The 272,450-nt window shown below is 44.5% G+C and overlaps 32 protein-coding genes across 34 annotated transcripts; 18 read left to right on the top strand and 14 right to left on the bottom strand.

Moving 5' to 3' along the window:
• Nucleotides 1–10,487: 10,487 nt before the first annotated feature.
• LOC131288656 (uncharacterized) lies at nucleotides 10,488–11,711 on the bottom strand. The gene is made up of 4 exons (XM_058317814.1): nucleotides 11,637–11,711; nucleotides 11,017–11,560; nucleotides 10,784–10,932; nucleotides 10,488–10,658 (listed from the first exon to the last, which is right to left on the bottom strand). The coding sequence occupies exons 1-4, from the start codon at nucleotides 11,709–11,711 to the stop codon at nucleotides 10,488–10,490; spliced, it is 939 nt and encodes a 312-aa protein (XP_058173797.1).
• Nucleotides 11,712–36,464: 24,753 nt separating this feature from the next.
• On the top strand, nucleotides 36,465–40,276 carry LOC131287896 (COMM domain-containing protein 4). Its single transcript, XM_058316988.1, has 3 exons — nucleotides 36,465–36,558; nucleotides 39,603–39,743; nucleotides 39,809–40,276. Exons 1-3 carry the CDS (start codon nucleotides 36,556–36,558, stop codon nucleotides 40,274–40,276), a joined length of 612 nt encoding a protein of 203 aa, XP_058172971.1. The 5' UTR covers nucleotides 36,465–36,555.
• A 361-nt stretch (nucleotides 40,277–40,637) lies between these two features.
• On the top strand, nucleotides 40,638–44,782 carry LOC131289002 (arginine/serine-rich coiled-coil protein 2-like). The gene is made up of 6 exons (XM_058318190.1): nucleotides 40,638–40,706; nucleotides 41,336–41,509; nucleotides 42,641–42,904; nucleotides 42,970–43,064; nucleotides 43,113–43,370; nucleotides 43,440–44,782. The coding sequence occupies exons 1-6, from the start codon at nucleotides 40,638–40,640 to the stop codon at nucleotides 44,608–44,610; spliced, it is 2,031 nt and encodes a 676-aa protein (XP_058174173.1). The 3' UTR covers nucleotides 44,611–44,782.
• A 1,067-nt stretch (nucleotides 44,783–45,849) lies between these two features.
• LOC131288485 (ubiquitin carboxyl-terminal hydrolase 32) lies at nucleotides 45,850–57,383 on the bottom strand. The gene is made up of 11 exons (XM_058317623.1): nucleotides 57,073–57,383; nucleotides 54,358–54,592; nucleotides 50,900–53,604; nucleotides 50,517–50,828; nucleotides 49,600–49,982; nucleotides 48,076–48,722; nucleotides 47,752–47,918; nucleotides 47,376–47,656; nucleotides 47,111–47,296; nucleotides 46,437–47,051; nucleotides 45,850–46,371 (listed from the first exon to the last, which is right to left on the bottom strand). The coding sequence occupies exons 1-11, from the start codon at nucleotides 57,128–57,130 to the stop codon at nucleotides 46,099–46,101; spliced, it is 5,862 nt and encodes a 1,953-aa protein (XP_058173606.1). The 5' UTR covers nucleotides 57,131–57,383; the 3' UTR covers nucleotides 45,850–46,098.
• Nucleotides 57,384–58,802: 1,419 nt separating this feature from the next.
• LOC131288123 (ras-related protein Rab-8A) lies at nucleotides 58,803–61,873 on the top strand. 2 transcript variants are annotated; one of them, XM_058317234.1, is made up of 6 exons: nucleotides 58,803–58,882; nucleotides 59,144–59,600; nucleotides 60,910–60,970; nucleotides 61,039–61,243; nucleotides 61,310–61,450; nucleotides 61,529–61,873. In XM_058317234.1, exons 2-6 carry the CDS (start codon nucleotides 59,477–59,479, stop codon nucleotides 61,622–61,624), a joined length of 627 nt encoding a protein of 208 aa, XP_058173217.1. In that variant the 5' UTR covers nucleotides 58,803–58,882; nucleotides 59,144–59,476; the 3' UTR covers nucleotides 61,625–61,873. The 2 variants fall into 2 exon arrangements, with proteins under 2 accessions (XP_058173217.1, XP_058173216.1); XM_058317233.1 differs by having other exon boundaries at nucleotides 58,825–58,882; nucleotides 59,141–59,600.
• A 1,108-nt stretch (nucleotides 61,874–62,981) lies between these two features.
• On the bottom strand, nucleotides 62,982–64,786 carry LOC131286812 (trichoplein keratin filament-binding protein). Its single transcript, XM_058315813.1, has 2 exons — nucleotides 64,422–64,786; nucleotides 62,982–64,346 (listed from the first exon to the last, which is right to left on the bottom strand). The coding sequence occupies exons 1-2, from the start codon at nucleotides 64,699–64,701 to the stop codon at nucleotides 63,124–63,126; spliced, it is 1,503 nt and encodes a 500-aa protein (XP_058171796.1). The 5' UTR covers nucleotides 64,702–64,786; the 3' UTR covers nucleotides 62,982–63,123.
• Nucleotides 64,787–69,404: 4,618 nt separating this feature from the next.
• On the top strand, nucleotides 69,405–70,571 carry LOC131289766 (peptidoglycan-recognition protein LB). Its single transcript, XM_058319076.1, has 3 exons — nucleotides 69,405–69,536; nucleotides 69,927–70,250; nucleotides 70,325–70,571. Exons 1-3 carry the CDS (start codon nucleotides 69,452–69,454, stop codon nucleotides 70,531–70,533), a joined length of 618 nt encoding a protein of 205 aa, XP_058175059.1. The 5' UTR covers nucleotides 69,405–69,451; the 3' UTR covers nucleotides 70,534–70,571.
• Nucleotides 70,572–74,595: 4,024 nt separating this feature from the next.
• On the top strand, nucleotides 74,596–78,620 carry LOC131287518 (trichohyalin). Its single transcript, XM_058316578.1, has 8 exons — nucleotides 74,596–75,613; nucleotides 75,816–75,948; nucleotides 76,236–76,325; nucleotides 76,602–77,229; nucleotides 77,569–77,607; nucleotides 77,798–78,054; nucleotides 78,136–78,352; nucleotides 78,423–78,620. Exons 1-8 carry the CDS (start codon nucleotides 74,596–74,598, stop codon nucleotides 78,618–78,620), a joined length of 2,580 nt encoding a protein of 859 aa, XP_058172561.1.
• Nucleotides 78,621–80,525: 1,905 nt separating this feature from the next.
• On the top strand, nucleotides 80,526–83,048 carry LOC131286156 (solute carrier family 35 member G1). The gene is made up of 3 exons (XM_058315048.1): nucleotides 80,526–80,762; nucleotides 80,838–81,112; nucleotides 81,178–83,048. The coding sequence occupies exons 2-3, from the start codon at nucleotides 80,910–80,912 to the stop codon at nucleotides 82,013–82,015; spliced, it is 1,041 nt and encodes a 346-aa protein (XP_058171031.1). The 5' UTR covers nucleotides 80,526–80,762; nucleotides 80,838–80,909; the 3' UTR covers nucleotides 82,016–83,048.
• A 597-nt stretch (nucleotides 83,049–83,645) lies between these two features.
• Nucleotides 83,646–92,141, bottom strand: LOC131288998 (tetratricopeptide repeat protein 39C-like). The gene is made up of 7 exons (XM_058318187.1): nucleotides 91,897–92,141; nucleotides 85,544–86,019; nucleotides 85,154–85,477; nucleotides 84,711–85,080; nucleotides 84,496–84,647; nucleotides 84,286–84,418; nucleotides 83,646–84,216 (listed from the first exon to the last, which is right to left on the bottom strand). The coding sequence occupies exons 1-7, from the start codon at nucleotides 92,041–92,043 to the stop codon at nucleotides 83,692–83,694; spliced, it is 2,127 nt and encodes a 708-aa protein (XP_058174170.1). The 5' UTR covers nucleotides 92,044–92,141; the 3' UTR covers nucleotides 83,646–83,691.
• A 1,426-nt stretch (nucleotides 92,142–93,567) lies between these two features.
• On the bottom strand, nucleotides 93,568–95,046 carry LOC131286155 (apyrase). Its single transcript, XM_058315046.1, has 2 exons — nucleotides 94,096–95,046; nucleotides 93,568–94,034 (listed from the first exon to the last, which is right to left on the bottom strand). The coding sequence occupies exons 1-2, from the start codon at nucleotides 94,939–94,941 to the stop codon at nucleotides 93,588–93,590; spliced, it is 1,293 nt and encodes a 430-aa protein (XP_058171029.1). The 5' UTR covers nucleotides 94,942–95,046; the 3' UTR covers nucleotides 93,568–93,587.
• Nucleotides 95,047–95,776: 730 nt separating this feature from the next.
• Nucleotides 95,777–98,052, top strand: LOC131286154 (tubulin alpha-1 chain). The gene is made up of 2 exons (XM_058315045.1): nucleotides 95,777–95,893; nucleotides 96,561–98,052. Exons 1-2 carry the CDS (start codon nucleotides 95,891–95,893, stop codon nucleotides 97,908–97,910), a joined length of 1,353 nt encoding a protein of 450 aa, XP_058171028.1. The 5' UTR covers nucleotides 95,777–95,890; the 3' UTR covers nucleotides 97,911–98,052.
• Nucleotides 98,053–99,754: 1,702 nt separating this feature from the next.
• On the bottom strand, nucleotides 99,755–106,590 carry LOC131288994 (uncharacterized). The gene is made up of 5 exons (XM_058318183.1): nucleotides 106,384–106,590; nucleotides 104,803–106,300; nucleotides 102,154–104,733; nucleotides 100,875–102,086; nucleotides 99,755–100,462 (listed from the first exon to the last, which is right to left on the bottom strand). The coding sequence occupies exons 1-5, from the start codon at nucleotides 106,498–106,500 to the stop codon at nucleotides 99,765–99,767; spliced, it is 6,105 nt and encodes a 2,034-aa protein (XP_058174166.1). The 5' UTR covers nucleotides 106,501–106,590; the 3' UTR covers nucleotides 99,755–99,764.
• A 481-nt stretch (nucleotides 106,591–107,071) lies between these two features.
• On the top strand, nucleotides 107,072–107,943 carry LOC131289648 (histone-arginine methyltransferase METTL23). The gene is made up of 2 exons (XM_058318945.1): nucleotides 107,072–107,228; nucleotides 107,341–107,943. Exons 1-2 carry the CDS (start codon nucleotides 107,109–107,111, stop codon nucleotides 107,941–107,943), a joined length of 723 nt encoding a protein of 240 aa, XP_058174928.1. The 5' UTR covers nucleotides 107,072–107,108.
• Nucleotides 107,944–107,979: 36 nt separating this feature from the next.
• LOC131289649 (SRA stem-loop-interacting RNA-binding protein, mitochondrial-like) lies at nucleotides 107,980–108,342 on the top strand. The gene has a single exon (XM_058318946.1). The coding sequence runs from the start codon at nucleotides 107,980–107,982 to the stop codon at nucleotides 108,262–108,264; it is 285 nt and encodes a 94-aa protein (XP_058174929.1). The 3' UTR covers nucleotides 108,265–108,342.
• Nucleotides 108,311–110,345, bottom strand: LOC131289647 (probable ATP-dependent RNA helicase DDX55 homolog). Its single transcript, XM_058318944.1, has 2 exons — nucleotides 110,183–110,345; nucleotides 108,311–110,091 (listed from the first exon to the last, which is right to left on the bottom strand). The coding sequence occupies exons 1-2, from the start codon at nucleotides 110,285–110,287 to the stop codon at nucleotides 108,358–108,360; spliced, it is 1,839 nt and encodes a 612-aa protein (XP_058174927.1). The 5' UTR covers nucleotides 110,288–110,345; the 3' UTR covers nucleotides 108,311–108,357.
• A 230-nt stretch (nucleotides 110,346–110,575) lies between these two features.
• Nucleotides 110,576–112,698, top strand: LOC131286572 (cleavage and polyadenylation specificity factor 73). The gene has a single exon (XM_058315541.1). It carries the CDS (start codon nucleotides 110,588–110,590, stop codon nucleotides 112,658–112,660), a length of 2,073 nt encoding a protein of 690 aa, XP_058171524.1. The 5' UTR covers nucleotides 110,576–110,587; the 3' UTR covers nucleotides 112,661–112,698.
• A 435-nt stretch (nucleotides 112,699–113,133) lies between these two features.
• On the bottom strand, nucleotides 113,134–117,261 carry LOC131289819 (uncharacterized). The gene is made up of 3 exons (XM_058319152.1): nucleotides 116,761–117,261; nucleotides 114,564–116,697; nucleotides 113,134–114,521 (listed from the first exon to the last, which is right to left on the bottom strand). Exons 1-3 carry the CDS (start codon nucleotides 117,045–117,047, stop codon nucleotides 113,643–113,645), a joined length of 3,300 nt encoding a protein of 1,099 aa, XP_058175135.1. The 5' UTR covers nucleotides 117,048–117,261; the 3' UTR covers nucleotides 113,134–113,642.
• A 670-nt stretch (nucleotides 117,262–117,931) lies between these two features.
• On the top strand, nucleotides 117,932–118,664 carry LOC131289460 (uncharacterized). Its single transcript, XM_058318727.1, has 2 exons — nucleotides 117,932–118,260; nucleotides 118,326–118,664. Exons 1-2 carry the CDS (start codon nucleotides 118,088–118,090, stop codon nucleotides 118,654–118,656), a joined length of 504 nt encoding a protein of 167 aa, XP_058174710.1. The 5' UTR covers nucleotides 117,932–118,087; the 3' UTR covers nucleotides 118,657–118,664.
• Nucleotides 118,665–118,673: 9 nt separating this feature from the next.
• On the bottom strand, nucleotides 118,674–119,722 carry LOC131289459 (uncharacterized). Its single transcript, XM_058318726.1, has 2 exons — nucleotides 119,553–119,722; nucleotides 118,674–119,490 (listed from the first exon to the last, which is right to left on the bottom strand). The coding sequence occupies exons 1-2, from the start codon at nucleotides 119,712–119,714 to the stop codon at nucleotides 118,681–118,683; spliced, it is 972 nt and encodes a 323-aa protein (XP_058174709.1). The 5' UTR covers nucleotides 119,715–119,722; the 3' UTR covers nucleotides 118,674–118,680.
• Nucleotides 119,723–119,935: 213 nt separating this feature from the next.
• Nucleotides 119,936–123,484, top strand: LOC131289458 (gamma-tubulin complex component 5). Its single transcript, XM_058318725.1, has 4 exons — nucleotides 119,936–120,016; nucleotides 120,079–121,869; nucleotides 121,931–123,155; nucleotides 123,222–123,484. Exons 1-4 carry the CDS (start codon nucleotides 119,936–119,938, stop codon nucleotides 123,263–123,265), a joined length of 3,141 nt encoding a protein of 1,046 aa, XP_058174708.1. The 3' UTR covers nucleotides 123,266–123,484.
• Nucleotides 123,166–123,915, bottom strand: LOC131289461 (DNA-directed RNA polymerase II subunit Rpb4). The gene is made up of 3 exons (XM_058318728.1): nucleotides 123,774–123,915; nucleotides 123,527–123,707; nucleotides 123,166–123,454 (listed from the first exon to the last, which is right to left on the bottom strand). The coding sequence occupies exons 1-3, from the start codon at nucleotides 123,835–123,837 to the stop codon at nucleotides 123,280–123,282; spliced, it is 420 nt and encodes a 139-aa protein (XP_058174711.1). The 5' UTR covers nucleotides 123,838–123,915; the 3' UTR covers nucleotides 123,166–123,279.
• A 282-nt stretch (nucleotides 123,916–124,197) lies between these two features.
• LOC131289462 (dynein light chain Tctex-type) lies at nucleotides 124,198–128,141 on the top strand. Its single transcript, XM_058318729.1, has 3 exons — nucleotides 124,198–124,346; nucleotides 125,375–125,540; nucleotides 127,644–128,141. The coding sequence occupies exons 1-3, from the start codon at nucleotides 124,326–124,328 to the stop codon at nucleotides 127,790–127,792; spliced, it is 336 nt and encodes a 111-aa protein (XP_058174712.1). The 5' UTR covers nucleotides 124,198–124,325; the 3' UTR covers nucleotides 127,793–128,141.
• A 2,854-nt stretch (nucleotides 128,142–130,995) lies between these two features.
• On the top strand, nucleotides 130,996–191,888 carry LOC131289717 (uncharacterized). Its single transcript, XM_058319019.1, has 3 exons — nucleotides 130,996–131,164; nucleotides 185,390–185,602; nucleotides 190,640–191,888. Exons 1-3 carry the CDS (start codon nucleotides 131,131–131,133, stop codon nucleotides 191,224–191,226), a joined length of 834 nt encoding a protein of 277 aa, XP_058175002.1. The 5' UTR covers nucleotides 130,996–131,130; the 3' UTR covers nucleotides 191,227–191,888.
• Nucleotides 186,615–194,382, bottom strand: LOC131289716 (coiled-coil domain-containing protein 174). The gene is made up of 4 exons (XM_058319018.1): nucleotides 194,284–194,382; nucleotides 193,779–194,212; nucleotides 193,358–193,710; nucleotides 186,615–187,724 (listed from the first exon to the last, which is right to left on the bottom strand). The coding sequence occupies exons 1-4, from the start codon at nucleotides 194,323–194,325 to the stop codon at nucleotides 186,622–186,624; spliced, it is 1,932 nt and encodes a 643-aa protein (XP_058175001.1). The 5' UTR covers nucleotides 194,326–194,382; the 3' UTR covers nucleotides 186,615–186,621.
• A 230-nt stretch (nucleotides 194,383–194,612) lies between these two features.
• Nucleotides 194,613–196,200, top strand: LOC131286826 (alpha-1,3/1,6-mannosyltransferase ALG2). The gene has a single exon (XM_058315828.1). The coding sequence runs from the start codon at nucleotides 194,613–194,615 to the stop codon at nucleotides 195,852–195,854; it is 1,242 nt and encodes a 413-aa protein (XP_058171811.1). The 3' UTR covers nucleotides 195,855–196,200.
• Nucleotides 196,201–196,242: 42 nt separating this feature from the next.
• LOC131287732 (vacuolar protein sorting-associated protein 16B) lies at nucleotides 196,243–197,920 on the bottom strand. Its single transcript, XM_058316815.1, has 6 exons — nucleotides 197,852–197,920; nucleotides 197,275–197,786; nucleotides 197,178–197,205; nucleotides 196,965–197,112; nucleotides 196,351–196,895; nucleotides 196,243–196,284 (listed from the first exon to the last, which is right to left on the bottom strand). Exons 1-6 carry the CDS (start codon nucleotides 197,918–197,920, stop codon nucleotides 196,243–196,245), a joined length of 1,344 nt encoding a protein of 447 aa, XP_058172798.1.
• A 6,100-nt stretch (nucleotides 197,921–204,020) lies between these two features.
• On the top strand, nucleotides 204,021–211,106 carry LOC131288399 (activating signal cointegrator 1 complex subunit 3). The gene is made up of 7 exons (XM_058317529.1): nucleotides 204,021–204,148; nucleotides 204,210–204,477; nucleotides 204,539–209,748; nucleotides 209,829–209,997; nucleotides 210,173–210,339; nucleotides 210,420–210,874; nucleotides 210,933–211,106. Exons 1-7 carry the CDS (start codon nucleotides 204,021–204,023, stop codon nucleotides 211,076–211,078), a joined length of 6,543 nt encoding a protein of 2,180 aa, XP_058173512.1. The 3' UTR covers nucleotides 211,079–211,106.
• A 717-nt stretch (nucleotides 211,107–211,823) lies between these two features.
• On the bottom strand, nucleotides 211,824–217,366 carry LOC131288400 (phosphatidylserine decarboxylase proenzyme, mitochondrial). Of its 2 annotated transcripts, XM_058317532.1 has the most exons (8): nucleotides 217,052–217,366; nucleotides 214,376–214,554; nucleotides 214,143–214,282; nucleotides 213,886–214,043; nucleotides 213,253–213,394; nucleotides 212,851–213,178; nucleotides 212,232–212,421; nucleotides 211,824–212,153 (listed from the first exon to the last, which is right to left on the bottom strand). In XM_058317532.1, exons 1-8 carry the CDS (start codon nucleotides 217,078–217,080, stop codon nucleotides 212,012–212,014), a joined length of 1,308 nt encoding a protein of 435 aa, XP_058173515.1. In that variant the 5' UTR covers nucleotides 217,081–217,366; the 3' UTR covers nucleotides 211,824–212,011. The 2 variants fall into 2 exon arrangements, with proteins under 2 accessions (XP_058173515.1, XP_058173514.1); XM_058317531.1 differs by having other exon boundaries at nucleotides 214,143–214,554.
• Nucleotides 217,367–223,132: 5,766 nt separating this feature from the next.
• LOC131288987 (facilitated trehalose transporter Tret1-like) lies at nucleotides 223,133–225,263 on the top strand. Its single transcript, XM_058318173.1, has 5 exons — nucleotides 223,133–223,137; nucleotides 223,242–223,537; nucleotides 223,629–223,857; nucleotides 223,924–224,754; nucleotides 224,824–225,263. Exons 1-5 carry the CDS (start codon nucleotides 223,133–223,135, stop codon nucleotides 225,179–225,181), a joined length of 1,719 nt encoding a protein of 572 aa, XP_058174156.1. The 3' UTR covers nucleotides 225,182–225,263.
• On the bottom strand, nucleotides 225,179–226,217 carry LOC131289757 (mediator of RNA polymerase II transcription subunit 29). Its single transcript, XM_058319065.1, has 3 exons — nucleotides 225,808–226,217; nucleotides 225,650–225,740; nucleotides 225,179–225,584 (listed from the first exon to the last, which is right to left on the bottom strand). Exons 1-3 carry the CDS (start codon nucleotides 226,161–226,163, stop codon nucleotides 225,378–225,380), a joined length of 654 nt encoding a protein of 217 aa, XP_058175048.1. The 5' UTR covers nucleotides 226,164–226,217; the 3' UTR covers nucleotides 225,179–225,377.
• Nucleotides 226,218–237,521: 11,304 nt separating this feature from the next.
• Nucleotides 237,522–261,594, top strand: LOC131288037 (ras-specific guanine nucleotide-releasing factor 2-like). The gene is made up of 21 exons (XM_058317134.1): nucleotides 237,522–237,611; nucleotides 238,304–238,372; nucleotides 238,447–238,614; nucleotides 242,308–242,414; nucleotides 242,914–243,061; nucleotides 243,440–243,932; nucleotides 244,104–244,526; nucleotides 244,612–244,735; nucleotides 245,356–245,699; nucleotides 245,927–246,295; nucleotides 246,378–246,707; nucleotides 246,788–247,536; nucleotides 248,126–248,244; nucleotides 249,577–249,762; nucleotides 256,370–256,390; nucleotides 257,770–258,124; nucleotides 258,182–258,279; nucleotides 258,376–258,495; nucleotides 258,595–258,757; nucleotides 261,086–261,283; nucleotides 261,406–261,594. The coding sequence occupies exons 1-21, from the start codon at nucleotides 237,522–237,524 to the stop codon at nucleotides 261,592–261,594; spliced, it is 4,863 nt and encodes a 1,620-aa protein (XP_058173117.1).
• Nucleotides 261,595–272,450: the final 10,856 nt, after the last annotated feature.

Raw genomic sequence — 272,450 nt, 5'->3', positions numbered from 1 at the left:
AATTGCATCGATCAAGTAAAAAAAACAGCCTAGTACATTCGAAATAAATGAAATACCACCTGTATTCAAATTACGCTTGCCTTCTTTTTTCTTTTACAATTTCCAAATGCTCGTCGCATTTTCGTGCATTGACTTCCCTTTCCTGAAAAATTACACAAGAACAATCAACATTTTTGCATTCTGTACTGCGGTAAAAATTCAATTATTTTGCTTTAAAAATAACTTTCACGGTACACGGCGGCTGCAAACGATGAAATGTACAAATTTACGAGCGAAGCTTAAGTGAATCGATAAAAAATACTCATTCAGATGCCCTCTTTATTAGCGAAATGCAACAGCTGAATGCCGTCCCGACAAAATGGCCACTCGTAGTAATGGAGGCTCTCTTTGTAAAAAGCCTACTTTATTTTATTCATCGAATTGGCTAATTTCCGATTGCAGTAAACTAACACAAATTAATTTTTACCCTCCGGCAGGAAAACAAAACAAAAAAACAAATTATATCCCTACCCTTCGATAAAGTAGTGATTATCGAGCAGCGGGTATGGAAAAGAAAATGTGTGGCAAAAAAGTGGGATTCTTTCTTTTGACATTGTGTAATAACCAGAACAAAATGTAGATTCGAGGGAAGGATTTGAAAGTTGTTGAATATATCAACAAAGCATAGTATAATGTGCTCATTCAATAATTTTATTGATAAAATGTTACTCAGTCGTGACGGCATAGTTAACATCCATTACCTGAAATAAGTTCATATCTTTAGGAACACGAAGGATTCAAAGGAGGAAGAATATGTCAGAGCCCACTAGTCTTTCTCATTTCAAAGAAAAAGAAATTACAGACAGTTTAAAATCAATGAACCTATCAAAAGAGGTTTATGCATTGTGATTTCACATGGCATCATGGTTATTTCCATTGAAGTGCTAAACAAAAATTACTATAACCTACACAAACAACTTTGTTCGGCAACTACCCAGCGTTTCACAAACCCCTTTACCCTGCGTTCATTTGAAATGTCCCGTTATTTTACAAAAAAAACCATCCTTGATCGGACAACCATTTGTATTCGGGCCCGTTGGTGGGAAATCTGATTCGTGGACCACAGAATTTGAGCTCGCTCAAACACCCTCACTGCCAAAGTCTCGAAAACGCCGAATCCTTAGCAAACAGTAATGAAAATCGATAGTAATGAAAAAACTTTTCCCATGATTTTCCACCCAATCTCGCCCACTGGTTCTGGTTCTCGCTCTTTTTATCTCCTTTACGCTTTCCCGCTCTAATACCGAGAAAAACGTATCGAACCGTTGTCAACGGAGTCGTTAAATTTTCTGTGCCTTACGTGCTACCCTTGCCGTTTCTGCATTTCCTTCCCAAAGGTTACATGAACAGAAAAAATGGAGACGTACCGCTCATAACCGGCCAGCAACGTATTCAAACTTTTACAACTCTTTCCCACCCGGTCTACAATTCTGTTTCTTTTATGGATTTTCTATAGCGCGGCAGATGCAATGAAATGAGCTGCTCCGCCACGCTTCCACCGAACGTATCCTAGTGGAAAACACCCGTCGGGGGGAATAGTGGAGGAAGTCACCAGATGAAAAAGATAAAAAATAATACACAAAAACTCAGTCACTACCGGATTGAATATCGTAAAAATACTAACAATCCCGCCTTCAGCTGTCTCCACTTTTTTAGCACACCCAACGTTTAAGCACTTCCTCAATCGGAACCGATCGGAACAAAGTCTATTTTTCCAGCTGTGGAAATTGTGGGAAGGAGGAGATCGTTTGAAGGAGTGCTCCATCGTATAGAAAACTTTTACAATCACCCGATGGGAATCTTGTTGGTAGAGACAATCTCTGGAACACCAGGATGAGAACATTGCAAACGTTTTGTGAACCTTACGGATCATTAATTTCTGATTAGTTCTACCAATGCGTTCATTAGAAATGGTTTAGATAGAAACCTTCGTTATCTTTCCCGAAAATGAATATTTTTTTCGTATATTTCAGTCCGAACTAATAGATGTTAGATATTTTTCCATGATGGTGATAAAAAGTGTATAATAATCAATAAAAACATGCTGGATGTCTCATAGTGAGGCTAGTAACGAGTTGAAATAAATAATCGACTTCATAACGATCATAATTTGGATTGAATTTTTATCGTCGTCCAACTGGGAAGTGCATTTCAACGCTAGCTGACGTTCTTTAGATTAGTTCACGCCATCCTGGAAGCTTCGCGAGCTGGCAACTACGCACGAGTAACCAGCTGGCAATGAAGACACCGTCTCTAGTTTTCTAGGTTACGTTTCATCATCCGACTTCGAATGATGATCAGATGAAGGTTAGCATGACCATTGCCCAAAATATTGCTAACAATGTTGGAGTCAAATGATGACACTGCATTATATTGCATCACTAACATCACACCATCGTGCACCAGTTTGCATCCTGGTCATGGCGATTGACCAACTGAAATCTTTTGTTTAGTCCGAAACTCCTGATGGCGAAGTCAGTAGATCCTTCCTTCTCCCTGCAGCCTGAATGTTTCACGGATAATACAAGTTGCTCTTGCGTTTTCTCTTTTATTATCCGCTTTTTCGTAAAGCTCTATGGGATTGCAACTCAAACACCACCCAACGGCGTCCTCTAGAGGAATGCTGAAAATAATGCACCGATGCAAAACACAGTTGCGTCCCAAGCGTAACCATTGGTAGAAAGCATATCATTGGGAAAAGGAAAACACTCTCGCTTCCTTTAATTCAGTCATAATGTTTCGAGTTTAATCTTACACACTCAGGAGAGTTAAGTACTAAATTCCAATCCTGATGACTGTAATCATTTCTAATTGCCAACGAAAACACATGAGCAAGCAATTTAAATGACAATGATTTTATTTTCGTTTGCTACAATGGGAATTGTGGAATATAATTATCTTTAAAGACCATTCTCGCGTAAAAGTTTTTCTCTCAATGTGGATACATCATCTGTGACGGACATAAATAATCAGTTCTAGTGATTAATGCATAACCCCCATCATATCTCACAGTAATCGTTTCGAACTTCCAACTGACGGTTCTGTTTGCTGTGGTAATACGAACGAAAATGAAGGTGAGAAAATAAGTCTTTTCCCTCAGGGAGATACAAACCTCGTATGGTCAAGCAGAGTGAAATAAAGTGACAAAAAGGCAAACAGCAAGAAGCAACTCGTCATAACTCACACCGATGTGTGAAGAAACCGTTTTTCACTCCGACACACGAACACATCGCCAGGGGAGCGTGCATTTATAATAACTTTTCTCATTTGGAATGCAAACAATAAATATTTTTACGAGTAAATTATCAGCTTCTCCTCACTGCGAGGCAAAGTTTTCCTCACTTTTCCATGCATACTACCTGCATGCAGGAGCGTGGCTCCCTTTTGGAAAGTGCATATGTGCAAATGAAAGTTTTCCATCAGTGGAACATTGAGCGTGGCAAGAACTGCTGACGAAAATCATAAAACTACCTCGATCATGGCGACACGGCCAGTAACGCTGGAGAGATGCTGACAGCGATGCACCATCTCGCGTTGTACCTTCGTTCGATTCGATTCCAGTGGAAAAACCGTTTGAAATAAGTGCATTCCCTTTTTGCCAAATTGAGGTATCCGCCGTCGTCGTCGTCCGTAAAACTTTTGGTGCAAAAGAGGAGGAGCGGCGGTTGAAACGGGGTGTGGTGGAGAGTAATATCCCATCGAGGTTTTCCACTTCGTTGATCGTACGGGAAAATGGCAAGAGCAATAAAACAAGCCCTCAGCAGTGGCATCAGCAGAAGCAGGCCTTCCGAACGCTTAGTTTCGGCGCGGAACGCGCTAAAAATGGATGAAATGGAATTGTAGAGGACGGATTTCCCGACGGGAATGTTTCGGCCACCCACCCGGCGCTCGGAACGGCGTAGTGTGGGGGGAGGGAAAACTTAATGCCGTAGCACGCCGAACCTGAAGTGGAATGGAGTGGCGCAATTTAAAGTTGCAACTATTTCACAAAACTCCTTCAACTCGCCGCTGTCAGGCAAGATGCTTCTTGGGCGAGGATCGAGGATCGTTCTGCACACTCCGGTGGGTAAAGCTGGGGGCGGGGAAGTGACGACGTTTTCCACTCGAGATTCTCAAGATAATCAACAAAACTTACAATGGCGCCCGCTGCTGCAAGCGTGAGCAATACCTAGGCAGAAAAAAAATACACACCGCTAAAGAAGGCGAACGGGCGAAAGAGGGATTTCAGTTTTCCCGAGAGATGCAGCCTCAACGTCGGATGGCGGAAGGTTGGTTGTCTTCACCAGTGCCTCACTGGAGTGCTGTGGGCTTGATAACTTCTCATTGTAGCCGCGCCTCAAGGGAGTCTTCGGACAACAGTGCTGGGTGAGTGAATTTGGGTCGAAGTTAAGACGAGAGGAAAGAACCCCGACGGTGCTTTCCTTCTCCCCAACGGCCATCGAGTGGTTTGTTTTAACGCGTTTTCTTCTTTCTTTTTTTTGCTCTCCCCACATCCACATTTTCCTCCTATGAACCCGGGACCCATCCCGGGAGTGGTGGTGGAAAATTGCAAAAACCAGAATTAATTGTTGCCTACCCGCTGGAGATTACAGAATGGAGCATAAATAAAAGTTATTACTCACTCGCCCGGCAATCTCAACCTCCGACGTGGTGATAAGCTGGCCACGGCCAGAATGCACAGGAGTAGCAGGGAAAGCTTACAATGAAGTGGCGCCTTCCCGCGAACGTGATTACAATTGGTGGCCATGGCAAAGCCATGAGTCCCGGGAGATCCGTTAGCTCGTAATTTTAACTCAAATTTTCCGGTGATTTTCAATGAGCTATGAATTGGACGCTACTTTATGTTGGTTCCCGAGAATGGTAAAGATAACTACTGAACATATTTGAAACCTGCTACCCAAACCTTCCCAGAATATCAGGATCAGGACCTTTTTTGATACGACGAGCTAACAGTTCCAGGGAAATCAGGTCAATACGTCGCGTTTTCGGCTCGTTAAATTCACACGATGGTGACCGAGTCAGGGGCCATTTTTGTGGAAAACCCACACACAAGGGTGCTAATTTTATTTATATAGCTTTCAATCTGCTCCATCCAGCGGCCAATGAAGCGGCGAGAACAGAGTAGTCGATGAGATTTATTTGAAAATATTCCATAAATCGAAATTTCACATAAACTGCCGGCGTCTAGCACGTATTTGTGAAACGGATAAAAATAAAAACCTTTTCCTTGTGTATCCAAAACTCATTGAAGTTGATAGGAAAAATTTAAAAAGGAAACGTCTATAAATAGTAAAACACCCATTGCTTTCGCCAACCTTGGCCAATAAACGAAACAGCTGCTAGCAGCTCTTTAAATATGGACGATGGAAAGCAAAAATATGGCCTTTCTTACTCTGAGTTTATGAGATGAAAAGCGGGGGGAAGAAAACCGTAAGCCCAGAACCACCTTTCGCAGCACCTAAACCACAGAACTCTAGCTACTCACACCGCCTCGTGACTGTGTGTGTGTGTAATTTTATTACCGTTTTTTATCGTGTGACTCATAAACAACGCAGTCGCCGCGAATGACACCAGAGGGCATCGTTAGCCAAAGAAGTACGCACCAAGACCGGCACGCACCCGAGACCTTGCAAGGCTCAAGGATGGAAGATGTGGCAGAGCTTCGTTTTCTTCAAACCCTCGACGAGCTGAGCAGCCTCTGCTTGCGTTTCGCGAGCGTTACGAAGATGGGCGGATAAAGTTAGAGCCGAAGGAGAAGGGCAATATTTTGAGATCATTGAACACGTGCTCCAGTGTTGAGGGATATCCTTGGAAAAAGGGCCGCAAGCGGCCGTTGGAATGAGGTGGCGGCGTGAGAAAATATTGTCACCAGTCTGGTGCTGAAGCATACTCCGCTTTCCGGTGTGAAGAATGCTCCATATTCTGCATTCCGGCAGATGCAAGATGATTGAATTTTCCAGCGATACAGCGACACCGGACGGAAAACCTGTCGTCCGCAGCACACGGCCCACGCATCGTACATCGGATCGGGGATGCATGGAAAATGAGCGAAAAATGGTCGGACGATGGACCTAATGTCGCTGTCTTCGTCCTCGTCAAGCACATCCTCGACAAAGTGTCGATGATAATCTGTCAAATTACAGGCAAGCGTAACGGGTAACATGTGCGCTTCCATCAATTCATTCTTTTGCTTCTGCTTATGCAAACGCCCGGTTTGAAGGTTCACTGATGGACTGAAAACCCGCCCTCTCTTGACAACGACGATGGTGGACACTTTTTTGGGCCAACATTTATTTGGCGAAGCCCAACAACGAGGCAGAGTCTAGCTATAATTTATCATTTTTTCCCTTCCCTTCTTAGTATCCCAAGCCTGTTAGATGGCATTGTTTTGAATTACCCATCCTTGCTGTTGTATGGCAATGTACCAGGAAAATGATGCTCAAGCTTACCGTTTTCCCGATAGGCGTAAATAACAACCTTTGTTTGTGTGCCCTTTTTTCCATCATGAAACGACCCGGCGAGCACTTGGGGTCGTTTATTTTTTAATCAGTCTTTTCTCAGTGTAATTTTCTCAGCCCTTTGCCTATGTTTGTACCTTGATGTAAAGAATCTGCTTTTTCCCTTCTTTATTACCTGATAAAACAGTGAGCTTTACAACTCTGTCCAACCGTGCATACCATTTGAAATCATTTTGGTTGAAAAAAGCGGAGAGAAGAAACCTCACTTCACCTTTTAGTTCTATTGAAAACAACCACATTTACATTTCACCAAACAACTGCTACAAACTCGACCTGCTCTGACGCGGGACCTTCAGTAAAATCAAACGTTTTACATCCCTTCTTTTACCCGATCGCCAAATGATAGCGACATTTGGTAGCGAACAACCTTGGCGCATTGGGTAGCCGAAGAAGCAAGAAAAAATCCCAACAAATTGGGACAAGTCGTTGGACGCGACATAAAATTTATTTCAATATCACCCATGTCGCACGCTCGACGTAAGGTTTTATGAACGGCGAAAACCGCAAATCCGAAGCTAGTCGTACAAAAACGCAAACAAAGTGAGATCAAATCTTGGTTTAAAAATCAGTAAGCAAACATCGATAATTTTAATAAGATCTACTTGAATTATAAGAAGCTGGAAAAGAAAATGATAAGAGATCCAATTTCACCATAGCAGTATAGAATCCAAAGAAGTGTTATGAAATCCATGCTTTCAATATTACTTACTAACGATTTTTAATTGCGTCAACTTTAGAAAGATAAAAATGAACTCTAGTCGCGAGAAAGCGTCCCCTCACTGGCCTCGAGAGGTCAACTTCCGTTGAGAAACTTTTAAATTAATTTTAATTCAGTACATTAATACTTAATCGAGTAAAGTGAAAGCAATTTCATTGGAAACTATCAGAAACTCCGATTTCTCGAATCTGCGGTGTGAGTTTCTGCGCTGGAAAAGTTCCACAAAGTGGACAGGAAGTTTCCTGCTACTGCTGCTGTACCCGCTCATTAACGCGTCAGTTTGTGGCATTTGGGATCAAATGGGTTGTTCTTAACGGAAAAACACAAACCGAAACGAACGAAAAGTCCACCAAACTGAAAACCGGACGTTGTTCACGGTGATGCCGTTAATGCAGAGCGAGACAAAAGCAAAATGAACAGAAAAAGATCAAAAGCATTGAAATTTTTAAAATTTGTATTTCCATTAACAACGGCATAATTGCGCCATAACCGAATATGGCACGGTTTGAGCTTTCCGGCCAAAGCGGTTTTGGGGGTGGGGTGGCTACTTCAATTGCGAAAGTGATTCCACCCGGATTTACGCAACGGCTTCAAACAACACACAAAAAAAGGCCTCATGAGCTAACAGTACGCACTTCGTACGCAGGCAGCTAATGAGCGAATCAAGGGTAATTATAAATTATTCCCTTAACAATTAAATAAACATGATTAAATCTGTTTTTAATGATGATAAACCTGCGCATAAATATGTCGAACAGCACATTGGAAGCCCAAAAACCTTGAGCGAGCAGCACTCCTCTCTTCCAACACCCAGACCCGGGAGGGGGTAAATTATATGCTAATGCACCAAGCGAAGGTACATTAGGGATGGGGCCAAACACCGGATTACAATCATTTACCGCCCTCGGCTCCAACCAGCCAAACTAAACCCGACGGCCCTCCTCTGCGAAAGCCGGTTGCTTAAGTCCTGCTGCATTTATCTCACCTGAGAGTTTGTCGGAAGTTTAGCATGCAGCCTACAACTGCAACGGCTTCTTTATCATCGTTACCATCAACAGCATCATTATCTGGGATTCAGTAGCCGGTCTTCACCTCCGCCACCCACTCCGACGAGGCCGTCCATCTTTCTTGCACTCGCAGATCCAAACAGATTGCACTTTCGCAGTGCAAAACAAACATTCATCCCGAGCAAATGAAGAGAAAAGAGCAAAATTAACTGGTGATAAATTGTTTCTGTGAATAGTTTTCCACGGCAAAGGCGTCCTGGTCCCACCGACGTTTCCGTCCCGGAAGTTCATCCTGACAGGAAGCGGAAGCGAAAAACAATCGTCCATCTTCACAAGGAAAGTCTATGGGACGGTCGTGCTGCAGAGAAAATGACCTGTTTGCTTCTTTCTCCTTTTTGCCTTTTTCTTTCCTCTCTAGTGCAAAATTCACTCTTAACAAGCAAAAACTTTCATTTCGTTTGCTCTGTGGTTTCATCCCAGCTAAGGACACTTGACCATTGTTTCGTCCGCTTGATTGTGACTGATCATTTGTTTCACTCTGAAACATTTCGAAAACTCCGTCCTTTGATTGAAGCCCACTCCTCGAAGCAATCCTCACTAAAACAATCTGAAATTTCTTCTAATCAACATCACGTCCCAAGTTTCCGTTGCCTAACATCACCTTCGGTTCGCTCCAGAAACAAATGGTTTGGTGCGAACCGAAACCCTTGAAAAGCAACCAATTGTGACCCTTTTTCGGAGCTTTAACTCATTTCCTTCAGGAACTCTCGTGCCTCGTGCCAATCTTGGGATAGTTTTCCAGTAAAACCGTTTGTTTTTCAACATCGGCTGCGCAGCACAAATACACAAAGTGTATTTGTGTTTCTGTGTTTTTGTCCTGGGAAACACGTGCCAAAGTGTACTCTTTTACACGGTCGACATCGGCAGGCAAACAATGCCGATAGCAGCCCATAGTCGTTAATTTCAATTTGACATCCATGAATATTTAACGCAAAACTAAATTGATTTCATTACCTAACACCAGCGCCCGGACGAATCGATGATAAATGCAAAGCTTAAGGACAACTTAACAAGCCCTCAAACTAAGGCCGAGTGAGATGGAGAGGTGGGCCCTTATCAGCTCCCTGCGAGAGACGTGCATCCGTCCAGGTGAAGGGTTTATTGGCTCTTCATTATTCATTCGTTTGGCACCCCGATACGACTGTCGAAACCTCTTAATGCTCGTACTGGGTCGTGCCGCAAGAAAATCTACTGTTTCGTTGTTAGAATCGCGCTATCTTGCTGCCGTTTATCTTTCCCGTGTAATCGCAACCGACCCGACCGAGTGGCGTGACTTATGCGTACGTTGGGATGGTGAATAAGATTTACTTTCACCGACTACAGCAGTCCAATTGGACACAACTCTTTAGCTAGTTTTAATGCTCAGTTTTTTAGCCATCCTGTGCAGAATGAAGTGAAATGCCTCGTACCAATGAAACAACATCTTGTGCTTGTTTAGATTCTTGCAATATTTTGCATACCATTATGCCATTACGAATTCATTTCGACTTCCTCATATATTCACTTTATCTAGCAAACACGCACGAGAATTGTGGTTCGAAAAAGCCTCATAAATTTCTATCACATTTAAAAAAAAACTCAGAAACGGTTTCTATGGAGTTACGGGAGGAAAATAATGCCATCAGAAAAATGAAAAGTCGGACACAAAATGAACGATCAAAACGAGGAAGGAAATTTCTTCCGAGAATGAAATCCATGCCGAATGGCACCTTCTCAACTTTCATCCCTGGCCCTTCGCCAATTTGTAGGCGTTTCGGAGAAGTTGATACTTATCTCCATTCAGTGCTTTATTATATTACCTATTTCTCACTTCCGTCTTGTACAGTTTTCCTTTGTATCATGCGCTCGTGTTTTTATGCCTAGCTCTGGGGTCCCTTTATCTACTCATCATCATCATCAAGGGCTCATTGTCCAACAGCTCTCCGACTCGTCCAGCCTGCCCAACGCTGCTATGGCGCTTGATTCCGTCAATCACTCTATTAATCTCCGCATCGGTTGTTCCAGGTAGCCCCTGAAAGACCAAAAGTTGTTTGCCTCGCGCCCGCATCGTCCTTATGTCTAATGTACGTTGAAATGGGTGAGCGAGCATCGAAACATCCTACGCGAGGATACTACGAGCGGAACGGTAGGTCCTGAAAGTCAATTTTAAGCGTGATGGCGTTGCGGATGACCACGTTCACGGCCTCGCTGCAAAATAGCGCCCCGTTTGGGGCCTTTGGCTCCGTTGGGCGTTGCCGCTACCTCGCCAGCGTTCCGGTAGAAACGGTGCTTCTCGTCCAGCTGACTGTAGTAGTCCTCGAAGCTGCCAACCGGTTGCTACGGAAACGGACGTTGACAGAATAATTGAATGATACGATTCGCGAGTACGACGCGAAAACGATTCGGCTCAACGAGGCGACACTGATTTTAACGCCGACCGTTTTATACGCCAACATGCTTACCGCTGCAAACGACTCTCCCGATGCACCACCGGTTGTGGGGATCCATCCGCTGGTCCAGCCGCTCGGCCCTCCTTTTGCTGCATGGTCACCAACCGTAGCTCCACCCGGTGTGTGAGCTGCTGGCGGGTAATTCAGCCCATTACCTACAGCTGCGGAATGGAACGGCGAGCGAAAGTCGGGTGAGAAAAACGCCTAAAAGTATGCAACCCATTACAATACACAACACGACACACCTGCATGGAAGCTGACAAAATCTTGAGGTAATCTCTGGTGCGGCCACGGACCATCCAGCTTCAGCGGGTGATGGTTGAACGTGGCCAATGGCGGCAAGGGGTGCCTCGGTAGACCGGCCGGGCCCCCCGCGTAAGGTTTCTTCTTTTTGTAATCGAAATTGAACACCGCGTAGTTCGGTATGCGCAACTCCTTCAGATTCGGCGCTTTGGGCACGACGTAACTGGGCACGTGGTGCAGCAATTTGTCACCCGAGTACGGAATCGAGTACGTCGTATCGACTGTCGCCAGCGTGTTGTGGCTATACTCGCCCTCCGGCGATATGTATCGATTATCGGGCGTTTGCACCACGCGGAACGTGGGCCGTGCCGTGCGATGCTGATGCGGAAACACCTGATACTGACGCTGTTCCAGCAGCACTCCATCCGGAACGGCGATTCCGTCCTTTTGCAGCCGATTGAGGGCCAGTCGGTCGGTTAGGAACGCCGAGTCCGGTATTTTACCGCCCGCATGCGGCAATACCTGCTCCCTGAAGAGCTGACGTTTCTGTGGATTATAGTTGGGAACGGAATTACTAAGAAATCGAAGGGGATCCAAAACCAAGGAGAAAATCCTCACTTACTCTGATGATATGAGATAGCACATAATGCTTGCTGAGCAATATGGAGATTAGAATCATGTACAGCGATACCTTCATCCTGTCGTGTTTGTGTGTCTGTAGGCGTCCTGTAAAATCAAAAGTCACCAAAGAACGCATTACTGCGATACCTTACCCGTTCGCACAAAAACAGTCACAATGTTATACATGTCGAAGTAAGATTAACCTCCCCCAATTTGCATGCAGCTCATCTGCAACAACCAGATACGGTTTCAATCTTCAAAAGCCAAATACCACCTTCCTCAAATGTCAAGATAAGCAAATAAACACATTCTAACACGAAGGATAAGCCTGCCTGCCACTGCGAATCAGACCCAGGGTGCGATAGTCCACGTCGGATGCGTACTGCCCTACACAACAGTCTCACCAAAGCGAACGTAATTAAACCGAGCAAAGGACTGGATTTCCTTACTCGCCATTCCCAATCCTCCTTAAGCTGGCCATAAACCTTGCAGCCTAGGCTCGCCGACCCCTGCAACAAGCTCTCCTAAAACGTGACGCCGTAGAGAAATTATTTATCCAGTTCTTTCGCCACAGCAAGCCTTCCGGCCAACGGACACAACGGTAACAACAGACAACACCCAGGCACGCCTTCAACGTGTTTCGGGGACTTTTGGTTTTGGAGAAAATTGAAATTCAATGCATGACGCACATGTTCCGGGTGGCAAAAATGTTGTTCCACCGAAACTTGCTCAACCACAAAGGCCACTGTGCGCCACAGTCGGATTTCATACTCGGCCAGGGAACTGAACAACTTGCACATCATCCCCAATGAAGCCGAAACTTATTCGTGGTGCTAGGATTTTGGTTTTCGATCAACTTTCCCGACCAAACTTCGACTCTCCCCGAATACGACCCCAAAGTGAGCCATCGAGGCCGGCACGACCGTCGACGAAGGAACATATCATCTACCTTGATTTATCATTCTCAATTTATCATATGTTATCCGATTATAGATAGCTGGTTCGGTTTGGAAACTCTTCTTCCACAAGCAGCCCTTCGTTTTCGTTGTGCCGTGTCATTGAAGGGACTTTATCCTTACCCCAATGTCGATCTGTTCGGCATCATACTATCGAACGGCACGATACATCCTTCTTTCTGGTTTCCCAAGAGATAATCATCACTCGCCGGATAAAGGATGAATGTGTAACCACATTTATACCTCTCGTCGCTGTTTGTTACCACCAGCTACGCACAAACAATAAACCGAAGAGAGTTAATCGATTGCAATCCAATCAGCCGGTCGGAAAATTGTACGAGAAAACCTCTAAAGTGTTTGGGGCATGGTCAATGCATGGTGCAGTTGATACCCACCAGGAGTGGGTCGTTGAACATTAGGATTTTGTGGTTCGAGCTGAGGGTGGGATATTGGATATCAGCAGCTTTACACGATACTCCAATTATATCGATATGTACGAGAATATAATTTCGCATGTTTAATGAATGATAATTTTATTCTAAAGATATTCCACAACACCTTGAGAGCGCGCATAGTTTGTCGAGTAAATGCTTCCCAGTGCATACTGACACAAGCACTAAAGTGGAATTTGATGCTCTAAATGCCATTAAATCGACCTGTTGCCAATCACGATACCGTTTATCGGAGACAAGCAGAGCATTTAATTACGGAATAGAGCTACGACTGTAAAGGCATTGTTATGCTACCATCGCCCCAACGGAGGAACTCCTCCTGGCACAAGAAAGATCGCAAAACAGAAGTCCATGCTTGAGAAACCCCGTTGCACGTTTGTGGTTTTACTTCTTTGACCACAGTTCACTCAAGGGTAAATCGGTCCCGACAGCCGGCAAGCCGGAAGAAAGGCAAAGCGAAAGTTCTCGAGATTGCTCCTTAGAAATCCGGCCAATTTATTGCGCCCAGCCGCTGGACAGACCGTTGTTTCAGTCGTTCGTCCCAGATTGAGAAAGGCGCCCTTGCAGCCAGCTGGTCGGTCGGTTGATGTAACGGGTCACGGTGTCGGTTGTTGCATCACTTCAATTTCCTCTCGGATAAATTTTAATTTAAACAAAATGTAAAAGCAAACGAAGGCGAACACACGCAAATGTTAAACACCCTTTTCCGTTCCATTCCTCATCCATCGGAGGTCTACAATATGATGGCCTCAGCCATTCGAAGTGCTAGAAAAGAATCCCTTTTTCCCTGACGCACACAAACGTGCCAAGGGAAACCCGGGCTGATGTCGTTCCCTTTCGTAACTGTTGCTGGATGATTCCGGGCGAAATCGGGTGGCCTGTCCAGACCCCAACACACCCTACGAGGTACTCCTGTTTCCCCGAGAAAGTCAAATAAATAAAGATGTCTTTGTTTTCGTTACACCATCTTACTTTTACTACCTTCCACTCAGTGGACGGTTACTTTTGTTGCATTTGTTATTGTTATGCTGTCGTGATGATTCTTTCCAGCCAAACGGCACACTTCCGTTTCCGCTCGGGCACCTCCGGGCGAAAGGGGATTGGAGAGAGATACGGTCGGTGTGTTTGTCCGAGGGAAAAGATGGGAATAAAAGAGCTTTGTTTTCCGTGCACAAGCAAGGACAAAATAAACCACCCACATAAACAGCACCAGGACAGTTCAAAGGTCCGCCCGTCCGTGGGGCGACGAGAAGTGGCCACGAGTCCGAGAACCGATCTCGGAATACGCAAAAGAGGGTCGCACCCCTGGATGGAATGAAAAGTGGAACAAAAACCTTTTTTCCCAACGATAGCAGATTGTTGACGGAAAGGTGGAGTTTGGGCGCTCGAGATGCGGTGCAGGAATGTCCGCGGGGGCGGGGAATTGTGCCGGGTAGCGTTAAGGGAAAAGCTAAATAATAATGAAACAACAACATGGAAGAAAATTAAAGGGATAAAAAGGAAACCCAAGTGTCATTGTGTCGGCATCGTGTCACCCGAAGCGGGGTTTTCCTTTCAAAGGGCACCCAAGTCTGCCACCCTTGAAGATCCCCAGGGCTCCATTGCGAAGGTGAAAGAAGAAGGTTGACCACCACCCTGGTTGGGATGGTACGGGTAGGTACTTCATGGGTTCTTGCATCTCTCCTCACACCACCACCACCACCACCGCTGACCTGGAAGGACGGCCAATTTGACAATCAAAAGATGGAAAACCCGAGCCCCAAAAGAGACCGGTGTTAAATCCACAATGACGCCAACAACCGGGAACGGAAAAGTAACGAAATTCAACGCCAGAAGACGGGGACTACCGCGACAACGAGAGTGATGACAAATGACAATGGAATAGAAAGTAATAATTGAAGTCATACCAAATAGAAACAAATGCTTCTCTGTATGAATACGTCTCAAGTTGAATGGAGAGAATCTTGCCTGCAGCATTCTAAAACCCCAACGATTCCAGTGCCATCGGGTCAGGTGAATGAAACGACAAGTGGACGCTCAGGAAGACTTGCAGCTTTTCGTCATCGAAGGAGAAGCAGTGCACAATGCACGTATGATTTCCTGATGCAGGGTAGAGAGAGTCCTCGTTGACGCCAATATTCTTCGTTCCACCGGTGGAAACACCTGTAAGATCTCAAGGGATTGCTACTTCCTTTCTTCCCTCCGGTCACATTCTCAACCGGATTGGTACGTTTGGTGGATTTGTTTTGCAGTTCCATGCTAGGCTGAAACCAAAACAAAAAAACAACACAATACGAAAAAGGTGATGAAAACTAGCTGTGAAGAACGATACAATTCTGCATCGTCGTGCACATCGGTCGTTCATTACCCCCTGGAGAGAGCTACGATCGTTGAGTGTTTGTCGCGGATTTGAAGCCTCGTTCCATCTGGAGCTTCTGAGTATGCGATGCAGACATGCACTTCACAACACGTCTTAAAGATTCCCACGGGTTCACTAGGCAATAACTAGCGAAAGATGTCAAAAACAACACAACTCGAACAAATCAGTCTGATCCATCAGTAAGTGTACGATGGCGAATCAAAAATGAATGTTCAACATACAAAAAAGTATGTTACTGTTGAGCCCTTGCACATATTATACAGAATTTATACGATTTTTAGGTGTTATATGAGGCTTACTCTTATCTAACAATCTTAACTAACAATCAATTCTATCTTCTGTGATGCAACGTAGTTGATGTTGCGTAACCATAAAGGTATTCAATTAATTTTGTTTTGGCTGAGATAATAACCCACACCGCCAAAAGTGCTTTTGAACAGTGGTCTATCCTCCCTCACTCCAAGCCACCGTAATCATATTTCACACAAAACGAGAAAATAACTGGTTTCACAAACAAATTCAGCACATTGATGTTTGCAAAACCACCACAAACCACAGCATTCTAATGACCAGGGCTCAAGATGGCCAGCAGTAATCACGCAAAGATTGCTGCCGTTGCACAATTTTGAAGAATTTCACCAGAACCGACGGTCGAACGAAAAGGGTTCAAAAAAAAAAAAGGCGATGACACATTCTAGTCCGTTTATGTCAGCAACCGCAAAATATCTTTTTCGACAACTCCCACCGCTTTGACCTACATGAGATCGACATCATCCTCATCGTCGTCGTCATCGTGGACCTCGCCATAGTCGTCACCGTCATCATCATCGTCGTCGTCGTCGTCGTCGTTGTCTGAAAACCACGGTCAATTATTCATTAGCCACATTGTGTCCATTCGGTGTAGTGGCCCCTCTCCAGGCAAGGCGACACTCCCAATGCACAGTACCAAGTGGTTCTCGTCTCGTGGGCCCTCCCACCGTCCATCCCCGCAGCGATGTGAAACAATTTGCACCAGACCGGCCAATTTGAAGTGAAACGCTTCCATCCACAGGACAAAATTCAAGAACGCTGCCCCGAAAAGGATGCTCACGTGTGTGAAGACAAGAAGAAGGCTACACCGACCGACTGTGAGTGGTCCACAGTGCTCAATCCCGGCAGCGGATACTCCGGAAATACCGACCATCATTAGTCTTCATTAGTACTCGCTCGTGTAGTCACCCGGTACGGTGGATCTAAAGCGACCCGCTTTACGGGTGCATTACAGTCGAGTCCGGTTCCGAGAAAACATTCACTGCTGCACAAAAATTCCTTACAACATTGGGTTTATTTGCAGTTCGCCTAGGTTTCGTTCATTGTCAAGGGACGGATATGCGTTGGGTGCGGGACTTAACTCCTTCTGGAAAAATTGGAAACAACCAGTTTAGGTGCAAGGAGCTATTTTTCCGAAAGTGAGTTTTATTAGCAGGTAGAAGAGCTCTCCATAAACCTTGACCATTTCCGGAAAGGGGCCGAAAATACCAGGCGTCACATCCTGGTGTTCACAGAATTCCACCCTGACTCGAAATCATCCGTTATGTTGCATCGAAAGCACCACCCAACACTTGAGCCCGCCTAATTTACAGCGAAAGCCGGAGATCTATTTGGGCAAATTAATTCAACACCATCTTCCCCAAGACTCCAATTCACTTTTGACAACGGCATTCTCATTGATGAATATTCTCCTCCTACACGCTACTTTTTAATTGGACCGTTAAAGGATCAACACCGTGCGCGGGTAGGAAGTTCAACAATTTACGATAATAGTTAATTTTAAAACAATAAAAATTAACTCCATCCAGCGAGGAAGCGGCCCTCAAAAGCCCATTCCAATATAGCTCCCGGTGCGTCTGGAAATAAACCCCCGCATCTCGGGGCCCGATCTGTTGGCAACAATATCAGAATTAATATTCATGAGCGGCACATTACTTTCGACCGTGCTATATTTTTCCACGATGTTTTGCCAACGGTGGTAGTGGTAGCGCGCGCGCCTGAGATGAAGAAAGCAAAACGGCCCCGACACGGGAACGTTCGGGCAAGTTCTAGTTTTCCCAAAGTTACCTTTAAGAAAGACGATATCCTGAAAGCGGAAAACTTCTATGCTCATCACGGCATCCGACAAACTTGGTGTTACATTGCCGCCCACTGCCAGTGAAAAAAATCATACACCACCACGTGTGTGTGACCACGGTGCAAAGACCAACCACACCATGCACCGGGATCGGTGATTGTATAAAGTGCTACCATGGCAAGGATATTCCGACCATATCACCGGCACCGACATCGGCACCACGGTTCTGGTTTAGTCGTTAAGTGTTATTGGAGTTTAAAACAGTTTTGCTTTTATTTATTTAAAAAATCTTTCCATACACTCGCTCATCGTGCGCCCGAAGCCCGAATCGACTTCCGACGTGCCTGCATGCCACTTGTCCGTGTGGCCAGCTGCAAGCGGGGGAGAGAGGGGCGGGGGGGAGGGAGGCGGAAGAACGTTGGTTCAGAAGTGCCAGTACCTGATTTCAGCATGATAGCGCCAATAAATTTCCACCTGAACGAGCCACACCACTCACGAGCAGCCAGATAGTGAACGATTACGAGATTTTCCGTGGGAGGGAGAAGCAGGGGAGGGGCAGAAGAAAACAGAATATCGCACCACGGGATGCGGCCTGCCCGACCACCACCAAGGCAGCACCGTTTTACTGCCGCCGACGGGAAAATATTTATAGAGATATAATTTCCCCCCCGATGATTATCTGCCTCAGACCAAGCGCCCGACAGATCGGTGCCAGATCCAGAGCCAGCGCAGGACTTCCAGCAAACGGGGAACATGAATCTCTATCACTTCTTTCCAACGCCTTTCTTCGCACTCGGCGGAAGAATTCTTTTGACGACTGTCTCATGGTCGCCACTCCGGACTCCGGCGAAACGTGACTATATAAATAAGTGCAAATCAGCTGATTAGGATTGGGCGCGATCGTAGCATAAACATAAATAAGCATCATAACGTAGAATTGTACTTGAGTGCCTTTGGAAATATAAAACTTATTTTATGGAAATATTTATCACTACGTTTGTCTCGGCAATTATGCTTGAAACGCTTTCTGACATCCTTTCCATTTTACGAGAAGCCATTCATGTGAAAGTTCCCAGAATTAATTAGTTATCATCGGCAAACGCTAGTAACAGATGTGGCCAACCAAATTCCCTCCACGGGTAACATAAACCTCCGTGGCCGCAATTATACGAGGTCAAGAGCTGTGATTTTCTCAGAAGGGGATGCCGGTTTCACTCATGCCGGCCAAATAGCGCGCAGTCCCTCGCAGCCTTGTGGTTATAGGTTCGCTAATCAAACACGCGTTCGTGTTCACGTACAGTCTCATAAAACGCTCATTTACTCTCGCATCGTCAAGTTGCATCGCTATTTGGCGGCCAATCTCTTATCGATACGTTCACCACGGTGAAGGATCACTTCTAGAAAACCGACCGAACGGAAATGCGGAATGCCTTCGCAAATGCGCTAATGCAGAAGCAAAATATAATCAATTTCATGTTTGCATGATATCGCTCTTCTGCGCTATGGTTTTGAACCACTACGGCTGGCGCTAGAGGACCCTGCTATGCGTGACCATCAATCGATGAGATTTCTCTAATTTCAAAGACTCTCCTATGCCCAGCAGATACCGTGACCACAACCAACCTGGTGACTAATACAGATGAACCACATTTCGGTCTTGACCAGTACCATCTTATGCTGATGAACACATGCCTTGTATTATCTAAACCTCTTCATTCGAAAAATCAATATGTATACAGATAGATTGCAAAATACTTCTCAGATAATATGGCTTTGTCTGAATTTTCTCATCCCATCAATCAACCTAACGTATTGCTGGATTATTTGAATCCTTTGAGATAGCAACAACTTTCACCACTGAATAGGTCTCTCACTTGATCGAAACGATGAGAGACCACCAGTTGGACATAAGTGATTGGAAAGAAATCGAGTACACCCATGTTAGGGAGTTGAAAGGAATATTCCGGAGGGTCGCAAAATTTCCAATGACGGGATTAGCCTTAAAATTCCCCCAACACTCCCTGTCCGGATTCTTGTCACCAGCAAAAAGCACTTTGCTTCGGATAACCACCTTTCCAGGGGCCGCCCGAAAGCTCATCTGTTTGCTCGTCAAGTTTATCATCGATACGCACCATTAATTGCGTGCGTCCTCGTTTGAGCCTAATTTACCTCCTGTTGGAAACACTCAAATTGCGAATCCTGTCTGTGTTCTCAAAATAGTACGATCGAAAATCTCCATGGCAACGGGAAGTCACTAAACACGGAGAGCAAAATATTGACATCGATGGCTCGTTCGTTACGAATTTTCGGGCGCTCGATAAACTTTCTTGTCCACTGGACGACTCTTTTCATTTGCCAGCAAAGGAAGATAAAAACCCCATCTTTACTCTTAGTTCCCGGTCAGTGGACACGGAAACACCACCACCGGAGAGGGATATAAATTGAACTCGATTGATATCAGTCGGTAAATCTCTGTCCCCGGGACAGAGACGACGAAGAGACATCGAAACAGGACACTCCGGTTAATCGATGGTATCACCTTTTGCTCGACTATCGACCACCTTTTTCTCCCGATCAAGCTGTAACTTTTTCGATTTCCTAACCAATTAAATCTAATCATTCCATTACTTTGAAGCTGGCTGGAAAATTGAACCAGACGACGATGCCTTCCGTCCCTTGCAGCACATACAACCGGTTCCACATTGACGTAACGTAGCAAAACGTTCGGGTGAATAAAGTGCGCTTCTTCTGCGAAAGAAATTACCCACTTAGATGCGCATCGAGCATTAGCGCAAGCTTTGCACCAAATCGCATTAGAAGCTTCAATGCCGTCGCCGCCGTTTAATGCTCGCCTACACGTGGGCTCCCCAAACGGTTTGGGAAAACGGCTTGAAAGCGGAAAGGTGTTTCCAGTTGAATTAAATGCATCGTTCACGGCATCAACCACGGGGAAGCAGTTCGGAGAAGTTTAGCCAGTTTGATGGACGTTTTACAAAAGGTATGAAGCTGTGCTCCCAGCTTTCACCAACGTGTGCAATTAACTGTGCGTGCAGTTGGGTTGCATCTAAGTGAAAAACCCCCACCCAACGGGAGTTCTATTCCAGCTAGAATTGTTCATCGTTTAATGATTTTTATTACTCCATTTTCATTTACCATTTCATCGGTGTTGGACAGTCATTTGACAGCATGTAAGGAGAGCAACTGGAGCTCAACAGCCAGAGCTCCCTAAAGTGCCGCTGGCCCCGCCGCCTCAGCTGACAAATGGAGTACGGATCCGGCAGATGAAGGCGGCAGTGCAGCCAACGCACCCGAACGCCAGGACCCATCAAAAGCTTCGACAGCCTTGCCTTTGGGCCCACACAGTAGTGCGTACGTGGATTCCACGCTTTTCGCGCCCCTTTTTCCAATTTGACAGAATGATGAATGGTACCGGAGCGCACGGGAGCTCCGGCTATTGCAACATCATCTTACGCGGCGTCATGAGGCTCATCATCGCCACCGCCACCATCGACACCATTTTCCAATCATTCCAACCCTCCACAGCCTCCGCGCACCAGGAGCACCGTTTTTGTTTTCGACGCGGGACTGGTGGAGGGGTGGGTGAGCCATTTATCAACGCGCACACGTCACGAAACGGTAGTTAGCTGCTAATAAATTTCCATCTCCCATTTCGAAATGAGATTATAATGCCCCCACGTGGCGACCACCGGCAACCTTCTTAGGCCTCACGCTTCCACGTCGTCTCTATAATTCACATGGCTCAAAGCGGGCTGAAAAGTGTACGGGATCGGCATTTTCTCCCCCCAAATGAACCGTTTATTCAATTATCCCCATCGTTAAGTGTTTGTTGATCTTTTGATACACATAATAATTTGGTTAAATTCCCGTTAACATTACTAAACTGTCGTTAAATGTTGTTTGGTTTGAAAACTGATTGCTTTACTCTTCATCTTGCTGCTCGTTTGTTCTACTCTCTTATCAATCCAGCCCAGCAGAATGACAACGCTGAGACCCTCACTTGCCACGGAAAACCAAACGGCCATCGAGGTTTGCAGGAGAGCCTTTGCGGTTTTTGCGGTCTCCGGCGAAAGCCATCCGGGGGATAGCTCCCGATTCTAGGTGTGCTATCCCAGCCAAAGCCCCGCCCGTTCGATTGGCCGCCATTTTCCCACCACGGAATGCTAAAACAAACGAACGGCCAAATACCGCACGCGCTCACTTGCGGTCCAGGTAAAATCACACCCATAAATTTCCACCAGCTTAGCCGAAGCGGATTAAAATTGAATTTATGAAATTCGTGTTACGCGCGCGTTACAATCGGTCGGTTGTTTGAATCGTGCCAAGGTGTGAGTTTGTGTCGGTTTGTGGCTCGAGGTTTTAGAAAAACCCTCTCCTCTGCCACCCCGTTTCCCTGCCTTTTGGTCCTTGTGGCCAACAACGCCCCCGAGTCGTAAGTATTCACACGAAGAAAATGATGAACGATAGATGTGAGCAGCGGGGTTTGAGCTAAGCCAGAGCCCAGCGGCTTCGTAGAGGTCAAACTTTATGAACTGTAAATTACTCGTACCTCACGATAACGTACCGGTGAAGTGGGAAAACTCTCCCACAAATCAGCCACAAAGAGTAAGCGAGAAAAGGGGGCCGGAAGCAAGTTTCTAATCTTTATGTGCGGTGGCATCTGTATCTGAAACTCCGGCGCAGCAGGATACTCAGATGAAAACCTTACCGAATTGTGGTGCGGTTTCTCGTCAGTTCGTATAAGGAACTTGCATCAATTAATTCACCTTAAATTCAGGTTAATGTTTCTTCGTATGAAATATTTCCATCATTTGGTTTCATTCACAACAAATGACGTTAACAACAAAGAACACATCCTTGATCTACTACGGTTTGGTAAAGATATTGTCCTGACCTTGAAAATTGATTCATCATAAACGAGGTGTAAGTTTTGGTTTAAAAAACTGCTTTATTTACGGAAACATAAATCTATCAAATCGTCACGTCTGCTATTGATCGAATGAAACAAGCAATGAACGATACAAAATGAATTGTCTCCACCAGAGACCACAACTGTGGAAAGGATGAATCAATCTATTCGTTTTTTTTCTACAAAACTTTCCTGGCATTGTCATCAAACATTGAGTTTTTGCGAAAACCTGGCGCCATTTCTGCAGTGCAACTCTTTCTGGACGGATGTTGAATCGATGTCCATCGTACATGCTACCATCTGGGTATCAATGATTCGAGTAAAAATCCAATAAACCGGCCCTTGTGAAGGGAAAGTCCTAGCGGGCCCGGAACCAGCTTCCGTCATACACAAGTAGAGCTCGCGGGTGCAAAATAGCTCCGTTAAAATCATACAAATCAGATCAACTGAACCGCAGCCAAGCCAACGTGCAACTGAGCATGGTGAAAAGATTGAAACGGACCTAAAGTCCCTTTGCAACCACAAAATTGACGCGTAGGGAATTGGATGCTGATGGTTCGGAACCCGACCAACCACAATGCCACGTAACGGATATGTCCATTCTTTCCCATGTCGGGCAAAGCCATATGTTACAGAGAGTCCATTTCGCTATCCAACGAATACCGACATGAGTGTCGTCCTTTATTATGGTACTCGACAACTTTTTATTATGTAAAAATAAATGATTATTCAAGCGACAGTCAAAAATCCTTTCTGCTAGTGTTCAACACACAAAATCAAACAAGAATCTGCTTCATCGAGATCCTGGTTACGACTTTAATCAAACCATTCCGTTGTACCTTTCACATCGAGACTCTGTTTCGACTTTAATCAAACCATTCCCATCTACCTCCTGAACCATAGCGCCTTTCATGAAATTCACTTTGAGCAACAGTTTTCAAAAAGATAAAAATGTACGAATATGGAATAAATAGTTTTTCTTTTTCAATTTTATTCACTTCCATGTTACTTCTCCGCTTGAAGTTAATTTTTATGGACACCTTTTACTAAGGTCCGGGCTACATTCTATTTTACTTTAGCCCAACAAAATGGCCTTAAGATTTTAAAAACTCTATTCATTCTTTTCCCGTCCAGCAAAACAGCAAAATAGAAAACATTCCCTTTTTGTAGTCAGATCACCGTAAAACGTGAACGTCTGGACGAGTCGAATGCAGTCGAGGGAAAACGAACTACCGCACAAAAAGAAACCCGTTGCAACGAATTGGAACATCTTCACGAGCTGCACTTATTATGTTAAGACTATCAGACGCAAGCTTAACCAAAGGCAGAAATCATAAAAATTTAAATTGAATGAATCCTGTTCAAGACGTCTTTGAAACTTTTTATCCCAGTCCCTTCGTAGCGAACATTTTGATTTCTTTTCTTTAGAAGATTTTTTTTTGTTATTTTACCAAGAGCTTATGTTTCCTAAGGGTGTGCGAGAGTTTAAGAAAAATAATTGTGATGTTTTCTCCCTCAACACTGTAACAAACCGGCAAGCTATAAAATATAAGCTACCTTCAGCGTGACCTGGCGGAAACATGCTGGTTGAGACTCATCACCGTGTATGAATGTTCCTTCATGCCCCTTTTTTCTCAGTGCTATGATAACATCGAGACGAACGCCATTAACGAGTTGCCTGCCTTCTAAAATGACCGACATGCACGCTGGATGATGACGACAGAACTCACATAATATTGGTTTTACTCGTCTTTACACCCAACATTACTTTTGTCTGCATATAGTCCACATTCAAGCGTGAGCACATATTAACATAATTTCGTAAACATTATAATGGATGCGCGTTCACTAACGAAGCGTCTGGCGGCAAGTAGCCAGTAGCTCTCGACTTGATGTGCCCCGAAAAGATTAGTGCCGCCAAGGAAAACCGCCAAATTTATGACCACCATGCAACCGGAGGCACGTGATTCTCATCTTTTTAAAACCACAAACACATCGAAAATAAAACAATAGATCAACAGGGCATACGGGTGAGAAAAGTTTTTAGTATCCAAGAGTTTGCCACATCGCTCAAACATATGTTACAAAGGTAGGGGAAGCTCTGGATGCAGTGGAATTGTACCTTCAGAGCATTGATTTTGCCAAACAAGTTTAATCAGCCGAAAATAGGTTCATTACAATTCCTGCCATCTGCTTTTCGCAACACGAATCAAACATAAACCCATGGAGATTCACAATGCGCAGAAAAATGATAGTCAACTGCATCTAACGATACGCTTTGCACTCCAGCTGACTTTCTGCGATGTACAAAAAAAGCACCACGTTTGAAAGCTGACGTCAAATCATGCATGCAGCAGATACACACTTGCAGATAACTGATGCACCACGCTGGCACACAATAACCCATTAATACACAAAACTTCGCGAACTTGTTTACTTTTCCGCGTCGTCTTCGCCTACTCCGCAGGTAGCGTTGGCAACAAGGGCGAGATTCTCGGCGCTTGCTTTTGTAGAAAGGAAAATCATGATCTTTTCGACTGGATTCCTTTCACCGATAAGCACCGCACAGGCTCCACTTGATTCGCCACCTTTATTTGTTAGATTGCGATCTACCGACCACGGCTCTGATGGGAGCGTTGATGTTGTAATCATTTTTTAAATCGCACCACGCCACACCCTCTAGACCCCACCGCACTGGATCGACTGGAAAGAGGATTTGTTTTAACCACTCACTACTTAACTGCTGCTGGGAATGCTTCCGGACTGTGACGGCGGGTTAACTAAACTCTGCGAATTGTGAATGCTTAGAATGTTTAAACATTAACACCTGTTTGTTCCGAAACTGGCCGTTTTATAACACCGTGTCACCGTGGGCGAGAATTCTTCGTCACCGTTCGCAAAACATTAATCACTGGCAGGGTATACTACTGTGAGTTTACTTTATGATCCTTTCCACTGGTTTCATCAATCACTACAGCTTGAAGCCACTGAACAGCAAAGAGAAGCAGTCGGAATCACATCACAATCGAGAGTCGAAATAGAAAGACTCAAATGCACGATCAAGCGACGAACCCGATCGTAGGACCGAGCATTCGACGTGTGTCGTTTCGTAGGTTCAAACACCAAATAACGCCATCATCGGTAGCGTGGTTGAATTTTATGAAAAACAACCTCAAAACCATCGCGGGCTCGTGGATCCCGCCGATCTCCGTGTCAGAGTGTCGCGCAGATCGTTTGGATCTTCAGCAATTGTGGGGGTTCGTGCACCGTGGGGTCCGTTGTACTCTTCTGTTTTCTGTCGAGCCCGCGTGCGCGCTCGGTCACTTGGTCGCTCACTTGGAAGCCTCATCGGCTTGTCCCTTCCACTGTGCCCGTTCACTTCCGCTCCTAGACCCCCCCCCCTCCGCTCCTAACAAAGCGGTGGCTATGATGAGCGGCACTTTTCGATTCAACTTTCATCCCCACGACCGTCGCTTCTTCTCTTTACGCCCGATGCTCTCTTTGCCTAATCTGTGGGGTGCACGTGCGCACCCCAGCAGTTCACCGAAGCGCGGATCGCGCAGGTAGATTGGCCATGTTGACTGCACCGCGATGAGAGAATGTACCAAGCATACCCGCCACCCATTGCCACCATGCGCCTGGTGACTGTGTCTACAGACTGTGGTGCTTCATCTCGCGCGGTTCTATGGCGGTTGTGGAACTACTGAACGAAACTGTAACGATCGATCGATTGAATTAGACATCGTTAAGGAGAAAATGTGGAATAGAAACAGAGCACGATACAGATAGACAAGTGAGAGGAAGTTATTATTAATAGAGCAGTCCGGCTAACAAATGAAAGGTCTATTGTAGCAGTTTTTATTACATCATTTTATACCATAACATTACTAAACTACGTGAAACTGTAGTAGTATTGAGCAATTTATTGTTTTTAACGAGATATTTCAGATCTATTACTGTTGAAGTTAACCATTTACTAAATATTAGTAGCTATCTGATATTGGAATAAAAAACAATTATTGAATGGTTTCAATAAAAGCAAAATAATCTGTATACACAGTTTTCAAAAGAATGTAAAAAAATCTTATTTCAGATTTATTTCAGTGTTCACTGAATGGTTCACGTTTCATAGGAATGGTTTTCAAACAAACAACACCTACATTGCATCATCGTTCTTTGTTGTAGTACTTTTCATTGTAACCATTCGCCGTACTCTACTCTTCTACACTTTAATGCCAAACTAGAACCGCAATCAATCAATTGACACGTCAAACAATTGATTGTCGAAGAAGCGGCACAAAAACCGATGCCAGAATAACACATTGTAGCCCACACTTTTCAGCCGTTCACCTATTGCCTAGCTCACGACTGCTGCTCCTACGAATCACGCGCCATGCAGCTTCTTAGAAATATGTATCACGAGAAAACCGGCGAAAAAACCTTTGCCCCCCATCTATGGCGTTCTCAAGGGTATAGCCGCTGCTGCCCAAATGTAGTTCTCGACGATTTTCGTGAGATTTTCCACACGCCAACCCGAAACGTGACGCGATGGTCAGCGCGAATTCGTGGCTGCAATGGTTCAGCCGAAATAATACGCTTCGGGGATGCGCTCACTTGCGACAAATCCCCTAGAAGGTGTCGCTTTCGGTTGAAGGAGATCTACGGGTTTTGACACCTTTAATTGCGGTACCCCAGAAGCGCACATTGAAGAAACAAAGATCTACCACCCGATGGCACTTCGGGCGGAATGGTGAAACCACCTGCCATTTACTTGCCCGTTGACATCGTCAGGTCGCGAATGTCCAACAGTGCAGCGCTCTCAGACCATCCAAATGCATCCACTTACGCCACGCGAAACGGTGGAATTTTGCACCCAAAATTAGCCGAAAACGCTTCTCAATAATACGCCGTAATTCCTCAATTAATTCCGCCGTCCCTAACCACCCGCTTCAACGAATGACCAAACGATCGTTATGAAAATTAAATGCGGGTCACGCCAACTGCGGAATAAATTATTCTCATATAGTGCCATAGAAAAAAAAAATCACCCCAACGTGTTACTTCTCACCACAAAGAAATAACTACATTTACGGATGGTTCCTAAACGTCGTCGTCGTTTCCCTTCCAAAACCGCATCCTCCGAAGCGCTCCGAAGATCGACCACGGATGGATGGCGATTATTTCCACACATATTACTTTACCTTTTTACTGAATTTTTTGTGAAAGGAAGAACCTTGGTGATGGTCTGGGCCCATCCATATGCACTTGCCCTGTGTGCGCTCCTCTACAAACATGCTCCACCGCATGGTCATTTCTCGATCTTCTCCAGTTTACCGACTAACACCTCAGTGCAACCGCAAAACCCGCTCGCTTCAATAATTCACCCTCCCCCAGGGCGGCAAGGGAGGAAGGCAAGAAGAAAAAAGGGACCTCCAGATGCTGCCATCGTTTCCGCATTCCCCGTGCCGGTGCCTCGGACGGTGGCCAGTTTTTCTTCTGCACGACGTCTGTCTGCGCAATAATACGGCTGATGCCTTCGACACTAATCATATTTACCATATCGAGCTGTTTTCTCGACCGCTCACCTGTACCCGAAAGTGAACGGGTTCCTTCGGGAGGACGGTGCCGTAACCGCGTGTTACGGTGCTTTTGTAATTCGAGCTTACAGCAGCTCGAGCTTCCCAATCTCGTGTGCCCCGGTGAAGAAACATATCGATCCCACATGGTGTTGTCCCTTGGATCTCTTCGATCGCCTTCGCTCCCGCTCGCGATGGCCAATTGTAAGCATGAGGAAGGTAAAACGATTCGCTTACCTCGGTGTAAGATGTCAATGCAAAGACATGCCGACCACCTCACCATATTCCCTTCGTCCGGTCGTTTTTCTTTGACTTTTGTTAGGGTAATTCAAAAGGAGATCGACGAGAAAACCGGGTGCCCCTGTTAAGGGACGTTCGACAACAATCGGTGGGCAAGTGTCATTGATAATGCATCGATGATTGGAATGAATTGAAATTCACGCTTTGTCCAATCATGAAATGCAACTAACTGTGTCGAGAGGCGGTCTCGGTTCGTTCACAAACGATCTTTCTCCGATGATAGTACGGTTTTGCTTTCAACCGTCTTAAGCTGGTCGCGTGCCGATTTCATTGTTACATTGTGCCGGGCATGGTGCATCGGCTGTTTACTTTTTCTATCGTTACATAATTTTAATCGATTAGTTAAGTAGGATTGTTATGTCAGTGTAAAGAAATTTTTAACGCACGTTTTCAATATTCTGTGCAGTTGAAATAGAATTTATATACCGCAAACTCTTTCACGCCAAAAATTTGCAACGTATTAAAACAAAACCATAACAACAGTTCAAACTATTTCCACGTATGATTTACTGACCACTTTACCCTGAATTGCCATCTGATACTCGATCGCGATTGAAAATTTGCAGTCAAAGCACCATCTCCTCCGAGCGATTGTAAATATGGCCGGCATTTGGCATGATTACGAAAGCTTTCTCCGCCAGGCACGTACTTTATGTTAGCGAAGATTGCTCTGTAAATAAGCACCACCAGTCCGTACCATTCCCTCCAGTGGTCACCGACTGGCGGAAGTAATATGTTTACGAATTCGGTTTCGATTTCGGAAGCTCCCGGGCGAAACACTCCACTTAATATAAACCTTGTGCCCCTGAAGATGATGAGCGCACCGGGAAAGGAGGGGTATTAATTTCACCGATATTGTTTGAAAAGAAATGCAACAATATGGCATCGGTTAGTTCCGCTTGAAGGTACTGCCAGTTTTCGAATGCCTTCCGACCCTCGTTGGGTCTTCGTCGCACGCGGTTTTATTGTTCGTCATAATCGCCGTATTTTTTCTTGCCAAGTGCGATAACGCAATACAAAAGTGTGTAACCTACAATTACATTACGAAAGTTTGGATGGTTTTCCACATTTCGTTAAAGTAATTTATTTGCGATGAATTTCATTATTTTTCGCGATCGCACAACTTTATCAGAAAATAAAATTCATCCTCGCAAAACAAAACATCGAAATTACACCACTCCAAAATAAGATGCGCCCGCAAAATGTAGCACCGCTTGGTAGATCGCAAGGTCTTTCGTTTCTGTGGTGAGCCATATCGGCCCCCGATGAAGGTGGCCTGCAGCACGTGAGAACTGCACCGTGTCTTCGCGAGGTGGGAAAAATTAACTGCACCGACGCCCCCCATGCAGTCGAAGGTAGGAAACCCCGGATGTTGAAAGAGCCGCCACCCAAAGTCTCCCAAAAGAAACGGAACTAATTTATGCGGGAACAATCGTGCCTGCCTGCCCCTTAGGGGTCACACAAAACGATCGCGTTTTAAAGAGGGCGCACAATTAGTTGCACCTTGCTCAACCGCATACCTGACCCGATGTTAGGAACGGTGTTTTCTAACAAAACGATGCTGCTGGAGATAATGAAATGATTACGTTAAACATAGATTATCTGCAGCTCGCCGGTCTTAAACATGTTACGTTAAACAAAGACGACAACTAGTCCCTTGTCGACACCACGTGGAGAATGCACTTTTAATGAAACTTATTCAAAATAGTATGCCATATCTTAAAACACTATCTGACAGAACAGAACATCATTTTCAGACAAATTGTACACAACAAATAATAAAATTATTGCAATATACTCGTACAAAAACATCTCTAACTTCTTCATGGTATTATTTTGGAGCTATGAAGTAGTAAAATTATCCAATCATTACTTCTTAGTCGTAAAAGGTGAATTGTGCAACAATCTTATAAAATGTCAATTACTATCATCGTCATTACTTTTACTCTTGACGACGATTGATTTTTTTTTTTTTTTGTTTCCTTTCTCTGCTGAAGTTTTCTTTCCCACGACTAACTGGTTATCTTTGTTGTCAATCAAGTGCATAATAATTTCAACGAAAGCAAACGATTGTCCGTTTGTTTGACCGAAACAAACAACACTTTCGGAATTTCTATCAACGATGGTACTTCACAAGGGTTCAATGTTTCTATTGTGTTTTTCCTTTCACTGATAGTAATAAAATAATTCATGAAATTGCACTTCTTTTTAAAGAAGGAAATCATCAATCTCTTATAACTCTGATTGATTTAGAACGCAAGAATTCAATCTGGCGTTATAACAGATCCTTTTAGTTTGTGTTTGTCGTTCGATGACCCGTAGTCACACATACAAAAACCACTTATCCTTCACTCCAGGCTCCTGTTGTGTAATTATGCTCGAGTGCCTCCGCTTTCAACCGGCGCAGTAGCAATTGGGTAAGTGCCGAAAATGCATAAGTAGTACCTTTTGCCCCCAGAAAGCGGCTCCTTTATCGATACTCTTCAATTTGGCTCGCAGCTCATCAGCTTCCAAGCAGCCAGTTTGAACTGACTTCGAGAAAACTGGTCGGCCAACCGAACTCAAGATGCTCGTGGCTGCACTGGCACAAAACAACACAAACACACGCCGTGCAGACATTGAGCAGGAAGGTCAGCTAATTTTCAATTTCAGCTCGTCGCTCTTGGCGTGCGTACGATTAGTATGACGAAACTCCTGCCGATTCAAAACACCAAGCGGGCTGCAGGACGAAGATGGAGGCGCACGAAGGGAAGTGCCGGTTGAAGTCTAACGAGTTTCATGAAACCGAAGAAACCTGTCATTCGAAGATGAGAGCAGCCTATGGCTCAGAGAGAATGACCAGGTGCTTGTGAAGCCCATCGCTCGCCACATTATGGAACTTTGAACGGGTACTATTCCAGATGTACACAGTCAAAGTTTATCTTGTATCTTAATTGACTAAACCCGAATGAAGCGTAGGACAGCTACCGAAAATGGGGAACACTCTGTGTGCTTTAGTTACATGACACAGGTTTGGACAATTTTCTATAAATCCGTCAAGATACACCTCAAGTCTACAGGATGCATACGGATAATGCAATTACCATATCAACCACCAGAGATTTACTTATGTATCTCTGTACATGCAACATTGCAAATATCCCCCTCCGAAACTCCAAGTCCACAAACACCATTGATTCCTATTGTCAAACACACAAAAATGGGCTCTATTTATCAATCACCAGTCGTGGTTGGCTCAACAATATTTACAGAAGCCAAACAACGAACCATTCCGTAGCAATCAACCGACAGACCGGGACTGGGAAAGCTTTCATTTCAATCAAAGCAATCCGCCTCAAATAGTACCTTGTGTTGCTTTGATGAGCTGAAAGTACGGCCCCACTCGTCTTTGAGCTTCCTGCGTTACCGCATGGTTTGTACATATGCAGATTTGTTTTATTTTTATAAATTTAAATGTGCCATTTCACCAACTTGAGATGTGAGCATCCTACCGTGAGTGTGATTTTTATCGAGAATGTCACGTTCCCCATCAACATGAAACAAAAGGCTACGAGTGTGATGATCGCTCCAAGATTGTACAGCTGTCCAAACAGTCACATTGTCAGTTACAAAGAAAATAGAAGATAAGAGCTAATTGATGGGCGACCTTGCAGGATGCTTTGCTGGTCGAGCAGATTCCTTTTTTTATATGCCCGGAGAATGCCCGATCCCCGAACGAAGTTCAGTGCCAAGTGTCGAATCCTCACACATGGCAACAACATGAACATGATCGTACGACCTTCAAAAAATGGCCGTTCGGTGAAGAGTCACCACGCACTCGGCGATACTTGAAAGCATTTAGGAACAACCGTCTCTGCAGAGACATCATCTTCATAATCAAAATTATAGAGAGGTACCGAAAGGGTGGCTGGGGGGACTCGAGATACACTTACTCTGAATACCATGAGGAGGCAGGGGGCCCATTCACCCGCATGCACACAAACACACAGCCCGAAATCGAAGGCACATTTTCTCGCTGATTTTGCGCCATTTATCTTCCGCCATCATCATCATCATCGTCATGAGCAGCATCTTTGTCGACGGATCCTCAGTGAAGGTTTTGATGGCGCTACCGAGAGAAGGCGATGGCGCAATGTTTTCCGCGACCTCCGACATTGCACACACAAACACGCACGTGAGATCGCGATCGCGAAACGTGTTGTGCATTGGTGAAGCGCGTGGGTTGCGCGCGAGCTTTTGCCTTCACTTGTCACATTCCATTCCGATTCCGATCTTGCGTACATGCGCGCATCAGCACTGTTTTAGTTGTGGGCCAAGTAGTGAAAGATAAATGTTCCTTGATCCCATTTTTTCCCCAAACGTAAGAAGCACAGGAACTGATAAATGATCAACCACGTGGTTACACCTTTTTTGGCGCCAAAACCAACGCTGCTGAAGTTTCGTTTATAACTTCGGATTAGAAAGGGCCAATCGTTAAACCATCATGGAATCCAACAGAATGTGTAAGAGTTGATTTAGATTTTGATTCGATCAAACTAAACAGTGACATGTGGTATCGCAACCGATTTCCTATCGATTTGCCGCAGGGTGTCCGGTGGATCAGATGCACATTAATTAGCCTGTCACCTTCTCTTGTCGAGTCCGTTTGCCCCATTCATGTTACCCTCCTACCCCCTCTGCGCAGCCCAGGAAACTGTGAATGCACCGGAGTAGCCGTGTTTTGCCGCCATCAACCGAAATCCCCGACCCGAAGTAGCACCGGGAGTGGATGTGACAATCTGTCATTTCCTGTGCAACGGGGGCTAATTGTTACCAGAAAATGTCTCCAACCACGGGATGGGAATAAAAAAACAGAGCCGTTGGGACAATCACTCCCTCTCGTATTCAGATTGGAACCATGTCGGTTCAAATTTACGAGAAAAGCAGCACAAAAGGTTCAACAAATAATTTTGTGCTTATGTGTTATGTTGTTGGTGTTCGATGATTTTTTTAATTAACTCACTGTAGATGGTGTTTTGAAACGGAACACGTTAAAAACGAATCGTATGGGAAAATGGACTTTCGGTAATTAAAATCAACATACCACACATTCAAGGTATTGCATTCCAGAGATTGACAAACAAAGCGCCCATAGCTCATAATAATTCGTCACGAAGGTTAATGACAAACCATTGCAGGTGCTTAAAATTAAATTTTCATGTGGTTGAAAAAACTGAACCTAACGAAACCGTAATTTAGAATTCATTTTTAGGTGATTGTATATCAAGTTCTTTACAAATAAAATTTTTACCATTTTTCTTGCGTCAAATAATCATAACACAATCATTGCACAACTAACCCCAAAGTTTCCCTCTATCTCCTTGCGGCTTCTCGTCGTTGCAAAACTTTACAATCACTCTATGGGCTATTACACCCATTAGAGTGTAAATCTCGTCAAGGAACACAAGGAGCTCCTGCTCCTGCCGCCTCGTGCCACTGCTCGAGAGTGCATAATAAAATCATTGCCACTCAAATATTTACGCCCTTCGGCAGCTCTGTTCTTCTGTGGTATGGAACTGCATACCACGAACATCCACCGACGTTTATTCCGGAAAGGGTCAATTCTCGCGTGCATATTGCAATGTGTTAATGGGACAATGGAATGGTCGTCGATAGCGGGGATACGTTAGCGAAGGATCTTTCCCTCGCGAACAAGTGGTAAAACGATTCCCGACTATGAAGATTTTACATACTCGTAGGATAAGTGTTCCACTCCACGATGAGGAACGTGCGAGAGAATGGGAATGCACAATTCTCACGAGGAAGATAAAACCTCCACTGCATGTACATGCATTTCGCTGTCAGAAGTATAGGAGTGCCGATCCAAAAACCGATGAGAATAGTACTTTAATGGAACTACATGCCGTAGCACAGCTTCCCCGCTTTTGTGGCATATTTCCGAGGATTATTTGGGAATGCAAACAGATCCCAATAGGAAACTGGTACAATGTCTTCGGGAGTATTACCTACCACACCTGCCTTTCTCTTTCCTTTCCATCCCAAGTCGATAATCCCATGCCATGATGTTTATGCAACGCCGGGCATTGCACCAAGCTTTGATTTATTATACCCTACCCAGCGCCACTATCCCGCAACGCCACTTGAATTACCCTGTTCCCTCTCCTTTTGCCAGTGAGAAGTTTTCGACACAAGATATTATGTAAATTACTAACTAAACATCGCGGCGTGGCCTGGACTCCGGGAGATGCAATCGTTACTCGCCCGACAAGGTAAATATTAGTTATTAATTAAGCGCAGTTAACCGAATTATTTCAATCTGCCTGCGATCTGGGCATGACATACCTTTTGATTCCGCCGCGAGGTTTCAATACCAACAGAAAGAGAGTGCAATGGATGCGCCACCAAGTTGTTTGAGATTTGATGAATGATATTTTACCGAATTCCGCGGCACGGTCCCTAATAACAGTTCTATTAATTAAACGATTCGAATGATCTAGATGATATAGCCATTTGATTAAATACTATTTTTGAAATTTCGACATTGATTTAAGATAAATGAAAAAATCGAAGACGAATCTCATTCCATAGAATGGAGAACCCCCGTCGACAAGAACAGACGATGAGGAGATGAGACAGGACAATCATGTTCAAGTTGCCTTTGACTGACCATTTGTTTGCATTCTACGTCGATCTTAAAGAGAACGCAAGCGATGTCCTCCTATAATTCCATGAGATTCCGTTGCCTTACGTTCCCATCGTACCTTTTTCCGTATCTAGGACAGAGGAAACCTTGAACGACAAAACGATGCCGTCTGGCACGTTGCTCTATATATCTTGGACACTCTAAAGTCCGTCGTGCAACCGTCATGCATCACAACATTGTGCGCTCTGATTGTGTGTGAGTTCAAGAAGCACCCGCGACACCCGCGTTTTCTCAATCGAACTAGAAGCTAACAAGCGATCCCTTTCATACAAGGTAAGACGGACGTGAAGGTCACCGATCACTGGTCTCGATGGAGGCTGGTCAATATGATGTAATACGGCGAACGTTCTCGGAGTCATGGATGCTGTCCGGATGATGATGATGATGATGAGGGAGATAACTTGGAAATCTTGAAGATGGCAACCTAGTTTTACGTCAAGAAAAAGGGAAAGGCTTCCTTCCGCTTACGATAATCTACCAATGCTGCCCACACGAATCGCAGAAAAGAAATATTCAAAATCTCTTATGAATCATACCCACGTGGTGACCCTGCAAACGTATACTAAAACGTCACAAAAGAAGTACAGTACAGAGCTCTTATGCCACATGAATCTCAATATAAAAACCTCTACAAAACCCACCATCTCTCCACCACGGCAACCACAATAACGGTACATGCAGTTGCAGATGCAACGGAAAGTGAATTGACGCAATTGGTGCACTAATGGGCTCTTTACTCTTGCAACGCGCAATCTCGAAGGGTATTGCAAACGGGTGCCCCAACTTTATTTGGGAAATAAATGCATAAGATTTAAAACCTGACAGACAACAAAGTTATAGAAATTATCGAAATAATCATTAAGAATTATATTTGATGTTTAATCATTTTTGTGACTTGAACACTGACTGCACTTAAATCTTGGAAACAATTGTAGTTGAACTTGATGTCCTCGAAGGTTCATATATTTGCCCACATCGACTAGCATAGATCTCATGTTACGGCATATGCACTTGAATACATTATTGTACATTTCACTATTTCAAAACACTGAGCAACACAAATCACAAAAATCAACAGAAATTTCAAATCATTAGATGTACCCATTGAATGAAGATGTCGCTAGTCGTCTGTTATACTTCAGCAGATCTAATATTCAAGTTTAGATTATTTTCGGACGCCTGAATTAAATCTAACGCCTCATTTAATTATTTATTTCATAAACTAAGAATTTCAGAAGAACCTTTGTAGCTCAGAGTTATCTGTCTTCAAAAGACTTTTCATTTGAGTTAGTTATTAACAAATTAGCTATTTTAACCATTATTTCAAATAGTGACCAAGGTTTTTGAAGCTTATTGATGCCAAATTCGAATCCGTCTAGGGATTAAATCTTCGAATCTTCCGAATCCTGATTTGTCAACACTAAATCGTAGATAACAACAAAGTAAATTCCACCCAAAACACGGTTCTACAGTGATATTTTACATTGTTCAAGATTTCAGCTGTGACTCCTGCCTAGAAATGGTAAGTTTATTGTTAAGAAGAACACATTTGCACAGCCGAGCACATGTTTTTTTTCGAAATGCTAAGTTTATTGAAATATCCTTGCTGCTCTGTGTGATTTGCGAGTGTGTTTTTATTAGCTGCACCTCGGACGATAATATCTCTTTACAATTACTACCATAAAACATGCAATGACCGGAGGGGAAAGCTTCTCATGGCTGTTTAATGGCTGCTGGTGGTTCATCCATCCTTTTGCTTGGCTGTGCGGCGCTTATTCTGGTGTTCCCTGCTTATGCCGAGACATCCGAGGCGGCCCCGACATCACTGCGTTTGCCACCCCACGAATGAAATGGATTGCGTATGACCACCTTCGGTTGCTTGTGCGGACGAACTGCGGTTCGCTTGCCGCCCCACGGATAGAATGCCGGGTCGTTGCTTCGCTTTCCACCCCAGGAATGGAATTTTTGCTTCGACACGTATCGAGGAGTGTCCCTTTTCTGCAGCACATTGCTGCTGGCCCTCGGATCTCGGGTGCAGATCGTTTGCAAATATTCATGTATGATACCTAAAAGCTGCTGATCGCTAACATCCTCTATTAGGCAGTGATAAAACTGCCGCGCACTTCTGGAGCAATAGTCTTTCAATGGATGGGAAAGCTTCATTGAGTCATCTTTCCTTAATGTATTAGAAGCTGAAAAACAAAAGATGTAAATACGGGAATCAATAAGGGAAACTATCTCATTTTTTAATGCATTTCAGTTCGACCCTTCCACAACCCAAACGGAACATTAAAACAGCCCTATTCCCTGTCTACACATGCCATAATTGCGTGATTGCGTTACATTAATTGAACTAACTTTCCTCTACCACACCCTAGCGGCAGGAAATGGTGTAAAAAGCAATCACGCTAAAATGGATTATAGACCGTCAACAACGAAAGTAAACATACACATGTTCCCCAACTGTCCACCATGCAGAGACAGAGAAAGGAAAAACTAACAACCCTCTTCCGCCACACGTGTCTTCCGTGTGGAGAAGTGGGAGGAAAAAAAATCAAAAAACTCCTTAAATTCAATCAACGGTACGTTGATTTCCGGTTGTGGCTGCTCACTTTTTTCTCCTCCGGAACCGCTAGTGTCGTCCAGACGTCCTGCGACCGCTTGCCCCAAGGATATTTCCACGCTATCGTTGTACGAATCAACCGCGACCGCCTCGTCATCGTCGTACAGCACCGAACACGCGTCATCGTAGCGCGAAAATTCGTCCACCATGTACTTCCGGTAGCGATTGAGTAGCGACTCCAGAACTATAAGCTCCCTCGCGCTCATGACGGCGCGCTGCCAGGGTACGGTGGAGGGGAGCGTTAACTTTGTAACCGGAATTACCTTCGCTCCTTCGCCATGAGCAACAACCGATTCGGCTTCATGGCCGATACTGTTCCAAACACTTTCCTCGAAACCGTTGCCTGCGAGCGGATCGGAACGATAGAAAGCACGGCCGGGGGACAGGTGCGGTCGGTCACAGCGGCATAGTGAAGGACCACCGGTTAGCACGAATGCGGCCACTGCCAGCAGTAGACAAAACATTGCCATCGGGTGACACCGTCGTAGATTACCGTAGAAAAACAACGCCACCACCGGAAATCAGTGGCCGATTCCGTTTCCTGCCAATCACGTTTTCCTTATTTTTTCTATTTTTTTTTTTTTTTTTTTTTTAACAACCACTTTCCAATCCTTTTGGGATGGTAGTGAAAAACAAGTTCACACCGAGATTCGTTCACCCAACGACGGAACGGTACATGTCGACGCGGTCACGCTCAATTGCTAACTGGTTCACCTGTTGAGTGACGAGTGTCCTTTTTATACTGCTCCCTGTGCGATGTTGCGATCAACTTTTGCACCTCTCGGTTCCCTTATTCCAACCCTCTCCAAACCCAACCAAAGGATGAACCTCAACAAATCAACGATTCGTAAAATACTTCCCCTTGGGAGAACTGCAATGAAATGGTGCGCGGTGTTGAAGGGTCCTTGATTGCGGACAATTACAAACGATTGAAGTATTTCTTCCTTACAATTTGTCAACAGCATTACGAAAGTCGGCGCCCTGGTGGTGGTGTAGGTGGATTGGTGCTTGATCTTAGATTCATCCCATTATCAACACCTCAACCAGCTCATTTTCCCATTCCGTAAAGGGCGGGAGAGGGGGAATGAAAAGGGGTTAGGGGGAGTCCTTTTCGCTAGGATGCGTACTGCATTGCGCCCACCCCTTTGCCTACGTCGTTCGGCAGCGGAAGGTGTGCGTGCGTAATGAAAAGTTTTTGGCTTATTTTAAACCGAAAACGGTAAAACGGGGGGATGAGACACGGTGGCTGCGCACAAATGACCACTGTAAAGTTAAGAGTCCACCTTGCCGGAAGGAGCAATCAAATCTGTTCAACCGACCGGAACAGATGAAGTACGATGTCGAAGCGTTTGAACTCTTGTGAAGCTCACAATAGTTTGTACTGAACCATTTAAAGCGTATGCAAAATGGTCCACCTTTTCTGTGTCTCGCGGGGTAAGGATCGCCCACAGTGGTGGAAAACATTTCAACTTTGCTTATGCTTTGAGCTGGTTTTCATTAGTCCGTCTCATTCGAAAGATTGTAATCGTTTCATACTTTTGAAGCTCTCCGCCAAGCGTGTTTCGTGACGTGATTTGCTAGTCCTACTTGGATCGTGACAATCTCCACTTACTTTGAGTTAAAGCCCACGTTTCCAGAAACGCACGGTTAAGTTTTGTCATTTGTAGAACTCGTTAAAGCCAGCGTACAACGGCATCTTCGTTCTACATGGAGAATGCAAAAAAAAACCAACAAAATCCAAAAACCGCAAGGTTAATCCTACCCCATCCGCAACAAACGAACGAATGCGGTAAAGGCTTCAAGAGCTCACCACCCCCGTCATAAAACAGGTCCATTTCGCTTGATTAAGTTTGGTGATGGTTTAAATATGGAGCATTTGCTACTTTTGGAAAGTTTGGTCTCTAATTTGGACCGTTTCATGTCTTCATTCTTCTTGGCTACAGAAATTTAGATTCTGCGGGGACGGCGATTGTCCCGATTGGGTGTTGGCCGAAATACATTCCAACCTTGCCCAGCTTACACCGGACCAACTGAACCAACTGGGAGAGCATACAGCGAAATCCATCTTAGGAGCGGTCATCCCGGTACGTTCGATCAATAGCATCATATTAGTAGAAGTAATTTTATTAATTTTCGTTTGTTTGAGTAGGAAGATGAAATTAGCAAAATCTACGCCATCACCAAGGGCTCCATGGACGCACCAAAGGGAGGCATGGCTTGTCTGCGGTTTCTCTTGACCATTGCGTCACGGTACAACACGGAGATTGCCGTATTCGGAACGGAATTACAACAGCTCGGTTTGCCAAAGGAACACACCGCGATCATGTGCCGGCTGCTCGGCGACCACGTGCAAAAAATAAGAACTGTCCTGCGGGACAATAGCTTGAGTATAAATCAGCTGGAAACATTTCAATGCAGCATTCCAAAGAACACGATCGACTGCATTCAGCTTAAAATTGGAATACACAACGAGATTGTCGACGGAGTACCACAAAAAACTAATCACACTGTGAATCTCAACCGGAATGATGCGCTGCTGTTGCTGAACGAGCTTAAATCCGTTCGTGATACGATGGAGAATTACAACTTTGATAAAAAGTATACAGAAGAAAAATAAAGAACCATAAATGAAATAATTTTAAAATACAACAAATATCTTTTTTTGAGGGGCCTCATATCCAAATAGGGGAAGGGACTATAAGTTAGTAACAAATTTTAAGTTTTTTTGTGTTATAGACATACAAAATAACGACTAAAACTTTCTATGTATAAAGGCGGTTGTCTTCTCCTTTGAGGGGTCTATGGTTTAAATCGGTTAAATCCCTAACAAAGATAGCATCATGATAAATTGTCTGTTTAAACCATTATTTTAAATTTTGACCCCATAGTGTTCAAGCTACCTTGGGCCACATAGTCTACATACCTTGCTGTCAACAGTGTCATCGGGATTTCTTTTTCATTTCATCATAGATTTCAAAATGGACTCTCTTCTAAGCAACTACGCCGATTCTGACCAGGAAGAAACGCAGGATTTAGAGTCGAAACGGGTAAATAATTCAATCAATTCGACGATATTTCATTAGTGTGATGTGTGGCAATGATGTGGAAAATGTTTTTCTGTGTAGAAGCTATCGCATTGACGATTGAAGCTAGTGCAAGTTTTTGTTTGAAAGCGTTTCCCACCTTTCCGTGGGAAGATTAACTTGTTCCCTATAAGGAACAAAAAAAGCCATGCCTTACGAGGGGGCTAATAAAAAAATAGGCCTGTTAAATATAGCAACCCTCTGGTACCTGGATTACCTCAATCGAGAAGATGTTCCTCTGGTGTGGAGTGGTGATTTCTCGTGTGTTGAAATGGCTACTGCATCACCAATGATATATCGATTTTTTCCTGGTCCCGGGGACTATCGTATGCTCGAAGACGACTAGCCTTGCTGTATGTTGGCTTTATCCCCGCGACATAGCTATCGGTTGTTTGTTACTCTACTGAATGCAATGTGCGAAACTCAGCGCATAACAAAAACTATAAACATAGTCGATCACTAGATTCGCTATTGATTTAAAAAGATAAAACAATTGCGGAAAAATTCTCGTATGAACTCGCAAAGACCATGTTTAATAATATAATTCGCCTATCTTGCCTACATATATCCTGAATAGTTGCCCATTCCCTTAGGAACAAACCTCGTCACCGACCGGCTCATCATCCACGGCAGCGTCTTCGCCGAAGAGACAACCCAAGTCCCGCCGTAATGAGAATGACGATGGTGGCCGTAAAGCGGTTCCAGCCAAGGGTTCCTGCGAAAAGAAAGCTCACGACAAGTACAGGTCCCGAAAGGAGCCGAAAGAGGTAAATATTAATGTCACATATATGGCTCTTCTCCTCGACTTCCTATCTCTTTATTGTTCCGTTACCTACACCCGTTCGTTCACCCATTTCAAGAGATGAGAAACTATTGGTTCCACAAGCACGCTACCCTTTTTTCGTTGGGAGTGTTTAATTCTAGTATGTTACCATCAACAAAAAGAATGGCTTGTCGGAAGAGCCCTTTTTAAGCTTCAATGTTGCAATCAAATGATCCTTCAAATACCCTCGCCTCTCTTTGATATATCGTGTTGTCACGTTTCGCTCTTGCATCATTTCGTTTTATGTACGTTCATATATCTCTCTTTCACTATCACCAATGTTACCGCCAATAATTCTGACGCCTATTATGTTGTCGTCCAAAGAACACCTCAATCATATAGCCTTTAAAATGCATATGCCACAAAATACCCCCAAAAACACACTCAAAGAATGTTCCAAGAACAACCGATCGCCCTCAACCGAACCAACCAGCCATGAGCGCGAAAGGCGCCGACGACCTCAAACCGACACACGGAACACCAGAATTTTCCTCCAGAATTTCCATCAAAGCGAGTAGAGCTTGAGTCGCTCCCTCCCCTCCTCCAGCCAGAAATGCGTTCCGTTGTTTTGGAAAATGATGCGCGGACTCTACGCGGATGGAGAAAGGGCCCCGCTGTGCTGAAAGTTGGTGGCTGGAAGCTATCACTAAGTAAGAAAACAAAACACCATACGCTCGTTCGCTATGGGTAAGACGCTCTGGTGTAAGTATATTTAAAAATAACGACACTAAAACCCAGGGAATATACTCAATTTTTCTTCTTTTTCCTCATTACCTTCAAACTAACGCTCCTCGAGAGGCGTTTTTTTATGTTGAACGTAAATCATTGCAATGCGACTTTTTTGTCCACGATTAAAGCGAATGAATCAACTTATTCGTCACGAAAAGTTTGATTAATTTGTCACCTGTTCTACAACAAACCGCCAACTCTGAACCCTTGCCACTTACGTACGAGTTTGCTTCTACTTTGCGGGTAGTAAAGTTGAGCAATGACCCCGTGCGGCAAATGAGGGTTTGGATTGGACGCAGTTTCACGTACAACCAAGGACGGTCGTGTGGTATCTTTCCAATTCTAGAAATCATCGTCCTCCTCGTCGGCGGATGAGGACCGTCGTTCACGCGCTTCATCGCACTCCAGCTCCTCGTCCTCTAGCTCAGACTCTCGCAAGTCACAATCGCGCAGCGCATCGCCGGTGGGTAGGGGCAGGAATGGTGAAGACGAGAAGAAATCTGCCAGCAAACCACTCGCTGTCAGAGGTGGCAGTAGCAATGGACGAAAATCTCACTCTCCTCCAGGCCAGTATCGTCGTGCGGCGGCTTCCGGTAGGAGCGACAGCAAGGTAAGCACATATGCCAGGCGGTAAACTCTCTTAACTTCGCTATAGCCACTAATCGTTCTTTGTAGAGTCCGGTAAAAGCTCAATATGACAGGAAGAAATCTCCACCAAAACGCGTGAGACGAAGCAATTCCCGAGAGCGTGACCGGAAGGATCGGGAAAAGCAACGTAATCATGAACGGGAAAGGAATCGAGAAAGTAAACGGGAAAGGGAACGCGAGCGCGAGCGTGAACGGGACCGTGACCGGAACCGTGACCGTGATCGTAACCGAGACCGTAATCGTGAACGTGAACGAGAGCGCGATCGGGAACGCGAACGTGATCGTGACCGTGACCGTGACCGAGAACGAGAACGTGAGAGAGATCGCGAAAGGGATCGAGATCGAGTCCGTAATCGTAACGAGCCCCGTGGTCGTGGCGGTCGCAATGATTCCAGAGACGCGCGACGTGGTGGTGGTAACTACAGGAGGTAAGCGTGTTTGAAGGGATGGTTCGTTATCCATTGAGAATACTTTTAAAAAATGTATTTACCTTACAGCAAAGGAAACAATCGTGATGAGGGTCGAAGAGATGCTCGCGGTGGGAAAGATGCGGATCGTAAGGAAAGACGAAGCACCGAAGATCGTCGTAGAAATCGTCGCTCCAACTCACGTGATGCACGCACCCGCAAACGTTACTCTCCCGAGGAGAGAAAGTCATCGAGGGGACGCGATTCACGGTCTCGGTCAAGGTCACGATCGGCTAGCAAATCTCCCCCTCCACCGCAATTGCATGCCGCCCAACCGGCGGTACCACCAGTAGCTCCAATGGCGGGCATGGGTTTGCTGCCGCTCCCAACTAGATTCGCCAACAAACCGTCACACGATCAACAACCAAAACCCATGTCGTTGCTTCCAACGCCACCTCTATCTCAGTCCCTCCTCGGGGCGGCTCCATTGATCAACCCGACGGCCGGAATTCCCTCCTTAATGAGCATCCCAACGAAGCCCCCCGTTGGCCCACTGATTCCACCAGCGGTTGCGGCCAAACTGAACCTCGTCTCCAACGAATCGAAACTACAGCTCGGACTTCCGCTCGTGTCGTCTCCGCCAGACGCGGCCGCCGCTGCCGCCGCCGCTGGTGCCCTGCTCTCCCGCAGCGCGTTGCTTCGTACTACCGCCAAGGCGGCCCAGCTAGAAAAGATGGGCATCGATGTGCTGCAGCAAAGTCAGAAGGCGGTCGACAGCGTACCGCTACCCTCGTACTACAACCCGGGTGCCGTCAATCCCGTGCGATACGCCGATCAGGTGCAAAAACGCAAACTGCTCTGGAGCCACAAGTCGACCGAGAGCAAAGAGGTCTCGTCCAACATCAGCAAGTGGGAGCAGGCCAAGTTTGCCCAGGACACGGACGGTCGCGTTGCGTCCAAGTTTCTACGCCTCATGGGCGTAAAGGATGCGCAATCGAAGCCAGGCGAAGAAGGTGCGTTACCATCGTCGGCGGTTCCTATGCCCGTGTCAACCTCTTCAACAGCAGCTACGGATGGCAGTGGTAGTGGAAGTGGTGGCGGTGGCAAAGGCACCAGCAGTAGTAAACTCCCAGGCGACAGTATTAAAAAGCAGGAAGAACTCTTCTCCACCATGGAACAGCAGTACGAGGTCGCACGTCAAGTGACGCACACGATGCGTGGCGTTGGACTAGGATTTAGCTCGCAGGCCCGTCAATTCTAAAAACAACACCCTCCGCTCGGTGTTGGGCCGCGCAGAATGTAAGTAAATGCCATTAAAGAAAAAAAAACAGTCGAATGTTCTTGTTTAATGACCCATGCGGCAACATATAGAACTACTATTTTAGGAATAATGTACCACAACAGGCAAACGTTGAACGGAAATAAATCCGAAACCTTCACCACAGCACCAAAGGTTTCGTATGTTTCTTTCCAATCCGATCCGATGTCCGAAATCGCGGCTATGAACGCTTTCGGTTTTCTATAGTTTCACATCTTTATTTCGGGCAAATTGAAGTCCACCGGTAGGGCACATACAAATAAACAGATGATAAACTCAACCAACCTGCCGTATAACTACTGCCTTCCGAAGTGCCGTTCCGCGCCATGGGAAGTCTATTCGCTTTCACACTTATTTTCATAACAACGACTCTCTGCTGCTCAACAAACATATACAGTGTACAAACATAACGGAAACAGTGTTGACAAAAAAAAAGTATGGGGAGTAGCTAAACGCACTTTTCGGCGTGAAAATAAACTTACTTTAAGTTAAAAAGGAACGTTTCCGCTTATCCGCGGGTACACGCGGTGATAGTTGGTTGGTTGATAACAAATGAGAACTATAACAGAAAGGGACGATGATGTGATCTTCTTATCTTCACAAATATTCGTAAACATATCAATTTAAACAAAATATAGAGGTGTTCATCACGAACCCCTCGTGCAACTTATCATCGTTTTCGACGCAGAGCGAGCGCCCTGAACTGTGTAGCACATTTCAATTCCAGACAGAAGCTTATCTTTATAAAAACGAACGTAGAACTTCCGGGAGAGATCCCTAGCGAAACGGTCTCTGCCGGTTCCTCTCGTTACGCTTTTAGTGTGTTAATAATATCGATTACTTATAATAGCCATAAATTACTTGTAGAAGATCCCCAAACACGTTTACTTTAGTGTCTGTTTATACAACATATTACTCAACAGTGTAGTCTTAGGCGTAATGTAAAGCACCAAGCGAAATTGCTTCCTTCTTTGCCTACCGTCCATGTTTACGGAATGATACGGACTACACAACTTTAGCTTTTTCCTAAATAATACAACCGCCGCCTGCTTGTAAGCATCGCTGGCCCGGCGAAGCAAAATCCAAGCAATCCAAGTTTTCCTCTGCAAAGCCTCAACAAAGCATTGTGATTCGCTGCGTTACTTGCGGTTCCAGTAAAATAGTCCCTTGTGTGTATTGTTAACTGATTCTATGACGCTCTTTTCATACGAAAAATTTAAAAAAACATCACCGACGAGGTTCTAAGATCCAGAAGAACCTACAGAACGCACCCCGGAGAAGAAGCTGTGGCCAGCTTGCTTTCGGTTGGTTTGTAGAACTCTGAGATCGACATTCGCTAAACTATTCGCGCGGTACGACGGTACGAAAACAGCATGTGAGTTATGTTCGTTGTTGCTTTTGCTAGAAGCCTAAACGCCATCTTTGCGCCGTTTACATAAGCGTGCACATCTTCTTTAGGTCACTATCACTGTCGTCCGCGTCGAGGAGACTCTCGCTGGGCAGTTGCCGATCGTCCACCTTGGGAAGGTACGGACCATAGTCTAGGTCCCGGCGCTCGTAGAACAACAGATAGGCCGTGCTGGGATCGATTTTGGGTCGCGTCGGTATCTCCCGGCATGAGCTGTCGTTGTAGCAATACCAAGATCCGTTCGGATTGGCCGCGTACGAGATGTAATGGCCACCGTTCAGCATACCAGAGTGGCACTAAAATCACAGCAAAACAGAGTTTAGCCATGTAACATTGGAGGTTGGAATGTTTGCATACTTACCACAGCGGCGTACAACTGATACTTCAGTTCAAATGGATCGCAATCTGGCTTCAAATGGTGTTTGTGGTAATCCGTCAAGTCTCCATCGATGATTGGAGTCTTGGTAAGGCTCGTAGAAACTAACCGTTGCCTACGAGTCGAATCACTGCTATGCACTAAGGAAGGCTGAGGCTTCGGTCGAGGCGTTGTCTGTCCACTGTCACCAACATCAACACCACCGTCTTTCAACTGTCCACTTGCACTTGGTGCCACTACATGGGTCATCCCAGCGATGGCAGGGAGACTAATACTGTTCCGTGACTCATCGCTTTCCGTTTCGCCGTTGACCATTCCATCATTTAGGCCGTTCACGTGTAACGACGAGAGTGACACCTCGTCGCTAGCCTCATCGATCATTGACATTTCCCGATCGAACTCGACAAACTCTTCCTGGCAATCGCGATTACGTCCGTCCCCGCGCGTGCCATCGAGTAAATCACGATGCCGCAATATCGTTTCCTGTGGCACTGAAGCCAGGTACGGCGTTGGATCGAAATCTTCGTATGGGAAGTTTACCACCTTCTGAGACTTTACCCATTTGCCATTGACGTAGTTGAAGCGCTTCAAGTGAACGATCTGAAAGCAAAACACAGTTTGAAACGATCTCCGGATCGACGCAAACGCAAACGACATACCAAAATGGGAGGCAGTTTCCATATCTGAAGCTTTTTAGTTGCCGGTTTCTTTTGCTTGCAGTGCGAGCAGTGGTACCATTGCTCAAGCTTCTCTTCCGACGTGAACGCCCTCAGGCAATGATCCAGATCGACCGGTTCCGTCTGCTGCTTGCGGCAGATGGCTACAGATTCATGTTCCGTCCACAGCTGCAACAAACACGAGACACCGACCGGGGGATTAATGAAACGAAACAAAACTAAACGACATAAACAATTGCGCGCATACCCTTTCGCGTGTGCTCTGATAGCGTAGATGAAGTGCCGTTGGGTCCCAATCGATGGCAATCTGAATAGAGCGTGTATTAATGGAACCCTGCAAGGATGACATCGGTGACGAAGATGAGCCACCCGCCGTACCATTCGACGTCGGTGGCGGCGGAGGTTGTTGATTAGTAGTGGCTGCACCTTCCAGTGACGACGAGCCAGACGATGAGTTCGTCGCGTACACCTTTCGACGGAAGGTAGGTGTCTGTTCGCGGGATGACAAGTTTGGTGTGGAAACGTTGCCTGTCGCGCAGTGGGAAGAACAAGTTGATCATAGGTTAATGATGAAAGTTGATCATCGTTATCTATGAATGGTATGAAGGGGAGTCACTACTTACTCGATGAAGCGGGAACTGAACAAATCAACCCTTGCAAGAGGGGGCCATCGTTGCACGGGATCTCACAACCGCGACAGAAACGTGACCACGGACATAGGGCACAAACACGTCCACCGCTTGCCACCGCTCGTAAAGTGAACGGAAAGTCATACCCTAGGCTGTCATCACTGTAAAGGGAGGGGGGCGCAAAAAGCAATACAGACGGATCATTATTATTTATCGCCATCCATTCGCCAGATACGCCGTTTAATCACCGAACCCCCGTGCGAGCAAATGAAGCTACTAGAAGCTAATTCCGGTGGTCCATGATAAACAATGACTCACCAGTCGGTTGCGTGGTTCGATTGATCGGGTGGTGTCGGCGGAAGGGGGCTGAGTAAGCGGGCCACCTGTAACCACACGGAACAGTAGAGCTCCTTGTTGGTCACACCGTCGTAGCACGGAATCAGCAGAGGCACCCCGAAAAGGCCCGGTTTCGATTTGTGGTGTGAGAGGAAGTACGTATCCTGTCGGCTTAGCTTCCGGTGGACCGCTATAAGGTAGTTTGCCTTCTGCGCAGCACCACCTCCTACCCCATACGGCACGGGCGGTAGCCGTTTGCTCATTGCGCCCAAACTTATGGTGTCCGAATGTTGGAAATCAGTGTCTTCACTCATGTAGATGTTATCGCAATCGCTGCACTCATACCCGGGATGGTGGTAGTGGTGTTGGTGGTTAGCGCCACCATCGTATGAGCCACCAGGGCCGACCAGAACACGGTTATTGCTGTCCCACCCATTGTTGTCACCGTTGTTCAACAAATTGGTGGTCGATATCGTCTTCGATCTGTTCGCCTCTTTCGTTGGCTGCTGGATGGCCGACGGTTTTTGCTGATAATTATTTGCCCCACCATATGCCATCGTAATTTCGCTATACTGGCCTCCGCCATAGATGAACGTGCTGTCCGGACTCGCACTAATTTCGGGAATGTGCTGCAATAATCGTTCCAAAACAAATTCCAGTTAAGCTTGCCACAATCACCCCTCAACACAGCAGTTGAACCTTCTTTGCTAACTAAAATACATTTGCACTAGAACTTACAAGTTTGGCTTTATAAAAATTTGTTTGTTTTGCAGTGTGACTACTAAAAAAAAATGCCCCCTGAAATGTCATTTAGCGCGAGGTTGGTCCCAATACCAAGTAAACTACGGGGAAAATAGTCTGTTAAGCTACTTCTAAATCAAACTTAAATTTAATTCAAAGTTATAATTGCCTATTAAATCATTAGTCTAATCATTTACAACCTAGTCATGGAGGAACATTGTTAATACAATAGTAAGGACAATTATTTTGTGTTAATTCTGAAAAAGTGATTTACAAATCCATCTGTACTTATAAATAGCTGCATTTAAAAAAATAACAAAAATTCAATATTTCGTTACCAGCGCTATTTACAAATGATAAAAGCAATATACAAATAAAGGGTTTTCAATTTTAAACTAAAGTATTTTTATGTGATTCATTCTGATATCTATGTCTTATCAATTTATATCTACAAATCTAGAAGATTTCCCTTAAAATTTGTATCTTTTTGTGTTAATATTTCCACGTTGCAACACAGTTTATATCATCAAATATTTACTATCTTCGAGTTCTGCTTCATTTCACACACTAAACTTGATTTTTACAAACCCTAACTTTGTTTAATTTTACCACTACTGAACAATCTAAATGATAATGATCATGTTTCTAGTTTAACTTAAGGTTATCGAAAGTAGCTCTAGATACTGCTTCTTGCTGCCTCAAACAATCTACCATTCTCGTAATATCATATTTAAAAAAAAAAACAACTTATATACACAACCATACCTTGAAGCACAACATATTCGGGGGCATGCAGAGTGTGTTGCCAAAGCACCGGCTTACCTTCGACGTGGCAGAAGTCCTGCGGTTAGCCAGCGTCGTACCGTTACTTTCGCCGCTGCCGCCCCCCACACCTCCGCCGCCAGTGCCACCGGTGCCGGAAAGGATGCCGTTGGTAATGGCCGTGCTGGCTGCTCCGGCACTACCATCAACAACCACCAGGCGGCTTTCCGCGATCGGTGGCTTCGTGCGCCCTGTAATGGCCACCGTATCATCCGCCATGGCTGCCGTGGAGGAGGAGGAGGAAGCGGACGACGATGCGGACGATATGGTGGTGGCGATCGAGCTGGTCGTTAGCTGGTGCGGGTCTAATGACGGTAGTAGAAGAGCTGCATTGCAGTAGTGGTCGAATTTTCGAATTTGATCGATACGGTGTAGAGTGGGAAGATGGGTGTTGTTGGTTGAATCGCGAAGTGATTCAGATGTAGAGAGGCAACAGAATGGCACAAATGATGGCGCGATGGATGTATCGTTTGAATTCACGAATATGAATGCGGAGGACGTGGACGTGTGAAAGGTGTGAACGATGGAGTGATGAAAATAGAAGTCGTCACAAATAGTGTGGTTATTAACATTTCATTAAAGAATGCATGGAGAGAGAGAAATGAACATTGAGGAAACGCAAGACAATAAGAACAGAAACAAAAAAAGAAACAAAACAATTAATAACACAACAACGAAGTTGATACTAAATAAATATAATCGTGTACTGAATTGCCGAAAAACAACTGAACTGTGTTCTGGTAACTATGGAAACCACGATCCAAATTTGTCAATACAATCATGGCACATAAGCGCAAACATTTGCACAAACCGAATGTGGATGTAAAACAAGGAACATAATTTAACATAACCTCACTTACCTTGATTCCGCTGGATGTCCTTAAGTCCTTTCTCGATATTAATGCCCAGCTCTGATCCGGCACGTGACCGTAGTACACTACTGTCCACTTTCGGCAGCTCGTACACGTACAGCTCGCAAGCCGAGCTCGGTTTAATCCGATGCTCGTTCGGCAAAATGAACCGGATCTGTGAGTTGGACAGCTCCGATACTAACATTTGCTCCGGATCTAGGCCACACAGATCGCTTAGCTGCTTCTTGAGATCCCAGTACCGCATCTCGGAGTTTAGACGCAAACCATACTTCACTGGAACCGAACCATCCAGGAGCATAACTAGAGCAAATGATTTGCGGTTAATTTTCAATTGGTTTTGAAAATAAAGTTATGATTAATTTCAGCCCTACCTAGAACCTCACAGTAGGTGTAGTTCTCCACCGGCAATGGAAGGCTCAGCAGACTGAACGGATCGAATCGGACCGAGTCGCGGCCGCAGCCCTGGCAGGTAACCTTCGATTTGAGCTGCCCATAGAACAAATCCACGATGATACTTTGGTTTCGCGCATGATGCTGACTCCAAGCTTCCGTCGCTACGATCACATCGGACCGTCCATCGGAATCCTTCAGCTCACTGTACGGTTTCTCCATCACTCGGTTGAGGTCCTCGTGAAGCGAATCCAGGAGCCAATCGAGTAGCTCCTGCGAGTCGTGTTGTCCACCGCCAGAAAACTGAGGCGCATGTTTCGTGACGCAAAAGCGTAGCTTCAGCGGTGCAATCGAGCGAGTAGAAGCGGTCCAGACGTCACGCAAAAGTTCCGCGTAACGCAACACTAACTGGCCCTTGGTGCCCAGTTTGTTGGTCGTATTGAGCTCGTACAGATGCATCTTATTGATGAAGTACTGCGTGAGGGGTTGTGTGTTAAAGAGGACTTGCAGCGCCGCGTTCATGAAGCACGTGTTGCCCAAATTGTGGAGCCCGGTGGCACCGGGTGGATGCTGCGACTGAATGGAGGAAACCGTTCCCCGACGATCCATGCCCTGCGTACCACTGGCTCCCTGTGTCAGGGCCAGTGATCCCAGCTCCTCGGGCCAGGTGAGATCCTTGTTGCGAATTTCGAGCAGGATCTGATCGTTGTCCGAGATCGATAGCTCACTCAACGTTAGGTGGTCCTCCTCCAGAAGATACGGGAACTCGGTAATTCCGGTCGGCGTAGGCACCAGATGCCACACACGAATATCCTCCGTTTTCAGCTTCAGTCTTTGGCATAGGAACTCGGCCACCTGTTTCACCGTCGCTAGCCGACTAAATGCGGCCGTGTACGCGAGATACTTCTTCGGCGGGTGCAAAACGGCCGATGATACCGTTGTTGGGAAGCTTCCGGTCGTCAGAGCACCGTACCCACCGGACATACTGGCCCATGCACTTCCTCCGGCCATCTGAGAGCTTTGCTGATGCTGAAGCGTTTGGCTCTGATGACGTAAGATCCGTAAGTTCAGTGGATACAACTCCAGCTCGACCTCTCCATTGCTGTGAGGTTGAATGACTTGCCTTGGCAGGGGCAAGGGTCCACCGTACCATTGCGCCAGTGCCTTCCACAGTGAGTCCGGCACAAGCTCAAAGTCTCGATGCTGCACCAGCGTAAGATCCCGCTTGAGCCGACCACCCTCGCCAGTGAGCGTTGGAATCTGCTTGTAAATGTGCGGTGCAATCAAACTCCCATTGTCGATCGTTCCAGGGGCACTGCCAGGGTGCCGGCCGTACGAAATTCCGCTGCTCCCCGAGCCCAGACTGGACGAATCTCCCGCTCCCAACAGATCGCCCATACTCTCCGTCGAGTTGGACGTAAAGCTTTCATCACAGATCATTGCTTCATCCACATTTCCCGCACCCCCGACTCCAGCGATGCCATTTCCAATCGGGGCTCCACCAGCTGCTCCAAATCCTGCGCTTCCCGTCCGATTGCTCGCGTAACCGGCCCCCGTGGTCTTGCAGTGTATGCACGAGGAACTCGACGGAGTCAGCTGCTGCGTGTACTGGGACCAGTGTTGCCACCAATCCGACGAAATCAGATACCAAAACTGTCCAACTTTGTATCCACGGCGCACTTCCCGCGCAAGCCATCCACGAACGATGTCTCCCTCCAGATGGCGACACTGTGGGCGCAAGCCGAGTACAATGTGGCACACTTCGAACAGCAGGTCCAAAAACGGCTGAACCAAGTTCGACCTGCTCTCAATGCTCCAAATGAGAAAATCCTCCTGGGTAAACTTAAACTCTGGCACATCCGACACTCCGGCAACTTCGCTAACTCGCTCCGAACTTCCCGACGATTCCATCGCCTTCCGGTACAACTCCAATAGAACCTTTTCATGCGTCAAATTACGGTACCCGGCGGCATTGGCTTCCCGGGCCACCGAAAGCAGTATGTCGATCATTTGGCGGACCTCCACGAAACTAAGCACTCCATCTCGATCGATGTCGAACACTTTGAAGCAGAACTTGCTCCTTTCGACGCTTGGGCCGCGGCAGGCGGCACTAACGCCGCAGCACAGCTCCTTGAAATCGATGTGCCCGTCGTGATTCTCGTCGAAGGCGAGGAAAACGCCACCCAATGCTGCCAGCGGAACGGGCGGACTAACCAGCGGTCCGAGTGACTCCAAATCCAGCTGCCCCGTAATAGCGGCTCCCTTCAGAAGCCAGAAAACCTTCTCCAGATCGCCAATGTCCTGCTCCTCGAGATGGGTCACGCCGGCCAGGCTCTGGTAGAAGGTGGGAGTCTCCAGCTCGGAGCTGAGATTGACACACGCGTCCTGCAGCAACCACTTGGACAGTGCGGTCGCCCCACGGTGCATCTGAATCCAGGACTTGAACTGCTCGAACGTGACCCGCTCGTTCTGCCCGAACAGTGACACCTGCAGACGGTTCCATTGCATTTGAGTATTGTTCCTATTCGCTACCGATTGACTATTATTATTGCTACAATTGATGGTTGCGGTGTGATTGCTGTTGGTGGCATTGCTTTGGTAGTTGGTTTCTATTTGTATGGCTTTTTGGAATTCCTGTTTCAGTATGTGCGTGCCAGAATCATTGCAGTACAATGTCCAGAGAAATCTAAAAAGAAATAAAATAATCAGAAAACAATTAAAAGGAGGTTTATACAATTACAAAAACAGATTATCTAAAGTTCTTTAAATTGGTTGTCATTCCATTTATCTACCAGTCTAAACACAAACTACAACATTTCTTTGCAGCAATTAAAGAAGGTCATGTTTCCACATCGTCCTTGATATTATTCTTAACGATTATAAGTAGACACCACAACAATCTGAATATAACGGTGACTAGGGCAAACCTTCTGTTGTGTCACAACAACCATCAACATCAAGGGTGGATCTTATCCTCCCTTAAGTTGCATTAAGTTACTACGAGTTTCGTTATCGGCGATAAAAGACAAGCGTTCGATACACCGCAACATGATATGGGGTCAGTCACAATAGCAAAGGTGTTGATATCTCAAACTAAAATATAAAAAAAGCTCGAGAATCGCAACGACCAGCGGGGGGCAACGTGAAGGCGTTTCACTGTTTTATCGCTTAGGTCGTCAGTGGGCCAGCAATGCGAAGAAAGATTAAATTATCTAGAAGAAAGACACTACACGATAAACGGCTAGGCAAACTATTCACCAGCCGACAATCAGGTGCTGGTCTACTTATTGATATTGCAGAGGCAAATAGCGTAAGACGAAGTAGAAAGATTTGGTTTGTTTGGTCCATACATACAGCAGCTGCCTCGACAGTAACTGATAACCATTCTGCTCCAAACGCGGGTCGGAATTAGCATGGCGTGAAGAATACGAAAGCTTACTTTATTTTCTCATCCTGTGTTCCTTTCGTCAGCAACACCAGCCCGCAGAGTAGTTCCTTGAAGGCGATTCCCTTGGCCGTGCCACCACAAGCCGTGTACAGCCAATCGGCCACCACCGACGGGACACCGTCGCCGAGCACATCCTGCATGAAGGCACTTTTGCTAAGCACTGAACCGCTAGTGCCAGCCGATCTTTTGAAGGCATCCTTGATTCGTCGTAGCTCCAAGTCCGTTACTAAACATAAAAAGAAGAGATTGGAAAATAGGAAATAATTAATACAACATGTTTGCAATAAAACTTACACCTTCTGACTTTGATTTCTTTAACGCCAATTGAAAAGGAAAATACCAATCTTTGAAGGTAAAAAAGGTGGACAGCGTAAGAAATCACAATTTGTGTCAGGTTTTCTTATGCACCAGAATAACTCCCATTCCACTTCGTGCCGCCTGTTGACACACTGTCCTCACCGAGCTGGTTAGTTGCACCGTCGATTACAACGACTCCTGCATCCCGCTGCATTCTGAGTCCCTTGAGGGCTTCAATGCCAACCGGTCTTCATTTCAACACCTCGCTCGTTCCGTCGGTTCTGTTCTAACACCACTCTTTCTACAGCCTATTAGTAGTGCGCTACATTCATTAAAAACCACCTTCCTGCACGCTGCACTTGCAGCTGCAAACGAGCGGATGCAACTGGTACGAAATTGTAATCACTTCACCCCACTTCACTCGCTCGCGCCGTCGAATGCACAAACATTCCATGCCGAGCAATTCAAGATAAACACACACTTCATGGCAGGGGCAGAGCGTATCGTCTAGAATCTGCCGCCTCCGCGAAGTATACTGCGCAAAAACCGAATTGTTCACAAACGTAGTAGGCCCTTCCAAAAACTCGTACATTTTCAGTTTTCAAATTCTGTCACGTTTTATAGATTGAGCAGTCCAAGACCGTTGCCACTTCAGCTGAATCACAGTACGCGCGTTATTATTGTTGTCCTTTAAAACGTAGCCAAAATTAAAGCTTCTTTCTCAAAAATCCCCCCAAATCCGGGTGGTCTATTTCCTTTGCTAACAAAGAAACGTTTGTCGCAACAAAAAGCGTATTCTACACAGCAATGCCGAAATATTTCTTAAAAGGACTTCAGTTTGTTTGGTTAAAACACCACCAAAACCCATCTCATGCCACACCTTGGTCCAACAGTTGACAAATATTTGTCTTTTGATTAAAGTCAAATTATCACCAGCTGGCAAATTCCGTTAGATCAACTTTTGCAGTTGGTACCAATTCTTGCCGGCTTGCTACCATCGGCGAATAAATTCTCAAAAAGGGGTACACATGTACGAATAAAATGTCCCGGGCTGTCCCGTTTAATCTCAATGAACTAGTTTTTTAAATGTTGTGAAACATGGACGAATGCACATAGGACACTATGCTATAAAAAAATACTCACAAACACACCAGCGAGTGCTGAAATTCCTCGTCGCCTGTTTTACAGTACAATCGAGGCGATTATTAGATAAGACAAGAGATCATACACATTGTTACTGTATTTCGTAGATTCGCAATCGTTTTCTTCAACACCGAGTCGTCGCGTGTGAAGCCTTCATTGAGTTTTGATGAAGTCCAGGGTCCGTTGGCCCGTTTCTTATCTCTAAAAACAACGAGCGGCAATTGGCCAGGCAAGAGCATAGACTAAGATAGAGTAAGAGATTGATGGTAGCCGAAAAACTGGCCCCATCCGTTAATGAGTAGGAAACGTTCTTCCGAGTTATTTTAATTCGTTTCTATACACATCAGAGTAAAGCGATAGCGACACTATATAATTCTAACCCAAGTCTCATTAGCCGAACGGGCCCAGCTAAATGAATAGGCAGGCTTGTTTTTGCATTACTTCTTCGGATGTTTGGGGACCCTCAAAACAGAGCTCGTTTCAAAGTAGCTCATCAATTAGTGTGACAATACGATAGCGATAAAAAAACGCTATCAGCACAAAAATCCCCACAATGAAAACGGCTATGTCGACATTGAGTTGGATCAAGAAAAGAAATAGTCCAAGCATAGTGAGCCGGATGACTAAAAATCAATAAATGTTTCTAGTCACTATTTTGTTACTGATTCTTCGTTTCTAAACTACACGACAAATGGTAGATTCCCTGAGGTGACGTATAGTGTCAATGTAGTTTAAAGCTTTCCAAAATCATTAGCGATTAGAACAACATAACAAAGTAGCTGAGCAGTGTAGTATATGCAAAGTATAATGTCCGCAGTGCCCTTTCTAGCGTCAGCGAATGGCTCAAAAAAACACTCAGTGGAATGAGCCAGCAGCAGGAGGGAAAAAAACAACAAATTGTTATACGCAAATGGAACCGTATAAAAAAGAGAGGGGTGGAAAGGGGAGCACTCCTGTGCCGCGTCTCAATGGACCCTTTCTTCGCGGCCGTTCCTTCCGTTCCTTGTGTTGTTTGTTAATTAGCTTTCATCAACGACTGTCGCCGCGGTCGCCCCACTGCTGTCCAGCACAACTGGTTCCGCCCTGCCCCAGGGTTCTGCAGGTGATGACGATGGAATTCAACCCATCTTAGGTGGTCTCCGCGGTGGAGGACACTTGCTGTTCTTGAATAGAGATCACGCAGCTACTGCAACGGGGAATCGTCATGGGCAAAGAAATACTGTGCAGGAGGTACTATTTCTAAATACCCTTTCTTATATTACGTACCCCGTTTGACAGCCTCTTCGTAGCTGATGCACGACGGTTTCGAGTCCTTCGCACCCATCGTGGCTTTTCTTTCTGCAAAATCCGCTAGGCCTTTACTCCGGAACAGCACTGCCCCCCTTCTTCTGCACGGTTACACATCCACTCGTAGTATGTCGTAGATTTTTGGCGTACAGTAGGCCATGAGTGTTTCTTTCTCGACCAAACGGTACGCGGTATACTGGTCGATCCAACAACTTGGCTCGTCGAGAAAGAGCAGGTAGGAGGGGCACTGCAGCTGTATTTACTTGTACTTCGCCTCTTTTTCTTTTCGTTTTCTGCGTTTTATCATGTTTTGCCTGCCGAGAACGATTTAGGTGTATTATGCTATTCTACAATGCTTCGCCATTTTCATCACTTTTGCACTAGTCGTAACACATGAACGATGGTAATCCTTGGTTTGCCAGGGAAATGATGGACATACCTTTCATTTAAACCCTACAAGGGGATATAGGCCTTACGTTTAGAGTCTATAAAAATGAAAGATCGCTCGAAACACAATTTCACTACATAAAGTAAGCATGCGAATAATGATAAATTGAGAAAAAAGTATGCCTACAAGATTAAGAACTTGATGTCCATGCAAAACTAGCAAAAATAAAAACAATTATAATGCGTGATTTCCGAGATGATGTTCGATTTTGCAAACGAACGCACGAATGAATTGATACGGCACATAATTCCTTAGTTTGGTGGAAGATTACTATCTAGGAGGTTGAATCCACTTTATTCCGCAGGGAATTTCAACCCTACTTGCATAGGAATGGTCGGAATCTGCTGCCGATAAAAAAAAAACATAACTTCACGGCGTAAAACTTCGCGCAGCAGTTCTATTCATAATTTCAATCATTTTCTTTTTGTTTTTCACTTGCACAGTACATTACTGAATTGTTTGTAGCATTACAATAGCAAATGTATTACGAATAATTAGAAAAAAAACGGGAAAAAACGTACAATCAACAGACGAGCACTCTTCTACGACCGTCACGAACAAAAATCTATTGTCAACTGACTCAGATGAACTGTGAACTGACAGTCGGAAGCAGCGCAATGTCAATTGAGTCAACGAAAATACGCCAGATGTCGCTGTACATTGCAAAATCATCTAGAATCAACAATAAAATCTGTTTATTTATAATAATCATTTATAAAATTGTTTATGCTAACGATTATTCTGAATATCTAAGTTCCTAAACTTGAGTTACATGACCATTCGTTGATCAAAATTGATTTGACCTGTCCAACATCTTGATCGAGATGTGAAGTTGAGTTTTTGCAGCGGTGACGTTTAGTGGTGGGTCTCTATAGATTCGAATCTTTCGATTCAAATCTTCGATCTAAAATAAATCATGCGAAAAACTCAATCTATGTCTAATCATTTTGTCTAGCGTTGAATTCGAGGAAACTGAAATGAATCACATTGTCTCTACATCCTCTCGCAAAGTGACTAATTGGACTCAACTTCGGAATTTTTGTGGGGAAATGTAGTTCACATCAAATTCAATTTATTTCGAATACGGATCAAGTCTGTAAATAAAATCAAGTCAAAATCTAATCAATTTAAATTCCAAGCGGATCAAATCTTATTAAAATCCCAAACGAATCAAATTCCAATCCTTTAGAATCCGTCTAGGGATTGATTCTTCGAATCTTCCGAATCCCGATTCTGCCAACACTAAAGCCAGCAGGACAACTGGAAAGTCGTCGAAAAGACCGCAGCAAAAATCTTGCATTTGTGATTGTCGGCGCTATCTGGTGGCCGTGTGTAATTATTGTGCGTAATTCACGAATAAATAAAGAAACTATCGAGCCACGAGTGATTTCAGCCAACGAAAATTAAAAAAACCGTCGCTTTAGTTCCCCTTTTCCCGTTTTTGTTTCTACGTTACACTGGACGGATCGTCTCGATTTGTGGGTCTGGCGATAAAAAAGAAAACCTGTTTTCCAATAGCCTAGACTCATTGCGACAGCTATTCGCATCATAGTAAACGCAACACCATTTTCTTTCGCATTTTTCGGTTACCATTGGCAGCAGTTTTGTTCTGCGAAAAATCATATCCCCTAGGTTGCGGGGCACCAAATTCACATACCGAACGCCATCGCGACTCGCCCTCCTAGAGGCACCCCAGTGACTATACATTCTCGTGATCCGTGTGACGGCAGTGCTAGAAGTCAAAGCACCACCTGAAAATTGGTTCCGGAAGGCGTGAAAGTGTGGCTCCTCTCGAGCACTGTGTTTTAGAAAACAGAAACTTTCGCAGACTGCCCGAAGGGCAGCTCGTCGGTTTGCGGTCGTATTTCGGAAGACGCAAAGAATACTCATAATCGTGTAGACGAAAACTAGTTTAGCAAACACAGGGCTAGCAAAATGGCAAAAACGTACGACTATCTGTTCAAACTTTTGCTTATCGGCGATTCCGGCGTTGGCAAGACCTGCATACTGTTCCGCTTTTCGGAGGATGCCTTCAACACCACATTCATCAGTACGATCGGTGAGTAATAACTGCCTATTCGCGAACCAAGGCCTTGAATGTGCCTTTCGATCCATTCTCTGTGGTCGGTGAGATTTTATAATGCTCGAACACACGTCAAAAAAAACTGGTCCAGGTAGTGAGTAACACGGCACGATGAAGACACCTGCCGTTATTGCCACTATTGGTGGTGGCGTAGCTCCTTTATGAACTCCTCGCACTTCCGCTTGTGGAATCAATTTTAGGCGAACATTGTAACGATCAGAGTCGATCGTACTATAGCACCAAGGCATTGATAAACTTTTCTCCGCCCAGGATATGACCGTGGGTGGGGTGTTTTCCTTTTGCTTGGGACAGAAATACCACCTTAAAACCCGTCTTTCTTTGATGACTGATGACTGATTCAGCTTCCGGCACACTGTTCAACGGAATTGCGATAGCATACAAACGTTTGGAAGCTGATAACACAGTTTTCGTTAGCCCAATGTTCTTATTGTTTGTGCCACCATGAGGATAAAATTGGTAGTGGTTTGTGTTTGATTAGTCGTACATAAGCTCACACGCCGGACTTGTCATTATTTAAAGGTTTTTCTTCATTTTATTTCCCCCGCACAAAGTGCTTCTAGTGCTGCTGCATTACTTGCCTTTTCCAGACGGTCGCAACGAACTTGCAACAACAAAACAAAGGAATGGAAACACATATCTATGGTTTGACCTTTTTCAGAGCAGATCATTCTTTATGCACATGGGCTGGATTCTTATGTTCTAATTTTACTATTTATGGCCAAGATTTTTGAAACGAACATCTGCAAATGTAACATCTGTGTGTGTGTTAAGCATTTCTTGTTTCTGGAATGTTATTATTCATAATTGGAATGATTGAAGCGAGACGACTGCGACATCTGTACGTTGATTCTTAAGGGAGCAAGCATTCCACGCTACTTAGCGATAATCATTCGTTTCTTTTACAAGCAGATGAAATTGGAAATATCCAAATCCAAGCAGTCTCTGTTAGCGATATGCACGAATTGAATGTAAATGTAAATAGAGTGACAATAAGATAAAAATATCTTTGTTGATCAAATTGCGCCGCATCATCCGTCAGCTGCACCCGTCGTTTAAAAATCTCTAATCGCAAGCGTTCAGCTGAACGAAAGTTGGCAATATTCAACAGGCTACAAGTTGGACCACCCCGTGACGTAAAATCCTGCTACATTTGTGCAAGTCCTCATATACACATACACAGACCAGTTTGCTACCCTTAATTTCGTTAAAATCAGATCGTATTTTTGTGTCATGTTTAGTACTAAATGGGGTTTTCTATTTTCAGGAATTGATTTCAAGATTAGGACAATCGACTTGGATGGTAAAAAAATCAAGTTACAGATATGGTGAGTAGCAACTGATGTCATTAAACACTAATTTTCACACAAAGTAACATCGCAAACCATTCCCACAGGGATACTGCCGGACAGGAGCGTTTCCGTACGATCACCACCGCCTACTATCGGGGCGCGATGGGTATCATGCTCGTATACGACATCACACAGGAGAAATCGTTTGAAAACATTAAAAATTGGATACGAAACATCGAAGAAAACGCGGCTGCAGATGTGGAAAAGATGCTGCTTGGCAATAAGTGCGAGCTAAACGAAAAAAGACAGGTAAGCTAGCTGACAGTGCATAAAAGCAATATACACTACAATGTCCCTTCTATTTGATTACTTCAGGTAACACGCGTCCGCGGTGAACAGCTTGCGGTAGAGTACGGAATCAAATTCATGGAAACGTCAGCAAAGGCAAGCATCAATGTCGATGATGCTTTCTTCACCCTAGCTCGAGATATCAAGTGCAAAATGGAGAAAAGAATGGTAAGCAATGCAGATGCGAGAGGAAGAATGAATTGTGTCGCGAAGGTGAAATGATTTTGTTTGTTTGTTTGTTTGCAGGAAGCAAATAATCCTCCTAAGGGTGGACATCAACTCAAACCGCCCGGCGAACCTCGAAAGCCACCCAGTTGGTTATCGAAGTGCAATCTGTTTTGACCTTGTAATAGTCCTATTAATAATTATTACTTTTTTATATAACACACTAAATAATAATAATTATTATTATTTAAAAATGTATGTAAACGGATAATGTCTAGGGACAACTGAAGACCCACACGGCAACAATAAACACGTCACACCTTGGAAGGCGCATTATCATCACTCTGGCATTAGGGGGAATAGGAAAATCTACCCCAAGAAACTGAAAGTTCATACAATATTCTCACGAAATGAGCAGTGACGAAAAAGATCCACTTCAAACGTCTACGATCGATACGAGCGAGATGAATGCGTTCCTCTACCGTCAGTTTGCAACTGCGACCCTTTTCAAACTTTTTGTAGAAAAGTGCAAACGAAGAAACAACTTAAGGACACCTCCGCCTGGAACTAAACCCTACAAAACGCGATCAAATTGTGATAGCTAGGAATACATTTGGGAATTCAGCACGCACCATCATTTCCTCCATTTGTCCCGGGTTCGAACGGTTTCTCAAAAATGGTTATGGTTTAAGAAAAAGATGTCTCTGCATGCGAGTATTAGAAGATACGATTAGACATCGTTGCGAATAACAGTGGACCGTCAAGAATGTGTAGACCCTGTCTAGGAGAAAGCGCTTTCTCTTTGCAAGTGATTTCGAATGAATAGTTTTTGAATTTTGTATTGGATGTAGTGAACTGTAGTTCACCGTAAGTTTTCTGTAATCTGTGCATTCGATTTTGAATGTGTTTCACCAAGTTTATCGTCAAACAAGGTAATGCTTTACCTCTCGCGGCACACAAGGATCAACACTCAACACCACCATTCCATTATGACGGACTATCACGAAAAACTTCTGTTTCGAGCAGTCTGTGAACATTTGCTTGCACGACTAAGTCGAAATAGAGCAATTTATAATTCACAAACAATATCAGGTTAAAGATAATTCAATTTTTCGTATGGTAGTAATATATGAAAATTATGACTCGGAAGATATGAGACACAAGCTCTACAAAATGGAGCACTGCATACTATAATTACCATTCATTTGGACTCAATACATCTAAGCCTGACGGCAAATGCTTCAACATAAATTCACTTACCATTATGTTGCCGTTCGAAGGCATTTGTGTGGTAATTGAAAACGGAAATAAATGTATATCTTTATCGTGCGATCGAAAGACAACTTCTCTGCTCAGATAAAAACACTCATCTACACACATTCAATACCGTAGACTTTTTTGAATGGTAAATTTAACGTAATCGGGGATACGCGGAAATGAAAAGGATGTGCAAATTAAATAAAAACTGAACAAAAAAAAACGTTTTCTCTTTCACTGCTGTTGTAAGTAATCGATAGTAAGGGACATGTTCTATTTTTATACAAACAATATATATTATCTCAAAACACACAATGGTTCAAAGCATTCTAAAGACCTTATCTAATAAATTCCCTCAATATTTTGGTTTTTCACTGTTACTACAGTCACGGTTTTTACAGTCTCATGCCCTGTTTTCTTTAACTCCACGCAACCTTTTTTCGCCCGTACCTAGGAACCGTCAGTTCGTCCGCAGTGTTTGTTTCAGCCCGTGGAAGGGTTTTGGTCAACTTGAGCTCCTTGAAATTATCGTCGAATGGAAAGATACTGTTGAATGTACTACTTCGTTGGGAAGTTTGGGACGTTGGTCTTCTCATTTGCCTGCCGTTATCAGCACATCCTTCCCTTTGCACCAGAAGCTCCCGCAATTGACTATTGTTTGACGAAGTGACATACTCATCGCGCGATTTATCAGACATTAACTCTTTCAACCGCTGGTTGGCACTTTCGATCGCCTGCAGGTGCTGCTCGCGTACCTCGATAAGCTCACGCTGCCGTTTGCTGCATTCCACGTGTTTCGCTTCGAAATCCATCAATCGATCCTCCAACAGGCAGCGTAACTGTTGCTCACGAATGATAGCTTCACTGTTCCATTTGTCTTCCCATTTGCTTAAGTTGTGCTTTGCCTCCGATTCGTACATATTTTCGATCGCCATTTGCTGCTCCACCTCAAGATCATACTGAAGTTGAAACTTTCGGCGCAAATATTCGATACCTTCGGCACTGTCCGTGGTGCTCGGGTTATCGATGCTGATGCGCTGAAGCAGTTGCAAGTCATGTCGCAGATCGTTACGCACCGCTTCCGAGCGCTCGCGGAGTAACATTTTTATGCGCCTCAAGTTATGCATTGCCATTACGCGATCGCGTCGCCGATCGTTGTACACCCGCAATTGCTCCAGTTCCGTAGCCATCTCGTCCTTTTTCGTCTTCAGTCGCACCTCGTACAGCTTTAGCTCATTTGCTTCCTGCTCGCGTGACTTCAGCTCTGCCATGTGCATCTCCTGCATGCTGCGAAGCTCTTTCATTTCCTGCTCCCGCATACGACTCTTTTCCAGCAGCAGCTCCTCCCTCCGGCAAAACTCTTCCTGCAGCTTCAGCTCCCGCTCCTGCTTTTCCCGGCGATTCTTTTCATCCTGAATTTGCATTTCAACCTGCCGATCGATCCAATTTAATTTCGCCATTGCTTGATGGCACGTTTTCGAGTCCATAATGACCGCATCGCGATCGAACCCGAGGCGCCATTTGCTGTAAAGGTTCGCCTCGAGGTCCAACCTTTTTTTCGATTCTTCGGCGCTGTGCAGGCGTGCCCGGACTCCTTCCAAAATTTCAGTAGATAGGGCCTTCGGCTTAGGGCGGGATATATCTAACAAATGAAGTTCATACATTTTACAGTTAAACCAACAATGTACCGAATGTTTCAGTCTTTTTTTAAGCTTACCTTCCACTTCCTTCTGTAGCTGTTCAGCTTCGTCCTGCAACATTTGTTTCAGTCTTTCTCGTTTGGCCTGCAGTTCAGTCGCTTTTCTCTTCTCTTCCTCCCGCTTCCGTAGAGCCTCCTCTGCCTCCCGGTAGTACTGGGGCGTCGTCCACGATTCATAGCGGCTCGTAATGCGTCCCCACTGGTCGTAGTATCGTTCTACGGCGGCCGATTTTTGGTACTTGATCTGTTCAGCTTCGCGCCGTTTGACCAGAGCTGCCTGCAGCTTGGCGCTACGCATTTTCTTTTCGTTGGACGATGTTATTAAACGATGTTGTACTTGCTCAACATTATCTTTTGTTCCATGGAGATGAATTCGGGCGTTCGTAAATACCTACTGGAAAAGAAAGAACTGTTTAAGGCTACTTGGGTACCAAGAAGTGTATCACTATTGCAATGTATATTATCATTCGGTTCAATAATAATGTTTTCAACAAGTCAAGTCCATTTTTGCCTATAACTTGCTTTTTATACAAACATATGTTTAAACACTTTTCGTTGTCCACTCGCACGGTGGGACAATTCAAACAGTATTTTTGAAGGGGCAGCAAGGGTAGCGCCACTTCCGAAGTCACTGTGCGAGCACACTACTTTACAGATAAGAATTAAATCAATATAAAAGCACCGTATTTCACGTGATTCATGATCGTTTTTTCCCTATCGCTACTAATACCCGCGGTACGTATGGGCGTATAGTTGACTTAATGAACAGACATATTTTTGAAGCAGCTCTCCAAGACTCGTGCATAAATATAAATCATAGAACTTACAAACAACAAAATGCCTAACCCTAGCATCAGTGATTTTGTTCGAGCTGTCTAGTTCTACTTTTTCTACTTCAAACATTAAAAACATGTTTTTTAAGGAGACATATTTAAAAAAATAAAACTAGTAAATTATTAGTTCTTATACCATCAAGCCCTGGTGTATTTTGCTCCACTGAATTGTAGTTCATCGCAGCCTTTCATGTGAAATGAATCATCACACAATAAGGATGTTTTCAAAGATTAATACTGCCGTTATCTAAACTCCTTTTTAAATAGGGCTCATGAAGCAACATAAAAATATCCCCCATGCCTAGACGGGATTTGGCCGGAGCCACCGATGCTAAGCTCCCCGAGGTAAATCCCCGCGAACTCGGACAGCGGCAAATCGTCGGCATTGGGCAAGTGCCAGAACATGCCCATCCAACACAAAATGAACATTTCTCCATACAAAATGGATCCCGGTTGTCTCAACGGTTCTCTCAACGGTCGTCCAGTCAAACCGGGGGAATTCATTCGACCCGCGATACCGATTACACCGTGTTGCATACTTGAAGGAGCTGAGAAACCCCGTTTTGTCCCGGGTAATGGGGATCAGTATGCAAAAGGCACGCACAAAACCGCAAAAAAAAGTTCCCACGCTTTTCCCATATCGGTTCTTGCCTTGCCTAACTCTTCTCTTTCGTTCCGCTGGTGTGTGCGCGTACGCTCGCACTCAGCGGTCGGAGTCGGGTCGGTCAGTCGGTAGTTGATGCTCCTGCGGAATGGACGTGTATTCGAGGTGTTGGCTCTTGCGGGACATGTGTTTCCGTCTCGTTCGCTCTTGCATCGTCGACGTGTATGTAGCGCTGTTGACGTCCCGAACCCTTGAAATGGCATGATTGAATCTGAAAGAAATACTGGAAACAAGGTAGGCTATTGCCAACCATAAATCCAACACGTTGTGTACCCAATATATATCAACGAGTTTGGGACATGAGGTTCACACACTAAACGGACGAAATTAATAAAAAAAAACAAACAAGATAGATTATCTTGGCTATGGAGACGCCCGGTCAGTGATGTAGTCAAGGTGCAATCAGGGATGTATTGAATTGATGGTCGTCATTTTTTATTCGAAAAATATATATTTTTTGACCAAAAAATTTTTATTCAAGAAATCGAATGCGCGTCATCTCATTGTGTACTGATGTCAATGATTTTTGTGAGATTCAATGGGAACATGTATTTTGCTCTTGCGCCCAAACGGTGGTAGATAGCGTCTTGCGGTGTTGGACAAACTTAAAGTACTTTTCAAAACGCAACTTTTAAAGTTCCACGAAGATTCCCTCAGACCCTTCCTTCTGCCCGTAAATTCAACCCAAATGTGTAAATATGTGCCCTTGCAAAAATTGCCTCAAACCATTCAAGACAAAATACAACACTCGTTATACCATTCGGTCGGTCACACCACTGCGATGTGAAGGCAAACACACACTATAACAATTAAAATCATCCACTCGGAATCTTCTAGTGTTGTTGGTGTAAAATTGTTGCAAAACGATGCAAAGGTGGTTATAATGTAACAAGCTCTGTTCATTATGAAAAAAAAGAAAACGATAATACCATGTGCCAGCGGATATGATGCAATGTGGGATAACGATTTTCAAAGCTATGATTTTTCCACAAGGAACTTTTCTTCGTACTTAGCTTCCAAAGTTTAACAGACCGGATGGATCGGGTAATGATAACGATATTTACAAGACATTTCACAGTATTTCCTTCTCTCCTGCCACCCAGCACCATGTTGCCATGCTTTTTATGCAGAAATCGGCTTCGGATCGGATTTTTCAATTGAGGAAATCAGAGCGTCTTCTACGCTAGTTTTGATCCCAACATTAGTTTTCACTCGCGCGGTTTCCTCTTCAAACGTTAGCAATTTGCAACATATCTATAATGGTATTTTTTCCTGTATTATGATGGCTTCAAGCAGGTGATGCCAATGTTGAAGAGAAAAGATTTCGTCAAGCTAATGTTCTTGATGTAAAATTTGGATTTAGGTTGGAAATTCCACAATATTATTTTGCATTTGTTTATTTCGGCAATTATTGCAATTATTGCATTTGTTTATTCTGCGTGGGTAATGCTGTTGCAAAACATGCGCTTGTATTGCTGTAGCAACTGCACGGGCGCATAGAAAAAAGATCACTGCCGGACAAATTATCGTCCGGACAAATTACTTTGTAAGTTTCCTATGAACACAAATGCTTGGGGTTCGATATTACATGGCCTAACTGTAATATTGGAGTTCGTCTAGTGATGCGTTTGTATAATGAAAATCGATCGAGTGGGTTATTGAAAACATGAAGTCTTTGGACAACACGATGGTATGCATTCAATTATTCAGTGTTGGTGACACTGTTGCAAAACATACTGCAATATCGGATTTAGCATCTACGCGAGAGGAGTGATCGAGGCCGGAAAAATAATACCGTTCTTTTGTACCTTTCCTTTAAGCACAGGAAATGCACATAGTTTGATTGCGCATTGCTTCCACCCTTCACAGAAGGTGCTTTGAGCCTGGCACTACTTGAGCCTGGTGGAACGGAAAAGTTGTGATTTGTTTGTTCGCTGATTAAAAACGAGAAAGTGCGTGGTTGGATTCAAAATTCAACGCGGTCGTCGGGATTTTTAATTCATCAACTTTACTTTCATGGTAACACATAAATATGATAAATCACTCGATTGTGTCTTTTTTGTACTTTGTTCCCGATACAAAAATTATGTTTTACACCACGGCGTATGCGCTTGTTATTTTCATTGATGTTGAACTGTGATCGATTTGTTCAAACAACATGTCAAACACATGGTATCTGTTCGCAGGTACCATCTTTGTCCAAAGAGACATCTTTCTACCAGTTGTTGTTTTGTAAAACCATATGGCAATGTTGCAAATGCTTTCAAAATCGTTCAAAACTCCATCAGTTGTAAAGCGATTTAGGAGTTATGACCTGAGTTGACCAGATTCTTTTCAGGTTAAGATTATGTCTTCGGATTGTGTTTAGCTACGATAAACCGCAACAGTGATATTTTGGAATTTATATCATGCATTTTTTGAACTTCGTGTAGTTTTCATTCCGACTGTTCGCTGCATCGAATGGTAGAACGGAACATAAACAAAACAAATGTATGAAAAAAATGTGAGAGGGACATACATGTTACGTTCTCCATTCTTTGCTCTCATATACAATTCGAATCGGTGATACCGTTTCCCATACGATTTCCATACAGAGTCCCTGCAGGTATGCAATTTTTAACGAGCGCTCGGTACAAAATCGAATCGGTTACATCTTTTCCCAACCGGAAATTTTGAACGCCGGCGGTGCGAGTGCGACGGCAAATTCGACTGATGTATGCGTCACTTTCTGATCCACGGCGGAGGCCTGACCGGTTCGCGATCGAAACGGTTCTTGCTGGTGGGGTGTTCCGTTCAAGTTAAACTGCTCGATCTTCACTCGACCGTCTGTCTATAGCTGGCTGGCTCGCTTCACCTCTCTGTCAACTACGGGAAGTACCATCCTCTCACTCTTTCCGTGTGGCTCTTTGGAGTGGCAAGGGTAGGGAAGGGGAGGGGATGCCGTCCTGCTCTCCACCACACACCACATCTCCGAATTCGCAACAAATTTGTTGGTTGTTGAAGGTTGGTAAATGAAGGTTAACCTTCGTCGGATGTATTTAACCGTGGATGGATGGTTTTCGAGGCAACAGTATCATTTCAACCTGCGCCAAGGGAGTACACCATACCTCTGATAACGCATGTTCCGCCGACCTTACATGTGCGTCATTTGGCACATTAACTTATCAAACGTCGCCCTGGACCTTAAAAGCAACGCGAAACGAGTCGCGCTGAGGTAGAAAAAATACAATGTCAACGGAACGTTAACCTTAAAGTATTTAACACACAAAAAAAAAAGAAAAAAAGAGGAACTAAGTAAAGCCCCCAATCCCGCAACCGCGAGTGACAACAACGATTTGTGTGTTCATCGCCTCGAAAAGTGAACAGTTTTGAAACTCATTGTTTGTTTTCCATTGGATGCCCGGCCTCTAGGCATCAAGTACGGTTCCTGTTTCCGATAGTTTGGCCTCGGGCAGACTGTTTGCTGTCTGCTACCGGGACTTATGCAAATAGTGTGCAAAAAGTCCAGTTGTCGAGCAAGGTTTTCGGTTAGAAATTTGGGTTAAAAAAACATGAGTGTAACAAACCAAATGTATGCTTCTCTCAGTGCAATTGCACTTGGAATAGTATACCTAGCAGTGGAGAGTAAAGCGTGCGGTAAGTGTAATCGATGGCGATGCAGCGTGTTAGCCTCGAACCAGTGCCCGATAATTACAATTGACGTAGGAATGGCTGCAGCTAGATGATATGATCGTTTGTCACAAAATCCCCGTCGAAGACAGACTGCTACAGTTATCTTCGAATCAATCAACGAAGCAATAAGACCAGATGTTTATGAAATGAACACTGATTCCAAACGAAAAAGAAAAGCATGCTGTGAATCAGATATCATCTGTCAATCTGTGTTTAATATGGACGTAAGGCAATCATGAATTGCGTCTTTTTAACACCTGTGTGGAGTAAATCCCATTAAAGTGCACGCTACTCAACTATCTCTCTCGGTGGAAGTTACTTAGTGTTCTAATCTTTTCTCTTCCATATCGATAGGACATCCTCCGTACGTGTCCCGCGATGTGTGGAATGCCCAGCCGGCAAAACTAGTCGAACACTTTGCCGGACCCATTCCATACGTCATCATTCACCACTCGTACATACCGGCCGCGTGTTACAGTGGGCTGCAGTGCATCGAAGCGATGCAAGAGATGCAGAAGATGCACCAGGTTCAGCGACAGTGGAACGACATTGGATACAGTTTCGCAGTCGGCGGCGATGGTCGCGTGTATCAGGGTCGAGGATTCAACGTCATCGGTGCCCACGCTCCCCGGTACAACAATCGGAGCGTCGGTATATGCCTTATAGGTGACTGGGTCGGTAAGTTTCCCCTCTGGGACCGACTTGGACAATCTTTTCTTTATTAGCTCATTGCACCTTCTTTTCTTTTGAAGCTGATTTACCACCGAAAAACATGATCGCGGCGACTCAAAAACTCATCGAATACGGTGTGCGGCAAGGAATCATCGCGCAGAACTACACCCTGCTTGGGCACCGACAAGTTCGATCCACAGAATGCCCCGGCGATCGACTGTTTGAGGAGATCAAAACGTGGCCGCACTTTTCCCCGATGACGGACATAGTCGATCAAAACAAAATTTAAGGAAAATCCAAAGCATGTCCAACTGCCGTGGCAAACAAACGCAACCCAAGTATTGATGTTTTATAATAAGCGTTTGATAAACAGGATTAAGATATCTCACTACCTCGATGTTTACTATCCAAACGGTACTGTTCCTACTAATTATAAATTTAAGAAAATAAAAAGAAATGAAGTCCTTAATCAAGAGTACGGTTTTTCTCCACTAAAGCGCGAAAACAAAAAAAAACATTTGCGATTATTTAACACCCGTACGTGACACGATCACCGATTAGTAAACAATCCCTCCCATTAATGATGCCATCGGTTTCGTGACGCACGTGTGAGAGTTGCGGTGCCCAATCCGGTTGCTTCCCCACCCACCGACCCAAGTGCACACTCCGAGATTAGTGCAAAGAAGAGAGTTTCCGAAAAACAAAGAACCAGGGAGGGCTCTAGTAACGTTTGTCGCACGTGCGCCGAACGAGCGCGTTTGTTTGGTGGTTTTTCTCATATTTGCCAGCCGGACGAATTTTCCGTCATATGCCTACGCATTTGCCAGAGACCTACCGAGGGGTCTCTGACTAACCAAGCATCTGCGATGTCTGATCTCGTCTGTTCTGATCAAGCCTGTTCGTTCGAAGCCAGAGATTTAATTTTAGCTATGCGCGTGTATAACCCTGCGCACCAGAGCAACGGAAAAGAGAGATATTCAAACAAACCAGGACGAAGCGCTCAATATGGGTTGGAGAGCACCCTTCCCCCAATCCCAGCCTCCATCCTACCGTCCAGCTTTGACCACATCCGACAGAAAATCTGTGGCAAAATTCGGAAAAACCACCTTATGACCGAGTGCGCGCACTGTCCGTTACGTCGGACGGCGCTCTCGTGGTTTTTGGGGTGGTTTTCGCGATTTTTCTTCTCACAAACGATCAGTCGTTAAGGTTCGTTCGATGCGCACGGTGGTTCCGAACTAATGTTGTGCAGTAGTAGTTTTCCCAACTACGTGCATTAAGTTGAACGGTTCAACAACGGTGGTGATTAGTTAAAAGGTGTCTGAAACATAGTGAACAACATTAACCTCTATAACTGATTTCATTTTACCTTTTTTAAATGCCCATACTGATAGTGCGCGTTGTCTACAGACATTTACCCCTTTTGCGAAAATGTCCTGTGTCGTAACGCTGAATTAGCAGCAAGAGGAAAAATCGAGGATCGCAACTCGTGAAGAAAATTAGTAGAATGTCTACCTGCACACACTGTGGGGGTGTGTGTGTGTGTGTGTGTTTGCGCGTAAGAATGCATTCACGAGGAAAATGTGTACGAATTTTCCTGCCCCTGTACGAGTATGAGTGTGTGTAACTGTGCGGAAAATTTCGACCTCCTTTACACAGCTATGTGGCCAACTCCTTTCCGTCTTGTGTGGTGGTTGTGGCGCTTTTCCTCGTTCAGTTCAATCGCAAAATTACAAAAAAGAATGGAAATCCCCTAATGTTGAGATCGACAAAATGTGCATGGGTGGTGTTTGTATGTGCGTGTGTGTGTGTGTGTGTAGGTTGGGTGTGAAAAATGACGTGGGCAGGGCGAACCAGCATGTACTGCAAAGGGAAAGTGCCACAGACAACAACAGAGTTGAGTAGGAGAAAAAAAACACATCGAAGAGATTTTGTAGTACTGGCAAAAAGGCGGATAGAAGTGTGCCAGTTTTTCTCGGTTGGAATTCGTCGAGTGCTGACCTACATTGAAATGAGTGAAATTTTCAACATTTCGTTAGGATAGGAATCCTCTTTCCGCGTCTTCAATGGGCTACGATCGTTTTGTTCTCTTTTGGATTGCGTTTACGTTTTGCAAGTGTAGAAACTTTTTGTTGTAATGAAATGCGAAAGAATTTACTTTTTTTAAATCGCTCATACATTCAAAGCCACACAGCACACACACACGCACACATACATAAACACGCACACTCAACGTCCAGCGAGAACATTTAAAAGAAGGCCATCGTTGCCGAAAGTGATCCACGGAAGAAAATAAATTTAATATTTTTCGAAGCCTTATGGCGAATCATAATCCCGCTGTTCAAAGAACAATGCAATTTGCTGCCCTGGCTACCATTTTTATTACAATGCTCTTGTGCCTGGCCTTCGGCATCGAGACGGACAACCTTCACCGACTGGTTCTGGGTCTTAGCAGCCTCCCATAAAACTGTCGTCTTGACCTTTAGCCGATTCTTTTCCTCTCGATAGAAAACGCCCTCTGGGGGGGCGCAACACGGGCAGTGGGGCGGGAGAAAATGTGTAAATAAATTTCTAAATTAATCCGAACTCAAACCCAACAGCGATGTCACGGTCCAGTTGGACGTACGATCTTGGTGCGCGATCGTACGCAACCCCCCCCCCCCCCCCCCCCCCCCCCCCACACACACACGTTGTTGTTGACAAACAGTAAAACACCATTCGCCTCCATTAGGGTGGAGGAGGGCGGTCGATGGTCGGTGTTCTATAGGACTGTTGGGAGTTATTATTAGGAAATTGTTCGAACCGAAATAGCCTCGTGTTACGCATCATTACATTTAGCATACGAAGCGGCCCGATTGAACATGTTAGAATTTTTAATTGACTGAGGAGTGCCCATTCATTGCGAGGAGATAAGATTAGACCCGTCGTACGTACAGCTGCTCTTCGAGTCGGATCCATAATCGCCCAATGTTATTAAGCACGAGCATCAAGTTCGTTTCCGTTGTCAACGTGGCCCATAACCTTGCGCCATTGGCACGTGTGTGATGACGGCGGAATAATTATACACACCATTGTAAAACCCAAAGCTGTGGGAACTTTGCACAGCTTGTGTAAATATCAAATACCAAAAACAAAAACAAAAGATCCATAAGTCTACCATAAATAATGCATAAAGTAATTATTTTTTCTTGACAATATTCGTCCTGCAAAATGCAAAAAAAAAATTCCATCACACATTTTAAGTATGAGAATGAATTATGAGTTTTACCCCTCATGAAATAATTCGTGGGAAAATAACCTTTTTTAAATGGCTACACACGCGGTTGTGATATTTTTGTCTTATTGAGTCAACCGGTCACTTTAAGTGCGTTTCGTTTCTTTTCGGGACATCATTGGTGCTAACTGAGACGACAAATCATGTCTTTCTTCTCAAGCAGGTTTTTGCACAATTAAAAAACAGCAAATTATATTTTGCGCCCACAGAAAGCTCCAGACACCCTTTTTCTTTGTATCCACGGAGAATTTTCCACCACCTGAGTGATGCGCGTGGCATTCCTTTTCTCTAGCAGTAGGTCTGTTTTGAGCAAAATTCGTTGCGAATATTTTTTCGAGTCGGTGTGCTGTCTCGATTCAACGATTACGATTTATTTTTAGCCCAAATGTTGTACACCTTTAATAATACGATCCCACTTCCCCGATCCCGGGTGTGAACCTTTCATCCTTCCCTGAGCCTGAGGTGGACGGGTTGCCCCAAGCGGAGCGTTACACCGGACGTCATCGTCGTGATGGCAATGACAAACCTCAGAATAAACTGCGGCACGCTTGAAATATTTTAATTGCAATCCTTCCTCCCTCCTTCGCGAGGATTTCGGTCCGGGCAATGACGTTGCGGCCTACAATTTTAGATGTTTAATCTTACTCGTATGCAGGGACAGCGGAAAGGATAGGAAGGATACTTAATGTTGAAGCTGATTCACTCACCTTCATGAGATATGAGACGTGTTCTATGAAGAGCAAAATATTGTTTTAAAATCGAAAATGATTATTGAGTCACATTCTATGGTGAACAGTAATGATTTTCAAGCGATTTCAGGCATTGTATGTGAAAGTAACGTTATATTACGTACAAAGTGTGAATGCGTTTCATTTGCCTAATAAATTTTACTTCAGTTTAATTGTTTTAGCCACAAGATAGTGCCGTTCTAATATTTGACCAACTGGTTTACGCAATACACAAAACACAAGGAACACATAAAACGTGCCAACATACAATAAATCAAAGTGTATAGAATCCATCATTATTCCAAAACGTACAGCGCTGTGAGGCCCAGCAAAATCACCTACGAACGTAATGCCAGTGAATAGTCGTCCGCCTTGGTTAAAGGATCGGCTGGAGACGGTTAACAAGAACGTACCGCCGGCGTGGACCCGCAAGGCCAGTGTAACACCAGCCACAGATACCAAAGAATCGTCACCGTCCTCCAAAGTGGCCCCGGCCGCCACCAGCACGTCGTCTCCCACGAAAACGGCCACCGTGGCCCCGAAAGAAAATGGTGAAACGGGTGCGAAAAAGGCGCCAGCACCGGCAACGACAACGGCCAAGCTGCAATCGAAAGAAATCAAGGTGCCGGTAGTGGTGACGCACAAAAAGCCGGTCGCACCACCATTGAGTAAGCCGGAGCCCAAAACGGCGCTGAAAAATACAACCCCCGTCATGACGGTGCTACGGGAACCGGGCAAGCCGAAGCCCGCTCCTACGAAGGCCCGAGAACCGACTCCCGAATCCGAGGACGAGGAAGAAGAGGAGGAGGAAGAAGAGGTGGAGGAGGAAGAGGAGGAAGAGGAAGGCAGCACAGAGTACGAAACGGAAACCGAGTCCGAGGAGGAGGAGGAGTCATCCCCACCACCACCGCCGCCCACGACGAAGCCATCGCCCAAAAAGCCCGATCCGAGCCAAGCCAAAAAGGTAGAGGATGCGCAACCGAAGCTGCTCGTGCCGCTGCGCAAAGTGACGCCATCGAAAAGTCCCGAAAAAACCGACACCGACAGCAAGTCGTCCTCGAAGTCAGCCTCGGAAAAGTCCTCGTCGCCGGAACCGAAAACGTTCGTGAAGCCGCTACTGAAGAAGATTGCGCGTCCGCAGCAGGAAGCCCCGGTCAAGGAGCGATCCGTATCGCCAGAACCAGCCAAAAACTTCCGTGTGCAGCTTCGCAAGGTACCGTCGAACCTTAAGGCACCGCGTGTGAAGGAGAAGCTTCCGGAGGTCCAGTTGAAGAAGGTCGAAAAACCCCTGCTGGAGGACATCCCGAAGAAGGAAGAAGCATATCCGCACAAACCTTCCATGCTGAAGTCCGAAAGCAGCAAAAGAAGTAAGTGCAACACGTCGTACGACCAACTGATCATTTCAATCATCATGTTTTTCATGAGTCAGGAGGCATCGAAGTAGCCAAAAACTAGTGTCAAGTGTCAACAAAGTTGTTGTTGGCATTAGACACCCATTTAGGACGCTTGTTTTCGCAACAGCTCATACTACAATACGATTTGTTGATTCATCCACTATGAATATTGCAGTTCCTCCACCACCACCGATGCCAAAATCTAATATACCGCCCCCACCACCACCGCCGCCGGGAATGAAACCACCGCCCGACTTTGCGAAAAAGGATATTTCCGATAAGCAGAAGGAGGTGCTGGACAAACTTAAGTAAGTTCCTCACGCGCTCACGTTGGAAATCATAGCGGCCCCAAGGGTCTCATGCAGCTGCATTAAAAGAATTGCCATCGATTCGTTTCGCTTTTGTTTTTCGTGACATCCCATTGCCCGTTTGATCCCACCAAGCTTCCACAAGCTGCAAGTTCAACTATGGAAACCACTAACACTAAAGCCAGGCGCAATTGTAGCTAATCTCGTTTGTCTACGTGAATCGTGAAATACCTCGACTAACAGCTAATCACATGTTACCTTTTATGGATTTTCCCTTTTTTCCACAGACGACGTCCTCGTCGACGTCCGGATTGGTCCGACATGATGAAGGAGGTGGAACAGGGAAGAAAACTGCGCCACGTTGAGTGTAATGACAGGTACCAAGACATGAGCCAATGTCCGGCACGGGGTTGTAAGCCAATTCCCAATCTCTGTGCAGCTTGAAGAATTTTTCCGTGTTTTATGTATATGTCTTTTTTTATGGTTGTCCCTTTAATCTAGCTGTCGCTGGTCCAATTTTGTGTAATATGTTTCTATGTGTACAGTTTATGTATTTATGTATGCTTCCATCAGGCCGTAAAGGATCGTACACTAATAACAGCCGATCGTTTCGTTTCCACCCCCTTTCCCTTCGCGTCCACTCTATTCGACAGATCACACCCGATTATCAACTCCAAGTCGATCACGAAAGTGAAAGATCAGTTCATCTTCGAGACGGAAAAGGCGACGGCGCACAATCAGCTGCTCAAACAGATCCAGGGCGGTGTCCAGCTGAAGCCAACCAAGTGCAATGATCGCAGCAAACCGATCCTCGGTGGATTGCGCAAGTTCCGGCGTCAGATGACGTTGGAGGAGCAGCTGGCCAAGTCGGAGTCACGCGCTAACATGGAGGCCCCACCGGCCGACGAAGAGGAGGACGAGCTGGACGACATCGACAAGGTTCGTGACGATCTGCAAAGTACAAAACAGATGCTGGCCCACGAGCTTCGCAACAATGAGGCGCTGGAACGCGAAAACAAGCGACTGCAGGCGCGTGTGCAGAACCTCGAGGCGGAACTGTCCCGCGAGCGCTGGAACCCGCTGAGCGGCGAGGAAAGATCGACCGTCACCGGACCGCAATCGGATCTCATCCAATCGCTGAAGGATGAAGCGCTGGAGGCCCAGAAACAATCGCACCAGTTGGAGCAAAAATATCAAACCGTCGCCAAGGAGCTGGACACGGCCTACAAGCTGACTGAGGAGCAGAAACGAAAGATTGCCGAGCTCGAGAAGAAACTTCAGGTAAAGGCGGGGGAATCGGAAAAGCAGAGCTCTCCTGGGGGGGGGGGAAAAGGGGGAAAACAGAAGGAACATTCGTTCATCTTTCAGAACACATTCGGGCAGTTAGCTTTTCAAAGCGATTATTGGTCACTTTACATTGATGGCATTATGCATCGGTTCTTAACATTTGGTATGCGAAACAAATGTCACTAACAGAACGAAGCGCCAACATTAACGAAAAGAGCCTGGGAACACTTACATGAGATTGTTTGGGAATGATTTAATTTACCATTTCTTATCTCCTCGCTTATCATAACGCTAATTATGATTGTATGTTGCTTTTTATTATATTAAATGCAGTGCTTAACGGACGACGACTACTATTTGAACGAGCATCAGGTAATTTATAATGCATTATGATGTAATATTAACATTGGAGCGAGGCTGTTATCGGACGATAGGCTGCTTAATGAAGTTTAACGCTTAAACGGAAAACATTTGCTAGTAGCTTCTAACGATTTAGTAATTTTGTCTTCATTGTATGGGAAAGACGTGCACTAACGCACCCAGTTTTTTGGGCTATGTACAGGGAAATGTTACCGATGTTCGCCGGGCCACCGAATCCGCACAAAAGGAAAGCTCCCCAGAGTTGCAACCGGAAGAGGAGGAAGAGGAGGAAGAGGAAGAGGATGAGGAAAAGAAGGCGGAAAAGGCTGCCAAACGACTGAATCGGGAGGTCAACATGCTGCAGGCTCGACTGACGCGATTGAAGGAAAAACAGGAAGAAAAACACGCCGAAAGGCAGGCACTGAAATACGCCATGAAAACCAACCAGTATGCCCTGAAGTATGTAAACGTGAAAGCAAAGGGACTAACGGACGGATGCGGGCCAGAGTCGAACTAAACTTTCGTTCCGTTTTATTCTAGGGCTGAGAAGAAGAAGTATAAAAAATTGCAGAAAGAGGTGGAAAAAATGGCTGCATTGATGAAAATGGAGGACGACGATGATGAAGGAACCGCGGAATCCAAGGAACCACCACCAGAGGAACCGGAAGAAGAACCGGAGGAGGAGGAAGAGGAGGAGGAAAGCGAATCGGAAGAATCCGAGTCAGAAAGTGAAAATGAGAGTGAAAATGAAGCGGAGGTGAGTGAAAATTGAACAAAACGTATCATCACAAACGTATGCTTATGGTAACCGTTTTTCCTTCCCCCAGGATGCCGCTGATGAGAAGAAGAAAACCAATCTGGAACCTAGGGTCAAGCGGCATGAAGCTCGCCTGGCTTCATTGAAAAAGGGCAACTACATACTACAAGCCAATGTCGATCGCATCAAGGACGAAATCAGCAAGGTACGAGAGGAGTGTTGTACTTTGCAAACTGATTTGGACAACGTCATAGCGGACCTGGGATGAGCCGGAACACCGGGATGGCCATGTTACAAAAAGCCTTTTCCAATATGCAGCTATGCAATTTTCGACTTTCTAGTACTGATTGCAGAGTATGACTTTATGTAATGTATTGTTTCTTAATGTACAATGGAGCGCGTGAACGTTCAACCATTTTAGAAGTCGTTCCGCTCGTTATTATACACTATTAAGTCACTTGCAAAAATATTATCAGCATGGCAGCAAGCAGCTCATCTTATGAATGGCAAAATGTGCTTCCACTACACAGCGGAGCACGAGATATAAGTATTTTTGTATATCATGACTTTTGTATACACGCTTAATAAACTTACCTAAGTTTATGACACAAAACATACACAACTGTTCACTTAATTACCGAAAAGAAATCATCAAAACGAAATCCAGGAAATTGGTTACACTATCCTACGCGTCCGGTTGTTGTGTTTATCCTCGATGCGAATTGTTTTGATGCAGTAAACAAACTGGATGGAATTCAAGGTGTATTTATTGCAAGGCGCTTTCACTTCACTAGTGACCACCATTTTGTTGGTAGCGTAATGTCAATGTCAGTCCCAGTTCGGCGTCGCATCAGAGCGGATGGTTAGCAGTGCACGAGGTTCCTGAAAAGGGTTAGCTGAAAAGTAAGGTTATCTTAGGCACGGCCGCGTGGTGTCGCCGAGCTGGAGCTCAAGTCAGAGAAATCCTAGCCGACGCACATCTCGTGCTGTTTGAGTAATCAAGCGGATCACGAGTTTCGTGCGATCTGACAAACGGAAGGAAATATTCCTTTCGTTACGGCGGGTGAACAGCCGCATTTTGACTGCGCACTAGCGTGGTTGGCTAGCAGTGCTCCTGGCCGCATGGTGGCAGTCAAAAGGCGACGCCTACAGAAAATCGAAAACCACAGAAAATCAGGACATATGGCCTTTAGTTGCCAGTCCTTAACCTAAAGAGGTCTATGTCTCCAGGTTAGCTTGCGAAGGCCCAGGAAGCTGGATTCAATAGCCGTACTGGAGTAAATCCTCGCCGAATTGAAGAAGAAGAAGAAGTAATGTCAATGTAATTTTGCATGCCAGTACTTGGACTGTAGAAGACCCCTACAATACTATTTGGATAGTGTTTTTCCTCATTAGCAGCAACGCTTCTCTTTTTCATTATGTGATAATCAGATATACCCTTATTAGACAAGGAATGTATCGGTCATATTTTTCCATCCTTTTACTGTCAAAGTAGGTTCTGGCAGGGCGTTTGACATATAAATGATGACCGCTCGTGTAATAACGCAAAGTTCCACAAAATGGGTTTTACAATTATTTGATCATTTTCATGTTTGAATTTAGCGTTTTGTTCATCCTAGAGTAACGAACAAAATCCGTTGCAAACAACAAAACAAAAAGTAAACAAATCGCCACTTTGACATATAAATGCCAGTCGAAAGAAAATCGGAACCGGTCATGCCTGATTCCGATTTTGAGGAAGGAATGTATCTGTCAAGAGCGTTTGGCAGATAACTTCTGGAAAAATATGACATATACATTCCTTGTCTAATAAGGGTAATAGACAAGAAAAAGTAGCTCGACATGACAAGTGTTTCTAAATAAAGCAACCTGGTAAATGTATGTACTTTGATCGAAACGCATGCGCGCGATGAAAAGAGTACATGCAGCAAAAATGCCCAAAATATTAATTGGAAATGACAAACATGTATCACTCATGCGATGTCTTGCTAAAACATAAAATTTCGTGTGGATCAATTTTCATTCGAACCATTATTGCCCTATCGATTCTGTTTAAAACAAATCCTCAATATTTCGCATGAAGTGCTGCATGGGCATAATTCTTGTCTGCCTTTTTTCATCTGTCATCTGTCACGATTAAAAATGTGCAAAATTTAAAACAGTCGGGGGGAGGATCGTCTGTGTTTTCTCCAAATAATTTTAAGGATTTGTAGTGATTTAGGTATCCATCCAGCTTACTCATATACATTTAATGTATCAGTGTTAGGTAATTTAAGTAGTGCCGCGTGAATGCAACTGGTGCGCTTAAGATGGAGTAGAGAAACACGTAGTGTAATGATGAATCGAGATTTTTCTTCGTTCTGTTCCGTCCTTGGTTGTCCGAACATAAGAACATGCGACCGAAACACAGGTTTGTTTACTCCAAGATTTATGTTGTAGATTGCCTACTATTCTATGCTTAAAGATTTCTTTTCCTTTTTCTCAGCGAATCATCGTGGGGGGTTTTAGCTCAACATAAATAGAATTATCAAATTAAAGAACGTTTTAATAGAGCAAAATGCCCGAACACTTGGAACTGCAACAGCTGGTAGATGGGGTGATCCAGGGCACAACACGCCACCATACCCTCTCCTGGCTACGGTGCTCTTGTCCATACCTAGGGATAATACTTGCAACAGTATCATCGTTTTTCTTTTCGCTTTGCTCCGTTATCGTGAAAGGACTTGTTGATATAAATCCGATCGAGTTGGCCACCTTCAGGTTCGTATTCGCTCTAATCAGATAATTGTAATGTTTCTCATCAACCCTCTTTTTTACACTCGCAGATTTATCGGTGTATTACTTCCTTCGATACCGATTGCAATTTATCGAGAGGAAAACTTTTTCCCGGAAGGAAAAAGGATCATACTTGTGCTGCGATGCTTCGTTGGAACAACAGGTTTAATGCTCAGCTTTTACGCCTTCCGTCACATGCCTCTAGCGGATGCATCGGTGATTATATTCTCAACGCCAGTATTTGTTGCCATATTTGCTCGACTGTTCCTGCGTGAAGCCTGCGGTATGTTCAACATTATCACAATTTTCTTAACACTCATTGGCGTTGTCCTCATCACAAAACCCCCGTTTCTGTTTGGGGACAACCTTGCTACGATCATAGACGAGCAGGTAATGGAATCCAACTACGACATTTGGGGCCCTGTGGCTGCCCTCTCATCGACACTATTTGGCGCCAATGCGTACGTGCTGTTGCGTGCCCTGAAAGGGCTACACTTTTCTGTTATTATGACCAATTTCGGTTCATTTGCATTGATCTATACGCTGGTAGTGTGTTATTACATAGGAGCACTGTGCTGGCCACTGTGTGGAATGGACCGTTTCCTTGTTGTGGCTCTCGCTTTGTTCAGCTTCGGTGGACAAATACTGCTGACGCTAGCATTGCAATACGAACAGGCCGGTCCTGTGGCGATTGCCCGGTCGGCGGATATTGTGTTTGCTTTCGTGTGGCAAATCATGTTTTTCAAAGAAACGCCAAGTCTTTATTCCATTCTAGGTGCATTGTTGGTTGTCAGCTCGGTTGTTTTATCTGGACTTAGAAAGTGGGCTCTAGCTTTGCCAAGGGACTCGGAAACTAGAAAAAAATTGCACTTTTTATTTCTAGACTAAGGCCTACGGGTCGCGCGCTTAATTAAAAGTCACCATTTAACTTGAACTATGGTCCGTAATGCTTAATCCAAAATAACACTACCCTAAAAAGGAATCAACCAATCTTTAATTACTTAAGTCACAAGACACAGCAACACTCGCAAAATCTCTCGTTGCCGTTAAATGGCCTCCGGAAGTCCGCTTCCCAACGGGTAATTAGGCATCAATGTAAAGTAATACAAAATGATAAACTGTAAGACTTCTTACCGACCAAAACCTGAAAGTAGGTGGAAACAATATTTTTAACACAATTTATTCAAGCAAGGAATTGCTTTCCGCTACCGTTTGGTTGCAGCAATTGAAACCAACCAACAAAAAAAGAAGCTGCTCACGTCCTTTTTGAAATAATACTGTTAGAGACATTGAACCATTGTAGAACAGCTTCGAACAAGTTCAAACTACAATACACATAAGAAAAGAAGGGTTTCTCTTCAGGACGAAACGAACATGCATAGCTGCATTATGATCTCACGGAATATTTTCTAGTCAAACACGTTTATTCCTCGTTCAAAGGACATCAGCAGAGTAATGGCATCGATAGGAAAATGTAAGAAAGACATAGACGTTAACCAACCGATGAATGATTAAACATAAGCGGATATCATCCGTGTTTCTCGTAATATGAAATATTTAAAAGTCTAACATAACTGCATTGTGATTGAAAAAAGTGGTCTCATTAATATCGCCAAAGATGGTTAGAGCAAAGTTTTTTGATAAAAACTTGTTTACTTTAGATCCAGTCGTCCTCTCCCTTGATCCAGTTTTACAGCAGCTCCCTTTAGTTAAGCAAATAAATAAAAATAAATCTGTTACACCACCTCTTTACAAACAGAAAGATAAAGACGCAAGATTATAAGTAAAAAAAATATCATCTACAAAATTATACTGGTACTGAAACACAGCTCGATACAGATAAGCAAACGATTAAAACTTACATTTCAAAGCCAATACATGTAGGTATTGTACATGAAAATAAACTGCTGCATTATCCGACACAAAACATTGCGATGGGATGATTTTATTTACTGTGTATTATCTGAAATTTCCCTTCCCCCCCATGTACTATCACACGATGGAAGAATCTTTCAATGTAATGCACTATTTTATTGAGCTTCCTTCACTATATTATGGATACCAGTTGAGTTGTAGTAAACGCACTCTTGTTTAAATAGAAATTTATTGTTTTCAGTTGACGTCTCTTGGCGATTGTTGAACTTTTGTGTATTTGTTTATTGATACCAAACTTTCCTCAGCTTTTTACGTACCTCTCCTAATACCTTCCTATCTCTTCTTCAGCTTTGGTTAAAACTTCTCATCTCTTTCGTTTGCGCTTGGGTTCTAACTGCTTGCAATTGATTAATACGAGTTAAAGCTACAGCCTTTTGTAGCCTTGGGAGGAATGAGGTGCTTTTATTGCTCCTGATTTAAAGTGCTGGAATCAAACACCTCTGGCTTGTTACAAAAAATATAAGTTTTTTCAAAGATTATAAAACGTGTTATGCTATTGTTTGGTTTCTAAGCTATCGTTCATGAGTAAGGCACTAGCGTAACAATTCTTATGACTTATTTAACGTCCCGTTTTAACTCTTTGCGAAGCGCGACAAGCTTTTCTCTCTATCAGCTTTCGTTAACGAAACCTATTCCAATCGTTTCAACACCGAATGGATACGAACGCTGATACGATTATCAAAGTCGTAGTTCTTGAAGGTATGTTGAGCATACACAAGCAGCCTGCGCGCTTCTACCCTGTCCTTCTCGTGTTGCTGTTGACGAAGTAACAGTACGGCCAGCTCGTAGTAAGCAAATGCCGAAACATGTACGTCCTGCTGTTGGTGGTCGGAAGATGCTTCGCGCAGAGCGATACACTCCCGGAACGCTTCAATCGCTTCATTGTATCGCGTAAGGCAGCACAGACAGGCTCCAAGAATTAGGCGCGAAATGCCTAGCATCGGTTCGCTAAAGGCATCCACTGGCTGTGAACAATCGGCAACCATACTCTCCAACTGCTCGACGTTGCAAGTGTTCAAGGCGTTCCAGAGGAATAGCATCTCGAATACGAGATACTTCCAATACAGCGAGCTATTGTACTTTGGCGGTTCGCCACTTTCCGCTCGCGGCAATTTCAAGCAACGGCGAAAAATGTACTTCTCGATTTGAGAGTCCTGAAATAATAAAATAATAATTATCAAGAACATCAACCTGACTCTACCCGCGACAGCGACTTTAGCTACCTTCTGGGAGGATCGGTTTATCAATTCCAGTATATCCGCACGCCACCGGACGAGATTCGAGAAATTCCCGAAGGCACCTTCACAGATTGCTGTCAAATATGAATAAAAACTCTTCGAAAACTGACTACATGTCCTGCGTGGGAGGGTAAAGAAAGGTTAAATCTGTTAATTCATCGTACAAGCATCATATGTTACATCCCGATAGTTTACTTAAGTTCTTTAAAATTCTTCATCGCAGTCCCGTAATCCAGTTGGATTAACCGACACCAGCCGATTTCATGCAGACACAGTAGCTTTATTTCACGCTGCGCTGATGAACGATAGGCAAACTCATAGGCTCTTATTGCATCCTGGATATTGCACTGTAATAATAGTGAAGTTATACATAACGAATCCTTTTTATTTAATGTCACCCCATCACAAACCTTCAATCGCTCGACACGTCCACGAAAGAAGAGAAACAGAGACGATTTTGCAAACTGATCACTCGCTTCATCGATCAGCTCTTGGGCGGCACTAATCTCGCTGCTCAAATCGGAACCATCGAGGGCAAAGAATGGCGTCACGATGGTATAGTACCAAAGCAGTCCCAGCGTGGCCAGCGGGGCACGCATGTCAATACTTTGTCGTGAAAATCTCAAACATGCGATCCCCATCGCCCGATCACCTTCGAAGCCGAGGAAACTGATCAGCTTCAAAAGGCTCGGAGGTAGCAACGAAATGCTTAGCTGGAATATTCCATATCCAAAACTCACGGCCCCCATCAACCTTTGGATTTCGTGTGGTTCGATGTGTCTGCAAGCAAATAGAAGGAGGAGCAAGTAAAGGTATTATCAATGTTGCCATTCGAGAAACATTTCTGGTTTACCTTTCAGTAGGATCATGTTTTACGGACATTTCTAATCCGCTGGGGTTGTTGATACCATTCTTTTTACCAGCCTTCCGTAAGTTCAAATCAAGTGACATATGGTTTCTCGGTACACGGCACGACATTGTGGAAGAATCGTTAGTTTCGAGGGACTCGATGCTGGAACACACATTGCCACGAAGTCCAATTAAATCAGCGGTGAAACTTTTTTCCAAGCTCACACCACTTCCACGGGCCGATTCGCCCGGTGGATGGCGAACGTCCCGCATTGACTCAAATGTTGTAGTTTGTGATTTGCGTAATGCTTCCAACTGGATTGGAGACCTGTAAAGTATAAAGAATTCATGTTTCATTCACCATTTGCTAGGGCTGGACCACTTTCCGCCTTACCATTCACCTTCGGGTGTCTGGAGGTTCGAGTTCGGTACCGTCCATGCGGTGGAGGAAGGAGTCCCTAAATCGAGCGGTTCTGCCAGTGTCCCATCTGCGGTGTGCCTTTGAAACAATGGAGCTTGCGGGCCGGCAGCATCCTCGTCGGTTTCCAAAGTGCCAATGTACAGTTGGTAAATCTGCTGATACGTATGTTGATAGACTTTAAAGGCCTTTCGCAGTAACCAGCCGCCCTTCATAAATCCGCTTATATCTTGGCTCAGCGACACCAGTATGGCCAAGCACAGCTGACTGTCGGCCAGAATGATCTGCTCCTCGAGCGTTTCGGTTAAAGATTTGCGGCTCTCACAATGACCAAACAGTTTCGAACGGACCGATTTGAGCCATCCAACATCACCGGCGCACTGCTTTTCCAACTCCCGAAGACGCGACTGTGCTTCGTTCATCTTTTCCGTTTCCCACGATATCACGGCATTCTATAAATAAGCAGAAAGAATTGTGGTGGTTAGTTTGAAAAACAGATCGAATGCAATTGAAATGTTAATTAACATTAAAATATTTCGATCTGTTGCTAAATATTTCATAGCAATAAACTTAGATAACACAAACATCGCCCTCTTAAATTGCGCTTAGAGGTGACGTTGTTATTAGATAGCAATAGCATTGAAAGCGAGCGTAGGGAGGGCGAAAGTGAGATGCACTCAGCTAACGCGTTAGTTTCCCCTATAACGCTATACTGTTGCTAAGGATACCAAGGATGCAGGATGGAAGGGGACATTTTCCATGCACTCTTATTTTTGGTAATCGATGGTTACTTTGATTATCGATGGTTACCTTTTCGGAAAATAAAACAAAGCAAAGCGAAAATCTGCTACACAGTTTCATTCAAAGTTTGTAATAGGAAGGAAATGATACTTTTTGATTTGGGGGACAATTTTTTCGAACATTGCAGCTACTCTTGGGAAAGGTGGTGCTGCAACGTGATGAAAATAACCAACGCAGAATAAAATCAACAATAAAACATCACATCCATAAGGTTGGGCCCAGTAAACGGACCTTTTACCGGGCCCTGTAAACGGGCCGTGTTACCGGGCCACGTAAGCGGGTCCTGTTAACGGGTCGTGTCACCGGGCCATGTAAATGGGTCCTGTAAACGGGTCCTGTAAACGGGTCCTGTAAACGGGCACTGTAGACGGTTACAGTAACTGGGCCCTGTGACTGGGCCGTGTAACTGGGCCGTGTCACCGGGCCATGTAAACGGGTCCAGTAAACGGGTCCTGTAAATGGGCAATGTAACCGGGCCACATGAACGGGTCCTGTTAACGGGCCGTGTTACCGGGGCATGTAAATGGGTCCTGTAAACGGACCCTGTAAACGGGCACTGTAGCCGGGTCCAGTAACTGGGTCCTGTAACTGGGCCGTGTAACCGGGCCGTGTTACCGGGCCACGTAAACGGGTCCTGCTAACGGGCCGTGTCACCGGGCCATGTAAACGGGTCCTGTAAACGGGTCCTGTAAATGGGTAATGTAACCGGGCCCTGTAAACGGGCCCTGTAAACGGGCCCTGTAACCGGGATCAGTCAACGGGCGCTGTATCCGGGACCTGTGAACGGGCCGTGTTACCGGGTCCTATAAACGGGCTCTGTAACTGGGACCTGTAAACGGGCACTGTAACCGGGTCCTGTTATCGGGTCCGGTAACTGGATCGTGTAACCGGGCCGTTTTACCTAGTCTTATTATAAAAAATCCTTAACGTCACGCTCCAAAGATAACGCTCCTACTTGGATAAAGTAACGCACTAAAATCGTTGCAACACCTCATCTTTGTATGGAAATTCTCAAAACGCTCATCCCATTGCATTGCATTAATCACCATAGCAATCAGCTTCCTTGGGGAAAAACTGAAGAATCACTATAGCAATCACAGTTGACCTGGGGAAACCAACTCGATGGGAAAAAAGGAAAACTGGTTTTGCAAAATGGTTCTAAATGTTGTAAAATTCCGTTCCCGGGCACTATGTGTTCGGTTGATCAGATATATCAAGGAAACACTTGATTGATAATTAATTGTTCAACATGGTTAAAAAAAATGTGCACCAAATCCGTGTTCAAAGGGCGCGGGCAAGCTAGCTCAGCTCAATTAAATCACTTTTGCTGTGTATTTTCTAATACCGGAAATGCAAGAACAATTCTTCGAAAGGTTCAAACACAAAAAATATAAAAAAACAATTAAAGACAAGCACATATATCACAGTTTTCGACACAAAACACTATCACCGAAACAAAAACACAATCACAAAAAATCTCTTACAAAAACGCACTACAGGTCAGTTCCCAAAACACAAATTTCTGAACCGTCTATCACACGAAAACACACACGCGCCTCTAAAAAACACAATTAGAAAATTTCCTAAACAATCCACAGCCAATTTTGCGGAACCTTAAGCGCTAACTTACAAAGTCTACGGCTGTCTGCTTACAGAGCCTATCGTCTACGTTTCTCTGTACTTTGATCACCATGGCAATCAGCTCGCTTGAGAAAACGAAAGGATACTTTGATAGCAAAATTCATAAAACGAGCACTCGAAAAAAGTAGTGTTTGAAATGATTGATATGTGTGATATTTTCCGGCTGATGTCCTTACTTGAACAAGGTGATGCACTTAAAATAGTGCAAAACCTCAACTTTGTATGGTAACTCACCGAAGACTATACCTATTGCATTGTATTTTTAAATTTAACGGTTTTTAAATTAAGATGGTGAGAAGAACACAATTGCACAGCTTCAGCCATTCAGTCCCTATGGCTTGACCATTTTACTATCAACGGGATTCAGAAAATCACAGGAGAAAATCATATTTCTTGCGTGATTCTAAAGTTGGCCACATTTTTCCTGTTATTTTGGTATTGGCCCTGTTATTTTTCTTTGGCTGAATTTGGCATTATGATAATCAGGAAATTATTCTATCCGGACAATGTAAAACACATTCCTCAGGTAAAGTCTTCAGTGATCAACAATTCTTCTGTTTGGTCCGATCAATTTTTCATTACCATTCAGCCATGAGAATGCCATACGGCAGCCAGTGAGCCATTATCATATCAGAATAACTGGGAATTTGAATTTGGCATCTCACAGTTTGATACAGGTTCAATCTTCTAACTGGACTGAAGCTTTGAGAAACTCAATTTACCACAATTTTACTAGATTCTAATGCAAATTTCATCTTTCATCAACATGGGCCCGTGTAACGGGGCCGTTATACCTAGTTTTATTAAAAAAATGCAATTAAGATAAAAAAAAACGGCTTGCTATGGTTTCCACTTGTCTTTTCAGTACTGCAAATACGATGACATGACACGTTGCAGTAAAATGAATGGCGGGTTTTCTCTGCGAGAAACACTTGAATAAAACAAGACGTTTTTATATGATAAGATTTTGTTTACTATCGAAATGGCAAATGTATGCAGTCTCTTTTACTTTTCAACTGATTAAAATTTCAAGTAGGTGATCTGTCTACTGTTTCCCGATATAAATACCACAACGAGTGTGTTCAACGTTTCAGTGTGTAAAGGAATCCCCTACGCCATCATGAAACTAGTTACATTTGCTGTTATACTTCTCGTCGGCATAGCGGCAGCCATCGACGGCGACAGTGTCCCAGAAGTTCCGGGTGATTTACTGCAGGTAGCTGATTCTGAGTCCCCGAATGCTGCGGTAGAGGAGTCGTCGGACAACGTAGAGCCAGCTGCACCAGCAGACGAAGAACAACAAGCAGACGTTGCTGACCCTGCCCAGGAAGAACAACCTGCACAGGAAGAAGAACCTGTACAGGAAGAAGAACCAGCACAGGAAGAAGAAGGAGCACAAGTAGAAGATCCGGCACAGGAAGAAGAAACGGCACCGGAAGAAGAAACGGCACCGGAAGAAAAACCTACACAGGAAGAACAGCCAGCACAAGAACAACCCGCAGGGGAAGAAGATCCTACACGGGAAGATGAACCTGGACGTGAAGAAGAACCAGCACAGGAACAACATCCAGCGGAAGGCGAAGAGCCACGAGATGATGCGCCTGAACGAGATCCTCCTTCTGACCCACATCCAGGACCCAAACATCCACATGCTCACGGGGATCATTCTGAATCTGAGGAATCAGAAGAGTCCGACGAAAGTGATGAATCAGATGAAGCGCTGGCAATTGTGCAAGAACTAGAAGAACGCCAACAAGAACTGGACTACCTGAAACGTTATTTAATTGGACGTCTTCCTACTCCTATTCAGCCTGCCCGCCAACAGGCGCGCATAATTCGTCCTTGGCGTTGGTCCCGGCGTCCCAGGGGCCTGCCCCGTCGCATACTCTAAATCTTGTTACCCCGTTGTGCGTTTTATGGACTCCTTAAAGGATGTATTCCATTCAAACCTGCTCACGAATGTAAATTGATGCAATAAAATGCCCATCTACTACCATGCCGCATATTTGCTAAGATGTTCCACCTTTCAGTACTTTTAAATGCATGTACATCGTAAGAGGACAACAAATAGAGAACCTTTTGCTTGCAATACAAACAATGGTCATGCGTTCATACTTTACTAAACCATGAAATTCTTTTATGATAAGATTTTGTTTGCCATCGAAATAGCAATGTGTTGTCTTTTTTTTAAATTTAATTGAAGCTTTAAGTTGGTTGCCTGTGCATGTTTTCCCGGTATAAATATCATAACGGAAATTTTCAACGTTTCATTGTGCAAAGGAAGCTTCGGAAGGAACCTCCGTCATGAAGATTGTTACATTTGCCGTCGTACTTCTCGTCGGGCTAGCGGCAGCTATCGACGGCAACAGTGTCCCAGAAGTTCCGGGTGGTTCACTGCAGCTAGCTGATTCTGAGTCCCCGAATGCTCCGGTAGAGGAGTCGTCGAACATCGTAGAGCCAGCTGCTCCCGCGTACGAAGATCAACAAGCAGACGTTCCTGATCCTGCACTGGAAGAACGACTGGTTCATGAAGAACAACCTAAAAGGGAGGAAGAACCAACACTGGAACAACATCCAGCGGAAGGCGAAGAGCCACGAGATGAAGCACCAGAACGAGATCCTCCTTCTGACCCACATCGAGGACCCAAACATCCACATGCTCACGGGGATCATTCTGAATCTGATGAATCAGAAGAGTCCGGAGAAAGCGGTGGATCAAACGAAGAGCTGTTGATTGTGCAAGAAATAGAAGAACATCAACATGAACTGGAATACCTGGAGCGATATCTAATTGGACGTCTTATTCCTATTGAGGATAGATTCCAACTAGCAGGCCCACGCACATGTGGGTTTGCTTGGCTCATGCGTAACAGAACCGGCATCCGTCCATAGATGCTCTAAACCGTGTTACTCTGTTTTCTGTAACAATGTTCCACCTTTCAGTGCCTTTCAAATGCATGTACATCCTAAAAGGATAATAAATAGACGTCCTTTTGCTTGCAATACAAACAATGGTCATTCGTTCATACTTTACTAAACCATGACATTACTTCATGTTAAGATAACTCGGGTTACTACTTCATGTAACTTGTCGGGCTACAGGCCTTTGCAGGCCTCGGACTGTACGCGCCGTAATCTTTCGGAAGATTCAATGCAGCTATTTGATCCTCCGAATGCTTCGGTTGAGGAGCCACTGGACATCGTAGAACCAGCAGAAACTACAAAAGAAGGCCAAATTGCAGACGCACCTGATCCTATACAGGAAGAACAAATGGAACACCATTCTGATTCTGGATAATCGGAAGAGTCCGGCGAAAGTGATGAATCAGATGAAGCGTAGTCGGTTGTGCAAGAAATAGAAGAGCGTCAACAAGAACTGGACTACCTGAAGCAATGTCTAATTGCACGCTTTATTCCTATCCAACAGGGCAAACTTCGTCCTTAGCGTTGGCCCAGACGTCGCAGGAATGGATGTCGTTGCATATAAACCTTGTTACTCCATTGTTTCATTGTTTCATGAACCTTTCAAGGGATGTGCTACAATAGAACATGCTCGCGAATGTAAAATTCTACAATAAAACGCCCAACTACTACCACGCGGCATATTGGCTAAGATGTTCAAAATGTGTGTACATCCTAAGGGGACAGTAAATAGACATCCTTTCGCATCTCTTGCAATGCAAACAATGGTCATACGCCCCATGGTCACATGTTTGCATGGTGAAGAAGGTGAATGAAAAGAAAGCAAAATATTTGTCGACCAAAACGAAAAGGACCTATGTTGGTGGAGGCGCCTAGTTGGTGTCGTCTACCCAAATGGACAGAGTACCCAGGGCGCAAAGAAAAGGGGAAAAATTCCGGAAGGGTCTTCCGTACGTCGTACTTACCATGAAACAAATGAATGTGTGACCTGCATCGATATGCACACTGGACGGTCGATTCTTGAAGCTCTCCTCTGCTGCCTTTGGCATGTTGTTGAGCCACAACGCGATGCCCTGCTTGACGTACTCCCAGTCCTTTAGTTGTTCCATCATTTCATGCGTAGGTATACATAGTTAACGATAATCAATAACTCAACCGGAGTGGATACCGCCGACTAGCAAATCCATCCACCAATCACTTGTCGGTATCGCGGGAGCCGTACAAAGAGGTGAGGTGAAGGAGGGCTAAGACATTTGAGAGAAAGAACAAACATAATACGTAATGATAAAGAATACTCAAATTCTTGTGTGACAGTGATTGCACTATCCTTTTTGCACACTTTTTTCTGCAGTGTATCGAAGAAATTGATTTTCCCGCAGAAACTCTTTGCGGATTGCGCCAGGACATGCAAATCGGTTAACCGCAGCGCGGCAAAATCAATGGCATAGGCCCATTGTGACGAAACAATTAATTCCGTACGATTTCGATTCGGTTATATGATATCTTGATGCCCTCTTCACTGAGTTTCGAACTGGACATAAAGTATTCTTATAATCAATTGTCCTTTTTGAAAGCTTGGTAAACACTTAAAGTGGCATTCAAGGAACCGGAACATATGATTCTACTGCCACAAGATAAACACCTAAATAACCAGGAGTATCACTTCGTTCTCCACTTCAATTTCATACACTTTACAACACAATACTGGACGCTGGAAATAGATTCGCTGGTGTAAATGATCCCCCGGTGTTCGGCTGATTAGTGCCGCGTTAAATGTACTTTGAGCGGAACGAACGACAACAAACGACACTGATAACGGGTTTGGCAAAGTGTAATTTACTAGGACCAACTTACCGACTTCCGACTGGAACGCTTACACAACACACGTACACGGTACACGTTTATCTTACAACTCTTTCTCGACAATGAAGTCTTGGCTTCTCCAGCATATTATGCTCCAATGTTGTCCGACTTTAAAGATACACCTAGCAAGCACTTTCACACGCTGGCCGGAGTTCGCCGCATTGCAGCTCCGCCCCGAAAGGATGACCAGCAACGAATGAAGTCAAACCTAAGCGCTACCACTAATCTAAGGGATAATCGTGAGCGAGAGAGATGACTCGTTGTGCTTTTCCTTCCGGCGAACTGGCAATGGTTTGTTTTTGTTATATGCCAGGCGCAGGATGTCACATGTGTATTGCCTTATCTACTACTTTCTCAATTAATGATTTAAAGTTAAAAAACGACTTTTATTTACTGCTGTAGCGAATGTGTGTTTTGCATTTAATAAAAAAAAACTCTGTACAGGAAAGAAAAACTGTTATCACAACAGATTGATAAATAGTTTTTGTTTTATCAACGAGCCTACACGAATGCATCGTGACTGCCCTCTTTTGCTCTCCGTTTATGCATTTGGTATCATTTTACGCATGACAAACAATTAAAGTTACCTAGGCATCCCTGTTGCATAATACTCCATCCATTTTCGGTACTACGTAAAGCCATTCCAGGTACTACGTAGTACGCTATACTGTAATTGCTATTGACAAAATTGATCTAACTAGCTGCTATTAGGAGGAATTCGCCGCTACATATTTACATTGACCTGGTCCTTGGGCTCCGACCCGCCTGAAGCACTACATTCCACAGTGGCATTTTAAATGAATTCGAACCCTTCGTACTTGTAGTTCGTGGGAATTTGCGTCTCTGGCATCAACTCCTCACCCTCCACCGTGAAGGCACTGATGAAGGTGGATGTTTTGCCGTTCAGTTCCTCCGTCGACAGTGCGATGATAATTTCGTCGTTGGTCGTTGGTAAAAATTTGAAGCTCGAGTAACCGTGGGTCGACGGCACGCCATTTCGTTTGAGTTCGATTGCGCGAATGTTTTGAAATGCTTCATCGTTTGAAATAAGAAAATTACATCCCATGTGTTCGTCTCGTGTTTCATTGTAGCGCTCCCGTGAACATCTCCGAGGTAGGAAGAACCATCGCCTGTGCACGTCCGACCATGCGCCGGACTCGTGAATCATGTAGCCAGGCCATTCGATTCCTATTGCCTTACGAATGGCTTTGTAGTTATTGATCCAATTTAAGTGGTACACCTGTTGAGAAGGGAGACTTTGAAATTGATGCTCATGTGGCTTGGAATCAATGAATAGTTACCTCTCCGTGGACTGTGACTGCTTTCACGTACATTGGATCGCTCGTCTCGAAATCGCCTGCCGAAGTCGTCCATTCTTTGCCCATCGAACCGACATACAGCACTTGATCCTTTACGGTGGCCCACTCCGATTTGAAACCCTTGCTCGTGCGTCCATCGCCATCCATGAGCAGAACCCAGGGGACAACTTTATCCCCGTCGATTTCGTACACCAGCCCGGTGCGGTCGTCAAACGTTAGTAATTTGCCGTTGAACACGACCAGCTCCGAGAGCTCCATCCCTCGGCCTTTCAGAGCGAAACCGGACCGTAACTGTTTCGGATCGCCATCATCCCAGGACACCGTAATTGACCTTTTGGATGGAATGAAGCTTAGGTAGCCTTTTAAATAGAAGCTACCCCATTGGGTCTTTGACATCGCTGAGCTGGTATCTAAATCCGCAATTATGGCTATCCGGAAGGAAAATATACCGCTGCTGATAATGGGACTGGTCAGCGGATAGGTGTGATTGTACACGATGGCCGTGTTGCGCAGGAAGCTACTGGGCGCTGGAACATTGTTGGCGCTGTACGTCGGACTGGAGGATATGTATAATACAAGCAGCAGTAACGCACAGAGAGTCGCCAGTACCCAGGTGAAATGGACCTGCAATCGTATCGTACGATTGCCTATCCTGTACGACGGAGGAGATCTGAGCGCTTTTCGCCAGTCGCGTAAATACATTCCTGTTTCTATTATCGTCGATTGTCTGTTGACTTTGTTGCTGTCGGTCGCTTTTTCCGAGCCCAGACTGGAGTACAGCACAGAGGAGGACGACGACAAATTGCTCGCACCGCCGTAGTGTTTCATCTGAGAGAGTAACCTACGGAAAATCACATTCTGCAAACCTCGTTCTGAAAACTACACGTCACACTGCCATCATTGGTAAAAGTCCTTTTTACTTTTTCCAAGGTAAACCACACGACAGCAATTACCAATGAAAAATTGTAAATAAAAGTTGCGGGTTGTTGAGCGATGGTTCATGACGCTCGCAAATCTGCTCACAATAGCAAATTTTCAAACTCGTCGTTCTAGTTTCGAGCTGTTCCTTGGGCAGCTAGCCATTCTAGTGGTGGGTACCCTGTTGGGATTCGAATCTTTCAACTCAAAGCCACTCTGAAATCCAAATCTCCGAATCCGAATTTTGATAATTCAATGATGTTTTCAAATGATTCTCGAGAGAAATTCAGCATCTTCTGCACACAATAAAACTTTTTGAACTTCTGAGAGAAAAAGAGTTTAGAAATAACTAGAGTTGTATAATGCAAATTCAGATTCATGAATTTTTTAATGAGAGATTCATATATCCCACAGATGTATCAACTTACGAAAATTGATGAGCTAACAACGGATAGAGGGACCCCTTTTTTGTTTCGTCGCATGATCCATGCAAATCAAAGAATCATGGAGATTCGTGAAAGATCCATGAAAGATTCATTATGGTTTCAAAAGATTCATTAACATTTCCAGATTCGTATCCCAAAAGATTCGTGAATCTATCTGAATGAATCTTAGGAGAAAGATTCATAAGGCACAACACTAGAAATAACGGTCGATGCTCTGAGAAAGAGCGTCGTTCCACTTTCGAGCTGTTCCTCTCGATGTTATATATACGTGGAACATCGTCGATGAACCATTCATTTCTGTTTGTAAGGCGTCCTAGTAAGCTGCTACAAGCGGATTGTCTGACGAAAAGTTCAATTGAACTAAATTTCTCAAGTTTTTCTCTGTGAAGTGCTAATCGACCGTATCAAGCAAAATGGTGAGTAAAAGCCTATTCATAAGAATTTTGTCTGAATAATACATCGTGTGAGCCATATCCATTGAAACAAGTAAGGGTGTCTCCGATAACCTTACTTTTTCATCTTCCACGTCATCCGCCGGCAGCTGGGTTATTAAATTGAAAATTAACCCAACGAATGGCATTTAGCTCAACTTTTCGGTTAGAAAATTGTTTGAGCGCAGTGAAAAGTCTCTAATTTGTCCTAATTTGTAGGATTTTTTGAGGTCAGTAGAAAGGGCGTTGGCCCAATCGATTTTTCCATCACGCCCCATGTTCCTGGGCATGAGTCATGCGTTTTGCCGCATGATGACGCCATCTTGAATTTGAATGAAGCGTCGGCTCCTTTGAGGCATCAGCATTGAACTTGATTATCGGAAATTTAACCAAGTATTTTCTCTGCTTTCGTACGCCTAACCTGGGCAAAAAGTCGTTATGCTCATTTATTGCAATCTAGACTTTTAATCAGAATAGGCAAAAGCAAAAAGTCCTTTTATTAATTCACATCTTGGTCTTTTACTATGACCACGTTGTACTAACGAGGGATGAACAACCAAATCCACGTTTTATTAAAATGGCATTCGAATCAAGCTGAGAAAGCACAGCATTCTACTTCAAGTTTCTAAACTATTCGTTTCTTTTTCTGCAGCGTGAATGTATTTCCGTACACGTCGGACAGGCTGGTGTCCAGATCGGCAACGCCTGCTGGGAGTTGTACTGCTTGGAGCATGGAATCCAACCGGACGGTCAGATGCCGTCGGACAAGACCATCGGTGGAGGTGATGACTCGTTCAACACCTTCTTCAGCGAGACTGGCGCCGGCAAGCACGTGCCCCGTGCCGTGTTCGTCGATCTGGAACCCACGGTCGTTGATGAGGTGCGCACCGGAACCTACCGCCAGCTGTTCCACCCGGAGCAGTTGATCACCGGAAAGGAAGATGCTGCCAACAACTACGCTCGTGGCCACTACACCATTGGCAAGGAAATCGTAGATGTTGTGCTGGACCGCATCCGCAAGCTGGCTGACCAGTGCACGGGCCTGCAAGGTTTCCTGATCTTCCACTCGTTCGGAGGTGGTACCGGATCCGGTTTCACTTCCCTGCTGATGGAGCGCCTGTCGGTGGACTATGGCAAGAAGTCCAAGCTCGAATTCGCCATCTATCCAGCCCCTCAGGTGTCGACGGCTGTCGTTGAGCCGTACAACTCCATCCTGACCACCCATACCACTTTGGAGCACTCTGACTGCGCGTTCATGGTCGACAATGAGGCCATCTACGATATCTGCCGTCGCAACCTGGACATCGAGCGCCCGACCTACACGAATCTCAACCGTCTGATTGGCCAAATCGTGTCGTCGATTACGGCTTCGCTCCGCTTCGACGGTGCCCTGAACGTCGATCTCACCGAGTTCCAGACCAATCTGGTGCCGTACCCGCGTATCCATTTCCCGCTGGTCACCTACGCCCCGGTCATCTCGGCCGAGAAGGCGTACCACGAGCAGCTGTCGGTGGCCGAAATCACCAACGCCTGCTTCGAGCCAGCCAACCAGATGGTCAAGTGCGATCCTCGTCATGGCAAGTACATGGCCTGCTGCATGTTGTACCGCGGAGATGTGGTGCCGAAGGACGTGAACGCTGCCATCGCCACCATCAAGACGAAGCGCACGATCCAGTTCGTCGACTGGTGTCCGACCGGCTTCAAGGTTGGCATCAACTACCAGCCGCCGACCGTCGTGCCCGGTGGCGATCTGGCCAAGGTGCAGCGCGCCGTGTGCATGTTGTCCAACACCACGGCTATTGCCGAAGCCTGGGCCCGTCTGGATCATAAGTTCGATCTGATGTACGCCAAGCGTGCCTTCGTGCACTGGTACGTCGGAGAGGGTATGGAGGAGGGTGAATTCTCCGAAGCCCGTGAGGATCTGGCTGCCCTTGAGAAGGATTACGAGGAAGTCGGCATGGACTCCGGAGAGGGCGAGGGCGAGGGTGCTGAGGAATACTAACTTTCTCACGCCATAACGCACTGAGCAAACAAACAGATGAAACAAACGGGTGTATAACAAATTAAACTTTGGATTCTCCCGAAAGTTTCTTCTGAACGAGAAAAACAGGAAATGATCTAATAAATTATTTCTGTAAATGAGATTCATCTTTGTCTTTTTCTGAAGAGTATTTGATATATTGAGAAAGAAATTGTCTGCCTTGGTCACGAGTCGTAAAATGATCTGAACTTCACCATATGGATGCGTGAGATTACGTCATCGTCTTAGTCGTCGAAAGAGAACGCTCGATGAAAATCTTCAAAACCATGTAGGCGAAGTTGAGTCGAGTCGATGGTTCATTTAGGGAATTTATGGCACAGATGTAGCAAAACTCGTAGTTCTTGAAGATATTACCATTTAAGGTGTGTCTGGTGAAACGCAACGAATGTTCCATGTAGAGTCGCGTATGGTGCGATGGTTCATCGTAGCCTACGCACTCCATTCATGGAGCTTACCAATTAAGGCGTCATGGAACGATGGAAGTGGAGATGTCTGACTAATAGATTTATTTTTTCCATTCCCTCCCTCAGCGGCATACTTATTTGCATCCATTCCGTGGATTTGGTCGATTTTGTGAGTTAAATGCACTCACGGTCAAATAGAAGCAGTTAAATTTAATACGCAAGAGGCATTAGCTGAAATAAATCAATATTTATTGAATCGCTCACACGTGGTTATAGTGTAAGTATTTTAAGTCTTATATTTAAGACCCTTTCTGATAGCATAAAACTAAATACCGACGTACGTTGTTATTATGAAACTTCACCAAAAGTAAATGCAAAAAATCGCACCGTCACAACTTTAACTTTAGTTAACCAACTGAAGTTATGTTAGTTCGTCCTAATTTTTCCAGCACAAAACCGGTGACTGTGCTTTCAGTGCCACATTTCGATCGTAACACAATTCTGTCGATTTTTATCAAAAATTATCCCAACACACACCTATCATATGAACTCTAATCTACTCTACAGCGGTGTAAAATAAACTGCTGTTTATCGAGAAAGTCAAACATTTTTTTACAGAGGAAACCTTAACTCTCAGAGATCTTAATTAACACGTTGAGGTAAAAAGAAGGGCAAACACAAGCGCTGATTAAAAGGGCCGTTTCATTTCATTTTTCCCGGTGTCAAAAAAATAAATCTTTTATAATTCTAATCCAAATTTGATAATTTCTAACACTACACGCACTCTGGGACTCGTTTTAAGCGATAGCGTTAGTATCGTGTTTCCCTTCTCAGTAAACTCCTTACCAGGATACAGAGCATTGAGTATCGGCTTTCTTAAAAACTACTTTGTACAACGCAACCTCACGTTGGCGATAGTTTTTTATTTGTTCGAATCCGCTTCGTTTAATCAATACTTATCGACGTTTAAAGACGGCACGTACGAAGTTACCGAGTTCACCTTCGAACAGTGCTCGACATACAAGGATTTATTGTATCCTTTTTTATGCTTTGCAAATATTTTGCAGGCAAATGTTCATAATAGTATCGAAAAAAATTATCGAGAGAAAAGAAATAATAGAGGTGGTAGAAAAATTGGAAAAATCGGTAAAAACTGATCAACACTTCCAAAGTAACTTGATTATTAAAACAGATGTTCATAAATAAAATTACAGACATTTGTAGTGTGTCTTGACTGTACACTTTGAAAATAGGAAAATCCGAGTTGGTCGAACCAGTCACACCAGCATGAATGAATCAAACGGGACATTTGGTTGAAGGTTGAAATTGCTCCAAATCACGCAAACTCAAGGCACCTCCTCATGTAAAATTGTCAACTTCGTTAGCTCGTCTCTGTTTTTTTTTTTTAACTTTAACCTTGACTCGTACGTTTCTTGCGCCGTAAGTGCTTTCGATAACCCTTACCATACCAGCCTGGTTTAACCTTCGGTTTATGTGCCGTACTTAGAACATTAGTAGTATTGATCGGTGTACCCGGGGGGTCCCCATCGATAGGGGGTACGCTTTCGCTTTTCGTTCGCTTCGTGACCCGTGAGATACTCTCCGAATCATTCGACCCATCCGTACTCTCCGGCGTTTTCCGTTTATGTTCCTCCATCATCGAGATCGCGGGGTCTTTCGATGTCGAAGCAGGTGGAATTGGTGCATTGGTGTCTGCACCATTCGGCGGTTCGGTATTTGGTTTTTCGCACTCTCCATCGGAAAAATCGCAACACTCGCATATGACCACCTTCGTGCGGTGAACTGACTTTACAGCAAACTCGGCCGGCTGCGGTGGGTAGAATTGGCAGCTATATTTGGAGTAGTTTTCGAAGCAAAACTTACACTCGACCACCAGCGGTTGCGGGGGTTCGAGTTTGATGGAACTTCCACCCCAAAGGTTCACGTCCGGCGGAGGCGGATGGATTATGCTGTGAAGGCCAGAGTAGGCGTAGTTGACGTCATACCATTGAGGGAGATTATGACCACTGTTTACGGTGCTCGTTTGCTGTTGCATCGCGGCCTTGCAGTAGTTTAGGATGCGCTTGTACTTATCCTGCGGTGAAATGGCTGAAAGAAGCAAAACAAAAAAAAACTGTTTTTCTAGAACTCAACACTTGATTTGAAATGCTTAATTTTCATTTCATTTCGCAATTTCCTACAAATAACTCTCTTCGTTAGTTATTAACAAAATTGATTATAAAAACCATGTTGTCATGCATGATTCAACGATCACGTTTGGCTTATTACACCAGTTAACATGTTTCTATATATGTTTGTTCACTGAATCCCAAAATAAACGACATGGAACGCTTTCTTACGAGGCAAAGAAGCGTTACGTGCTTTTCGACAAAACAATGATACTGATTAAGGTAAGTGAAGTGGCTCAATCTTTGCGGTTTTTCTTTCGTTTTGATAGTGTGTAGTTGCATTTCATTCGCAAAACTTAAAAAAAGGGGTTAACATAACTGGATAGACTTACTTGACATCGTACTGTTTCCGATGGTCGAAGCAAATGACACTGGCAAATAGTTGATGGGAGTCGAAATCGTCACTATTCGACTCGGGGCCGTTGTTGTTGTCACACATGCTGAAGACACGATCGCCTCGGAGCCCAAAGTACGTGCTGTCTGAGGTTGGAAGGAACTGGTAGATGCCTGCAGGGATGTTGTTTCCTCGGTGGCTCGCTTCTTTTTCTTTTCCGGATGTTTAATGTTCAGAAATTCGGGTTTGCGGCGAATACGGAAGCTCCGCGAGCGGTTCCCTCCCACTTCCCCCGTCGTTTCGTCGCTTTCATCCTGCGATGGATTATTGACCCGTCGGCGCAGTCGTTTCGAGATGGTGTGATCCACGGTGGTATCCGTGTCGGAATCGGTCTTTTCCGGCGTCGTAAGCTGCTTATTGATGCGTGCCGATTCAAGGCGCTTCGAACGTCGTTTTTTTGATCGACCCTCCTCGTCTTCGTCTGTCTGGTCGTCAGATTCGAGCCGTAGGTTTTCTGGTGTATCGGGATTCGTCGCAACACTTGTGGTGGACGTGGTTACAACATCTTTTGGCGTCAGCAATGGTGCACCGGTGTTTACTGGTTGTCCCTTGAGGGGGCTAGTGAGAAGGACCAGATTGGCGGCCATTCCAAACAGGTTGGGAAAAGGATGATTTTTCATAAAATAAGCTGCCAACGCACCGCCAGAAGCTAGTCCACCCTGGAGCGGTGCAAACGGTGGAGCCGGCCTTTGGTTAGGTTGAAGAGCATGTGCTAAACCCATATTGGCGACCCCCCCGATCCCGTTCGCCGTGGGACTCATCAAGCCATTAGCGTAGGCATTACCCGAAGATGCTATCTGTATGATGGGTTGATAGGCTTTCTGGTTTTCAGTGGGACTTTCAACCGCTAGTGTCGAGTTCGTAGTACATTGCGGGCCAACATCCACCATCCTAGTTGCCGTTGCAGCAGTCGTTGGAGCGACGGCGCTAGACGTCGGAGTTTGTTGGTTGAGAGGTGTCGCCATTTTGGTCGCTATTTGACCCGAAACATGGTATTTGAGATGCGATATCAATTTCAAAGCGGGTGGATATCCGTCGGCGAATTTTGGCGCAGCTTCGTACAGCTCCAAAAGAGAACTGTTGCTCAGCACAACTTTTACCATTTTTTGACTTTCCCGGTGTGAGCAAGATTCTGCAGACTGGTCACTTTCTATAATGAAAACAGAGACAATAGAATGTTAAGTTGATTTTTTAGGCAGTTAGCGATTTTTACTAACTTGTTTGTTCGTCAGTAAACGCTTCCATTCCTTGGGGTTTGTCTTGCAAATGACATGGTGAACTTTTTCCCTCACTAATAAGGGACTGGTTGTCAGTTTCCATCAACTCTACATCCGTTTTGCCTTGCGTCGACTCATCTTGGCTGTTGTAGTTCATATCTTCTTTTATTGGTGCATCACATTCACTTGCAAACTCAATATTAGTTTCACAATCCATACTCTGTGATTTCTTGTCAGAGCCGGCTTCTGCATCCTTCGTCGGGGAGGATTTTTCGTGAGAGATCTCAATGGAGGCATCAGTATCCACGACAGAGCATTCACGTCGTTCTTGTGATAGGAGGTTATCATTTTCATTGTTTTCAGTACCCAGAATTTCTGCATCGCCATCAAACAAGGGTAAAATATCTGCTTCCAATTTTGCTTCAATGTGATTCGACTTTAGTTCCTGCTCTATCTGCTTTTGATCTGGTCGTTCATCCAATGACGGTTGATTCTCGCAGTTTACGTAATGTCGGTTAGAATATTCTTGAATAGGATGATTACATTTTGCCTCACAATTGCTTTTGCAGCTTTTTAACGGCCGGCTTTCAGCTCCAATTACTTCCACTTTACATGGTTCAGAATCACCAGGCAAACGATAGGGAACATCTTCTGAGAGTTTTAATGATTCAAATTTGCCTGCTGCTTCCACATCTACAATCGACCCAGCTTTCTCGTCTTCTGTTTCAGCCTTTTGCTCATATTCCATTTCACCATTCTTTGCAACCGAATATTGTTTTATGCCTCCAGAATCATCCGAAAATTCATCAGGGATTTCATATTTGCGCCAAGAGTATTCACTACCCAAATCGATTTCCCAACTTGTTTCTAAACTAATAGACTGCAGATGCCCTTTCTCATCATGCAATTGATCAGTTACTGTTGCTGACGTGATCGAGTTGCTCATCGAGTCGAGTCTTTTCGTGTCGTTGGATGATTCTTTAGCAACTGTACTTTGCAGGCTTTCATCAAAAGTTTTCAATGGCACACACTCGTTCACATTTCGTTCGTCACCGGTAACTGATTGTTGTGTTATATGTTCGGAACCGTTTATCGATTCTTCGGGCCTATCACAATCCTGGGCGTGAATATTATTGATATTGTTAGTCGAGTTCGTGCAGGATATATCACTGGCTTTTGGCTGGTCCTTTATGTCGTTGATATACTGATGATTGGGTTCTATACTGTCCTGTTTAAACAGATCAGCTTGAATTAGTTTCTCATTTGACTCATTATTACGCATGTCAGTTGGTGTAGCTGGCTGTGCATCGGTTAAAGTAGCTTCTTTCGACTCGTTAACCGTTTTGTCGATAGCTGCCTTGATGCAAACTGTTTTGCATTCGAGTGTATCCGGTTTTATGATTTTCATCCTATCATCATCACCGTTATTTTGATCGGTACGTCTTTCTACCAAACATAACTTCGTCTGGTCGGTGTTTTGAACAATCCTATCTCGAACAAGGATTTGATCTGTTTGCGCCTCATCCAAGTTTGCAGAAATGAGTATGCCATTTTGTACCGCTGGATCTGAGCCTATCGGATCGTTTGAGGGATATTGAGCATCGGTCGTTGTAATACTTGTTTCGATATCTGCGAGAGAAACGGATTCATCTACACGACAAAACTCATTACCGTAACCAGTAGGCATATTCAAATCAGTGTTTTCCGTGTCCGGATTAGTATTTGTCTGTACTGTACAAGTTTGTTCCACATGTAACTTGCTTGTTTCAATAATCCGACCTTCTAATTTGCTTGCTTCTGCGGGATTCATCTTTTCATTCATTGTAATTGTTGACACATTTGTTGCCTCTTCATTTTTATCTAGACTTTTACATGAAGAGTCTTCCAATAGTGAAATGTTCGTTGGTTCCAGAATTTCTTCCGGCTCTAGCTCCTTTTCACCTGATTCAGGATGACTTATTACAGAATCACTTTCTTGCTTTAGTGAGTGCTTCATCTCACAGTCGACTTCATTTTGAATGTTATTTTCATGAAGCACAGTAGTCCATGAACTGCATTGCGATACGTCTGTGCACTCTTTTTCATTGCTTCCGTTATTTTCCAAGAGACCACCATTGTTTGCATCCATGTTAACCAAGCCTTGTTGTGTGCTTGTTGATGTTATATTAATTGTGGTCTCGTCATTTGTTTTACATACACTTTCATTCATATTTTGCAACAGTTTTGCTGGCAGGCTGGGGCATACCTTAATCGGATCGTCTTGTTCCAGTTTCATGTCTCGGGAGGTGTCCAAAGGACTTGCTGTTGTTACTGATGATGAAGCTGCCGGAGCGAGATCTTTCTTACTGATTGACTTTAACGGGTCGGATTCCGTTTGCTTACGGTGTTGTTGTATCGGTACTAAACATGGCGGATTACTAACGATCACCGGTTTGACGATGAGTTGTATCTTGTTACATTGCGGCAGTTTGTTTTCGGTCTCCACTTTCACAGCGCCCTGCTCAGAAGCATTCCCAGTTAGGAAAGGTTTTTGGACAATCGTTACACCGGGCTGTAACAGTAGAGGCATAGGAACTTGCACTGAAATTGAATAATATAAGATAAAGTTAGTAAATTACTAAAATTTTTCTTCTTTTTTCGCATAATTACGTATGGTTTCCGGTGCTCCACTAGGGAAGGTAGTTTTTTCTTTGCTGGAAGTTTGGTGATTACTATTGCCTCTACCACTGGATGCACAGCCGCCGCCAAGTGAGGACAGATTGATCGAGTTAAGCACATGTCTAAGATTCCCAAACAGATTCGAGGCCGTGTCTAGCTTAATTATGTTTAGCGGTGCAACAGACCTTGGTTTAGCCGCACCAGTCGGCTCATTGCATTCAACTTTTATCTGCTCATTGACAATTGCAGGCGAATTTGAGCAAGGAACTAGGGGTGGGAGCACAGTTGGTCCTCGTGCGACTGAATTAAGCAGCATATTATAATTGTTGGTCATTTGTTGTTGTTGATGTGCATGAATCAGATTGTTCAAATACATCTGTTGAGCACTTGCACCGACGAAATCGGGGGGTTTTATCTTAATTTCAGACGCGCTTTCTGCAGGAGGCTCTTTTTTGATTACATTTTCCGTTGTAGTTTCCTCTTTGGTGGCAGCTGCCTTTTTGAGCATAGGTTGCGATGCTGTATGTTGCTCGTCGGGATGCAACAGGGTGGCATGGGCGAAAATAGGATCCTTGAAGCGATCGTAAACCGGGACCTCGATGTTGAGATGCTTCATGACCAATTGCATCACCTCGTCGCAGCGGCCGTTTATTTTAAGCGTCGAAACCTTATCTTTCGGTGTCCACTGAAGGTTGATGATGAAAATCTTGGGCCGTTTTTTGATTGGCCGATCGGTGGCCCACAGCCACGTGTACTTACGCAGTACTTTCAGGCTCGATCCAATGCAAAGAATCAAATCAGTCTTCTCGGTGTGTGGCGTTACGCCAGCCCAGTTCAGTGGCCACTTGAGCTGGCCACGCTCGCCAAAATGCACTATTGTGTCGATCAGGGGTCCACCGCATCGCCTGCATCGGCGGTTTGTCTTGTGGTAGTGTCGAGCGGTAAATTGTGTTGTATCGAACAGACGCCAGTATTCTACGTTCGGTTTACACTGCTTGCATACCTCCACGTACATATTACCGTGTACTTCGGAGAGGGACAATCGTGGAAGCCCCGAGCGAAGATGCAACCCATCGCAGTTCTGTGAAAGTACATGCTTCAGAATTCCTCTCTGATGCAGCTCAAAAAGAGCCATGTGTGTAAAGGTTGGATCGGCGAGGGAAAGGTCATATTCTCCGATGTCCTTTCCCTGCTCGAGCAACGTCCATATTCCCTTGCTTCCACGATAATCGGGTATTTTGGCGGAAGTGCTGATACCGGCACCGGTATAGACTATCAAATGGTTGGCTTTTTCGATGGCCTGCGCCAACTTCAGCGCTTTTCGTTCAATTACTTCCGGTTCATCTTCGGTCTCCAAAACCCGCTCTTTGTACTCGACATTGCGCTTACGACGTTCTAGGATTTGTTTCACCACTTCTGGCTCGCTTTCCAACAGACGTAAATCCTCTGCTGTCCGTTTGGTTTCACATTTGTTCAATACTGCTGCAATCTAAAAAAACACAATTAACCCAACCGAATAAATGCTAAAGTAGCAACTTGTTTTAGCTTGTGCGCTCAAACATAAACACTTACCTTTCGCCAGGAATCACGTTTTTGTTTTTTGGGACACTCTTCTTTCGGCGGGGACTTACGCCGTCGAGTTGTGCCCTGTTCTAGTATCGCGGACAGCGTTAGCCCTTTCATATGCATTTTACAGGCAGGATTTTATAATTCCGATTTGAGCATCACAATAATTGAAGCTAATTGCTTTTCCTCAAATTGACTCGGTCCAAGCCGAAGAATTCCGCTGAAAATCCTTAAACTGAACCGCAAGATCTTTAATTCGAGGCATTAGCACAAACATTGCGTAGTATTTCACTGTTCGGTTAGTTTGTTTTCCATTAAAACGAAATTTTCACTTTAAATTAATACATTTCAGCAAATCCTTTTTATCGCAACAAAAGCCTCGCGACAATGACAGCTATCCAAGCAAAATGTGTTTGATATTTTTCTATTATTGTTTACTTATTTCCTGCTCTAGCTGCTGTGGCAACAGACTATAGAGCTATCCTGCTTTAGCTTTATTTACAGCAACCAGGAAGGGCAGTGAGATACCTACAAATTTCATTCAGCTTGAAGCTAGGTTTTTATCGTTCAACCAAATTGAAACCAGTTTCAATGTGTTTTTTCGCATGCTATGTAGCGAGGAACTGTTTTGATTTGTTTTAAACTCAAGTTCAACTCGAGCTGTGTATACGAATTGCTTCCATTGCAGGCGGCACTTGGCGTTCTTCATCGCAATTGCAGTTTCGCTGAAAATGACGAAATTCCAACAAATGGAAAACGATGGCGAACAGATAAAGAGGTTTGTTTTTGGAAGCAAATCCCAAAACGGTACTCAAACCAACGGTGAAAAATTAGAAATACTGATACCTGAGGTAATTACCTGAAATTAATCGTATAAGCTTACTTTGTTTACACGATAGTGTCAAAAACGAAGCTTTCGTCACACACAAAACAGAAAGATATAATTTAGCGTTTGCGTTACAGCTTCCACTGCCCGGATATTCCTTTTACACCTGGCCTTCGGCTCCAGTACTGGCGTGGTTTCTGTGGGATCGGCGGCACTCGTTGGTCAACAAGCGAATACTGGAAATTGGTGCCGGAACTGCGCTACCGGGGATACTTGCAGCCAAGTGTGGTGCTCACGTAACACTCAGCGACTGCAGCACGCTGCCGAAAACATTGGAACATATTCAACGGTGCTGCCGATTGAACAATCTGCTTCCAGGTCCTGGCAAGTCCATCGAGGTCATCGGTCTAACCTGGGGATTGTTTTTGGACCAGGTTCTACAGCTCGGACCGCTGGATCTTATACTTGGCTCGGACGTATTCTATGATCCGTCCGTGTTTGAAGACATTCTAGTGACCATTTCGTTCATACTTGAGGCGAATCCTGCGGCCAAGTTCATCTGTACATATCAGGAACGAAGCGCAGATTGGTGCATCGAAAATCTGCTCAAAAAGTGGGATCTTGTTTGTTCGGTGATAAGTTTGGACAACCTCAGCGAGGATGTCGGTGTAGATCCACAAGAATTGATGGGAAATCACACAATTCATCTGTTAGAAATAGTGCGACAAACAGCAGCATAGGTATTACTGACCATTTTGCAGTGCAAATCTTGAACAATGTCGTCCCCTTCGGCTGCTGCGGCCACAAACATCGCACGTGGAGTGCAAAAGTTGTTTGTCGGAAATCTTCCTTGGACCATTAGTACCAAGGAGCTGAAGTCGTACTTCTCCAAGTATGGACACGTCCATTCAACCAACGTAATCTACGACAAAACCACTGGCATCAGTCGTGGCTATGGGTTCATTGTGTTTAGCACGCGAGAAGGGTTTACAAACGCCACAAATAATCGACTGCACGTACTGGAAGGACGAGTTCTTGATATTCAACGTGCCTCTTCATAGCTATAGAGTAGGAAGTTGAGTGAAGAAATAATGTAATAGGTTGATGATACAGTTAAATATACATTTTATTTAGCATACAAACAACCGTTTATCTTAATTTCCATCCGATTCGTTCGACGATCCAAAGTCGTTCAATCCCATTTGCTGATCGAATTCCTCTTCGCTAATTTTTTTCTGTTTTAACTTTTTCAACGAGCGAATGTCGTTGGCCAATTCGTCCAGTTCTTCTTGGGAAAACTTATTCTTCTTTTTGATCGGCACCGTCCCACCGGCTTCAATTGCTGCCTTGCGTTTTAGTTTCTGTTCTCGTCGGTTTTTGCGGGCTTCCTTCTTTTCTTCTCGGGCTTTCTTGGCCAATTCCCAGGGGATAGATTTCTTTTTAAAAAGCTTTTTCTTGCCTTTCCATTCACCCGTCTCGTTGTACGTTTTCAGTTTACTTTCCAAGGACGACTGTTTCTGCTTATCCTTGTACGTTAGTTTCCAGATGTCCACCGGGGCTTCAGGACCACAGAAAGTCTCACTGAACTGTGGTTTCATTTCAGGCATCTTAGGTAGTTGTAGCAACCCGTAGCTTGTTGCCACCTTGCCCAAATCGAGATCTTTCACTCGTAGAATCAGATTACACTCGTGCTTACTGTATGCCTGGACGTGCGATACGAAAGCCCTGTTTGCTTTATCAAACACGGAGCGATCGTCCATCTGCAATTGGTGAAGTTTCTTCAGCTCATTTTTTAACCCCTGGTCGGTAACCTGTAGTTTCATTTCTTTAAGCAATACTTTTTGATTTCGCGTCAAGAAATCCACGTAGGCGTCCTCTGTCGGGAGTAGCATAATGAGAGCATTTCCTTCTGATCCTTGACGAGCTGTGCGGCCTACTCTGTGCACGAAAGCGGCAGCATTTGACGGTGGATCCCATTGCAACACCCAGTCCACTTCTGGAATATCGACACCCCGGGCCAGCACATCCGTGCAGAGAAGTAGAGCACTGTCCGCATCACGGAATGCCTTCAATATACGAAACCTTTGAGATTTCATCTTGCCATGCAGTGCTAGTACGGTCATCGGTTTGACCAGTTCAGCCATTGCTATTGACCAATATTCAACGCAAGCACATGTCGGAAAGAAAATCATTGCCTTTTTAATCTGTTGCGAACGAATAAATTCTAGCATAGCGGTTAACTTTGTTTCGGGTTCCACGATGACATAAAAGTTCTGCAGTAGCTTCGGCGTGCTAGTTGTGGCCTTCTCACGTACGCTTACTAACACCGGATTGCGTAATCCCGCACGCATTAAATCCTTCACCTCTTTCGTTTGTGTGGCTGAAAAAAGTCCTGTTCGACGCTGTCGGGGAAGATACGCTAAGATGGTATTGATGGTAGCCTCGAAGCCTAGGTCAAGTAAACGATCTGCCTCGTCAAGCACCAGCAGCTCCAAACTCTTCACTTTTGCTGCCAGATTGAGATCTCCCTTGCGCTCAAAAAGATCCTGCAAACGCCCGGGCGTACCCACTATTATGTTAGCACCGTTCTTAATGATGGCCATGGCGTCGTCTTCAACGGAATTACCACCGATTAGTATTTTTTGCCGGAAACAGCTCAACTCTTCGTGGCTCAGAAACTCGGCCAGTACTTCATGAATCTGTGTCGTCAACTCCCGTGTAGGAGAAATGATGATGGCACCAATTTCATGCTTTTTCCAAGCTTCATTCTTCTTTCGTTTCAGCAGAAGTTCAAGCAGCGGAACAAGAAAAGCTAATGTTTTCCCTGATCCTGTTACCGCTTCAGCGGCCACATCTTTATAGGATAATAGTAACGGGATAGTTGCAGCCTGGAAAAGATGTACAACAAAACACAAATCAGGCATCAGGCAGTCCCAATTCGGTGAACATTTCAAATGGTTGGTGTACGCTTTGGCTTACCTGAACCGGCGTCATTTTATGAAACCCAAGACCATCGATTACTTCCAACACCGGTGCACTAAGCGGTGTGGATAAACTTTTCCATGTTGCAGCCGGTCTTGCCATTTTTGAACATGTAGTAAGGTAGAAAACACTAGCTTTAATCGCTCACTAAATTTTTATAATAAAACTCAAAACATATCAAACACGTGTAGTTTGTTTACGCATTGGTAGCCATTTGACACTGGCTAGAAGCGTCAAAATTACCCGTTTGACAAGCCGGAACGCCAAAATCAACAGATGCACAACAAAAGTGTTTTCCTGCACATCTGCGGTAGCGTGATTGTTGTTTTAAAGTTTTTAGAATATTCTGTGGTTAGCTTCTTGTTTTGCAGAGCATAAGTTTCATTCTGAAAAAGCACCAAAATGGCGCAAAAACGATCATCCAACGGTGTGCGGCTTCTGAAGGAAGAAAGCGATCTGATGATAATCCGACCGCTGGGGGCCGGACAAGAAGTGGGCCGGTCATGCATTATGTTGGAGTTTAAAGGAAAAAAGATCATGCTCGACTGTGGAATCCATCCGGGACTTTCCGGAATGGATGCGCTTCCGTTCGTCGATCTCATCGATGCCGACCAGATTGATCTGCTGTTCATTTCGCACTTCCATCTTGATCACTGCGGAGCGTTGCCATGGTTTCTGCAGAAAACCTCCTTCAAAGGACGCTGTTTCATGACGCACGCTACAAAGGCCATCTACCGGTGGATGTTGTCTGATTACATCAAAGTCAGCAACATTTCCACGGATCAAATGCTGTACACTGAAGCGGACTTGGAGGCTAGTATGGAGAAGATTGAAACGATAAACTTTCACGAGGAACGCGACATCCTTGGGGTGCGGTTCTGGGCGTACAATGCGGGTCACGTGCTGGGAGCCGCTATGTTTATGATCGAAATCGCCGGCATTCGGGTGCTATACACAGGAGATTTTTCGCGCCAAGAGGACCGTCATTTGATGGCTGCCGAAATACCAGCCATGCGTCCCGACGTACTGATAACTGAGTCAACTTACGGAACACACATTCACGAGAAGCGGGAGGATCGAGAGAGTCGTTTCACGTCCCTAGTGCAGAAGATCGTAACACAGGGAGGAAGGTGCCTGATTCCCGTGTTTGCCCTTGGCCGAGCTCAAGAGTTGCTGTTGATTTTGGACGAATACTGGAGCCAAAATCCGGAGTTGCAGGAGATACCCATCTACTACGCATCATCGTTGGCAAAGAAATGCATGGCCGTCTATCAGACCTACATTAACGCGATGAACGATAAAATCCGTCGACAGATTGCCATCAACAACCCGTTTGTTTTTCGATACATCTCAAACCTGAAAGGAATTGATCATTTCGATGACGTTGGTCCGTGTGTCGTCATGGCATCGCCGGGAATGATGCAGAGTGGGCTTTCCCGCGAGCTGTTTGAAACGTGGTGTACCGATCCTAAAAACGGTGTCATTATAGCCGGCTACTGTGTGGAAGGAACGCTGGCTAAAACGATTCTCTTTGAACCAGAGGAAATAACGAGCATGAATGGTCAAAAGCTGCCTCTGAATATGTCGGTAGACTATATTTCCTTCTCCGCTCACACCGATTACCAGCAAACGAGCGAATTCATCCGCCTGTTGCAACCGACACACGTGGTATTGGTACATGGCGAACAGAATGAAATGAGTCGCTTAAAGTCCGCGTTGATGCGCGAGTACGAGGCCAATCCAAAGATTCAGATAACGTTCCACAATCCACGTAACACCCAACCAGTGGAACTGTATTTCAGAGGCGAAAAGACCGCTAAAGTAATGGGAACACTGGCAATCGGTGAGCCGGCGGATTGTCAGCGGCTGAGTGGTGTGCTAGTAAAGCGAGAATTTAAGTATCATCTACTGGCTCCAACAGATCTTTCTAAGTACACCGACATGAGCATGTCGATAGTGACGCAACGACAGAGCATCCATTTTCCCGGATCTACGGTTGTGCTGAAATTACTTCTTGAACGTGCCGGAGGCCCAGGATCAGTGGTAGAATGCCCGCTTGCCGAAGGAAGCACTGCATCGGCTCGATTGCGAGTTTGCGATTGTATCGATCTGACTGCCGACGGGAAGATCGTCACTCTGGAATGGCAAGCGACGCCGGTGAACGACATGTATGCAGATATGGTAATGGCTTGTCTGCTGCAGTGCGAGATTGCTGGCAGCAACGTTGTCGGGGCGCGTATGTCCAAGGTGGATGAGAAACACTATCAGAATTGTCTGATTGAAACGCTGCAGGAGTTGTTTGGAGAGCAATCGATGGAAAAGTTTATCGACTCGAATAGACTCACGGTTACCGTACGTGGAAAGCGCATCGTGATTGATCTGGAGACAAATCAAGTCGAGTGCGAACAAGATGAACAGCTGTACCAGACGGTTTTCATGACCGTGCGCAAATTACGTCAAAGTTTAATGTTGTAGGTGCATAATTTCAACATAATTACAGAGCAAATAAATGAATTATCATACCGAATTGCATTGACTTATTGTAAATTTTATGGAGTTTTGAACCAGTGACCAGTCAGTAGTTCGACATCGCCATTAGGTGGAGTAATATATGTATATTTATTTATTCCAGAACTTTTCATCTAATTGACGGACGCATATGATCGATTTGGTTTTTATACACACACATGCTATAGATCAGCTAGTGAGCAATACCCTTGCAGAAAAAGGAAAAGATGAAATGCACATTATAAATTGTCCTCTGTTTGTTGGCCGAAAGCCAATTTTAATGATTCGCATCAGATTGGCGAATTTGTCTCTGCTGCACTTATACAATAGAATAGTTATTTGAGAAAACAAATATATAGAGAATGCTACCGAGATAAGCTGTTTTTTTGTTCCTTCAATATCAGGAACTTCAAGTTCGCATGATCGCTAAATACTCACTCTAAGCAATAGAATATGTTTTTATTCTTAAACATAAAACTAGCAGGAATTGTACAACCTAATACAAAGTGTATGTTTATGCACTTTATACTCTAAGTGCTCAAGATCACTCAACAATATGAAGCCATCCAGTCTCTTGGTTCAGTAAACATGATACTTTCTTTTGAAGAACTACGCATTACTTTTACTTCGTACAGAATTTTTCGTTCAATACTTTAACGGAGCTATAAATTATTATTGTAACAGGTCTAATAGCTTACATTCTACGAGCCTGCCAGCTTGTCGTAATGATATCATTTATGGGAAAGAAATATAATTGAAACGAATATAAAACATACGATAAAACAAATATTGATTATACAATCAAATAAATAAACACATTGGCTGCCTAGCATGATAACAGAAGTTTTTAAAGTCGCTACTTGGTAAAGCGATGCGATCCCCGAAAGATCGTTTACTTTGAGCTGCTTGATTATTCTCACTTTCGTTTCTTGTACGCCTCAGCGTACAATCAGGAAAACGGGTTGCTGCGTCGTTTCAACGAACCAAACTTTTTTTCCGCCTCTTGAAGCATTTTTTCGTTGCGAATCACCTCGAATGGGGCCATTTTCAACAACTTGCCGCTCCCGCCTGTTCCCGTGGTCAAACGGGTTCCATCTGCAGAACCCGCTTCATCGGCCAGCTCGTCCGAAGGAAAGTCCTCGAAACTCATATTACTGAAACCCATAGTTTTGGAGCTTGATTTGGAGCATCCTTTCGATTGCTTCGAAAATGACTCCTCCTTTTTACCTTTGCCGTTACTTGTTACCTCCGACACCACTTTACGATATCCACTAACGTTGGCTTTAACTTTTTGTCCAAGCGTGCTGGAAACAGTCTCGTCTCTGCCATGATTGGGGCCACCGCCACTGCTGGTGCTCTTTTCGTGCAGATGATTGTACTTTACTTTCTGCTTTTTGGTAAGGAAGCCTTTTGAAGAAACCTTTGCCATCGTGTCACTGCTGTTATCATCATATTCATCCGATTTAAGCTTACGCACATCGTCATCTTCTTCTTTCGGACAGAAATTTACATAATTGTTGTCGGGCGTAATGCATGCCATGCTATGCGACGGAATTTGACTAAAGTTGATATAATTTCGTCGCGCGGATAGTTCTTGTTGCCCTGCTAATACATGCGGACTGTAGTGCTGTTGGCTCCCGGCAAAGACTTGTTGGCTACTGTTGGTTCCCAATGCCAGAGATGAAGACGGAGAGGACGCTGCGGGTGTTGGTAGTACAGGTATGGTACTAGAAATTGCAGGGCAAGTGTTATGAGGAATAATGTGCGTTAAAGTAACGGCGTCAACGTCGTATGGTAAACGATTGGAAATTAAAGAATCATGAGTAGTCTGTACTGAGAAGGAGGTTTTATGTGGTTGGCTAGTTGAGACATTACTCAACGGTGTATGTCGCTGTTGAATTGGAGGTAATGTTATTGTTACGATTGGATCTGTTACTGCAGCTGGTGAGGATGCAGGTGCCATTGATGGTGTGGCAAGGAATGGTTCAGAGCCAAAACTGTACTGACAAACACTAGGAGATTTTTCACGTAAGGGCGGTGTTTCGAGGGATCCTCGAAGAGGCATAATGCGCTCTTCGGGCAGCTCGAAAATGTCGGTACACTGCGACGACAGTGGAGCCAGTTCTGGAGCTTGTTTTTTAATCGGAGTTGATGTCATAAAGTCGCTCGAATGTTTGCCACTAACGCCGCTACTAGTAGGATGGTGTTCTGGAATGGAATGTACTCCGGGCATAAATTTAACGACATTGTTTCGCTTATTTACGAACGGCTTACGAAAAGGTGCCATAGCAAAAGGGTCCAATTCGGCATCACCTTCGGAGTCATCTTCAAGGCATAAGTGAGGTTTGTTTTTTACAGCTTCATCCTCGGGAGTGAATGGATCCATCAGTACCTCCTCGCCGCTGGTATTATTTTCCACCGCGGATTCGTAATCAAGTTCATCGTCCAGCAGAAGCGGTTTTTCTCCCTGAATCATGTCTTCTTCGGCCGAGTCGTCTTCGTCGATCACGCTGTGCTTCGAATCGAGACGCTCCCGTTTTTTCACGCGTACGCGCGTCACTATTCGGCTGGTGTTGTCCTCGTTGGTCGTCACACTTTCACATTCAGCGTGGTAGGCACTTGAACCGCACGTTTTTATGCTTTCGCTGATGCAATCATCCACGCTTCCTTCACCACCAAATGACGCTCGGTTGAAAGAAGCTCGTTTTCTAACTGAACTATTTGGCGGTGCCTTTGGGTCGATTTCCTCGCTCTCGGGAAAATCATCGTTGGCTCGAAGATCCGAGGCCGAACCGATTGAATCATCATCCGAAGCATTTCCGCCTTCGGGTGTATTTATGTTATCTTGTGGATCACCGTTTCTTTTTCCTTTACGACGTCCCTTAGTGACTTTCGTAGTACCGATGCCCGACGGTACAGATTCTTTGCCACCATGCGCCACTACTTTATTTCGCAGCTTCTTTACAATGTGCACATGTTTTATTTGGCTCTTGTCGACTTTGTGGTAAACAGCTTGCAGCTTCTCGGGGATATTACTTTCAACAAAGTGTTTGAAACTGTGCTTTTTAGGACCACCCATGCCACCACCAACACTACCGGGTATTGCGATATTGTCCGGTCCACTTCCAAAGCCAACGGTGGTTCCCATTGTCTCGGGATAAAACTCTGAGTCACTATCATCTGAGGTTATACCGTTTGAGTTCAGTTTCTCGTACTTATTGCGATCATCTAATGGCAACTTGATGAAACTCGGTGAAGCTTTTTCGCCACTGTTGATGAGATCATCTAGCATTAGGTTCTTTTGTCCACCACCGATTAAGCCGGATTTTTCCAATACCAACATTTCCGTACGCGTGCAACTGCCTGGCCTTTTATCAATGTCATTTCCACCATTTTCGGTTGGAGTGTTATCAATTAGACTTTCCTTGCCTGCTTGCCCACTTCCAACGGCGTGTCGCCAGCGATCGCTTAGCTTCGAGGCGAGCTTGGATGAGCTGCTTTTTTGCTTGAATCGCTTCGGGAGGGTGAAGGGAGCGGAACCAAACGGGTCCTCTTCGAGCTTTGGCAGCTCTCTGCCATTCTGTACTCCACCGCTTGAAGCAATCATGCCCGTAGAGAGAGCCTGTGTTAGCGACTTTCTTTGTGGGCCACCCCAATAGGAAATAGATCGATCGGATTTCATTTCCTCCGGGGAAGTTACGATCGAGGTTTGGCTGCCTTCTAGACGCAACTTATCGAATTCTGCTCCGAACAGCTGGTCCTCGGTCAGTGTCGAAATTGGGCTGAAAGGTGACGGATCCCCGAAGGGATTCCAAGTGAACGAACCCGACAAAGGGGATACGAGCGATTTTTCACTGTTGGAGTTGCTTAATATTTGTTGTTGCGCATGGGCCAGAGCTGTTGGTCGGGGGCGAACGGATACAGTCGTTGAGGTTGACATGGATTCCTGCTCGAAGGGGGACAAGAGTGTGGCCGGTGACACCGCATTAGACGTTGTTATGATTCTAAAAGAAAATAACATATCATTAACGACAATGTTTACCACGATGGACACTCGCTTTTTTTACTTGAAGGATGCTAAGTCTCCTTCCATGGAAATCGGACTGAATCGAGGCATTGACGTTCCCAGAAATTTATCATTGAAGTTGGCCACGAACTTATCCGACTCCATGGTTGCAGCGGGAATAGGTGAGATAACGTTTTTTGGGGATGGATTCAACGGTATCGTGCCCAGCGTGAGTCCCATTGAAGGCGTGGTTGATGTTGGCTGGGCCGGTTTTGGTCGTAACCTTGGCACAACACTCGTACCACTACTCGGTGTTGTGATTATAATGTGTCTTGAATCGTTTGCCATGTTTGCAAGATAACTTGAATTCTAGCCGAGCCCAATTGTCTTGATACTTGCGTTATGCAGATCAGTGTCGGGCGTGATAACACCGCTGGAACCAGACTACGAATGCTCCTCCAAAGCAACGCACATTATCACGCCTCTGCAATGCCCCATGATTTCTAATTATCCGTGTCCGATTCCTTGTCTATCTGCCAAGAAAAGTAGGCAACGTGTTGCATGCGCGAAACAGCTTTCCAACCGAGTAAGCTCTAGATACAAGAAGAAACAAGGGAGGTAATTATAACAGGACTTTTGTTTACATTGCCCGATAAAACCAAGAAGATACCATTTGGCTAACGGAAGACTGTGTAGGTGGTATGTAAATATAGGTCGTGAGTAAACATAAGCAGTTGCTGCAACTACTTGCTGTATTTAGAGATTAATCTTGGTTTCTGAACAAGAATCTATTACGTTAGGATGTGGCTGTGGTAAATAACAGCTGGTCATCTATTGACGAAGTTTTTCTTTCTCGAAACTACGTCACCAACATTAGGAAGATGATTACTTGTGGAGATTGAATAAAACCGTGTATGGGACTGGTTGTAAGTAGGATTATTTAGCTTACCAGCAGCTACTGTCGGGAGGATGAAAAAGCTTTACCTAGGGATTTTATCAACGGCGAATAACACACGAATCACTTTCACACAAATGGGTAACGTATCGACGCAATTCAAGCGACTTGTGATTGCTTATTGAACAGCTTTGTTTCTTCTACTTCTACTAAGCACTGTTGATTCATCTTTGGCAAATAATCAGTGAATCGTCCGGATGAAGATTTTGCGAATCCGAAGCAAGATCGATGTTGTGATGAATTTCCTACAATGGCAGTTGCCTACGGCAGACTGACAAGACGAAGGAAATCGCGAAAGAAAAGGGCAAAGTGACAGCTGTACTGTCACAGCAATTGAATGCGGCAAGATGAGGAAGGAGGAAAATGGACGACATGAAAAGTAAACATTCGCGGTTTGTGCCACAAAGTGAAGGCGATAAACACAAACACGCAGATGAAAGATTTTGCCAGACAAACGATGTGCGATTACTACAAGCCATTGCTGGTTGAAGAAATAGCTCTGTTGAATAACCCAGCGTTAGTACACAGTGGAAGATGTTCTGTGATAGGAAAAGTGGCCGACAATGAAGACAAACTGCTCTCTTTGGCAATCCCTCTTTTTCCGAGGTAATCATGCTGTTAAACCATCTCGCACCTACTATAATTCAATTAAAGTGCATTTACATTTTTAGGAATCTAAAGTTACCTGACAACATATGCTCTGTCAATCTTGATTTTGGAAATTATCATGGAGAAATCCTTCGCGGAAAGCCCGTAAATGTTAACGGGACCATCGAATTGGCAGAGGAAACGAATCACATCAAATCTCTAGAGAACGAGCTTGAATTGAAGAATGTTTTTAATCGTGGACAAAAACTATCGGTTATATTTATTTTAGTCGAGAGTATATACGAAGTGGCACAGGCTACAGAAATGATAATTTGTAATTTAAAAATGCGGAGGCTTAAACAAATCCCTCTCAAAAGAAAAAAAAAGACTATTCCTCCACCGGTAAAGAGTTAACTCATCTGCACATTGATCCCTAAATTAACATAGGCCCGTTTTTAGATCAGGTGGGTCAGTAAATAGCATAGAGGTGTAAAAAACTGGACAGCTCATCAGTAGGATGTTGTAATCGACAGGTTTACAGTTTTTAAGTTCTTCAACAAGAATCATTACATGAGGATCGTGCGGACTTATGATTTCATTCATTATTATAGCATAGGGTCTAAGGTGCACTGGAAATAAATTGTAATATTCTTTACTAGGCAACTCGGCCTTTACAAACGCTATACAAGCGGTTATCAAATGCTGCACTTGATTTAACTTGTGTCCAGCTAAATATGAAAGAATGGTGTAAAATGTTGGGGCAACTGTGAGACAACGAGAGAGATATGTAAATTCTTTCCTCTGCAGCAGCATATTACGGTCTAATTCTTTACATTCGATCAAGGCATTCATAAGAAATTCTAAAAATTGTGGATACACGTCAGTCAACTCACTGATCAGGCTGGGATAAAAGTATTGAATAGATAATTTCCAGCATCGTGTAAAAAAGTTCACAAACATCGTGTCGCTTTCAAACAGCCGGACAAATGGCTTTAGCAGCCGCACTTTTTCCAATAATGATTCTTCACACACAAACTCGGAAGCTAATTCGGCCAGACCTGCGTTGAGTAAGATTGAAATTTTGCGGGATATTGCATCGCAAACACAGTTGTTAGGTGGTTCGTCCCGGATGGTATTCAGGATCGCCATGTCCATGTCCTCTTTCTCAAACGTTCTTGTTTGCGGGTTACTTGAGATGGAACTATCAGTAACATTGTTGCTGGAACGTAGGTTGTCTATGATCGCGACCTAGAAAGGACAATTCAATATCTTATCATGCTTAAACGATTACTAAGGCGCCAGAAACTCACCATTAATGAAAGTATTTCTGAATCCTGCTCATCCCAGGCGCGATCAACAATATCGTTCATGTATTCATTTAATCGATCCTGGTAACCCGTTTCAAGTAACTTGTTGATGGAGAGGGTTTTCGTGATTTTGCAGCTGCAAGCGAAATTAAATTTAAAATCCATTTAGTTGAAATAGGTTCGTTTATCTCCGAGCAACGACTGCACAAAGCCGGCTGTATTGGATTCACAAAAAACACCTTTGAATGACATCTCTTGTCAATCGGCAACAAACAATCACAAACTTTTACTAGCAAAACATTGTCAACATTAGTTCTAGTGTTTAGTCAATAATACCATTTCGTTAGCAGACTTATCCGGCTTTTTTATTGAAGAAAAACTCCAAAATGTCTTTAGTTTTAACCGAGCTTGAAGCGTTGGTGCAGCAATACGTTCCGCAATTGATCAAATTGTTGACTGAATTCGATGTAAGTCTCCCTGCAGAAAGTGTTGCGGATAAAATATACATGGTTATTTTGTTTGATTTCAGGAAACCGAAGAAAACTACAGTCTGTGCCATAAGTTTACACTGGGTATAATACGAAACCATCGGTTCCTATCTGTTAACAGCCACGAAACTCGCCGGAACATAGAATCCGTAATAGAAAACATGGAACTCAGTAATTTCGCTGCTGAGGCACGCCAGTTGCGGAAGTCCTACGAGGATTTTATCACTGATCCGCTGTGTTTGAACCACTATGTTCACGAAATTCACTGGTCGGTGCTGTTGTTTCTTCTCGGTGTGGCTTACAATCCGCTTGGTGCACTAAAAGCTCGTTTGCGAAATGGGGAAGTACTACAACTTGTCACACCGGAACCGACATTAGTGCCATGGTATGATAAGGAACGAGATGATCTGATTGCAGAGCTGTTTGAGGAAAACTTTGCTGTTGGCTTCAATGATGGGGATCAAGGATCGGAGTTGAGTGATTGGAGTGACCTAGAGGATGATGAACGTGGTGAATATGTGAATATCGAACAGAAAGATTCAGTCGTGGAAACGATGGAAGTTGGCAGTCAACTAATCGGTGACGGAAAACAGGAAGTGGTTGTCCATAGTAAAGTAGCACCTCCGAGACAGGAAGAAACCTATCGAACGTTCAGTTCGGCTAATGCCTACGAATGGCTAGAAGAGAATCTTCAAAACCGTTGGTGGGGCGATTCTTATTATCAGACCGTGGTTAATAGTGAACATAAAGTAGCATCGTTTTGTAATTTCTGGACTGAATGCATCGTAAAAGCATCGCATGGATTCCTCAAATCTGAACCTATCTCAACAGTTTCCGAGTATTGCGTGTTGCGCGAGATTCTTTGGATGTTTACCAACCCAGTTGATTGCAAATTTTTCCGCATCGATGACGATCAGATATGGATCAATTCAAATGTGTCGCTCCCAAGCACGACGGAACACGGGATACATACATTTCTATTGAATTTTACCGAATGCATGACAATCGCATACAGGTTGAGGAATTTTTGCAGCAATATTCTCGAGCAGACGGCTAAAACCCTGCCAGCACCACACTCATTTGAATGTTACGCTGCAGGAGTGAAGAGTTTTCTAAACCACATGGACACGGTTATGATAGCAAAAGAAAGAGAACTTATCCGGCAGGAACCGGGGAAAACGCACACGATCATAACGTTCTTCAATGAGCTGGAGCCTGAACTATTCGTGCTGAAGAAGCTATACGACATCCACAAATTTTCTGTGCTCGATTGGACGAAATTTCCTGCCCACATTGCCGTTGCCCACTTGCTGTCCGGATTGTTTCGTAGCGTAAAATTGAGCGCCAACTTGGAGAAAGGGAATCTTGCCTTCGCTTTGCTTTTAGCAACACTGAAGTGCTACATGAACATGATTGACACGTGGTGGACGGAAGGGCGACTAGACGACTGGCGCGAAGAGTTTCTAGTTGAAAAAGCATGTTCGGAAAATTTACCAGTTGGCTTACTTACCGGCTACCAAGCAAGATTGTTTTCAAAGTGTAAAATTAGATCATTTTACGTGAGCTCAGCAATTTCGGATGTAATTGAAAATGATCCAATAATCAAACTACTGCTGCACCATTCTCTCGAGGCCGGCTACACTTTAAACATCCTGAATGGCTTGGATAGAATCAGCGATATGAGAAAGGAACAAAATATGGAAGAAAATCTAGTGTATCAAAGCTTTCTGGAAGCAATCTTGGAGGAACTGGAAACATTCCGCACAGAAGTAGACACAGTAACCGAAGAAACTTTCAATATCGACCGGCAATACTCGTTGGATGCGGAACAGGTATGCAAATATGAGTGCTTCGTGATTATTTGACAATATCTAACAATTTGCATGATTCCAGGAAAACGAGAACATCGCGATGTGTAACCTAAAGAAACAAATTCGGGAAATATGTGATGATGATCTTCTACTATTGGCCTTCAACAGTACATTGATTTTGGCTAGTAGTGAAAATGTTGGCGATGAAACTGAAGCGGTCGCCAGCAGCATTGCATCTAACACGACGGGGCGTAAAGTTACGAATGCTTTTTCCCTATACACAATTCTCAATTCAATTTCGACGCTGCAGCTACCACTCGAGAATGTCCTCTTTAATGCGATAAAAAATTTGATGGAAACCAAGCGTCAAGCGGCGAATCATTATGTAACGTACATCTACAAGGAAGAATTCCACGTGATGGACCATCTCAAAAACATACGAAAAGTTTTACTACTAGAGGCAAGTGATCTCATGGATTACTTTTACAGCAGTTTGTTCCGACGCATCGAGGCGGGAGAAAGCTGGGCTAATCCCTATCTTCTCACCATACAGTTGAATGATATTCTTGCATCGAGGTTCACCGATATGAACACACTTTTCACCGTGGAGGTAGATCGCTCAGCCATTTACCAGTTGGATACAACTTCTGTGCTGTTGGCTATAGATGAAATTCGTATCCTCTACAATCCAGGGCATGATTTGAGCAACATGGTTAACGAGGAGACGATGGCGAGCTACAACAGTGTGTTTCGATTTCTCCTGAAAGTAAAATGGGCCCTCGGAACCTTGGAAACGTTACGTTTTCCCGATTCACAAAAGAAAAGACCACCATACACGACCTTCGGAATGCTCGATTTAATACTGAAGCGGTTGGCAATGCTTAAGTTTTGGATGATATTTTCTGTGCAGTGCATACATTCGCACCTAATGACTCATGTGCTCCAATCGTTCGGTGAACAGTTGGATGAAAAGCTAAACCAGGCCGATAACTTGAGTGAAATGATAGCCGTGCATCAGTCGTACATTTCTACAATTTTCGAACACTGCTTCCAGCAGGATGATAGCAAACAGCTGATGGAAGGAATAATTCGGCTGCTGAATCTGGTGTACATTATGCGCGACGAATGGCTGAACACGGTGCTGTATTCGGAAATGGACGCCCGAGGAGATATCGAAGATAACGGAACAATTACAGATTTCATCACAAATTCCCAGGTCGATGAACTTGAAAGGACATACTGTACATGCCATCAGCAACTTGCGAAACTGCTAAGCCGGGAGGCTTACGGAAAACATAAACTACACTGTAAGGGCAATGAATCATTTGACGACGTGTATTCGTATAATGATTTAATTTTCGTTTTCATTACAGTAACTGGTCTGGCGGATGCGTTTAGTTATAATGTCCCATACTGAGGCAGTGCTGCGGTCTAATACTGTAAACTGCGTTTGGTACCGATGTCGTCCAATATTTGCTGAAGCTCATCATCCTCAAAGCGTCCTTCCAATGAAGGAATGAGCGCCTTTGCCTCTTCGGGCGATGCTGGACACAGATTTCCCAATGCTGCTAATTCAAACTTGTGTAGCTTTTTCTGCATTAGTAAGCTGTTTGTGAAAATAAACAAACAAAAGAAAGCTGCATTGACCTGTTTCGTTCTGGAAGTTTGTACAACCTACCTTCGCACACTGGCAATGGTTTCTTTATTTCGGAACTTTCGGAATTCGTTGGTATACGTGTACGTTTTGTGGAAAACTTCCGAAAACTCTTGTTCCTCTTCCGACGATTCATTTTGATTTTTCCGATGTTCCAAGAGCATGTGCACTTCGCTAATCAGCAGCGTTTCGGCGTTTTCAAATTCTGTAAACAAACAATTGGATTATCGATCGCTTGGTTATCTCGTTCTTGTCTTTTTGATGAAACTACCTTTAGGAAACTGCAAATCGGCCGCATCTTCCTCCACCATATCAACGGGATTGAATCCGGCCATTTTACTACAAATTTTATTCTCCGGCTGTTTTGTGCGCGAATAAAAAGCAAGCGAAATAAACACTTCTGGAAGGACCAAATCAAGCCAACTATGACTGACAGTGACTTTACAAAACGTCAAATGGAAGAGTGAAGAAAGCCCTGTATTTCTTCAATATCTCTATGTAAATTATGATCTGGAAAGTTAATCTTGGAAACAATTTATCTTAGCTGATTTTAGTATTTAAAAAAAACCTTCGTTATGCGTACATAAATTGACGAGGACTACAGATATGGCACATATTATTTTACCAAATCAAGTGTGCGTGATGTAAGCCTGTATGAATCACAGCTGTCAGTGCACGAGAAGCCGCAGTCTCGATACATCTGCCGTGCATTGCACACGGAGCTTATGGTTATCGTAAAATTTAGTTGTTGAGGCAAAGAATCCAGCAAAGCGGTATTATATTGATATTCCTGAGCGAACCCCAATTACCAATATATAAAACAATGGAGGAAGGCAAAGAAGAGGTGAGTATAATATACAGTTGTATTATGCTGGTTCTGAAAGGCGTCTGCGAATAATGATACTAAATTGACGTTGTGATATTTCGTCACGTCGATATCACCTAAGTTTGGCCATGGAATTTTTTGGAATGCGTCATAATAAACAACTTGAACGATTTTTTGCTAGAGCTATGGACCTAGCAGAAAACTTGGACCAATGAACGATATCGAGTGTATCGATATCCTGAAAAAGTTAAGCCAATGAGTACTAGATGTGCGGGAAACAAAAAACTATCCCCTATTAGCTTGAATTCCATTGTTTCGGGAATAAGTTGGCGCCAATGGCAATCTAGCAGATAAATTTAAATCTTACTATGCATCATCCTTTCGTTAGGGAACTTATCGTAAGGATTTTCAATGTTGTAGTTAACATCTAAATTATTACAATAATGATAAGTGAGGATTCAATTAGGACGTGGCTAGTCCTTTCACGGAAGGTATGTCAGTCGCTGTTAGGGGTGCGAATATCGCTTCTATTCATCTACAATCGATGGTAGTTTATCATGCAACGCTTAGCGGCGAAAGTGATAACTTACTCGCTAGTCATGAGTTGATGCCGACAAAACAAAAGCGAGTAGAACGTGAATAAAAGTGTTAACAAATATGCGAACTTCCTTATACTACCTACCGGTGACCTCATTGCAAACACGCAGAGGAATTCAATGTATTGCTGTTTGTAGCGAGAATTGATCAAACTTTGGCGCGAAGTAATTGTGTTTGATGCTAGTTGTTTTGGTTGTTATTTTTTTTTAGACTTCCCCAAGAATGTACAATGAATCCCGGAAATGTGGGGATAAAAAAAAACAAACTAAGCAGTAGTTAGTGGGGTGTGCAAGCGGGGATTGGAATGTTGCAATGCACAACACATATGTGTGTTGTTCCTTTTGATCCGACTGTTGGGGCAGTCGTTTGCTGCCTGCGAACAAAATCGTGCGAAATAATCTTACTTCCAAAATACTGATATTTTATTTATTATGTTGATTCTTCACCAGCATCAATTTGTTGTAGACGACGTGAGCAAAATCATCAAAGAAGCAATCGAAACTACAATCGGAGGGAATGCATATCAACATGATAAAGTTAATAACTGGACTGGATCGGTTGTTGAGAACTGCCTCAGCGTGTTGACGAAGTTACAAAAGCCTTACAAGTACATAGGTAAGCTTGTTTAAATTACCATAGGTTTACAGTGAAGGGAAAAGGCATTATGTTCGACATGGATTCTTTGATTTATTGCTGATGAATATTAGCTATTATTTGAACAAAAACGTTGGAAAGAAGGGACACTTAGCCGTATATGCCAGCACCGAATCCAATATTGCCTCCGAGCCTTCCATTTAGACCGGTATTAATACCAGCACCAGCACCAGCATTGATTCCGAATCCTCCAACTGGTCTGACACCGGCACTGAGACCGCCATTGAAACCGGCACTGAGACCGCCATTGAAACCGCCATTGATACCAGCAGCGGGTCTGATACCAGAACCTGCAGCTTGGAGTCCGTTACCCACTCCGTTCACTACGTTGGCAGCACCGTTGACGACACCACTCGCCAAGTTGGCGACACCTCCGAGAACATTTCCAAGTAGACCTGCACCTGCCCGGGCGACACCTCCCACGGCATTAACAGCAGCTCCAGCGGTGTTGAGGGCTGCTCCAACAACTGGACGAACGATTCCACCACCGATACCGGTTAGTGGACGGCCACCGATGCCAGCACCGAGCCCAATGCCGATACCAGATCCGGGACGGGCACCAATTCCACCGCCGATACCAAAACCGATTCCACCGAGTCCACCGAGTCCAATACCGGCTCCAAATCCAATTCCGATACGTCCTCCGTGACGTTCTCCAGAGTGACAACGTCCAATGGGAAGGGGAGCCGCGGTGGTGGTTGTGGGAGCGACGGTTGTCGTGGTTGTAGCAGCGGCGACAGTTGTGGTCGTCGTCGAGAGGGTGTTTAGGATCTGGGTAATGAGCGTCAGCAAGTCAGGATTGCTGGAGCTTACCGTGATGGTTTGGCCATTGACGATAATCGTAATGGTGACAGTGGATGCGGCCGTGGTTGTAGTTGCGGCAGCGGTGGTCGTAGTTGCGGCAGCGGTGGTCGTCGTTGCAGCAGTCGTTGCGGCGGTGGTGGCAGCAGCAGTCGTTGTAGTTGCGACGGTTGTTGTAGTTGCTGCCGTGGTAGCGGCGGTAGTTGTCGTAGGTGCCACGGTCGTAGTCGTGGCCGCAACAGTTGTTGTCGTTGGCGCAACAGTCGTCGTGGTGGTTGCAGACAACGCAGCAACGATTGCAGCGATCGTAGCCTGATCGGAAGAAGCGACGGTTACAACTTAAGGAAAGAATAGAAAACCGTTATTAAACGTTTGAATAATTCAGCCTTGAGATGATAACATACCGCTTCCGTTAATGTTGAAGACGACAGTGTTGCCAGCTCCGGAAGCAGCTGTTGTGGTGGCCGCAGGTGCTACAGTGGTTGTTACTGCTGCTGCTGTGGTCGCGGGTGCTACAGTAGTTGTTACTGGTGCTGCTGTGGTCGCGGGTGCTACAGTGGTTGTTACTACTGGTGCTGCCGTGGTAGTAGCCACCGAGACCCCAATGATTGAAGAAGAACCGAGGACAGTCACACCGATGCCTCCTATTCCAACGCCAATTTGGGCAAGGGTTGGGCCTGTCAGCAAGCTGACCGCAAGTAGGATGGTAGTAAAAATGTGCTGCTTCATTTCGTCCGTGTTCCGTTGAAATGAGATGCTGGTAACCAAGATTCTGATCAATGTAGTTTTCCTTTCGTTTATATATGAATTGTCCACACGGTTGAGATAAAAAGCTATCAATAGATGGTTATGTTTTCTCACAAGTGACGAAAGCATCTCAAAGTGGATTAAAAACGTTGCAATTGTTCTTATCAAGAAAGTGCGTCAAACAGATACTATGTGCAGTTTTTCGGAATAATCATGTTGATTGTTTGTATTTGTTTTTACTGTATCGGCATAGACAGCTTCCACAATGAATCTTTTATGAGGAGAGGTTTCAGCTCATTTTCTATTTCGATATAATATGATCATATTTTGCCAAATAACTAATATGAAGATATGACGCTACTAAAAAGATTCAATTGTAAAAATTTTGTGATAGTAGAGTGTTAGTAATACTTCAGTTTATTCTATAAGCAATACGTAATTATGGTTAGTAGTTATCATTATGATCGATGATTATATTTTATGACTAAAATCTTCACTCTTTTATTGGTTTTACAGTGACCTGTATGATAATGCAGAAAAACGGAGCCGGTCTACATACGGCGAGTTCGTGCTATTGGAACAATGAAACAGACGGATCCTGCACTGTGCGCTGGGAAAACAAAACCATGTACTGCATCGTGTCGGTGTTTGGATTATCAATTTAATTTTTTGTACTCTTTATGATGAAAGGGCAACACCCTTTTGTTATTTATCAAGTGAAGGAAATATAATTGTAACAAAAATGTAATTCACTTTAAAGGTCGATGGTTTTTCAAGGCCATCATGGTTGAATACGGCATCATCTAATCTAGATGATTCATTTTAACTAATAATTGAATTGAATTATTAATTTTGTTTCTTTCCTAAAAGATTTTTTGTTCTTGTGGCACATTTGTTCATTAAGGAAAATATATTAAAATCAAAGGAAGTAATGTGTACTGTTAGTTTTGACGTGTTTATTCAATGGATTAATAATAATTTATTTTTTGCCAAGTAACAGTTTAGAAAGCGGTAGTTGATCCAGCCAACTGTATAGTTATGGAAAATAGGACCAGTGGAAAAAGACATAACAGGGTTAATCCCCTCCCTCCATTCGCGGCCACTCCATTTGTTTATGCTGTACGTATGAGTCTGGTCAAACTGGTCCATAATATTGGTCATGTTAATAATTATTAACGCCCATCAAGCAAGGATCGCGTAATAATGGAATTAATGTGATTCTGAACTTTAAAGTTTTCTTTTTTCAATTCATTTAACCATCTTAAGTGAGATCTTTTTAAAAATTTAGTTTTTCTTGTTTGAATTTCAAACATTCGCGAAGAAATGGATCAAGCGAGGATAATATGCTCCGAGATTTAAGATTTGTTACTGCCTTAAGCAGATTTAGTTTCACCTTAATGGTTTTCAAAGCTTTATAAAAAAAAAACAAGCACAGTGTTATCAATGTCAGATATTTTTGGCGATCTCTTATAAACTCGATGGGTTTACAAGGAAGCGAAAAGACAGATGTTTTCAAGAAGGATAACCAATGATGCAGTTGATTTTTGCCTCCAGTACTCGCCGGTGCTTTTTTCTTAGAAGCGGTGTACAATAAAAACAATGAAAGGTTTATTTCACAATGATGTGGAATGTAACCGGATTGCGATTGAATTGCTTTAAATATTCACGCTAGGATTATCAAAACGAACTTTAGAATATAATAAATAAATTATTTGATCTGCATAAAAATTTAACCGTTAACAACTAGCAATAAAACACTAAAAACTTATGTAAGAATTTTATTTAGTACTGTTTCACAGGTTTGAGCCGGAAAGAATGGATGCTGAATTTACAGGAATTTTCTAATAACTAATTTACATATGTAGAATGTTTTGCTTAACGTTTCACTTGTATAAAGTACTAATAAACAGGTTGGGGCTCAACGCGGGAATTGCATTTAAAAAAAGCATTTTAATATGATTATTTCCTTAGGTTTATTCAGCAGAGGCACCGCGGAACCTTCAACAAAGAACGAAAATGCTGTGAATTTAAAATAGAGAGTTTCGTCTTTCGCATATATGTTACACCATTTGCTTGCATAAACAAGCTAACCAATTTTGAAATTTATTTAAAAGTAAAATATTTCTTTCTAGGTACATCAGGCAGAGGCAAAATCTTTTATCATTTTGATTTTTTTTGTAATTTTGCAAAAATGTTATACACGTGTAAACATACGGTAAACAGCTGTTTTGTTTTGTTAAAAAAAAGAGGAAAAGTTAAGAACAAGAGAGCGGGAGAAAGTAAGGATGAGAAACATAAACATAAAACAGCATATGCTGGATAACTTTTCGAATCGTTTTAATTTTTGCAAGTGCGGCAAGCTTATTAAATTGTTCTAAGCAATAATATTTGTTGAGATTTTTGGAAAAGGATAAGTTAGTACAGAATTTTTTTTAAACATTAAAACATTTAAAACGCAGAAACATTTAAATTTATCAAAGGGAGCACGCTAAAGAGATCATGGTTGCAGAGAGAGAGAGAGAGAGAGAGAGAGAGAGAGAGACAGAGGAAGATTTTCTCTGAGAATTACTCGCGTTTCCTGCGGTCCTCTGAATCACAGCTTCGTCGTTCAACAAACACAGTTCAGAAATCATTCGGCTTGCAGCTGCAGCAGGAGCAACAGCAACGGAGTGAAGGTCTGCGACTTCTTCTAACGGCAAGTTTTTGATGAAGGGATTCGTTTTGTGTTTTGCCGCGTGTTTTGCCAATCATTGCATGTTGCCACTTGCTTATGCAATCGCAGCATTATCAGTGTAACTTTGAGACAAAAGGTCTAGAAAACCGATTAGTTTAAACGGCTGTTTTCGCGAATGCCCGATGCTGGTAGAATTGTTACGATAAGAAAAAGAAAGATATCAACATCATCGAACGCCGACTTCATTTTGCAGTTAATTGCCGCCATCTCGCGATCCTGTGCAAAGTGGAGTAAATTGAATGAATAATTAAAGAGTTTCGCGATCGCGCTGACCTGAACCACATTCTCCGTGAGATAATTAGTCCGCCTCTTTTCATCTCGACATTTTTTTACGCCGGATTAGTTGTTATTTGGATCAGAAATCGTGATCACGTTTTTGCGGACAATTACTTCGAGTGTTCGCGCTGAGATACAAGCGGTAGTAGGCGAAGTGTTGTTGTGGTGTTTAGAGTGTTGAATCTTAGTAACAGTGGCTTTGTAACCTTTGATCATCGTAAGCCAACTTAAACAAGTAGTGTTGGTTCAACGAAAATACGGGAAACATCGGGAAATCTTTTAGTTGGTATCAGTTATTATCTTCTACTTTATTGTGAATGTGAATTCTGTTACAGGGGGGAATATAGCGACGAAGAATATCATCCAGTTTTCAGTGTGATACATCATATCCCTTAAAGTTTCGACGTTTCTTCGTACCGTCGGCAACGCGTCAAGACCGACTTAGCCAATCTTGTTGAACGAGTCCAAAAACGAAAAGAAAATTCCAAGCGTAGGTGAGTGCGAGCCAGTGTGTCTAACTTTTCCCACGTCGTTTGTTGAGCCGATTAAATATTCAAATTTTACGCGAAGGCTTCGCATATAGACAAGTGTTGGAAGCTAAATCCCAAGTGTAAAGTGTAACAGAAGTTGCCTGCAAACGGAAGTCGTCATTCGTGGGTGTAAAGTGAAGGCTGTTTATGATTTCAATTGGTGCGCATCGGTGTTCTGTTGCGGAAAGTGATTTTTATTCTGTTTAAATTTATCAGTTTTTTTCTTAAGTTGAAGTGATAGGAAAGGTCGGGCCACTGGTGAAGGTTGTGAAACACGAATAGAAGTGGATCAAATAATCATAGAACATAAGAAGTGGTCAAAGTATTCAAGCATTGCGTCCAGGAAGTGACAATTTCTGTGCGTGTGAATGTTAGAGGAGACAACTAAGACGGAGGATATCCCTGCTTGATAAATCATCATTATACTCGTAAGCGTTTCGGGCTCACAAACAAGAGGCTCAACATGAACTACATCAACGTACTATCAATATTAACCGGTAAGTCGAAGCTATGGGGACAGGAAGTTTGGTTCGATTGATTAATTATGGATGACAGCACGCAAATTGAGCCGTTTGGTGGTTCTCTCGTCTCCAAGTTACATCTTTTATTGGTTCAATTTCTATCGTCATACCCCCCGGGGACGAGAAAGGAAACGGATATGGGTTGATGATGTAGGCACTTTTGTTTATCGAGCGTTTGACAGGCCTTGTCTTCGATCTTGTTAAATTATTCGTGACCAAATAAATGCTTAACTTCAAATGTACAAACTGAACGACATGTTTCTTGGAAGATGGATACTTGGATGTACAAAAAGACGCAATTGATATATAACATCCTTTTGGGAACAGGAATAATACAGTAGATCTAGTGCTCATAGTCATAATATACTTTAATTTCATTTTGCTTATTTAAATAGACGCTGAGTTTATTTTGATTGAATGCAAAATGCATATTTTTAGGCAACAGGCTAACGATAAAAGATAAAAAATGTTCCCTATTTATTGTAAATCATCTAAACAACAGCTGCATTCCCTTATTTTTTCAGTTACAAATTATTTACAGTTCACACATTTGGTTTTTATGGTATTTGTTCTAGTAAACACTAAACCTTATTTTGTTTTTGTAACAAATGCCGTTCGGGATAAGCTGCCAGAGGTCGTGCCAACGATGCCTAAAGGAAGAAGGTGTCGTGTGTCAATACGATCTATGAATTTTGACTATACCGCAATCTCTAAACGCACCGTAGTTAACGTTTCTCTTTCGTTCTTTGCGTCATTACCGATGTTTGAAGGAATTTTTGCGATAAGCAGATTCGTTCCTTTTCGGCACCCTTGTCTTTTCCGGCATTGATTTCATAGCACCGTTTGCTCGGGCAAACAGGAAATGGCAAAAACGAGTTCTCCAAGGCGCCCTCGGAGTGGAGTTGTTGTTTTTCTTGGTGAGTCTGGCGGCATCGTTCTTGAACAAGTGCGTTCGAACCACGGCAAATGCTATCTTGTTGCTTATCTTCTTGGCGCTTGTAAGCAGCGTGCCCACTTTCAATGAAGATCAACCTCTCGAAGAAGCTTGAAATAGCACAGCTAAAGAACTTTTGTGTTGATGCTCTGGTCCTTTCCGACAGGTTGCGTTGAATGTCGTTGGTGTTGGGATGGGTATATTCGCATGAGTCATGTTTTTTTTACTTCTCTGCCTTTGGGTCACCGTGCCTTCAGTATTGAAGACGAACATCATTGACGAACACAGCATTGGACGAAGAAAATAAGGGCAAAGGAAGGAGTTTCCCTTTGAACGAAATGCGTTGGCCATGCTGATTAAGGCCCCCCTACATTATTGATGGATCGAACTGCGAGAGGGATGAGATTGATTAACATGCGCCGATTATCGTCTCAATCATCATATTAGTACGATTGATGGCGTGTCATTATTTTCTCGCCTCCATCCGCGTTCAAATTATACAAGCGCTCGATGTCATAATCAGGATGCAGCCGATAGCGGCCGAAGATGCAGCGAATCGAAGCCAAATTATGCTAACTGCCTGTTTCGTGGGATTCAGTTGTTCAGTTCCGTGGGCCACTTCGCTTCGCATCCAAGTGTGGCTGTTGAATAGAACATGGGAAAAACATAAACAAAGAAAATCGAAGGTTATGCTAGAATGGCCTAGCTGCAGGGAAGTCCCAGAGGATCCAGAACAAAATGTCGTTGGAAACCGGAAATAAAATTGACCTACGGAGGGATTAGTTAGGGAAGGATGGGTATGAGTTTTTTTCTTCGCTTTACTTTTCCGTTTATCAACAACCGATGATATCTTGCTGTTTCTTCTTGACCGGGAAAGGGTCATAAAATGAGACAGGGTCGGCCCACCGGGAGGTGTAGCTTTAAGAGCTTTGGTCCTAAGAAGAGATCCGTCGTGCCTAGTGGCTGGCGCTTACCGGGGGTAGCAAAGACAAACGTTGTGAAGTAAGAAGGTTGAATAAAGCAAGCTCCCCGGAGAGAAAGGCTGGATACACACTGGGAGGGTGCTTCCGGATAAGGTCAGTTGGTTTATCGGATTCTCGGTAGTTGGTTGGGCAAAGAAAAACAAAGTGAACCCAAATTAATGGTTTCCAGCGCCGAGCGTAGTTCGGCTCCTTCCAGCGTATCTCGAGATTTACAGGCAAAACAACTATCGGTACTGTCGAGGTCCAGTTATTCCACTATCAATTCTGGCGTGGGTTTGTTGGTGCCTTTTAGGGGTTGGTGTGATAATGAGATAATCAATGGAGATGATCTTTAATTAGGATTCGTTATTTGTTCGTTCGTTTATTTCTTTACGCCAATGGCACGGGATCAGTTTCTGGCTTTTCCGTTCGAGCAACAGCAAAGTTTGAACAGGGAAATATTTTCCTTATCGGTAAGAATAGGGTACCGGTTGCAATTTAGTAGCGAACAGAATGTCTCGACGTAAAGAGAAGATTTTAGCATCCCTTCACCTGATGTTTGTGGTGTGATAAAGTTGTTCGATAAAATAAGAATGTTTCCTGTCTCAGTTGCCTTGTAGAAGATTACTGATCGACAAAATTTGGTTAAAACGAATCTGCTTATTTTTAGCAAATTGTGGTAAGCACATCAAAACAAATCTTCCCAAATCTTAAGCTGGTTAGTCTGATGGTACCTTCCTTTCAATCTTCTTGTTTGATTTTAAACGATTTATTAACTGCCATCGATCCAAGTAGGTAGATTATCTCAATCAAACAGTGTTTGGTTCTTAAATAACGATAGCTAAACTGATTGATAACCAGTACGGCAACTTATGGCATTGTATAATGATTGATCGACCTTACGTGGGGTAAATATGCATTAAGACCCTCAACGAGCCGATACCCAAAAAGGAAAAGAAGGCAAACGATCGCGATATCATGCTCAAATGACTAAGATAACAATCGTACCGTCGCTTAGGGGGGGTTTTTAACGGTATTGTATGGTTTTTTCGATACCTTGTGATTGTATTCGGAAAGAAAACAATCTTTAAAGGTGCGCTTTGACGAAAAAGATATAGACCTTCGAAAAGATCGACCTCCAACCAAACATATAGCCAGCATATACTACAGACTAAAGTAAGTGATGTGATTTGTTTGAGATCGTTGTGGTGAGATTTTGGGGTCAAAAACAGCGCACGTTCAGTACGTTGGATGGGGCAAATAAATCCACATGGTTGAGGGTACCACTCGCGATAGCCGATAATCCTCGTGCAGTGTAGTTTTTACGCGCCATATTATTTATTTATTTGTTACGCACCCCAAAACGAAACCAACGATCCGGGGCGTGGTGGAGGGTCGGAACTGTTAAATCTCTCGCGTAATAAACTCGTCAAATAGATCAACAGATAAAACTCGGCGGCCATCCGAGGACGGATTTGGTCCCCTTGTCTGCGGTTCCTGGCATTAACTTCCATCAGTCCGGGGCCAGTTTAGTAATCGGTTGGGCAGCGTTTTGCCAGTTGACCGATTCGGGTCGAGTGCGGAATAAGTCAAAGCTGTTCATGCTCTGGTTCCGGACCAACTTTAGGTTCCAGTTCGTGCGTGTATTCCTGCCAGGGGTAATAAAATTAATTCCCTTCCACAATAAATCTGTTTAAAGCCCTTTCTCTACAATGGTCGGCTCCCGGGTTGATCCCCGGTGCTGGAAGGGATAGGAAGTTCCGATGTTTGTCTGGTTTTATGTTTACTGCTCCCATCGCACGTAGGATGTCACCCAAGCGGGGCCGGTGCCGGGAGGCATGGGTGACGCAGTGGCTCAGTTTGTTCGGGGTGTCCGGTGTGGCGGGAACATCTGCTCGAACGGGCTTGGAACGGATGGTTGGCATTAAAACTGGATTGTTCCCGCGGTCAGAACTTGTATGCGCTTTTGCGTTCGCTTGATAGCGTGTTTTTTTATGTTTATTTATTTGTTTGATGATTCCTTTCTGTTCGCCACACGATGAGCGATCTAGGGTAGTTGAAAGTTTGTTTGTAAAAAGTTAAAAGTCAGTCCCTGGACTGGCATATTCAGCGGAATGATAAAAATAGAGATCGCATGATGAAAGTGGGGAGCAATCCATGAAACATTAAAAAAGATAAATGGTCAAGTATCGCTTTGTAGAATCATTTGTTGATTGATGTGATTAAAAACTGCCCTTTGTGATAGTATGGCTGGCAGCAGGCAATGGCTGGCCGTGAATAAAATGTGCACATTACATTACTCGTGGCATTATGTTGCCAATATCATGCGGCTCCCCGCCGTCCCGTGCTCCATGCTGTTTGCTTTCTACTAGGCAAACGATCGCATATATTTTCTTTTGCTCCCAAAAAAAAATAAGCCTGCCCGCCAGACAATTACAACCTCCCCATGAGCAAATTTATTGAATCGAACAATGAAAACATCTTTTCACCCTTCACAACCGCCAAATGGGCGCTGTCTGCGCAGTTCGCTCAGAAATTTACTACGCTCACTTTTTGCTCTCGGTTCGATGTTCGATATGTTGGAAGGATGTTTGCGCGGACCTCTTTCCGGTTTTCATCTATATCGTTCGTCCTCCCGCCGCAGGCTTGTGGCCACATAAAAGGCCATATGTTTGTTCAGGCCTGCATTTCGGTTGAAATGTGCGCGGCCATGTGTATATTTGCAGTGCAGCGCAACAGGATAAAGTAGGATTGTGCAAAATTATCGGCGAGGAACATAGAAACCCTGTCCCGACCGACCGATGGATGGATAAAGCCATGGCTCGAATGGCTCTGTACCGTTCGATTTATGGCACTAGTTGAAATTAATGCTTTGCCGTTGCTTTTATGGAGGTCGAAAACTCTATGGTTCAAGGTTGATAAACTGTGGGGGACATTCAGGGAGGCGTAAAAAATCATGAATGCAACACAACTTTGGCAATGGGCAATTGGATATGAGCGGAAGAATTGTCATTGCTTGATTTGATCGCTCAATTTAATCCTCCATCAAAATCACGCATCAACGACCGTCATCTGTGTTTTTAAAATTTCTTTTCCATGTTTTGGGACGGCCTGAACAGCATGTGCGTTCATACATGATTTTCCATACGCAAAATACGTCAAATCCACTCAAAACATCATGCATCAAAGAGCTTCTATATCCATAACAGTTGGGACGTGGTTAGATTATACCACCTGCGGTTATGAGCCATGCTGACAGGAGAAAATGGAAATTTAGAAATGGAATAAGGATCACCGTAAGGATTGTTGGAACAAAAAAAAAGGACCAATGTTGACCATTTTACTCAATGCATTATCCTTCCAAGAACGTTTGTTGATTAGAGCCCAGTTTGTCCTTCAACTCACGCTTTCCGATATTGGCCAGAAGAGGGCGGTAAATGGTAAAAACAAATCAAATTAAAATCAATCACGATAAATCGAACCCCAAATAAGTAACCGTGCGTTCGTGTAGCGGAACAAAGATATGGACCTCAGGAAGAAAGAAGCATTTGGCGGCGTACCTTGGGGAAATTTTGCGATGACGATGAGATGAGAGCGGAAAAAGCAAAAAAGAAAAACAGAATCCAACCCGCGAGCCACGACTATCGATCTCCGGTTGATTTGGCCTCCCGAATGCTTCGGAATGGTCGAAAAACAATAACCAATTCGTTTCCCTTTTTTCTTCAGCGGGGGCTCGTTAGGTGTTTGTCGGAAAAGAGATTGTTTGTCTTTCTTTGGGTTCTTTTTTTTCTCGAACGAGCCTCAGGAAAGAGTGAATCCGTTCATTAATCTTGTTTCGTTGGAGAAAAAGAAAAGCTTTTCTTTTCACCCCAAATTGGCGTCCTTGTCGATTCTTGCGGAATCGAATCGTTTGTAAATTAAATTTAAAAGTTTTGAAACCGAAAGGGGATCAAAAGGCGCATTTTCGCAAAAGCAACGGATTTGCTGGAATGATGTTCATTCGAATACTTATGTTCGATTGTTATGTTTTTGTATACTTTCTATGGTTGAAAAACGGTTTTGGTATCTGAAATTCAAATAATAAGCATAAGAACTCTTAAAGGGAGATTCCATTAAATTCATCGTTTCTTTGATCTAACCTCGGTGCTACCCCATCTCCTAACGAAGATGACACCTTTGGGGACATAATTTCTGCATGGCACGTGGCCAACGAAAACGTATTGTCTTCATTGTTAATTGTACAACACATGGCTGTCAATTTGATTGGCTGGTGTGAGGAAAGCTTTATTATTTTCGCTAATTAGGAGACGTAATTGAATCATCAGTGTTCATCTTGAACCACTTGCACTGCCAGACAAGAGTCACGCGTAGCCCAAAATGCACGCTGTGTTCCGATTGCAGTAATGTAATTAACTGCCGACATGCATGAGCATCCGGAGAGCTCTTGTTCACAATTTCTTTGACACTTGACAATGCACTGAACAACCGAACATCCGGCTTTATTCGAATGCAGTCAAGTGTAATTAAGCTTTTTGTCGAAAATGCGATTTGAAAACGTTGTACTACCTTCCACTTTGTGGAGGAATTGATCATGAAGCCTTTAAAGTTGTGGGGTTATCATATCTTTTATTTAGTTCACATTTTTGCTTCCTAATTTATAGATAAATCTTTGATTATGCTTACCAGTTATGATAATTATGGTAAACCCAAAGGAATGCATGATTTTCTCGACCACCAAGTCGTTAGATGTGTTCATGTAAGATAAATCAACGTATCTACGTTTTGTTTTGCTTTTTACTTCCCCCTTCGCTGTCGAGCGCTTTGTTTGAGCGCTTTGAATGTTGAAAACGATAGCGATGGTAAAGAATCTGTAATGATATATGGATCTAGGTAGTTCGGCTCACCAGGTGTCCACATTTTTCTCCATACCAGCTTAAAGCAAAGTAAAGTCTTCAGTGGTTAGAAAAAATACCTAACGATAATGAACCTATTAAGGAAATGTTTTCATGAAATCTTCTCTAGGCAATTGTAAGTTTTTGTTCTATGTAGATCACATTTCTTTTATTATATAATTTTTCTCAAGTACATACATCTAAAGATTCTGCTACGAGCTACGAACCGTCATGTCGTGGTGCTATGACTATATAAGCCCCATACAAACATATATGAAGGAAACCCCAAAAATGACAAAAATGTAAGCCAACTCACCAATGCATTATAGATTAGAAGGTAATCAATTTTTGGACTGCTGCTATGTGTGGCAAGAAGGTGGGCGTGCCAATCGTTGTTTGGCTAGCCAGAACTGTGGTCTAGACACGAGACTTTAGACTTATGCTTCGGCGTAGAACAGGTCAGCTCCGGGGACGTTTTGGGTGGTGGGTTATAAATTTATGACTTGTTTTCGACTCCCATATGACCCGTTCATATTCTTGTTATACCAAATACGCTTCAGATCAATATAGACATATCCCTATAAAGTCGACGGCAGCGTTGCAGCGGCGCCATATCGAATCGCGAATTTACGTCGACATTCCGAGCAGCGACCGAAGGATTGGGTTGGAAGGAAGTGAGTGCTTTAAGGAAAAGTAAAGAAACGTAACAAGTAGCGATAGTTTTGAAGTGGTCAGCAAATATTGTTTCACTCCGCTTGAGAGCTGCGTCCTAGAGCAAAAGAGACCGCTTTTCATATCTTTCATACCTGGCTGGATTGCAGGTGAGATGAAAATTCATTCAAAGGTGTTGTAGGACAAACACCATACACATAGCGGAAGTGAGCCGATGGAAGTTGCTTTTGCTAGGACTCGTAGAACATGAAATGTGAACATAATCAAGACCAGAGACCTACCTGGACAAAACGAACATTGAACTTTAGCGTTCAGCTAAAACAAATCGGGTTTGAAATACTGCGCCTTCACCACCAAAACCGTACATGACTAATCGGTTTCTGTCAATGGTTGATGATGGCATTCGAGTGGGCGATGGTGCTGATTTAACCCACTCGGGGTAACGAATTGACAATGCCCCAACGGGGGGTCATTCAAAGCACGCATATTTTTATGCATAATCATTACCAACTTGGTGAATTCAAATCTTCTCGCCGTCGTAAATAACCTTAAACCGTCGATGGATGTGAGAGGTATCCGATGAGATGCGCGACTCTTTTAGAACAGGTTTTCATTTGCTAATAAATTTGACCGATCTGGCGAAACCCGTTCTAGGCGGATACGCATTTATAGTGAATAAATTTTCTTGTTAAACTGGTCGCTACCAAAAGCAAGGCTCGAGTCAAGACACCATTTTCTTTGCCTCAAACTTTACGTTTCCGGTTGTTAGTTGAACCCAAACATGTTTTGTGGAATTTCATTCATTATCTCGGATCCTTTACCCTTTCGACGGGAAAGAGCAAACGTTGCAGCATCGTGTCTCACATACGCTGGAAGTGTGGGCAAAGGAAAAATATCTCGAAAACATGACAATTTTTGGCACTGATTTCGGTCGTCACTGTGACTCCTGACCTCTACAAACCCGTTGGTCACAAAAGGAAAAAATGCAAATGAAAAATCGATATCACCATTTTCTTTGCAAATTCCGGCCCCGACGAACGACGGCTGGAGTGAACTTTTCGTGCTAGTCCGTCCCGTTTCGTTCGGCGGGTATGCGGTTTGGTTCCTGTCAGTCATGGACGATCCGTCCCGGTACACTATTGCCCCGAGGCATGGCGTTACTCCGGTAAATCGGACCCGTTCCGGTTGGGAGAGCAATTTTGCGATGACAATTCGGAGTTCCCCCTTTTGACTCCTCCAGTGGAAATAAATTGATTACATTCAGCGGTGAACGCATTGGGCAAAAATCAATACTGCAATCCACGGAAGGACATAGTGTCCGTCAAATCCTGGCACCGGTATCACAATGGCGAGGACACCGGGATGAATTGACCTCGAGCAAGTAAGACCATGCAAGTAGGCTGGGAGGTAGGAGTATTTCGGACACTATCAGCAAAACGCTCTTTATGAATATTAATTGGGCGACAACGGTGCGCCGTATGTAAGAGAAAGGATCGCAGAATTTCCAGATTCCCGTGATTGAAATAAATGCTAATGACAGCTCTGAAGCGTAGACATGACCGACGTGTGAGGAGAAACGACGAGGAAAATGGTCATTAGACGCTCTGAACACATTCATGGAAACGTTGGATATTTGCCAGATTCGTGAAATTTTCCTATCGTTTTATCGCTGTCGTCTCTGAAAGTGGTTAGTTGGGAAGCTTGGGAAAAAAGTAAAAGAACCTTAACTTTAATAATTCAAGCATAAATTTCATCCGAAAAGTTATACTATTCATTCGAGCAATGATATTTTGGCACAAAAAGAGATGTGAAGTTCGAATGACGCCAACAGACCAGAATTTTGAAATCCTACATCTACGAACTTGAGCATGCCACTTGAGGCAACGTGTTCGCGTTTCTGGGAAAGGTCATCAAATTATTGAGTGACTAGGCGAATTTTTAACTGTCGATTCATCCACGCGTAAAGTGTGCCACGTTGCTGCTCATTTATGGGCCTATTGAAAGCGCTCCCAGCGTCAATGGAGCGAGAATTGGACTCTTAATTGTGGATATTCATCGTTGCATTCACCACTCGATCCATATGTTTCTCCATGTTGCTGGAAGCTGTGGCCAACCGCCATCGATACAGCGCTGTGTACTTGCATTTTACATCGCTTGGTTGTGCGCTGTGATTAGCGGCGCGTGGTGGGATTTCATAATCGATGATTTCCAAACGATGGTTCTTTAGCTTTCTTATTTATAAGTCACTCCAGCGTAGTTGTTTCAACAACACGAGCATCCTTTTTCATCGCCTCATTATGACCAAACGGCTATCGAATAATTGATATAAGAGAAAATGGATAGGGCAGATCAATTATTATGAGAAAAACCATTTTTTGTTAGGATCGGGTCTCCCGATCCAGAACGGTACGGTAGATCCTGGACATTGGAACGATTGTAGCGCGCTATGCCATCGATACGTTGGGTAGACATCCTTCCTGTATCCCATGACCGGGGCGTTCTTCGAGAGCTGTGATTTTGATGAATGTTGCCTGTTAGCTTGCGCTTTACTGGCCCACAAACACGGACTTGGTGCAGTTGCCATTTGGGCATGCAATTATTCCCGTCCGTGGTTGCCAGTCCAGTGCACGTTGAATGATGAGGACGCCTATGAAAAAATGGTCGGAATTGTGTGTGGACGAGTGTTTAAGAGAGAGAAAATGGATAGAAGAGAAGACGAGTGGAGTGTGAGTTTCTCGTTGTCGTGATTGCTATAGCGGACCGCATGGTCTGGCAGAATCCTGACAGCATCCTTAGCACTGGCAGAGGAGCTGGGGAAGCGACGAGATGTACGTCATGAGCATACACATGTTTTCACATCCCGATACTGATTGGAGATCGGTGTATCGTTCCGCTCCAGATCCCGATGCAGTCAGGCATGTGCCGTCCAAAGGAGCTAGAGGAATGCACTCGGGGTGGAGATCGGAACTGGAATGGACCACACTTGGGTCCGGTGGTAACGGCCGCATGTCCACGGCTAGCAGGAAAAACGCCACGAAGCGTGCAGCGAACCCCTTCGCATGCCCGATTGTTGATATGCATGCGATGTCGTGGCAGATGATTGGCCACCGGGCCGGGTCCGGTGGTTCCGGTGTTGATTGTATGTGTACCGGAAATCGAGTGATCGTTGTTGCCGAGTAACGGACGAAATGCTTTAGAGAGTGTGATGCTTTTGTGGCATATGGTGGTACACGGACGTAGGCTACTTCCACTTCCACTTGCTCTTCATATGTGTGTGTGTTGGCACGTACCGAGGGCTTGCTAAGAGAACGAAAACACCGACCCCACATTTCGGTTAGGGGGAGGAGGGATGAGTCTGGCATAGATAAATGAAGAAACAAAAGTCGAGGTCCCCGAAAAAGTATGATGAACATTAAACATTGCAGCGCGCCAGCATCGTCGGGTTCAAGCCCCGGTTTCCCCTTTTCCAGTCCCTGCCGCCCGTTGGCTAGTTGTACAGTTTTATCCATTTTCCGACCGATTTCACCCACCTTTTCCGTTTGCGCTCGACAAAAAGCGTGACGAAAGAGGGCGGCGCACTGGACGAGGACGTGATTGGGATTCAATGAATTCAGAATTAAAACAATTCGCTTCGAAATCAGACGGTTTCGAGCTGGCTGGTGCACAGTTTCCCACCGAGGTTTTCCCACCCATAACCTTTTGTGGGTTTTGTGTGTCGATATGTTTGCGTGGTTTGGTCACATTTCTAAAGCTGATTTTCGTACCGGAGAGCTAACCGAAACAACGTTGTATCGTATGGAGCTGCTGTTGATGTTGCCATACCTCGGAAAAGAGCTGCTTCCGCAAAATGGGTTGGAGGAAATATTTCTCCGGCCGCCTCGCAGTCGCGTGGAGGTGTTGGGTGTGACGAGGACGGATCCTTCGGAATGTGCTTATAAGCGTTCGGAATCGTATGTTCTGCAGTCTTGCAGCTTCCAAACCGCGGGTTAATCTGACACGGTGTGTGTGTAGAGTTGAACCGGCCGGAAAGTGGGTGGTTTTCGTTAGTTTTTTCCCAGGACGAGGTCGTCCAAATGGCCGGCAGGTACCGAGCTAAGCGAACCCGCCAGGCGAATCGCGTACGCGGTTTGTTCCGAGTCGCTGAACGAGAGCCAAAAATATTGCGCCTTCGGTATTCGGAATAAAAAACCAGAATAGTGGAGGAGTAAAAAAATGCCACAAGAAAATTCATTCCCCCGTTTGTGGTAGTTCGGCGGAGCGAGCAGGTCATGAATGGAAATAGAAGGTTTTCTTTACCTTTATTTTTTCGGATTTTCCTCTCGATAGCAGTAGCATAACTTTGGCAGTGAAACGAGTTCCCGAGTGCCAGCAGCAGCATGCCAGTCGGTTCGGGTGCAGCGATGCGGTATTTGGGTTAGTAAAGAGTTCGACCGCAGCATTAAAGGGAGGGGGTGTGAGACTTTTTTGGCTGCCGGTTTTGGTGCACGTCTGGCAGATGTCTAGCGGGTGGATGCACCGTTGAAGGGTCGGATATTTGGCCTCTTTAGGATGCTGCTATCTTAGACCCCTTGGGTATGGAATATCCTTTTGAGGATGTTGTTTGTTTTTTGACAAACTACTTCGCTAAACTTGGGCAGCGTTTATACGTTCAAACGTTCTTATATTCCGAAGGAGAACATCTCTTGATCGTACCCCCGGTCTCCAAGGGAATGCTATTTTCCAGCATTTTTGTAAATTGACCTTACTGTGGGACGGGCGTGTGTAGAGCGGAGCAAAGATAGTTTGTTTTTACAAAACGGCATCGAACAATTTTGACGATGGTTGACCGACTTCGGGTAGAAGTATTTAAATTTTCCTCAGAGGCGGGGTTCGATGTAAAAGCAGCTCGTGGGTCGATGTTTATGTTTTATGCACAGAGTTGTTGAAATTTTATAATACCTTTTCCACATTTTAGGACACCTGTTGTGGAAGCCGCTATAGCGCATACCTAACAGAGAACATTGAACAATGCATTTTGTTTGTGGTTCTGGTTCAAAATTCCAATCGAATTTGACGCTGAAAAAAAACTTAAAATCTAAAGCAATTTTTGTAACATTTTCTTTACAGGTGAGTGATTCAGCAGTTCAGAGACCCTTTATCTTATCCGGAGAGCACTATTATGTAATTTGTAAGTACTGTAAACATTAGAATTAGTGAAAAATTGCAGTTTAAAATGCACCATCAACGTTTGTGAGCACCTGTTTGCGAGCAGAAATATGTAATAAATCCTTCCCTGCTAAGGAAGACATAAATGTACGACATGAGAGCTGACGACAAGAGTACCATGGTTTTGTCTAGACTAACTGAATTGAGAAGCTAGAAAAGATATTAACGTAGGGTAACCGACCACCAGTTGAATGTGCGGAAACTTATCCATGCTTCCTAGGCACAGGAAATTGCCTTTTTTATGGGGTTGAATAGCGTCTTAGAAGCAAATGAAATTACTCCACCAGAAACCATTGAACCAAAGATTGACTGCTCAACGTACATCAATCACCAAGGCGTGTGTTCGTGTGAAGCCATCGGTAGTAGCGGTAAATTCATTATCGATGACACTGCGTCACAAAAAAGCAACGTTTCCGCAAATGGTTCCCCTTCATAAGCACGGTTTGCGATCCGGAGATTGAATCTGAATTCGACCGAGAGCAATAGAAGGGACATAGGGCTTAGTTTTGCAACTCAGGAGTAATCCGATTCATTTGCTTTCGGCAAGGGCCATAATTTCCTATTTCCGTTATCATGCTAATCAGGGTGATTAGATTATTCGACACGCAGTCAAGCCGAAACGGTTATGGCAACCTGAGTTTTTCTAACAGTGGTACTGATTGTGTTCGATTGTAATTTTCGACAACGAATGAAAATCATGGAAAAGAATTATATTTGAAATCATCTGAAAAAGCCGTTCTTGATTAAAATATTCACCCAACATCGAAACCCTTTTCTTTTTACTTATGAAATAATAATAATTTATGCCATTAAAGCAGGCATACAAAGGATGAGATACTCAAAACTTGCTAAGGAGATTAAAAATAACAAAAGTGATCAGATCACGGTTTGACAAGAAGAAGCGCTGGTCTTTTTAAGTGTCCTATACAGGACGCATTAGGCGACGGAAGTTGCAAGAGGTGGTTTGGAAATCTAATGGAAACCGTTATGAATGTATAACAAGTAAAATTGACTAAAATTTTAAGACCATACCGACGTCGTCCTTGCGATACTTCGTGATAGAGCACACAATTAATTAGAAGCCATTTCGTTCATCGTCTCGTTTTCATCGTGGATCCCCAGACTGTTCGTACACCGTCTGGTGGCCAGCACTCATTTTATGTATTCATGTATGATTTTTAGGAGAAGTTCTGTAGCAGGAGTTCAAGCGATCTGGTGGCATCACTTGCTAAGCATAGGGAAGCTATTTTTCGTGTGCTACGAGCAGGTTATTCGTTTCGTTCTTTTTCTTCCATCTCATCGGACCGCCTCATATTCTTTGCCATAGTTATTGCCTCAAAGATGACTCACTTCTAGCAACCATGTTTTATGTATACACATTAAAATGATGCACGATGAAAGTTTAATGAATCACACCGTGCTGTTTGAAAGAAGCACCCTTCGGGAAAACTATACGTAGCTTGCGGGATATATCTCACATCTTCGTTGCATTGAATATAGAGTATATGTGAGACCTTGTTCAGAAAAGATACTCGGTTATATTCCTGGTCTTGAGAAAGAGTAAGCAGCTCCTATTGGATTGTGCAACATGCGTCTTCGTTTCTAGCATCGGTTCCCGGATGCGGTACCAAAAACAAGAAATGCAAATGCAATTATTCAAAAAGGGGGTAGCTTTTTGGCTTCAATGCTGGAGCAGATGGGGACGGGCACTTTTCTACTGCTGAAAGAATGCTGCTTAAAAGTGCATAGATTCATTAGAAGGAATAATTTAATTTTAAGTGTCGTGCGTTGATTATAATCCTGGCTGGGGCACCGATTCGTCATCGTTTGCGACTGCGACACAGCGGGCTCAGTGGGTGTGCAATCAGTCGTCTGGCTCTGTCCACCGGCTTTTTAACACGCACGATGCTTCGATGAAAAGATAAATTTAACACGTTGCATAAGCAGTCGGTCACGCAAGTAGCTATCATTAAAACCAATCAGACAAACTACAAATTGCGTTCCGACGACGACGGGGGTTCGTTTTGGAAAGATCCCGACCAATGCTGAGCTTAGAGTGAACTGACGTGGGGTACAATACAAAAATGTTACCCCTACAGTGTGTACCATAATGAATCATTTGTCCACAATAACCTCTTTTGCAGAACAAACATAGTTGTGAGACATAACGGGTCGTGGAAGAATGAATCTATTCACAAACTATATAACCGAATTAGGAGCTTGAAAGTCTCTCTGGTGAATGGTCTAATTGAATATGAGAGATAGGCATCCCTTTTTACATTTGAGAGGTAGCTTATAAGCAAGTCACCGCTGCCCACATCTACTTGTTTCGATACAATAGTAGAAATACCGGATGTACTGCTTAAAACTTAATAAACTTATTTGTCTGAGCCTCTCTGTTAGATGAAATGTAGATCTTGTGTATCGCATGTAAAAAATACAATGTGCGAGAATGTGTTTCAGCTAATGTGTGCTAGGTTTTGTTTTCGTTGAGCGTAATTTAGTTCCGCTTAGCTCCTGATTAGTATAAAAAACGACGAGCTAACGTCCAACAACCTGTACAGTGCCGAAAAACCTGTACAAGATCGCACAAAGTCGCTAGGATGAAGTTTATCCTGTCGCCCATACTTTCCATTGCCTTGTGCTTGTTGTCCTCCAGTCATGGACAACTAATAGGTATAAGCTTGCCAATTATCGATGTAACACTCGTCGGATCATCTTCGTTGATTGGCATTGGACTCGGTGGTGGAAGCGGCAGTGGCGGTACCACAACAGCCATCACTGCAGCTCCTACGACAACGACTACCACGCCTACGACAACGGTAGGATCGACCACCGTTGTCGCTACAACGACGGTGGCACCGACCACAACGACGGTGGCACCGACCACAACGACGGTAGCACCGACCACAACCGTTTCAAGTGGCAGTACGGTGACTTCAGGATCTACCACCGTGTCCGCAAGAGGATCATCTGGAAGCACAGTCACATTCAACATTGGTGGAAGTAAGTTTTCGAAAATTCGGCAAACAAAGACCTAATACTTATGTGTTCTGGGTTGGATGGACATTGTAGGTATTTTGAGTGTATCAGCTAGTGACCAAGCTACCATACTAGCTGTCATCGGGACATTGCAAGGAACTAGCTCAACAACGACGGCTGCATCTAGCTCATCAGCGACGCAACTAACAACCACGACTGTGGCACCATTGACTTCAACGTCCACTGGAGCTACAACGTCAACTACAACAGCGGCAACAACTGCAAATTTGAGTGTGGCCACGTCTGCTACACCAGGTTTGCCTACGACTACGGCATCCAGTTTAACTACGACCAGCGCTTCCGGAGTATCTACTACGACGGCATCAAGCATTTCATCGACAACTGCATCATCTGCGACATCTTTGTCCATCACATTCAACATTAATGGTCAAGTGGTGGCGCTTAACACGACCGATTCGTCGCTAATGACTGTTTTCGCGCAGATCTTAAGCGCTATAAACAATGGAGCTAGTACAACTGCCAATGGAAGCAGTTCTACTACCGTAGCTCCTAGTAGCACTACGAGACTTACTCCTTGCATTGATGGCAGAGCGCGTCGAAATCGGGGTAAACATAGCCACGAAATCCATGGCCATCGCGGTTCTCATGAACACCACTTTGTGCCTAGAGCTCCAGTTTTTCCTTTACTTCCAATTGCTCGTGCTGCGTCGATAGGTCGCGCAATTGCTGCTCCAATAGCTAATTCGGTACCTCGTGGCGCTTTATTTGTGGCACCTTCCGTGGGAATACGTGGTCCCTATTCCGCTAATTTGGGTATTAAGCCAGTTTTCAACGTTGCTGCACCACGCTTTTGTTTGTAAATGGTATTGAGGGGAAAATAAATAAAATAAAAAAGAAAGATTTACGAAACTAATTTGATATGAACCTACCAATTGTACGGATATATCATTTAACACCGGAAGGAATGGAAATTCATGTTAATTCAAATTCTAAATGATGTCAATAATATGTAATTTTTCGAGCCACTTCGAGAATTGCACGCATTGCATCTATCTTCTTCTTAGATGGGTCTATGGTTGGCGTCAACGAATAGTCTCCAATTCTTTTGGTTGAATGGCCCACTGCAGCTGCGCTGATCCCGGCTTCGAGAGGACGCTGTGTCCAACGCTCAACTCCACGCTGCTTGGTAGGTGCAGAACACTTTCTTGGTGGAGCATGGGTCAGGCACCTTCACGAATAGATCGGAACAACATTAGAACTTGTTTAGTAGCTTAACTTGTTACAACTGATTATAAGGATTAGGTTGTTACCATTTCTCACCACATTAGTTGGAGACTATCAAGTTTATCTTAAAATAAGAGCTATATTTGGTGCAGACTATGCATGTTTATTGTTCGTGTACGTTCTATTTGCAAACATCGCTAAAGATAGACCAAAGCACCAGCCACTGTGTTTTATCGGTTTAGTGGGAGGAGCTCTGTAACAAGTTGGGGACATGATGAATTGCGCAAATTTCGTAACAAATGTTCAATTGTTGCTTTTTGGTTGGTTTGAGATGTCGCAGACAACCGATCTACAATCGTCATAGATGAAAGAAAGTAAAAAAAACTTTATATCCCGGATCTATTGATGAGAAATAATTGTGGCTCTATTGACACTGTATTTCGACTTTTAACATTTTTTATATCCGTAATGTAGCTCCTTACGTTGGTTACTGCATATGTACAATGCAGGTGTTTATTCGCCCGATGAGTCTTTCGTGAAGAGTTACTGGATACTATATAAAAAGAGAGGTGTGTCTTCAACCATCTAATTTGTCAACAGTGACACGTTGAAGGAGTACCAGTATGAAGCAAGCTTACGCCACAGTGGTGGCTGTTTTGGTCCTTACCGGGCACCTATGTGCTGGTCTTGGAATTGGCGGAGTAGCTGTAACTGTTCCAACGGTCGCAGTACCAACGGTCGCAGTACCAACGGTTTCTGTTGGTCCGATAGCTGTATCCGTCGCTCCCGTGACTGTCCCTCCAGTAACTGTCCCTCCAGTAACTGTCCCTCCAGTAACAGTCCCTGCAGTAACGGTCCCAGCAGTGACGGTCCCAGCAGTGACGATCCCAGCAGTGACGGTTCCAGCAATTACTGTTCCTGCCGTGTCTTTACCGGTTACTGTCCCAGCAATTACTGTCCCCGGCGTGACACTACCGGTTACTGTCCCAACCTTACCAGCTGTCACTGTTCCATCCGTGGGTGTTACCGTCCCTTCTGTAATTCCTATTTTAGCGACGGTGGGTGCACTATTGACCACAACCACTACGGTGGCACCGACCACAACGACCACAGCAGCTCCAACAACCACCACGCAAACCTCGTCTAATACGGTTAGCTTCAACATTGGTAATAGTAAGTATCGAGCAAAAACACAAACTCTCCTACGTACTCTGTACCGTAAGGATATGAAACAACGTTTCCTTTTGCGACCCAGGCATTCTGAAGGTTGCGGCTAGCGATATAGCAACTATTCAGGCGATCATCCAAGCGCTTCAATCGACCGCAACAACAACGGCGGCAACCACAACAACCGCCGCGGTAACTACGACAACCACCACTGTAGCTCCAACAACAACAACCACGGTAGCACCAACAACCACCACTGTTGCAGCCACCACAACGACTGCTGCAACAACAACGACGACAGCAGCAGCAGCAACTACAACAACTGCTGCAGCTACCACAACAACAGGCTCGACCCCGCTTTCCATATCTATCACGATCATTTTCAATGGATCCATCGTGGTGGTACAGGCGACCAGCTCAACTCTGCTTACGCTAATAACGCAGGTTTTGAATCAGCTATCCTCCACTACGACATCAGTTAGTAGCACAACGACTACTGCTACTACTACTACTACAACCCTGGCACCGACCACGATAACCAGAGTAGGACGTCTCGGTGGATGTCATACGCATGGTCATAGCCATGAGTCTATTGGTTTTGGCATCGGTGGAAGAATAGGTATCGGAGGCATTGGTGGTGGATTGGGAATCGGAGGCCTTGGAGGTGGATTGGGAATCGGAGGAGGAATTCGTATTGGTGGCCCACCGATCGCTCCCGTTCTTCCTATTGTTAATCCTTTGGCACCGATTGCCGCTATTGCCAATCCTATCGGACAAGCCGTTAGACCGGTGTTGAATTTGGGTGGAAACCTTATTAACAGTATCATCAGGTTACCTGGACAAATCGTTAACGGTTTGGCAAATGCTAACGGGGGTATATCCGGAGGGGCCCAGTTGGGAGTCAAGTTGTCGATTGCGGGGTAAGCATTCCGAGAAAGTAATAAAAGGCACACCGTTTGGTTGAAGATGGCGCAAAATATTCCACAAGTTGTTGGTTATCTTTTATTTAAATACCTTATGATTTGCTCCTTGTTGGACGCCCGAAACACGTATCACATGGTAGCATTGCAATCTAATATGATTTCATGGCGTAACATGTCTTTGACCTTTGACCCCATGCTTTCCTTGTGGAAATAATATGTGTTCAGGAGTTTTCGATGCCATAATAAATAACTGTTCTGTTTCGAAAGTAACAAATAACAGATGTCACAATGATTCCTTTGTTTTATTCATTTGAAGTTTAGTACTTTCTGGTGTGTAGCATTCTGATGGAATAGATATTTTTACGCATTGAAATTTACCAACTTTATTTATTGTTCAATGCTTGTAAAAATCATTATTATGAATGTTTAATAATTTTGTTTAACTGAATTGTTAAATATTTTGTAGTTCGAAACTCAAAGTCGTGATCAAAATGTTGTTGTATGTGGAACGGGTTTGAACAGTAGCATTAAACAATATGTGGACTGTTTTCTGTTTTCAACATGTTTTCGTGAATATCTGCTGGCACTTTGTTGTAAAGTTGTTTTTCCATGCTAATACGTAACGCTGTTCTGAATTAGTAGCATTGATGGAGAAGCATTAGTTTATTTCATAATATCACGTGTCGCTGAAAACAGTATGACAGGCAAAATTGGAAGCCAAAATAAAGAAAAAAAGCCGATGTTCGATCGTTCAACTGGTCAAATATTGATGATAATTAAGTCTTTTGATGGAATGAAAGTACCTGCAGAAGGCATTGTTGAATTCGAACGTTTGCACGGACGTTGTATTTCATAAAGTTGGTATATAAAGCGATCTTCTATCAATCCAACAACCCATTCAAACTTGAGTAAGACTTGAAGGAGATACAAGAATGAAGCAAAGTATCTTGTTTACGTTCTCCTTGGCATTTTGCTTGCTAACTAGCCAAGTTAAAGCTCAGGGGGCTACTGTGGCGATAAACATTGGTGGAAGTAAGTGAAACTTGACAAGAATACATCTGTTAAAAGGGGTGGGAATATTTAACGGAAGAGTAACAATCGGATATCCTTCAAGGTGTCATCAATGTTGCTTCAAGCGATCTATCCACGCTATTGGCAATAGTAGCGGCCTTGCAGACAACAACTACTGCAGCACCTGGTGCAACAACGACTACTGTAGCTCCAACGACTACTGTAGCTCCAACGACTACTGTAGCTCCAACTACAACAACTACGTTAGCTCCAACGACTACCACGACTACATTAGCTCCAACGACTACTACGACTACGTTAGCTCCAACGACAACTACGACCACGTTAGCTCCAACGACAACTACGACCACGTTAGCTCCAACGACTACTACGACTACGTTAGCTCCAACGACTACTACGACCACGTTAGCTCCAACGACTACTACGACCACTCTAGCTCCAACAACCACAACGACCACTCTAGCTCCAACAACCACTACGACTACGGTAGCTCCAACAACTACAACAACTGTTGCTACAACCACTACGACTGTTGCGCCAATTACTGCAACTGTGACTGTCAATGGTGCAACGGTAACAGTGACTTCAACTAATAACTCCCTTGTCAGCGTTATCCTTCAAATTATCTCGAGTTTAACCGCTACTACGACAACAACAGCGGCTCCCACCACCACAACGACAACAGCTGCAACAACGACGACCACAGTTGCGGCAACAACGACTACAACTGCTGCACCCACAACAACAACAACGACAGTAGCAGCAACAACCGCAGCAACAACTACCACAACCGCTGCCCCAACAACCACCACAACAACTACTACTACTGCACCGACTACTACAACAACGACGACTGTACCGACCACAACAACAACTACTACTGCCACGACCACAACACGTAAACCGTGCCATCCGATTGGGGTTGGCATCGGAGGAGGTTTCGCATTGGGAGGAGGAGTAGGACCGTTCGGAGTAGGACTAGGACTAGGAGTTCGAGGTGGTATTGGAGGAATTCGACCGCCTCTTGTTGGAGGTTTTGGAATCCTGCCTGCCATTGGAACCGCTGCTCGAACCCTCGTTGGTACTGGTTTGAATGCTGTCGGTGCTGCGGCAAACTTGGCTGGAAATGTTGTTGGTACCGGGCTGAACCTTGCCAGTAATGTTGTTGGGTCCGTGGCAAATGGAGTATTTGGAGGTATCAACAATGCTGCCAACAATGTTGTTGGGTCCGTGGCAAATGGAATCAACAGTGCTGGAGGTATAAATGTTGGCCTAAACGGAGGTCTATCTGCTGGTATCCCAGGAAGGCCATTCTATGCAGGGTTGGGTGCTTTTGGAACATTAGGCTAAAACCCCAAACTAATCACATATAATTGATAAAGGTCGCATTCACTGTGTAATGTGATGTATTCTTTAGATTGTAAAAAATGCAGTTTGAAAATAAAGAATCCATGCAACAAATATTTTCGATATGCTGTTCATTTGCCTTATTTCTCTTGTCTATACAAAAAAATATGTCATTGTTTGTAACAAACAATTAGCCAGCAAGCGAAAATAATGTTTAATATCACCAACTTATTGTCGAATGTTTGAACTTTTGGTGGAGAATTGAACAACAGTTAGTATTATTCAATAAAAAGGATGAAATATTCAGATTAAAATATTTCTGGTTTCATCTCTTTTGAACAGGAAATTAAACACGTTTACGGGTGTACTTAACAGAAAAATGACTTTGCTTGTAATATTTCTTCGTTCACTCATAACATTTTATTCTTTGATGGTAACATAACAAACTTGCTAAGCTATAATCATTTCCATTGTATATTTATTTCAATTGGATGCTAGAATCGATCAACCAATCACACTTCTTTTGCCATTGACGTAATCGGGACGTATCTAGACGGTTCAAAGTTCTGAAGATAATATGTTTACATTCATTCGTTTTGCTACAGGAAGATCGCTTAAGAAGATAAAAAAACATTTGGTACAGTAGATGCCATTATTCTACAAATCTATCTTGGCATATTGACTCCACGAGGTGTACGAGTGAAATACATTAAAGACTGTATAGTAGGTGTATATAAAGGGCTTCAAATTCCTGAAAACACCAAACATATCTCTAAGGCACTAACGGTGGAGCATTCAAAATGAAGAACAATTTGGTTGCCTTAGTACTCGCCGTCTGTGTTCTTACCAGTCCAGTGGTAAGCCAATCTGCGACTGTTTCGATAAACATTGGTGGAAGTAAGTATTTGCATGTTTTATATGTTAAAGAAAGTCATTTAAACTTTTTATCCATTATAGGTGTTATAAACATCGCATCGACTGATTTGGCGACAATACTGGCAATTGTTGCCGCTCTGCAGAATCCAACTACTACCACTGTAGCAACTACTACAACGGCGGCAACTACAACTGCTGCTCCAACATTAGCTACAACTGCAGCAACAACTGCAGCAACAACAACCGCAGCTACGACTGCCGCAACAACTGCAGCAACAACTGCTGCAACAACAACCGCAGCAACAACCGCAGCAACAACTGCAGCAACAACTGCTGCAACAACTGCAGCTACAACAACCGCAGCTACGACCGCAGCTACGACTGCAGCAACGACCGCAGCTACGACTGCAGCAACAACTGCAGCAACAACTGCAGCAACAACCGCAGCAACAACTAGTGCAGCTACGACTGCGGCAACAACTGCTGCTACAACTGCTGCAACAACTGCCGCAACAACAGCAGCTACAACAACCGCAGCTACGACCGCAGCTACGACCGCAGCTACGACCGCAGCTACGACTGCAGCAACAACCGCAGCAACAACTGCTGCAACAACAAGTGCAGCTACGACTGCGGCAACAACTGCTGCTACAACTGCTGCAACAACTGCCGCAACAACAGCAGCAACAACAACCGCAGCTACAACTGCTGCAACAACTGCCGCAACAACTGCCGCAACAACTGCAGCTACGACTGCAGCAACAACCGCAGCAACAACTGCTGCAACAACAAGTGCAGCTACGACTGCGGCAACAACTGCTGCTACAACTGCTGCAACAACTGCCGCAACAACAGCAGCAACAACAACCGCAGCTACAACTGCTGCAACAACTGCCGCAACAACTGCCGCAACAACTGCAGCTACGACCGCAGCTACGACCGCAGCTACGACTGCAGCAACAACCGCAGCAACAACTGCTGCAACAACAAGTGCAGCTACGACTGCGGCAACAACTGCTGCTACAACTGCTGCAACAACTGCCGCAACAACTGCAGCAACAACAACGGTAGCGACGACCGCTGCTACGACCGCGGCAACAACAACTGCAGCAACAACTGCTGCAACTACAACTGCCGCTACAACTGCAGCAACAACTGCCGCAACAACTGCAGCAACAACAACCGTAGCTACGACCGCAGCTACGACCGCAGCAACAACAACCGCAGCTACAACTGCTGCAACAACTGCAGCAACAACAACCGTAGCTACGACCGCACCAACAACAACAACAGCGGCACCAACAACAACAACAGCGGCACCAACAACAACAACAGCGGCACCCACAACAACAATAACTACTACGGTTGCACCAGCAACAACTTCCACGGCACCTACTATTACAGTGACAGTAACATTGAATGGTAACACTATCACTGTTAGTTCTGCCAATCCTAGTTTGGTCAGTTTGATTGTACAGATCATACAAAGCATAACAGCTACCACAACTGCAGCAACAACAACATCCACAACAGCAGCACCCACCACTACTACCACTGTTGCACCTAGTACCACAACCACAACCCTTGCCCCTACCACAAGTACTACTACTGTAGCCCCTACTACGACAACAACTACTACTACCACTGTAGCCCCTACTACGACAACCACAAAAGCACCCACTACGACAACGACTACTACTACTACTGTAGCCCCTATTACGACAACCACAAAAGCACCCACTACGACGACCACTACTACCGTTGCACCTACTACTACAAAGGCTAACATTGGCACTGGTATTGGAATTGGTGGAGGAATAAGTATCGGAGGTATTGGAAGCATCGGAGGTGGTTTTGGTCTTGGAGCGGGAATTGGAGGAATCGGTGTAGGCCTTGGGGGTGGAATCAACCTCGGAAGCGGATCTACAGGTATTGGAGCAGGAATTAACCTGGGCACGGGGATAGGAAGGATAGGCAGCGGACTTACAGGTATTGGAGCAGGAATTAACCTAGGCACGGGGCTAGGAAGCATTGGTATTGGACAGAACACCGGAACTGCAATTCGCCCGATTGGATCATTGCTTGGAGCAGGCTTGAATTTGGCTGGCAGTGCAATCAACACCGCTGGTAATGTGATCAACACAGCAGTGAACACCGCTGGCAATGTAGTAAATACGGCAGGCAATGCTCTCAATACCTTGGCAGGAGCAGCAGCCAATACCGCTGGTGTGGGACTGAATACTGGAACTGCAATTCGCCCAATTGGTTCATTGCTTGGAACAGGTTTAGGTCTGGCTGGCAGTGCAATCAACACCGCTGGTAATGTGATCAACACGGCAGTGAACACCGCTGGCAATGTGGTCAATACTGCTGGCAAAGCTGTCAATACCTTGGCAGGAACAGCCATAAACACTGTGGGTAATGTTATCAGTACGGCTGGTAACGTTGTAAATACCTTGGGAGGCACAGCACTCAAGAGTGCCACAAGCATACTTGGATCGTCCGGGAACATTGGTCTGGCCGGGAATGCAAATTTGGGAATTGGATCTGGACTTAATATCGGAGGAGGTGTAAATACAAACTTGAACTTGCTGGGTTCCGGACTTCTTGGAGGTAGTCTTAACGCACGGCTTAGTCTTGGATAAAATTTCTAATTTCTTTACTGATTTGTCCAGAACTGACTGTTGACTATTGGTTTTTGTGTTTAAGCATGCAATAAAAGCTTTAAATATGAGCTGATATATTTTAGAATTATGTTTTCTGTCATGAAAGAACAAACACACTAAAAAAGGGTTCACTGTTTCCCAAAGTTGTCTCTTCCCCAAAATTGGGTATTACATGGCCATTCAATTTTAAATATCTATTCCCGATTGTTGTTACCTTTTTCATTTTTACCTTTGCTCATGACGTAACACCAACGACAGAAGTGATAGGTGATGGATTTACCTGAACAAAATCAATAGTGGTTATACCAAACAACCGTAACGCCAACAGGCCATTAGATATGCTCATTTGACTTTGAAAGAGATGCTGCACTGCGCAATATGAAGAGCCAGCAATACAATCGCAACCAAGTGTGGAGTAAATAAATACCAAACGATAATCTGGTGTTGTTGGATTGCAGGTTGTTTTCTACGTCATTGGTTGGGGCTTGGTACAGTTTTTGTATATTCTTATTAACACAACCGTTTTGAAAAGAGTTGAGTAAAGTCTAAACTTGTGATTGCATTTATAAGATAATTATACATAGAGTTTCAAAAACTGATGCTTTCAATGATCCTTCCGAAAGTTAATGTTTTTCACCTCCCAACGGTCTTTGGTGCTTTTGACTTTCCTTAATCCTGTCATATTTTGTGCTGATACCTTCCCCACCGGCACCATTAAGCGTCGCAGCGAAACAAAAGCCTGGTGAAAAAGAAAAACGATTTTTTGGAGCATTTTCTTTTCGTAGTGTAGTAGTGGCGCAACAATACCTAACCAGTAGAACCTGAATTTTAGCACAGAGTGCTTTCCTCGGAATTGGCTGAACGAACGGACCATGCGTTCGTCCGTCCGAGTATTACTGGCAACCCTTTTTTAATCTTTCCAATTTATCACTTCTTTGTTTCCTCGGGTCCAGCGAGTGACCGTTTTATTGAATTAGACAAGAGAAATCCCGTGGAAAATCCTAAAAAAAACCATTTTATGTTTGTTTTTTCTGTGTTCAGTGTTCAGTTATTCCACGTTTTATAACTGATTTTTATTCCCTTGTATTTATGAAATCGTACCGTTGGGTTTGCATTTTGGTTATGTTTCGTTTGCTTTACGTATACTGGCAATTGAAGTGCTATGATAGCCGCAGCTGATTCTCATGCGTACATTGTTTCAACATCTTCTACATCTTTCAGCTTTTTTCAACGAAAATGTTTTTGAGTGATCTTCTGGTGCCTAATTAATTACTGCAAAACAAGACAACCAACACGTCGAGCCATCAATGAGTGGAAACAGTGGAACATTTTAAAGTTGTTCCTCGCAGCGTAAGTTGCGCATATTAAGGCGGAACCGATTGACTCATCGTCATCTGCAAGCCAATGACATATATTTCTGGGAAATGAAATGTGTCATGCTTAACTACACTGCAACCATGTGTTGAACACGTACGATTTCTGGTTTCAATACAGCATCACCAATGACTAATAACAACCAATTAAAAATTAATGGTTATGAACTATACTTCGTCGATGAGACTCAAAATAAGAATTAAGTTACCAAAAATTTAATACATAATAAACTATAATTATTGAAATGGCATACCCTGGATTGTATATTCTTGAATATGTAGTAAAATAGATCCAATCCTTAATGCGGCAGAACAAATTTATCCCATGTCATTCCGCGCTGGGAATCATCGATCTTTTCTCATGGATCGATCTCATGGAGGCCGTAGTGTGTTGGTTCGATTTACATTCCATTAATCAAACTGTGAGGACTGACAATGTTACCGATTTGGTTTACAAATAGTGGCCCCTTGACAAGGATATAATTCGGGAATTTCTATGCTTTGCCGGCGTGCAAACAACCACATTATCCTTGCAGCCGCCCGTACTGTATTTTTTTTGGGGTCTCCAGTTGTCTTATGCAGACATTTTCAAAGTTGTGTCTTCGACTAAGGATTATGGTAAAAAGATTCAAAATCGATTTATTTCCGTTTTTTTTGTAACAGATTGTTTCTGTTACCGTCGCTTCTACGACCTTATGCTAGTGTGAAATTCGATAAGGAATCTACCACAGTAGTCTACTCACTACCGGGTGTTTAATGTTTGTTTCTTGACACTTCCATTCCAAGCAAGATGAAAGAAGGCAACATCGTGAAACTGCTACAGTGTTCACTGGTTTTTTTTATCGCTTGCGTTGGGCCAAATTGTGTCGCTCGAGTATTTCCCACTTCAAACGAATTTAGCATCACAAATACAAAGGGTCGTCCAAGGTGCCTCCTTGCTGTAGTTGTAAACCATTTGTTGGTTTACAGGGAATAAGAAATGCTAAGCTGATAATGCGAACACCGGAACAGAACGGAGCATTGTGTTATGCAATGGTTATGCTAACGAACTTAAAGTTGTTTACGCTAACGCACCATCAGGTAGAAGTCAAGGGGCAAAAATGTTTTCTTAGCCCGTCGCAAATATGCTCAAGTCCATATAAAGATTTCCATAGACAGCAGTAACCGTTTGAAAATCTTTTACACTGAAGGACTAAATTTCAAAGCGTTTTTTTTTTAAATTTCATTTTTATTGAATTAATCTCTTTTCCAACCTGTTTTGTATGGTTGTTTTAAAATATTCAAGCTTCTAAACAATTTTAGAAAAGTTATTTTCGACGGTCGATTATCAGATGCCAGTTGGAATAGCCTTAATGAAGTCGTCATCCAGTTTAAAAAATTAATTAGCTCGGGGAAGGAGATGTAAACTTATTGATATAAATGGAAAAGAATATGTCATTTAATAGTAACATCATTGGAATGAGTGGGGTATAATTTGGTTTATTTTGAAATTAATAAAGATGACGCTGACATTTTAAATAGCAACTATTAACGAATGTTTTTTTTCTGATTTTTTCTCGTTTTAGGTAAGCTTGTGCAAAATTTGCTGGAATCTTGAATCACGGTAGGAAATTCACACCGGTACCACCGGTATGGGATACCATAGACCCTCCCTTGATCAATGATAGACATAATAACATTTCTTAGCGTGTTTAGCAATTTTGATATGCCTACTTTAATCGAAGAAATTATCGATTTATTTACACAGATGAACATCCATTGGATCAATTTTGTTTTTAGCGATATGATGACTTTACTGCTCAGATGTAAGAGAAAACGTAGGGACAAAGTTTGTTTTGATTTAGGCAATTAATTTATTTAGCAAACTTATGCAAGTGATTAAAACATATTCGTCCAGCCCAAAACAAGTTGGTGTCGTTCTTGTCTCTTCCCAAACTCTTCTGTATACGGTTCATATGGTGCAAAATGCGTCGTCTACTGGAGGACAAGAGCTTTGTTCATCGTTTATCGAAGATTAGCCGCTTTTGCGTTAGGCTATGGATCTTGATAAAATCCTTTCAGCTGGCTACGTACTATAAAGAAAGCCGCTTGCAGGCATATAAGAATAGATGCAAGGATCTGCTGGCATGCAACACTTGCACGACTGTTGCTGGGCCTCCGGTGCTCCGGTGGCCCAGTCACACGTTAAGGGCTTACAATGGGTACGATAAAGTTTAGCCAGACAAAGGCTTATTAAAAATTTACGGACACGTTTATGTCATCCTTTTGAGTTGACTTTGCTGCGTTGTACTCCAGGATTCGACTCTACGCCGTGTGGCATCTCTAGGAATCAAAACTTGAAAATCTGTCCTCCGGAAACTGGGAAAGGGAAACTCACGGAAAACTCGTGAGCGTCCCCTTAGGCTTCCTATCCCCTAGAGACATCTTTCCATTCCTCCGACGTGGATCAGTGCCGGATGCGGTGGTCGGATCGACCAAGTGCCTCTGGTATTAAATTTTGTGCTTATTTGTTCTAAGCATTATTGCCGTCGCTCGTCGTTCGTCGCTCGTTTATTTGAGGGCGCTTTCCAATGTTGATCCTGACCACCGCTGCACAATCACTGTCCACGATTCTCTCCAACCCACTATGTTCCGGTGCGGTGTTGCGGTTGAGACGTTTATGGGTGGGTGGTGATACTGGAGTGTGGAGAAATAAATAATGCCCCAGCCAGCAGGCAGGAGCAGAAGCCGCAACAACGGCCGGATCACTTGCATGGAAGGATTGTGCAAGCTCATTTCCTTTGAAGAGCCATCAACCCGATAATGTTCCACTTTGGGCAGAGGTCTTGCTGAATGGCAATTTGGCCGTAGTAGAGAGATATAGTGAACCGAGGTGAGGGATGAGCGGATGGCAGGAGAGATTCGAAACAAATAGACCGAATGGGCTGGTTTCTTGCGGAGATATACAAGGATATACAGGGGAATATGTTTATATGCCGGTCGAAAAGCAAAATTGAATTCAATCCCAATGGGTTGCTGAAACGGGTTCCCAGAACCTGGATGTGAAGTACGTTGGTCAATGCGTCCTGTTGTGAAGTTGCATGTTACGGCCAACAATGTTTATGGATCTGGTTGCATCCACTGGGTACAAGTGGACGTTTTTTAAAATGATTATCTCAAACCAAAAAAAAAACCTCCAATTAAGATGTTCGAATGATCATGTTAAGACGATAAACATTTTACCGTGAATAGTGTTTTCGTCTTCGAGGAATGGTTTTGTATAGAATAATCACCCTGTGTTTGACGCTCGGACCGAGAAGCGATTAGAAAGCGCCTCTCCCTACCTTGAGAATACACCTTATTTTGGTCAGATAAGGGTATTATAGTGATGTTCGTGAAGGGTTGTGCAGTAGTTGGGGCAATGCATACAGAACCAGAAGCACACATAATGTGCATGTTTGGCGAGGAACAATAAACCTTTCTTTGCCGTCGCTTTTCTCGACAACCTCCGACCAACTCGACCCATCCAGAAGCTGTTCGTCACACGTATACTGCATGCAACGGGAATGTATTGCTTGCCTGGGGAAAGTTCTTCCAGCCTCGCAGGATGGATACTCGGAGAACCGTCAACCGAAAACCGGAAGTCGCCTCACATGACGAGAAGGTGGTGTTTTTGATCAAGCCAAACACACAAGCCGAACTAACAACAGAACCTGCACAAAAAGGGGTCTGGGTTTTCCCGGGCCTCTGTTCGGAGGCACCACCACCGAACATGCATTTAGTGTCGAAGCCCGAATGCTCCAGTGCCAGAACCGTCCCGGGTCGGCATCGGTGCTTTATATCGCAATAATGGAAAACTAAGTTGATCAAATTAAAAGATACCAACTTTCAAGCTGCTTCAAGTCTGCGGCTCTGTGTCGCATGTCAAGAGAGTAAGGACCTCGTCCACGCCCACGGGATGGTTGGAATTTCGCACTGGATTTCTACCGACGACGGTATCCATTGTTTTCGACGTTCCTTCGTACTTTGTACTTGCAAGTAAAGTGCAAAATGTTTCGCATCATTGGAATCAAGGTGGGTTTCAGCTTCCAAAAAGTTTGACTCCGGCAGCTCTTTCATCAACCCATGCAAGGTGTGTGAGTTGGTTAGTTCTTGATGTTGGGGAGAATCTAGTTCGGGTTGCGTTGAAAGCTAACCGCCAAAAAGCAAACGTCGAACCATTTAACGACAGTGACAAATCGAACACACGGACGAAAAAAATCCTCTCCGTATGATTGTTTGCCAACAATAGAAATGAAGATATCACAAGTCACGCTTCGGCATCCTAGTGCGGAACGACTGCCCGCCTCAAGGAACCCATTTCCTTCGTACGGGTAGGACTCGCACCACCAAAGGTTGGTCCTTTGACTTTCAAGGATGATTAATGGTGGACCTCTCCTGTATACATGGGGCAATTCGTCTCCTTCGAAGCGCCCAATTAATGGTGGTAATTGTCTGCCAAAAGTTGTTCGACCATTCGGGCTCCACATTGGGTCCATGTTCGTTTCGTTTCTAGTCGTCCGATCGATTTGAGCTTTGTTTGTTCCAACGCAAGGTCGTAAATAGTATTTGGGCCGCACAAATCATTCCTTCCGTTTGGTCAGTGCATCGAAACTACGACACAGGAATGTGCAGTTTCATTTCGATTCAATTATGTTTGGATGCTGGGAGAAACAATAACGCCGCTTTTCAAAGGTTGAAAAAGTAATCATATGTTTGATGATGGGGGATTACGAATAGATTGTGGAGAAAATTTAAATCAGATTTAGTTGGAGATTTTCTTTCACTTTCTGTAGCCCTATACAATGAAGAAGGACGGTTGATTTTGTAAAAGCGGTTCAGCGGTTGGAATTGTTTCCACCTTATCCCTTTAAAATATGCTTTTGTAACAATTCATTCGAGAGTTTGCTCCGCAGGAAATTGTTTTTAAAATTGAAAAATTCACATGCCCTTCTCAATCCTGCATATATGACTGGCAAAACGCTGACGCTTGGAGTGCAAAAACAAAAAGCTAATAAAATCCGATTATATCGCTGATAAGTTATTTCGGGAAAAATGGAGGGTTGCTTCAAAACGATACACATTGAGGTGGAGGTTTGTTGGAGACGAGCTTTCACGGGCCTTTCCTTGAAAGTTGCACAACGATCATTTTTTTAAAAATAATATGAAAAGGATAAAACATGATATACTACGTGTTATTGGTATTAAATATCAAAAGATTAGAAATGTATTTTAAATAGGATGCCTGTGCTACAAATAACGATATTGATTAAAGTCACCCACATATGATAGCTGGATAAATGAAGTTTGAAGTGAATACCATTTCCACTACCTTGGGTGCATCGTTTTATACACCGATGGCACGATAGCGGAAAAGGAAAATTTCACCCGAGGGAGATCTCGCGCTACCGTGGTTAAGGGAAAAAATGTCACCGTTTTCCCAACTTATCTTTGTTTTAGTTTCATCTCGATCACAACCGCCGTGAACGGTGGAGAAATAAATTACATTTTTCCACTTCCTCCGCACTTCGCTTCCTCCCCGGCGGTGAGCGGCGGAACTGTTGCGACAAATGATGACGGGAAGCTCTGACTAATAAAAATAAAGGAAAACTGTCCGCGACCGATGCTGAGGTGAAAAATGACGACGAGAAAAGCTAGTTCTTGGTAGTAGATTTTCATGCGCGTGTTTTCCTTTCTTTGGCCGTATATTTTGCTTCATTTTGCACCCCACGCCACGACGGTGACGGTGGTCTGTTTGCTAGCGTTCCGGCGTTTTGGAACGTCGGATTTCTCCCGGCACCGGCATAGTACCGAGTAGCGTGCTTCACTGAGGACATACGCGGGATCCATGAGGGCTTGGCTCTGGCTCTGGCTCTGTGTTGGCGTTGAAGAAGACGAACTTTACCGCCAGTCCGTTGTTAAAGTCTTTCGCCTTTCCTCGGCTCCTCTGACCTCTTGAAAGACCTCTCGAGAAGCCTCTATTTGGTGTGTTTCCTTCCTCTTTTTTTATCTCTCCCATTTCTGGCCCGTTTCTGTCCGAACAATGTCAACGTTTTGTGCAACCGTTCGCTGGCCGTAGATGTCACTAACCAGCGCTACCTTTCCCCGAGGGACCCAGAAACTCTGGTGACAGTAACTGGTGGGTAATACGGCGGATTGCAGTGCGAAGGAGGACCAGGTTGGCGATGAAAATGACAAGAATGTCAGTACGTTTTGTCTCGGTTATTTTCATCATGGTTGTGTCAAGACTTACCATCTTACCCTTGTGACTTTACAAATTATTAAAGAAAAGCTCACTCTGTGTTTCTGAAAATTTGTCAAACTTGTAGCTGATATTACTGACTCGAAACTTTGGTACCATTTTCTTGCTCTTCGCTCCAACTTTTGGCTTCCAACTTGTCTCAAGGGCTTTGCATATTTTTCCCCTACTACCTGTTTGTGTCCGACGGCGACGTGTTTATTTTTTCCATTGCGAGGGAAAAGTAATCTCGTTCGATAGACGACGGATAGGTGATAAAATTGTATGACCTGTTTTACATTGCATTTCGCATTTGCCTACGCCTGTGTCTTTTCCACCAACCAGGAAGGACGAGCACAGATGCAGCATTTGCCGATTGCACTTTGTCCGGGGGGGGAAACGTTAGACGGGGAGATTTTATGATAATTTTAATTAATCAAAATAGTACAAAAAACAGCAACCCTAACGAGTGGTTTTGCTATAAAGTACGCCCCGTTTTACATAGCTGTTCGGGTTGTTGCAGCGCTATAGAATTACTGAAGTACGACGGCAAAACCCTCAGGAAGTCGTTGTTGATTTATTCGACCGTAATGCTGAGGAGAAAAGTTTACACTGTTTTTGTTTCTCATGCACTCGCGCAACGTGATTTTTTTTGCCTGATTTGCACTACAGTTCATACAAAGTTAGGACTTATATCCGACAGCAATCGTAGATGTGGCGTATGATGTACTTTCTTTTACAACATTCATGAAACATAATACATATGCACTTCCACGTTGACTTGATTGTTTAAGAGAAATCCTGATTGAAAAAAAAGTTACAAGCTACCTCCGTAATATTTTTAGTCAAAATGTTATTAAAAATGCATGTAACAATGATCTTCGTTTCTAGTTTTTATCCGGCTTAGTTCTCTTTTGAAGAGTAGAGTAGAATTAAATAAATACATATTGAAACAAAGGCCTTCACTTTAATGCTTAATGATTGATTAAAATTGATAATTTATTTACCTATCAGCTTCCGATTTATTTTATCTTTGGGTATAACTCAAGATGGGCCACGGTTTTTGGTGTTTTGCTTTCGAATGCTTTTTTCTGTCCCTGTATACGGTTTGAATTAGCATATACGCGTCTAATTAAAATATTTGTGGAACTGTATCGTGCGTAGTCTGCGTGTAAAAATAGCCTATGTCAATATGTAAGGGAGTTGATTTTAAAGCGTTATGGAGATGCAAATGGAACTAGTTTCATGTTTTTATCGTATAAGAAATACTTTGCCACCGTTTCCATCGAAGGGACCACGTGCGGCCTCCTAATTTCGGTGGAATTTCGAGCCCCAATACCCAAATCTATCGTCACGCGTTTAAATTCGAATGTTTTCATCTTCTCTTCTCGCCGATCGTGAACGTACGATGTGCCGAAGTGCGTAATATCACTAAATTAGGGCGAGCTGATGATGGATCGGAATGAGGCGATAAAAATGCATAACTGCCACGGGAGAAACGGGGATCGATAGCCCGGGGCTGCCGGCGGTCGGTGCACTACCGGGAACCTACCCTATGATGTGCGGCACTGCACTCATTCGGATCAATCGGACGCGATCGAGGCAATTAACGAGATATGATAATAACAAACAACGTGGTAAAGCGTTTAGCAATCGGCCCCGGTCGAGCGGAGGTTTTCGACAGATGTGCAAATGAAAGGAGTCGAAGATGCTGCTTTTACTTGTGCTGCAGGCTCAGCTCGATTAGGTTGGAACAATCATCAGTAGAGCCGCTTTCCGGGTTGCCCCTTAGGTTGAACTATCTGTTTAAATTTTGGCCAGCGGCTTCCGGTGAATTATCCCCCTCTCTAATGCTTCCTACATTCCTCAGCCCCCGTCGGTCTGTGTGCATCGTGCCTGCTAGTGACCGAAAATGGGGCGAAACATCTTCCCCAAACTGGCGCGTTGAGATGCTGGCAGTTAATTGAATTTCAACACGAAACGCTAACGACGACGGACAGGCAACACGGGATCTTAGGGAGCGTATCTGCTTAGACCGGAATGTCCAGTAAAACCGACACGGAAAAGCCTAATGGCGAAACATCGTCAGTATAAGAGAGAACAGTCCGGTTCGTGGGAAGATAAAGAAGACCTTATCGTGATTTCCAATTAAGATTAATATTTATTTTGCGATATGTGTGGAGGAGTAGAGCGAGAGCTAGAAACCCCGTTTGCGCCTTCCAGAAAGGGCTGTTCTTGTGGTCGAGGTGTTAAGTGATAAGCGTCAGCAGAGGGTCTGAGGGTTTGACCATCTTCGAGCTAATGGGCAGATGGAAATTGATTGAATTCGATAAATTCTCAGTGCGAGAAGGATAAACCAATGGGCATTTCTTCGGCGTTAGGCGGGCCCCTCCCTTCGGAGGCTCGCCTGCGACGAGAATATCCCATTGAAATGCGCACTGAATTAATTATATAGGCTGTGTTAATTGTACTTTGGGAAAAGGAACACCCGCCGAGCCGGGTATGGATCGCTAGGCTGTGCCTCCATGGAGTATTTATTGAATTTTGAGACCGCACGACCCTCGGGCGTTGGGTAAGCCATCAGCAAGACCACAAGTGTATAGCTCCCAGAGCCAAGAACTTCATCTTGAGCGGCCAAATAAGCGTTCATTTGCACAGAACTTGGGTGTCTGGCGTCGGCAGCCATCGTCTTTGTTGCCGTCCGTGTGTTTTTAACAGCAGAGCAATAAATTTAATGTTCATAAATTTACGTCATTTATGAACTCGATGGCCGTTTTTAAATGGAGTTGCTTGTGTTGTGTGCGTTGTGTCCTCGCTTCCTGTTTAGCAAGTTAATCCATTGCGGGGCGTTTCGTTAGCTTTAAAAATTCCCTCGATGGCCATAACGCTGGCGCTCCCTAGGCCCGGAGTGACGAGTAATTTATTTCCGATTTTAAAACAAAGCGCGCTACGTACGAACGGCCTGATGTTCTGGTCCGGTGGGTACTGGCTTTGGCCTATGCGAATGCTTGCACAGATGCCTTGGACCGCAGCCAACGTCGGTTCGTTTATCTTTGGCGGAGTTTTACTGTTTAATTATGTGCTAGATTCTATAGGGGAACAATTTATTTCTGCATCATTATTATCGATGGTTTAACAATTGCCTCACACCAAACGGTGGAATGTGTTTTATGTGGGTTAAGCAGGATTATCTGGTATATTCCTGTTGGTTTGGGGTAACTAATTTCCATATTGCTTTAATTTAACTTTGATAATTGAGTTGTAATATACCAAAACGTGTTTTATTTGCCGTCTTTTTAAGTGTTTGTTAATCGCTACGTTTCAACAAGTTGCATAACATGTACATTCCATTCGTAACCATTTGAATCGCACCAAAAAAAATAACTCCGAAGCGGAAGCATTTCCATCGCACAATATTCCGATTTATTCGTACAACTTACGGCTTTCTCTGGAATATTTGTTTGCGTGTCTTTCGATACCCGAGATTTACCCTCGGAAGCGGGACGCGCTCATTAACGCCGCCGGGTATGTTTTCCCCACACTAAAACGCTCCGTTGAGCTGAAACAACAACTTGTACGAGCGCATGCATGCAGCTAGCTAGGGTCATAGTCGTCAGCAGCAGGTTGCTGCAGCGTTTCCCATCCTACGGGGGTTGCGATCCGTTGTTGGTGGGGTACAGGTTGCCTTCCTCGTAAGCGAAGTAATGCTGATTTAACTGTGGTCTCTTAAACGTGTATGTTTACTCAACACACTCCGGGGTGGGACCACCCAGTGGCGGGATGCCACGCATGAACCATGACCAGTTGATGGATCTCTGTTATCCAACGCATGCCTCGGATGTAATGATCATCTTTACGAGGCATTGCATGACCTTTGCCGTACGGGTGAAGATTGCTTAATTGCTTCTACAAAGCAACTCCTTGTGGCGGTTAGCTGACATGTCGCACCGTTTAAAATGTCCTAGACCGCAAGGCGCACCGTCAACGTGAGGACATTTTTGGAAGGAAAATTAGAAATTCTTCTCCGCCCTGGGAAACTCATTCTCACGGCAGGCACACCGCCGTGAGTTGCCTTACAATTGCTGTGAGACATTGTTGTGATTCGGCGTGACCCAGAAAGAGAGTCCCGTTCACGGAAAATGTGCACCATTCGCGCGGAATCACAAAAGCGAGCAGATTGGGAAGGAAGCAACCCATTGTTAGCGAGCGTTTGCGAAAGACGTGACATAGACTTTCGTTTTAATTGAAAACCGGTGTAACTGCGACCTGTGCCTCCGACCCGGGAATCGGAATACAATAGATTACCTAGGGTTTTGTATTGCTAACGGTAACACTGCATGAGGCAGCAACGGAATTGTTATGCTGCCGCAGGATACATTGGAAGCGGAGTCGCGACTTTTTGTGGCCAATCGTGCCATCGTTCAAAGCTGAATCGTTCCGAGACCCAGTTTCGTTCGTTCGGTGATTGTTCGCTGATGCCAAGGACGCAACTGAAATTCATCACCTCAACCGCGGGGCTAAGTTAAACGGCTTCATCTCGGGACGCTCCTCAACACATCAATGCACTTCTCACTGACTGATAATGACGAGGATGATGACATTCCATTTAGATTCGAAGGAAATGTTGGGACGGAAATCGTACATTTTTCGCACCCAATCATCCTGAAGCATGTGATGGTATGTGGATCATCACGCTGCCAATCTGCCAACCGTCCCACAGTGGATGGCGTGTTTCTTCCACCACACGGAGCATAAGCTTCCAATGGGGTGGTGGTGAAGATGATGAAGATATCGATAATGTGTCAAAACGTGGTTTCAAATGCGATCCGTACTCGAACGTCCTCGGCACGTCGTCCCGGCACATGTATCGTCTTATCTACAACGAGGTATGTTAGGTGGCATGGAATGTGCAATATAGCCTCTTCGATTGCGTGCGCCCCGTTGAAGGTGTTCGATTCCGATCGATCCAATGAGCCAGAAACGTAGCAGTAGTTGTCCGTGCGGTCGTCGCCGTACCGGTAATGTCCGGTTTTTACTCTCCGAAGAGCTTTCAAATCTACCGACGGTGCCACGTAGGTGAATAAGGGTTTGTTCTCGAAAAGTATATTTAATGAAGAGAAAATTATTTGTCATCCCAAAATGACACATCGCATTCTCGAAGATCGACTGAGCGAGCTGTCTTTTGGGGGGGCGGGAGTGTGCATTACTGAACCGGATTTTCCATTTTTTAGCTGCCCGATGTGGATGGATGTCTTCTTTTAAATGCTGGGAAACGATGACGGGCTACTTTTTCCACAGTCATTCCTTTTTTCCGAACGACCAACGGGTGGAAGAATGTCAGCATTTGTGGCGACCCTCCACGTTTGTGCGCTAGTGTTGAGGTCGTGAAGATTGATTAGTGAGCGAAGCGAGTTTTGGAAACTGAAAACAATGAAAAGCTGAACGAAAGATTTTATTTAATTAATAAAGTTTTTCACTGAGACACGCGTGGAGGAAAATTAATTTCTAACTGAACCCACCCAGTGCCGCCCAGTGGCAACGGGCAACAACAACAAAGCACCCGCTCGGTCGAACGGTATGGTATCGATCGGATGCTGAAGCTCGTTGCCAAGCAACCAAGCAGGGTCGTTGCTGAGAACGACGCTCAAGAGTTCCTTATCAATTACACGTTCACGGTTAGTAATTTCGCGTCGCGTGGTATTGCTTCTCCTGTTTCTGGCCCCCAAGGGAACTTTCACTCCCGGATGCTCCTCGGCGTTTCTTTTGGGTTCAGCATTCTTTCTTTCGAAACTCCATTCCCAGAAGCCTGGGAAAGCGAACCGAGCGAGTGGGGAAAATAATCCGCCATCGTTGGGACCGTGCACCGTCCAGGGGGTTGCGGTCAAAAGGTACTGATTATTTGTTTTGGAATGCTGGCGCGAAGACACGGACATGGCCACGGTTGGATTGGAAAGGTATGGAGCATTATCATAATTGCTATCAATTAAGGACGAAAATGCCATCGACACGCACAAGAGCCGCTTCTAGTGGCAGCCAGCCCTCGAGGGCTTCCTGTGGTGTAACTCGAGAGTGTGTCGACGCACTTGACATCGGCCGCGATGATGTTAAGTGCACCGACCGGAGGCAGTAACGGTTAAGTAGATATTGAAAATTTAATTGCTCGCTTTGTGAGTTAATATGGCGAACGACTTGCGGCGGGCGATACTTAGTCGGGAGCATGGCATTTACGCGGCAAATGAGACTGGGGCTGATTAAAACGCGACACGCTTTTCTGCCTATCATCGAGCGACATCGATTATGTAAATTTGAATTGCTTGGTATTTAGGTTTATGCTGCACCTTTTTCAATTATACTGCTCCGCTTACATGTTTAAATGTGGTTTGAACAGCGGAAACGCTGGTGTACTTAAAAGAAAAAACAGAAAGACCGGAATGTTAACTTTATGGAAAGTCATTCCAAGACGCACGAAAGGCATGGATCAAATTACGTTTAAAACGTGCCACCTTAAACGGAAATTTTCTTTACCCCTTCGAAAGCGAAACTCGATAAAATTGTGCCCCAAAAGAACCCGATGTACGATGGTAAACTTGTTATCGTTGCGTTGGTACGATGCGATGCGCCCGTGATCATAAAACACGACACAATAAACTTTTGATTACACGCATTAAATTAGTGCTGTGCTTCACTTGTTGGAGTCGGCAGACCCGAACCCAGCATGCTCAAACGATGCATGCCGCATCCCGGGACCGGAGAGGAAAATCATAATTTTCCGATGCTACTGACTACTGGCACACACACGCGCACACGAGGTCGACGTGCATATCGGGAGAGGGCACATTTACCGAATCGTTTCAATACTGCTCTGATAGTATAAATACAGCATCGCTTCAAGTTAAACCAGTCCCGACACCCGGAGTTCCCGGGCTCGAACGGCCATAAAATCTGCCAACACATGTCATATATGGGTGTTCTTTTGGAAGAACCGGCGTTACGGTGTCGACGGCAGGGGCGGCGTTTGGACGGAGGCGCGGAGGCCACATAAATCATATTGTTTGGAAGTTTAGGTGGTACGATCGCTTCTTAATTCGTTACACGACATGAGGTGGCCAAGCGAGATGCATATGTGAATGTGTGTCTTCGTGGCTGCGTGGTTCGATATGTTCCGTCGGTGAAGACGACGGACGATATTGATGTCAGGCCAAACATACGTAACGCTGCAGTTGCCGCAGTTGCCCCTCACTGTGCACGGCACATCGAGAGACGGCGAGGGAAATTTGTACCAGAATTTATTTGCACACGACTTCTAGCAAATGGCTGTTGGAGTGGCTCTGGATGGCGCTCGCCCGGCTTCGGCTACTGCATGCGAGGTTTCGGCCTTCGAACAGGGACCACACCGGAAGAAGCGCCCTATCGTCCTGACCGCGGGTTTCCGAGGATGCATTTTGTACTGACTCGTTCCGCCAGCTGACATCCTGACGGAGCCAGCTGCGTAAACGAGTACATTATGCACCAAAAACTGTATCCTATACAGGGTTTTCCCGGGAGTTGCTGTATCCCCTACTCTCATGACTTCCCCCACGGAGGGAGGTGATGATGTTGTTGGACATAGTTTATGCTTATGAATACATCATCCGACCGAAAACGGCCATACGGTAGTCAGGTACGGAGTCAGGCGACTAAACGGACGATCTGAGCAACTTGCTCGAATGCTGCATGTCGTAGAAAATTGTCCCCATGTTCAATCGCCGTGGGTAGCAGTTGAGTTTAAACCCGATTAAGGGAAACAGAGAGAGGGTGAGTGAAACAATGGCTATGTTTTAAACGAGGTACAACGGAAGAATGAATTCTATCAAACGCTTTTGTAAAAATAAATTCGAGAGAAAGGGCTCCACAAAATCACCTTAATTTGAAATCCAAAAACGAAATCACGACATACAAACACTTTTTATCTGACTTTGACTCGCTGTTTCGTGCAGGAACGTGGATTTGATTGCCTTTTACCCGGTCACGCAGTTTGCAAAATTGGGCAGCGGTGAGTTAGGTCAGTGCTGGCCGAAGGGGTGGCCTTTACGGTGCCACGTGCGTGCCAAATTGTGTGCGTTCGTGAGCTCATTCATCCTTCGAACCATCCATCACATTGTGCATTCTTAAATTTTACGTGAAGGGCGCACGTTCGGCCCTAACTTTCCAATTGGACGATGGATGGATGACGGCTTCCGGCGGTAGGCAGGTTCTAGCCATCAATCACGTATGATCGATATTTCTCCACATTACATCCGGGGAACGTTTGCGAGATTTTGTTCGGGTGGCCTTCTTGTTTTAATTTACAAAGTATTACAAGATACTGTTATGGGGTTACACCCTTGTTTAAGTATTTAGTAAACTGTTTATGTACTGTGTCCATTTTTGTAATGTGGTCTCTTAAACATATTTATTCATAGAGTGACTGAAACTATTCAGTTGGTAGCGAACTGTTGAACCGGAAAATGGTTGTGGGAACGATTTCCACCAGCAACAGCAACGTGGGCGTACGCAAGTGCGTGCGATGGATTTTCCCACGTACGGAGTGCTCACGAATGTGTCCGTGGAATGCAGTAGTGGGAAAACGACGGCTTAAATAGCGGACGAAGGTTGTGTACAGTTTTGCTGTGAATACTTTTCCACCAACGTCATCTATCGTGGCGCGACGTGGAATGCAGAAAATAATACGAAATAGCTTATCGTGAAGGTTGTTTACGTTGAGGTGGTTTGTTTTTTTCGGGTAAAAAAGGAGTTATTTTCTACACCTAAAAGCCGGCCCTAGTTACCCAACGTTCGTTCATTCACGGCGTTTGTGAAGTTGTTGTTAAAAGGCAGAGAGAGTTTCTAATTTGTATTCGATTTATGAACGTCCAACGAGATAATCATGGTTGTGCCATTTCAACAGCTTCTTCTCTGTTTTCCTGCAACTAATCAAATGCCACCAAATCATCCCTCTTCAACACGCCAAATGTATTAAGGTACCTGATTAAAATGATCGTTTCAAAATTACCATACCATAATTGCAAAGCATTTCATTAATTTTCATCATCGATTGTGTGGAATCGACCCTGTATACAGAAAGGCATAGGAAGTGTACTGAAGGACGTTTTATACATTCCTCCCCTTTCGCCGGCTCTACGTTGTATTGCAATAATGTAGTAGTAATTATTAGATCAAGTAACGGTGGACACGGATTCACCGCGGCCTGTATGTAGCGGGGATGGTGCGAGAGACACGGAACATTGGCTAAAACCACGATAGTGTATGCAAATGACGATAATGATGACGATGATGATGAAGATGCAGGGAGTAGCGCAATGGGCCAATACATATTATCGACCAATATCGGTGTTTAATGAAACGATTCATTAGCACCTATAATGTGCATTTACCGAATGCAGTTGAGGGCGGCTTTCGATTGCAACGCGGTGTTTCTCTCCCGTCCGAAGATCGGAGGCATGTGTAAGCAAACACCCTGGGTGATGCGGTCCATGTGGGAACAAATAATCATGCATTTGGTGGATGGCTTCCGTTTCGCACAAGGGGATTGCGTTCGATCGAAGGCCATGTGCTTGAAATAATTCACAGAGCTGGGCGTGAAGGCGATTGTTGGTCATTTTTAGGCAAAGATTTCTCAAGTTAAATCTCGCTTGTGACTGGTTTGTTTGGAATTATTTTCAAGCGGAAATGATTCGCTCCTACTCTTCGCCACGAACGGAAGAAGAATCGTTAGGCAAACCTTTTCGGACCCGCTTTTCTCTGCCACCTGATGACTCTGGCCGTGTTCTCCCTGAGGCATTGGTGCCGGTATGCCTTCGATATCTCACATGTTTATCAGCACCATTTACCACGCGCTAAATTACCGGTAACAATTTCAACCTTCCACGATACGGTGGCACGTCTTTCCACTGATGTTCATGCCGTAGGGCTTCTTTTTTTACCGGAAGTACCATCTCTCTGGCACAAGGCATTGGCCCCAAAGGAAATGAGCAAGCGAGCGGTGGTGACGGCGGGGTGATTGCTCGGAGTGTTTGCTCTTTTTATCACGTCGTTTGTATTTTACGACAATATTTTAACTCCCCCAAAACGATGACAACGTCAACGACCGTCGCTTATCGCCTGATGGCATACGTACGTACTCCATCTGTAGCACCGGGAGCGAAAAATCAATGTCAAGGTAGTTGATCAAGACAACACACAAACGGGCACGACTGAGCACGATGAAATTCACCGGGGGGAAACACTACGTTGATAGTGGCCGCCTCGCCACTCTGGTTGGGAAACGGAATCGGTTTTGAATCTTCACCCTGAGACACTGTAATGGCGGTAATTTTCCAGTTATGTAGGTTAAAGGTTCAATTTTCCCATGACTTCTCGTTCGTGATGGCGCCGAAGCGGGAGAAGACGGTAATGAAACCAGATAACATTAACTCAAATAAGGATAAGTTTTCATGAGCTTTCATGATCTTCTTCAGGATATCATTACACAAATGAAAGTATGTGCCAAGTGGTTAACATAAGCCGTATTTTGTAACAATGTGGTAAAGTGTTTAATGTTTCTTATAAATATAAACTTTTACACTTATACCTAAAATAAATGAATGAAAAAGTCCGATAAAACACATAAAAATATTTATTTATTCTGTACAAAAATGTGGCCAGTTTGGAGCTCAATACTAAAATACTTCTCGTTATGATTTCGTGTCAAGTTAACACACAATGTGGTCAACAAACGTTTTCTGCTAATCAAAATACGTCTCCGAATTGTTGAGTGTTCTCGATCTGTCAGCGAAGAATTTGTTTAAACAAACGAGTTTGATGCGATCTCTGCACACATGTGTGTTTGTTTCCCGTGCTCCATTTCCCCCATTCCAGTTTGCATCGATCCGACCCGAAGGTATATCGCATGATGAGCATGTTTGAAATTCCACTCCGGTTCTAATTCCGGCGCATATCAGCTGAGCGCGACAAGAAGGAAGGGGTAGGGAATCGGCACCATCCGATTCGTCCGTCCCCGGTTAACCGGTTGCCTTTGATAGTGGAACCAAAAATCCTCCAATACTGCTGAATTGTTATGTGGATCATTAAAATTGATTGCAGAGAAAAAAGGAAGAAACACTGACCGGGCTGACGTGGACGTGCGGTTAGAAGTGCCGTGTTGGCAAACGGCCATAGTGGCCGCTGCTCCAACGGCACCGCCAATTAACCGGAGAACTGAATTAACTAGGGAGCCGGATTCGAGCTCCGATGCTGCTCGGCGTTTCGGGTGGAGATATTTATTTTTCAACGTCACATCAACGGGCTTTGGTCGGTAAAAAATATGCACACATTTTTTTTTCCAAAATCCATCCAACGCCACGATTTCGGGAACTGTCTCGTGGCCAGAACGGAGGAGGCCTGAGTGTTTAATAGCATCCCTATCGTTGCCTCTGGGCAAGAGGTAACAAAAAACCGTGGCCCTTTCTGTGGACAGGCGATGGAGCGTTGACAGGAAATGCTTTGACATTTGCTGTGATGTCACCAGCAGTCACATCGCGTCCGTCCAGCGGCGATTCCAGCCGGCCCACCCTTCTCGTGGAGCTCGCGTAAAATGGTTTGACTTTGGGGGCAAAACAGCACGGGAATGTCACGATGTCCAACGTACGTCGTACGCCTTCGTTCGCCGTTTCCGACGCGCCACGTTCTCTGCCGGTCGGTTCGCTTTTTGATTCGTACCGGAGCGAATCAACATCGAAATACTTTTATTGCAGCAGCTATTTCTGTGCGCAATGTTGACGAGCCGTACCCCACACGGAACTGATGCTGGCCGTAACATCTAGCCACTGCTATGATGTGCACCGTATAAAAAGAGAAAACAAGAAGTTATGATGAGTCGTCCAGGAAAACGAACACCGGTAACGTTGCACTGAATGGGTTGTGGATGAATATTCGCATTTAGGTTATTACCTTGCCTTTAGCGAGAATACTGTCTGGTTCTTGGAAAAATTAAAAGTAGAATATTAACAATTTTACCTATCACAAGTGGAAGTTAACTAGCTTAACAAACCACTCATTACACGTGTGTGTTTAATGTCTTTTGTATCCAACACATATTTCCTTGAAATCAAGATTCAAGATCGAACAGCCATAGTGGGGCGGCTTGCAATAAAGCGGGTTGATGTCTCTGTGAATGTAAATTCAAATGTGTTGTAAAGTGGGACTGATTCGACCAAAGGGTCGTTCCTTCAAAAGTTCCTATCAATCTATGCGCATAAATTAAGATCAAAGCAAATCGTTTTTAACCGTGTCGGCGATGTAAAAAAACAACCAGATTGAACAATGGTTTGGTTTTAATATCTTTGCTTCTCTAATATATTTTTGGACACCCAGTCCTATAGGCGTGTTTGCAACAAGAAGCGTCTTGGGTTATCAGTCTGAGTAGTCAAATATTTGTATGAGAAAGCGGCTCGCTGGTTGAAACCGACCGTTAAAGGAGTTTTCAAAGTGGTCTGCCCAGGTGCAGAACATATCTTATTATCAATCAACAAAGACGGTGGTTCAATTCTCCTCGGAGTGTTCGACACGGGTGTGCTCCTGTAAAGACTCCCTTGCTCATAGCGATTCAGGTTTCAGGAAACGAAGGAGGAAAAGAAAGCGAGCGAAACCGGAGGTGTACGAAAACGTCTTATTCCCTGCGGTCGTCGTGGTGGTTTCGGATGGCCGGAACTAAAATCAATTAATTTATCGCAGCTTGTGGGCATGGTTTTTGTGGCTCGCGGCGGGAACGTTGAACGTACTTGCTTTTGCTCGGTTGCTTATGCTTATGGTAATGGATCAAGAACGATGGAAAAACTGGTGGAATAATTTTGCCGTAAAGTTGGGTGTCGTGCTCTCGGGTAACGGTTGTCCTGGTTGGAAGTGACGGCGCCACACGCACCAAAGGAGCTGGAAGCTATTTCTTTCTACCTTGCGCCCGGGAGACATCAGTTTGCGTGATTGAATGTATGTTAATCACAAAAAAAAATAGCAAAAGGTAAAACGAATGGAAGGCAGAGTTGGAAAAAGAAAGAGGCTATGCAGTAAATTTTTTCGAAAGACATTAAACACTGATTTTGTGGAAAGACGCGTAGTTTGCAGTTAGTTTTTTTAGAACGTCCGCCCGAGGAAGGTAGGTAAATTTCCAACATAGTTTAACGAACAAGAGTGACCAGTAAAATCCTAGCAAGTAATCTGTTTGTTATGTTCCGCATCTCAAACTCGGTCATTTTGCAACTGCATGAGGACACTCTGCGCTGAAAACTTGGAGCCTAATGTATTGGAGCTACATGTATTCCTCCCCACGATCAAATAGAGCGACTTTCCCAGGAAGTTCCTCTGTATGCGCCTTCAGGTGGTGGAATATTCATGGCACCCTCTCGTCCGTTGTTTGGAATTAACTTGTTTGCATTTGGTGTCGCTGTCGTATGGATCATGAATATTTAAACTTTTTCCCCACCGTTGACGGAAGTGGGTGGAGACGCCCGGTCCCCCGACGGAACAAAGGTGAAAAATAGTCTCCGAAATGGCAAACGAAATATGCAGCCAACGGTGGACGACATACCGATCAGGGAAAAAAAGCCTGTCGGCATGTCCGCATTTCGGGAGGACTGTACGCAAAAAACGGATGTCCTATTCCCGGCGGCATTGTTTTTGCTCTTCTCTTTGGTGATATTTTCCATACGTGATAGCGCTCGATTGTGCAGCAATTTGGCTGTTCATTGAGTGCTTTTTATCTACACTCCAGTCGCTCCTCTTCGCTCTATCCTATTTCACTTTGGTGCGTTTTGTAACCCTCTGATTTACGCGACAAAAACGGTTGTACTATGGTGTTGGTAGTACGATCTCTTTTGGCAACACATTAACAATGTTGAAGTGGGGGAGTAAGGGCACCGTGCTAATAACATTGCGAATTGAGCTTATCTACGTTAGAGTGTGCTGCAGGGGAGGACACACAATTTGCATCCAAATGAAATGCAATTATGCAAAATAAAAACTTTTGCCTCGGTTTGGCGAAACACAGCATATCCTTGGTGTTTTTGTGACGTCCCCCTGTTTGTTGCTTTTCTTGGAGACGAGATTTATTGACTTACAACGGTTCTTTTTGCAACATGCTGGGCTATATTTTGTATATGTTGAGTAAGAAAAAAAGGAAAATCACTTAAACAACGCACGACATGTTAAACAATAATCTTCGCATTGAGTCAAGCTTTGCGAAGCTATCCCTATGCCTGCAACTGCGCTAATGATAATTTGATTCATTTGCTCCATTGCCGTTTCCCATTTCAGTATCGATGAGTTTGATAAGAAATGTTAGAATCATCCGACAGTAGAACATTGTCTAGATTTCCTACACGCTCATTCCGCAACAAATCAATAGACAACCTACGGGATGAGACCAAGGAGACGAGGATGATAAATTTGATCTGTTTTGGTTTGTATTTCTACTTACTTCCCCGCGTTATGCTCTTCCGCACTGAAGAGTGCTGGTTTTCGGTGGGCATTTGTGGGTAAAGATAGCGAAAGCAAAGATAATACCGCACCATGGGTGTCATTTTCCAATGGAAACGATTTTCTGGAAGATGAAACAAGACGTACGTCTCCAGCCACCCCCGCGGGGGCGGAAAGGGTACAAGCAAAATAATGGCTTCAAAACAATACCGCAGAAATGAACTAAGAAACTGCTGGAAGGTTTGTTGTTGCAAAAAAAAAATTGCAACCGATATGGCTGGCGAGATGAAATAATAATACCTATACCATTTTTTGTTTTTACATCTGCGAACTGGTTTTATTTTGTTGAAGCAAATATTTTTTTCCTTCCCAATTTGCTCGAAAGGAAGTGTGGAACCGCTCTAAGTCGATTTGATCCCTTTCGTTAGTGAAAATGTGGAGAAAATCAAATCACAAGCCTGAGGGGAAAAATGCCAGAATAATATTTTGTATTTTTATCAACTGAGTAGGTTGAACAACAAAGCCTCCCCAAAAAAAAAAGAAGGTAAATAAATTGCGTTCCATAATTCAGTGCATGGTTCAGCGATGGTGATACACCGATTTGCCGACAAAAGTGAACAATTCTTCGGTGGGGCTGGTGGGTACCTTTGCAACCTTCCATAAATAACACCCATTAAGCATTTTTACTGTAGAGATATATCTTCATTACGCGACAAAGCTCCTCATCATCCCCATCCCAGCGTTGATCGCTTTTTCGCACTCTTTTCCACGACTAGGTCAGTTCCAGGCTGCACACAACCCTATCCCGGGTGCGACCAGTTTCCCTGGTGGCTCCGATTGGTCGCGGTTTGTTAGATTTGTTTCAAGGCTAACCGACAAACTCTGGTCTGTAACTTCTCTTAAGCCTCTTGTGCTCTGGTCAATAGTTGTCGTGGTGCGAAAGTTGAACAAATATAATTGTAGAACATGGGGTGTCGGGTGTACTTACCACCCATTCAGATGATACCTAGTGTGGTGGGAGGGAGAATAATTTCATAGAACGATTATATTCGTGGGTAAAAGTTTTCTTCTATCAGTACTATTCATCATGACGTAAAAGGCTCATGTAATATTTTATCAAACCCATGTAAAGTCATCCATTACCACCAATACAAAAGGAGTTTTTTGGTGATACGGCACATACGGTAAAAAGTGTGAATAACTAGGACTCCCATGCATTTAGAATGCAACAAGCATGTGATCCGTGGGAAGTTACATAAGGTCTCGGTAGAATGAACCCCTGACCCATGCCCTCGTCGCCAACCCTTGATTTTGTCGCTGCCCTTACGTTGGTGCGCCGAGTTGGAGATGATACCAAAATAAGGACATTCGCAGGCGTACAGGATACCGCGATTGTGGGAAAATTTTCCAGTGGTTTGCCAGGCCGCTTCACAATCGGTTTCCGGTTGCCACCCGACCGGTTGGCATCTTCTCATTTGAGGCTCCACACTTTTTCCAGCCCGCTTTTTGGGCGCCAGAACGGTAGATACAGTACCAAAGGAAAAAAGTAACCCCATTGTCGATGAAAGAGGATACACTTTCAGTTCCGACGGTCGGTCGGACTGATGTTGCTTCTACCGGTTGGTTGCCGCGTGGCTTTTCTCGTTGTTCCACATCGTTTCGCTTGGTCTTTGGTTTGGTCTGACGCAGTCTGGCGAAAGTTAGATAACGAAGAACTATGGTTAAAGTTTTATTCCCAAAACCCCGAGCCTAGGCCACCCACAACGGGCACGAACCATTGCCACGCCGGAACTAGAGTTTGCCGTCGGAAGTGGAGGCGAGTGCAGAACCCAAAAATTTGGAGAATGGATGGGTGGGAAATTTAATTCTGTATCATCATCATTTCGGAACGACGCTGTTGTTTATGAATTTTATAATTTGTGCTCCATTATGGAATTTATAAAGTTGCACTGATTATGCACTTAGTGCTTTCGAAAAACCAATTGAGTTTCACTGCAAATAGTTTGGTAGTGTATTTTTGGTGGATTATGAATTTTGTCTTTGAACTAAGTAGCTTCAGAATTAATTTGAATAAAGTTTCGAAACTATTTTCTCCATGGAGTAATATACGATAATAAATTGTCTCTCGATTAGTGCACACTCTTTTCCACGATTATCACGATCGCTCGTTTGTGCTGGTGCAACTTTCCTGCTTACCTTTCATCGGTCGGAACCGTGCTTTATCGAACCGGAAACACTCATCGTCCATTTTTATTTCAATTGTTTATTTTTATATTTTCTATCCCACCCGCCTGCTATGATTCGCAATAAGATCCTGCTGGTGTTTTCCCGTTCAAAATCCACCATCTGACCTGTAAAGGCGGTGAGGTAATGTAAGGAAAATATTTTTTTCTTTCCCTCCCCATAGTGTCCCAGCGTGTACTGGTGCTTTTTGTTTTTATATTTCGCAAGGATTCCGCACTGCTAACGAAGAAAAGTTGAGCAAGGTTGCTGGAATTTTCCTCCAGAGAATTTCCCCACTAACATCCAACACACTGCTTTGAACCAAAGTGAAACGCTGGCGAATCGAGCAGACAAAGTGTCACTTTAAATTAATTTTTCGAGTGGACACTCGTGCTTTCTGTTCGCAACTCTACGTCGCTGGAAACTCGTCTGAGTGCGCTGAATGGTGGTTGTATGTTAATTTAACACACTGCCATGATGGAACGTTCGTCCACGGGACGGCGAAGCGAAGCGATTCCTTTGGTATGTAACGGCAAAAAGGGGGGATTTCAACATAAATTCGGGACTCGTTGACTCGGCATCCGGCGTCGTACACTTGTCGAGATTCGGTTCCAGTAGTTGTTGATGTGTTCGATGAAGAACTTCTGTTTGTTGTTTGTCAAGTACCACACCATCCCCACTGGCCATCCGGGTTTCCCCCCGGCATGGGTTTTCACAGTCGAATTTCACAGCGCTTGGGTAGCGCTACTACTAACACGAAGATTCTTACACCTGACTGAGCTTCGATTTTTGAATGGAGAACCGAGAAACGATTTCCCTTTCCGAGGGCTGCATGGGGTTGTTTCGTTCCGGTGCTGAATAGGTATGAAGTTTGTTCGGGAACCATGATGACCTCTCCAGGATACCTGCTGCTATGTGACGTAACGTATCAATGGGTTGGTCGAGCCTTTCTCGGTTGGTTGAAACTTCAACTTGAACGGTCAAGTTGCTGCCAGGTGGCCAGGACCAATTCGAGGATGGTGTTCGGTTTCCTGCTCCAGGAAATGAGCTACAAAATACAATATAATGACACTTGCTGGACGCGACGTGTTGACCCACCGGTCCGGATGTTGTACCCAACAAATATCGAAGATCGTATGGTTACTACTGTTTGTCATGTAAATATGTTTGACTTTACACCTTTACCTGTATGTGGGAATGCACGCGACAAGTACTTTTCCTAGGATACATAAACAATATATTATTTTTTCTTTAACAAGTTTCGCTAACAATGGACAAATTCGATATTCACAATGGAATTTAAGAAAAACAACACTGAGCAGTATTAATAATTTGAGCAGTATTTTGTTATCTTTTCATAAAAACGGTCATACAAACTGCTTGCCAGTTGCCAAAAATGTTGAATTATCGATTACAACTTCAACAATCTAGTAGTCTATAGTTATCTAGTAGACTGTGCTGAAGATGCAGCAAGGTTTATTTCTTACTCTGTCTGTTGGTCTCGTCCGTAGTCTGTTAGTCTAGTTAGTCTAGTATGTGGTCTATTCTGTACGTGGAATAAAAGAGGATTGTAATAAGCGAAACTATATAAACAACAAAAAAAGGTGACATGAGTATGGTTTATCAACCAGATAGAAAGTTTGTAAAACCATCAATGCTGCGACGAGAAAGAACGAAAACTAGAAAGAAACTTATTTGAATCTCTGAATTTGAACAGTGAATTGATGGTGAAAACCTAGATGGCGGAAAAGGAAATCTAATGAAAAGGAAGCGCAACGCAATCGGAAATGGAAGCTTCTTCCAAGGTGCGATTTTCTTCTTAGCTTTCACCCCGGAGGATTGAGATTATACTTCGAGCTCAGAAGGTTCTTCCTTTAGCCCGTTACTGGGGCCAAGAAAAACAAACCTCAGCTAAGCGTTCTCGCTTTGGGAGAAAAATCATTCAGGAAAAGCCGTCTACCAAACGCCCCATGGACACGTGAACTAGCTTTGCACGATGTCGCAGCAATGCACGGAAAATCCTCGGGGCCGTTTGGGATGAAATGTAATCAAATATAAACGCGAAATCGAAAGCTTTTCCCTGTCCCCACAAAGGTAATCACTATAGTCGGAGAATGAACCGCTCCAGGCACGCTTCCTTAGCTAGAATGTACATAAACCAGCGTGGATGGCAATAGGGCAGAAGCCAACGGTGGAAATCGTAATATTATTACCACCAGTAATAACGCCAACAGCACTAACAGTACTCAACGGAACGAACGGGAGGACATGTGTAGACATATGTATCAGAATTGTCTTCAAATGGTAAGAAAACTCTCGATCGTACTAACAGTCCTTAGTGTGGCGAAAGCTGTGCGGAAAAGCAGTACCATGGAGTCCAAAGTACTCAACGCGGGGATCAGAGATGAATGTTCAAGGATAAAGGCGGGCTGTCATTGAATGAATGATGCCACCGACAACCAATGGGCCAATTTGGAAATGTAGGAATCAAATAGAAATCCCCAGCACGGGTTGGGTGAAGAAACCCTCATGTGATTCGAGGTCGCGTCTTACACCGAGCTAATATGTTGTACTGTGGAATATTTCCATTGAAGTGGTCTTTTTTTTAATTCCTTACTCAATCTAATTCTTTTGTAAAGAAATGTGCCTTTCATGAATGCTTATTCAACGAATATGATAACTGTATTAATGTATTCAGCATACAAAAATAGATCATCTTGTAGTCCGTATTGAGATTCACTGTTCATGAAACATGAATGTTATTAAAAATGCTGATTTTATCGAGAAATCTAAGCAAATGGAAGGCGGCTATAGACATTCTAATAATCGTTAGCTGGGCGTATTCTGAAATGTTTTCTTTTTCATATTCCATAGATTTATTCTTGGCTCTTACTAACCTTTCTAGAGAATCGAAAGAGAAATTGGAAAAGGCATGGTTGATAAAAACCTCCAAAAAAGCTGTTTTAACGGGGCAATTCCTAGCATGAGTACATTACAAAAAACTACAGTGAGAGCTTTTTCCAGAAGAAACCTTAGAAAAATTGGAAGATGATTGCTGAACATTCCTGTCGAATCCGACAGTGAAACTACATTCGCGTATGTGCTACAATGTGGGCACGTTTGAGGAGTTTGTCAAGAAACGGCTTCACCTGCTGCCACAACCATCGATTGTATGCAGCCCTTCGAGTTCTTGAAGCGTGATAAGGTGATCTTTTCTTTCCCAGAAGATTCGCCACTGAAAGGTTCCATCTCAGGCCCATCAGCATTCCTCGGTGAAACCCTTTTCTTCTACGCTGTGCCCAGAATCCATCCGGCGCCTTGTGATGTGTTCGAGCACTGAGTGCTGCTCAGTACCGGCACTTATGGCGGATAGTCTTCCAATTTCAGTCGCAGAATGACTGGTCCGGTGTCGAAGAAGCTCTTAAATAAATCTCAATTACGACGACACGGGTCACTGTAAATAGCTTCTCACGTTTCACTGGAGCTTCACTGGAGTTGAGGCGGGTTGCGTTCTTTCGATGCTCATCCTTGAAAAGAAGAAGGCATCCCAATTACTCTGTAGAATATGAGAGCCAGTCAATCGAAACAATCGCACCGTACCGGCGGACGGTAAGGGTACATCGTAACACTGGCCACCGTTATTGCTCAATCATTTTGTCATTTTTCATTCACTCACTCGCTTCACGTGGTCTTGTTTCGCCTTTCTCAGACGGGAAGATTCTTGCCCGAGCAGCATGCACGGGATGCATCCCATACGGTGGCCGAGTTTTAAATTGCAATTTTATTCCTCCCGAGAGAGAGAAAACAACCTCGACCCTGCTGGGAACCCAGGCCCCCTCCTCGGGGTGCTTTGGGGGTGGAAATTGAAAAGGCGCGCAAAAATCAACTACACAGATGCACGGGGAGATGCAAATGTAAATGCAAATACAATGACGTATGCTTGCATCCACCGTATCGCCTCTTGTGGTAGTTCCGTGGAAATCAAAACAAAATCGTGTGCAAATTCAAACAACTGAGGCGGAAAGCGCACCGTGTACCGCGAAGGATGTACAAAATTGTTGTGTAAATCTTTGCTGACGGACAATTTAGGCGAGCATATTTCGTGCATGGTTTACGGGTTTGTTTTTCTTCTAATAGAACATTCATCTATTTTGTGTCAAGCTCGGATAAAATATTTGAAAATCAATAAACAGCCCTACTGGAGAGTGGAAATTCGGTTGTTTGAATGTTATCTCATCTCATGATAGAAACGAGAAGAGTTTTTGTTTTCTTCTTTTGTCTGCCTCTTTGCCTTTGCTTTCTTGAGTGTTGCTTCCTCAATGATGAGTGTTGAACGTCTTTTCATGTCACAACATTTCTCCGTACGCTTCTTCTAAGCGTGCGATCCGTATTAACTGGTCTCCCAACAACAAAAAAAAAAAGTAAATAAACTGGCTCGGTTAAGGCCCGGTCTTAAGTGCGCCACAACATAAGCCTGAAACGTATAGGTATCATTACCATTTCTCTTTAATTGAATGGTGCTGCTGCGTTGAGCGTCTTGATGTTGATGGGACATGTGCTAAACATTAAAATATTTTTTTTTACAAGAGCGCTTTCATCGGATATCAGCGGAAAGTGCCAACAAAGAAATTCGGTATAATGTGTTTCATCTGAATTGCTGGATTATTTAAAGCGAAGAAATAACATACGATTCTAAAAAAAAAAAAAAAACAAAACGACTCCATCAAGGAAAGAGTTAACAAAAATGCAAAGAGCAAGTGAAGCGAGCGAGTGGTTGAGTAAAAACACGGCCACGTGTTTGCGCCACGTGGAGCTAATTTGTGTTTTCTTTGGAATAAACATTGAGCCGTGGGTGATGATCTTATTGGTTTTTTAAAGTGTTTTAAGTTGTATTATATCAAAGAGCATACAAACTTTCAATAAAATGATTCAATGTTGTCTTTTCTTTCATTTATTTAGTTTTCCTGTGGATCCTGGCGGTCCAGCTGGTCGACGCAAAAAAGTGCTACATTTGCGGTGAAGGTGCCGACGGCCCGTTCAAAACACTTCCGACGCACGGTGGACAAAGCAGTGTCCCGATTGTGGAAGGAACGTGCGAAGATTTCCGGCCGGAGGAAAAATACGCATTCGAATGCCCACCGTCGTACACGAGTTGCCTGACGCAGGTTGATGGTAGGTATTTACTACAAATGGGAGATGTAAAATTTATTTCTAGGTTAAGGTTTACTTTGGTTTAAAGTACATTTCAAGATGGGGTTTTTTCGTACTTGAAGTTTTTAATGAAACCCGTATGTTCGTATATCTTTTCGTAGTTTAGTGCAAAGGGCAACAAAACATCTTGGTGCCGTGCGTCGACAGGCATTCATGGAGATTAGCTTCACGGTGGAAAGTTCGCTTTTATTATCACAAACATAATCGTAAAGCAGAGATTTTTAAATCGGTTCATGTGCGCCCGCAAGTACGATCTGCCCTTGCTCGTGTGTCCGGCGACCGGCTAGCTCTGGTGAGAATGCGTTGGAGGGCCCAAGACCCGCTGTCGGTCGGTGGACAAGATGCTACATTACGATTATGATGGTGGCAAAAACGATAATGATCATGACACCGTTAAACGTCCTTTGGCTGATCAGGGGGAAACGACGTAGCCAACCGAAAAGCAGTTGATGACGATGATTATGCTGATGACGATGGTTGGTGAGAGATTATTGCACAGGCCAAAGGGACAGACGATGCTGCTGCTTCGATCGCCGGCAAGAGAGCGCCCACTCGAGAAAAGATACAAGCGACAAGTGCTTTCGAGTGTAACTGCAGCATACTTCTATGTGTAAGCGCCATTCGTCCACGCGTTTCTGTACGCCGTTGACTAGGTTCCGTATGGCATTTTGATGTACAGCTTTAACTCCTCATTAAAACACATGGCTCTCCAACGTTTGTTATGGAAGCCCAATAGCTATGCTGCAGCAGTAATGATGATGATGGAAGCATTCGTTTCGAACATCTTTTGCTGTTTACTCGCATAGTTAACAATCGTCAGCTGTTCTAAAGATCAGTCGCTATATTAAAATGACGCCTTTTCCTTTCCTTATCGACTCGGAACAAATCAATCGCCATAACTAGTTTTTGTTTAAATTGTATTATTGTTCTTTTAGTCACGATCAACAATGATTGACGTTGAACGATCAGAAACAGTACGTTCAATAGTCCGCATTTGAAGACCAACGATTTTTGGTTCCCGGACCACCCGCTTTATCGGACTGGTTCCGCAAAAACTTAAGCCCTGCTTCGATGGACGCCTCCAGCATCGATTGGGTGTCCGTTGCGGGTCGCTTCCGGCTCGCTCCTGTGCCTCCAGAAGGACCATAATAATCGTACGTTGGAGGAGGTTCAATTTCTGCCCCTTTTCCGCGCACTTCCTGGGTCGTATTAGTGGACAACTCGTCGTCGCTTAGCTCGTTGCGAATCGGAATTGGCGGTTGGTTGGCGGAAGTGACCGTTTCAACGGCATTCAGATTCCGTCGTTTTAATTCCTTCTTGGGTGGGTTCTTTTTTGTGGTGAAAAAGAGAGTTCGAGCCGAAGGTTCCTCCTCCGGTAGCGGAATGTCGTCCAGAAGATTTCCCTGCTGTTCGACCGGAAGTGAGCCATCTCCCATCGTTGGTGGCATCGGCCCAACGATGGTCTCTTCATCTTCGCTTGATTCCAGCGAGTCCGACTCCACACACGCCCTCGGGGCTGGATTCCAAGGCGGTTGTGACCACTCTCGCCTGCGATCATTGGAAGCACTTGGTCGGTCGAATTGCGGTGGAGCAAATTCGGCGATTCGTTCCCCTCGTTTCAGATCATTCCACTCGTGCTGCGAAAGGACGAAGCGTTCCTTGGCCGGAACCCAATCCTTCTCCTCCCCATTGGGATCTTTCCCGGCGTCCCAAGGCCGCACGTGTTGTGCCCTTTCGCGTTCCCTTCTGCGTTCCTCCTTTTCCCTCTTTTTGCGCTCCTTCTCTTCGATCTTTTTAAGCCGCCGTTCTTCCGCCGTTTCATACAACTGATCAGACGTCTTCTCAGTGGGCTTGTTCTCCTCCTCCTCCTCCTCCGGTGGTAAGCCCAGGCGAGCCCTCTGGCGGGCACGTGCAGCCTTAACTCGATCGGCGATGATTTTATCGCGTGCTTGCCGTAACGCTTCCCGTTCCCGTTGCGCTTCAATGGTGGAGTCTCGGATTGAGTCCAATTCTTCCCGCTGGCGACTGCGTTCCTGCTGGTCGGTTGAAAAGGCATAGTATCCAACACCGTGCAATCGAGCCTCTGTGAACGACGAGAGGGATGAAATTAAATAAAAGTCAAATTAGTAATTATCAAACCCAACCATCCGAGCCCTCCTTTCCTCTATTTCAACATTCAACAAAGCCGCAAAGGGGTATGCACTTCAGTGCGTCAGATAAATGAAAATCTTGAATCGCATTCTCTCAACCTCCGACGAAATATTCTTTGTGGAGGAGATTGTGTTTTTTTTTCCACACTTGCCTAGATATATCTACGCCCGGAAACTCGGTGTAACAACGCTCTGCCGGTTGCAAAAAAATAATGTGTGATTCTTTATTCATTTATATGATACGTGTACACGAAAGCTCCACAATGAACGGAACCGGAAGAAAACTATCGCTCCCTCATAACCGTAAACGCTGGAGAATGGTAGAGATTTTAGCGCAACTTTTTAATTAAATTACTCCCGCCGATGCTATCAGCGTCCAAAATGAATTCACCGTGCTTTTCTTTTTGCAGGAAGGAAATCCATTCAAAGATTACACATTCGTCTGGTGCGACCGCCCCCCTCCCGTTGGGGGGAAAGAATTCGAAGTAGGAAGAAATCGTACAAAACGAAGCATCCCGTTGGAGAAACGGCAGCAAATTGAAATCCTCGATCCGGTGTTGCTCTTGGAGAGACCGGAAAGGAAGGAAGTGGAAAATTAGTTTGAACTCTCCAGCGGCGGGTTAGGGGTGTCACATTTATTACATTATTGTTTCTGGCTCGCCATCATCGCCAGGCGGTGGTCGTCATCATGTTGTTGGGCTCTCGGGGTGCAACTTTGCAACGATCGCACACAGAGAGCGATTAAATTGGATTTCATTGACCATGTTTCTCCATTTCGATTCCCGATTATTGCCATTTAATATGTTTGCTCGCTCAATTCTTGTTTTCTGAAACCGGATGTTATCCGATTTCGTAATGGGTTGTGGAACAGTTTGTTGGTGAGCGGATTGGTGTTTTATGTTTTGCCAAATTGAGTACCCTTTACAAGTAGGTGTTTTAATGAAAACTGTTAACGCTCATGGGCGGCACAATGGGACCGAAATGAAAAGTTTCCCCCACCAGTTAGAACTTAAATTCCTGCTCTTTTTTTTGCTGTGCACGTGAAATCCTTTATCATCCTTATATTACTTATCTAACAACGATTCATCTGCAGCCAGCATTTTCTTACGGGTAGGAAACTTTACCAGCAGTCCGCACAAAAAAACATACACGCACGGCACGGCACGGGGTAGGGATGTCTTTCGCCATCAAGGCATGATTGTTTATCTTTGCGGGGAAAAGTTTGCCATTGCCGGAACGAAAAGCACGAATGAGGTTTCTCTCAGCTTTTCCCCATTCCTTCGTTCACTTATCGTTCAAGAAATATCGCTTATGTACGCCTGTTAAATTAAAGGCCCCACAAAAAAAAAAGGATGGATTCCACGAGATGTCATCTCAGCCAGCCAGAAGTGCGCTTTGGTTAAAAGAAAGTATTTTTTCCAGAAGCGCCCCTATCGTAACGCGGTTCCGGACACGCTACGCTAGTCGGAGCGTTTTATTTTAATTTTTCTCTTGATAATGATATGTACTAATCGTCTAAGGCATACACATTCTAAATCATCCACTAGGGTGACATGTACATGAACAGGGAGAGAAAATTTAATTTTAATGATATTCTCTAAAAAAAAAAAAGGCGCCCCATCAATGTGGCACCGCCAGGAAGTGAACGAAACAAGCCCGAGGGAAACACGTTGATGGGATGGCGGACACGTTCGACGGTTCCGGTTCGAATGGGATACGTTGAAAGTCGCGCAAGTGATACGACATCTTAATGGAGCCGTACTCTTTCATTTGCGCATCGATGATAATCAACGCCATCGTGTATGCCGTGTCAACAGAGTGTACAGGTTGGATGAAAGATCCTTTCTCCGCCAGCCGATGACAGGATTCATTTTTAATGAAGAATGAAAGTTTATTAGTTCAACACACACACACGCACACGCACAAATACGCATCGTTCGGATAAAAGAAGAATCGCTAACTCGAGAAGGTAATCCGGCTTGTGTTGTACTCTCCGGTATAGCTTTAGTCCCGAGAAAGAGACCGATGGGGAGGAGGGGGACGATGGCATCCACCGAGGGACCTGTTAGCGGTTTTATGAAGCGACTCGAAAGGCAACGATAAAGGTGTAATGATGTTTAAATTTTACTCGCACCATTTTCCGCACAAAAGTTGTTGATCTTCCAACGCGGATACTCAGAGCCTGTGTTCATCGGGCATCGGTAAAATGGGCTGGGGAGCAGCATATGAGGCTCTTATACTAATTGCGTGTTTAGTGGCGTACCGGAATCTAATTCGTACGAAACGGGATGGGGCACATGGGTAGCACATTTTAAGCCAGTTTCCCCAGTAAAGTGAATTCGATTGCGAAACCCTAATGTAACAAAAACGATCTTCAAAGCCCATGAATACTTAATCGTCCCTCAAATTTTCGGAGAGCTTTAAATGGAAAAATTCTCTACTGTGAAACATGCGAGCGTTATCGCGTGTGCAAAATAAATTTTCAATCTGGGAAACCTTCAGAGCCTTTGCATGGCACGATGGTAGTTTCGGTTACGTACTTGAATTAAATTATCCACCATTTTCTTTGCCCACTGAAACATATAAAATCCCCATCCACCCAGGAATATTTTTATAGTAGTCACGAGACGCTGAATAAAAACCTAGAGTATTATTTCATATTAGGGTCACTCATTTTGCGTGACTCTATCCGCCGTTGAGTCACTGTTTCGACCTACGGAAAAAAACTATTACCTTATGATACCAACATTGGCAGCAACCGAACGCGCCCACCTTTGTACTGGATGTGTGGCGACATGAGTGTGTAGTACCTAGTTTGACGACTGTTTTTTTCCTACTCTCATTGCAGGTGATATCGAGACGCGAACATGCGGTGAAACCTTAGCCATCAACGATTGCAAGAGTGCCAACAACATCGACTATTGCTACTGCATCGAAGACTTGTGCAACCGGTTGTCTCGGGTCGAGATTCGTCGATCGATCGAGGAGTCGTTGATGCCGGCACACCGTCGGAACCGACTGGGTAGTGGAACGCATCACCACCACCAGCCGCCCAACAATAGCGACGACGAGGACATGCTCGAGGCTTCCGGCATGGATGGCGATCGAAGCGAATCCCAGCGGACGCTGCAGCATCATCAGCGGGAGATTCTGCACAACGAAGGGATCGCCGTTGCCGCCGCACCGACCCATCGGGATGTTACGACACAAATTACCATCACGCTCAAGCCGGTGGCCACTTCGACCGATCGGCGGAGTAAAGACGGTAATGATCCGGGTGTCGGGGGAGGCAACGTGACGGAAGCCGATCGGAGCGGCGAAACAAATGCCATCGCAAGTGGCAGCAGCTCAGTGGACACGCTTTCCCTGGCCCGGTTTAGTTCTATCGCGTTTTTTGCCTCGCTCAGATGGTTTCTTTTGAGCGAACAACATTAAGCTACACCATTACGGCGGATAACTGCACTCTGCATTCCAAGAATGACTAATCGTTTGGATGATCATCAGTATGAAAGGGGTGGGGGGATTAAGAACTGAGTTGTATGTGAGGACGATACTCAATATGTTTTATTCGATCCCAAAACTAGCGGACGTGGTAGAAAAATAGATCCCTAGCTCAAAGTAGGGTCAGTATGACGAGGTAGGAAAGTAAAACAACACCCCTGTTACCCGTGTAAGTATTATAAAGTATTTCCAGCATCCTCATGAAAAAGCCCCAGCTGACAAAAGATAGAGGATTCTTTAAGTGTGATACTTGCCATATGTTTCAAGTACAAGTTTTCGTTGAACGTTTTAAAAGTCCACGCGTTAATTTATGTGCTAGTCCTAAATCTCCTACGTGTTGATTAAAAGTTAAGGAACACGAACCGTACTGGACTAAACAGTTGTAAATAAATGTAAATAGCAATTAGCCACCGATGCTAACACACAGTCATCACCGTATATGGTAACGATAAATCGAATGAATTTATGATAACAATAAATACAATTATTGGTAAAACAAATCACGATCAACTTCTTTACCCCTAAACGCAATATGTAGGAAGAACCCTTTTAGTGCCAGGACAGTGTAGTGAACAGTGCGTATCAATCGTTTAGATACCGACCGAAACTGTTTTCGTATGAATAAAATGGTTAGATAAGAGTAGTTGCAATCTTTCCCCGTTCAACCCCTCCTTCCGAAAGGACCGTGCTTTGGCCATAAGGAATTCGAATCCCAAAAACCACCCGGTAGGCTCACGTCGCTGACGAGGATTACATCGATGTTGTTCTTATGTATTGACCCAATAAACACCCGATAAACAGCTATACAGCCCTTATGATGCGTAAGCGTGCGTAATTTAGGAACAGGAAAAATACAGAAAAAATGTATTGTAGCAAAACAGAGCAGTGGATCTTAATATTCAAAAGTCAACGATGAATATTCAACAGCTTATTTAAAACCATGCAAAATGGGAACCGAGAGAAAATGCATGAACGAGTCTCGCTAAACCTAATATAATTAGGATGGAGTTTGGGAAGTAACCAACACTCTTAGGAATTAAAAATGATAATGATGACCGATAGAGAATAGCAATGCTGCGTGTGCGTGTACGTATCACACGATACATATAAAGTAGAGAACTGGATTGTATCTTCAGGACGAATCAATTGAATAATATAAAAAAGGATACAACAAATTTTTTTAAATATTTTTCACCTTCCCGGAATTGTTTGAAGGACACCCGACCCCGACTTTCAGAGAGTATCGTTTCTGTTTTATTCACAACAGTGCACAATATCACATGAGACGTCACACGAGTTTGTGCTGGTTAGTTTCCAAATACATATTCCCAATCATAATTTGTTCCCATCTCATTGCCAACCATCAGCCGGAATTATGCAGGTAGGACGTCGAGTAGGTCCATCAATCGTGGGATCGTGAACACAAAATCTCCTCAATTTATGAACCCTGCCGTTTCTTCCGGTGGCTGTTTTTCAAATAGAGTGCAAACGAGCAAGCGGATCTCCTAGTTATCACGACCAGCAGCAGCAGCAAGCACGCCTCTTGCCACCTGTTTCCGTTTTTTGCATTACCGAGCTGGCGAATCGATGACAATTGCCAGCATATGCAAATTTGCATAACAACTTTCGGAAATGCGTATTTGCTGCCATTGGCCATTTTATCACACGTTTCCTGTCGAGCTAATCGAGTAGCACCGGAGGGGCCGCGGATTTAGCGCCCATTCATTGAGAAAATTAGTGCCAAAACCGAAATGACACGCATCGCGCATGTATCTTTCTCCTTTTCTAACTTTACCACCAGATGGTCCGATGCGTGCGAAATCAATTAAATTATCATGCGACCGGGAAAGATAGTTCCGGTTGGACTCAATTTGAAGCTGAATCGTTATGCGGTGGACGGGTGCCTAACGTGCGTTTTCACAGTCTGATAAAAAAAGGTGATCATCAACGATTGTTCGTTCTCACCAAATGGCGATGTTGTGCCCAGTTATTTTCGACAAACATCATTCAATTGGGGAAATATTATAATTCAACTGACTTGTATGATAATGTTGTAATGACTCACCGTTGAATAATACGTCCTGGTAGTGTATTGAATCTTTTTCCAAGTTTGCTTCTTCCTGCTCCACCCACTGCTCCCGCATCTCACGGAATCTTTCTCCAACATCCGGCTCAGCAGTGACCATCGAGGGCATTGGTCCAATAATATCTCCGTCTTCTTGCTCCTCAATGTTCTGCAGATTTTCCTCGGGCTCTTTCGGAAGTGTTGTGCTATCGGTCGTGCCGTCCATATCCTCTCGTCGTTGTCCCTCTCGTGGTTCCACCGATTTTGCTAGTTCTCGGTCTCTCTCCATACATTGCGGCAGGTCCTTCTTGAGGCATTTTCTAGTGCGTCCCAAACAATCGGTATATTCCACCCTATGCAAAATTGAAATGAATGCATGAACGGACAATATCAAAATGGCAAAATCACATCCAACACTTACCACTTGTTGTCATCGTCTTCGTTGCTATCGCTGTCGGTGGTTGAATCGGAATCACTTAAATCGCTTTTATGTTCTTCTGAATCCTCGGAAAAGTAGTGTGTCGGTTTTGCATCTTGTTTTTTCTTGTTAAACATCACCAAACTATTCTCGTCCGTGTTAAGCGCACCGCCGGAGGCCACCATCCGTTCGTAATACTTCGCTTTCGCCTGCAACATCTGCTTCGATCGAGCCAACTGTGCAGCATCTTCCAGTTCGGTGACTGCTGGCCTCGGTTTCTTTTCTTTTCGATTGTTGGAACCTTTCTTTCGACCCTCAGATGCATCCTTTTCCGGTTTGGGTACTTTTTTGGGAACAAAATCTTCCACGGACGAGTTCACTCTTGCTCTTCCGACCTCTTCCTGCTTACGAAGTAGTTCCGCTTTTAAGCTAAGAAGCTGATAGAACCCAGGAAAACACAATCAAATTAGCTTGTATTCTAACCACGGCTTCGGAAGATAATACTTACCGAAGATTTATCAATTTCTATTTTACGATTAGGATCGTTCATGTTGCAGCGACTATTGTTTGTATACAATACAACATTGTTTGTGAGCTAAGCTGTTTGACATGTTGTTTATCAGCTGATTCGGTGGAGCATGTTCGCAAAGAACCGTCAATGCGACGTACGTAAGTTTGACGGATGTGAAAACTTGGTGTGTTTGCTGGAATTGCGTGTGTTTTACACGTAGTAATTGCCGCTGAAGACGCGTTTTCTCAGGTGAGATTGTTTTACTGCTCGTTTGCTGCTTGTATCGATTGAATACAACGTTTCCTTTCCCCTGCCCAGCAATAGAAATGGTGCGCATATTGTTCGTTCATCCGGATCTGGGTATCGGTGGAGCTGAACGGCTTGTAGTGGATGCTGCATTGGCCCTCCAGAGCAAAGGGCACACGGTCAGATTTCTTACCAACCATCACGATCCGGAACATTGCTTCGACGAGACAAAAGATGGGCGTTTGCAGGTCATGACGGTCGGGGACTGGCTGCCAAGAGACATTTTCGGGAAGTTCTACGCCGTTTGTGCTTACATCCGGATGGTCTATGCTGCATTCTACTACAGTCTTTTCCTGTCCAAAAAGGAACCGGTGGATGTGGTGTTTTGCGATCTCATTTCGCTCGGGATACCTATTTTCCGATTGGCCAGACCTAATCCGAAGATTCTCTTTTACTGCCACTACCCCGATCAGCTGCTCTCCAAGCCAGGCAACCTACTCAAACAATGCTATCGCATGCCGCTAAACTACCTCGAGGAGGTAACCACGGCCCAAGCTGATGGTATTTTGGTAAACAGTAAATTTACCAGCCGGGTGTTCAAAGAAACATTCAAACGTATCTCAACCGACCCGGATGTGCTGTATCCATCGCTGAACACTCGCTTTTTCGATGAATCCACCATGAGCGAATCGGATCAGGTGGTCAAGCTACCGAAAGATGCGTTCGTCTTCCTGTCGATCAACAGATATGAGCGGAAGAAGAATCTCCCATTGGCTCTGCATTCTTTAAAGGCACTTCAGGAACGGTTGTCCCCGATGGAGTGGAACAAAGTGTGTCTTATTATGGCCGGTGGATACGATGACCGGGTGCTGGAAAACGTTGAGCACTACGACGAGCTCGAAGAACTAGCAGAAGATATGCAGATTCGACCTAAGGTTCGCCTTCTGAAGTCTCCAACCGATCGTCAGAAGCTGTATCTCCTACATCGCGCTCAAGCACTCATCTACACTCCAGAGTTCGAACACTTCGGTATAGTTCCGCTGGAGGGAATGTACCTTTCGAAGCCTGTCATCGCGGCCAACAGTGGCGGTCCCACGGAAACAATCATCCACGAACAGACCGGGTTCTTATGTGAGCCCCTCCCAAGCGATTTTGCCAGTGCCATGGCCAAGTTGGTGAAAGACGAAAGATACTGCGAGCGAATGGGTGATATGGGGCGCAAGCGCGTCCAGCAACGATTCTCGTTCGAGGCTTTCAGCACCAAGCTGGACAATATTGTCGTCGATCTGATTCAAAACGATGCAGAGAAGAAAGCCAAATAGCATAGGTGGTGTATGCGCCTGTGCACCTTTCTGATGGCCCAGGGGATATCGCGACAATTTTACGGCTATTCGTAAATATCCCTAATACACTACGAATAGCCACTTAACGGACAACTAGAGGGAGGTAAATTTGCGTGAGGGGACACGTTTAAAATTTGGATATATTCGATCTCTTCAGGCAAAGAAATAAGGCCGAGACACAGTCCATGATATCTGCACTGAATTAACCATAGCATGTGAAGTAGTCGCTTGTGATTAGTCAGCTTATTAGAACATGTTAGCTCTTTTAGCATTCTCAAATAAAGTTTAATCCACTAGCTTCTGATATCAGAAGACACGTATCATATCAATAGTGTGAAACAGTTTCTCCTTCTTTGGATGTTCAAATTCACTTTATTAATTTCATGGCATCACTTTTCCACTTGTTATTCTGTTGGGAAATGAAAAAAGGGGTGTCATTCGATAAATCGGAAAATAGTTACATTAATTAACTTACCAATGATTTCAGGGCATTTTCGGCGTAAAGTCGCTCCTCCGTCCCAGCATCCAATGTATCCCGAAAGGCTTCCAACTCCGCACGATCTTTAAGCATCACCAACGCATCAATGATACCATGCCTGGAATGCACTTTTCGAGCCAAGGCCAATCTTCTTTGTAGATCCTCAACTTTGCCAAGGAACGTGTTCAGAACCGGATCTGGTGCATGCAGTGCGTACAACCGCAAGATAGTTCGATCAATGGGAATGTTAATTTTGAAAGATTTCTGTTTGAGATTAAGCCAGGCTTTTTTCTCAAAAATATGATCAAAATCTAGCCACGCTTGGCGTTTTGCCCGCTCGTTTAATGCTATCCATTCGAACTGTGCTTGTGATACCTGATGATTTTCGGCCAGCTTGAATGGATTGGCGTTCGTTTGCAAGGACGTGTCGCCCCATTTATAATTTCCGCACACATAATTTAACGTTTCGAGAACGGATTTATCTTGAATGCCGATTGCTTTGCTAGTTCCACCTGAAGCATGAAGTTCGCCGGTTTGGTATTCTGTAAATATGTGAAAATCTTTTTATAATAGTTCATTCCTCTGGTTTCCAGCAGAAGCAAATGTCCTACCCAATAGATTTATGTAATTTGCAACTAACTGTGCGTAGAATGAGTTCGATCCGGGCTGTGAGAAGTAGTCACAATAAATCTTTTTCAATCTCTGCTTCTTAAATTCCACATTGAGTGTACTACAAACGAATATGGAAAACTGCAGCAACTGTAGAATAGTAAAACAAATTACATTGTATGCTTCAGCTGAAGTGGCATGCAGAGCTATCTTACACTTGCTTCATGGTGTCTTCCAAGGAATCTGCAAGATAAATGAATGTTTAGTCAATGGCATGGTTCAGCCTCCAAGTGCACATGAACTTGAACTTACACAAGTAAATCCGTGCATTCCGTAACCTTTAAACGAAGTGACAAATAGGTCATATAATGATAAACTGCCTCCGGGCGGGTTTGCAGCATACTGTAGAATAGTTTTTTCTTCAAAGTACGATCCAGGAAAAGAGTCACTTTGAGGATTGCATTGCCACTGCCAGAGGCAACAGCTTGATCAAGCAGTTGCTCCTTCTCCGAAAATGCGCGAAACATTTCCAACGAGCATGGTTTACCGAGTATGAGTTTGCGAATCACCGATTCCGTCGGTGGAGCATAATCGAACTCCTGTATCTTTTTACGCAGCAGTTTGACTTCCTCCTCCAAAGAGATTCCTTTAGGAATGGTGAATTCATTTCTTGATTGTTCCTGCAGAACGAGCTCGAGGTGTTCGTCCGAAATGATCATGTGCAACGGGATTTCTCCCTGCGTATGACCGTAGTTCACTTCCGATGTATTGTCCTCCCCGAAAAGGCTGCGTTTGTTGTTGGATGGTATCTCGAGAACTGCCACCTGTTTACCCAACCAAGAAGGAACCATTTTTATATCTGTTCCGCACACCTCATACCGTTACCTACATCATCTTCGTCGAAATTAAACGATTTATTAGTAGAATCATTCCAATAATCGTCATCTTTAGATTCCATTTCGAACTTAGGTAGGTTGTTGTTAGCAACTTTTAGCACGCACGACAAAAACAACAAAACAGATGACTTGTTGTGAGAAGTTGTTTACTGTTTACTACATGGATCATCTGTTCTCTGTTTACACATTTTTGGTATAAAATTTCAACTAATATATCGATTAAACGGTGTTGGAATGATTTAGAAAAAATCTAAAGTTATGAGCAGACATATTTTTATTAAAAATAAGCCGGTAAATACCAGAAATATCAATATTTCATATTCCAGATTGAAGTTACGTTTGACAGAAGCCGGCTCGCCACGAATGAAATTGACAGGTGGCACCGTGCAGGAATTCTTGCGACAACGTTTGCAATTTTGAGATAAACTTGGCAGACTTCGTAGGACCATTCGACAGTTGGTTTCTGACGGATTCACACGTGTTTTTTGATTTGTCAGTTGGTGACTTTTTGCCTGGACGTTGAAAAGAGTGATAAGTTTTATAGTTCAGTGACTTTCTCAATCCCTTTTACCCTTTTTGAAGCAAGAAGGAAAAAAAAAAGGAAGTTTCAAAGTAGTGCAAGCTAGCGAGGATGGGGGTCAATGACCCTGGAGGGGGGATACCCCTCAGCAATTATTTTGGAGCATTAAGCGACACGATTGAACCGAAACGAAAAAAAAACAGAAATGTAGCGCCAAAAGTAGCAACCAGCATCACGGCTGAAGAAAAATTTTTGGTCATGGAATCGATTACCGACGGACGAGATTTAAGCCGGGTAAATCCCTTTCTACTGAACAAGGTCCTCGAGAATGCAATGGGAGGCAAACCGGAGCATGTCACTAGGCTCAGGGATGGCAAGCTTTTAATAAGAACGAAAAACGAGAAGCTAGCACAGAAAGCTAAGACAATTAAGAAGATCCCCGAGCCATGTGGCATAGCCGTAAAAGTGATTGACCACCCCACTTTGAACACGTGCAAGGGAGTTATACGATGCCCGGACATAGAATTCATGTCGGAAGGAGAAATCCTCGCCGGCTTGAAGGAACAAAAAGTGTCCGAGGTTGTTATTATGAAAAGAAAAGTAGGTGATGAGATCGTTAACACTAGAACGGCGATTATTACCTTCCAGACAACGGTAATCCCCCGGTCCGTAGATTTCGGCTTGTACCCCGTCCTCGTGGACGTCTATATCCCCAAACCCATGCGGTGCTCCACTTGTTTAAAAATTGGGCACACCAAGAAATGGTGTAGAGGCGACCGCGTGTGCGCAAACTGTAGTATGCCGGAACACGAAGGTGAGTGTCCCTTTATTAAATGCGTGTCATGCTCAGGCAACCACCACACTCTCAACAAAGAGTGTCCAACATACCTCGACGAGGTAGAGATACAAAAGATTAAAACCTTGGACCGCGTTACTTACGCTGAAGCAAGAAAAATTCGCAGGATGCAGTGCCCCACTGTCCCAAGGATTTTCACTACTACAGACCAAAGCTTCGCCCAAACGACAAAGGGCACAACACGAAACGAAACAAACACGAAGAGGATTACTAAAAACTATAAAGAAGAAATGGTCAGCCTGCCTGAGCAGGTGACCCAACCAAAAAAAATCGACATTCAGACAGACAAAATTCAAATAAACACCGATACTACCGAACGCTGCGATGAGGGGGAATCCTCATCAACTAACGAAAAGACAAACACAAAGGGCATGGACGTGTCGGAAGACACACCAACGCAACTAGAGGAACTGGTCATACAAAACAAGGACGGAGTAAAAATGGCTCTGAGATCATTATCCGCTGCCGAGCGGGTAAAATTTTTCGAGTGACTATGAAATTTAAAGTGTAAAAAATAATTAATTATGGAAACCAAGCTTTTCGGTTCGCTCTGCACCATTCCCATGCAAGCGATGGATGGTAAAGAGAGGAAAATAAAAATCCTACAATGTAACGTGCAGAGTCTGCGAAACAACGTAGGCGAGCTGGAAAGAATTGCAACAGACGAGAACATTGACATATTTTGCATTCAAGAAACGTGGTTAAAGAAAGACGCCAATGTTAGATTAAACTGCTTCCAATTATTTCGGGATGATAGGGAGGACGGTTACGGCGGTACTGCCATTGCGGTACACAAAAGCCTCGAGGCAAGCAGAATCACCAGCCATGCGATGTCGTGTTATGTGCAGACCACAGCCGTGTGCTTACCAAAGTTAAATCTGGTGATCTCCTCATCCTATGTCACTCCCAAAACTCCGCTAGCAGTTTTTAAAGCTGTGATGGAAGAGCTGTGCTCCAATCTGAGCCAGCACCGAAAGATCATCATTACAGGTGATTTTAACGCACATCATAGCTATTGGGGCGACCAGCCTACAGATAGTAGAGGAAGGCAACTACTCGAGTGTATGGACGAACATGACCTTGCCATAGTGACCAACAAGGAGGCCACATACATCCCCACCAACACCAGCCAACGGAATACGGCAATCGACGTGATGGCGTGTTCGTGCGACATCCTGCCCTATACCACCAGAAGGGTGGAGGATTTACACATCGGCACGAGCGATCACAGGGCAATTACGATTGAAACCCAGCTGGCTGTGCATAGGAAAAAGTGGGTCACCTATAAAAAGAGCAAAATCCTGAGCGAGGTGGGTCAACTGTCTTACAACCAGGACGCTGCCATCAGCCTTATCTGCAAGGATATCACGGGAATAATAAAAGGAAATCGTCGTACCTCCAAGTACGTGGCCAAAGCCTGGTGGAACGATGAGACTAACCGGGCTTGGGAGGAAAAAAATGAAGCCCGACGACAATACAGCAGACATAAGACCTTGCTTAACCACATAAACCTAAAAAAACAAACTGCTAGATTTAGATTTTTGAAAAAGAAGGGCAAAGATGACAGCCTAGGGAAAGCAGTGGATGACGTCACCCCGCAAACCAAACCCCATGCCTTATGGAAAATTGTCAACAGGGTGAAGGGACGCCCCGGTCACCACCAGGAGAATCCCATAATGAGCGATGAAGCGATGGCTAAGGATTTTCTTAAAATAAACTTCCCCACCGGCAGAAAAACGTCCGATGTGAGCTTACAAGCCCATGACTCTACGGGAGCGGGAGATTTCCTGAACCTGAAGAAATGGCGCCTCATTGTCACAAAAAAAAAGAACACCGCGCCAGGCTACGATAAAATAAGCTATGAGATTCTGAGGCAATTAAACGACGACACCACCCTCATGCTCATAAAGGACCTCAACAGAATGTGGGCACAGGGCAGGATTCCAAAGGTATTGAGGACAATTAAGATCGTGGCCATCCCCAAACCTGGAAAAGACCCCAACGACGTCCGAAACCTAAGACCAATTTCGCTACTCCCCACCATAATTAAGGCGGCAAACACGGAAGTGCATAAAATCATATTGGACACAATGGAGAAATACCGTTTTTTCCCGGACACTTCCGTGGGATTCAGGAGAAACTGCGCGACTACTTTGGCCACCAACATCCTAGTGAACCAAGTTTGCTTAAATAACGCCAAAAGAAAGATCACTGGTATCATTTTTATTGACCTTAAAAATGCATACAACAGTGTCGCAATATGCAAGCTACTCCGAATCCTCCAAGCCTACTTGATCCCTCCAGAGGCAGTGCGATGGATTAGAGCCTTTCTTCAGAACCGGACAATCGAAATGTGCGTCAATGGGAAAACCCTGAGAAGAACTGTGTCCGTCGGTCTTCCACAGGGAGACATCATGTCCCCAACGCTTTTTAACATTTACACAAGCCAATGCCACTCTCCGAATGGAGAAGTAATCCAATTCGCTGACGATTTTGCCATTATCCACTCAGGCCAATCGATACAAGCGGTAACAGCGAAACTACAGGCATCGGTCAACAGGCTCAAGGACCACCTAGACGAGCTAAACCTTGTGGTCAACATAGACAAATGCTGTGCGATGGTTTTCCCAAATTACGATCCTGGCTTGAGAATTAGAATAAACAATTCAGCGGTGCAAATTAACACCCAGCACAAGTTTTTGGGTGTGGTATTCGACCAAAAATTAAAATTCCATGAACACATTGAAGCTCTCAAGGAAAAAGCAAGTAAGCGACTGAACATCGTTAAGTGCTTATGCAATAAAAGTCATTCGGTCCATCCGGAAAGGGCCTTGCAACTTCATAGAGCACTTATCAGAGGCACTCTAGAATATGGCATCGCCTGCACCAGTAGAGCAAACAAAAATAAAATTGCATCTGTCAACACTGTAATTAACCAATCCCTAAGAAAGGTCACTGGTTGCTCCAAAACCACACCGATCAATACTTTGATGGCAATTGCTTCCGAGATTCCTTTTGAAATTAGACGCGAGTACTTAGTAGCAAAGGAGCTCGCGAAGACCTTGGCCCATGCGAAAATAAGTAGATCAACACTCGCCAGCTTCCAAAACATCAGTATATCCAACAAATCGTCGCCACAACACAGGGCATACGTTGATAACAATGAGAGTCTGGATATAGTAACAAAATACAGCTACAACGATGCCACGAACGGTGTTAGAAAGGAGGGAATCAGTCTATCAATCCCAGGGTTGGAGGGTAGCAAGAACAGTACGAACCCAGAAGCCCTAAGACAGATATGCAGGACCATGATGCAAACGCTGGAGGATAGTCCATCAATCTTCACTGACGGAAGCATCACTGAGCATGGCTGTGGTATTGGGATTGTAATTAAGGACCGAGCGACGGGACAAGAGGAGTTCAGCTTCAAAGTGAAGAACGCTACATCGATATGCACAGTGGAACTGCTAGCCATTGACAAGGCACTACACCTCGCCAAGATGAGAAGCCTTAAGGGGCCTATCATTTATACTGATAGTATGTCTTCTTGTCATATACTCCTGAAAGCTAGTGAAGATCTCTTCATGGATGAACTCATAAGCAACATCACTCACACCTGCTTGGAATTAGACGCGAAAATTCAATGGATCCCAAGTCATATCGGTATTCCTGGCAATGAAAAGGCCGATCACCTAGCCAAACTAGGCACTACAAGCCAGAATGCCATATGCAACAAAATAAGACTCAAGGATGTGATCCAAAGGCTAGAATCCAGAATGCGCTCAGAAGCGAATCAGTGGTACCGCGAAGCATGTGCTACAAAAGGAAAGAAATTTCAGCGCTTCCAAAATTGTATTGATAGGAAAATGTGGCACTATAGAATGTCCCTTTCCACCAGGGCAATTAAAACACTGAACAGACTAATAGCAGGACATGATTATGGTAACTTCTGGCTACACAAGATGAAACGTGCTCCTAACGGAAATTGTGAACTTTGTGATACCCCAGACACCGCGTCCCATAAGGTTTTCTTCTGTCGTAAATATGCAATTAATCGTGAGCAGAATCGGGACATTAAGTTGGATAAATTCATCAAATTCTGGAAGAACAAGAAGCAATGTAAAATGAAAGCAGTTTACGACTTTATCGTAGCTAATAGAATCTCGTTTTAAAGGAAAAGAATCAAAAAGCATCTATCAACCACCGAGTGAGCCCGGTATAAGGCTACGATCATAGGACGTGCTTCCAGCAGGAAATGGCTGGCAAGCCTGTCGACCAACGACGGTCGTGTGAATTCTCAACCCGTGATTATAAACAACAGCCCATATGACAGAAGGAGCGTTTCTTATTTAACGAGCGGTCAAAACAAAATCAATTGCTGCTCATCAAGTTAGATTCACCATAAAGGGCTTCCTGCCTTACGTAGGTCGGAGCATTTTCAGAAAATCGGGGCATATGGCCTTAGTTGCCGGTCCTTAATCCACAGAGGTCTACATCACCAGAGTAGCTGGCGAAGGCCCAGGAAGCTGGATTCAACAGCCGTACTGGTGTAAATCCTCGCAGACGAAGAAGAAGAAGAAGACTTCGTAGGACCGTATTTCATCAAGTTAATAAATTAGTCATTAACCATCCGCAAAGTGGTTAAGTGCACCACTGACTAAGTGCGGTGGATACCAGCTGTTCGTTGTGAAACAACTGTTTTTAAAACAATCATAAATAAAACGCACAGGTTTTAGCAGAGTGATCTGAAGATTGCTAGCTGCAGTACCTATTGCTTGTAGATAAAATGACTGAACTACCGAGACTTTCACGCGCGATGCGTGCCAATACCGATTTGGATATCGAACGGAACCTTACGAGTGATCCTAAAGAAAAGGCCGCCATACAACTGTTTCGCAAGAAGGAAACTACCAGGTCAGTAAAATCAGCAATATCTGTATCCAATGTACTTATTTTGGTTGTATCTCTTCGGCAGTGGCGTTACCTGGAAGGAATTGAAACTCTTCATCAATAGCAAATTGGATCAAAAATCTTCCGGAGTGCTTACGAAACAGCTGCGCGACCTCTGGGAGATGTGCCGAGAGATGGTTGGTTCGGAGGAGAACACGACATTGATAGACGAAGCAGCGATCTTAGTGTTGCGCTTGTTTTTGGACCAAAAAGTCGTTATGATGAAGCATTCGACTCAGCTGAAGAAAATGTTTGGTCAAGTACCGAACGCTCTTCTCAACAAAATGTGCTCGGTAAAACCGGAACACGTTGGTGTTCACAAACAGTGATTAACATTATACCTTTTCATTTTAGTTGGTATTCGAGATGAGTAGCAGTTTGAATACCGAATGTCGGGAGTACCTTGTAGAAAAGGAATATGCACAAAGTTCGGAAGAGCCGGAGCTTTTCGGAGAGCATATAGTTTGCAAGTATCCTGAGCGTAGAAAATATGATTTTAGCAAACTCACAGATCTTACTCCGGCGAAACCGTCCGAAGCTAAACCAGTCCAAACGTTCTCGATGAATTACGAAACTATACCGAAACCGCAAGCAGCAGCTGCAGTGCAGGCAGGACCATCAGGAAGTGCCGGTTCGAAACCACAATCTGAAAAGTATACGCGTAGCTGGTTGACCCAACAGATACCTCCGGATCTGGTGGACAATCTGATGGAACTACTGAAATCGGCGAAAACCAACGACGAGCTTCAGATGGATCTATTCGATTTTCTCGGTGTGCAATATCTGGACGTGATTCCGGAAATACTGCAAAATCGAAAGCATTTGATAGAATCCGTGAAAGCGCTGGACCAGATAAAGATGATGAAAAAAGTCCAAAAGAAGATGGAAGCATTGCAGCAAGGACCATCGTACCTACGGCCGGTAATGATACAATCTGAATCGGAGAAACAGTTGCGCAAGCAGGTGAACAAGGAGGAGAAGAAGCTTAAAAAGCTTCTCAACGAAGTAGGCGATGATGAGGAAGCTTGCGAGATAATCGATCCGCTAAAATTGCGGCTGAATTACCAGCAAAGTTTATTGCTAGTGGCCCAAACGAAACCTTTTCTTGGAGACCGAACGAGTACTGCTACAAGTTCCCGCCCAGCTAGCAAACCGATCAAATATCCCTTTGTTTTTGACTCGTACAGTGAAGCCCGTAGTCATGTGGGATTTATCGCTGGCAATAAGATTGTTCTTCCGGAAAATGTGGAAAGAAGCGATAATAAACTGTACGAGGAGGTGAAAATTCCCGCCACCGATCCACCTCCGTTGTCAATCGGGAGCAACAGAATTAAGATCAGTTCACTAGACGAGATCGGGCAGATCGCGTTCAAGGGTTGCGAGGAATTGAATCGCATCCAAAGTGTAGTGTTTGCGGCCGCCTACAATAGCAATGAGAATCTGCTGGTGTGTGCCCCGACCGGTGCTGGTAAAACGAACGTCGCTATGCTGACAATCGTCAACACGATCAGACAGTTTGTCGATCAGGGAGTTATTCATCGCGATCAGTTCAAGGTGGTGTACGTGGCGCCAATGAAAGCACTGGCAGCGGAAATGACGAGCAACTTCGGTCGACGACTTCAACCGTTGGGCATTTCCGTCCGAGAGCTAACCGGAGACATGCAGCTGACGAAAACGGAACTTTTGCAGACCCAAATGATAGTGACTACCCCGGAGAAGTGGGATGTCGTTACTAGAAAGGGTGCTGGCGATGTAGCGTTCATCAGTCTTGTCAAATTGCTCATCATTGACGAAGTACATCTACTGCACGGTGAGCGAGGTCCGGTAGTGGAGGCACTGGTGGCACGAACATTACGACTTGTGGAATCCTCTCAGAGCATGATTCGCATCGTGGGCCTTTCGGCCACCCTGCCCAATTACATTGATGTGGCTCGGTTCCTTAGAGTTAATCCAATGATTGGACTCTTCTTCTTTGATTCACGCTTCCGTCCCGTTCCGTTGAGTACGAATTTTATCGGTGTAAAGTCGTTGAATGCACTGAAACAGCTCTCGGACATGGACATGATTTGCTACGAACGATGCATCGACATGGTACGTCAGGGACATCAGGTGATGGTGTTTGTACACGCGCGTAATGCCACCGTTCGAACGGCCACGATGATCAAGGATCAAGCTCAACAAAGAGGACACATTAATCTGCTAGTTCCGGAAAGCAATCCCGAGTACGGAAGTGCGATAAAAGTTGTATCAAAGAGTCGCAACAAGCAATTTGTAGAACTGTTCCAAAACGGCTTGGCAATGCACCATGCCGGTATGTTACGTCAGGATCGAAATTTGGTAGAAAAGTATTTCGCGGACGGTCTAATCAAAGTGTTAGTATGTACGGCGACGCTTGCGTGGGGTGTCAACTTACCAGCGCATGCTGTTATTATCAAAGGGACTGAGATTTACGATTCTAAGCATGGTACGTTTGTTGATCTGGGCATACTAGATGTGCTGCAGATTTTTGGCCGTGCCGGACGACCGCAATACGATAAGAGTGGCGTAGGAACGATCATCACGACGCACGATAAGTTGAATCACTACCTATCCCTGCTGACAAACCAGTTCCCGATCGAGTCCAACTTTGTCCAGTGTTTGGTGGACAATCTAAACGCCGAGGTGACCCTCGGAACGATCAGTAACGTGGACGAGGCGATCGTTTGGTTGAGCTACACGTACCTCTTCGTGCGGATGCGCATGAACCCGCAATGCTACGGGCTAAACTATGACGATCTTAGGCACGATCCCTCGCTGGAGCTGAAACGCCGTCAGTTGATCCATAAGGCAGCCATGGAACTGGACAAGGCCAGAATGGTGCGTTACAACGAACGCACTGGTGATCTGAATGTCACGGACCTTGGACGCACGGCATCCCATTTCTACATCAAGTACGACACGGTCGAGGTATTCAACGAGATGCTCAAACCGATCATGACCGATGCCGACATCCTGCAGATGATGGCCAATGCGCAAGAGTTCCAGCAGCTGAAGGTTCGCGACGACGAGATGGATGAATTGGACGAACTGACGCACGTGTGCTGTGAGGTGCAGGTTCGTGGTGGTAGTGAAAATATCCACGGCAAAGTCAACATCCTTATGCAGACGTACCTCTCGAAGGGGTTCGTTCGCTCATTTTCCCTAATGTCGGACATGTCATACATTACGCAAAACGCGGTGCGAATTGCGCGAGCACTCTTCACCATTGTGCTGCGGGCCAATAATCCCATCTTGGCCGGGCGCATGCTAAACGTAAGCAAAATGTTTGAAAAACAGATGTGGGAGTCTCAGACGCCAATGTATCAGTTTGGCATTCTACCGTTAGATGTGGTAGAGAAGATTGAAAAGCGAGGGCTCAGCATTCTGGCCCTGCGGGACATGGAGGAAAAGGAAATTGGTGACTTCTTACGCAATCACCGGTATGCCAAGATGGTCAAACGTTGTGCGGAAGAGTTCCCGATGCTTGAAATTGAGGCTACCCTGCAGCCCATCACACGAACGGTTCTCCGGATTCGTGTATTTATACGAGCATCGTTCCGGTGGAACGATCGCGTGCACGGGAAGACGGCGGAATCGTTCTGGATTTGGATAGAGGATCCGGAAAGCAACTACATCTATCACTCTGAGTACTTCCAAATCACCAAACGGCAAACGGTTCGGCAGGAAGAGCAAGAACTCATCATGACCATCCCTCTGAAGGACCCGTTGCCCCCACAGTATTACATTCGTGTCGCTAGTGACACCTGGCTCGGCAGTAACAACCTGGTGCCGCTGTCCTTCAAGCATCTAATCCTCCCGGAAGTACACCCACCTCATACGGAACTATTACCTCTGCAGCCCCTACCGGTGACGGTGCTAAACAATCGAAAGTTTGAATCGCTCTACAGCTTCACCCATTACAATCCCATTCAGACGCAAATTTTCCACTGCCTCTACCACACGGACAACAATGTACTATTGGGCGCACCGACCGGTTCGGGAAAAACGATCGCTGCCGAGATGGCAATGTTCCGCGTGTTTCGCCTGCTTCCCACTGGCAAGGTGGTTTACATAGCGCCACTGAAGGCACTGGTGAAGGAACGCATGGACGACTGGAAGGTACGGATCGAGAAGAAGCTAGGCAAAAAGGTGGTTGAACTGACGGGTGATGTTACGCCGGACATTCGCGCAATCAAAGAGTCATCGGTGATCGTGACTACCCCTGAGAAATGGGACGGCATAAGTCGCTCGTGGCAGACGCGAGACTACGTTCGGGATGTGGCGTTGATAGTGATTGACGAAATACATCTGCTGGGAGAAGATCGTGGCCCGGTGCTAGAGGTGATCGTCTCACGAATGAACTTTATTTCCTCCCATACCGAGCGTACGGTGCGGATAGTAGGTCTGTCGACAGCGCTGGCGAATGCAAAAGATTTGGCCAATTGGCTCGGCATAGGGATGATGGGGCTTTACAACTTTAAACCTTCCGTACGACCCGTTCCCTTGTCGGTGCATATTCAGGGTTTCCCGGGAAAGCATTACTGCCCGCGTATGGCTACGATGAATCGACCCGCGTTTCAGGCCATTCGGCAGTACTCTCCGTGTACACCCGCGCTAATCTTTGTGGCTTCGCGTAGGCAGACCCGTCTCACTGCCCTCGATCTCATTGCATTCCTCGCGGGGGAAGATAACCCGAAGCAGTTCTTGCACACCTCCGAGGAAGAAATGGAGCAAATTCTTCAGAACGTCCGAGACAGTAATTTGCGTCTGACGCTTGCGTTCGGAATCGGAATGCACCATGCCGGATTGCAGGAACGCGATCGTAAGACGGCCGAGGAATTGTTCTTGAACCGGAAAATACAGATCCTTATCGCTACGGCTACGCTGGCGTGGGGAGTGAATCTTCCCGCACATCTCGTCATCATCAAAGGCACGGAGTACTACGATGGCAAATTGAAGCGTTACGTCGACATGCCCATCACAGACGTACTGCAAATGATGGGACGTGCGGGTCGACCTCAGTTTGGCAACGAAGGTATCGCCTGCGTGTACGTGCAGGACTCTAAGAAAAACTTCTACAAAAAGTTCCTCTACGACCCGTTCCCCGTGGAGTCCAGCCTTCTCGCGGTTCTGCCCGATCACGTGAATGCGGAGATCGTATCGGGTACGCTGCAAACGAAGCAAAGTGTGCTGGATTACCTAACCTGGACCTACTTCTACCGGCGTTTACTGCGGAACCCAACCTACTACGGGCTGGAGAGTACGGAAATGGAGAATATCAATTACTTCCTGTCGGAACTGATAGAAACTGTGCTTGATAAACTGATACGTGCCGGTTGTGTGCTAATGGAGGAAGATAACCGCACGCTCAGGCCCACCTCGATGGGGCGCATTTCATCCTATTACTATCTATCGCATGTGACGATGCGTCACTTTGCCGACACGTTACGGCCCGATTTAAGCATGGAAGAGTTGCTTCGGGCAATGGCGGACGCCGCAGAATTCGAAGAACACCCCGTGCGCCACAATGAGGATTTGTACAACGCGTAAGGGCAGAGATTTGGAGTTCTGCAAAACAAATGGCAATTGCTTACCTTGGATTTTTTTCCTCTTCATGTTTTCACAGAGACTTGGCGAAATTGTGCCCCCTTAAGGTTGATCCCTTGACGGTGGACAACCCACACACGAAGGTGTTTTTATTGCTACAGGCGCACCTTTCCCGATTGCCCCTACCCAACTCTGATTACGGAACCGACACGAAATCGGTGCTTGATCAATCGATACGAATTTTACAGGTATATCACTTTGACTATGCATTTCACCATCGAACCGGCTTTTTCTTTGTTTAATACGACTGACTAGGCTGGGAGAAACATTCCACGAACTTGTAATTAGTCATGGATGTTTCTTACGGATTTGGTTTATAGCTGAATGTGAATTACATCAACAATTTCAAATATTCATTCGTAGGCCATGATTGATATCAGTGCGGAAAGAGGATGGCTTGCTACGACATTGCGCATACAGCAATTGATGCAGTGCATCATCCAAGCACGCTGGTTGGAGGATCCGGTAGTTATGACGCTACCGAACGTAGAATCGTACAACGCATCGGTTTTCAATCACATAAAAACCGAGTAAGCAATTGCTAAGATTGTCACTAGAAGAAGTTGAATGTGTAATTGAAATTGTTTTTGTCGTGTTCTCGTTTCCTTAGATTACCTTTCCTTACGCTTCCGGCGCTGAAGGATAAATGCAATCGAAAGTATGAAAAGTTGGCAGCCCCCCTGAGACAAGAGTTTGAGGAACCGGAAATCGAACAGATTTACAAAGTGATAAGCGAGCTGCCGTCTCTCAATGTGCAGATTTCGGTACGCGGGCCGTACGGCACGAAGGGAGATGTGGACCGTTCGGTTCAGCAGCCTCCAACCCGCGAGCAGTGGATGGAGCTGTACGCTGATCAGGAATACGTTGTGTGTGTGCAGCTGATACGTTTAGGATCATTCGACTCACTCAACGTGCACTGTCCAAAGTTCCCCAAGGGAAAGGATGAAGGATGGTTTTTAACATTAGGCCATCAAGCCGAGGGTGAGGTGATTGCCTTGAAGCGGTGTGTGTATCGTAGCAACAGGAGCACGCATCAGTTGTGCTTTTACGCACCGTCACGCGTTGGTAAGTGTCTTGTGCGTAATTTGCCTTCCGTGAATTAAATCATTCTTCTTTTTTTCAGGACGCTGCATATATACAGTGTACCTTATGTCGGATGGCTACATAGGACTAGATCAGCAATACAACATCCAGATTGAAGTGGTGACCCCACCGGAAGGAAGTGTTGGGGCCACAAGTGTCTTTGCCAAGGGTGAAGGTTTTTGGTGAATTGATAGAGACTGAGCAATGGCTATTGGGGAGGAAATATATTTATCAAAAAAGAAGTTCCAGCGTCGCTGGTAACTCCAGAACACATCGTCATTCGTGCTAAAGGGAGATTTTTCATTAAAGAAATGAAATAAGGTAAGTATGAACTGTACGTACTTTCTTCGGCGTCAATAAAAATATATATTTTATTAGAAATTCGACTGTTTGCATACTCCACATTCACAGTGTAGCTTTCGTACTGAATCGTCGGCTTAACTGTTTCTCGTTTGAAACCCAAACTGGTGGAATACATACATCTAAGCAACGGTTAGAGAGCGCCATTGCAACGCACTCTTTTGTCCTCCGTTCAAGATCGTGCAACTTTAATAATTCGTTTCTAACAATCATGCAAAGGATTGGTAACGACATTTTGATTTATTGCACGCCTAGCATCTTCTTTTTGCTATTGCCTTGTGTCTTAATCTAAAAGTCTTCTGGCCGTGGTCGGTCATTACTGAGGCAATTGCTCGGCCAGAGGAGGCCTCTTCATTTGGCTTTGAGTTGCTATAGTGCCCTCATTGGCGTTGGGGTTCCCTTATTGATGGTAAATGTCGGGGTTTACTATCAACCACCCATTTAGGTGCGTACAATATGTACTACGTAATGAATGTAATACGCCATCAGGTTTCTCTGTCTCTTCCCTGGCATTTTATCTTATTTTAGAGACCCGTCTTCTTTGGTTGTTGCAAGCAATTGAGCAATTACGTTGTCTTACAATCAGACAGAAGTTGGGCCCCTATACGCTTTAGTCTCTTAACTCCTAAGTTTTGTCTTCATATAGCTCCTAGAAGAAATAACTGTGTCCACTAACTCTATATCAATCCTGAGAACTACCACTGGAGCTGATCAAATTACCAGCGCTGAACGTCTAGACAGCACCCCATCGAAATACTTTCACAATGCTGTCACTTCCGATTCACAAAAAGATTCAATGACACGTTTAACCTCTTCAGGGTTTTCCTCTTGCTCTTCGATTCCCTCGAACGTGCCCAATTTTTCCCCAACTTTCACTCTCTGTCCGGGAAACAAATTGAATCTGAAAATCATAAGATAAAAAGAAATTTAACCGATGATTGCGTTTGAAGGAACACGAATGGCTTGTGTGGCCACTTACTTGAACTCTTTTGGAGCCTCGAAGATGAGCACGATCGTACTTCCCATGCGGAACTGACCTACCAGCTCCCCTTTTTCCAGGTACTTGTCATTAGGTAGCTCCAGCTCGTCAAAGGTTTTCTTCTTCTTACATTTATTGGTCTTCAGTTTTTCGTCCATGAAAATTTCCACCGATCCAACATTGGTAGCTCCTAAAACGTAGCATAAGAAATTTCGATCAGCAACATGATTCATTGACTTTTACGAGAATCCCATGACCCGGATCTGCACGGATCTTCTCACGCCACCCGACGATGCCGATCACTCATGCCAGCTGAACATTGGCTTATCAGGCTCCATTCATAGCGTAACGGGATTCCAGCTACGATCGTACGATCGTGTATCGCGTGTCATGGGGTACATCCCGGATCCCGGAGGTACGGGAGAGGATCACAAATTGATAGTGATTACAGCATCGGTTAATTTCTTATCAACCGAACGCCGCAGACCACGAGGAACGAACGTATGATTTTCACCTTTGCCGGCGAATCGGCGTTGGGTGATAATCTAATTAAACCTCTTTTCATTCGCTAACGGCACAGAGAGATCCGGGTCTCGTGGGCTCTGAGAATTGAACTTACCGACTGCAGTGTAGCTGAAAAACCCATGCTTCCACTTTCCGATGTATACGGCGCGCTCGTTCAGACAGAAAAGTCCGGGGATCCAACCGGCAATTTTGGGGCTCACGGAAAGCAGTTCGCCGGAAAAGTGCCGACGCAGTTCCGGTTTCCAGAGTGCAGGAGAGTGAAAGCGATGGTAATCACCCGGTGCGAGATAGATGACGCACTGATAAAGCACACTGTCGGGAGATGCCTTTTTCTTCACCTTCTCCACCATGTCCGTTGCGTCCTTTTTGCACCACGATGGTGGTCCAAGGAAGGCCTCTAAACTGTATGATACACCTTTAACCTACAATGTGGAAAAAAATGATGGAATGAAAGGAATTATGCTGTCGATGCTTGAGATATGATTGTGAGTCTTACCTGTTCAATGAGGTTCGAGCTGGCCGCACCAAAATGAAGTATCCGTCCGTCGCACGGAGACACAAAGCAGGTTTTTGGGTCGATGGGTCGTGCGTCTTCTTTAAGTGGGCGGGTAAAGAACTCCCCTAAACTCTTGTACTCTCTGCATTGGTTGAAACAAAAGGGACACAAAACTATGGTTAGTGTCTGATACAAGATTTTCGAGAAATTCTTAGTATATACAGAACCAATACCAACGTTCACACCGTAGAATTTAAGCAGAAAAGCAAAGGTTGAATTTTGAACACTCGTCAGGCGACAATAACAGTTTCTTTTTAAAAATTTTGTTTTAAAAAAAAAGTTATCTTCCAAAAAGTTTGATAGAAGGATGCAGCATTGTTTTTTATTCGAACACAGTCGAGAGAGCAAAGAAAATGGCAGTTAAAAAACAAAGCAAGCAGTTAAGAAGCACAAGAAACAAACCCACCAACACCAACGATTAGAAAAAAATCGTTTGCATCAATCGTAAACGTAGTGTATATTACCTTTTTCATATTCAATATCTGAAAGATTTGCAGTTACTTCAAACGACGATCACTTCCAACAGTTCGAACATGTCTCTAACAAAGCTAAACGTGTTTAACAGGTACTTACTTGAAATCTGCTGCGGCCGCCTCTTCCATCTTCACGCCGAAAGTGTTCGAATATAGACCGTACACCATGGGGCGTGCGGGTTTGGGAACCTTCCGGTCGGCCACCCAACCGAATGCGCGGCTCATGAGTCGCAGTGGTAGTGAGCAGTACATTTTCGCCTACAATTAAAAATGGTCGGTGGGTCGGTTAGGATATAACAGACTTCCTGTCACCACCAGAGCTTGTCCCAAAAAAATTGGACGGCCGGCCACACTCACCTGCCATTTTGCAGCGGTACGCGGGAGGCCCTTCTTATCGAGTTCACGATTGTGAAGGTGCCACTTGGCCGCCACCACCATACAGATACCGATTGGGGTCCAACGAAGGAAGACACCGCGCCAAGTTAGCCAACCGCCGGCTAGTAGTAACCACCAATCCAAAACCGATAATATAGTCCAACCTGCACCCGCCTTCCAACTCCACTTTCTGTAAACTTTGCTACGCGATTTACCTGTCGTCGACTGATGATATTGTTGTTGCTGCTGATGCTGCTGCTGATGCTGCTGATGCTGTTGCTGCTGCTGCTGATGGTGGTTGGTGGATGCTGAAGTAAGTTGTCGGCTACCATAAATTGCCCATCGCGTGGACCACTGCCGGGGGTTCGGTTTGAAGGCGACCGCCCTGGTGAACCTGGTGGCGAGTCCGAAAAGAAGCCAAGAAATGGCGAAACAGATGTTTAGAGACAGATTTTTCTGGTAGGCGAAGGTCGGCATTCTTTTCGGCGGAACGTCCTCCTCAGGGCGGCCAGTATGATATTCTGACTCGGTATTCCAAATTTTGCACGATCAATTGCTACTACTAACTGCCCCCGTCCCAAGTGAAACAAAAACTGCCTGGACACTCACACTGCCACTTCAATCAGACGAATCCCGCACCACGTTTGGATGCTTCTCCCACGTCTCCCACCGACGTTTACCCTGGTGGAGGTCTCGGGCTCCTCAATTGGTTAATTTAATATCAGCACAACGATTGGTGAGATATCCACACATGTTGCTCTGTTGCTTGGCGTTTGTCCCCGAGAACTACGCGAAACGCGAAAATCTAATCAAACGAACCACATCAATGCCACTTTCCTCCGTCGCGTGATGCTGAAGTCGTGCACTGCTACTGGATACTGTGGACAAGTGGCCGCGCGCCATCCATTTGTGCCGTCGACAATAGATTGCCCGCTACCCACCAACCCTCCCTCCGTTGGTTTCCGTTTTCCTTTTCATTTTGTCCTTTGCTACAACCATGTGTGGTGGCACCAACTTCTGCCACCTGCCACAGCTGACGTCGGAAAATGTGGGTGAAAAAAGAAGCCGCTGGACGAAAATAACTGTCCAACGGAAGCCCAACGTCCTATATCACGTGTTAGGCCCTGCTTTGCCTACCGTGTGCGGATTGGGAAGGCCTTAAGCGGAACTGGTAAAGTTGCAGACAGGATGACATTGACGAACCGACGCAACACGTGCGGGGTGTACGGTGCTTCGGCAACATGCACTAATTCGAACCACAGTGGAGCCTTCGAAAATGTATCGATTTTCGCAAAGCGAACATCGGGCACTCGGGCTGTTTTTCTCCCAAAATATGTGGCATCGGTAGAGTTTGAGGACACTTGTTGTACGCGTGAAACTTCTGTAATCGGTAGGTGACGCCAACCGTTTATCGTTTGCCAATATCGTAGGGCAGGGAAAAGCTCAGTATCAAATAGCAGTTAGATTAAACACGGTAATGATAAGAAACCCCCCCATCCTCTCGAAAGGGAACCGAACTTCCACCGTGAAGCTGAGAAGAGGATATTTTACAAACAAATGAGACGGGGTATTCACACAAGGGAACAACAACCACACTAAAGAGTCACTAAACGCACCTGACTTGGTTGTTTTTTTTTATCAGTTACTACTTTTTCAAACACTCAAATGGCACACATTAGTCACTAGACAAACAACTAGGCTTTTCCTCGTGAAGCAACCGGTGGGATGAAGTTGCAGTTTTTATCAACCGATAATAACCCTTCGCACGAGGACAACCTTGCGGTTCGGCCACAATCAATCAACTGTGCCCACCGGAGGAAACGGTATGCCGTTATATTTTGGCGATATTGGCGTTATCTAGTTGCGGGAGGGGTTATAAACCCCGCGGCCAAAATGAGCCGCTTGGGCCGTACGCGTCATCCTAATATCGAATGATTAATGGCAAACGAGGGTATCCTACCTTATGGCCACTCTATACCCGGGGCCTAGTTCTCGCGCGCCTGGATGTCTATAGGACTATAGTCTACTAGAAAACAAAGACATGTTTTAAAGAATGTCACAAAAAACAACCCTTAGTCTAAGGATATGCTTATAAGGGGGTTTCAAAGACATGCGAAAAGATAAGGATAAAGAAAGCTTATCCCTGTGCTATCAGTGCCCACGCTATCTGCAAACCGGAAGAGCACGCTTTATCTTTTTATTGTAAGCTCCGATAACAACTTACTGATTCGACGAGGAAAATTATGAAATGATGGAAATGAGCGGGTATTCCCAAACATGGACAGGAAATGATGATTGCATGTGCGTGTTTGTCTAGTAACCTATCTGGGTCTTGTTTTTAGCATGAATTTGTACGGATTGCCTTCTTTCCTGAGTTCCCATGATTATGATTGGAATTATCCGAGAAGGTTTATTTTTGATACAGTTTCAAAAAATTTGAAATTACAACTTGTTACAAACATTTATTGGTAATATGCACGTGCACGTCATAGCCAACAATAATGTTTTGAATCCGGCAGACGGGAACCTTCTAAGATGGTTGTATAATTGAGACATTGAGACAAGTTCTGCCCAAGAAGGTTTGGATCGGTGTCATAAGAACATGTTAAAGATCAACGAAAGAGAGAGTTGCATCTGGTAGGCTCTGCCTTGTTTAGATCGTGAGCGATGTTCCGCATCATGGACTCGCTTGATTGAGGGAAAGAAAGAAGAGAATGACCTAAGCAGAGACATAAGAAAACCGGATTCCTTTGTTCGTCTTGCGCATATTTCAAAGATCATTTGGTTAAATTTTAAGTGGATAAGTCGAAATAATTCATTACAAATAACCCTGCCGTTCTCTACAGAACAATGTTTCGTAATGCATAGAATCTTGAATGAAAAATACTTACAACCGATATTTAGGCATAAACACAGCCATCTCGACTGAAAACTGGCGTCAATTGGACGCTCCGAAGGGCGAGATATGGGGGCAATGTAATTATGTTGCTGTTTGCAGAGAACAGCTGATGCTTCGACGCACTCTTCTTCCCAAGCACTCGATCACTTTACGCACTGATTGCTCCTGATAAACACATGCACTTTGATGCTCTAATGCTTCCCGCCCGCGTATAGTTGCACACTTTCATTCACTTTTACCGACGGCCTGCTCAATCCTTGAAGTTGGAGAGCTATGCAGCAGCACAATTATGATCGGCGGCTACCGTCTTCCGTGGCTGATGAATATGATCTGACGAAAAGAAAGGCGGATTATGATCGGATCGTTTCATCACATCATCTGACAGCTAGCATAATATTTACCTTTTGACCAAGGTTCCTTGAACAAAGCTTCAAACATCGATTGTGACAAGTTGAAATAATCAGTTCCAGTTCGGTAGTGCATCAGAGCGGATGTTAGCAGTGCATAGTTTTCCTGAAAGGGTTAGCGGAAAAGTAAGGTTACGGCACGACCGCGTGGTGACGCCGAGCTGGTGCTCAGGTCAGACAAATCCTAGCTGCCGCACATCTCGTGCCGTTTGAGACAATCAAGCGGACCACGAGTTCTTGTGTCCTGACAACGGAAGGAATCCCTCCCGTGGACGGCGGGTGGACATATGGCTATTATAGCCGGTCCTAAAGGACGAGCCCCTTCATAGGAGTTCGGACAGAGTTGGTACGCCTCTGATTACGTGTAAGGGAACAAATTGTTCGACTTAGCGTAGGAGGATATACCCCGACTCGCATACCGAAAGAAGAAGAAGAAGAAGTTGAAATAATGTTCAAAATAGCCAGTTTGTTAAAAACTTTCGTGAACCGATTGAGACATATAAGCCCTCAATTGAATGGTCCTGTGATGACAAACAAGTTTGTTCAAAATTATAATGTCAACTTTTCAAAGTTTATGAGAAAATTTGTAGTGTTTCGATTTGGCGCCAATTTGAAATTACCGGTTCAGTGTACCGGTTTGATCCGATGGGAGTGATGGGTATTTCCAACCTGAATCTACCACTTAACGCATGATTTCACTTTCAATCGCAGTTAAATCTGTACAAATGGTATCGAGTCGATCACTCCACGTGCTTTATTTATCCTCATTAGCCCTCCAAATAAAAGATGAGGGACTTTTTGTCCTTTCTCGAAGCCTGGAGCTATTGAAGTGATTCGCTCCTTTTGGAATCAACTCTTTTGCACAGCTTAAATTCATGCGACATGTGATTTTGTTCAATTAAAAATAAAATTTGCGTATGAAATTTGAATAGCAATGTATTTATTTCATTTATCGAATGATGTAGTTCTACAACGTAAGCTCATCTATTTCTATAGTTTAAAAATGTATCTCCATCGTCAAATCAAGCAAATTGTGTCTTAAAGCAATGATGCATTTAACAAACAATTTTATCACCTTCTATCTGCCTATGCTTCTGTAACAAGACGCATTCCTGTAGGCAAAGCGCAATGCAATGATACCAAACGCTGCCGATAATGGTGAGCTGTGCCATCTTATTTGAATATGAACGATAATTCCACGACGGGCGGACCAAATCATTCGGAAGTGGACACGTTGACGCATCACAACCGGACGCAAGTAATGGAAGTAACAGCTGATGTAGGACAATTTAAATGCACTTTTTTATTCACATGCTATTTGGAAAATCATTACTGTAGCATATTAATGTAGCTCACCATTAGCGATGCTGATGACGATTGTAATAAAATTTAAAAAAATCCACTCCTCATGCAGCTGCAGTTGCAGCGACTATGCAGACAACTCTTGGCTCAGTGATAACTAAAAGCTTGAATGATGTCACTCCAAAAATTAGAAAAAATACTTACCCCATTACTGACCATAGGTCGACCAAGAAAAAATCGTGTTTAATGCGTTGAACCATTCATTCATCAATCGACCAAGGGATTCCGAGGCGAAGGGGCGCATAAAAGCTTCCTCTCGCACCCTATGCAGCACCCTTATCGTTGCCCTGCGTCCAAAGATCACCAGCGATCAACGGCGGCAGCGTGGAGGAGAGAGAATCGAAAGCTTCAGCTACATAGAGTCGCGCATTGGAGGTTCAGTTTCGATTGCACCATCGAACGGGTCGGTAGCTTGTGGCAGCTCCCGCAGTCATTTCAAGAAAGGTTCAAAAATTCTCTTTACCGCAAACCCTACAGTACGCGTATTATCACGTGAAAGTAAAAGTTCGTGTATGCTGTATTCGGGTGATTTAAGTGATTTCGTATGAAGTTACGGCTGTAGGCGCTGTTTAGCCTGTGATTTGAGTTAGATGTTAGAAACCCCAATTAAGTGATCCACAAAAACGCTGCAGGTGTGTTCAGTGTTGCGAAAAGCGCCTAATGTTTTTTAGAGCTAACATGCATATTGCGTAATAATACGATATAGATCGAATGAAAAATAAACTCGGGGGAACGTGGCATTAAGTCGAACACGATTCGAAACAAATCTTTGATCGATCTTTAAACATGCATTTTAGGTCCATCAACGTCATACTAAGATCTACGTCCAGCATATTCTTAGCAAAATGGGAACCTTGCTGATCATTAAACGGTATCCCTTGCGAAAAGAGAAACCGTTAGTTCCATGGCGCAATGCGGGAAGAGTTATCCTCTTCTTCGCTACCAAATGCCGTACGATTTAATGTGTATGCAAACGTCGCCTGTTGTCGTTGTCGGTAGAAAGTCTTGCCGAACCGGGCAGTGCTGGAAAGCATACGCGTTTGATGAGCACGGGGGCCGTGTAATTACGACATTTTCCATTTAACAACACCTACGCAATCGAATTTAATCTTGCCGTGGCACGAAACCCCTATGCAAAAACAAAACCTGTCCTTCAGCATGTCGCACAAACGCATCTTCGCAAGTCTCCGCGAAACGTGTTATGCTTCGCATTTCTCCATTCAGCCCCACTCTGGGAGATGGGATCTAAAGTCTGCTCGAGGCACGAACTTAGCTCGTGCAAGATATTTTTTTTTTATACCAGCATCATATACCGGTTGGAATGCAGGTTTTGTTTTGTGTTATTCGTCTTAAGTGGCGCACTGCGGCGAAATCTGTCAGGTGTTGCTGAAACGGGTTTGTTTTTTGAATGACGGATTTCCCGCACCGTGGATGATCGTCTAATGTCTTATGTTTTCAACCGGGGTTTCACAAATAAAAATCCAAATTGCTGTAATTAGATGACACGGCCAAAGTGAGAAGCATAAACATTTCGACAATTATAACTACCATATTTGAGTGTCAGTACGAACAGGTTGATGTGTGTCGAATGGAACGACAATGGCAAGGAATGTTGTTTGACCTCGGCATCACGATCAAGCACATCTCAAACCGAGCATGATCATCTCATCCATCATTCGAAGCCATTCTAGAAATATCGTCTCGTTTCGCGAAAACCTCACGATGTCTATGACTTACAAGGTTGATTTTGATGGTTTTCGTTGGGCTCTCGGAAGATCCGACGCAAATTCAATCTGGAGAAAACACCTTCATGAAATGTGCGCCTGTTTTGCTTTTCTCTGCATTACGAAGGCTTGCCACCAAGCTAACCGGTCCATGAAAGGCAAGAAAAAAAAATTAACATGTATATTTCTACGTCTGGGGATTCAAAGACATTTAACTGTTCGAGTGGCAGAAACTAGCTAGAAGGAGAAAAAAAAAAACCAGTAGATATTTATTTGCTGAAGCTGTATATTCGTAGCGACATGTCTTACCGGCTCTTCGTTGTTTGTTGCGGCACAATGTCGAGAGGGTGATCGAACATTTGTGAGGTCGTGGGAGCGCTGCCTTTTCCGCGTCCCAAATGGAGGCGAATAATGTCCCCCCCATCAATTGTTACACGGCATCATAAATCGCTATTTAGAGAAAAAAACTTGAACACGTGCTCCGACACGTTGCGCTAGTACCTGATGGGTATGGAACGATGTTCTCTTAAACGGTACGCTTTGAACTCGCCATCTAATTCGACAGTGAAGAAGTTAATTCTTAAAGCTTGACTGTTTCGAAAATTGAATCAAAGAGTCATCACTTTCCGAAAATACCCTTCATCCACCGGTGTAAATTAACTTCAGACCGATGATCATTTGCCTTTTTTTTCTACCTCTAGCGATCTCATCGGCTCAATGGGCTTTACAACTCGCAAATCGTGAGATTAAACATGCTTTTGAAGGGCCAAGCTGGTAAAAGGAGGAAGTACCCCGTTGCACAATTGTGTGCCTCATTAGAATTTATCAGCTATTCTAAACGAGCGAAACTTATTTCCCTCCAACACATATGCTCTGCTTGGTTGGTCGGACTGATGAGGAGGAGAAATTCACCGCCATTCACACACGGTTCGGTGGTTCGCGGATTCAAGTTCGCGAGTTTGTTGTTGTCAAGCAGCTCTAGCGTGCATAATATTGGAGATCGCGTACCTCGCGTTGATCGTAGATCGTTGTAACGGTCGGTAAACAAACCTTGAACAACGAATCCGAATCGGAGCCCTCACGACTAATGCAAGCCAGACTCCCTTGAGGGGACGTTGAGGGTTGGCTCAACGGGACATTGGTTGCCCCATCTGAGATGATGATGTTTTCGACGCCTAAAGGGACGTAAGCTATTAGAATTCCTATAATGGATGTGCTAACTATAGTGAAAGGAAGAACAATTAAAAGTAATGCGTTCATGTTTAGTTTTTTGTGTGCCTTTGTGTGAAACAAAAGTGCGATTCAGCCTAAAAATGAAAATTATTTTTTACTTAAAGTTATGTTTGTCTAAATTCAAACGACCCCAAAAAAAGTTGATTACATTCTGCCTCACAGATAAGTAATTTGTTTACAAGTAAGCATAGAGATATGCTTATGAAAAAATGTAAAAAAAAAAATGCTTGGCAAAACTGACATGATTTACCACGCTTGATGAGACATAACCAAACAGAACCGGTATACTCAAGGTTCTTTTTACGCAAAGTTAATCGCGCCTGATACTCAATGAACTTAACCCAGATTTGCGTTATTTGTGTCCCAATTTTCTTCTATCATAGTTTCCTCCCTTCCTTCCCTCGGCCACTTACTTGAGAATTGAATTAACATTGTTCTGGTCAGTTTCACCGCAAGCCGTGAACGTTAAAGCCACCCAGCGTTGCTCTTACGAGAACCTTTCAAACCCTACCACCTGCCCTGCAGCACACTAAGGCAGCATTGTGACATAGCAATCGAGGTAACGAACTGATGGCGTTGATCGCCAAGTGATCGAGCTACCCCACTCAAGCTTTTTCTCCATTGACCATGAGCTTCTAATTTTCTACGCACATTTTCATTCTTTGCGTAGAGCAAGGTAACTCTAAATTGCCAAACGCACGTGGACTACTTAAAGGGAAACCAGATGATATTGCACAACCCATGGCCCAACGAAAAGGCGGCGACTGTTTGAAATGGAATTTCGCGATTCTCACTCACGTAAAGCCTTGTTTGATGTAACCGGTTTGTTCTGGCTGGTCGGATCGCTGATGGATTCTTGAAGCGCATCCTTGAGAATGCGATGTCAGCGCTAAGAAGCGAGAAGCTTATCAAAACATGCAACCGAGACATAATCATTTCTCGGCTTCATGTACGAACGATCGTCAAATCGAATCAATCTGCAAAAGACTATGGATTTACTATTCGAGAAGAACGCGTGGTAGGAAGTCCGGGTCCGAGGTTTAATGAGATCGCATGCCCTTCTCACAAGATAGACCCTTTCATTTTCTTTTCTGCAGCCATTCTGAACCTCGAACGAGCCACCACTTTGAACGACGGGCAAGGGACGAATCCAGAAAGATGCTGATAGTGTAACGAGGCTGCCTGTGTCTCCGAAGCAATTATCAAGCGGAGGAAACTGTAAATCATCGTAGAACGCAGTTTAAACCCGGGAATTGATCCTTCCTCTTATCTGATACACGGCGCACATCAATAAACGGTTTAGTTCGGAATCCCGATTGGCCGACCGATTGGAACGCACCGCTTAGAATGGGGTAAGCATATTGACGGCATTCGAAGCGGAAGCGTTATCTAAATAACGGAAGCCAATTTTTTCACAACATTGATTTGGCATTTTTTTATTTTTACCTTTTACCAGGAAAACGGCGTACACAATAAACGGTGCTTCGCCGGGAATGAATGGCCGTGGCAATGAGAAAAAGGAACGCTCGGACGCAGACAAAATGACCCTGGAAGAGGCCAAACAGCCCGAGGTTAGCACGTTTCGGCGCATCTTGCCGCAGATACTGGCCAGTACGGCCAAAAACTTTCTCCTGCTCGATCTTGGCATGGCGGTAGCGTTCCCAACGATTGTGATACCGGCACTTCGGGGTATTAAGAACCGTGCACCCGATGAATTTCTTCACTTTACTCCCCAACAGGCATCATGGTTCGGTAAGGAAACAAGGGGGTTGTTTTTTGTAGTGGAAAACTAAAGTTACTTTAGACATCATGATCAATTTTACTTTCGATTTTTATTTTCTAGGAAGCATAGCGTATATTTGCCAACCTGTGGGAAGTGTCCTGTCGGGGATCATCCTTGAGCCACTAGGACGAAAGCGATCCATGATCCTGGTTAACATTCCGCACATCATAGGTTGGTTTATGCTGCATTTCGCTGGATCCTTGGAAGAGATGTACACGGCGGCCATCCTTCTTGGCCTGGGTGTTGGTTTCATGGAAGCACCAATCGTAACTTACGTTGGGGAGATTTGGTAAGTTGTAACTCCTTACGTTAATGGGGATCGGGAACATAATGCTTTTCTATGTCTTTATCTCAGTCAACCTTCCATCCGTGGCATCTTAACATCGTGCGCTGGTGTGGCTGTGATGCTTGGATTTTTCATGGTGTACCTACTGGGAACTGTGACCACTTGGCGAACGACCGCAGCGATCTGCGCCGCGATCCCCATCGCGACAATGATTGCAATCTGCTTTGTACCGGAAACACCCATGTGGCTGCTCTCGAAAGATCGAGCGGATGACGCACTCAAATCACTCCAATGGCTGCGCGGTTGGGTATCGCCGAAAGCAGTAGAGCAAGAGTTTCAGGAAATGAAAAGATACAGTCTAAACTCTGCCAAGTGTGCCACGTGCGCGAAAACCAACGCGTCCACATGTCAACATCCCCCGCTGACCGAGTGGATGAAACTGAAGGAGCTTACACGTAAGCGCAACCTCCGACCATTCGTTCTCGTGATGCTTTTCTTCGTCTTCGGCCAGCTAAGTGGACTGACGGGCATGAGGCCGTATCTCGTGCAGATATTCCAGGCCTACGGTGTACCGCTGGATGCAAACTGGGCCACCGTTTCGACGGGCCTGCTAGGCTTGCTAGCAAACATAGTGTGTATGGTGAGCATTAAATTCGTCGGAAAACGGCGCCTTGCACTCACCTCAATGGCCGTGACGGCTCTGTCCTGCATCTCGCTCGCAATCTATGCGTTCAATACCTTCCCACCGGGTTGGACTTCGTTCGACGTTCACTCGGGGACCAGTCATGTCACTAGCATGGGTTACATACCGATGGTGTTCTTTTTCATGCTGGCCTTTTTCACCAGCGTGGGTGTGCTGCCTGTTCCCTGGATTCTGCTGAGTGAAGTTTTCCCATTCAGGTAAATGCGGCGGATAGCTACGGTTTCTTTGAAGCGAAAATAACGACTGCATTTCGTATCAATTCACAGGAATAGGAGCCTGGCATGTGGAATTACGGCTGCCCTGCACTACGTAATGTCGTTCGTTACGACGAAGACGTACTTCAATCTGGAAAGTGCTCTCTCTCTACCCGGTGTGATATTATTTTACGGTGTGATGGGAGTGATTGGATTATTTTTCGTGTACTTTTTCCTCCCGGAGACGGAGAAGCGTACCCTCGAGGACATTGAGCTCTACTTCTCCGACAACAAGCGCAAGCTGACTGATATTTACATTCCGAGGAGAAATAGGGACGTGGAAGCGGTGGCAGTTATTTCAACGTTGGGCGAGAAGACACACGAAAAAGAAGGCATAGACAACACTGCCTTCACGGATTGCAACAAGTAGTCGGCATGAGTTGTATTTATAAGCTAAATTTTATCGCCATCACACTCCGAGGTCGATACAGACGAGGAGAATAGATTCGACGGGACCGACGTTAACGCTGCTCATCCGAACACATGCCCACGTTTTCATTCATAAATGCCATATACAAATAAAATAAAGAAATGAATCTACCTTTCTCTCGAACTTTATGTGCCTATTATTCGCTTGGTGAGATGTTCTGGGCAGCGCAGATCAAGGTATCGTGTATGTCCTTTGCGTACCCGATCTGAAGCTTAACCACCTCCAGGTACTGGTTGTATGTGAGGGCGTTTGTTTCGGGCGGGGGCTGCTGGCTAGTGGCCACCGGAATCGGAAGATACTGTTGCGATGAAGCACACTGTTGCATGCACAGTTTAGCCGTTTTCTACAATACAGAAAGCGTTTTAGAGTAACTTTCTAACCCGCCCAGACCCCACAGGCGACACTTACTAGGTTCAGTTCAATTTGGTCGCAAATGGAATAGAATTCTTCCAAATGTTTGTCGAATCGTGGGCCATTGTTGTGATCTACTGTTTTGTTTCTGTAAAAGAACGAGGGAAAACGAATCATTAGTTCCGTAGCATGACTACATGAAGGCTTTTACTTACGATCCAGCGTCATTGAGATGATTATGTTGTACCACTAGGGCGGCAGTTTTGATCGTGGTAGACAAAGCGTCTCGAAGTGGCCCAACTAGACCCTTGACCTTCGATATGTTATCTACCTTCTCCGTCTGCTGTTGCGCTTGCTGTTGTTGCTGTTGCTGTTGCTGCACTTGCTGTTGTTGAACTTGCTGCTGTTGCTGCTGCTGCACTTGCTGTTGTTGAGCTTGTTGCATCTGCGGTGACTGCATCATGCCTGGCGATACTCCCATACCTCCAGGACCAGCCATTCCAACACCACCTGCGCCTCCCGGTACACCAACTCCTTGCTGCTGCATCATCATACCCATTTGGTTCATCATTTTCAGTAACTTTGAGTAAAACGTAAGTGAATCGTCTAAATGGCTAAACTAATCTTGTACACTCTTCAAAACAACAACAGTCGGAAACTGTTTGCTAAAACAAGGTTCATAGTAGTGTTGGCACAATCGGGATTCGGAAGATTCGAAGATTCGATCCCTAGACGGATTCTAAAGATTTGGATCCAAGATCAATCAAGTCAGGTCAAAGCTATTTTTTGCTCCACCATTGTTGTGACAGTTGGTTGAAAAAGTGTTTACAAAAATTTCTAGCATAGTTGTGGGAGATCTCCGGAAAAAACTTCGCGAAATAGGTAATATGCAATTCTAGATCACAGTATCCATGGTCTCGCGGATAGAAACTGCTCTTCTGTGTGAAGTCATGGGATATGGATCCTTTTGCTCGTCATGATTGCCGAAATTAAGTGTGTTGGTCTGCTTTATACGGAACCTTCCTCCAGAACGTATTTCGAACGCCTCAATTCCTTGTTCTATTGATAAAATATACCAAATTTGCTGTTTGGTATAATATACCAAATTTTTACATGGTATGCTGCGACCTCTTTTCCATCGACTTTGTGTCACACCATGCCATATAAAACTTATGCGTTATTTGCAGACTTCCCACTACACTTATTACAGCTCAATATCGATTAAATTAATGTTTGTCACGCCATAAAAGATTCAACAAACAATAACATCGATTTAATAGTCCATATTGCGGGACTGAAGGTTACTTAAAACAATTTCAACGGCTGATTTGTTCAAAAATATGTGCACCGTGGTGTTGCAGACACAAATGGCTGCGTACTTTTTTTTTGTGCATTCTGTTACTTCTAGTTGCAGTTGCAATTAGCATGATACTAAAAGTACTGTTTTGGAATGGAAATTTGTAGAAAATAAGAAGGATCAGATAACTTAATAAATTACCCAATCTGTCGAAGCAAAGGCGGGAAATCAAAAGTAACCAAAAATAGTTCATCCTCGGAGCAAGTCAGTTGGCTGTTGGGCATGCTTCCCTAGTACCGTATAGTATTCGGCTCGTCCGCAAATAAAATAATAAAACCGCTTCTTCGGTACGCTATCCTCCTACGGCCGATGATTTACTAAAGGGATCCATTTCTTTTCGAAATAGTGCTTGAGGAGTGCGGGCATTCCTATCACCTACAAATCCTCTCACAGGTATCTACAGCAGACCTACTTTTCACAATAGTACATTTAAAGGGAACCAAAGACGATGCTAACAATGCTGACTTTGATAAATTATGTTATTATATTTGGTACTTTTCAATCGCATTGATTGCTGACAATGCTCAATATCGCAAAAAAAAATTGTTAAATGTTCGACCTGGAACCGGAAACTTGAAAGCTGTCTGCTGCTTCAACAGCCTGTATCCAATGCCAACGGGATCGAAGAATTGGGTCAATGTAACGTTTATCGTATAGAAAGGTCCCATCTGGGCAAAACTCTCCTGCACGCCATCTCTCTTCAGGCCTCTTCTCGTTTGTACTACGGGTAGTTTTGCCCGCTCACTTGCTCTTCCGGTTTTCGGTTTATTTATTTTACACATTGTGCCCGAGGCGCTTCCCAGCCACCTGAGCATGCTTCGCTGTTTTCCCCACTTTTCCCACCCCATCCGAGCATTCCCTTACCACCCGAGCTACCCGCGACGAGCTTTTCACGAGTCCCGCGACCTTGATCCGATGCTTCGTCCTCAGCTAACCATGATTAACTCGTCCTAGGCCTCACGTTTCATTCTGTTAGCAGCGAAACGGCGCATGCTGTGCAAATGTTGGCTTTGGTATTGCCATAGGAACCGATACTGGCTCTTGTGGGAAAAGGAAGATCAAATTTTTAGCTCGTGTTGATGTGCTGATATTATTTCATGTTACGGCGCCTTCGCTTCTCGCATGAAATATGCGTGAATGTTCCAGTGTGAAGCACAAAAAGGAATGTAGTCATGGCAAACACAGTATTATTTCTGTATGATGTTCAATTGTACTGACAATGTTTCCTTGAGATTCGGTTGATGTTGTTTTTCTCACCAGCCCAACCATTGAGTCTGTTTAAATTGAGCGCCAGTTTCTGGAGAATTTCCCTTCAGTGCGTATTTTGATGGCATTCGTGGAAATATATCGACCATAAGAGGGTAAGAGAATAACTAAATCGTGTTTAAATTAGTGAGATTTCAAATGTATTGGTACCTGAGGGAGTAAGCTAAGACCAAGTTTTCTGCTTTTATATCTGATTTCAAACGGCACAACGGCACAAAAGACGAAGGGTTGATCTAGTCAAAAACGAATAATTTTTTGTTGGTTTGGATACAGGCACTCTAGCCCTCGTGTAAATACTTGTATTTGGAGAAGCTTGGCACGTGATGATACGCTGGGCACCCGAATTAAATGACATCAAACGTGGTTTTAAGGTGGTTGGAGTGAATATACTCCGCTGTAATATAGTGCGTTTGAAGAATAGAAGTGGAACAAACAGTAGAACGAAAGATTCACATACCAAATCTACTACCAACTGATCCTTGATACAAGTGGTAAAATTTGAATTTAATCACGATGGGATATGGAAAAACATATAGCTTCAACATTTCCCGGAAATCCCATTTTGTATTGACGTCATCTGTCAGAATCTCTCGAAGCGTAGCAGATTCTCTCTTTCGGGTATTGATTTCATTCTTTTTGGCAGTTTCGCGTTCCTTTCCGTGCCAAATTCGTTAGCGATTAGCGGAGATTGCGGCGGAAAAAGACGTACATCTCACCTTACATCAATCATACCGATTGACATGATTCCGCCTGATTTGTATTGCCTTTTCCCTATCGCGCGTGTAGGTGGAGGTGGACCTTGCTACGCCAGGTTTATTTTTCTCATGGCGATTTATTTTCCGACCGAATTGATGCAGAACCTATTTTGGGCAGTGTATCTACTTTTAGCAGTGAATTTATTCATCTATCTTCTAATTCACTTCTGCATAAAGTAAAGAAGGATGTTGTTTGAAGAAGGGTTCAATATAATATATCATTTGCTTTGAACCTATTCCACAGAATTATTGTAGACGTTCAAATTGCGATAGTATCCACATATTATTGTTGTAGAAGTTACCTTTAATTTAAATAAAAAATATTTTTCGTCCACGCCAAAACATCCTTACTTCCTTTTTCACTGTACGCACAGCCATGAAAGAGAAATAAAAAAATAAGTACAAGCAACAATGCGTACGGCTGTTGCATACTCTCGGAAGCATCAAGCGATGGAGTTGATTATCGAACAACGCGTGCCGAATCTGACTACAGGATGACTTTGCTCTCCGTAACCCATGGCCGGAAGTTCTCATGGGGCCCGATCATACTCCGCGAGCACTGCCTCTCGAAGCACACTTCGTAGTAGAGAGCCGAAACGAAGCCTTAAATTTTCCGAGCTCGAGGAAATTCTATTTTCGTCCTCGTGGTGCCGCAGCAGTCGGACCAACCGTGGAACCGTATAGAACAGAATCTGCTTTCTCCTGGCGACATGCGACCCGAGCGAATAACCTGTGAAGTGGTTGGCCCTCCTTCCCTTTTCCTTCGTTGCAGGGAAAATTCGGTGGGCTTCCCGCGCGCGGAGCAACAGGCGAAGCAACAGTTAGCATTGGGCACCACAACGAGCGTGGCTTTGCAGGCTTGCCGAGCCTACGGTTCGTTGAAACGTGTTGAGATTGAGCAAATGAACGTGAGCGAGCAGCTGCCACTGCTCGCAGATAAATCGTAAACGGCCAGGACCAAACCCAAGGACGTCGAGGTATACACAGTCGATGCAAATTGATCTACAGCCATTGAAAGGGGTAAAAATCTGTCAGGTGTAGGCAGAAAACAAGATTCATGTTCATATTATTGTTTCACGCCAGTGCATATTGATAAAACAATATTTTGCAAAAACTGTTAAAACGTTTCATAGATAAAAGAGTACACCGAAATACCAACGAACAAAATCCACCAAAATGAAACAACCGTTGGGTGGTTCTTTTTCGTAAAACATTCTACTTGCAGTCCTGCTTTCTACTCGACTTCTACTACTGTTTCAATGAACCATCGACCTTTACGTTTGCTTGGTTTGATGCAGTTGTGTTCAAAGTTTGAGAAAATGGTAACACCTTTCTCGTCATCTGTTCAAAGTTCAATTTGTGACGGCCTTTCGAGCGTTTGCTGTAGATATTGTACCAGCAGAACGGATGACACGGCGTGCTTGGTCGGACACTAACATAACGCATAAATATGTAATGCTGCTTTCCTCCGCCCCAGCGGAAATGGCAGAGGAAATGAATAGAGGGGGTGGGAAACATTGTAAGAGCAAGAGAAACACACAGTGCAAGAAAGAGAGGCAAAACAGAAGAGAGAAAGAGCGTAAGCGAGCGCCAGTTGCCGATGTTGGAGTCCTGCCGAGTGCTCCTTTGATGGAAAGTGAAAATTTTCCTACTCCAGTCGTAAGTTATCCTTCGAGCGTGGCAGTTCGTGCGGTGTAGTGTGTAGCAAGCCCACATAGGTCCTGAAGCACTGGCCCATTGCAAGTGGTGGAGCATTGGTTTGAATAAATTATAAAATTGTATAAATGCTGTTACAAATCCTGTAGGCTACGTTCAGTCTTAGTCTTTGCCTAACGGTAGATGTAACTGACGGAGAGTGGACCTCCATGCCTTTTCTTGCCCCAGATTAACAGTGTTACAGAACATACATAATTATCAAATGCAATTCTTTCGCTAACATGTTCTGTTCCCTTTAGCGCTACAGGTTCACGTGAAGTAGAAAACGTGTGCTCCGTAGGCTTGTGATATAGTTCAAGTGTAGGTGTGTGTGTGTGAATGTGTGAATGTATGAGTGGGTTGATATTGGTGCAAGGTGAGACAGTTACTACTGGTGTCCGTTGATGGCTGCACTTGGCCGTGAAGTTCTTCGGAGGGTCAGACCCAGCCCATGATCAACATGTTGCGAAGGGTAAATTTAACACTGGTTCGACAATGGTGCGCGGACCGCGTGCTACGGAACAATGGAAATCGGGGCTAAAACTCTCGATAGCTTATTTCTAGCTTAACTAGAAGACAACTTCTTCCCATTGTGACCAGCTAGTCTCCAGTTGCAAACCACCTGTCGATTTATGTTTAAAGCATATTTTCGTGGGGAGAAACCAGTTGAAGAGAGCAGAAAAAGTCAATTACAAATGCCTCTAATTATCCCCAAGCGGCTAAGTGCCCGGGGATCGGAGCCCACATCTGTTGCTTCTGGAGTTCTCGAAACAAATACGCGTCGAAAGCATCTCAAGCAACATTAATTTGCTCATATTCTGGAAATAAGTTGCATCTACGAGTAAATGAAAACAGACAAGAGAAGGATAATGGGGCGGTCTATTCTGGCCAAAGCTTTGACACGAACGGAGTTTGTTGAAAGAAAAATTTTGAAATCCTTGCACATCCTTTTTCACAAGATTGTTCCAAAAATGTGTATGTTTCAGGGGTTTATTTGTAACTATTAGATGGAAGAAAAACTGAAAGATAATTTTCGGTGGAATTTGACGAAAAAGCGGGCTACGATGGAAGGCGGCTTATAGCAGAAATTTTTGCTTTGAAGCTCGGTTTTCTAGTAAGGATGCGGTCGCCCACATCTCGGGTGCTGCCAGCCATGGGAGCGGTATGGCCCGGGGGGCCTTGAGATGAAAACGGGATGAGCCTGCAAGGCTACGGGTAGGTTTAGTGTGGCCCATTTTCCCGTGCACCCCAAGGTGAGCCCCGGAGACTTGGCTCAATGATAATGGGTCGGCGTGTGTCCTTGAGTATGCTGTGCGCATATTAAATTATCTTTCCGATACTATACAGTACAATACTTCCGAGTTAATACAATCGCAAAGATGGTTTTTTTTCGATGAAGATATATTTGGAAGAGTTTTTCAAAACTGCCTGAATAGTGAAAAGTTTTAAAGAATTTTTTTCAACTGTTATTATTTGCACAACGAGATGATTATGTGGACTTTGGGGAATTGTTTGATCATGTACAGTTTATTTGTCTATGTAAACAAAGTTCATGATTCATAGCGCAAAGCTAAGAGATTTAGTCGGACAGGGAACCTTAACGTGTACCATCACTGAATTCCGACTCACCATTAATCATATCCGACCAGAAAGAGGGAAGAAAAGTCGAGAAGACGAACCGTATTGCGCAACAGGAAGAACAAGAGTGAAAGCCCTTTCAAACGGACGGGAAGCAATCGAGAAATGGAGAAGAGTGAAAGAATTTGGTTAAAACGCGATGATTTAATTTGCTTGTAGAAGCTTAAGTTTGAGTAAGCGATTTTATTTATAGCCTCTTGCCGATAAGTGGCAGGAAGCGGCCAATATCGAACTGGCGAAGCGATTCGCCTGTGTTACGTGCTACCCTTTCGTGCCTTCAAATGGTATTTCTATCATTGGCAGAAACCATTGTGTTTACTAGAATGATGAAGTACTGCAAAGACCTGACTAAAAGTGTTCTGCTAATCGGGAGCTGATTAATTTTACGGTCGGAAAAATCACCCGCTTGAATTCTACTCAATAGAGACTGAAGTTCTTCCTTCCGGAATTTGATGCTTTCCCACAAACGGAGAAAAATGTCCTCCCCTAATACCCGTAGTTATAAACGAGAATTTAATTGCAATATATCTTGCATTAGAGCCCAAAGAACCAGACCTTTCCGTTTGCACTCCCAAAGGCGCTCCGGCACGGGCTATGGCCCGTTTTTGACGCAACAAATATTCGTCGCTAGAGCTAAAGTATGCCTGCCTTCCTAAACTCGTCACCAGCAAAGCCCAAGAAGTTTTGACGGCAATGACGTCGATGACGATGAAGACGACGACGACGCATTTACATCGGCGTGTTGGACTATTACCCTGTGGAGATCCCTCTCGGAAAGCGTACGGTCACGTAAGCGGATACACGCTCGCTTTCCGTTCGGTTCATCCTGCAGCGAGTCGGGTTATTTAGGAGGCATTAGATTGGGGTTTCATCGACACGTTGGCCGCGAGGGAAGCGGACTTGGGAAAGACTTTAGATTTTCCGTTTGGCCGATGGAGTAGCTCGGGGGCTAAAAATAGCCATCAAACCCCATCATGAATTTAGCTTTTGTGTACGGGTTTTTCGAGTAATATTGCTTCACAGCAAACGTGTGTGCGTATCGGTTGTATCCTTTCGGAAGCATTTTCTCGCGTTGAGCTACGAGATACGTGCGATTCGTGTTGTCTGTTCGTCTTCGATTACCTTCCAGTTAGATTAGGTAAACTTCAAAACCTTCCCTGTATTCCGAGAACTTTAAGCAATTCCACTTGGCGCAACGAGTATCTAGACTTCAGCGTGCTAGACAGTACAGTCTATTTATGGCATTAAATGGCACTAAAAGCACTTCTTCGGGGAACGATTGATTCTTGAACCACATCAAGTGGTTTGGCCTTCCGACTTTACGTTGATACTGTTCGATTCAGCGCCAGAACCAGAAGCCAGTGATCAAGCTACATTTAGTACCGTGATTCGTGGTCATAAAACGCTTTAATGCGCTTGTAAAAGCTAACACAAAACGGCTTCAAAAGGAACTAGTACAACATCGCGTCGTTAGCTTTGCTCACACTGACGAGCCCCGTTGGGTTTGCTAACTCGAGAGATATTGGATGTTTCTTTTTCGTGCACGGTCGACCGCAGCCGAAGGGGAAAAGAAACTACACGGGCGTCATTCCTTGGTCAAAAACAAAAACAAACTAAGCTAAGAAGTTCCCAAGCAGAATGGTGCGCCCAATTGAAAAACAATGCGAAGAATGAGCCCATCACCGGGGGAAGCATAAATATTATTTTTATGCATACCAATAAAAACCAACATTTTATTAACGAACCAACGCAAAATTACCGATCCGTTCCGTCCCAATGGAGGAGGTAGAATGGTTTCCAACCATTCACATGTGCCACTCACGTTCTAAACTTCGAATATTTTTCAGCATCAAAGGATCCCTTGATTTTGAGTTGAATGTTCAGTTGATTATAATAATTTAACATCGTTCAACGAAAGGGGTTTACGGAATAGAGTTTAATACTTTCCTAATAGTTTGTTATGTGTTAATGCAAAAACAACAAAGTCCATTTATGTGGTATTTATCTAACAAAACTGAGTGATAATACAGCATCCGTAATAAGGTTAGGATGGAAGACTAATACAAGCAGTAGCAACAATAATAGGACTGCTGATGGAGTTCTACTTGGTGGACATTTCCATCAAAGCTGACAGAGTCCATCGGAAGGAAAGCTCAACTAATGCTATGTTTAAGCGGAAACAAACGACACCGGTTGCAAAAAAAAAAAAAAGAAAGCGGAAAACGTAACGAGAAGCATAATGACGATGATGGCGATGACGGTTTGGAAAAGTGTACCTCGAGCGATATTCAGCGAGAAGAGTACGATAATGCTCTTAGTGCATTGGCATCCCCGGTCCCAGCGTCCTGACGCTGAAAGCTTGAGTGCAACGTCCTGCTCGACGTTCGGAGTGAGTTGCAGTTGAATGGGTCGTTGACAATGCGAACCTGTGGTCGTGGCACTCGTTTTGTTCCCGCGTTTTGCGCCATGACGGGTGCTGACAATCCTTCCCAACTGATTTGCTATTGTTTGTTGACATTTAACGGCCACCAGTGAAAAACGAAGATAAGTTGTTTCAAACACGCTACCTGGAAAAGTGGAATGAGCAGAAGAACGAGCATAAATTGTGATGATCATAATGGGGCAATTATTGAACAATATGAGAAAATAGTATTTCAACTGACTAACGGACCGAGAAAGTGGTCAATTTAGAGTAAGTGATTATTAAAGCCCCGTAAACTGGCTAATGAATGAGATTTACTCGATGATTATCATTGTTTTGATGCTACTTTCGTGCGTGCCGTTTCGATAAAATGTTGGCCTGTAGGAAAATCGCCAACATATTTTGGGATAAACATTAAACATCCTATCTGTGGCAAAACGAAAACTTTCTTCAAAGAAGCATTTTACCTGGCACCAGGCGCCTCCATCTACGTTCAGGAAAACCATGGAAAACGAACGTAGGTGTTCCACGGCATCCCTGGTGTAGGTTATCGATTGATTCTATAGAAATATTACTCTCTTGACAGAGGGTATGTTGTACAGAGGTCTTTTCGATGAGCACGACGGGCGCCATTCAAAAGCATTAGTGTACCCTCATAGAGGGTTGAATACAAAGGATTCTTTTTCTACCCACCCACGTCTGATAGTAATCATATACCATGGAGGTCATCTTCTCGATTACATGGGAAATTTTTGTAATCAAATTTCACTTGTCACGTGTTCGTTGAACGGAAGAGACAGAATAATTAAACACCAAACAGGTGATCTTCGGATCAATTTTAGCTCCATTAGTTCACCGCAATGTGCTTATCGTTCCCGGTCGGAGTGCTCCCAAGGATGGAACCACAAAGCCAACATTAGTTAAAGTTCGGGCTCATGCTATAGTAGCGTGAATGTTTACGAGAAAAAGTGTCCTCTGCAAAAGGCCGGGTGAGGAAAAAGTTTCCTAACTGCCACAAAAAATGCGTCACGGCAGCATGTTGGGCCCAATGGGGATAGTAAGTTTTCGAGACATAAAAGAACCGTTGGAAATTTTCGGTAAACCAGGGGTTAATGACCACATCACAAAACTCCGGTTAAGGCGCTCGGGAAATTAGTTCGACATGCGCCGTACGTTTCTTTTGAATGTAACCCGCAAGGAAGGGCGTGAAACAACCTTTTCATGAAAAATAATCTCATACTAAATCTGCTTTTGGCTATAGTTAACGATAGATTTTGATACTAGCCAAGCATTATAAAAAAAAGAAATTCTTTAAATATCTCTCAGATGTTGTCCGTTAATGAACTTTGAAATGAAGCCAGAAGGAAATTTACTCCTTAAACGACAGGTTACTATCGAACGCATGGTGCATTTGTAACAATTAGCCATGGCCAACTTTGCAGAGCTGTGCAAGAAGAAATCGGCCAACCTCAGGTAAACACACCAACGTCTTCGAGATTGCCTGTAGCCGGCTTGTGGTGTCTGATGGGTTGGTGAAAATGGTGTCATAAGTCCGATAATTTAACACCGATCAGGACCATGATCAAATGAGACGTAATTAATCAAAACCACTATTCTAGCGAGTTGATCGAGTTGAAAATCCTTTGAGGAACTTTTATCACAATTTGTTGTTTACATTTCATTTATGTTAGGTGGTTTGTTACCGTGAAGAGGAAAATATATTCAACGTACCTAAGTGAATTAAATTCATCGATACCATTTGTGACTTCTATACCGTTCAGTAAGTTCTAACCGGACGTGAAGGTTTCATAAATTGATGTAAATGATGAACTAAGTTTGTCCATTAGTTTGGCATCGTTTCTATACCGGCTTATAAATAAAAATAGATAATAGAAAAAAAAAACTCTCACGTTACCTGTACACCTCCCTTTCTCTCACCGCCAGCAGTTTCACCGTGAGTAGTATCGGCTTAGTGTAGAGAGTGGCCACGAAAAGCGGCGAGTACAGCAAACTTGTCGAGCCTTCGACAATGAAGCTCTGAGCATCCGGAGGGCCCCATTGGGCAGTTTCGCCGCCCCACACAACACTCCGTCCTACACGATACCGACCGTGGCCCTTCGGAGAACTTGGACAACAAGCGCCTTCTGAGGAGGCGTTAACGGCAACCGGCGAGGGGGCTGAAACACTGCGCGGCACAATGACGTACACTTGTTACGCCGGCGCTCGGCTGCGGCCGCGTCTGCTTCCGTCTATGACAAGCCATGTCGGATGGCGACGAACCTGAACAAACAGCATCAACATACCAAGAAGAGATCTACACAGTGTGACAATCGCGACCACAAGATGTCGTCAGATAATGGACAGCTTTGTGGTAAGCAATACCGTTTCGAGACACGTGCTTGCTTACGTTTTGGTGTAGGCAAGCAGAAATAAACTACAATCAAGAGATTCGATACGGTTTTATTTGGAATTTTGGTCTCCAACGAAAGGTGTACGTTATATTATCATTGCCAAAAAATGGACTGTAAATTTGCAAATAAAAATGGCATGTTAGTAAACGCATACGAGGAAAAGCGTCCAAAGAGTGAAGGTGTGAAAAATTGTAAAAACGAAATCAGTTACTTAACCCGTTGGAAATGTGTATAACGTGAAAAAAGTGCAGTGTGCCGGAAAATATAACGCAATATTCAAGTGTAACGATGAGTAAAGGTGCACAGAGTAGCAGAGGACAGTGAATAAAGAAATTTGTTTGGTACCATTTTGGGCGAACGAAAGTTCCATTCAAACGGTTCATCAATGCTCAGCCCCAAAATGCAACGTTCCGTGCGTGTTAACGAAAATCAGCTGATTATGCTGTCCGATCGGGCACAGTATGATCACTCTATGGTAAGCATATTAAAAGAAAACTGAATTGTTTTCAGCACAAGCTAATAACCTTGCATAACAACTTTTCCATTAAAATTCTCTCTCTTTTTATGTTATTAAAATAAAATTATCGTACGTTACATAAAGTGTACACGCTGTTTGAAAAGCATTACATAAATTTGAGTGTAGATGGCCACCATCGTGTTTGATGTTCGTGGCACGATAGCGTCACTTTTGCAAGCACGCAAAAGCGCACCTTCCTCATTTGGTTGAAATCAAACTTTCGGAAGGGAGCTGGAGAGCCACAAAAGTTTTCTCGTAAACAGCAAAATACCACCTGCTGGACGAACACATATTTTGCTCTAATTGAGTATCGCCACCCTTTCGTGGCAGGATCGTGGCAGTTTTTCACACAGGGAACTCGTGTGTATTACAGCAGGTTAAACAAATAAGAATGTTTCTCCTTTTTCCCTACGAGCAACGTGGACGTTCATAAAAAGGACATACATGAAACAACACAAGAGCAAGTTCAATGACGGCATGCGATATACTATGTTTTTACAAGACTGCAACTTTATGGTTTAGTTGGATGTTTTTGGGTGTAAAATGTCCCCTTTGCAGTTAATTATGTTTTCTAAAAATATTTGAATGAGGATGGACATAAGAGTTATCATTCTATCTTTCGTTGTTTTCCTTTTTCTTTATAAATTTAGCATGGATATCTGCACAAACGAACGTCCGATAACAACAAATGGCAGATGCGATGGTTTGTGCTGTACCAGGTGAGTTTTTCCCGACGGCTTTTCCCCCCAATGCCGGTGGTTAGCGCTACAACGCAACCGTTTTCCATCCGCAGAACTTACTCTTCTACTACGAATCGGAACAATCATCACGCCCTTCCGGACTCATCTTCCTGGAGGGCTGCTACTGTGAGCGACTTGTTTCAGCCCCCTCGTTATCAGGACCCCCCATATCCACCAACGCCGGCCAGGCTTCCAAAATCATAAAAGAGGAAAAACTACAGGTACGTTCCACCGTTCCACCAAACAAACACGCAAGTGGTTGGTCCTCGCGCCGAATGAAATCGATTTCTGTATCAGTGACAGTTTCCTCATTCTTTGGGCTTCGTACCCCGCGGAACACGCACCGAATGCACATGTGTTCGTCCTTGGGAGTTTAAGCCAAACACACATTTTGTTGGGCCTCTCAGCTGGAGTCCAGCTGGAGTGGGGTTAACGGGAAAGGCTTCCAACACCAACGATTTGTTCTCTAGATGCTGGGGGCAGGCGAGTGAGAGATTGAAAGAAACATTAATATATGAGACCAATGTATCACATGCGCAGTTTATTGCCACCACGTGGGACATTCGTTTGGTTTTATGACAAAGCCTATACCGTTCATCGTGGGGCCCGAAATGTGTGACAATCATTACGATGCTCGTTTATTCGTTAGAAAGGTGCTCCGTAGGTGTTAGGTTTGTTTTGTTATTTATTTTGTTTTATAAATAAATCAATAAACTCAACCTTCCTGTGCCCCGAGGGGATGTTTTGATTGCGCATCCCCAGAACGCCATTTTTGTAATCAACGAACATAGAGAAGAATACAGGAAAAAAAAAACGGATTAAGCAAACACAATTAAGACTGGATGATGTGCACTTAAAAATAAATCTTTCGTGGCTGTTAGATCTCTTTTAAAACTGGAAACGACTCACTCTATTTCGCCAGCAAGCTATCAAGGTAATCCTAAGCCAATGGTTTCGTGATTGATAAAAAAAACTGTTGAACAGCAACAACACACAAAAGAGAAAGTGAGAGATGAAAAATGAGAGGTTTAAGATGATTGGAAGAAAAATGTGGAAAAGGCTACAGCAACAGGCAGGTAGCTAATCAGATATTCATGAATAACCTTAAATGAACTCGCAAAATGGCGAAACGTTGCGAAAGAAGAGGATCATTTCGGAAGGTTAACCTTGCTTGAAGCGGCAATCCGTGGACGACCATCGAGCAGCAATCCACCCTGATCTGGCTGATCTGGCAGTTGATAACTTGATAAAAAAGGCGCATGAATAAAACATATGCACGGGAGCCCCGGTCCGCCCCGTTCTCCGTACTACACGTTAGCACCATGCGCCATCATCATCCGGCTGGTTGGGCGAAAGGGCGAACCTGCGAAAAATGTTCACCGAGAACAAGCTGTTTTTAAGATCCCAACTCGGAGATTGGCCTCGGACGCTACGGTAGGATATAAACGGTTGTTTAAAAGTGAACGCAAACCTTCGGCTTGTGCGTCACTTGATGGGCTTGGTGACGCGGTTTTCTGGGGCTCGGTCGGTCTATAGAACCGACACAGGAGTTTTCTTTAAATGAAAGAAAAGCAGTAAAACTTGCCGTTGCGCAAAGGCGAGTGAAGATTGTTCGGTTAAAAATAACTTTCAATGTCCTTTGTTCTCAGCTGCGAAAGTTAGAATTGAGATGCCGTTTCCATCAAACTTGCCCGCGCGTGTGGCCCCGTGCGAAGTCATGTGGAACGAGGGAAAATTCGACGAACCTGCCAAAGAACCCGAAGCCCATGTTTTCAATTCCGTTGAAGCCGAAAACTTTTTCCTCTCTTTTTTATCTCCCACTCGTTTAGCAAATCATCTCCCGTGGCAACAAGGAACTGACCGCGGGTTTGGGTTGCCTTCTCCGGGCCGGTTGATTCGCGCAGTTGAACGTTGGGGACAAAGGAAGCTCTTTTCTCGGGGTTTTTTTTTTTTTATTTATCGACGCAATCAAACTAAATGACTGCTATTTCGTGTGTTAATCGCTGTCAATTTATGCGATCTGTGGCTGGTTCAAATGTTGTGCAACGCATTTTGTTTCCATTATCATGATTACTTTATAACAGCAATCATTTCCGCCCAGACAGTAATCGTGCCTTTTCATACACGTTCCGACGATCGGCATTGGGTAGGGTTTCGGTAGAAATTGTAAATAAGAACTTAAAGAGGTTCATAACTTGATTGGTTTAGCTGGCCAGTGTGGCTTGATTGAGCTTGATGACTGTTGGCAATCATTGCTCAAAATGTTGACGCCTGAGAGGGAAGAAGAAAGGAAACCTCTGCTAGCGACTAATTCGCTCAGGACATGCAAACATGACACCAGTTGTGCCCGTGATGACGATAATGTTCGTGTCAAAATCGTCATTTCGAGCCCTCAAGAAGCGTAAATGGCAAGGATAATTAATATCGCTGAAAGTGGCACCAGCTGTGGACAGCAGACATAACAAAACCGATGTTTCTTTCCGCCGGCCATCAAGCCCTGCCCTGGATTGCATTAGGACCGGGTTGCGTCGAGTAGAAGGTGGATTTAATTCGAAACCTCTTTTCGGTTTCGGTTGGGTAATGAGTTTTCAGTCTGCTTCATGCATTTCGAAACTAAACCATTCTGTGGTTCTTGCCGGCAGGAAAAGATGTCGTGGTAAGCTGCGTGGCTGTTGAGTTGATGTAACAAGTTGTAAGTGTTTTGTACTTTAATTTAATGATGGAAGTATAAACGATTAGAATTCAACTGATAGCCATGAATACCTATATAATGCTATTGCTTCGATATTGTATTTTGGTTTAACAAATATTAAGTTCAAGACGCAAAACTTCTAGCATTGATCCTCTGTCGTCTTTGAAGAAGTTGGTGAACAATTTGTTACAGTTTAGAATACCAAGTATACAACATCGTGTTTAAAGTTTTTCAAACGATAAATCTACAAAACAGATAAACAAACAAACAAACAAACAAACAAACAAACGTAGCACCTTTATATGGACGCCTCAATCGTCTTCCCTCGAAAGTTTACTTCCGTGCGTGTTTTCTTTAGCACTCGTGAAGGTTATTGCATTGGGTGAATTTTTTATTCATCTGTCTTCCGGCCCGTGTAGGAACTGTTGATGTTTTCACTTCTTTGCAACAAGTCCTCAGCGTACACCGGAAACGGTATGGAACGGTTGAGCGAAGGGCACTCCGGACCGTTTGCAGGAACGAGTTTGTTATTTACAGTATCATGGAAGCATGGTGTATCGTTCGACGGACGAGTAGTCACCGTAAGAGCGCTGCCCACTGCACCCTTAACGTTGTACACTCGTGGTTGCGGTCATCTGAACCGGGCACAACGAATGCCCCAAGATATGACTGTAAACAAATGGTCCCAATGGTGCGCGTCACTATAAGGAGCGAGCGAGGAATGAAAGAGACGAGGGAGGAAATTTTATTACAATCCTCGTGGAATACTCACACAATGTGAACGCGGGCGAAAGAAACATCGACACTTTCCGGCAGCCCGAGATGAAAGGACTTGCGAAGCATTCCTTGAGCTGGCCCTTTATTTTTAGACACATAAATCCCACCCCCCCACACGTGTGATGCATTTGCATGCCAGCGTTTCATGGACAATTTTAGACCAGTTTTTTTTTTGGGGCTCGGGAATGTTTTTGAAGCTATCGAAAAGGGCCTTAGTAAATCAACGCCTGGTATCGCTCGTAGCAACGGGTGATGATAATGTTTCACTGTGCTATAAAAAGATCTATGACGTTTTCGATGCTGTAACGAATCCTATTTACCGTCAGTTGCCAAACATCCCAAGGATAACACAACCTCCAACCAGCGCAGAACCAACCGTCGCAGAAAATCGCAACAAAACTTAGGAGGGCAGATAATTGTTACACTATTTGCATATATTTTACAGCATTGCTTCACTATTTGCTACCGACGGGAAAATCAACGACAGTACGAACTGCGTGCAGCCACGGAATCCGAATGTTCAGCATGGATCATAGCAATCCGGGAAGCCAGGTATGCGTGGAAAAAAATACAACCCAGTAGCATTGGAATAAAAGCCTCAGCATAATGTTTTTCCTTCCGGGCTTTCCTACTCGTCTTTCGACCCGGGTTTTACTAGTTTCACGTTGCGCTTGCTGGCGGTACAATAAATCTAGCGTCCAAAGCTTATTATCATTGTCCCCAAGGATGGCACTTTTCCTATGCAAATTCCGTTTGCATGCATATTCATTAGAGAACCGAAAGTCGATCTAGATTCAAAACCGGAGCCACAGAAACCGTTGGCCCCGACCCCGAACGCTCTTTAGCTGATAGCAGTTTAATTAGTACACTTGTCGGCTTTCGAGGCGCACTCTCTGCTGGGTGCTATGTACATACTGTCTCGCTTTTCCACTCATTTCGTTTTCCATTGCTCGCTCTTCGTCGAATTGTTTTGTAACGTACACTCATATGCTCGAATCTCCCCATCCTCCCCTCATGCCGGTTGATGTTTCTTGGTGAACAAACAAAACAGCTTCAACAAACTGCTACTTCAGAAGGAGGAACTCGAGCAGAAGCATGTCCATCTGTTGCAAGTAGTCGAAAGCGAGAAGACGGCCAAATGGCAGTACACTCAGCAGTGCGAGGAACTGGCATCAGAAATACGCAAACTTCGCACCGAGGTAAGTGTGTGTGTGTGGGTGGGTGGGTGATCAAAAGGGCGTTTGGGAGGGTGGTACGGTGGTGAAAGAACTACGGACGGATGGTTATTAATCGTCCTTAGTTTTCGCTCGCCATTCGCTTCACTTCACCATTCCACCGACGCTTGCCGGAAGCTTTTCCGGAAGCATTCTGTGGTTTGCAGAGAGGGGGGAACAGGGGGGGAGGCCTGGGTAGACGCAAGAGGGCTAATGGGTGTGAGTTGTTTGCACGAACGACCGAACAACCTTAAGAACTAATTATTGTTTTGACTTTCCTCGTTTCCGGACACGGCGCGTGTCGGCTTGGCGTTTCGCGATGATGTCCACGGTTTGCGATTTCCGGTTTCCGGCCGGAGCTAGATTTGTGTGCTGAGAAAGGAGACCCGATCCAGCTACTCTGCCACGCCGGTAGGAAGGGGTAGCTTTAGCGTCCCGGCCGACTCGCAGGACGACCACGGTTCGCTTCCGGGCCTATGCGCTTCGGTGCAGGATTCGATTGAGCTGCGCAAGATCAAGAAGGTGCAGAGCTTCTTCCGCGGATGGCTTTGTCGACGGCGCTGGAAGCAGATCGTGGAGGAGTACATCCGATCGCCGCACGCCGAAAGTATGCGCAAGCGGAACCACCTCGTGTTTAGTATGGTCGAGGCAGAGGAGGAGTACCTGGAGCAGCTGGAAGTGCTGGTGGCGTGCTTTCTGCGCCCGTTCAAGATGGCCGCCAGCTCGAAGCGGCCTCCCTGCTCGCACGAGGACGTCAACTCGATTTTCCTCAACTCCGAGACGGTCCTGTTCCTGCACCAGATCTTCCTCAAAGGACTGACCTCACGGCTCGAGTCGTGGCCGACGCTAGTGCTTGGTAAGACAGCTTCATCTCCGCGACTAAACCAATGGAAGGTGAAACCGAAGACGATTTTCTGACCATCACCATCACTCTAACGACACCAACTCCTTCCGTGCCCAACTTCCTCGACGTGCCCATGCATCATGTTGTATAAAATTAGCTTTAATTTTCCGAATACATTTCTAGGCGACCTGTTCGACATGCTGCTGCCCATGCTGAGCATCTACCAGGAGTACGTGCGCAACCATCACTACAGTCTGCAGGTACTGACCGAGTGCAAGAGCAACACCAACTTTGCCACGGTGCTGAAGCGTCTCGAGGCGAAACCCTCCTGCCAGGGTCGCAGTCTGGAGACGTTTCTTACCTATCCAATGCACCAGATCCCGCGGTACATCATCACGCTGCACGAGCTGCTGGCGCACACGCCCCATGACCACGTCGAGCGGAAAAGCCTGCAGAACGCTCGTCAACAGCTCGAGGATCTTTCACGCCAAATGCACGACGAAGTGTCGGAAACGGAAAACCTGCGTAAGAATCTGGCTGTCGAGCGAATGATAGTGGAGGGTTGCGATATCCTACTCGACGTCAATCAGGTGTTTGTGAGGCAAGGTCAGTAACCAGTTGTTTGCCGTAAAGCACCATTTCCAAAAATGCTGTCAGTGCCTGCCATAAAGCTGCCAATTTTCGTTTTCAGGAAGTTTGGTGCAAGTTCCGCCAGGACGAGGACGAATACGCAGCCGCTTGGCTTCGTTCAAAAGCGAGCGAGATGCCGTACGGCAGTGCTTTCTGTTCTCCAACCACATGATTATTGCGACGAGGTACATTGGGATAATCGTTATCCTAAAATGCATCCTATACTACCTCTCTTTCAATATTTCCCATAAACTATAAGCTCCTAGCGCCATCTGGTGGTGTATGCTAGCGCCCTCTAGTTAGCGCAGACTCTACTACGCCATCGACCAAGGTGACTGCAAAAGATGTGTAAAGGCAAAGCGTGGAAACTCGAAGTTTATCGCGAAATGTTTCAGAAACCATTGGAAACGTGTCGAATGTTGAATATTCAATTCTTTTTCCGTTTATTCCAAATGGTTTCCTCTCCGCATTGTTCACAGATAGAATTCTGGTAGCCGAATTTAAACAGCATATACACTACGCTGTTACTGGCTGTTTTAGCCTAAGGCGTTATAAACTCAATTGGTACTGTTGGAATATCATGTGCTGCAGTTAGAAATAATGCTGCTCTATGATATCATCTGAAAGCCCTTATAGTATATCATAATGAAGGGGCCCACCCCGTTTGATGTTTTAAATTTCATTTGGCCTACTGTTGTGTTGTAATTTGGTTCTAACAATTTCTCTATCAATTTCATTCCTCCCTCCCCCGTATCAAAATTACTAGAAGTGGTAAAAATGGAATAATTTTATTGGACAATTGTAGAACGTCTGGTGGTCGGTTGCACCTGCTACCGGATGTAGGGAAAATCCCACTCGCCGATGCCACACTTGTGGAGGATCCTAGCGACGTGCAGCACGATGATGAGGAGGCTTCCGTTTGTTCGGCATCAACCCGCGGAAGTACGCTGAGCGTGACGGAATCAGTAAATGCCGGGAACAGGGACTTTAAGATACTGGTCGAATCGAAATCGGGCGCCCGACACGGTATCCATTTGGTTGCACCGACAATCCAGGACAAGGAAGCGTGGATCAGTGACATCTCGCAATGTCTCGATAACATTCACATGCATTCGTTGCTTTCGCCGGGAATTGGTGGATCGTCGGGAGGTATGTTACTGTGACCTACACGCAGCTCTGGAGTTTCATCTCCTGAGTGTGTTATTGCTCGGTTGTAATCCTTTTCTGTCTTTCCATTTCTCCCATTGTACCTTTCTCTCTCTCACCTGACCCATGTTTTTAACCCACCCCCGATGGAAATTGGATGTTTTTCGATTCTTCGTTCTGTGTGTGTGTGTGTGTGCATGCTAAATGTTGTGAACTGGTGAAACTTGAAGCATCCCTTCTTGCAGGCCATCAGGCATTGCGAGCGGATCCGCGTCTGTTCAAAGACGACGTGGATATTCGCTTCTCGCGAACGTTGAATTCGTGCAAACTACCGCAGGTGCGCTACGCCACGCCGGAACGTCTGCTCCAGCGTCTGACGGACTTGAGGTTCCTATCGATAGACTTTCTGAATACCTTCCTGCTAACGTACCGTGTGTTCACTGACGGCGAGACTGTGCTGAACGCCCTCAAGAGTGTGTTTTACGATCCACCCGTCGAACCGTCGTGTGATTGTGAACATCAGACGGACTTTCTCGAACTACCGTACCAGGACGGGCGGGCCTCTCCACGTCGCACATCGGGTGCAAGTTCCGTTTCCGGTGCGTTACTATACCAATGTCAATGTAGATGAGGTGAGGGAAATGCAATCAATGGCTCTATTTCCTCCCACCCCACTTGTAGGCTACTGCTCCGAGGGTGCCGACCGGGATCGCTCGATGAGCGGTGACTCAACAGGTCTTCGATTTCGAGGTTCTCGCAGGGGCTATCAGAATCATCAGAGTGCGGAGCAGGAAACCCTCTCCTGGATTCCGGAGCAGGTCGGGCCGGTAATAGTGCACAGTGCGCACCATCCGAGCGAGAAGCTGGAGGAGAAGCCGATCGAACCGACCGGTGGAACGGTGCATTTGCAGAGTAAATCGCAGCACCAGATTCATCACCAGCCACAGGACGACTCGTACCTGGTCATACCGAAGGCGATGCCCGGTTCCAGCAGTTCCGATACTTTGACAGGTGATTAGGGCATGTTTATTGCCCATTATACACCCTTTGGTCTAAACCGCCGCTCGTTGTCTGGTGTGTGTGTTTTCTAGAAACAGTCATGAGCGGACCGTCCTCACCTTCCAACCTGAGCAGTGTCACTCTGGTCGGATCCACCGGGTCCGGTGGGCAGGACAAATCGGACGACACTCCGACGGAGGGAACGTTCAAGTACGGTAAGGCACCCACCAGCCCACTACCAGAGCGTATCAACCTGAAGGTGCACGCCAAGCAAAGCTACACGACGACGACGCCACCGACTCCCACCATCTGCACCACGGACACCAGTCAAACGGAGGACGACCAGGCGCCATTAAAACAAGCCAAACAACAGCAGACATGCCAGGAACAACAGCAGCACCAGCACCAACAGCATTATTTGCCGCAACATCAGCAGCAACAAATTAAACTTCCTCCCACACCGCCAACTGTAACGACAACGCCGTGCTACGGCCCATCGAATGGCCAGTCGCCGAACGGACATCATCCGTTGCAGGAACAGCACTCCCTTCCGTCGCCGAAACCGGAACAGGCGACCATCGTGCAGGGACGGCTGGAGTATGGCGGTCCGAAAATCGTAACTCAACCTTATCTGACGACCTCGACGACGCCGACGACGACGGTTACGATAACGACGGCGACGACAACAACGGCTACGTCCGCGAAGAGCATCTCCCCGCCACACCTGCTGCCGACCGACCGCCGACCGAGCGTTGGCCACAACATCGCCATCCCGCATGCCGCCCTCTGCCAGCATCGCCACAGTCTGCAGCTCAACGGTGACGGCAGCCTCTTCAGCAAGGTATGCACTTCTGGTTTTGGGGATTAGGCGGGGTTAATCGCTCGCCGGCTAAACGGTCCGCGACCGGTATCGCATTGACATTACATCCGTCCGCTCGCCACCGTGAGGCGCTTAAACGGTCCGACCATTGCCATTAAATTACCATTACGGCGTAACCTTTCGAGCTCAGGTGTATTTAGAGTGTACTGATCGGGTAAACGATTTTACGGTTCCTTTCCGTGTACCGTGGATTTGTGAACGTGTGCTTATTAACACGTGCATGTCGTGGACCTTTGTTTTCATACTCTTTACGAAGCATAAAGTTTGCTTTAATTATTTTCAATTTACGTCAGACACATTATGTGCCATTTACAAAGTAACATGACTACGAAAACGGATCTCTTTGCTTTACTAAAGCTACACACCGGTAAAACATGCCTACATTTCCTGCCGACACGGTAAAGATTTATTCAACTCGTTTTATTGAATTTCTATGTTTATGCTCCCCACGTGTTCACATGTGCAGGTGGACTTAATTTGATTTAATATTTGCTATTTGTCTCTTTCATCCATCGTGCTCTCGACGTGTCTGCGTCGCGGTAATGTCCAGAGCGAAAAGACCAGCAGCAGTCCACGGCTGACGACTCGTAAATTTTCTGCCCCAAAGACACCGGAACGACAGCGCAAGAGCCTGTTCGGGACACCGCAAAGGGATCGTGATTCTTCCAGGTACGTACACCGCCCTCCGTCACGCAACCAAACAATGCTCCAGATGGTCCAACCAACCAACGTCTGCGGCCGAGGGTTGCTTCCTATGCTTGGGACGCTGGCGAAGCGTTCTCTTCGCTGGTCATCATGGCATGTCCCGGGATGATGATGTTCACGTCCCTAAGCTGCGCCTCGGCGGCCCTCGTGTAGTGCGGAGTGCACTAGAAATGGTCATTCGCGTACAATCATTTCATCAGATAAATCATCTCCCATCCTTGGTTCCGCGTGCGTGCGATTATCGTCAGCACCGGAGCGGCCAAAAGCGGAGTGATTAATTGTGCACTAATTTATGAGTAAAGTAGGCAGGCTTCGCTCGAAGGTCAGGAAATTCAGTAATGTGTCGACCCGCAGCGACCATTTGAGGTGGCCAAGTGTAGTAATTTCATCCCAACAGTGGTAGTTTTGCGTTCGCGACTTCAGATGGTGCGTTAATTCCGTCTGCACTTGACACAGCCAAACACTGAGCTGCCACATTTCATCACCACGGAGGGCTCGGTTTCCGAACCCATATTTTACCAATGATTTGTGCGGATTTTATCCTCAGCAACCATTGCGTTCGCCCGTGCAGTCTGTCTCCTTTTCTTTCTGTACAATTTATTGATGGATTCTAAATATTGCAACGCGGCAAACAACCGAGTACGGCTGTAACAGATTGAAAATGGGCGTTAATACTGTGTGTGGACACTGGCCGTTCCACATTCCCTTGTTTTGCACATTTTGCACATCTTGCACTCCATCAGCAAGGAATGCCTCCCTCCCCCCCCCCACGGTTTGTAATGCAATGACTCATTTCCTTTTCCATCACCAACAGAAAAGCGTTTGCTCGAATCATTTTAACCTTGTTTTTGGTATTGAATTGCATCTTGTACAACATGACCCCCGAGAAAAATAAACCTCGCTTGAATACTAATCCCTTTCCACACAAGATCAATTTACACGAAAAAAACAATCGATAGTATCCTTTTACACTGCGTCCCGGTTGTACGGTTCTTTGCGTCATTAGGAATACAAGAATGATGGAAATTAACGTATTCATTTCGTATCTCATTATTGCATAAAACCGTTAATGTGTAAAATGTGTACTCAGAATTAGGTTTCATTAAATAAGTAACGAGACGCAAAGGATTTCCGGCAAACCGGATAACCGTGAATCAGAAATGAGAGGGAATTCAGTGTATTTTCCGATGCACTTTACACTGTTCTTTTCCTTCCACCTCTCTCTCCCTCTCTCTCTCTCTCTTCCTTTCTCTTGCTATCACATTTTCTTTGATTCTCTTCACGGTTCATTCTCAGCACACGCCGATTTTCCGAAAGCGACGACGACATGGCCACGTCAATCTTCACCACCCCCCGCGGATCGCTGGGCGGCGTTTCCCTCAACACCATTTCGTCCCGCGCTTCCATGCAGCACGATCACGTTCCTCACTGCTCCAGCAAAGTAGGCGTAGTAATCACCTCCTACCGCCAGTCGCAACGCAGGTAAACGCAGCCGCTCCCCCCCCCCCCCCCCCCCCTTTCTCCGCATCGCACGCAGCCTCCCGGCGGACTCCCCTCACCCGACCGTGGAAGTCCGTGCACTCCGTGTGCATGTGTCTGTGCGTGTTCGTGTCCTTGTGACCCTGTGTTGATGGACACACACTGTTCGGATGTTTTCATTTTTCAATCCCGTTTTTTTTTTTGTTTGTTGTCCTCAGTGACGCATGCGAGGGAGCTCGTTTCCTCCTGCATACCGTTGTGTTTGACTATTTTTGCGTTTTGTTTTCCTGCTCCTTGCAGTCAGGTATAGCTGTTTGTTTCTTTACCCGCGTGTTTCAGGCTGATCCGTTTTTTGGTCTTGTGTTTATCTATTACCATCTCTTCTGACCATGCTCTCTACTTCAAAACACGTTCTGCCCTGGACTCAACCGTAGTTTTCAAACGCCCGCGAGTTGCTTTCATTTATGACTTTATGCCGTTCGTTGTACATCGTATGTGGCTGGGTTCTCGTTAAAAGTTTCCAGCTTTATGTACTTTCGGGCAGAGTCAACAACAGCCCATTGTAAGACGGTCCAAGATTGAGCTACGGGTAATATGAGAACGGAATCAGGTAAACTAAAAACACAGAAGAAAGTATTTTTCGTTACTTTGAGTTGGGTCGCTATGAAAATAAAACCCTCAGCTGGAAAGATTCACGACGGAGGGACGATAAATCCTTTTAACAGCTTAATTACTCGCTCCTTTTGGAATTTTCTACCTTTCTCCTTAGCTTGAAACGGTAGAAGCGAAACCATGCGAAATCGATTTTAAAGTGCACCAAATCGACCATATAATATTGCCTGCCAAAGCACTGTAAGGTTAACACAAAAGCACCTTTCGGTGGAACGGATTTATTGCTGTAAATGTTGCTTTAAATTTGCCCTTAATTCTCTAAAAAAAGTAAAAGGTTTTGCAGGCAAATAATAAAAATATCGTTAATGATGAGTATGCTTCCATTCTCATTTAAATAAAATAACACTATTCAGTTGACCTTCAAACGTTGTCCCTCGTGTCTAGGGACATGTTGTAATAATATTTTCACTTGAAACAATGAATCATGTCATTGCCATTTACTAAAGCTTTTCGAAGAGAGACCTAAGCCTAAGCCGACGACGAGGCGGACGAGCATAATCTTGATGTATGTTAAAAGCGATTTTGTCTTTTATGGTTCCACCGTCTCCTTCGAAGTATAAACGTCAAGAGACAGACTAATCCCTTGGAAATGTCGAAGCCCCAGCAATTGTTAGGTCGCCAGATATCAAGCAATTGTGCCCAGTCTTAAAGGGCAAAGTTTGAAGACACTCGCATCAGAGATGTGCGCACATAGGCAAACTTCCAGGCAGCTTGGCAGGGAGCCCGGAAAAAATACTCTGCCACGAGATCAGCAGCGATGAACAGCACTGCATATGCAAACACATGCTCTGGAAAGTGGTTGTGCTGTACTTTGAAATATAGCTATGTGAGAGGCGATGCTAGACCTATCGGCAAAAAGAACTGCCAACGGCAGCAACAATCGAAGCAGGACGCTTGGGAAAAGGCACGGGCTTCGTATATGGGATTTCGTGTCGGGTTTTTGTGTGTGCGTGTTTGGGCTAGGAACATTGTTTACGTATTCCTGTTTCCGACAATGTATGATTTATTGCTTCTTATTCGCATGAAGATGTTAAACAAGAACCGCTCTGCCGTGCACTTCCAAGTATGGTTTCCCCGAAAGCCGCTGGGACACGGCGCTGTTTAACGCAAAAACTTCTCTGTCCCATCCTTGTCTGTTGGTTACATTGAGCACCATTTTCTGGAGCGTCCAAAAAGCGGCGAATGGGGAATTAGTTAAGGAGCAACTTGCTGATGACTCCTGGCATTTGCTAGGGAATATTTACTTAAGTGGATTTCTAATGAAACAAATCAACCTGATCGCTGTAACTACTTCTCAAGGGATTGAATAAGCTTTACATAAAATATACTACCAATAGAATAAAGTAGATTCAATTCTATCAACAAATTGTTATAACATAATTTACTCAGACTTCCACGCTTCCATTGGTAGGTGTAACAATAAATCAACAGTCACGAAATTATTATAAACAACTACAGCTAAATTTAGTAGAACTAACATTTAATATTGCTCTTCTTAAGTGCTCAGTAATCTCAAAAAAAGTAACATTAAAGTTTCATGTTTCTCTCCATGTAGTAATATAAAGATAGATAGTCCAAAGAATAAACTGACTCAAGAACAAATCTCCTTCTTTGTGATATGATGTATGGTGAAACAATATTGCGCTTTATCGGATTGCAATTTGTAATGTTTTCTTCAGCATCTTCGTATACCAATGTGACCGATTTCTTAGCCCCACTTTCTTAAGGCACTCGGAGCCATACCACGGGATTACCAATACCCCCACACGCCAAGCAGTGTATTCACCCGTCAACAAAGGGAAACATGAACTTCGGACCAGTTTTAAGCGGCGTACACGAGATGATTCAAAACTGCACGATAAAAGGATAATGCTTGTACGAGATTTCCGTTTCCTTGTACCACTAAGCCAACCCGTTTCCTTCGACGCTGGAGTGGGGGAGGGGATAGTGAGTACGTGAGCGTAGGTTTTCTTTTCCGATGCTAGTTCTCCGTCATTTTCTTCCCATTCCCCTTGAGGCGCCCCTTGCGCGGAGCGTTTTGCTCAAAAGAAGATACCCCGCCGCAAGGAGGCATGAAGCCCATCGTTTTGGCAGAAGATTTATTACAATTGGAACGATGAAAACGTATTTTGCTACATAAATCTTGTTCCCCATCGAAACACACACAGTCGTCCTCGGCCCCCAGTGTTTCCCCGTGTTGGACTTCACACGTTCCGCATCGCAACCCCGATGCACGTCTGCACGTTTCTCACGGGCCAACCCTTTAAGTGAGCCAATGACAACCCCGGGGCCGACTGGCCACGGCAGCAAGGGTTGAACGCCGAGGCGGGCGCCAAAGTCACCACACCATTGAGAGTGAAAACAAGGGCAAGTGCAAACAGTGCGAGCCAATCAGGCTGCCAAAAGAGGAAAGGAAAGAGCGGACACTATCGGAGATTGATGAAGATTTAGGGCTAATGTATTTCTAAGGGTGATGTATGAACTTCCGTTTGCTGTTCAGCCGGCCAAGACGGTGAGGAAACTACATGCTACCCGGAGGCCTTTACTTGCCATGCTTTGTAAAGCATTTTGTTTTTTTTTAGGAATGGGAATGGGGGGTTTGAGTTTCAAATTTGCATAAAATGGATTCCACCGCACGATCCAGCAGTTACGATAAGCAGTATGAAATTAACTGTTATTTCCATCGCCGCATGTGAATAGTTTCCCTCAAGACTGATAAGCCGATAATCTGCCAATTAGAGGTTCGAATATCCTTTTGAATATTGCTTTGACCAGCATGACCAACTTAAACGATAATACGTGATATGTACTATGTAAACTCAACATACAACTGTAGCTCAAACTTGGATCATGCCGTAACGTCATGGGCTCGTTGTTTGTGTACTTCTCATTTTATATCTATTTTTGTACTTAATTTTACTACTCAAGTTCACTCCGAGGCGTCTCGAACCGTTCACAATAATAAATCTGTACGAAATTATTATTTATATGATTGGACAATATGAACAATTTCTTATTATTTACCATTTGTCGCTTTGTGTTATCTCGTTTCTTATCTTCTTACGCTCCGTTTATCTTCTCTTTCTCTCTTCTTCTCTTTCTCTCTGGATGTGTTGCTCACTTGCTCTCATACCCGTGTATGATCGTGTTATGGATGTTTCTTGTTCTTGTGCATCGAAACGTATGCATCGAAATTAATCAATCAAATCAATCGATCAATCGTGCATAAATAAATACAACAAACTCATCAAACACTATTATGACAAATCTAACACGCCTCAACCAAACCATAACCGAAACGAATGCAAACGTTCCCTCGGAAATACGGATTGCATCATCGGTGTCCGGAAACTGCTCACTTCACATGGTACACAAATTCGTATGCTTTTCATCCTGCCGGACACCGATTCGATCACCCTTATCTTTGTCTGGAATCAATTCGCTCGAACGACAATCCTAACACCAATCCACTCATCATTCACCACATGCTACTACATTTGCACCCAATTTTCACACGTGGGGAAAATGTTAACCTTATGGAAACAAAAATAATACACCTAACAAATCTCCCTCCTATGGACGGTCTCTTCCCTGCTCTCCTTCGACAAACTTAATCGGGGCGACTTTATGTTTATAACCCTCTATTCCCACGACACCCTTTACCGACCGATACTGTCGAACGGTGTTCGGAAAACTTCATCCATCCGAATCTTTCTGTATTTGTCTTTGTATGTTTCACTGTCTCTCTGTTTGTGTCTGTCCGTGTGCCGCTGTCTGTCTTTGCGATCCGTCGTCTGCTTGCATGACGTCGTGTACGGCTGCCCGTCCGTCTTTGACTGAACTGGTCCTGGTTTTGATTGATTGTGGTCATGCGAATGTGTGCGAATCCCTGTCTGCTCTATGTACTTTCCATCAAACCCTCTTTCTGTCTCTCCCCCTCCAAATCCGCCGGTCTTCGAACCAATCCCGATGCTGGGCGCTGATATCGCTGGCCTTACTTTCCCGACGAACTTATTTCTAATCTTGCGTTCGGATTTATCTTGGGGCTGCTGTCCGCCTGGGGGGGGTGCCTTATGAACACAACATGTTCGTTTTTCACTCGTTCCGCTCATTCACTCCATTCTTGTTGGCGCAACTCCACTTAATCATTTCATTCATTTTGTTGCTCAAATACCGTTTTGAATTTTTCGCGATTCGGTTGCTCGTATGAACAAACATGCGAATGCGTCTGCATACATTGTTGGAATGGAGTGTACATTTCCAATATACCCATCCCTTTGCCCACCTGCAACGATTGCAACTTCAAATTCCATGGGATGAATTTTTCGATAACACTTCTATCTTCCACCCGGTCAAATATCGAAACGATCTTCACTCCCTTCCAACGATTCCCACACTCTTTTACGTGGGATTATTAATCGTATGTTTTGGCTTTACATGGTCCCCGTACGCCGTACCGTTTCTCATTTGTTTTCAAACGGGAAATGTAAATATTCCTTGAATACGGTAAAATTTCAATCATACAAAAATAAACTTACATTCCTGGTATGGTTTGTGTAACCAAACGTGAAAATAATCATAAAACTCTTGTCGAATCCCCTTCCCGCAATACACCACGTAATAACTGGCACGTGGGATTTGTGGGCTTATCTATTGGATTCTGACAACAACAACAAAAATCTGCTCACGATCACCACATCCCATGTCGTAATGACACAATTTGCGATGTTGCCGGGTTTTCGCTTCGGCATAAAATTCCGAATGCGAACGCGGTAAATGCAATTGCAAAATTCCTGTCGCTGCAACAAATCGTCGACCATCACCGTCTGCTTTCGTTTCAACACGTGAACGATAACAACGAACGAAAATCTCTCCACCTGTGCGCGCTGGTAAAAACACACACGAAAAAACCCCTGACGGTCGACATAATATTTTGACCCCGTTTGATAACATACGCGAAACGAATCGTAAAAAATATGCTTTTGCCTACGCTTCTGTGCGCTTTCGTGCTGTTTCGGCGAAATGTTCCATCCATCGTCATGGACATGATATTAAAACCCGGTTTTCACGTCGGAAACTCGACCCGTTTTGATGATTCCTGACGGGATGATCCTGCATTCCTGTCGGGTCCCCTTCGACACGCTCCTTTGGCCTTCGCACAATCTGGGATTCTGCTTTTATTGTCGCCCGTGTGTGTGTGTGTGTGTGTGCCCTACGAAAACAATAATGTATCTCACATTCATCCACCTCTCCGGGTGCGCTTGTTTCCTTTTTCCATCGCTAACGATAACTCATTCGCAACCAACCCCCAAATGACCCACACTAATATGTAATGCGCACTATCGCCACGGAACTCGGCCACCGGTCGCATTGTGCGCTCCATAAAACGGGTCGCCGGAAACCCCTGGCCGGGCAATCTCGTCTTATCGCATCCACCTGGGCCGGAATGGGACGCGTCGGCGGGTCTCTTTCCCATCGTGAAAATAACATAAAACCGTCCCGTGCCTTCTTTTGCGTCGGTCGGGGTTTTTATTGGTGGATTGGGGATTTTCCTTGCCCGGTCTTCTTTTCCTTCCAAATTTTTCCGTTCGTTCCGATATCCCGGGTCTGCCAATAATCAACCTCATCTTCATAACGCGCTGCTAACCCGCACTGTTCATCCCTATTCACTCGGCCCTTTTTCCACCGTGCACTCGCCACGTTTCCGGCCAAAAAACCACTTCAACCGGTGGTCCGTTCCGTTCCACTCACCGTGCCCCTGGAATTGGTTTGGTTTTATTATCAATTTTCCGAACGATGAAATTGATGACGTCCAATTGAAACTGGGAATAATAAACGGGGCATGCTCGCGCTTTGGATGTTTTTGCACACCGTTACGTCGATCGAATCCCATACTCCGTATACTGCATGCTTTCGGTGTGGCCTTTCGTTCACACAGCATGGGACCGGATCCTCTGTGGTAAGTGGATAGACGAGCGTTCCATGATTAATATGGTTAGTTGTGCTTGGGGGGCCAGTACATAACTCCACAGCATGGGGATACTGTTAAGCTCATTCAAAACACAACCTTACAACGGGCGCGATTGTGCGAGTAAGCTTTAAGTGTGCTTGTCTGAGATTGAAGAGTTTGTTCGTTTTCACTTAGTTGCCTATCGCGCAAAGTGAGCTTAAAAATGTGTTCCACTATTTGAGATTGAAAGATTTTTATCAACCACCAGGCGCCTCCATTGCCTCCAACAGAAAGCATCGAATTTGAAATGTCGCTCGAAATGACTTTTGTGGAAATCATCACCCCGTAGAAGAGTGTTTCTTTGAAGTCTACACTTTAATTGTCAAGAAGCATTAGCATGTCTGTTCCTTGCTCGTGCGCGTGATAACGATTAATAAACAATGAGTTTGACACATTAATTGCCAAAAGATGGGTGGCAAATTTTGAATTGTTAACAAGGAGGTGTCGATTGGGGTTTGTGGTCGTCTTCGAGGCGCCTTGCCTTGATAAGATACATTATGTATGGTACCACGCACCGGCGAACCACAAACCGGGAGAATGCTGTGTGGCCAGGGTGTCACAACAAGCACGACACCTATGTTTTATTTACCATCCAAAATCCCACCGAGACCAAAACGCTAGACTGACGCGCTCGTGGAGCTGGAACTCGAGCGAAGCGGCGCCAATGTGAAAAGCAATTTTCCCGGAATCCATCTACCCACCCGTCCACCACCCCCGGACAGTAACGAGGCAGGTGTGGTGTGTTGCGTGTGGCGCTGGCGCTGAATCTTGGTGGTCCCCGTTGGTGCGTTGGTGGGAATGATTTATTTCCGACGGCAAGCTGCGGTTGATGTGCTGATGGTGTCTTCACGCGTAATCACCTGTGAGTGTGTAAATCAACCGGCTCGTGAACCCACGGGACAATCCTGGCCCGTGGGTGGCTTGGGCTTTCTAGGAAAAGCACTCAATGTTGTGGAACAAACCACACGCTTTACAAAGTAGGCGACCACAGTGGTCGTTTTTCGAAGGGCGTGAATTTTTGTGGTAATGAAAGTGTCACATCCGCTACCATTTGCCTTCGTCCGGTTTTTAACGATTGTATTTGGAGGACGGCCAAGAGATAGAAGTCATTTGCGTTTTCATCAATACGTTCACGCTATCACTCATCAAAACTCGACAGCCCACATTTACCCATCGCACAATATGCTCGTTGTACACCACCTTACCCACACAATGGCACCTTAAATAAAAATGCAACACTAAACTTTCGCCTAAAATGTGTATGTACGCAACGTATCCCCCGCACCGCGTGTTACGTGTTTGCGCCATCGCGCACTTAAACCATGCAGGAGTAGCACATCGACGGCCGCGGCGGCATTCGCGATCGCTACCTCAGCTTCCAGCAATCCCCGGGACGAGCCCCCCGAGGTGGAAGCTAGGAACCGAAAGGAATCCGTCGTCAGCTCGCCGGCCACCATGCGGGTGCTGAACGTGCTGCGGCACTGGGTGTCGAAGCACTTCCAGGACTTCGAGCAGGATGCAGCTCTGCGCAGTCAGACGATAGCCTTCCTGGACGACATCACCTGCAGTCCGAACCTATTGCCCACTGAGCACCGAGCTGCATCCCAGCTACTGCGACTGCTCTGCCGGGACGACATCGACAGCGGGAAGCAACAGCTGGAGATTCTTCTCACGCCACCACAGGTTAATATCACGTACGCGAGACCGGAGAACAAACTTCTAATCGGCCATACCTTACAGACGCCGAGCAAGGAAAGCATCGAGACGCTGTCAGCGCTGGAAATTGCGGAACAGATGACCTACTTGGACCATCAGATTTTCTTGGCCATACGTAGCGAGTAAGCACATCCGTTTCCAAACGAATCTTTCTTGGTTTTCCATGGCACACTTTGTCGCATGGTTAACTTGGTTTCGTTTTTGTCTCCAAAATACAGAGAGTTCCTAGGTCAAGCTTGGATGAAATCGGACAAGAAGTCCCGGGCGGAGCATATCATTCTTATGACGAAACGCTTCAATGACGGCTCACGGTTAGTTTGTTCGGAAATTGTGTCAAGGTAAGTACGGGCCAGAATGCTCCCGCTGTGTGCGTCGGCCTTGATTCGTATATACTACATGGTTATGGTGTGTTTGTCTCTTTTTTCTTGACCCAACAGGAGCAACATGGCGGCGCGGGTAGCGGCCATCGAAAAGTGGACAGCCGTGGCGGACATTTGTCGTTGCTTGCACAACTTTAATGGGGTGCTGCAAATTTGCGCTGCCTTCACGAATGCGGCCGTTTATCGACTGAAGAAAACCTGGGACAAAGTACCTAGGACAGTAAGTAACATCGGACACATGCTTGCTTCAGCAAGTCACTTTCTTCAATTTAAGAACAGTGCCAAATCGTTAAGTATGTCTACTACCATTAAGTGTACATTTTATCTCAGCTCGAGATTGTTAACTTCACAGTTTATTTGTGTTTATGCTCCCCTCCTTCTCGTTGGTTTCTTTTAATTTTTTTTTCCATTGAAAGCTTTTCAGTTAAAATATATGATTCACTTGTTTAATTTTCCAAGTGGTTAAAAAAGAAAATCAAACCTTGCTCTCCGTTTCGTTCTTGCGAAGTACAAACATTTCCCCCAGGAAAATGGCAACGTTGCGGGAATCTTTTACCCTCGCGGCGGCCAACGCAAAGTGTGGGTACTTTCGTAAAACAAATCAACAACTTGTGTCTCCCCACCCGATGCTCCCAGTAATTCATTGCTGAGTCGTCCCGCGTGTCCTTGTGCCCGTTGAGGGAAACATATTTTCCATGGCTCGCCGAAAGCAGCTCATGCTCGTGGCATGCAATTTTTCTAGCGTATATCATCATTTTTCTACGCTCTCGGAGACCCTTTCTTACCGCAGCCGCCATGTAGTATGTATGGGAGTGTGTGTTTTGTGCCATGGAAGACATACGTATCTCATCTCCCCGCTCTGCGCTGTTCGCACTTGCAAGGCCGAGCGAGGACGCAGGTGAAATGCTGCGTGTATGGACGCGAACATGTGTCGGCTCACAAGTGAAACAGTTTTTCCTGGCGCTTAAGAATTACATTGTCGTTATTTCAATTAGCGTAAGCACAACACCGGCACCGCTCGGTGCCTGTCCCTGGAGGGGCCATGCTTTCGCTGGCTTTCGCAGGCAACGAAAGATGCGAATGGACTTTTACACATTTCACCACTGGAATGAAGGGCGTTGTTTGTGTGTATGTGTGTGTGTAAATGGATTTTATCCATTTTCTTTCGTACATTCGGCTTTCCGAACATATTTTGAGGAAGCGTAGTTTCGCTGTAGCTGGAGGATATGTTTGATGTTACCGGAACGATTGTAAGATTTAAAAATATGCAACGAATTATTTTGTGACCGGGAAGAATGTTTCAATGCTTATCTGTAGTCTTGATTATACACGGAAAATGCTTTGAGAGGAAAAACTAATTAATCATCTGCTATACCACCTACGGATATGCACGATATGCCGGTTTGATATCCCACCTCCAATCCTTTGATATAAAGGATACGTCGAAACAATTTCGTCCGCAAGAACTTATTTGTATTTTGCACAATCAAGCGACCTTGTGCGAATTAGAATGAAAATGACGTTCATACCATCCTCGAATCTTGAATGGAATTATTCGTAGTGAATGGAATTGTTTAGTTTTATCGCAACCCAAAAACAAAATCAGCAGACCCCAAAAAACCCACACGAAAGATAAAGTCCCACAGAAGATGGGGCCATCGTATACGTGTCGTGACACTTGGCTCGAATAGAAATATTCGCAAAACAATGAGCATGACTTCTTATTTCATTTGGGCGATTTCTCACACGCCGCCATTTCATGCCCAGTTTTGCTAACAATGATAAAAGTTGGAACAATTCCAGGTCCGCTTGTGGGCGCTCCATCTGGCTCTGACCTTCGAAAGGCGTATATGGCCGTACTGACTGGTGGTGGATCCGGTGTATTGTTTCTCCGGCATCCGCCGGTGTTATTGCTTTTTTTATTTTTATTATGATGAACTCCTTCCATTGCCATTCGCTGGTGGAGCGAAGTAAGGGAAAGGGAGCGTCGGGCGACACGTCGGTCGTTTCTTCCCTGAATTTGGTGGTTGAAGCGCCTTTGTAGGCCAAAAAAGTTCATCCAAGTGGCCAATAAAAGCCACACCACTTGCCATTTATGGTTTATTGTCGCGAGGACGCCGTGGTCCTTTCGGCCACTCCCAGTTCATTTTGAGTTTGCCCTGCCATTCGGATTGCCAGTTTTTGACATCCCGAGTTGATTTTGCTTCATTTACCAGCATTTATTTACAATAAAGGATAAATATTGGCCTTTCAAGTAATGAACTTGGAAATATCTTCTTTTTGGGCTGTTTACAATGGCCCTCATTGGAGCATTTCACGGTAAATGAGAAATATGTTGTAATGAAGCTTTTTGCAATACATCGCATCAATATTTGGCGAACAAACTGCCTACAAAAGGATGTTCATTCTGTTTCCAGCTCGAGCAGTATGTGTCCTTGAGCATATCGCGATAGGAAAATCTGTCACGATGCTTGCCACACGTTGGCATTCTCTGGTAAAGCTGCCTTACTTGCTCGTTCCTTTCTCTTTCTCCACCCTGCCATTGTAGATCAAATCGACAATCACAAAACTGCAGGCCGTGGTGTGTTCGGACGGCAGGTTTCGTGTGATGCGCGAGGCCCTGCACCGGTGCGACCCACCCTGCATCCCGTACCTGGGCATGTATCTGACCGACCTGTCCTTCATCGAGGAGGGCACACCGGACTTTACACCGGATGGGCTGCTGAACTTCTCCAAAATGCGTATGGTAAGTAAGCGGTCGCCGATGTCCTCCCCCCCACCTTCCCCCCCTCCCATTTCGCGCACAAACACACACAAACTCAAACCTCCATCCGGGCGTGTGACGGCCGTTTTGTGATCCAATTTCAGATTGCGCACGTAATACGCGAGATACGCCATTTCCAACAGACGCCGTACAAAATTGATCACATACCGAAAGTTACATCCTACCTCCTGGATACATCGTTGCTGCTGGACGACGACGAATTGTACCACAAATCACTCCAGATCGAACCGAGAAGTTCGCGTCTCAGCGCGCCCAACACGGCCAATGTTTAAACCTCGGACACGGCACACGGTGGACCTGCATGTGCTGGAATTCACCCGCACGCACCGCATCATCCTTCGTCTCCCTCCTTTGCCTACGTTCGCTCACTCAACTCACGAATGAACGTCCCCATCGATCCTTGTGGCATGGCGACAAATGATCCATTACGGGACATGCACAGCAAGGCTGGATACACGGAGCGGTAAGTACAAAAGGGATTGTGGACATTTTTACGATGAACGATGCCAACATTATTTATATATTGAGTGCTCTGCAACGAAACCATATTTGATAGAGTCATTTTGACAGGAAAACGTTTGTCCGAAGTACAATATTGTATGTTGTATGCACAAAAGCTACAGTGAGCGATAAGAGTTTCCCTCTGGGTGCATTCGTCTAAATCCACTCACAAAATTAGCTGCCAGTCGATTATAATGCGCTTCCCAATACGAACACTCCCTGCGGGGGGGATCTTTCACTATCGGCTGTAACGACTCTTCGGTTAACTTTTCGACTCTTTAAATCCAATAAATCTTTGTCAATACCGTCCCAGGTCTTCGAATTTGCAAGAATCTATCGCCAACGTCTTCCTCTAACTGGATGTCGGATTTTGCGAAATCATATCAGGTAAGGCGCGCATCGAGTAGCAAATGGCCCCCCGCCCAACGTCAGAAGTGCTTCCAGTCAAAGTAGTTCCGCATGGCTAGTTTGGTGGACGATGATGGATTTATCGTCGGACTACTATGCACGCCGGACGCTCCATAGATGTCCTTCATTCTGTGTGTGTCTGTGTCCGTACACGATGACCCGTCCAGGGATTCGGAACCAACCGGTCTGCTTTGAAGATTGATGTGGCTCGCATCGAGTGCTCGAGACGGAAAGTTATTAGAAGTGCACAACTATTCACTGCACGAAGAATTCCCTGCTCCGGACGTCGGGATGATGCAACTGCAGTGGATATCAGCGATCCAAAAACTTGAGCTGCTACTTTCAGAACTCAATCCCAAGTTGACGGTTGATTGAGCTGATTTATCCGTGCTTTAGCTTCGTCACGGTCAGGCTACGACTTGATGGAGCCACATCGATCCGTTTCGAACTGACTTGCTAATAGATCCTCGGGCGTAACGTTGGTCCACACTACGACAGCGGTTGGTTTCGTAACATCTAACGGATCGATAGGATGCGTTAAGGGACGGGTAAATACTAAAATAGGACAGATTGGGTTAGATGAGTTGTTTGTGAAATATATGAGTGAGGACGATACACACAGCATTCGATGCCATCAATTGTATCTGCAGTTATACAGGTTTCCTCTTGAGTCCGATTATGTCAATATGTGTCATTCGAGATTTTCAAAGGAAAATCTTTCCCCCGTTTCGAAGCAGCATACATCCACTTTTGCCACACAACCAGGCTGCCGTTTGTTGAAATCGATTTCAAATTATCACGATTTAAGCAGTGAAGCCCACTTTATCGGCTTGCAGAATAAATATTTACCTGGCACTGTGAAAAGGGTGGAAGATTATGGTATGGAATGGCATATCAGAAAACCGACACGCTTCCTTACGCTCCAATCTTTACGAGCGGATGTTGTTATGTGGCACCCTTTTTCGGAGCATCCCATACCCATAAGTGGGGCAAACGGAACAGAACTACACTGCCAACGCATAATGCTAAGAGGGAAATTATTGAGCGTAAGCATCCCTATTAACTGCAAAGTATAGTGACGGCAACCTTACGCGCAAGGGAAATGCTTGCTTTCCCACACATGAAAGCGACCGTAAGCTTACCGTTTTCACTTCGCCATTATTTGCATGTTTGCGAATTAATTATGCTGCAAAACAGATGGTCCGTGAGGCTCTGCCAGGCACGTTCTGATTATGAAAATGTTTATGCTGTTTATAGTATGGCCTTGTAAATGCGCGCATGAGTTTTATGAGAGATTTTACGGCATTGATATAAATGTGACAAGTTACATCCTTTTTTTAATCTACATAATTTGATGTTAATTTCCGCGTTCAGCCTTGTTGATTTATAGCATAGAATGAGATTTTTAGTACATGTTAAACTGTCGGTTTTTGTAAAAATCGACATCAAGTGTTCGAATATTATATACACTCTAACGGGCTTTAAACAATTGAATCGTGCATGTTCAATGATGGCTCATTGAAGGTGGTAACTTAATTTTCAAAAAAGCAGTCTAATCACCTAACGACGAGCCATGGTGATCCCAAGTGTTGCCAACGTTACCAACGTTCATGGCATGCTGCATGTAATACGCGCACTTATGTTCAGCCCTATAGATTCCTACGATGCGATGAAACAATGTTTGGCCGGCGCATGGACTGCGACCCAAAGCCGAGGGCCCCACTAGCCCTCGCGCATCCAGGGTGGGTAGAAAGTGCGGTGCATTTGCAGCATAATCGAGCTATGAAAGCAACGTTAGCGACTGAGGTCGTTATTGTTTGTGCAAACCGCCGAGAATGTTGGGGAAAGCGAAGCCGCAGGTGGTCCAGGGTAGTTGGTATTTCATTTTTGCTAGGTTAAGCTTAATACACATGTTGTACTGTTTCTGTGTTAGTTGGCCTTTGGCGAGGATTTTTCATGGTTCAACTGACCCGACCCGCATTGTATTGTACTCACCAGGTTTAGCGTGTTGGGCATTCAGGGGGAGGGGATAGTTTATTTCGAAAAGTAAAATAGAACCCATGCTTATTTCTGCAGCGGTTTGCGGTGCGCTTGGGAGAGTTTTCCTAAATACAGAAAACATAGTCTTGCACCATGAGCAATATGCAACGTTATCTCGATAGCTGCAAACTGGTGCTCCTTAACACCTTTTTGATGACGTGCCATCTCTTACACGCAAATTAGCTTTTCCATACCAAAGTTTTCTAATTTTGCTCTGAAATTCACCCGTACGAATATGAAATTTTCTAAATATGCCTGTGGAAATTTTCAACATTTTAGAATAGGAATTCTATATGAATGCGTAAATAGTCGCTCTTTTGTTTTGTGAAACTCCCAGAACGAATGAGAATGACGATGATGATGAGCAACGAATCGTAAAGTTGTCCCGTATCGTGCTCAAAGTTGTACATTAGTTTAATTAGTTCAATGCAACTTTTCGCAACAAAATCTATTTCAAAACTTTCACGAGGCTTCATCCGCCTGATAGGGTGCATAAATTATACCCCATTTAATATACTTTTATGTTTTCATCGAAAGTTCAATGGCGAAGGAAGAGCGGAAGCTTGGGAGGGATGGAGTATGATTGAATCTGTCGCGTTCGGTGGAAAACTAGGAACACGCAGATAAAACGAACGACGAACGACCGACGGAAAAGGCATTCCTAATTTTCACTTAACGCTTGTGTAAAACACAAACCAAATGGATGTAGTACAACTTTTCTATCTATATTGCAACCAATTATGAATAACTTTTTGCCAGTTAGTTTTTTAATAGAGTTTTTCTCTTCACCTCGTTTGAGGCGATTCTTCTCCACCGATTCCGGGGTTGTGTGTTAGTGTCAAATTCATAAATTGCCGGAGATTGTTCTTCATTCCGAGCGAGCGTCAGGCCATTCTTTCTGCAGCTTGCCGTAACACTTCGACCATAGAGACGGTCTTGCATGCGTACAACTTGCAAGCTTCCGGTGTCGACTATTTCACGCGTTCGCCTTGGCGGACGTTATACGGGGACATAAATTATAGTTGAGGTTTTTCCTATAATCGTTCTTACATGTGCACCAAAAAACGCTTATATCAACCGCAACGAAGCGACACCGAGGCAGCAAAAACCGCTGAAGAACTTGAGACAATGAATCCTTTCTCGGTAGGTTGCTTTGGACACATCACCTCCACCGTGACCGTCCTCCGTTTCGGTTCTTTTTCGAAGCTGAAATTCACATACCTCGAACCCTTCCGAGGGGTTTGCTTGATGGCATCGAGCTCACTAAACTTTATAACAACCTTATTTATGATCCTTGCGCTACGTCCTGTAACGAACGGTCGGTCGTACTGTTTCTGTTTGAAGTCTTCTTCCTGTGCTCTCGAGTCGCGATTAGGCGGCAGGCCCTTTTACTACGCCAGTCGGGAATGAGATGAAGCAGAATGATGGCGATTGCGACAACGATGAAGCTCTTGTGCTCGATAGTGCGCCCTATGCACGTGCCTTCGGGAAAACGATGTGAAAGCTTCTTACGCTTCCTCCACCCTATCCTCCTCGCATTGGTCACACCGTTTTTGTGCTCGAGAAAGCTTTTAAAACAGAAATAAAAGCCACTGGCAGGCTTCCGTGGGGCTCCAAACCAGCTCGGTGGAAGCGCAGCGAGTGATATTAAAGCTGGCAGATTTTTGCTTTACCACTGGATCTCCAACCTCCGGACTCTGGCGCCTCTAGGATGGACCACTATTTTTTGGCTGTTCTTCCGGCCATTTTGCTTTCATCTGTAAAATTGCTTTAGTCTTGGAGATTTTTTTTTTATTCCCTGCCTCTTTGTTACCTGCTTCACGATTTGGCCTGCGGATGATGTCGAATTTTCATGGCGAAATTGTGGAGCATGCACGTATGTTGGAGTTGAATCGCATCCCGTGGTTAGCGAGAGCGTGTATTTTTTTTCCTTTTAGAACAATTTTCCTTCCAATGGAGCTGCCATCGTTTATTTCAATATGGCGAATGGAGGGGAATTTACGACGAACCGAGAGAGAAAAATTTGCACCATTTATGTTTCCTTCGAGCAGCTTTTCACCCTTTGCCTGCAGGGAAAAAGTCTTTCATTACGATAAAGTAAAGAAATCATCCAAAATGAGGACGAGCCATTGTTGTACTCTCGTTACAAAGGGTTTCACTTATCTTGTCTTATTTCTTGTTGGCGTTATAAAGGTTCAAATTTGAACTGTTCTAATAATTGATGTTTGTTAAAAGATTTTTCTGTTTTTTCATTCGTTTAATCTATTTCATTTGTTATATATCACCGTTTGACTGGATGAACAATATCGATCACTTCTGTGACCTTCTATGAGCAGATAAGCTTCAATTCCAAGTCTCCGCATAACACGGTGCACGTTTGAACTTTTTGCAGCACCAAAAGCACTTACATTAGAAGACGACACAGAATCAAATTAGAGCACGAGACAGACAAATCGCGTCCGAAGGATGGTTTAGATTGGGTGTATCTCCGTAAGACGGTCTCAAAATAGTCCACACTGACGAAAACCAGCTAATCCTCCGATGCCCTTAGCAATCTTTATATTTTTTGCCGTTTTATCAGCTTTCGCTAGCCACAAACTAGAACATATCGTCCTGGGTTTTGTTCCATTCCATGCCCAGTCGTGGCACGGGACACTTTCGACACTCGTAGATTTTATGCTCTAATTCAATTAGGAATCTTATCGACGCCATTACGGAACGTGTAGCGTCTCTGTGCTGTTTGTTTTGGTACAGTGACCAACTTGATAATAAAAAATAAATTTAATACAATAACCACCAAGCTGTGCTAGTATATGATTTAAAAACCAACCCCTAGTTCTGTAACACCAAACAGAACAGATATACATCCAACAAACATATAATCACTTTTTCTTGAGGTTAACTGACAACTTTGGGTTCATTCAATCCATGCCGTTTCGAGAAGGGATATTAGGACCTGTAGATAAGCTCTAATTGACTTGGAGGCATGCTCGATTGAATTTCTCTAACAGTTTATGACCGTCGGATAATTTCTCTTGTCGATACCTAGGCTTATCAAGATTAATGGTCTACGCTGATCCCGGGATGGAACGATGGGCCAGAAGGACAATGATTAGTCCACTGCCTACTTGCGTCCAAGATCGGCACTAAGTCCGATGAACCGTCTCAGCGGTTCACACTCCGCTAACCGGTTTAATGAACCCGACACAAGGCTTATCTCTTCACCGAGAGGTTTGATTATAACACGGGGGAATGTTATGAGGAAATCATCCGTAGGCCAAATAGCAGATATTTCGCCGCGATACGATTCGTACCAATCCAGTGCATGTGTTTACCACACGCTTTTGCGTAGGTGCTGATGGAATCTGTTCTCGTCGATGGCCAACGACAAACTAATCGATTCCTGTTTGCCGATTCTCCATGGATGAGCTTTTTCTCCTACCAATTTCGCTTGTTAGCAAACAATCACATAATTAAAGGACCGACGACTCTGCGTCAGCTTCACGCCCGTCCGGCTCCGGCTCCGAGCGGCGGCCATTAACACCCGCTGGATGGTCGGAATGAAAAAGAAAAGCGTTTCGGACACTGGTTGACTGATAGCTATAATCAACAGCTATAATTCTCGGGATAGCGCTGGACTTCGAGGTAACGAGACGACGCACAATCGATACCGCAGCTTGGAACGTCGTTTGCTTCAAGCCCGTATTTCCATCGCTTCCATATGATCCAATGACTTTGAAAGAAGCCCCGGATTAATAAAACCAACGCACGAAAAACGAGCGTGTGTTTGCCAAGATCAATGAAATTAGTTCCCATAGGACAAGAGAACTTCTATTTGCAAGATACAGAGAAAATGATTTTCTGCTGAAAGGTTCACCGTGTGCGTTGTTGGTGCAATAATGAACATACAGGGCGATAGATGTTTCCAAATGGGGTTTCGCAGAGCGAATTTTACCTTTATACTGCACATGTTGTTAGAACACGAACAATTTATTCAATTGCCCTAGGATATCGACTGATATAATCAATTATTTTAACTCGATTGCGTAGGTGAACGCATTATTACATTTAAAATTTTACGAGCAAACAAAAAAACAACCCGTCCCTCTGGAAAAGAATTCAATCTTCCTTGCCCCTCTAGGCGTTATCAACCGAATGCCTACTCCCCGATGCACAATAGGATCACAATTTCAAAGAAGCCGTTCACGCTCGTTCTACAATTCTTACCCATGCCAGTATTCTACGAACAATTTGGAAATATTTTCCCTACTTAGCGAACAATTCGCATTCGAACAAACATTCTTCGGCAAATTCTTTGGCATTACACAACCCATAGAAGGAAGCGAAAACGGCGAGTCGCAAATGAAAGGCTTACCTCCTTCGATTCGAATGTATGAAACACGGATGGAAAATGCCATTCCTAGACGCCGGAACCCTTTTTTAGGCGGGGGCTTTTGATTCCCTTTCCATTGCCAGTGCGATGGAATTCATTTTCTTAGGGTTTGCCGGATCCCTTTAAGCTTGTATTTGTAATCGAAAAAGACGAGCTTTCGTCAGCGGCTCTCGGGCGTTCGCCACACCATTCGCTTTTGGACCAGCATCTATGGGGCTCGGATGGTCCTCCATGAGCACGTAACACTTTGAATGGCCCGGCTACGGGCTTCGGGCTTTAAAATACGGCTTTTTCGTCTTGCACCGAAAACAAGCCCCCCAAAGCACTCATTTTAAGGACATAAATAGACAACACCGTAGCGAGGGGATTCGTCGAGGGAAGGCCATCGGGAAGCAATCCAAGAGAAAGGAAGACGTAACGACACAACATTCCTCCTCGCCGCATTGTCTTCTCCGTGCGCCTAGAAGGTTTTCTATAGTTAAGGAATGCCGGCTCGAAAATACGTGACACCTTACGGATGTGTTCATGGAAGGAAACGGTAGCCTGTCTACATAATATCCCAGGCCAGTGCCGACACGCTCACTGCGGGATGGTTTGAAATCGGATGCCCTGGAATTGAGCACGACCTTTTGGGCTGTTGACTGTCAACATGTGTACGTCTTCTGTCGACTTCTGTCGGAGTTGCACAGATCCCGCATGTGAGTAGCTCGGAGCTAGGGGTAGGAAAATCAAAATATTTAAATTGGCACCGGCAATGAGGAGGAAAAATTTAATCTCATCCAACAACTTCGCTCCTTCCTCTTGCCGAGAGCTGGCGGAACGTTACTTGCTTGTTCACTTCTAACCTTGCCTGCTTAATTCGACGGAGATACAATGATTCCGCGTGCGTTCAAATATTTTGCTGGTTATTTATGGTGTGCAGCCGAGTCAACATCGTTTTATGGGTTATTTTTTGTCGCTTTGCCCATTTGTTGGCACTATTTACGACTGCCTGCAAGTTTTTAGATTGCCACGCGCAAAAGCTTCCTGCACGTACTTTTGTTTCGCTGAAAGAAGCACAAATGATGATACCAAGGGATATTTCACGAACCTTCTTGTGTCCTTCAACAGGGCCATCTATAAGTTTTCTTCCGAGTGTACTCAGCTGGTAAAGACCGAATATTGGGAAATTACATAAGGAACAAGGAAAGACCATACTTGTAATTCTCTATAATTATTAATCAAAATATTCCTTCGATCGAAAACAAATAATTTAAAGAAGAATAATGTTTTCTTTTCAAGTATGCCATTTTTGCTTTAAACTTTCAAAACCATTTTATTGCCGTGAAGGATGGTATGGCACTTCGTGTTTAAAAACTTTTTTGAACCTCGTTTAATGCTTCTTGGTTCACATCAATGTGGCACATACCTTCACTGAAGGTAATTTAAAGCACACGTGCTTCTTATCCTTATTACTCTTACACGCTTTTCCTGCAGGGACAAAAAGGATCGGCCATAGAGAGGTAAAATCTGCATTCGGGGACTATTTTCGTGTGTGTGTGCCGTTTGCAGCTCGCAAATTTGAGAACACATAAACTAGGGGTAAAAGTCGTTAGCTTCCCGTTGGACTACCTGAAGTTCCTATCGGCGAATAAGATGGCATGGATACAAGGAAAGGGAGTGAACGGAGAAATGGCATACCCGAATAGTAGAAATTCGTGAAAAAGGAACATAGAGCGCATGGTTTAATTTTGCTTGGCTTACCTGGTTTGGTTATTTATTACCTGAAATCATCCGTTGGACTCGCTGTAGAGCAGTTAATTTGCGATGCGTTGTACATGTACAATGGAAAGGTTGCAAGGAATCTGAACAACTAGGTATTTCTTTTTCAAACTTGAATACGATAGCAATGCCGGAAACCAGGTATCTGTAGGGTTAATATATTTTACCCTAAGTTCTTGTTGACTCCAGTTTTTGGTGCCAATTAAAAATATATGGCTTAAGTTGTTTTTTACTTTCTCAGCGCCAATAGATTTATTATCCGATTGTAGCTTTGCAAAGGGTTAAGCATCTTTTTATCACTGCCAGTCTGAGATCAATAATGTTCACATGGAAAATTTTTTCGGCATTTTCAACCTGACTGCACAAAAAGGCGCGAAACTGCGCTTCCGATGACACTGCATCTTTCAATTTACACATACATACATGCACACACATCCCGAGAAATCGGAGAAAATTTTCACCGAACAAAATAGAATAAACTGTATGATTTGTTGGTTAAATTTCTTACATGAGATTGTAAATTTCATACGATTAAAATAGCTCCGAATAGTTATATTGTAAGTGCTACGTTGTTTGCCACGCAGGACATCATATCCCACCGGAACACCACTTGTCTCTTTTTATCTCGCTACACCACGAACTACAACCGGCAACCGGTTTTTTGGCAATTGTTTTACGCTTGAAAAAAGGCAAGCATTATTTACCGGTTTAATTCGTTAACGGATTTTTTCATCGAACCGGTAAAAGCGATCAATCGTTACCTAGGTTCTTTTTTTCAAGCAAATGACAGAAGGAGAGAACCGGTTCACCACATGAAGAGAAAACGAGACAAATAGAGAGACTGACGGCAAAACATGCCTCACGCACACACTGCAACCTCGAATAAGAAATGTTTTAACCTAGCATTTCAAATAAATATATTAAAGGCTTATAATAGTTCTTAAAACCTTCGAAATTGGTGTAACATACAAAAAATCATTAATATAAGTGATCTAGCAAGTTCCTAAACTGGTGTTCTTTATTGGCAGTGTGTAGTAGCATTAGATAGAGCATTTCTAAATAAGTGCTATTCGTCATAGCTACGTTTAGACAAATGTGTTTTGGAATCTATTAAATCGCTCAGGGATGTATTTTAACGATTCTACATATTTATTAGATCGTGTAATTAAAAGTGGATTTACAAAATAAGTGCTAAAAATTGATTAAAATAACTTTTAAAGCGCGAAATTCTGGCGTCCCCAAGCAAACCGGGTATGATGGTGTGTGTGTCATTTCAGTAATCGGTCGATTGTACCGGGTTTGGTACAAATACGGGCGACCGAGCCGTAGCTGCTGTCATTCGTGTGCTGGAAATGGAAGAGTGAAGTGTACGTACGGTTGGTGCAGAGTGGCGTGTTCTGCAAATGGTGGATAGGCGTCTGCTGTAAGAAAAGTGAGAATTTAGCAAGGAAACGCGGTGCTATTTTCGGGCGGCTAGATGTAGTTAAGGCGTGAAGAAAAGCCGGTACAGTGAAATGTGCAAAACCACCTAGTCCTAGAATGAAAGTACGACAGTTGAATCTTTCGAGAAAACGTGTAACATCTCGTCACCAAGATGGCGTCGCTGAGGGCGTTTTCACGCCGCCGGATGGAGGCGAGACACATTTTCGTTCAGCACACGAATCGATCTGCGTTGGACTGCAATATCTTGAAGTGAGTATCCGATAGTTTGAAAAACGCTGCCAGGTTTTCAGTTTCAGAACTTTTTACCAATTTCTCCGTTTCCTTGTTTCATTAACAGTTGCATTACAATGCATTATTTCCGGCGCTGGTGCTGACCTTTGAGGTTAGGTAGGCTAGCCTGAGGAACTTTATCTCGGCTTGCTAACCTAGCAGCCAACAAGCACCGGTTCTACATTTTATCGTTCTGCACGTGAGGTGGTTCCGTGTTATGCGATTTGACGACCCATGGACATCGCTGGGCCTACGGATGGAGGAGTGTTCACATTTTCCTGGGATGTGCAGAGCCGGCACCACGGACATCGC

This window comes from Anopheles ziemanni, chromosome 3 (genome assembly GCF_943734765.1).
Source record: "Anopheles ziemanni chromosome 3, idAnoZiCoDA_A2_x.2, whole genome shotgun sequence".
NCBI classification, from domain to species: domain Eukaryota; kingdom Metazoa; phylum Arthropoda; class Insecta; order Diptera; family Culicidae; genus Anopheles; species Anopheles ziemanni.
Note: the sequence above shows the minus strand (reverse complement) of the source record. Positions and strands in the feature narration are given on the sequence as shown.

Excerpts from the sequence above, each read along its gene's own strand:
- LOC131288987 (XM_058318173.1), top strand. Across the intron at positions 223,538-223,628 it reads CCAACAGGCATCATGGTTCG|GAAGCATAGCGTATATTTGC; the intron begins GTAAGGAAACAA and ends TTTATTTTCTAG. Across the intron at positions 224,755-224,823 it reads AGTGAAGTTTTCCCATTCAG|GAATAGGAGCCTGGCATGTG; the intron begins GTAAATGCGGCG and ends ATCAATTCACAG.
- LOC131289648 (XM_058318945.1), top strand. The coding sequence starts at position 107,109 with ATGACGAAATTCCAACAAATGGAAAACGATGGCGAACAGATAAAGAGG. Across the intron at positions 107,229-107,340 it reads TAGAAATACTGATACCTGAG|CTTCCACTGCCCGGATATTC; the intron begins GTAATTACCTGA and ends TTTGCGTTACAG.
- LOC131288399 (XM_058317529.1), top strand. The coding sequence starts at position 204,021 with ATGACTGAACTACCGAGACTTTCACGCGCGATGCGTGCCAATACCGAT. Across the intron at positions 209,998-210,172 it reads AATCGATACGAATTTTACAG|GCCATGATTGATATCAGTGC; the intron begins GTATATCACTTT and ends ATTCATTCGTAG. Across the intron at positions 210,875-210,932 it reads TTACGCACCGTCACGCGTTG|GACGCTGCATATATACAGTG; the intron begins GTAAGTGTCTTG and ends TCTTTTTTTCAG.
- LOC131289461 (XM_058318728.1), bottom strand. The coding sequence starts at position 123,837 with ATGGCCGGATTCAATCCCGTTGATATGGTGGAGGAAGATGCGGCCGAT. Across the intron at positions 123,708-123,773 it reads CGATTTGCAGTTTCCTAAAG|AATTTGAAAACGCCGAAACG; the intron begins GTAGTTTCATCA and ends GTTTGTTTACAG. Across the intron at positions 123,455-123,526 it reads ACCATTGCCAGTGTGCGAAG|CTTACTAATGCAGAAAAAGC; the intron begins GTAGGTTGTACA and ends TTTCACAAACAG.
- LOC131289460 (XM_058318727.1), top strand. The coding sequence starts at position 118,088 with ATGAAAGATTTTGCCAGACAAACGATGTGCGATTACTACAAGCCATTG. Across the intron at positions 118,261-118,325 it reads GCAATCCCTCTTTTTCCGAG|GAATCTAAAGTTACCTGACA; the intron begins GTAATCATGCTG and ends TTACATTTTTAG.
- LOC131286155 (XM_058315046.1), bottom strand. The coding sequence starts at position 94,941 with ATGAAACACTACGGCGGTGCGAGCAATTTGTCGTCGTCCTCCTCTGTG. Across the intron at positions 94,035-94,095 it reads CAGTCACAGTCCACGGAGAG|GTGTACCACTTAAATTGGAT; the intron begins GTAACTATTCAT and ends CCTTCTCAACAG.
- LOC131289462 (XM_058318729.1), top strand. The coding sequence starts at position 124,326 with ATGGAGGAAGGCAAAGAAGAG. Across the intron at positions 124,347-125,374 it reads TGGAGGAAGGCAAAGAAGAG|CATCAATTTGTTGTAGACGA; the intron begins GTGAGTATAATA and ends ATTCTTCACCAG. Across the intron at positions 125,541-127,643 it reads AAAGCCTTACAAGTACATAG|TGACCTGTATGATAATGCAG; the intron begins GTAAGCTTGTTT and ends TTGGTTTTACAG.
- LOC131287896 (XM_058316988.1), top strand. Across the intron at positions 39,744-39,808 it reads TCTTAGGAGCGGTCATCCCG|GAAGATGAAATTAGCAAAAT; the intron begins GTACGTTCGATC and ends TTGTTTGAGTAG.
- LOC131288123 (XM_058317234.1), top strand. The coding sequence starts at position 59,477 with ATGGCAAAAACGTACGACTATCTGTTCAAACTTTTGCTTATCGGCGAT. Across the intron at positions 59,601-60,909 it reads CACATTCATCAGTACGATCG|GAATTGATTTCAAGATTAGG; the intron begins GTGAGTAATAAC and ends TTCTATTTTCAG. Across the intron at positions 61,244-61,309 it reads AGCTAAACGAAAAAAGACAG|GTAACACGCGTCCGCGGTGA; the intron begins GTAAGCTAGCTG and ends TGATTACTTCAG.
- LOC131289819 (XM_058319152.1), bottom strand. The coding sequence starts at position 117,047 with ATGGCAAACGATTCAAGACACATTATAATCACAACACCGAGTAGTGGT. Across the intron at positions 116,698-116,760 it reads GGAGACTTAGCATCCTTCAA|AATCATAACAACGTCTAATG; the intron begins GTAAAAAAAGCG and ends ATTTTCTTTTAG. Across the intron at positions 114,522-114,563 it reads GACATACACCGTTGAGTAAT|ACTACTCATGATTCTTTAAT; the intron begins GTCTCAACTAGC and ends TTCTCAGTACAG.
- LOC131289766 (XM_058319076.1), top strand. The coding sequence starts at position 69,452 with ATGAGTGTAACAAACCAAATGTATGCTTCTCTCAGTGCAATTGCACTT. Across the intron at positions 69,537-69,926 it reads AGTGGAGAGTAAAGCGTGCG|GACATCCTCCGTACGTGTCC; the intron begins GTAAGTGTAATC and ends CCATATCGATAG. Across the intron at positions 70,251-70,324 it reads CCTTATAGGTGACTGGGTCG|CTGATTTACCACCGAAAAAC; the intron begins GTAAGTTTCCCC and ends TTTCTTTTGAAG.
- LOC131288485 (XM_058317623.1), bottom strand. The coding sequence starts at position 57,130 with ATGGGTGCGAAGGACTCGAAACCGTCGTGCATCAGCTACGAAGAGGCT. Across the intron at positions 48,723-49,599 it reads CGAATATGTTGTGCTTCAAG|CACATTCCCGAAATTAGTGC; the intron begins GTATGGTTGTGT and ends CGATTATTGCAG. Across the intron at positions 46,372-46,436 it reads ATCAGTTGTACGCCGCTGTG|TGCCACTCTGGTATGCTGAA; the intron begins GTAAGTATGCAA and ends CTGTGATTTTAG.
- LOC131289649 (XM_058318946.1), top strand. The coding sequence starts at position 107,980 with ATGTCGTCCCCTTCGGCTGCTGCGGCCACAAACATCGCACGTGGAGTG.
- LOC131288994 (XM_058318183.1), bottom strand. The coding sequence starts at position 106,500 with ATGCATATGAAAGGGCTAACGCTGTCCGCGATACTAGAACAGGGCACA. Across the intron at positions 104,734-104,802 it reads TGGAGCACCGGAAACCATAC|TGCAAGTTCCTATGCCTCTA; the intron begins GTAATTATGCGA and ends ATTCAATTTCAG. Across the intron at positions 102,087-102,153 it reads GTTTACTGACGAACAAACAA|AAAGTGACCAGTCTGCAGAA; the intron begins GTTAGTAAAAAT and ends TTTTCATTATAG.
- LOC131286156 (XM_058315048.1), top strand. The coding sequence starts at position 80,910 with ATGCCCGAACACTTGGAACTGCAACAGCTGGTAGATGGGGTGATCCAG. Across the intron at positions 81,113-81,177 it reads ATCGAGTTGGCCACCTTCAG|ATTTATCGGTGTATTACTTC; the intron begins GTTCGTATTCGC and ends TTACACTCGCAG.
- LOC131289757 (XM_058319065.1), bottom strand. The coding sequence starts at position 226,163 with ATGATGAACCAAATGGGTATGATGATGCAGCAGCAAGGAGTTGGTGTA. Across the intron at positions 225,741-225,807 it reads CATCTCAATGACGCTGGATC|AAACAAAACAGTAGATCACA; the intron begins GTAAGTAAAAGC and ends GTTCTTTTACAG. Across the intron at positions 225,585-225,649 it reads ACCAAATTGAACTGAACCTA|AAAACGGCTAAACTGTGCAT; the intron begins GTAAGTGTCGCC and ends TCTGTATTGTAG.
- LOC131289002 (XM_058318190.1), top strand. The coding sequence starts at position 40,638 with ATGGACTCTCTTCTAAGCAACTACGCCGATTCTGACCAGGAAGAAACG. Across the intron at positions 43,065-43,112 it reads GACCGGAAGGATCGGGAAAA|GGAACGCGAGCGCGAGCGTG; the intron begins GCAACGTAATCA and ends TAAACGGGAAAG. Across the intron at positions 43,371-43,439 it reads GGTGGTGGTAACTACAGGAG|CAAAGGAAACAATCGTGATG; the intron begins GTAAGCGTGTTT and ends TTTACCTTACAG.
- LOC131288656 (XM_058317814.1), bottom strand. The coding sequence starts at position 11,711 with ATGAAGGTATCGCTGTACATGATTCTAATCTCCATATTGCTCAGCAAG. Across the intron at positions 10,933-11,016 it reads TTTTGTCAGCTTCCATGCAG|CTGTAGGTAATGGGCTGAAT; the intron begins GTGTGTCGTGTT and ends TCCATTCCGCAG. Across the intron at positions 10,659-10,783 it reads CGGGAGAGTCGTTTGCAGCG|CAACCGGTTGGCAGCTTCGA; the intron begins GTAAGCATGTTG and ends CCGTTTCCGTAG.
- LOC131288400 (XM_058317531.1), bottom strand. The coding sequence starts at position 217,080 with ATGGCTGTGTTTATGCCTAAATATCGGTT. Across the intron at positions 214,044-214,142 it reads GTACCGCTGCAAAATGGCAG|GCGAAAATGTACTGCTCACT; the intron begins GTGAGTGTGGCC and ends TTTTAATTGTAG. Across the intron at positions 212,154-212,231 it reads GAGGCTCCAAAAGAGTTCAA|ATTCAATTTGTTTCCCGGAC; the intron begins GTAAGTGGCCAC and ends TATGATTTTCAG.
- LOC131288998 (XM_058318187.1), bottom strand. The coding sequence starts at position 92,043 with ATGATGGAACAACTAAAGGACTGGGAGTACGTCAAGCAGGGCATCGCG. Across the intron at positions 84,648-84,710 it reads GACGTGTCGAGCGATTGAAG|TGCAATATCCAGGATGCAAT; the intron begins GTTTGTGATGGG and ends CTATTATTACAG. Across the intron at positions 84,217-84,285 it reads TAAACCGATCCTCCCAGAAG|GACTCTCAAATCGAGAAGTA; the intron begins GTAGCTAAAGTC and ends TTATTATTTCAG.
- LOC131289459 (XM_058318726.1), bottom strand. The coding sequence starts at position 119,714 with ATGGATTTTAAATTTAATTTCGCTTGCAGCTGCAAAATCACGAAAACC. Across the intron at positions 119,491-119,552 it reads CAGAAATACTTTCATTAATG|GTCGCGATCATAGACAACCT; the intron begins GTGAGTTTCTGG and ends TGTCCTTTCTAG.
- LOC131289716 (XM_058319018.1), bottom strand. The coding sequence starts at position 194,325 with ATGAACGATCCTAATCGTAAAATAGAAATTGATAAATCTTCG. Across the intron at positions 193,711-193,778 it reads GAAGACGATGACAACAAGTG|GGTGGAATATACCGATTGTT; the intron begins GTAAGTGTTGGA and ends AATTTTGCATAG. Across the intron at positions 187,725-193,357 it reads CCAGGACGTATTATTCAACG|AGGCTCGATTGCACGGTGTT; the intron begins GTGAGTCATTAC and ends CGTCGTTCACAG.
- LOC131289717 (XM_058319019.1), top strand. The coding sequence starts at position 131,131 with ATGAACTACATCAACGTACTATCAATATTAACCG. Across the intron at positions 131,165-185,389 it reads CGTACTATCAATATTAACCG|TTTTCCTGTGGATCCTGGCG; the intron begins GTAAGTCGAAGC and ends TCATTTATTTAG. Across the intron at positions 185,603-190,639 it reads TTGCCTGACGCAGGTTGATG|GTGATATCGAGACGCGAACA; the intron begins GTAGGTATTTAC and ends CTCTCATTGCAG.
- LOC131289647 (XM_058318944.1), bottom strand. The coding sequence starts at position 110,287 with ATGGCAAGACCGGCTGCAACATGGAAAAGTTTATCCACACCGCTTAGT. Across the intron at positions 110,092-110,182 it reads ATAAAATGACGCCGGTTCAG|GCTGCAACTATCCCGTTACT; the intron begins GTAAGCCAAAGC and ends CATCTTTTCCAG.
- LOC131286572 (XM_058315541.1), top strand. The coding sequence starts at position 110,588 with ATGGCGCAAAAACGATCATCCAACGGTGTGCGGCTTCTGAAGGAAGAA.
- LOC131287518 (XM_058316578.1), top strand. The coding sequence starts at position 74,596 with ATGCCAGTGAATAGTCGTCCGCCTTGGTTAAAGGATCGGCTGGAGACG. Across the intron at positions 77,230-77,568 it reads AGCTCGAGAAGAAACTTCAG|TGCTTAACGGACGACGACTA; the intron begins GTAAAGGCGGGG and ends TATTAAATGCAG. Across the intron at positions 77,608-77,797 it reads ACTATTTGAACGAGCATCAG|GGAAATGTTACCGATGTTCG; the intron begins GTAATTTATAAT and ends GGCTATGTACAG.
- LOC131286826 (XM_058315828.1), top strand. The coding sequence starts at position 194,613 with ATGGTGCGCATATTGTTCGTTCATCCGGATCTGGGTATCGGTGGAGCT.
- LOC131286812 (XM_058315813.1), bottom strand. The coding sequence starts at position 64,701 with ATGCGTAGCGCCAAGCTGCAGGCAGCTCTGGTCAAACGGCGCGAAGCT. Across the intron at positions 64,347-64,421 it reads GCTACAGAAGGAAGTGGAAG|ATATATCCCGCCCTAAGCCG; the intron begins GTAAGCTTAAAA and ends TTCATTTGTTAG.
- LOC131289458 (XM_058318725.1), top strand. The coding sequence starts at position 119,936 with ATGTCTTTAGTTTTAACCGAGCTTGAAGCGTTGGTGCAGCAATACGTT. Across the intron at positions 120,017-120,078 it reads AATTGTTGACTGAATTCGAT|GAAACCGAAGAAAACTACAG; the intron begins GTAAGTCTCCCT and ends GTTTGATTTCAG. Across the intron at positions 121,870-121,930 it reads ACTCGTTGGATGCGGAACAG|GAAAACGAGAACATCGCGAT; the intron begins GTATGCAAATAT and ends GCATGATTCCAG.
- LOC131288037 (XM_058317134.1), top strand. The coding sequence starts at position 237,522 with ATGCTCAGCCCCAAAATGCAACGTTCCGTGCGTGTTAACGAAAATCAG. Across the intron at positions 244,736-245,355 it reads CACATGATTATTGCGACGAG|AACGTCTGGTGGTCGGTTGC; the intron begins GTACATTGGGAT and ends GGACAATTGTAG. Across the intron at positions 247,537-248,125 it reads ACGGCAGCCTCTTCAGCAAG|AGCGAAAAGACCAGCAGCAG; the intron begins GTATGCACTTCT and ends GGTAATGTCCAG.
- LOC131287732 (XM_058316815.1), bottom strand. The coding sequence starts at position 197,920 with ATGGAATCTAAAGATGACGATTATTGGAATGATTCTACTAATAAATCG. Across the intron at positions 197,113-197,177 it reads GAAGACACCATGAAGCAAGT|TTGCTGCAGTTTTCCATATT; the intron begins GTAAGATAGCTC and ends ACTATTCTACAG. Across the intron at positions 196,896-196,964 it reads AAATTACATAAATCTATTGG|AATACCAAACCGGCGAACTT; the intron begins GTAGGACATTTG and ends ACATATTTACAG.